The 288,358-nt window shown below is 40.2% G+C and overlaps 1 protein-coding gene and 1 long non-coding RNA gene across 3 annotated transcripts; one reads left to right on the forward strand and one right to left on the reverse strand.

Moving 5' to 3' along the window:
• Window positions 1-44,652: 44,652 nt before the first annotated feature.
• Window positions 44,653-227,081, forward strand: LOC140737812 (ras-related protein Rab-3C). Of its 2 annotated transcripts, none has more exons than XM_073064476.1 (5): window positions 44,653-44,832; window positions 53,557-53,784; window positions 191,131-191,249; window positions 215,330-215,454; window positions 222,397-227,081. In XM_073064476.1, the coding sequence occupies exons 1-5, from the start codon at window positions 44,815-44,817 to the stop codon at window positions 222,582-222,584; spliced, it is 678 nt and encodes a 225-aa protein (XP_072920577.1). In that variant the 5' UTR covers window positions 44,653-44,814; the 3' UTR covers window positions 222,585-227,081. The 2 variants fall into 2 exon arrangements, with proteins under 2 accessions (XP_072920577.1, XP_072920576.1); XM_073064475.1 differs by lacking the exon at window positions 44,653-44,832 and adding an exon at window positions 45,352-45,482.
• Window positions 153,879-161,068, reverse strand: LOC140737813 (uncharacterized). The gene is made up of 3 exons (XR_012101251.1): window positions 160,968-161,068; window positions 159,698-159,763; window positions 153,879-154,008 (listed from the first exon to the last, which is right to left on the reverse strand). It is a non-coding gene; the product is annotated as an uncharacterized lncRNA (long non-coding RNA).
• Window positions 227,082-288,358: the final 61,277 nt, after the last annotated feature.

The following is a 288,358-nucleotide window of genomic DNA, read 5'->3' on the forward strand; positions in this document are numbered from 1 at the left end:
GCGTTTTACAGGAGCACCATTGAGAGCATCCTGACCAGTTGCATCTCCATCTGGTATGGGAGCAGCCAAGCATCAGACCAGAAGCCCCTTTAAATGACAGTGAAAACAGCTGAGAGGGTCATAGGGGTCTCCCTACCATCCATTGGGGACATTTATCAGGAACGCTGCATACACAGGGCCCTTGTATTATTAAAGATCCCACCCGTCCATCCAGTATCGTCTTTGACTTTCTGCCACCAGGTAGGAGACTACGATGTATAAAATAAAGAAAAGACAGGATGAGAAACCATTAGGCCATTCAGCTTCTGAACTCCCTGCCACATCGTATTCAAAGTGTCACTGGTTAATCTGTTCCATACCTTACAATATGTAATATTAATGCACTTTAGTTTGTTTTTATATGTGATTTATCTGAATATTTTATTTTTACCTTCATAAGTTATCATGTGTTATGTGTACTACTGTGCTTTACACCCTGGTTTAAAGAGATGTTGTCTCTTTTCTATATACATTATATGGTGATATATGTTATATACATGTATATAGTTAAATGACTATAAACTCTACTTGACTTGACCCTCACTCCACAACAACTCTGAGAAAAATACCAGCACCAGCTACTACAACATCAGCTGGCAGGGTCTGTGGATCACCATACTGCCTGTCCAAAAAAAAATCTCCAGCTTGTATTTGCACATAACATACAAGCTATTTTATTAGCTAAAGGCCTGGAGCAAAATTGCTCAGTGAAGAAGACTGTCAAACAAGGCTGCATCATTGCTTCAATGCTTTCCTTAACTTTTCTTGTTGCAATGTTGCAACTTATTTCCAGCAGAATTTCTGTTGAAGGTATAGCTAACCTTCAACAATGCACACCTGCTCACCCTATCATCAACCACCTGCCCCGTCCATGAAACTGTTTGCGTTATTATTTTAGCCTCATTCACTAATTCAGCAATATAAAAAGGGGGAGCAGAAGTAATAAACGCCCAAGCTTCTGCAGATGCTGGAGATCTTGAGCAACAGCAAGTAAAATGCTGGAAGAACTCAGCAAGTCAGGTGGACTTTATGGAGGGGAATAAACAGTTGACTCTTCAGGCCGTGACCCTTCATCAGGAAGTAAGTCATCCTCATTCACAAGGGACACCCTAAGAAGAAGATCATGGAGGGCCAGGCCCTAGTCACTTTCAGAATCATTCCAGGCTGCTCCATGCCTCAGTGTGCAATGCTCTGCCGCCTTTGTTTTCCTCAGAGTGGAGACTTCATTTATTTTCTCTTTGGCCCTTAGGAGCAGTGGAGTTGGTGCGGGCAGCTGCCTGCTTTCTAGACACTTACCGTGCAGACATTCATGGACTGTACTTAAGTCCATAATGAGGCCTGTTACCAGGGTCACCAAGTTATGGCTCTGCAGGGTGTTGGGAGCTCCACATAAAGAACATGCCTCTGGGTGCTCAGTTTTTCACCATCTATTCATATTCTTCTGACCTGAGACTGTTTCTTCACCCACCTCTGATCAATTCAGCACCCATTCTTCCGGTAAGAGAAGCAGGAGTATTGGTTACATTGTGCCCTGCCCCTTTAAGAACAGTCTGAAAAGGTTGAACCTGTTGAGCCACAAGCTGAGACAGTGCGGCAGTAGGGAGCACGCTGATGGAACTCATACTACAAGTTCAGCAGTGTTGCACCAGAAGGTTCACAATTTTCATCGACATTGCTTTAAGTTAATAAGAAGTCACAATGCATTCCCTGAGCTTTATCTCACAGTGGTCAGCCTTCAATAAAAATATAAAAAGGCTTTTAATTTTGAAGAATTGATGCACCATCAATAACTCTCTCTGAGACGTAAAGGCGAGATATCTCCTTTCATTGACTGGAAAAAGGAACAAGCAGTGGTTGACCACCATACTACATCCTGGAGACAGAGAGGCCGGGCTCAGGCCTCAATCACCTTTATACAGGGGTCTGTGGGAGGAGCCACAGGAGCAGTCAGCAGGGGGCGTGTCCAGACAGGTATATGTAGTTCACCACAAGAACAAAATGGAAGGGCCAAAAGTGGAAACATGAAACTAAGATAATTCACACACTCTGGACTGGCAGACATTCTGGGCAATTGGTTATTATTTCCCATAGATCCCACAGCACATTTTTAATTTGTATCATCATACGTTTACCTCAGTGGGCAAGTCTCAAACATCGGGAGTGCACAGGACCCGGGGAGTACAGGGAAAGTCCCAACGTAGGGTCATGACCTGAAAAATTAACATCCCTTTGCCTCTACAGATGCTGCTTAACCCTCCTGAGTTCTTTTTATTTTTCTTTAGAGACACAGTGTGGGGAATAAGTCCTTCTGATCCAACGAGCTGCACCTCCCAGCACCCCACCTACTTAATCCTAGCCTAATCACAGGATAATTTACAATGACCAATTAGTCTACAGCTTTGAAACATGGGAGGGAACTGGCAGCATCCAGAGGAAACCCTCGTGCTCGCAGGAAGAACGCACAAACTTCCTACATTGGAATTGAACTCTCAACTGAGTTGTAACAGTGTCATGCTAACCTCTACGCTACCATGGTAACCTATGGTGGAAACTGTTTCTCTAACAGTTCACGTTTTACTCCACACTTCAGCAACAGCAACTCTTTTGTGTCTTCGAAAGTTAAGCCTAATATGATTAAACTGTTCACTACAAGAATAATCATAACTGTTATAATTCCCACTCGAGGATCAACACTTACAGAAATTCCTGATGGTCTCTGCTGGACAAAATCAGTTACTGCAGCACAGTATGTGTTTGAGTGACAAGCCTTAGTATTTCAAAATATAGAGCACCACACAACGTATATTAATGACTATTTATGACAATAGTTTACCTATCTAGTTATGGAACTGTTTACATTTATATGCTTCATTATGAATTGTAACACTTTTCAATTTTATCTGAATTTCTTCTGACATCTCTGAGTACCATTGTTCACCTTTGATATTTTCTGACACTATCTGCCTAATTTCACTAAAACTACAGCTCTGGTCTACACATCTGAGATTTTGTGAAATTTCAGTCTCACTTATCAGCTTAAAGACATCCAAGCATGACATCGAGGTTTGATCACAAACAAGAAATAATCTGCAGATGCTGGAAATCCAACCAACACATACAAGATGCCGGAGGAGCTCAGCAGGCCAGGTAGCATCTATGGAATAAAGTATAGTCAACTTACTAGGCCGAAACCCTTCTGCAGGACTGGAGGGAAAAGTGCTGAGGAGTAGATTTAAAAGGTGAGGGAGGGGAGAGAGAGATATACAAGGCAATAGGTGAAACCTGAAGGGGGAGGGATGAAGTAAAGAGCTGGGAAGCTGATTGGTGAAAGAGATACAGGGCTGGAGAAGGGGAAATCTGATAGTAGAGGGCAGAAGGCCATGGGAGAAAGAAAAGGGAAAGTATCAGAGGGAGGTGATGGGTGGGCAAGGAGATAAGGTGAGAGAGGGGAAGGGGGATGGGGAATGGTGAAGGATGGGGTTGATCATTACCAGAAGTTTGAGAAATCGATGTTTGTGCCATCAGGTTGGAGGCTACCCAGATGGAATACAAGCTGTTGTTTCTCCAACTTGAGTGTGCCTTCATCGTGACAGTAGAGGAGGTCGTGGATTGACATATCGGAATGGAAGGTGGGTGGCCACTGGTGGATCCCACTTCTTCTGGCAGATGGAGCGTAGGTGCTCGGCGAAGTGGTGTCCCAATCTACATCAGATCTCCCTGGGAGCTCACCAATATACAGGAGGCCACACTGTCTGAGTAGCCTCCAACCTGATGGCATGAACATTGATTTCTCAAACTTCTGGTAATGCCCCCCCACTTCACCATTCCCCATCCCCTTTCCCCTCTCTCACCTTATCTCCTTGCCTCCCTCTGGTGCTCCTCCCCCCTTTTCTTTCTCCCATGGCCTTCTGTCCTCTCCTATTGGCCTTCCCCTTCTCCAGCTCTCTATCCCTTTCACCAATCAACTTCCTAGCCCTTTACTTCATCCCTCCCCCTCCCGGTTCCACCTATCACCTTGTGTTTCTCTCTCCCCTCCCCACCTTTTATATCTACTCCTCATCTTTTTTTTCCCAGTCTCAGCCTGAAATGTCGACTGTACTTACTTCCATAGACGCTGCCTGGCCTGCTGAGTTCCTCCAGCATTTTGTGTGTGTCGTGTTGAGGTTTGATTGCTGATTATGTTACAGAAAAATTTTGAAGATGTTTGGATGTTAAGGGAATCAAGGAATACACACGCAGTTACTCCCAGCCATGGCTGTTTTGTTGTATAAAGGACTGGCTGTTGAGTTGCATGAAGAATCAACTGTCATACACTGTTTAAACTGTTTTATACTGATCCATTTCGTATGTCACATCAAATGTCAGTAAGAAGAATAATAGTTCCGATTCATGTCTTTGATATCCCACAGGGCCTTCATCCCTTCTGCAGACATGTCTTCTCAAAGGAGATGACTCGTGCTGAAGTTACAACAGCACCAGTTCATGCTACCTGCACCAACTCAGATACACACATCACAGGAATCTAGTAAAAGGGTTCTCTGGTAACTCAAGTCTCCCTACTCTGCTTGGATGGAGAAGTCCACAGATTCAGCAAAAATAAACTTTCTTTTCTCCCTGTTCTGAATAGACAATTGCTTATTTTGATGCACTGAACTCTGGTTCTACAATCCCCAAACAGGGGAAATATCACAAACTTGAGAAAGTCTGCAGATGCTGGAAATCCAAAGCAACACACACAGAATGGTGGAGGAAATCAGCGTCCATGGAAATGAATAAACAGTCAACATTTCAGGCTGAGACCCTTCTTCAGGACTCATGGGAAGCAGGGGAAATATCATCCCTGCGCCTATCCTGACAGAGTTTGTATACTTCAATGCAGTCCTTTAACCCTATCTTTGCCACTCAACTAAACCAGTTTGAAGATTCCCACGATTATTTCACTGCCTTTGCCATGTCCTCATTTAATTCACTAACTTATATTCTGTTCCTTGCTGAAAAGGGGCCTCAGTAGTGTTTTGTCAGATTATTGAGCTGTATTTATACTGATTCCTCATCATATCAAGCCCTCAGCTTCTTATTTCCCTTGCTTTTGATTTCACGTCTACATATGTGATCGTTGTAAGCAACGTGGCTAAATCTGATAAAATCCTATAACCAACTAGGTAGCTATGTGCACCTTCGCCCTGAGCCTGATGGCAATGTATGCTCTCGTGTTGATGAAATCCCTCTACAAATCTCCATTGTAAAATGGCTGCAGGGCTATCTCCAGCATTCCACCACTCTCTGGTGTTCTGCACTCTCTTGCCTGGAAAGATAGAAGCAACCATTGATTGATGGTGATCGCAGGCATTGAACGGATAGCCGGAGAATGGTATTAATTGGTAACTATGGTGGAGAATTTTGATACTGAATGAAGAAGGATTTAAATGTTAGAGATGGCAGCCACAATCTTAATAATAAGACACATAGTGCATTTAAATGTCTTTTAAATGTTGTGTACAAGGCCGTGAGCCTGGAATCTAGAGGCCCTCCTTGTACAACTCTGTTCCTCTATATTTATTAGCTTCCAGCTTGTTTGGGAAAGATGAGTTGAAATTTGTGTGAATAACTTGCTTTCTTATTTGCCTAGATGATGACCGATGAAATTATGGAAAAATAACTATATGTCAATATTGAGGTTCTATATTAAAACCAGGAATCGTTGAAGATACTCAGCAGAAAACACATCAATGGAAAGAGAAACAGGATTAATGATGCTCGCCAACCTTACCCTGGAAGAAATTCTTACGGCCTCCTCTTCAGGCAGAGGCCCTTTGTCACCTGGTCACAGCCTTTTTCAAAACTGCTGTGCTTCACCTGTTAGGTTCTTAGGAAATCTTGCATCACACGTCACAGGACAAATTGCAAGGAGGCACGCAAAGCTATAAATAATGATCTCCTCTCAATTAACACATCCAAAAATAAATTAACTAGTTACTTTGTCACAATTTGTGTGATGTTGTTAATGCCCAATGTCTGTCATTCTTGCATTCATAAGAACAACAAATTTTGAGATAAACAATGGTGAAAAATGCTTTGCGACCCTTTAACACAGTATCAGTAGAATCAATACCTATGTAATAGTTTATTCTGTAAAGTTTGCTCATATGTAAATTTAATGAAATTCAGTGACAAGGTACTTTTGGTCCAGATGACATTCCTGGTAGTGACTGGTTTTCCTTCCAGCACAATTGTTTGTTGTTTGCAGATGCTTGACTGTTGTGGCAATTGCAGCACAATTCCAAAAACCTTGTGGGAGGCTAGAGAAGGAATTATGGGAGCTCTGGCTGAGATATTTATGTCACCATTTGCCACAGGTAGAGTGCCAAAAGCCTGGTGGGAGATGAATATTGTGGCTTTATTTAAGGAGAGTAGCCAAGAAAGATCTGGGACTTGTAGACCATTCAGTCTAACATTATTGGCAGTAAGTTACTGGAGAGAATGCTGAGGGACAAGATATACTTGTGTCTGGAAAGACAGGGTCTTAGGGATAAATAACATGGATTTACGTTTGGAGATCATGTCTGGTGAATTTGACTGAGCTGTTGTGAAGATGTGACTAAGAAAGTGGACGTAGTTGATATGTACTTCAGCAAGACATCTGATAACGTTCTACATGTGAGGCTGTTCTGAAAGGTTAGATGATGTTTAATCCAGGAAGACCTGGCTGATTGGATACACAATTGGTGTGATGATAGAAAGTGGGGTACAATGGCGGAATGTTGTTTCTTGTACTGGAGGCCCGTGACTAGTGCTGTGTCTCAGGGGTCGGTGTTGGGCCCATTGTTTTTTGTCACCTAAAACAATGATTTGGATAAGTGTACAATATAAGACGTGGTTAGTAAGTTTGCCTTCTATTTACTGAGGGGGTTCACTGCCATTGTGATGTGCCTGTATACATCCACCCACCTTCCCTCCCCCACCCTGTGGGGAAATGTTGTGTGTCTTCTACGGCACCATCAGTGAACTCCAAGCCACGCACAGTTTCTTTATTGTTGCTGATTACTTTAACCGTGCTATCTTAAGCAAAGTCCTGCCTACATTCTGTCAGCATGTTGGCTTTACGACCAGAGGTGAGAACACATTAGACGTGGTTTATACCTACATCAGTGGTGTTTGCAAGGCTGATTCCTGCCCCCACCTTGGATACTCTTACCACTTATCTATTATGCTATTTTCTCTATACAGGCTACAGATTAAACTATTTCAAAGAGAAATAAAGACCTGGCCAGAAAGAGCAACCTCAGTATTACAGAACTGTTTTGAAAACACAGACTGGAGCACGTTCAGGGAGACAGATACTTATGACCATCACATTAACATCAATGAATATGCAGGGTCTGTGACTGGCTATGTAGAGAAGTGCATTAGTGACACCATCATTATTAACAACATCTACATGAGGGTAAGTCAGAAGCCGTGGCTGACAGCAGAGGTCCGGGCACTGCTGAGAGATCGTGATGCTGCCTTCAGATTGGGGAAGAAGATGGCACTAAGGTCAGTAAGAGCCATGCCTTTCCATGCCATCAGGAAGACAAAAATGGGATTACTCACAGAGAATTACAGCCATTCTTGTGACACTAGAAATGCAAGGCACATGTGCCAGTGCATTCAGGTCATAATTGTCTACAAGTTCACCCTGCACTTCAACAAGTGACTCCCCTCTTCCTGAAAGGCTTCATGTCACTTACACATGGTTCAATCCCCTGATATGTGCTGGAGAGAAGGCAACCCGGCCCCACCCGAGGAGTGGCCACAGCTGATGTGAGGAAGACCTTACCAGGGTCAAACCATGTAAATTCTGCAGAGCCCGATAACATACCTGGTCAGATCCTGAGAGGCAATCCAGGCTACTTAACACAGGTTCTAACAGAATCTTCAACATCTTGCACAAACCATCTACCATCCCTACAGGCAACAAGGTAGCCACTATCATCTCCATGGTAACCTGCTGTAATGACGACTGTCCAGTGGCACTGACCTCAGCAATAATCAGCTGCTCCGTATAGCTGGTTATGGATGTCATTAAATCCCATTGTTCTGCTACACTAGACTACTTCAAGTTCAGTGATCACTCAGATTGGTCCGCTCACAATGCCATAGTCTCTACCCTCCACTCTGTCCTGCCCCGCCTGGAAATGGTGCCTCAAATGCCAGGGTGCTGGTTATCAACTTCAGCTCAACGTTTCGTACGGTCATCCCTCAGAAGCTGGTGGGTTAACTGTCCTCGTTGGGTCTCAACACCTCTTTTTGTAACTAGATCTTGGACTTTTTGACACAAAAACCAGTTATTCTGTGCTAGTAGCAACATCTCTGGCTCCATCATGCTGAGCACCGGCGCCCCCTGGGGGTGCATACTCAGCCTGCCGCTGACACATGACTGTAATGCAAGATCCAGCTCAAATCAAATCAAGTTCGCTGATGACACATCAGTAGCTGGCCTCATCAACAACAACAACAAGATGTCGTGCAGAGTTTAGGTAGAGCTAGCTGGTAAAGTGGTGCGAGCACGGCATCTTCATTCTCAGTATACACAAGTCACGCCTGCTGTTGAAGCACATCAGAATTTTGTTGCTGGCATCATAAAAGTGAAAGTTAGAAATCTTGTATAAATTGTTTCAAAACAGGAAAAGCCAAAGAATTTGCTGGAGCTCTCGGCATGGTACTACTGATAAGGACGTGTAGATACACAGTACATATACACACACACGCACATTTATGTGGACAATGTTTGTTTAAAGATATCCCACCAAATGCAATCAGATATAAATTCCAATGCACCACCACAAATCCCATGAAGTAGATGCTTCTTACCACAATATTCCAGGGCTTTCAGCAGTCTCTGAAACAAGAAAAAACAAACAAACATCAAAGTATTGTAGAATTCTAGGGTGACATATTCCAGGTAGCTTCCTAATTTTATCTCCCTTATGAATTAGGTCCAGAGACTCGCATTGGAGGCACCACATTCTACTGCTTTTCAACTTTAACTTTATCCAAACTTGTTTCCAAACTAATTTTCAAGCCTCCCTACCAAAGATAGAAGTACAGATTTTAAGTTTCTATCTAGTTAACACTAGGCAGATTATACAGTGAAAGTGGGTTGGGGGGGGGGGGGGGAGCAGTAACCACTGGCTCTATGATACACATGCTAGTTCAAGGAATTTCAATATCCAGTTATGTGTCATGCTCTCACTGGGTGAGAAGTGGTTTCTCCCAGCCCCCAAACTTGCTGTTGGATGAGATGATCTAATAATCATTAGTCAACCTGACAAGCAACATCGTTAATGGAAGGCAGATCAGAATGAGCAGCACCTCCTTGATGCCTGTTGTGAGCTGGCTCCTTCAACACCCTCAATACTGATTTGACCATGTAAGGCATTCGATTCTCGATGTTTGCATAAATTCAGCATGGCAATGACATAAAGTATCACTTAAGGTATTGATTTGCATGTTATTCAGTGTGGGGATCTGAAAAACATCACATGATAGTATACTCTGTGAAGTAATTGATCAGGAAATTAAATTAAAGTCTGTATAATTGATCATTTCAGTTAAAAAAACTCAATAAAACGTACAGATTTACAAAACCCATTAGCAGGCATTTCAATCAGGAAGTTATTATCTTTTCCAACACATATTGGAATACCACAACTAGATAATTTACTATAGTTAAAACATAATTAAAGAGGTTGCCTTCGTAATTAATACAATATTTATCTCAAGATCGATTCTCAAAACTTAAAATGAATAGCTCCCACAGTAGAAAGTGATTTTGTTTCCAACTTTTTAAAAGATCCTATCTGGCTAACTCTCTATTGTGATGGTTATCAGAGAAAATGACATTTCAGAAATAAAAGCTATAAAAAGCTGTTGAATTTTGTACTCTTTTCTTCCCACTGGGAACAGCCTGTACACATTAAGCAATGGCAGTTTTCCAGATTTATGAATGTAAAATCTGGCCAGCTGGGGGCGCCATTGAGTGCCTACCTAGTATACATATATTGCATCTGCAAAGTCCAGATGAAGACGCAACCTGAAACATTGTCCACTTCCCTCCACGGATGCTACCTGGCCTGCTGAATTGTGCCAGCAGATTTTTTTTCTAATTCCAGCATCTGCAAACTCTTGTGTCTCTAGACTGCAGTGTCATGTTTAATAGTCACTGTACTGTGTGGAAACAACTATTTTGGTCATGGATAATGCAATTTGACAGCTAAAGGCCTTACTTTCCTAAGCTGCTTGAGGAAATCTAGAAAGGAAAGCAGGTCAAGTAGAAAGTCATTGACAGAGAGGCTTGGCAATTTGAGGAATGGCATAGAAACATAGAAAACCTACAGCACAATACAGGCCCTCCAGCCCACAAAGTTATGCTGAATATGTCCCTACCTTAGAAATTACTACGTTCACCCATAGCCCTCTATTTTTCTAAGCTCCATGTACCTATCCAAAAGTCCCTTAAAAGACCCTATCGTATCCACCTCCACCACCGTTGCCGGCAGCCCATTCCACGCACTCACCACTCTCTGCGTAAAAAACTTACCCCTGACATCTCCTCTGTACCTACTCCCCAGCACCTTAAACCTGTGTCCTTTTGTGTCAATCATTTGAGCCCTGGGAAAAAGCCTCTGACTATCCACACGATCAATGCCTCTCATCATCTTACACACCTCAATCAGGTCACCTCTTATCTTACATCACTCCAAGGAGAAAAGGACAAGTTCACTCAACCTATTCTCATAACGCATGCTCCCCAATCTAGGCAACATCCTTGTAAATCTCCTCTGCACCCTTTCTATGGTTTCCACATCCTTCCTGTAGTGAGGTGACCAGAATTGAACACAATACTCCAAGTGGGGTCTGACCAGGGTCCTATATACCTGCAACATTACCTCTCAGCTCCTAAATTTATTTCCATGATTGATGAAGACCAATACACCGTACACCTTCTTAACCTTCAAATGTTGGAAATAATGTTGGTCTCATTGATAGAGAGGAGGAATCTATGATCCTTCTGTTAGTAGGGATGAAATCAAGGGGCTGGGAATGGTTTTATGATTTGTAGATTGGAAAGGGGTCAACTGATTAATAAGTGGGGAGGTCTGTGTAATGATTGCACACTTAAGGTGGAGGTGTGCCATAGAAGAGAGAAAGCAAAGCATTTAATGGGATGCTGCCTGAGTTGTGTTTCCATTGCTGGGCTGGTCTTTCAGGAAGGTCTCCCTACACATCATGACTCACAGGTGCTGTGAAATCCTATTTCTGCAGAAGAGGACTGTGGAGAATAATGTGGGTGAAAATTCTGAAATGGTGTTTACATGTGTGTCACATGTCACTGGATAATATTATTATTATCATTATTATTATTTGGAACCAGTAGGGATAACTTCACTCACTTCTATACTGAACTGATTCCACAATCTATAGATTCATTTCCAAGAACTCTACAACTCATGTTCTCAGTATTAACTATTTTTTATTTGCACAAATTTGTTTTTTCACACATTGGTTGTTTGCCAGTCATTTATGTATAGTTATGTTTATGTATAGCTTTTCGTCCTTTCTCTGAAGTTCTCTCCTAAAAAACAGTCCCCCTTTCAAAACACTTCTTGAAACCTTCCTTTCTAACCAAGCTTTCTGTCACCTTTCCTGACGTCTTGGTGTTAGATTTTCTGAGATCATTTCTTCAGAACACCTTGGATTCTGATGCAGGTTTCAACCAGTAGCATCGCCATTTCCTTACCTGAAGGTATTATAGATCAGTGTGAATGACTCCAGAAAATTGAGTGACGATTATAATTTAACACGTGAAATAATTAGATTTAACTTCACATCACCTGCTGTTAGTCATAATTTCTACACATAAAAAGCATTAAAAATCTGATCATCACCTGCATGTATCTGAAAGTGGGCAGAGGGGATGGGGGTGGGAGGCTGGAGTCCTTAGCGACTAGTATCATTAAAGAGTAATATAATCATGGTAAGATACAAGTTGAGCTATGTTCCATTCTCCCTCTCTCTCTCTCTACAAGAAAAAAATACTGCCTTTTTATGAACATGTGGCTATCCTTGAAAAGCCCAACAATTACAGCCCCATCCTAAGTGCCCTTGATCCAATTGGACTGATGGATCATTTGCAGTTTTCACTCCGAATATGATTTTTAAATTAATATGTCACTTTCTTTTTTTTCTTGTCTGAACATCTGTCTGTAGAATTAAACTGACAGTTGTATGTCTACTCTGCAATTTTATTAACATTGTCTTACAATTTGTTACCGTTTTAATAAAAATATATCTTTATTCTTATTAAAAGTGTGCATACATCTTGTCTTTAATGCAAGTGAACAATATTGGCAGCTTTATACAATAAAAGGATGTGAGAGCAATACAATCATATTAAAGATGTTTGCCGCAGTCACATTGATTTCTACTGACAAGGGCTACAGCTACAATAATGCCTTGCAAAGGAACATGCTTTTGATGGGTGCATGACAGGTACTTCCAGTGCTGTATGTAAGGGACAAAATGCATTCATGGCTCCAGAAGATGAAAGTTGACAACTCTGACAATAGAGTTCTTTTTTTTCTCTCGTGGATCTTGGATGTCCACGTATGGAACATCAGTGACCATTTTCAAATGCTTTCTGTCTTTTCCTTTCTTAAAAAAACCTAGCATTCAAATGAGGATAATAACCCTTTCGATTTCGTCAGTCAAGTCTAGCTGGAGCAATTTTCAGATGTGTCACCAAATGTCTGCTAATATGTTTGCAGCTAATTCCACATGGACACTGCTGTTCTGTGTCCCAATTCCAACATCACAGATATTCTAACCAAAACATGTTCATCACAAGTACTTTAAGTATTTTCACTGCCTTTTGTCCTGAATCTTAGACATATCCAGACAAACATTACAATGCTGTTGGCCACAATTTGGCTGAAAATTATTATGTGGGATGTAAATCTGACAAGAAGTTCATTTTGATTTGCTCTGATTTCTACACTGTAACCTTATGTCCAATGGGAATTTTGCTGAAATTCTGGTGCAGATAGAAAGATGGAACAGTTGCAGCTCCAAGGTAAATCACTCTTCACATCAAATAAAGTTTGAAAACCTTCACCACACTCTGAACACTACACAAAAATCCAACTATTTTATTTCAGGCTTTTGCAAACTCAGTAGTCGTTTGAAACTACGTTACTAGAGATGTAAACACAAAGAAATCTGCAGATGCTGGAAATTCAAGCAACGCACACTTTATCTTGACAGTAGAGGAGGCCATGGATCTACTGTCAAGCTGAAGCCACACCCAGGCTGAGGAACAACACCTTATATTCCGTCTGGGTAGCCTCCAACCTGATGGCATGAACATTGACTTCTCTAACTTCCGTTAATGCCCCTCCTCCCCTTCTTACCCCATCCCTGATATATTTAGTTTTTTCCCCTCCTTTTTTTTCTCTCTCTGCCCATCACTCTGCCTGTTCTCCATCTCCCTCTGGTGCTCCCCTCCTCCTTTCTTTCTCCCTAGGCCTCCCGTCCCATGATCCTTTCCCTTCTCCAGCTATATATCCCTTTTGCCAATCACCTTTCCGGCTCTCAGCTTCACCCCACCCCCTCCGGTCTTCTCCTATCATTTTGCATTTTCCCCTCCCCTTGCTACTTTCAAATCTCTTTCAGTTAGTCCTGACGAAGGGTCTCGGCCTGAAACATCAACAGTGCTTCTCCTTATAGATGCTGCCTGGCCTGCTGTGTTCCACCAGCATTTTGTGTGTGTTACTAGAGATGTAGCATATTTTCCCATCCTGAAGAGGATAGAGCCCTATGTATAATTCTGGTATCCTCTATAGATTTATTACCTGGTTCTATGTTCAGCTTTAAAGACAAAACTGGGACCTGGTAATACTTCATTCACATTAATAAAATTATGTAAGTACTTGAACAACCAGTAAACCCAATCACAGTGACAGGATTTTTGTCTCACCTCTAGGTTTAATTCAGTTACTTAGGTACTGGGCAAGTAGAGATAGCGTTCTAGAATAGTCACTCAAGAGTGGGATATGAGGGCACCAGGATAGTGGTCCAAATAGTTTAGCAGTGAGCATGAGGTTATGGAGAGAGAGAGATAGGTTGTACACCATAACACATCCAAATGCACTTTGGGATGCGAAATATTGCTCAAATGCCAATCAGAGGATATGATCTCTCTCAAAAGAATAAGTCTTTCCATTTTCTTTTTTAAAAAAATCAGAAAAGGGTTTTATGTTTTGGAATGGATACTGCTCACAAAGGAAAACTAGAAAGATCAGTCACTGTATCACACTCCAACGAAAAGTAATTTGATTTTTAGCCCTTCAAATACCAAAGGTGATGTTGTGAAAACATTAAATAACTCCAATATGGTGAAGGAACTCAGTAGGTCAGGCAGCATCTAGGGAAATAAATAAACAGTCAACATTTTGGGCTGAGACCTTTCATAGAAACATAGAGAACCTACAGCACAATACAGGCTCTTCCACCCACAATACTGTGATGAACATGTCCTTACCTTAGAAATTACCTAGGGCTGCCCATAGCCCTCTATTTTGCTAAGCTCCACGTACCTATCCAGGAGTCTCTTAAAAGACCTTATTGTCAGTCCTGATTCAAAACTGGCTTGGACATAGGGGGAAGTGGTGTAGAGGAGTTATTCTGACCAGAGGTCTGAACAGTGGTGCTTGACAGGAATTAGTGCTGGGACATCTGTTGTTTGTTATATCATACACTATAAATGACTTGGATGAAAATGTAGCTGAGCTGATTAGTAAGTTTGCGGATGGCAGAAAACTGGTGGAACTGCTGATTAAGAGGAAGATTGTCAAAGGACAAAGCAGGATATACAGTAGAACAGTTGGAAATATGAGCTGAGCAGTGGCTGTTGAAGTTTAATCCGGACAAGTATGAGGTACATTTGGAGGTCAAAGGCAACAGGGATCTCTACAGTAAATTTCTACAAAGGGGTATTGTGATGTAGGTATATAGAAACTGGGAATTTAAGTGGAATGGGTGGTATGGAAGGCAGATGGCATGTATGCCTTCTGTTGTGACTGTGAACAATGTCACCAGAGAGACTCTGAAACTGGAGATATAGAAGTCTTTATTCGTTACAAAAAACAGACTGAGAGATATGGTTTGCAATATAGTGACCGTGAGATTTCTGCATATGCATCAGACAATGGGGTTGTGTTAATTGCCCTGCACAATCCAGGCAACTGATATTTGTACTGTATTGTAAATAATTCCAGGGAAGCTTGCAATAAACCAGGGTATTTCAACATTCAGAGGTGTCTCCTACTGTACAGATGTAATTCAAAAGAAGCATTGTCAACACAAAGAATTGAAGTAAACTATGTAATTCTAACAGTTGAAACTGTATTGAATCACCTACAGCTACCATTAGTCTTAAAGGTATAAAAATTGGGCAGGATCACAGTGAGGTTTAGGTTCACAAGCAACGCTTGATATTCCATGCCATGACAGAGACTATCAGAATGATTTTGGAAACCAGTCTTTTTGATTGATCTACAGGAGGGTTTGGCATGGTCTTTATTCAAAAAGCTGCAAAGGACTTTGTCTCCATGGCAACCCCTTACAGACCGTCCTTTCGATCACTGGTCCAGCCACTGAAAGGGCTCTGCTCAGTTGTGTTCACTCTCCATTCAGGATGCGGCAGCTGCCTCAGAGGCTGTGTGCAATTTCTTCTTTTTGCTCAGTCCGCCTGCATTTGAGGTTGTGGAGCCAACGAGGAATGGGACCTGAGGTCTCTGCCATTACTCTGTCCCTCCCATCTATTTTCCCAATATTTTTCTATTCTGATCTGTATAACTAATCATCTACCTTCAAGAACCAGTCTTCATTACCATAAGACCAGAATTAGACTATTTGGCCCATCAAGTCTGCTCCACCATTCAATCATGGCTGATCCTTTTATACCCTCCTGAGCCCCACTGCCTGGCCTTCTCCCCATAACCTTTGATGCCATGTCCAATCAAGAACCTATCAAGCTCTGTCTTAAATATACCCAATGACCTGGCCTCCACAGCTACCTGTGGTAATAAATTCCACCAATTCAGCACCCTCTGTCTAGAGAAATTTCCCTGCATCTCTGTTTTAAATGGATGTCCCTCTATCCTGAGGCTGTGCCCTCTTGTCCTAGACTATCCCACCATGGGAAACATGCCTTCCACATCTACACTGTCTAGCCCTTTCAACATTTGAGAGGTTTCAATGAGATCCTTCTAAATTCCAGCCAGTACAGACCCAGAGCTATCGAACGTTCCTTGTATGATAATCCTTTCATTCCCAGAATCATCCTTGTGATCCTCCTCTGAACCCTCTCCAATGCCAACACATTTTTTCTTGGATGAGGAGCCCAAAACTGTTCGCAATACTCAAGGTAAGGTTTCACCAGTGTCTTATAAAGCCTCAGCATCACTTCCCAGCTCCTGTATTCTCAACTTCTTGAAATGAATGCTAAAATTGCATTTGCCTTCCTCGGCACTGACTCTACCTGCACGTTAACCTTTAGGATGTTCTGCATAAAGACTCCCAAGTTCCTTTGCATCTCAGATTTTTGGATTTTCTCCCTGTTAAGAAAATAGTCAGCACATTTATTTCTACTACCAAAGTGCATGACCATGCATTTTCCACTTTCTTGCACATTCTCCTAATGCGTCCAAGTTGTTCTGCAAGTTGTTTACTACCTGCCCCACCACCAACCTTCGTAACATCTGCAGATTTGGCAACAAACCCATCTGTTCCATCATCTACAAAGTCCGGTGTTTGTACTGATTGCCTCACCGGGTCTGCACACAAACACAGCTGTCAGTTGTCAGGAGCACCCCCTGTACTCCTATCTATCTGGGAACAAACCCTGCCGTTTCAGGCAGCTCCCTTACCTTGACTTGGTCACCCAGCTCTGGGAGAACTATCTTCTCTCCCTCTGGCTTTCTCTGATCATCAATACATTGCTGCTTTTTTGTTCGATCCCTCAAAGTGTTAATCAGTTACAATGCACCTTCACATTCTTATATAGACTTCCTGAATTGGCTCCAGTAGCTACACTCTTTTCAGTTTCTGTCATCTCGTGTTTCTCTGTTGCTATCTTTGCTCTGTGGTCAGCACACTCATTACTCTTCTGTTTCTTACTCTCACCTTGGGAGCATTGTGTGCAGTTCCGGTTCTGCATTAAGGAATGATGTAGAAGCTTTGGAGTAGGGGTTCACAGGACATTGCCTGAATTAGAGTGTATTGACTACAAAGAGAAGCTAGACAAACTTGAATTGTTCTGTCAAGAATGTCAGAGACTGAGAGGAAACCTGACAGATGTAAATAAAATTATGCAAGGGATCAATAGGACCACAGAGTCAGAGACTTTTCCCGGAGTGAAGATGCCAGATACCAGAGGGCACAGCTTTAAGATGAGAAGAGGAAAGTCTGAGGAGATTGATGAGGCTTGTGTTTTTTTTATATACACAGGGTGGTAGGTATTTGGAATAAGCTGCTAGGGGAGGCCATAACAGAAGACACATAGCAATGCTTAAAAGGCATTCAGATAGGCACATGAAAAAGTAGTGCCACTTGCAGATAGGTGGGAACGTTTCATTCTGGCATCATAGTTGCCATAGTTACCATGAGCTGAAGTATCCATTTCTGTCCCCTACGATGTTCTGTGTTCCAAGTTTATAGCCAGAAGAATTAAAACCTCATTTCCTGAGAATAGCTAATAGCCAGAAGTCTAGTACAAAGACATTTACCAAAGTTATTAAACCGGGCCACTACCACATAGATCTAGTTCAAGTTTGATTGACATTCAACCATACATGAATCCCCATGAATTCAGCCAAACGAAGCAGTGTTACTCCAGAGTCAATGTGCAAAACACAGCACCAACACTCATATACAGCACAAGGCACATATAGCATATATAAGATCACAAGCACATATAAAATATCAGTAAAATACAGTCATGCAAAAAATATATAGTCCAAGATCCTGAGTCCATGAGTGTTACTGCAGTCTACAGTCAGACACAATATGATTTGTCCTCTGCCGAGTGAACACTGTCAGGCAACATTGACTACAGCCTGGACTCTGCACTACACTGCCCCCGATACTCCGGTGGAGTGCACCGACTCCAACACCTCTCTCCTGGGTGGCTGTAAACAGGAAACACCACAGCTTGAGGCCCTGTAATCCGTACAACCAAGGCTATGCAGCTCCCCTCCCGTCAGCCAATAAATCAATGAATTAGACTTGCATCATTCCATATTAACAATTTCCAGCAGGGTCTTGCGATCACAAGAAAAGTGACTAAGAAGATCACCCACTGTTAGACTGCATACCGCCTTCACACCTTAGCTGAACTTCATCGAGGCACCTCGTAGTCAGAGCAAAACATGCTGCAGTACTCTAAGCAAGACAATGCATTAGGCTCAGCCTGTTGGAAACAGCTTACAGCAAATCCATGTCATAACTGAACCACTTGAAGGGTGGAGGGGAGTTAGCCCCAAGATTCCCAATAAAATATTGTGGAGCTGCAACAGAAAACATTGGAAAATTCAATCAATCTGTCTTCTTTTCATTGTACCACTTCTTCAGGAATATTCCACCTCTGGTCTTCTCCTTTATTTTCTTCTTCCTCACTTCCTGAAGCAAATGTTCTTTTTGAGAGAATTAGGATCTAGTGCTTTTCTGGTGTATATGACGAATCAGCTCTTCTCTGGCTCCCAGACGGGTACAGGTATTGATTTTAACCAAAAAATCAATACAAGTACTGGGTTCGTAGCCCAAGAAGAGTTTATCTGTCAGTGAGAGTTTGAGGTATGTTGTTGGAGGGAATAGTTGGTTCCCCTTTTCTCCAGCTAGCTGCAAATGCCTTAAGGGACTAATAGTTAGCCCCAAGAAGCAACGGTGGACTCAGCATTTCCCTCAGAGAAGAGTTCTTTGCAACGTTCAGTTCAGCATCAGATCAAACTGCTGAGATAGTCTCCTGATGTTGTACTTCAGATCTCTGGGAGACTTCTTTCCTGTCCATATGCCTTGCCCTGTGCATCTACTCTCAGCGGTGGAGGCTCTCCCAAGGACAGGCTTTGATAGTGAGTCCTGGCCTAGAAGAAGTCAGGATGGACTGGTTGCAGAGGGACATGCAAAATCGTCATTTAGATTCAATTCAAAGGAATGTACAAAAATCATCAAAAAAAAGACAATATTAAAGTCTGTATCTGACTGCACATAGTCTTTGAAACACAGGAGGTGAAGTATGAATGCAAGTATTACAGCTATTACAGGAACATGGCTGCATAATGTCAGCCTGACGACAATGGGCCCTTAATATTGTAGAGTTTATGACATTTAGAAAGGACAGGAATCTAGGAAAAGGTGAAGTACCAGTTATGTTAAGAAATGATTGCCTTAGTGCAATAGAAAAGAATGAACTATTGTAAGTTCAGGAAACCAGTAAATCAAAATTGCTGTGGTGGCAATAAGAAATAAGAAATACAAGAAGTCATTTGCCTTTCCTGTAGGAATAGTATAATAGTAGCAACAAGTATAAATGTAAAACTAATGGGATATTGTCAGAAAATTAATGGGGGAATTGTACAAGGCAGTACGTATAGACCAAGAAAATCAAATGGGTCTTGATAAAAAGTTCATAGAGTGCCTTTGGCATAGTTTCCAATCAGAGAGCAAATGAGACTAGGAAAAGCATTATGCAATGCTAGAATTAATGAATGACTTAATAGTGAAGACAGCACTAGGAAACAGTGAATATCACATGATGTAATATGAATGAGAGAGAATAAGTCCAAACCTAAAATCACTTGACGAGCTGGGTAAAGTGAACTGTCAAATTAGATTAACAGATCAGTCAGTCAACGTGGAGCGGTAGATTTAAGGGGATTTTTCAGAATACACAGGATAGTTGCATTCTAGAAAGAAAAAAAAATTCCAAGAGCCCATCACCTATTGTTAAATTTTTCAAAAGAAGCAAGTAATGGATAAAATGGAAGGAGAAGCTGGAGTGATGATAATGATACTTGCCAGAAATATATAAACTCATCAAAGACTTTCTGAAGATCTTTAGAAGAGTTAAGCAAATTAACATTGGTCCTACAAAAACCTAGGGAAGTAATAATGGGAAAACAAGGAAGTGGCAGATGAATTAAAAAAAAATTTACATTTGCCTTCACTAATGAGATGCAAAACTGATTTAAAGTGGAAAATTGGACTGGATTGATAGGAGGGTTGAATATATTATAACACCAGGGAAGTGGTGCTGAGCAAATTATTGTAACTATGGATGGACAACTCTGTGGGCCTGATGGATGTCATCTTATTGTCATAAAAGAAGTGTCTCATGAAACAGTTGATGGTTTAGTTTATATTTTCCAAAAATCAATAGATTCTGGAAAGATTCCTTTAGATTGGAAACAGCAAAAATAACTCATTTAGTCAAAAAAGAGAGTTAAGTAGCAGGAAATGTACTAGCCAGAAGGTTTAACAACTATTATGAATAATAAGTTACAAGTTATAATTCAAAAAGTTATAGCAGGGCATTTAGAAATTTTTAAGTCAATCAAATGAAGTCAATATGGTTGTTTGAAAGGAAAGTCAAGTTTGACCCATTTACTGGATAATTTTGTGGAACTGAAGTATAATGTGAGATTGTCTAGGATAAAGATCTGGAAATAAGACAAAAGAATCAATACAGCAGGAAACATGGATAGCTTTAGAAGAAAGAAGGAATGTTAAGAAGAAATTGTTAGATGCAAACTGAACACGAACTAAGTCGAACCAACAAGCCTACACTGTAGCTAACAAGAAAACAAAGAGATTTGTAAGAAGGATAAGAGAATCTACATGGAAGGCCTTGCAGAGGAGGCCAAAATAGCAGCCAATCAAGGTGATCCGAGAAATAAATACAGAGTTCACAAATGGTATTCAGAAAGTTCCAGGCCAGATCCAGTGGTCCTTTGAGCAATAAGAATGGTCTGCTTTTGGCACCTGAGAAAGGGAAAGGAACATGATGGACAGAGAAAAATGGAATAGACCAGCAGCAAATGAAGAACCTGACATACAAGAGGCAGCAGAGGACCTTAACATTAAAACAGATCCACCCAAGAAAGAAGAGATTGTTGCTGTGATTGAAGAACAGCAAGGGTCCAGGTCATGACAATTAGAATGCCAAACTGTTCAAAGCTGAATGAAAAGTTGCAATAGCCACCCTGCATCTAGTGTCTACTGTAACCTGGGAATGGGGACAAGTACCTTGGACTGGACAGAGGGAGTTATTGTTGGATCCCCAAAGAAAGGAGTGCAACAATTGGCATGGCATCACACTTCTGTCAGTGCCCAGCACGATTGTCACCAAAGTCATCGTCCAATGGATTACAGATGCCATCAATGTGTGCTTGAGTAAAGAGAGAGCTGGCTTCAGGACAAACAGAGGCTGTGTCGACCAGATCTTCACACTGCATAATGTCATACAGCAGTGCACAGATGGCAGAGACAACTGTGTGTGAATTTTGTGGACTTTGAAAAGGCTTTCGATAGCATCCACAGGGAGAGCCTCTGGTGGATTCTCAGATCACGCGGGATCCCTTCCAAAATTGTCCAGCTTTGAAATCAAGTTAGGAGTCAGACAAGGCTATGTGATGTTGGTGATATTACTTAACCTGGCAATTGACTGGGTTATGAGGTAAACAACAAAAGATAAGCAGAGAGGCATTACACGGACTCTAATCCCTACCTTAGAAGACATTAGCTTTATGGATAGCATCACATTACTATCACATACACACCAGCACATGCAGGAGAAAGCTCAGTGTCTGTGTACCTTTGGTGGACAGGGTGGACTCAGTCAGCCAGAGAGAGATTGAGACCATGACCCTCAATGTAGAGACCCCTTCTCCCATCAAGGAATATGGAGTCGACTTACCCAGCACTGGCAGATTCATCCTCCTGGGCAGTACCATTCAGCAGGAATGTGGGACCAAGAACAATATCTAGTGCAGACTCAGCAAAGCTAGCAAAGTCTTCAGATCAATGAGCAACATACGGGAAATCAACCAAGTACAGCGTCTGCACCAAGGTGAAGGTGTACTAGAAGTGTGTTCTGCACACACTCTTGAATGGATCAGAATGCTAGCACATGACAGAGAGCGACCTTGCCAATCTGTCTTCATTCCACAGCACAAGCATCCGGAAGATCTTCCAAATATTCTGGCCAAGAAAGATCTCCAACTACGCCCTACTTATTCAGTGTCATCAAGAGGACATGGCTACAATCATCATGAGGAAATGTTGGTGATGGATTGGGCACGTGATGAAAAGACAGGCCAACTCCATCATCAAGGCAGCACTTCATTGCACCCCTGAAAGGCGGAGGAAACATGGTACCAAAGGCAACTTAGTGCTGTACTATAGAGGCAGAAATGAGGACCCTAAACCACAGCTGGGGCATAATAGAAAAGGTGGATAAGGACAGATAAAGATGGAGGATCTTTATTACTGCACTAAACACCAGACAGCATAACGGTCAGTAAGTAAATAACGTATGATGCAAATAAAGAGGATCCAGCAGATGGACGTAGATCTCTAGAATGCAATTGATAATGTGACATATCAAAGGTTATGGTTGAAAATAAAGAAAATTCTCAGCGTAGGAGGCAATCTTTTGACATGGATAAAAGATTGGCTGACCAAAAGGAAACAGATTAGGTATAAGTGTTGAATGGAAAATCCTACAAAATGTACTGGATTTGACCCAGTACATCATGAATAAAGCTGTCCGAACCATTGAGCACATCTACATGAAGCATTGTCGTAGGACAGCAGAGTCGGTCAGCAAGGATTCCCGCCACCTTGGTCATGCTCTCTTTTCGCTGCTGCCATCAGATAGAAGGTACAAGCGCTTCAGGACATGCACCACCAGGTTCAAGAAGAGTTATTGCCCCTCAACCATCGGGCTCTTGAACAAAAGGAGATAACTTTACTCAGTTTCACTTGCCCCATCATTGAAAAGTTCCCATAACCAATGGAAACATGAGAAAATCTGCAGATGTTAAAAATCCAAAGCAACATGCACAAGATGCTGAAGGAAATCAAGGGTCAACCTGAAACGTCGACTGTTTACTTTTTTCCACAGATGCTGCCTGACCTGTTGAGTTCAAACCAGATAAGTGTGAGGTCATTCGTTTTGGTATATCAAACATGATGACAGAATATAGTATTAATGGTAAGACTCTTGGCAGTGTGGAGGATCAGAGGGATCTTGGGATCTGAGTCCATAGGACACTCAAAGCAGCTGCGCAGGTTGACTCTGTGGTTAAGAAGGTATACAGTGCATTGGCCTTCATCATTCATGGGATTGATTTTAGGAGCCGAGAGGTAATGGTGCAGCTACATAGGACCCTGGTCAGACCCCACTTGGAGTATTATGCTCAGTTCTGGTCGCCTCACTACAGGAAGGATGTGGAAACCATAGAAAGGATGCAGAGGAGACTTACAAGGATGTTGCCTGGATTGGGGAGCATGCGTTATGAGAATAGGTTGAGTGAACTCGGCCTTTTCTCCTTGGAGCGACGAAGGATGAGACGTGAACTGACAGAGGTGTATAAGATGATAAGAGGCATTGATCATGTGGATAGTCAGACAGTTTTACCCAGGGCTGAAATGGCTAGCAGGAGAGAGCACATTTTTAAGGTGCTTGGAAGTAGGTACAGAGGAGATGTCAGGGTTAAGTTTTTTATGCAGAGAGCGGTGAGTGCATGGAATGGGCTGCTGGTGACGGTGGTGGAGGTGGATACGATAGGGTCTTTTAAGAGACTCCTGGACAAGTACATGAACCACAGAAAAATAGAGGGCTATGGGTAACCCTAGGTAATTTCTAAGGTAAGGACGAGTTCGGCACAGCTTTGTGGGCCGAAGGGCCTGTATTGTGCTGTAGGTTTTCTATGTTTCTATAACCAACAGAATCACTTTCAAGGACTCTTCATCTGATGTTTTCGTTATTTATTGCTGTTTATTTATATTTCCATTTCCATAGTTGTCTTCTACACTCTGTTTAAGTGCTCTAGTTGGGTGGTCTTTCATTGATCCTGCTGTAGTAACTATTCTATAAATCTATTGAGTATGCTCACAAGAAAATGAATTTCAGGGTGCAATATGGTGGCATATATCTACTTCGATAATAAAATCTACATTGAAATTTGAACTTTGTTTTATTTCAGTTGTTAAGATGTAACAATATGGGGTGCTGCACAGTTTGATGTTGTTGCTTCAACTTTTTACAATTTATACAACTGATTTGTTTGAAAGCAGATTCAGATGCATTCACTTATCACATGTACATTGAAGCTGACAATGAAATGTGCCGTTTGCATTCGCAACCAACACAATCTATCTTAGATTCGGTGTTGAGTAACAGCCCAGATATTATTAGTCAGCTTAACATAAAGGAACCCTTAGGAGGCAGTGATCATAATATGTTTGAATTCATACTGCAATTTGAGAGGGAGAAGCATAAATCACATTGAAATGGAATAAGCAGAATTACAGAGGCGTGAGAGAGGAGCTTACCCAGGTAGATAGGAGGGGGATGCTGGCAGGGATGAAGACAGAGCAGAGGTGGCTGAAGTTTTTGGGAATAGTTCACAAGGCACAGGATAGATATGTCTCACAGAGAAGTTGTTTTCAAATGGCAGGGCTAGGCAACCATGCATAAAACCCAAGGAAAGAGCATATAAGGTAACAAAAGTGAGTGGGAAGTTGGATGATTGGGAAGCTTTAAAATCCAACAAAAGGCAACTAAAAAGCTACAAGAAGGGAAAAGATGAAAAATGAGGGCAAACAAGCTGATAATGTAAAGAAAGATACTAAAAGCTTTTTCAGTTATATAACGAGTAAAAGGAAGTGAGTGTTGATATTGGACCATTGGAAAATGATGCCAGTGAGGTAGTAATGGGGAACAAAGAAATGGCAAATGAATTTAATAAGTACTTTGCTTCAGTCTTCACTGTGGAAGACACTAGCTATATGTCAGAGGCCTGTGGCTGTCAGTGAGCAGGAGTGAGTGCTGTCACTATTACAAAGGAAAAAGCCTAAGCAAACTGAAAGGTCTTAAGTCACCTGGACCAGATGGACCACAACCCAGAGTCCTGGGAGAGGTTGTTGAAGTGATAACAGATACACCGGTCATGATCTTCCAAGAAACTCTTGATTCTGGCATGGTCCTGGAGGAATGGAAAATTGTAAATGTCACTCCACTCCTTAAGAAGAGAGGAAGTTAAAAGTGAGGAAATTATAGGCCAATTAGCCTAAGGTCAGTGGCTGGGAAGTGTTGGAGTCCATTATTAAGGTCGAGGTTTCGGGGTACTTGGAAACTAATGATTAAATAAGTCAACATGGTTTCTGTAAAGGGAAATCTTGTTAGAATCCTTTGAGGAAGTAACAAACAGATTGGACAAAAGTGAGGCAGTGAAGGTTATTTACTTAAATTTTCAGAAGGCATTTGATAAGGCACCTCACATGAGGCTGCTTAACAAGATATAATCCTATGGTGTTACAGGAAATATACTGGCATGGATAGAGGAATGGCCAACAGGCAGATGAAGATAGGTGGAGGCGTAGACAGAGTTGAGGAAGCATTGCAATTCCAGCAGGACTTAGACAATTTGGAATAATGGTTTAAAAAGTACCAGATGGAATACAGTGTTGGGAAATGTATGATAATGCATTTTGGTAAAAGGAACAATAGTGGAGACTATTACCTAAATGGGGAGAAAATTCAAACATCAGAGGTGCAAAGAGACTTAGCAGTCCTTGTACAAGACTCCCAAAAGGTTAATTCACAGGTTGAGTCTGTGGCAAAGAAGGCAAATGCAATGTTGGCATTTATTTCAAAGGGAACAGAATATAAAAACAAGGAGATAATGCTGAAGCTTTATAAGATGCTAGTCAGGCCACACTTGGCGTATTGTCAACAGCTTTGGGCTCCATATCCCAGAAAGAATGTATTGTCATTGGAGAGAGTCCAAAGGAGGTTCATGAGGATGATTCCAGGAATGAGGGGTTAACATATGAGGAACGTTTGGCAGCTTGGGCCTGTACTCACTGGAATTTAGAAGAATGCATGGGGACTGGATAAGGTTGTTGTGGAGAGGATGTTTCCTCTGGTGGGGGTATCTAGAACTAGAGGGCACAGCCTCAAAACTGAGGGGCAACCTTTTAGAACAGAAGTAAGGAGGAATTTTTTAGCTGAAGAGTGGAGGCCAAGTCCATCGATATATTCAAAGCGGAAGTTGATAGATAGGCATCAAGGGATATGGTGAGGGGGAAGGTGTATGGGGTTGAATGGAATCCAGGATCAGCCATGATGAAATGGCGGAGTGGACTTGATGGGATGAATGGCCTAATTCTGCTCCTATGTCTTATAGTCTTATTGGCCTAGCCCAAGGAGGCACGACGGGAAGCAGGCAATTGTGGCCACACATTCGGGTACAAACATCGCATGCCCACAATGTTCAGCAGAGCAACAGCAACAAAACAAAATAATAGTGAAACAAGCTCCTTTTCTTCCTCACATCCACCATCCACTCTCATGTACATATAGGCCTCCAGACCCAGGACAGTCTGCCTCTGAGCCTCTAACTTCAAGTTCCTGACCCAGACTCACAGATTTACAGACTTACAATTTGTGGATACACCAGCCAGACGTCTCAACCACTGGGCCTCGACATCTGGACTTGCCAAATTCGATCTTAGACCTTCAGGCTTGGGTCTTTGGCATCAGCCCCAGGATTCGCTGATCACTGGAACTCCGGGCCTTGAACTCCAGACTTGAGCAGGCCTCCAATCCCGGCATTCGCCCACCCAGGGAATTGTCCCCGTGCGGTTTCGCAGACTCGCATACTTCAGGCCTCTGACTTACAGATATGCTGACCCAGGGGCTTCAATCATTGGGTCCCACTTCCATGCTTACTGACTTTGGTTTGTGAACTACGGGCTGAATCGCAAGGACCTCTGATCCCAGGACTCATCCAATCTTGGGCTCTGATCTGGGGAATTACCAAAGGTATGCACTGAAGGTAAGGTTGCAAATGTCTGATGACATAAGCCAAGAGAGAAAGCACATTGAGAAGAAGATATAAGGAAACCACAAAGTAACATAAGTAGATTAAGTGAATGGGAAAAGCTCTGGCAGATGGATTAAAATGATGGAAAATCCATTTTGTCAGGAATTTTTTTTTAAAAAGTGCATCATTTAAATTGTGACAGATTTCAGAGCCCTGGAGTGCATAAGGCTAGGGTGCTAGTACAACAAGTAGAATTTATAATTTTTTATTAGGGGAACTGAATACAAAGGTTGGGAGATTATTTTCCCTTTATATCAGACTTTGGTGAGGGCACACCTGGAGTACAATGGACAATATTGTCCCTCTTAAGGAAGGATATTAACATGCTGGAACCAGTTCAAAGAAGGTTTGTTGGACTGATACCATAATTGAATGGGTTATATTATGAGGGAAAGCTAGATAGGCTATGCTTGAATCTTCTGGAGTTTAGAAGAATCAGAGAAGAACTCATGTAAGATGTTGATGGATCTTGGCAGATTGATTCCTCTTGTGGGAGAATCTGGAATTAGGAATCATTGTTTAAAAATGTGGTTGTTCATTTAAGGTGGAGCTGTCCTCCTCAAAGTGTGATGAAACAGAGACTTTGGATGTTTTAATGAATTTGGAAGAGCAAAGGGGTGAAAGATTACTGTGTGTAGACTAGAATATGGAGTTGAGATTATAATCTTGTCCTTATTAAATACCAGAGCAGGCTCAAGGAGTGGACGAACCCACTTCCACTACAAATTCATATGTTCCTGTGTATATTCATATCATTCTCTTCCTTGTGATATCTAGTGTCCTAGGAGAATATATGAGCTGAAGGAAAAGGACTATACATAAAAAGGAAAACTAACTGCAGTTACTTCTTTTCTGATTATAAATATTTGAAAACAACAAAACAGACAGGACTTGCATTGAAGCTCAACCAGTAAATGTGTAAAGGTGAGAAGAGTGACTGCTGCTGCAGCCTTCTGTTCAAACTATTGCAACACATTATATTTTTCAATACAATTTTATTTTTATCATGGCATGACCAGACCTGCAATTGAATTAGAATCAAGGACTGAATGGAGATGAATAGGATGGAAAAAAAACCTTCTGCTCTTTATTTTGCCTTCATTGAAATATTATTTCAGCAGTTACATTTTCCACTGCTAGGTATAAAAATCTTGTACCATTATTATGATTGCTGGAACAACAAATATACCAAAATTAAACTTGATAACGGCTGTTAAGGCCGAAAGTTTATACTTCGCATTGGTTCACCTCTGGAATCTACTATTTCTTGCATAGTTGAAGCTATCAAAGGATATTTTCTAACAGGTAGGAAGTTTTGCCAGCCAGTACAAAAAAGTTGAAAATTTCTCTATTTATTTTGATGATAAAAATGGGTGGAAAATAATGCATAACATATTATTTTCCTATCTACTGCACAACATAATAGCAATGTTTCAGAGGAATCCTGACAGGCACATGAACAGGCAGGAGAAGGAGGAACAGGCAGATGGAATTAGTTTAGATTGACATTGACAGTGTGGGCCAAAGGGTCTGTTTCTGTGTTGTATTTTCTAAGGACACTAGGGAGGTTTCCATTGGAGAAACAAATTCCTAAAACTGCTCATACTGTATCTTGATTAGTAAATAAATAGGAGTTTTCCAACTGTAGTAACTTCTGCTTTATTGTAGAAAGCATGGGATAGACCAGGAAGAAAGGCACTAATCCCATTCCAATGACCTTTCTCTGTGCAATCTCTAGAATATTATCTGTAGCAGAATCAGTGAAATTTTGGGAATCTTGGGGAATTGAGGGCTAGCCGAGGCCTGAGGTGAAACAGCCATGATCATAAAGAACAGTAGGGCATGTACTAGAGCCCCGGTGGCTTACTCCTGCTCCTATTCCTAGTGTGCTTGTAACATCATTGACCATTAACTTCAAACATTAACTCCACTTTGTCTCTCCGCTGATGCTGCCTGACCTGCTCAGTCATTCAAAATGATTCTAGCTGGTCTACCTCAGGCCTCAACTCCTCCTCTCAGCTAGCTCCCCATGGCCCCAATTTTCTCAAACTTCCAAAACGTTATTTACCTCCACTTGTTTAAGTACTTAGAACAATCTAGCCATTGTGCAGAGGATGGTGATCGGATTGGAGACTGGTGAAATCTTTCTATCTGCTCCAGCCCTTACCTTCGACAGGAAAACAAAAATCATACACTGTGATTATAAAACTCCCACGTATTTACTCAGCACTTCCAGTATTATTTCACCTCTCGCATTTTGCTTTTCCATGTTAAAAGATCTCCGCTTAACCACGTAGGTTCCTCTGGGTGCTCTGGCTTTGTTCCACATTCCAAAAACTTATGGACTGGGGTTAGTGAGTTGTAGGGCCTGTTATGTTGGCACTGGAAACATGGCGACAATCTACCGCATAATGATTTGTTGCACATGCAACAAATAAAGCTCATTTTTAATTTTTAATCTTTCATGACGTTTATTCAATGACTGTATGGATAGTGTTAAATATTTAAAGGACATGATTCTTTTGCATATCTCATGAAACAAGAGAATAGGAACTTGATACCATCTGGCCCAAAGTAGCCCACATGATCTTTAAGCACACATAGATGCAATCTCTCCACCACTGGCATAGAGTGGCAGTTGAGCAGACCATCCAAGAAATGCACCCCAGTTTCTCACTCTGGCTATTCCAATATTAGTTCCCAAAGCCATGACCTCTACTGTTAAAAAAGAAAAAGGATTCAAGCATAGGAGAACACCACTAGCTGCATTTATCTCTAAGTGGCACATCATTCTGACTTGGAAACATATTGCCATTCCTGCACCAAACTTAGTTTGGACTCCTGGACCTTAACCAGAAGGACAGAAGAATCAAGGAGTAAAGATCAACTTTATTCACCATGTACATTTACTTATATTAGGAATTTACTGTGGTGTGTTAGTCAAGGTATGACATGCAATCAAAACAATATTCAACCATTATAACAAATAAAGAATTATATAAAGTTAGGGGTTAAAGTACAGACATGGAATTAAATGTGCATACATATAAATATCAGCATGTATCTGTAATTTGGGCAAATGAAGGGATAATAGATGCTATGCTCAAATCCTGCAAAATTAATAACCATACAAAAATGACATTACCTGAAAGTACTCTAAACCCCAAATCTATTTTTGTTGAATATAAGTATGCTCTGTGCAACCATTTTCTATGCTCCAACCATTTCTGAGAAAAGGTCTACATTATAAACAGCACACTTCAATGAACAAGTTAAAAAATACAGTTAGTGACTTGTTGGGGGGTACAGAAAGTGGAATGAAGGGCAGTAGAGACTGTGGCGGTCAAGTCTTCAGTTATATTTAAAGCAGAGGTTGATAGGTTCTTCATTAGCAAGGGCACCAAAGGGCATGGGGAGAAGGCAGAAGAATGGCGTTGAAAGGAATCATAAATTAGCCATAATTGAATGGCAGAACAGAATTGATGGGTTGAATTACCTAATTCTGCTCCTATGTCTTATGATCTTATTATAAGAAGAAAAGCAAGTAGACAAAACCTGATTAGAAAGAAAGTTCTGCAGGCACCCGATTCATGCAGAAAAAATAACTTATTTTTATGTCATCATTTATCATCTAGACATGTCCCCAATGACTGTCGGAATCATTGCTACGAGTACACAGCCACTCTCACTAAAACACACCCTAAGAGAAACTGCTTAGCAGCCAATTAGTGTTCCAGAAAATCAGATATGGGTATTAAAAAGTAAACCTCATAGAAGGGAATGCATGTTCTTAGTACAGCTACTTTTCTCCTTTGTTAATAAAAACAAAGGCAAATGTGGAATTATACAGTTGAATAACTAATCAACAGTGCAATTCACAGTTAAGATATATAAAAAAAACTCTTTGAACCTTACCAGGGTAAAAAGATACAACACCTCCTGCTGAAGTCACATACAACAACCATGAGAAAGTAAAAATACATGTTACCCACCTGCTGAAAGCATTTCTTACTTTCAAAAGATTTAGCACCCAAGTTAGAAAACTTCACCTAGCCATTGCATTTCTTTACTAACTTTGAAAGGTTTTGGTAAGGTCCAGCAGAATTTTACATATCTCAAAGCATTAAATTACATGATTTATTTAGCAACCTATAGTTGTTGTCCTCAAGACAGCAACTTATGTTATAGTTCGGATTATCTTTCCTGTGACTGCTATTCTTAGGAAGTTTTGAATTAGGAAGGATATTCATTGAACAAAACAATGGAAACTCATTTCCATTTGAAGCTTTAGGGAACTGTTATGTTGTCATTTTTTAATCATTTTTGTCATCAATAGACTCCTTTATCACTGCCACAGGTTGCTGCCAATGACAAAAGACAACACGATTGGAAAGAATCATTAAGTTCATCTGGATGGATCTGGCATGACACTTTTCATATCTTCTTCTTCTTCATCGTCTTCTTCTTGTTTTATGGTGGTTGGCACTCAGCTTAATGGTGCATTACCGCCACCTTCTGCTCTGGAGTGTGGATCAGACGATAGACTTACATTCTAAATCCCTTCACCCATTCACTCACACACACACACCACCCCCCCCCCCCACCCCCCACCAATCTACACTTCATCCTTCCTTCTTTGGCCATCCTAGTACCCTATTCATGTTTATCCATCAAATCCTATAAAAAAAAACCTGTCTCCCTTAAGAAAGCTAAAAGTACCCTGACCTGTGCTCTCTCACCCATGCCGTCTTATATCTTATTGCATATTTATCTGACCTTTTAATAAATTTTCTGATACAGTTAATCTTCACTGTCTTCCTTAACTGCCCATTCCATACGTCCTTCAATTAAAGTAAATACATCTCAAAAGATATTTTAACCTCCCATGGATATAGAATCATAGTGTCATAGAGCACTACTGTGCAGAAGCAGGCCCTTTGGCCCATCTAGGCCTTGCTGACGTGGTTTTCTGCCTAAGCCCATCTACCTTCCCCTGGGCCATAGCCTTCCAAACCTTTCCCATTAATGTACCTATGCAAGCTTCTCCTAAATATTATAATTGAGTCCACATCGACCACTTCCATTGGCAGCTCATTCCACACCCACAGCACACTCAAAGTGAAAAAGATCCCCCTCAGATTCTCTTAAGTATTTCACTATTCACCCTAAGCATAAGGCCTCTAGATATAATCTCACCAAACTTGAAGGGAAAAGGCCTTGTTGTATTAACCCTATCTATACCCCTCATAATTTTGTATACCCCTTATTCTCCTGCGCTCCAGGGAATAAAGTAATAACCTATTCAGCCTTTCCAGTCCTCCAGTCCTCAATTTCTGGTAGCATCTTGATAAATTTTCTCTGCACTCCTTCAAGCTTATTGATATCTCTCCTGTAGCTAGGTGACCAGAATTGCATACAACACTCCAAATTCAGCCTCTCCAACAGATAACACTACTACAACATACATCCTGTACACAGAGCCCTGATTTATGAAGGCCAATGTGCCAAAAGCTCTCTTTATGGTCTACCTGTGACACCACTTTCAAAGTATTAATGATCAGTACTCCCAGATTCCTCTGTTGTCAGTTTCCTACTGCTCACTGTGTAAGTTCTACCCTGGTTTGTCCTCCCAAGGTGCAACATCTCACAGTCTTTTGCATTAAATTTCATCTGCCACATTTCAGCCCAATTTTCCAGCTGGTCAAGATCACACTACATGCTTTGATTGTTTTGCTCACTACATCCATAAACTAGGTGCCATCTGCCAATTTGATTCTCTAGTTTGCCGCATTATCATCCAAGTCATTAATATAGATAATAAACAATGTAAGACCTAGCACCAGTCCCTGTTGACACACACAAAATGCTGGAGGAACTCAGCAGGCCTGGCAGCATCTATGGAAAAGAGTACAGTTCATGTTTCAGGCCAAGACCCTATATCAGGCCCTGATGAAGGGTCTCAGCCCATATCATCGACTGTTTACTCTATTCCATAGATGCTGCCTGGTCTGCTGAGTTCTTCCAGAGTTTTGTGTGTGTTACTTGGATGTCCAGCATCTTCAGATTTTCTCTTGTTTTTACCAATCCCTTGTTGGCACAGCACTAGTCATAGGCCTCCATCTAGAGAGGCAACCATCTACTACCAACCCCTAGCTTCTCCCGCAAAGTTCAACACTTCAGCATCATCCTGTTAAAGGGTTTGCTGATGTAAAAATCCAGTTGTTTTTGTACTTCTTTAACAGATTGATGTGTTGAACTATGTTTAAATCATTGCCCTGGAAATTTTAATAACAAATTAAGGATAGACAGTTTGATAGGAACTTAAAAATAGCAGTTAGATGACTTACCTGCAGGTTCAGCAATTGGATTAAATCCTGTTTATGTTCTCATAAAAAGAGTCTCATCGAAGTAGTTTAAGTCATGTTGACAAAACTAAATAGATTTCTGAAAGTTAATGCTCAGAGCTGACCTGAGTCTGTTCAAACAGTAAGCACCATTAACTGTTACACACACACACACACACACACACACACACACACACACACACACACACACACACACACACACGATCTCCTCTTGAAAACAACGGGAAGCATACAGCGTTTATTTAAATTTCAGTATGCAGATTTCCTGTCTCAGAGCATCGGACTAAATACTGAATAGTCTAAAGCAGATCTTGTTTCTGAAATTGGATCAGAGTAGATTACTCTCGATCACTGGCATACACTATAACAAAATACCTAATTAAAAGCCTGTTGAAACAAGTGCTACCTGAGAAGAAGTTAATGGTAAATAGAAAATATAGTGATGGAAAATTTTAGCATTATTCCATTCAAATTAATTGGTACCTCCTGTCTGTACACATGTGCGTGCGTGCGTACACACACACACACACACACACACACACACACACACACACACACACACACACACACACACACACACACACACACACACACACACACACACACACACACACACACACACACACACACATACTCCCTACATTTAAGATTCACAAATACCTCAAAGTTATTTCAATTCATTCTCATTAACGTTGATCACTCATTTTTCAGCATATCAAGCTGAACTTCATTTGCTTGTAATGCTTTACAAAATAAGGCAATTCTTTCAACTCCTGATGCTAGTTAACTGGAATATTAGACCATAAGACATAGGAGCAGAAATTAAGCCATTTGGCCCATCGAGTCTGTTCAGCCGTTCAACCATGGTTGATCCTTTCTTTTTTTCTGTATTAAACTAAACAAATTACTGCATGCTATAGCAGTTGGACATCAGAGATTGATAATGTGAAGTTTAATTTATCATTGCTGATGTCTGATATAACCTATTTACTTTGGCGCTATGGCTACATCTAATGTGAAACCAGACCAATTTTTTTCTAGAATTAGATTCCAATCTTCAATGCTCAGTTTGAAGGAATGTCTCCAAGATGGGTCATGGATCCAGAACTGGCTTGCCCACAGAAGGCAAAGAGTGGTTGTAGGCAGGTAATATTCTGTATGGAGGTTGGTCACCCCTGGTGTGCCTCAGGGGTCTGTTCCGGGACCCCTACTTGTTGTGATTTTTATAAATGACCTGGATGAGGAAGTGGAGGGATAGGTTAGTAAATTTGCTGATGACACAAAGGTTGGGGGTGTTGTGGATAGTGAAATTAATTCATTTCCGTCTGTACAAGCATAACAAAAAGCATCATTTACAACGATGATTTCATAGGACAAAATTACAACAAAAAACATAGATATTCTTTAAAACAGACCGAAAGCGTGTAGGCTGAAGCTACAGCTTATTACACCTAGCCCTCTTACTTATACAACAACTTATTTGGCGTCAATCATCACATCTAAAACAAAAAATTCCTAATCTTTTAACACTAAATCCAATTCTAAATATCATTTATTTACATTATATACATTTTAATGTCTGAGAGACCATACATATATCGTTTATATACAAAATGAACAGCAATGGACCAAGCACTGAATCTTGTGGAACCCCACAAGTTACCCTCAAAAGTTTTGAATTTGAGTTGTTTATATGTACATACTGATACCTGTCTTCCAAATAACTACTTAGCTAGTCATGTGCCACTCCTCTAATACCACATCTTTTTAATTTTGTTAATAATAATTTATGGTCAATGGTGTCAAATGCTTTTTTTAGATCAAGGAATATTCACACTGTGTAGTCATTTCTTTCTATAGTGTTTGATATTTCTTCTACAAAATCTATTAATCCCATTGTAGTGGTTCTGTTTTTTCTGAAACAATATTGCTGTTCACAGACTATGTTATGCTTTGTTATAAAATCATTTCACCTTACAAATATTTTTCCAATATTTTGGAAAACTGGGAGAGCAAAGAAACTGGTCTATAATTTGAAAATACATCTTTATCTCCAGCTTTGTATATTGGAGTGACCTTGGTTATTTTCATTTTATTGGGAAATTTCCAGCAATCAAAGACTGATTACAAATATGAACAACACAGTCAATGATGTTTTTAGTTAAATACATATCATATCCATTCCAATTTGTTGATTTCTTGCCCTTTGATTTATATACTATATCAATTATTTCTTTTTCCTCAGTTGCTCTAATAAACATAGTGTGTGTTTATATTGTTAATATTACTTTATTGCTGGGTTCAGTAATTGATTTAGCCAATTTAGTTCCCACATTAATAAAGAAATTGTTAAACCTATCTGCAACCAAATTAGTATTACCATATCATTGTTTGAATTAAAGTAATATGAGTAAATTGTTTTTCTTTTATCCTTTTTAATAATTTCATTTAAAACTCTCCAAGTATTTTAATATTATTTCTATTATTCTCCAATAATTTACTATAATAACTCCTTTTACTAGATCTCAAAATACTTGTTAACTTATTTTCATATATCTTGTATTTAATTTCAGCTTCCTTTGTTCTATGTTCTGTGCTTCAACAAAATAAAATAAAAATAAACTTGCAGTTGAATTGCTAGCTGGGGTGTTTGGGTCACTGAATGGTGGGAGGAAGTAAAAGAGCAGGTGTTACAACTCTGAAAAGGGTTGCTGGTTTGCTGAATGGGCTAGAGCCCTTTCTATGAGCGGCTAATAAAATCATTGAGGGGGTGCGAAGCAAGGTAAATAATAAGAAGCAATTTCCTGTAGCAGAGTGGCTGTGGTAAACTATGTATACCTGTCTGGACACACCCCTCTGCTGACTGCTCCTGTGGCTCCTCCCACAGACCCCTGTATAAAGGTGATTGAGGCACTGCTCCTCCCTCAGCCTTCGACATGTCGTGCTCCCTTTTCACTGTTAATAAAAGCCTATTGTTCACTTCCAGTCTCCTAGAGTTATTGATGGTGCATCAGTGGCTAAACAAGAAAACAGGAGACATCGATTTAAATTAATTAATGGAAGGATTAGAGAGAAGATGAAGAACTTCATATTTTTTCACCCAGATGTGTCAAACATTGCACCATCTTATTCAGGCTTTTCCCCTTTTCTTTGCAGTCCTGATGAAGGTTCTTGGAAGGAAATGTTGACTGCTTATTCCCCTCCATAGATGCTACCCAACTTGAGTTCCACCAGCATTTTGTGTGTGTTGCTCAAGATTTCCAGCATCGGCAGAATCTCTTGTGTTAACCTCTTCGAAGCGGTAGAGGCAAAGAGTATTTTTTATACTTGAGGATCCACAACCTGATTGGCTCAGGACCTAGTGCTAGGAAATGGGATTTAAATGTTTAGCTCTTTTCCAGTGTGATGAACCAAACTGCCTACCTCTGAATGTTTGTCATTGGGACTAAATTGGAATAATTTTCTGTACACAAGGAGTTCAGGTTCGTACCTGGATTGGAGGGGGACTAATATTTTGCAGGAACGTTTACTAGTATTGCCTGGGGGGGGGAGGGGGAGGTTTAAACTAGAGTTGCAGGTGGATGGGAACCAGAGTGCCAGAGCAGATAGTGGAATCGTTCTGGTGAAAGATGTTGTTAAGGCTACATACATACAAAGTCAGAAATTGAAAGCTTGAGCAAGATAAAACTAATGTTCTGGGTTGTATATGTTTCAATGCAAGGAGCGTAGCAGGAAAGGTAGATGAGCTTAGGGCATGGATCAACATGTGGAATTATGACATTGTAGCCATTGGTGAAACTTGTTTGCAGAGGGGAGGGGCAGGGCAGTATTTCAGGGTACCGTCATTTTAGATGTCATAGAGTGGGAGGGATTAAAAGTGGAGGGGTAGCATTACCATAGAGGGAAAATGTCACAGTTTTACCTGGACTGGACAGACTGAAGAGCTTGTCTACTGAGGCTATATGGGAGGAAATGAGGAATAATTATGGGATGACGATGTTACTGTGATGGTGAAGAATGGGAGCAGTAATGAAGAATCTCTTGAGTTCCTTGAAAGCATGGTCTGCGGCAGCAGACCAGTTTATCCATGAGGTGGGTGAGAGAAGTGATGACTTGACTATAGCTTCTGATGAAACAGCACTAGAAGTAGGAGAAGCCCAAGAAGTGCAGTAACAGTTTGGGGGAGCATGGTAGGGCCAATTGAACAATGGTGCATACTTTCTCTTGGTCCATGGTTATGCCTTGGGGTGAAAGGACATAACCCAGGAAGGAAATGACTGTAATGTGGAACTGACATTTCTCTAAAGTGCAGTGCAGTTAGTTTTTGAAGAGACACTGAAGGACTGAATGGACATGACAGATATGGTCTCGGGGGTCCTTGCAGAAGATAAGGATGCCATCGAGGATGATGAAAGCATACTGTACCTGTGCAGTATATCTTGGAGGATCTCATTAATGATGGTAGATGGCTGGACTATTGGAAAGTCCAAAAGGTTTTACCAAGTATTCACAGTGGCCAGTGGGTGTTATAAATACCATCTTCCACTCATCCACCATGACGGTTGCAGATCAGGTTGTACGCACTCTGTCATTCAAGCTTGGTGAAGATCTGGGCCCCTCACAGTGTCCATGGATTTATGGGGCACCCCATTATACGCTAGACGGTACCCTCTTTTACGGAGACTGGCAGCACTTCTGCATTCAAGCCACACTCTACTGTGAGGGCCCTAAATTCCACAGTGTAATCTGCCATGATGCAGATGAAGTATCCGATCTGCTGCCTCTCATCTACTTTCCAGAGTGCCAAAAACCCGGTATATTGCAACAGTGAATTTTGCATATTTATTGTAAATGGTGGTTTAGTTGTCCCAGTTGGCAGTGGTCCAGGTCAGAGCATGCCCAGTCAAGAGAGAGATGCAGTAGAAGTATTCCCACTCTAGTCCAGCAAAGAGCTTTAAAAACCCAGCCTCCATAAAAGAGGGGTACCATCTAGCGGAGCGGTCATCATCAGAGTGGTCTGAGTCTGAGTGGTAAGGCTTTGGCTCAACAGGGCTACACCGAGAACAGGTCGTGACAAAGTAAGTTGGTAAGTTCATTCCTTATTTCTTTTTTTCTCTTATTTAACTGGGGACTCTTTAGTTAGGGGAACAGATAAGTGATTCAGTGGATGTGAGAAAGAAGCACGGATGGTAGTTTACCTCCCAGGTGCCAGGGGTCGCGATATTTCTGAGCACATCCACAATATCCTGAAAAGGGAGGGTGAACAACCAGAAGTCGTAGTACATATTGACATAATGGTACCAACAACATATGTAGAAAAAGAGAGGAGGTCCTGAAAAAAAAATACAGGGAGTTAGGAAGGAAGCCAAGATTACTACTTCAAGGGTAGTAATCTCGAGATTGCTATCTGTGCCGCACAACAGCAAGGATAGGAATAGAATGAGGTGGCTGATAAATGTGTAGCTGAAGAATTGGAGCAGATTCAGATTTCTGGATAATTGGGAAGCTCTTCTGGGGTAGGTGGGACCTTTACAAAGGGGACAAGTTGCACTTGAATCCAAGGAGGAAAAATATCTTGTGGGAAGGTTTACTAGAGCTGTTGAGAATGGTTTAAACTAATATGGCGGGGAGATGGGAAACAGTATGATAGAGCTGAGGATGAGCCAACATGGTTACAAGTAGATAATGTGTGTAACATGAATGTGAAGAAGGACAGGCGAATGATATGGGACAAATGCAGACAGAACAAAGAGTTAAATTGTACCACAGAGGCAAAATTCCAAAGGATGACGGATGCTGGACTGAAGGTGCTGTAAATATTATTCGCTTAGCATTCAGAATAAGGTGGACAAACTTGTGACTCAGTTAGAGACTGGTCAGTATGACATTGTGGGCATCACTGAGTCGTGGCTGAAAGAGGGCCATAGTTGGGAACTTAATATCAAAGGATGTACTTTGTGTCAAAAAGACAGGCAAGTAGGCATTGGCAGTGGTGTGGCTCTGTTGGTAAGGGATGGAATTACATCTTTGGAAAGAGATGACATAGGGTTAGAGAATGTTGAATCTTTGTGGGTGGAATTAAGAAATTGCAAGGGTAAAAAAAACCATTATGGGAATCATACATAGGCCTCCAAATTGTAGCCAAGATGTGGGGTTGAGATTGCAAAGGGAGCTGGAAAAGGCATGTAATGATGGTAATGATACAATTGCAATGGGGGGACTTCAATATGCAAGGGGATTGAGAAAAGTAGTTTGGTGTCGGATTGCAAGAGAGAATTTGTTGAATGACTACAAGATGGCTTTTTAGAGCAGTGTGTGCTTGAACCTACAAAGGAAAGGTTGTCTTAGATTGGCTGTTGTGTAATAAACCAGATCATATCAGGGAGTTCAATGTAAAGGAATCCTTAAGAGGCAGTGATCATAATATGACTGAATTCATAATGAAATTTGAGAGGGAGAAGCATAAGTCACATATATCAGTATCACAATGGAGTAAAGGGAAACAGAGAGGCATGAGAGAGGAGCTTGCCCAGGTTGATTTGAAGAGGATACTAGCAGGGATGATGACAGAGCAGAGATGGCTGAAGTTCCTGGGAATAAGGTGAAGGATAGATATGTGCCACAGAAGAAGTAGTTCTAAGATGGCAGGGCTAGGCAATTGTGGCTGACAAGAGAAGTTAAGGACTGCATAAAAACCAAGGAAAAGGCATATAATGTAGCAAAAGGGATTGGGAAGTTGGACGATTAGGAAGCTTTTAAAATCCAACAAAAGGCAACTAAAAAGCTATAAGTAGGGAAAAGGTGAAATATGAGTATATATGAGCCAATAGTATAAAGCAGGATACTAAAAGTTTTTTCAGTTATATAGAGTGAAAGGGAGATGAGCGTTGATATTGGACCACTGGAAAATGACGCTGGTGAGGTAGTGATGGGAGACAAAAGAAATGATAGATGAAATTAGTGAGTACTTTGCATCACACTTTACTGTGGAAGACACTAGCAGTGTGCCAGAGGTCTGTGAGTGTCAGGGAGTAGGAATGAGTGCCATTGCTATTACAAACGAAAAGTGCTAGGCAAACTGAAAGGTCTTGAGGTGAATAAGTCATCTGGACTCGATGGGCTACATCCCAGAATCCTGAAAGAAATTTGCTGAAGAGATAATGGATGCATTTGTCATGATCTTTCAAGAATCACTTGATTCTGGCATGATCTTGGAGGACTGGAAGATTGCAAATGTCACTCCACTCTGTAAGAAGGGAGAAAAGGCAAAAGAAAAAAAAAACTGTGGACCAGTTAGTCTAACCGCAGTGGTTGGGAAAGAGTTGGAGTCTATTATTCAGGATGAGGTTTCGGGGTATTTCGAGACTAATGATAAAAAAAAGTCAAAGTCAGCATAGTTTCTGTAAAGGGAAATCTTGCCTGACAAATAGAGTTTTTTGAGGAAGTAAACATCAGAGTGGAGAAAGGAGAGGCAGTGGATGTCATTTACTAGGATTTTCAATAGGTATTTGATAAGATGCCACACATGAGGCTACTTAACATGATAAAATCCCATGGCGTTACAGGAAAGATACTGGCATGGATAGAAGTATAGCTGACAGGCAGGAGGCAGTGAGTAGGAATAAAGGAGGCCTTTTCTGGTTGGCTGCAGGTGACTAGTGCTCCTCAGGGGTCAGTATTGGGACCGCTACTATTCTCATTGTTTGTCAGTGATTTAGGTAATGCGATTGATGGCTTTCTGGCAGAGTTTGCAGACTTGAGTTTTTGGGAAAGGTCAAATAGGTTAGGACTTTATTCCCTAGAGAACAGAAGAATGATGGGTTATTTGATAGAACTATACAAAATTATGAGGTGTATGCACAAGGTTTTTCATCTGAGTCTAGTTCATGACAACTGACTAGAACTAGAGGTCATGGATTAAGGGTGAAAGGTGAAAAGGCAGCAAAAAGGAGATTATAGACAAATTAGCCTGACCTCAGTGGCTGGGAAGATGTTGGAATCAATTGTTAAGGATGAGGTGATGGAGTACATGGTGACACAGGACAAGATAGGACAACGTTAGCATGGTTTCCTTCAGGGAAAATCTTGCCTGATAAACCTGTTGGAATTATTTGAGGAGATTACATGTAGGATAAATAAAGGGGATGCAGAGGATGTTGTATATTTGAAATTTAAGAATTCCTTTGACAAGGTACCACACATGAAGCTGCTTACCAAGTTAAAAGCCCACAGTATTACAGGAAAGATATCAGCATGGATCGAGCATTGGCTGATTGGTAGGAGACAATGAGTGAGAATAAAAGGATCCTTTTTTGATTAGCTGCCAGTGACTAGTGATTTTCCACAGGGTTTGGTATTGGGACTGCTTCCTTTTAGGTTGTATATCAATGATTTAGATGATGGAATAGATGGATTTGTTGCCAAGTTTACAGATGATATGAAGATTGGTGGGGGGGCAGGTAGTGTTGATGAAACAAGAAGGCTGCAGAAAGACTTAGACAGATTAGGAGAATGGGCAAGAGAGTGCAAATGAAATACAAGTTGGGAAATGTATGGTCACTCACTTTGGTATTAGAAATAAATGTGTGGACTAATTTCCAGTTGGGGAGAAAATCCAAAGATCTGAGATGCAAAGGGATTTGAGAGCCCTTGTGCAGAACACCTTAAAGGTTAATTTGCAGGTAGAGTCAGTGGTGAGGAAGGCAAATGCAATGTTAGCATTCATTTCAAGAGGTCTAGGATACAAGAGCAGGGGTGTGATGCCAAGGCGTTATAAGGCACTGATGAAGCCTCACCTTGAGTATTGTGAACAGTTTTGGGTTCCTCATTTAGGAAAAGCATGTGCTGGCATTGGAGAGATTTCAGAGGAGGTTCTCAAAGATAATTCCAGGAATGAAAGGGTTATCATATGAGGAACATTTGATGGCTCTGGGTCTGTACTTGCTGAAATTTAGTAGAATGAGGGGTGATCTCATTGAAACCTTTTGAATGTTGAAAGGCTTAGACAAAGTAGATGTGGAAGTATGGTAGAGGAGTCTAGACAAGAGAGCACAGCCTCATGATAGAAAGGCACCCTGTAAAACAGGGACGCAGGAATAGTTCTTTAGCCAGGGGGTGAGGAATTTGTGGAATTTATTACCATGGGCAGCTGTGAAGGCCAAGTCCTAGGGTATATTTAAGGCAGAGCTTGATAGGTTCTTAATTGGACGTGACATCAAAGGTTATGGTTAAAAGGCCAGCTTGTGGGGCTGAGGATGGGGAGAAAAGGATCAGCCATGATTGAATGATGGGCCAAATGGCCCAATTCAGCTCCTATGTCTTATGATTTAAGAGGAACGTGATGTGGAACTTCTTCACTCAGATGATTGCGAAGTGCGAACAAGCTGCGAGCAGAAGTGATGGATGCCGGTTTGATTTAAAGGACTTTTGGATAGGTACATGGGTGGGAGGGGTATGGAGGGCAATGGTCCGGACGCAGGTCGATGGGACCAGGCAGATCGCTACTTCGGTACGGACTAGATGGGCCAAAGGGCCTGTTTCTGTGCTGTGGTGTTCCATGACTCTGTGACTTCTATCTGTGGGCCAGCGCAATCCCGAAAATCGGTATTCCTTTAGTACCTAATGGTATATTAGTATAGCTGTTGGATATTACAACACCCCAGTCCAGCGATTCTGAACTAAATGCGAATGCTTAACTGGTTTTCTTGTATTTGACCTCGGATTACTCGTCCCGCAACAGTAATTGTGGTAACTCACTGGACATTTAGAACATTTTCATTTTGTCATGGACGCATCGATATTCACTGAGCCCAATATCAAAAATCAGGATGATTTACGTTAAAAACGTGTTTGTTTTTTTTTTGCCTTTCGTATAGAGATACTGGTCGCTACCGTTTTATCCTGGAAGGACAGCGTTTTATTTAATGCGGGAATACGGACGAAACATGATAAGCACACGAACGCTGTGGCTGTTTGTACAGCTTGCATATTTGCATTTAGTTACCATAGCAAAGCAATTTTTTCCTCACGATTTTGAAATGTAAACAACTTTATTTGTTTTCATTTAGATAGCCTTTATTTGAATTTACTCTTGGCGAGCTTAATACTAATTTCATTTACAGTCAACGGACTGTTCATTTTTCCCGATATATGGCGAGCTGCTCGATTAGAAAGGGTTAACTTGTCGTTTTGTCGAATTAACAACCATTACTTTTGTAATCGAAGTTTATTGCATTTAGTCCTTTGACAACGTTTGACATCAAATCGCTGCTTGCGGTTTTAATTGCTGCTGCACGGTTTCTCGCTGCTCTGAACCTGCGAGGCCCAGACCTGATCCCGAGACCATTCTCTCTTGAAGAAACCTTGCACTCACCGCCGTCTCTTGACTATTTTGAAATTTAGACTCAATGATAATTTATAACATGGCAACAAGCCAACAATAAACCTAATCACGAAATCACATTAATTCAATGGAGTTCATAAGTCCTGTAAAGAAAGATTATCCAAAATATATAGTATAAAATTTATAAATAATTTAATAATGCTTCTCGGAAATAGCAAAATCCTTTAACAAATAAGCTGCAAGGCTATTATATACGAGTAGTTTTGTACATTCAGTAAGCTCAATGAATCAAATAGAATGGCGGGGCTGTTGCTAATTTTCCTATCCATTAATTAGCTTGGAATTTAATTGCCTTGACCGATTGGCGACCGGTGGTAGTCCCACCCGAAGCAGACTAAACAGCATCAGCTCCACTGATAGATACAGACGGCTCTTTCTCAGAAGCAGCGGTAGCCACTAATACACGAAGGAAGGTAAAACTGGAGAAATAGAAACCAAGTTTATTTTAACAATAGTTCATTCCCATTAAGCTTTGACTACACCCAGTAAATTACCCTTACATTATATCCGTTAATCTATTACAATAATCAGTTCCTCTGTACGTTCAAAGAACAATTTGCGCGGCGGAAAATAGTCGACAAGCTTGTGTCGCCTGTCGCAGTCGGAAGCAAGCGGGTCCTGATTTTCCGTTCGCTTTCTCCCGTACTTTCAGCTTCCAGTGCCAGCACACCGGGGCTTTACACATCGAGGCTAAAATGAAAATCTATGGATAAGCCTTTCCGCAAATTGACAATTAAAACATCGGCGAATTACTTTTCCTGATCTACATACTTCCGTTTTTATTAGTTTACCAGATTACATGGAACTGTATGGGAAGGTAAGGTGTTTTTTAAACTATACTATTTACGATTTCCTCTTTAAAGGCAGTTTCCGTCATTTCAGAATAGGCAGTGGTCTTTTGGATCCTTGGGATTTTCGCAATAAACACTCACTCGTATCTTTCCTAATTACATTGTGCTTAAATGGGAAGAAAATAAATTATATTTATGCACTAGTTAATGATATTTCCACATAGTTTATTTCAGTGCAGTATTTCCTAAAGGGTACAAACATTTTTTAAAAAAAATGCATCATCGTTTACATTATATATAGCAAGTTATAGTTTCTAGGTAATGTTCGATTTTCTACTGATTAGTTCCAAATTTCCATCCCACACGATTGCAAGGGGTTGCAACAGTGGTTAATGCCACCGTCGAGCCCTGTCACTGAGCCTGGAGCCAGATGTGCTGGGAGTTGTAGTCATCCAGTGCCAAGTCCTCCTCTCTCATTGTCCCGAAGTAGTCATGCAGCGGAAACTACAGGTTCCAGAGGGCCCAGCGGCAGCCGCGCACGCGCAGCCCGGGTGCCCGTGCCGATACAAAAGTGGATGACAGGCGGAGGGACGCGGCTTGTTCCGCTCGGGTTTCTGCTCAGGCTTCGGCGGATCGCGAGTGTTTGGGCAGCATGAGGCACGAAGCTCCAGTGCAGGTCTGTACAACCCTTAATACCCCGCACCAGATGGCAAATGCAAACGCCGTCTAAACAAGTCTTTTTCATAAAAGCTCATAAAGCTCACTTACATTGATCCTGGTCATAAATGTAGCATTTTACGCACAATTGCAGTAACTTCTATCAATACAATTTGCACAATTGAAATTTAAAAATATTAAACCGGTTAATTTCATAGTTGTTGTTCTTGTCAATTGGAGTTATTCATTTGCCCGGATTTTACATATATATGTGTTCAATGAAAGAGACGTTAATTTTGTAAAACGAATGTTGTTTAACCATTTTGTTTTCCGAGATCAATATATTTATTACAGTTTATGGTCCTCCGTTTTTGGGTGTTAAATATCTTACTGCATTTAAAGTCTCTTCAGATAGAAGGAAAATGACCTGAAGGTTGATGAAATTGTGATGACAGATATATTCCTGCACCAAGGTTGCATAATTAACTCGTACTGTTTCGTTGCTATTTGATCTATGTCTCCCGTAATAACCGTATGCATTTTTCTTGCAATTAATTAATTTAGTCAGTTACCAAGATGGGTAAGCTGCAGTGTAGAGAGCATATCCATTTGACTTAAACGTACCGACTTTTCTATGAGATGCTGCAACCATTCCAATTAAAATCTGCATGTTTTGAATATAGTAGACTTATTATAAAATAGAGTTTAAAATGCTTTCCAAGATGCATTCTGAGTTGGCCATTATAACATAGAATAATATATTGTTGTTTACTGGCAATTCACAAACCATTGTCATATTAAATAAAGTTGCCAAACTGTAGCATATTTACTTTATACTGGAATCTAATTTCAAAGCAAAATTGCTCTGATGTTAGAAAACTAATCTGCAGATTATTCCCAATTTTTAAATGTGCTGTTGATTAAATAATTGAGTGTTGACTTGTATTCATGGTATAGTTTGGAAATTTCTGTTGCTGATGGAATTTACTCATGTGCTTGTAAACATTAAATAGTTAAACAGTATATATGTATTTTACGTATGGTCTCATTGCCAGGACTAATTGAATAGAGGTATGGGACTGTAAATGATACCATCCATTTTATAAGTTGCAGGATTTTTCTAATTGTCTTATAAGCAGTTTAGATAATAATTCGACTGAAAGGAATAATATTCATCCCAATACTAAACAAAAGGCATTTCTGTTACACGGAGAGAATACTATCTTCCAGCTAAGCATCTGACTGAAACCAATTTCTCTCTAATAGTTTAAGCTTTTCTAGGATATATCAAGATAGTATTGGATTGGAGCTTTAAGCAAATGATAAAAGTCAAAGCAAAACAGGAAAGACCAGAAAGGGGCCTGTGGTCTCTCAGGATGGCTGGATTGATGAGTGCTCCATCCATTATAGAATTTGACACTGCATTCCAGATGGCGCCACTTTGAATTTGGTTCATGCTTAATTAGTTTATTTTAGCTAGGTGAGATTTGGTATTATGTTTTGCCTAATTGACCCTGGGCTGGAGATGGGTAATTAATGTAAGTTAAAGGGGCAATAACTATTGTTGGCAGAATTTCAGATGGTGATGAGGTGGCATACAGAGTGAGATAGGTCATCTGGTTGAGTGGTGTCACAACAACAACCTTGCACTCTCAGTAAGATCAAAGAATTGATTGTAGACTTCAGGAAGGGGAAGCTAAGGGAACAGCAGTAGATGGGGTGAGTAGTTTCAAGATTCTGGGAGTCAACATCTCTGAAGATCTACCCTGAATCCAATTTATTGATGCAACTACAAGGAAAGTATGACAACGGCTATTCATTCGGTTTTTGAGGAAACTTCGTATGTTACCAAAGATCTCATAAGTTTCTACAGATGTACGTGGAGAGCATTCTAACTGGTTGCATCACTGCCTGGTATGGAGGGACTACTGCACAGAATCGGAAGAAACAAAGTTGTAAACACTTTGTAACAGTTGTAATGCTCCATCGTGGGCATTAGCCTCCCCAGCATTGGGGATAGCTTCAAAAGGCAAAGCCTCAAAAAGGCAGCATCCATTATTAAGGACCTCCACCACCCAGGACGTGCCCATTTCAAATTGCTGCCATCAAGGAGGAGGTACAGGATCCCTGAAGACACATATCCGATGTTTCAGGAACAGCTTTTCCTCCACCATTAGGTTTCTGAATGGCCAATGAACCCCTGTACACTACCTCACATTATTTCTTTTATTTTGTTCTTTTATATTGCACTACTTAATTAATTTATGTATATATTTTAATTGTCATTTATAGTTTTTATTTTGCAAAATAATGTGACAAAACAACAAATTTCATGAGATATGCCAGTGATATTAAACTTGATTCTGATTCTAAAAGCCACTTGGATATAAAAATAAGAGAAATCCAGCCAAGTCCTTCAATAATTTACCAAAATGAATTCCCTTTTACCACCTTAGTAGCATGTCCCTTAATATTTTCAAGGTTCCCTTTCTTATTGCTCTGCAGTGCCCCTTCATAGAATGTGATACTATGGAGGTCTGGTACAAGTACGTTAAATCTTTGTTGAAAAGCAGTTCTGGGTTGATGGCAATAATGAATACTTGGGCAGGGTATTTGAGATTATACTTAATGAATTATTGCTGGAAAACCTCAGTGCCTATTTCAAAGATGAAAAAAAAACAATAATTGCTTCTACTGCAGAATAAAATGTTAGAGCCACTGTTGCATTTTTTTTGTATAACCATAGCTGTTTTTTTCCTTTACTGCCTTCCACTGTAAATAGTAGGGCCATATGATGAAAATCATTGAGAAAAATACCCAAATATAATAGGAATAGTTGGAGTTTGCATGTGCCACTATGTGTATTTCTTACTGTTATATTTCTATGAAGGTGCTGATGATCTATATGTTATTGGAGAACGTACTACAGGGAAGAACCGTGTTGCACTATTCCATTTACTCTTTCCTCCATTTCCTCTCATCCCTCTCTCCCATTTGCCATCCCTATCCTTCTCATTTCCTGTCCCTGCTTTCTCTTTTTACAGTCTCGCATGATTCCTCTGAAATTCCTAGCTCTGCCCTCTTCTCTGTATATTCACAAGCTTTTTATACTGAATAGAACAGTGGGCTAAAGAAATTGGAAAGTGACTTCAGGAATAAAAAGGAAAAGTACTGGAAATACTAGGGAGGTCAAGCGGAGCCTATGATGGGGAAAAACAGATTAAATGAAATATTGACCTTTACTCACAACTGCTGCCTGCCCTGTTGAGTATTTACAGCACATTCTACTTGGATTTTACTAAGAAAATAATGCATTATTATCTTGAGCCTTGGTCAAACCTCATCTGCGACATCAAATCAGAAGAGTGTTAGAAGGAATGAAATAAAAACAAAAATCCGAATGGCGCTGTATTTTGACAGGTTAAGTAATAAGGACATGTTGATTTAACTTTATATTGCCTTGAGTTTCGATGGCCAATGAATTCCTCTTTTCAGAATGAAGGGATTTGAGAGGATTGGGTATGGAGAAATTGCTTGCTCTGAGGTGAATCCGGATCAAGAAAGTTATTACATTTGGAGTTTAGTCATTTTTATGGAGACTGGAATGCTCGTTTTTACATAAAACATGGTGGAATTTGGAGCTGTCCCTAGGAGTCCACAGACTTTAGACTGACTAAATTTTCAAAGAGTATCAGAATATTGTAACAAGGCAAGTGAGGAAATGGCAGGTCAAGGGAGTTATGGTGCACATCAACCACATTCTAAACACGTGGAACAACAGGCTCACGAGGCTGAATGTACTGTGTCTTTCCTCCTGTGGGTTTTCTACTGAACCTACTGCCTAATTGTTTTCATAGCAATAAACTCGGAAACTTTAATTTTCAATGTGCTCTTTGTGCATTGGTTGGATTTGCTGACTGTAGTTGGCACATACATAATGAGAAGCCCATGTGTCAGTTTTCTGTTCACTGCTGTGTACATATGTTTCACCAAAGTAGTCTCTTGTCACTCTGTGCTCTTTCTTCTTAACCATTCCTTGCTCTTCACACTCATCTTTTTACCCACTCCTCAAACTGTTATCACATTCATCTATATTCCTATTCCTCAGTCACTATCGCTATGAACATTTTGAGGAGTAGATGTTGTCCAGAAAACTTAAAATGCTGTAATGTGGGTCACTGGTATGAATCAGGATATGAAGATTAGTGAAGCAGCACTTTGCATATGATGGTTTAAAACCCAAGTGCCATGTTAAGTGTATATTTTTTTACCTCCAAACTGCATAGATTAACAGAAGCTGTGACTCTACTGCATCAGAATACTCAGAAATTGCTATTTATAGGATACAGTAAGCGAACTGGTTAGGCCAGCATTTATTATCCGTCTGTAATTGCCCTTTAGAAGATGGTGATGGACTGCAGGGCAGTTATCCCGTCACCATTTCTCTACTACATTGCTGGGTTAGAGGCTCTAGGATTCAGTTCCAGTAGTAATGAACATCTCCTAATTAAGGTGGTATGTGACATGGAGTGAAGACAAGTTCATTTGTTCTTTGTTGTGATACAGGTTGCTTTCATGTAGTGGATGATGCCTACTGCATCCACAATGGAAATAGTGAAGGCAACTTAAAAAGAATAATGTTAGTTGCTGGAAGAACCCCCATGTCGAAGGAAAAATTGTTAATCTTAGCACATAAATATATTTCTTCTGCAATCAAACAGTACATATGGAAGATTTTATCTCGTACTTTTGCTGGCTTTGAAAGAGCTATTCAAATTACTCCAAGTCCTCTGGTTATTTCCCATAATTCCATACATTTTACTTTTCCAATAATGAATTTTGAAAGTTTTCTTTTCATATTAAATGTACATACCCTATCCTTTCAGAAGTGTTTCCAGATCTTGCCAACTCAGTGCTTTTTATAAAAAAAAAAGTCTTCATCTACTGGTTCTCCTGTCAATTATCTTAAATCTGACCGCAAAGATCTGGGAAATATAATATAATGTGCAAAAATCTGGTTTTTCATTTGGCAAGAAAATTAAAAGATTTTATTATCTAAATTCTAAGAGTGTAGAGCAACTGCAGATTGAAATGCAGAGGGAGCTGCTTGTTCTAGAATGTGACTCATTAAAGGCCAGACAGAACAAGAGTGAATCAGAAAAGTAACAGAACATTATGATTTGTTGCTAAAGAAAATTAAACTATTGTTAGCGAGTGATAGTCATGGGTGAGGTACCAGAAGAATGGAGGATGGCTAATGTTGTAAATCACAAAGATGATGGGTCTCCGCCTGAAATGTCGACTGTACTCTTTTCCACAGATGCTGCCTGAACTGCTGAATTCCTCCAGCATTTTGTGTGTACTGCTTTGGCTAATGTTGTGCTTTTATTATAAGGCCAAACCAAGACAATGGACCTTGCATCAGGAAGTGAGCCAGAGAGACAGGATTTGTTTTTATTTGGAATGTCAGGATTTGATTCAGTATAGCCTTGTGTGTGAGAAATCATATTTCTCACATTTCATTGAGCTTTTTTTCATCTGCACTCTCTCAAACCATGTAGCAGGCCTGTATTGGAGGATCTTCTCACCAGAGCTTTTGCACACCGTCCATTTGCAATTTGCTTGCTAAGTGACACTTTTTTAAAAAGTCAATTTTCCAAACATCACTCTGCTTCTTCCCACTTACAAATTCTTACAATTGTCCATTTTCTCAGACAGTGCTTACTTGCAATTTTCAATTATCTGAAACAGAAATGCCACAAAAGTTTCAAACTTTCTGCATAGTCAAAGAGTTGAAATGCACGTGCATGTAACAAGAGCTGTATAACTAATCTCCTACCTTAGACCACAAACTTATCAATCACTGTGTGTGTAAAATATATTTGTATTATAAGGCATAGGAGCAGAATTAGGCCAACTGACCCATCAAGTGTGCTCTGCCATTTGATCATGGCTGATTTATTATCCCTCTCAAACCTGTTCTCCTGGCTTTTCCCTGTAGCCTTGGACATCCTTACTAAGCAGGAACCTGTCAGCCTCCCCTTTAAATAAACCCAGTGAAGTGGCCTCCATAGCCACCTGTGGCAATGAATTACACAGATATACCACCCTTTGGCTAAAGAAGATCCTCCTCATCTCTGTTCTAAGGGGATGTCCTTCTATTCTCCGGCTTGGCCATCTTCTCTAGACTCTTCCACTGTTGGAAACATCCCCTCCACGCTCACTCTATCTAGGCTTTACAGGTTTAAATGAGATTCCCTTCATTCTTCTAAATTCCAGTGAGTACAGGCCCAGAGCCTGTATTCCTATCCTTTACTCTCTTAGTTTTAATGAAAATGATGCAGGATATTGAGTGGAATTTTTAATTTTCCTACCTTTGGTGGTCTTTGCATCCGTGTGGCCTACATGTACTGGGGATCAGAGATGTGGAGGAAGGCTGTGTCCATGCTGTAACAATTTTGAGATATGCCTGCTATGAAGAAGTTTAACTCTTCAGTGGGAGTTCAATGAGACCCTCTTTCACTGTTCCTGCTCTGTGATCTCTGCTTTCTCCAACTTATTGACCATGTGCTCACCCAGATTTGACTCCATCCTCTTCTTCCCCACCACCTTATTCTGGCTTTCTCCCCTTCCTTTCCAGTTCTGATGAAGGGTCTTAGCTTAAAACGTCGACTATTTATTCCTCACCTTGTACGTGTGTGTTGCTCAAGATTTCTGTCACCTGCAGAATCTCTTGTTTTTATAGTTCGGGTGATTATCAGCAATTGCGTGCGAGTTTTGTGAGTGTCTGTATAAGAAAACAACATTTTACTTATATGCAGCTTAGCTCAAAATACTTTGTGAGATTGTGAATTTTGCCACTGCTTCCTGGTGCGGGGTCTTGGAGGAAGCAACTCCAGCGATCTCCTGCCTAGTTCTGTCTACCATGGCCTCAGCACATCTACTGTCATTGCATCCACCTTCAACTAAGTCAGTTCCCTTCAGAAAATATGCAGGGGCTATTCAATTATTCTATATTATAGTTGCCCTAATACTTGTACAACTCTCTTTACTGATTTTGCAAGGATGCTTTAGTGTAGTAGTCAAGTCAACTTTTATTGTCATTTCGACCATAACTGCTGGTACAGTGCTTAGTAAAAATGAGACAACGTTTTTCAGGACCGTGGTGTTACATGACACAGTACAAAAAACTAGACTGAACTATGTTTTAAAAAAAAAACACAACAGAGAAAGCTACACTAGACCACAGACCTACACTGGACTGCATAAAGTGCACAAAAACAGTACAGGCATTACAATAAATAATAAACAGGACAGTAGGGCAAGGTGTCAGTCCAGGCTTCGGGTATTGAGGAGTCTGATAGCTTGGGGGAAGAAACTGTTACATAGTCTGGTTGTGAGAGCCCGAATGCTTCGGAGCCTTTTCCCAGACGGCAGGAGGGAGAAGAGATTATATGAGGGGTGCATGGGGTTCTTCATAATGCTGTTTCCTTTAAACAGGGAAATCTGATTTCTAGTGGAGAACCTTCTGAACAAGTAGCTTGTTGCCCGAATCAACTGACATCTTGATTGCAATGTGCTTTACCTCCATTTTAGGGGAAAAATCCCATTTAATTTGTCATGCTATTTAATATGAATTGGATAGACAAAGTTTGCATTTAATAGTACAAAATATTTAATGTGGTTTAGATTTTGATTTAATATGGTTCCATAGTATAACACCATATTTTAATTTTGACAGTGTGCAGTTGATAATGCCACTGAGAAGTTTAATCTGGAATGATGGTACCATTTCACAGCAGATGGTTTAATACAGAAGATGCAGGAATAAAGTTAGTCACCATTTTGTTGAATTGCTCAGAGCACAACTGAACCTTCAAACAGTGTTTTGGTATAAATTCCACAATTGTAATCTAGGCTTCTCACTGATGGTTATGCCACCTTTGTGTATCATTTGTATTTTTAGGATTTAGTTAGGTCTTGGTTTTATTATTGATGAATCTTTGAGGTAGATATTGATCGGGATATTTATTTGATGTGCCTGATTTGAAGTGCATTAATAATTTGAGGGTGCTCTGTAATCTGTGTTTCAGATGGCGTCTACACAGGATTCCCGATATGTTCAAAAAGACACAGCTGACCAGAACTTTGACTACATGTTCAAACTACTGATCATTGGCAACAGCAGTGTCGGGAAAACTTCATTTCTCTTTCGCTATGCTGATGATTCTTTTACGTCTGCCTTTGTAAGCACTGTAGGTATTGACTTCAAGGTAAAGACAGTCTTCAGGAATGAAAAAAGGATTAAGTTGCAAATTTGGGTAAGTTTATGCATATGATTTTTGGGCTTCTTTAGTTGTCAAAGTATCTACCAACTGAGTAAGAAGCATAAATAGTTATGTTTTTTCTGAGTTATGTATTTTGATATGCTTTCATTTTAAGTAGAATAGATCCTTTAAGTGGTTGTAAATGTTGTGCTGTTTTCTGTCATGTACAAATCAATTGGGTAAAATTATTTAGTTGCTGAAAGGAGAGATGTCTAGTGTTTGTTCCCTTCGCTCTCTTTCTCTGCATTGAACGAATGAATAAAATCTCAGCTGGTTCTACTTCACTAATCAGCTAGGACATGTTTGTAACTTAACGCTGTATGATTTAGCATTACAAATGCTAAATGATGATCCTGTGCTGAATGGCATTAACTAAAACCGGTTTGAAGAAATCATGTAGAAAGTCTGACATGGAGCACATCAGAAATCGGAACAGGAATCCAAAGTTTTTTTTTCCCTAAAATTATAGTTTTCGACAAGCAACCTTTTTTCTCCAGATATCCCAGAAATCAAAATAATCTATCCTTGTTTATGTTACAGCTTCCCCTTTTTTAAAAACTGTATTCTGTGAAACACTTTAGAGAGTGGTATACAAATGAAATGATTGAAATATGCATTTCAGAGATTCCAGGAGTTCATTTTAGATGTTGCTTTCCCCCCCCCCCCCACCCCCTCCCACCTCTGTTTTGACCATTGTTAGCACTGGAAAAGCAACCAAACTGGTCTTTCCTGTACACTGAAATCAATGACTTGTTCTTAACAGAATAGGAAGTTAGGGTTGCATTCTGTCATGAAGAAATATCTTTTATTTTGAAAAATGATAACAGAATGTATAATACTTATTGAGAGTGTGTGTGTGTGACTTTATTGATAGGATGTTTGATGCTGTTTTTAAAAAAAAAAATGTATTGTGAAGGAATATGCAAGAGCAGCATTTTTATTGAAACAAAAATAAACGTATACGATATTTTCCATAACATGATAGAAATATCTGCTCACTGTCTGTTTCTGCTCAGCATCAATGTTCTGATGACGCCAGTGGATAATTCTATTATAAAAGTGCAAAGACCAATAGATAAGATAATCTTCCTTAATAGGCAATTGTTTCCCTTCACTTCAGTTCAGAGTTTTGATTACATATACTGTCTGGTTTTTGTGCAAAATCAGATTATTACAATGTCTGCTTTATCAGGTCCCAGTGCTAGTTACTAGATACCTGTTACTTTAGGAAGCAGCTCAGAATTTTTCCTTAATACTATAACTGCAAATACAACATTATATTGAAAATTGTATGGCATTTGAAATAAAACCATTGAGTAACAGATTTATACATTTATACACTTTGATTTCATAGCCAATTTAGTTACATGTCTATTCAGTCATATAATAATGGGTTGTCAGAATTTCAGTAACATTTTACCTCCCTTTAATTGTATGTTTTACACTGATACCCTTTTGACTTTTGTTGCAATAATATACATCCAGTAACATGATATCTAGAAGTTGACAATGAACTGCGTTTGCATGAGAACCTTCTCGCTTGTCTTCGTGTATGTAGAGTAGATGGTTTGTGTATGTATTAAAACTGCATGGAGAAGAGGTTTATATACGTATTTGCTAAACAATGCTGAGACTAATTTAATCTCGTGTAATTTGAGTGTACATTAAAAGAAATATTCTGTAAATACTTGTCAATGTAAAATTTTGTTCACAAGTGTAGTTATTGTGTTAGTTGTGCAGTAGATAGGGATGAAATGTTGTCCCATATTCACTTCAATTTCTTCCCCTCATTGAATTAGTTTTCCAATGAAATAAATATGTTAATTATTAGAAATGAACAATGGTAAATTTAAACAGATATGCTGAATTTATCATGTTACCAATTCATTCTGTAATCTCATTTATCCAGTATTTAGGGAAGGGAATACAAGAAATGACATGAAGTTTACTTTTGGGGAAGGCAATGAGCTGATGGATTCAAAACTAGCTCTGTCTTTTTTTATTATTGGAACAACAAGCATCATTCATAAAATAAATATTGATCTTTGCTGTCTGGAAAATCATGTCATGGGAGGCTGAAGGGGTGATGGTGTTACAGTGGAGTAAAGGGAATTCCAGAGGCATGAGAGATGGGTTGACCAGAATTGATTGGAAAAGAACACTGGCAGGAATGATGGCAGAGCAGCAATGGTTGGAATTTCTGGAAGCAATTTGGAAGGCACAGTATATATATATCCCAAAGAGGGAGAAGTATTCTAAAGGAAAGATGACACAACTATGGCTAATGAGAAGTCAAAGCCAACATAAAAACCAAAGAGAGGGCATATATTAGATCAAAGATTAATGGGAAGTTAGAGGATCAGGAAGCTTTAAAAACCAGCAGAAGGCAACTAAAAAGTCTTTAAGAAAGTAAAGATGGAATACAAATGTAAGCTAGCCAATAATATTAAAGAGGATGCCTAAAGTTTCATCCGAGACAAAGTGTAAAAGGGAAGTGAGAGTGAATTTTAGACTGCTGGAAAACTATGCTGGAGTTGTAGTAATGTGGGACAATGAAATAACGGACAAACTGAACAAGTATTTTGTATCAGTCTTCACTGTGGAAGACACTAGCAGTATGGTGGAAGTTCCAGGCATTGGAGGTCATGAAATGTGTCAAGTTATCACAACTAGAGAGAAGGATCCTGGGAAACCTGAAAGGTCTGAAGGTAGATTGGTCACCTGGACCAGGTGGTATACACACCAGAGTTCTGAAAGAGGTAGCTGAAGAGATTGTGGAGGCATTAATAATGATCTTTCAAGAATCACTAGATTCTGCAATGGGTTCAGAAAGCTGGAAAATTGCAAACATCACTCCACTCCTCAAGAAGGGAGAGAGGCAGAAGAAAGGAAATTTATAAGCCAGTTAATCTGACCTCAGGTTGGGAAGATACTCAAGTCAAATCAACTTTTATTGTCATTTTGACCATAACTGCTGGTACAGTGCATAGTAAAAATGAGACAATGTTTTTAAGGACCATGGTTTACATGACACAGTACAAAAAACTAGACTGAACTACGTAATAAAAAAGCACAGAGAAAGCTATACTAGACTACAGACCTACACTGGACTGCATAAAGTGCAGAAAAACAGTACTGGCATTACAATAAATAATAAACAGGGCAGTAGGGCAAGGTGTCAGTCCAGGCTTCGGGTATTGAGGAGTCTGATAGCTTGGGGGAAGAAACTGTTATATAGTCTGGTCGTAAGAGCCCAAATGCTTCGGAGCCTTTTCCCAGACGGCAGGAGGGAGAAGAGATTGTATGAGGGGTGCGTGGGGTCCTTCACAATGCTGTTTGCTTTGCGGATGCAGCGTGTAGTGTAATTGTTGGGGTCAATTATTAAGGGTGAGGTCCCAGGGTACTTGGATAAAATCGTCTGTAGTCAGCATGGTTTCCTCAAGGGAAAATCTTGTCTGACAAATATGTTGGAATTCTTTGAAGAAGTAACAAGCTGAATAGACAAAAGAAAATTGGTTGACGTATAGTTGGATTTTCAGAAAGTCTTTGATAAGGTGTCACATATGACACTGCTTAAAAACTGTCGGTGACTGAGTGTGTTCTGCACGACTGATGGAATCGATTCTTTTTATATTATAATGTCAGTGATTTGGATGATGGAATTGATGGCTTTGTTGCAGTGTTTGTAGACTATCTGAAGATGGGTGGAGGGCAGTTAGCTTTGAGGAAGTTGAGAGGCTACAGAAGGGCTTGGACTGATTGGGAGAATGAGCAAAGAAATGGCAGATTGAGTATAGTTTTGGGAAATGTATGGTCATGCACTTTGGTAGAAGAAATGAAAGCATTGATTATTTTCTAAATGGAGAGGAAAATACAAAAAACTGTGGTGCAAAGGCACTTGGGAGTCCTTGTGCAGGATTCCCTAAAGGTTAATTTGCTTCTTGACTCTGGTGAGGGTGGTGTTAGCATTCATTTCAAGAGGACTAGAATATAAAAGCAAGAATATTATGTTGAAACTTTATTAAGTGCTGGTGAAGCCTCACCTGGTGTATTGTGAGCAGGTTTGGGACCCTTGTCTTAAAAAGGATGCGCTGAAATTGGAGCGGGTTCAAAGGAGGTTCATGAAAATAATTCCAGGATTGAATGGCTCGTCATATGAAGAGCATTTGATGGCTCTGGGCCTGAACTCACTGGAATTCAAAAGAATGAGGGGTGACCTAATTGAAACCTATTGAATGGTGAAAGGCCTTGATAGAGTGGATGTGGAGAGGATGTTTCCTATGGTGGGGGTCGAAGACCAGAGGACACGCCCTCAAAATAGAGGGGCATCCTTTAAGAACAGAGATGAGGAATCTGGTGCTCTGCAATTAAAGGATTCATTCGGATTTCATGACTTAAGATTCAAGCATAGTCTTGTCAAATTTCTTTAGCCAGAGAATAGTGAATCTGTGGAATTCTTTGCCCTAGGTAGCTGTGGAAGACAGGTCTTTGTTTATTTAAGGCAGAGGTTGTTAGATTCTCAATTGGTCAGTCTATGGAGGGATATGGGGAGAAGGTAGGAGATTGGGGCTGAGAGGAAAATTGTATCCACCATAATGAAATGGTGGAGCAGACTCGATGGGCCAAGTGGCCTAATTCTGCTGCTATATCTTGTGGTCTTATGGTGCACTTCAAGACGTGTTCATAATCTGCTACTTTGAACATCTAAGCGAAGCTTTTCCAGGTGCTTGACATGGAATGTAAATGGGTACCAAGGACTGAAATGATTTAAATGTGATCAACTGAGGAGAACTTATGAAATTACGAACGCTTGAATTCGGGCATGAGCAAGCCATTTGTTCCCTTGAAACTGCTCCCGATGAACCTATCAGATCGGGGTCCAGTTCTACATTTATGGTTAATTTAATTATAACTGCTACACTAGGTGAAAGTACATATATAGTTCAATATAAATAGAAAACATTCTGAATTATAGTATCTATTCATAATTAGCAAGCTATAATTTATTTGAGTGATAATCAGTTAACACATTGTGATTGATGTGATCATGTTTCCTAGTCAATATTTTTATTCTGCTTTCATCAGGTCAAATTGATTTAATTAATACCAGAGTATTGATAAGCGAGTAATCCAAGCCGTCTCCTGCAATGGTTAAATTGGATATCATTAAATTGGTGATGTGACTGCCTAATTTGATGCTGTGAGATTTCATTGCTTAAGTGCGTTGTACATCTTCATGTCATATGAGTGAATTACTGGGAAGAGGTATGTTACAAAGAAATACATTTTCTGCAGTTACTTATTCTGTTGTTAGTTCTATAGGTTAAATTTAAAAAGGATTTGTTTATAAACATTCAGTGATAGTGGTTCAAATTGTTAACATTTTTATGTAACAGTTATTCCCTCATGCCTAGCATTTCACTGAGTTTTAAACATCCATTGTGTATGTGAAACTGCATAAGCTTGCTGTTTTTTTTTTAAAAAAGGTAGATACTAGTGAGAACAAAATATTATAACCTTGGCATAATATCTATTGGCACATGGCATGTAAAGACAATAATGGACACAGCCCTTTAGTTTTACAATGCCCAGCATGACTGGGCAATGTTTAATTAAAATGGAAAGCAAATTGCAAATTTTCTGCAATGCTTTTAGTGAACTCTGTTTAAGATGTAATCCAATTAATCATAGTTACTGCCTTAAAAGTAATATTGATTTTGATTCATTGTGAAGGAATAATTTTGTTCTCCACACAATTAATTCAGTGTTGGAGGAGGGGAGTATTGTGCTTTTTTTTTACATTTAAGTTTGAATTAATAATAAATCTTAAAAGTACATAAGCTAATCATTTAGTTTAACTAATACATGCTGGTGTTTTAAGCTCCCCCAATCTGACTTCATCTCCTCCTCTGAGGCTAGATTATTCTTTCCTTTTCTCTCACTAAATGTCATCACAAATTTATCATTAATACCTACTTCAGTCATTCTAAAGTTGTATTTCACTCCTGGTTTTCATTATTGTTTAAAGTAGTTTTTCTTCAGTTCTCTATGTAATTTGCTGGAGAGCTACCTTAGGACAAAAGCTGTTAGACAAAAACTATAAACTCTGCCACAAATGGAAATATTTTCATTACCATGAGATATAGGAGCAGAAGTAGACCATTTGACACATTGAGTCTGCTCCACCATTTAATCATAGCTGATACATTTTTCCCCTTAGCCCCAAATCCTGCCTTCTCCCCCATATCCCTTCATGCCCTGACCATTCAAGAATTTATCAGCCTCTGCCTTAAATATTCATAAAGACTTGGCCTCCATGGTTGCCTGTGGCAACATATTCCACAGCTTCGCCACTCTCTGGCTAAAGAAATTCCTCCTTATCTCTGTTCTAAAAGGACGCCCTCTATTCTGAGGCTGTGTCCTCTGGTCTTGGATACTCCCACCAAAGGAAACATCCTTTCCATATCCACTCTATTAAGGCATTTCACCGCTCGATACGTTTCAATGATTCACCCCAAATCATTTTCATGTCAAGTCAAGTCAAGTTTATTTATAAAGCACATTTAAAAACAACCCATGTTGACCAAAATGCTGTATAAACCATAACAGGTAGCTAAAATCACAAATACAAGAAACACAGATATAAACAACAAGGCACTCAGCTTATAGGCACAAAATAAACAACACAAGCCGCAAGCCAAAAATCAGCCACGTCAGGAAGATTCAAATGCTAGTGAATAAAGGTAAGTTTTGAGCCTGGACTTAAGAGTTGATGGAGGGGGCAGATCTGACAGGGAGGGGAATGCTGTTCCACAGTCTAGGGGCTGCAGTAGCAAAGACGCGGTCACCCCTGAGCTTAAATTTAGATCACGGGAAAGCCAGGTGCCCCAAGTCAGCTGACCTGAGGGACCTGGAAGTAAAATAAGGTGTTAGAAGGTCTGCGATGTAGGAGGGGGGGGCAGCCCATTTAGGGCTTTATAAACAAAGAGGAGAACCTTAAAATCGACTCTAAACCATACTAGGAGCCAGTGGAGAGAGGCAAGGATAGAAGTAATATGGTCCCTCTTCCGGGCACCTGTCAGGAGCCTGGCTGTGGTGTTCTGGACCAGTTGCAGACAGGACAGGGACGACTGACTAGTCCCAGTATACAGGGAGTTGGAATAGTCCAAGTGGGAGGATATAAGGGTGTGGATGACTTTCTTGGGATCTTTGAAGGAGAGAAACGGCTTGATTTTGGCAATAGTACGAAGCTGGAGAAAACTGGCTTTCGCTACTGCATTAACTTGCTTGTCAAACTTAAAGGCGGAATCAAATATCACACCAAGGTTTTTGACATGAGGTTTACCAAGACTTTTGGTAATCACTTCCATGAACCTCCTTTCCAGTTTCAGCAAGTCCTTTCTTAGACAAGGAGCCCAAAACTGCTCACACTACTCCAAGTGAAGCCTCACCAGTGTTTTATAAAGTCTCAATATTACATCTTCAATTTTGTATTCTAGATCTCTTGAAATGAATGATAATATCACATTTGCCTTCCTCACCACAGGCTCAACCTGCAAATGAAGCTTTAGGGAATCCTGCACAAGGACTCCCAAGTGCCTTTGCACCCCAGATTTTTGTATGTTCTCACCATTTAGAAAATGGTAAACCCTCTCAATTCTTCTACCTAGGTGCATGATCATACACTTCTCAACACTGCATTCCATCTGCCAATTCTTTGCCCATTCTCCTGATCTGTCTAAGTCCTTCCGTAGCCACTCTACTTCCTCAAAACTACCTGCCCCTCCACCTAGATTCGTGTCATCTGCAACCTTTGCAACAAAGCCATCAATGCCATCATTCAAATCGTTGACAAGTAACATAAAAAGAATCAATCCCAACACAGACCCCTGTGGAACACCACTAGTCACCTGCACCCAACCAGAAAAGGCTCCCTTTATTCCCACTCTTTGCCGCATGCCAATCAGCCACTATTTTATCCATGCTAGAATCTTTCCTGTAATACCATGGGCTCATAGCTTTTAAGCAGTCTTGTGTGGCACCTTGTCAAAAGGCTTCCTGAAAATCCAAGTACACATCAACCAATTCTCCTTTGTCTAACCTGCTTGTTATTTCTTCAAAGAGTTCCAACAGATTTGTCAGGCAAGATTTTCCCTCGAGGAAATTGTAGCCTATTTTATCATGTGCCTCCAAGTAGCCCGAAACCACATCCTTAACAGTCGACTCCAACATTTTCCTAACCGCTGAGATCAGATTAACTGGTCTTTAATTTCCTTTCTTCTGACTCTCTCCCCTCTTGAAGAGTAGAGAGACGTCTGTAATTTTCCAGTCTTCTGGAACCATTGCAGAATGTAGTGGTTCATGAGAGAATCACTAATGCTCCACAAACAAGAGGCAGTCTGCAGATGCTGGAAATCCAAGCAACGCACACTGGAGGAACAACAAATGCTCGAGGAACGCAGCAGGCCAGGCAGCACCTATTTTTGAAAAAGGTATAGTCGTTGTTTCAGGATGAGAACCTTCGGCAGGACTGGGGGGGGGGGGGGGAGGTGGGGGCGGGGGGGAGAGGCAAAGAGACACATAACATGATAGGTGAAACCGGGAGGAAGGGATGAAGTAAAGAGCTGGGACGTTGACTAGTGAAAGATATACAGGCTGGAGAAGGGAGAGTCTGATTGGAAAGGACAGAAAGCCATGGAAGAAAGAAAGGGGGGGAGGGAGGAGCACCAGAGGGAGGTGATAGGTGGGCAAGGAGATAAGGTGAGAGAGGGAAAAGGGGATGGGGAATGGTGAAGTAGAGGCAGTTGGGGCATTACCGAAGATTGGAAAAAATCAATGCTCAATTAATGCAATTAAATAATGTCTCCACCATCTCTTCAGTGACCTCTTTCATAAATCTGGGGTGTACACCATCTGGTCCAGGTGCTTTATCTACCTTCAGATCTTTCGGTTTCCCAACAACCTTATCCCTAGTAATGGTAACTTCACACACTTGTGACCCCTGATACCTAGAATCTCCACCATAATGCTAAGGTCTCCCTCAGCGAAGACTGCTGCAAAATACTTATTCAGTTCGTCTGTAATTTCATTGTCTCCCATTACTACCTCTCCAGCATCGTTTTCCAGCATTCCGTTATCCACTCTCTCTTTTTTATGCTTTATAAATTGGTATCCTTTTAATATTATGGGCTAGCTTATTTGTGTATTCCATCTTTACCTTAATGACTTTTTAGTTGCTTTCTAATGGTATTTTAATCCTCTAATTTCCCACTAATCTTTGATCTAACATATGCTCTCTCTTTGGCTTTTATGTTGGCTTTGACTTCCCTTGTTAGCCATTGTTGTCATCTTACCTTTAGAACAACACACACAAAATGCTGGTGGAACACAGCAGGCCAGGCAGCATCTATAAGGAGAAGCACTGTCGACGTTTCGGGCAGAGACCCTTCATCAGGACTAACCGTGAAAGGAAAGATAGTAAGAGATTTGAAAGTAGGAGGGGGAGGGGGAAATGCGAAATGATAGAAGACCGGAGGGGGTGGGATGAAGCTAAGAGATGGAAAGCTGATTGGCGAAAGTGATACAGAGCTGGAGAAGGGAAAGGATCATGGGACGGGAGGCCTCGGGAGAAAGAAAGGGGGAGGGGGGGAAGCACCAGAGGGAGATGGAGAACAGGCAGAGTGATGGGCAGAGAGAGAGAAAAAAAAACTACATATGTCAGGGATGGGGTAAGAAGGGGAGGAGGGGCATTAATGGAAATTAGAGATGTCAATGTTCATGCCATCAGGTTGGAGGCTACCCAGCCGGTATATAAGGTGATGTTCCTCCAACCTGAGTTTGGGTTCATTTTGACAGTAGAGGAGGCCATGGATAGACATATCAGAATGGGAATGGGACGTGGAATTAAAATGTGTGGCCACTGGGAGATCCTGCTTTCTCTGGCAGACCAAGAGTAGGTGTTCAGCAAAACGGTCTCCCAGTCTGCGTCGGGTCTCGCCAATATATAAAAGGCCACACCGGGAGCATCGGACACAGTATATCACACCAGCCGACTCACAGGTGAAGTGTCGCCTCACCTGGAAGGACTGTCTGGGGCCCTGAATGGTGGTGAGGGAGGAAGTGTAAGGGCAGGTGTAGCACTTGCTCCGTTTACAAGGATAAGTGCCAGGAGGGAGATCGGTGGGAAGGGATTGGGGGGGGGGGGGGACGAGTGGACAAGGGAGTCGTGTAGGGAGTGATCCCTGCAGAAAGGGGGGGGAGGGAAAGATGTGATGGGGAGTGGGATCCTGTTGGAGGTGGCGGAAGTTACGGAGAATTATACATTGGACCTGGAAGCTGGTGGGGTGGTAGGTGAGGACAAGGGGAACCCTATCCTGTGTGGGGTGGCGTGCGGATGGGGTGAGGGCAGATGTGCGGGAAATGGGAGAGATGCGTTTGAGAGCAGAGTTGATGGTGGAAGAAGGGAAGGCCCTTCGTTTAAAAAAGGAAGACATCTCCTTCGTCCTGGAATGAAAAGCCTCATCCTGAGAGCAGATGCGGCGGAGATGGAGGAATTGTGAGAAGGGGATAGCATTTTTGCAAGAGACAGGGTGGGAAGAGGAATAGTCCAGGTAGCTGTGAGAATCTGTAGGCTTATAAAAACCCAATGCAGACTGGGAGACCGTTTCGCTGAACACCTATGCTCGGTCCGCCAGAAAAAGCAGGATCTCCCAGTGGCCACACGTTTTAATTCCACGTCCCATTCCCATTCTGATATGTCTATCCATGGCCTCCTCTACTGTCAAAATGAATCCAAATTCAGGTTGGAAGAACAACACCTTATATACCGGCTGGGTAGTCTCCAACCTGATGGCATGAACATTGACTTCTCTAATTTCCATTCATGCCCCTCCTCCCCTTCTTACCCCATCCCTGACATATGTAGTTGTTTTTTTTCTCTCTCTCTGCCCATCACTCTGCCTATTCTCCATCTCCCTCTGGTGCTCCCCCCTCACTTTCTTTCTCCTGAGGCCTCCCGTCCCATGATCCTTTCCCTTCTCCACGTTTGTTACACTTTCACCAATTACCTTTCCAGCTCTTAGCTTCATCCCACCCCCTCCGGTCTTCTATCATTTCACATTTCCCCCTGCCCCCACTACTTTCAAATCTCTTAGTAGCTCTCCTTTCAGTTAGTCCTGACAAAGGGTCTCGGCCCGAAACGTCGACAGTGCTTCTCCTTATAGATGCTGCCTGGCCTGCTGTGTTTCACCAGCATTTTGTGGGTGTTGTTTGAATTTCCAGCATCTGCAGATTTCCTCGTGTTTACCTTTAGAATACTGCTTTCTCTTTGGGATGTATATATCTTGTGCCTTGCGAATTGCTTCCAGAAATTCCAGCCATTGCTGCTCTGCCGTCATCCCTGCCAGTGTTCTTTTCCAATCAATTCTGGCTGACTCCTCTCTCATGCCTCTTGTAACTCTCTTTTCTCGATTGTCATACTGATAATCTGACATTAGCTTCTCCTTCTCAAGAGTGATCACTTTCCCCTAAGGGTTCTTCTAGCTTAAACTCTCTAATCAATTCTGGTTCATTGCACTACACCAAATTCAGAATAGCTGATCCTCTAGTGGGTTCAACCATGAGCTGCTCTAAAAATCCATCTCGTAGGCATTCTAGAAATTCCCCTCCTGTAATCCAGCACCAACTTAATTTTCCTAATGTGCCTGCGTATTGAAATCCTTCATGACTATTGTAACATTGCCCTTTTGCCATGCATTCTCTATCTTCCAGTGTAACTTGTAGACCACATTGTTACTACTGTTTGGGGGTCTATATCACTCCCATTAGGGCCTTTCGCCCCAAAAAATACTCTACTATAATTTTAAATACCTGCATCAATCAGCTACTTCAATGTTCCCTTTCCAGCTGAAAGAGAACTCCTGGCCTGTTTAATATTTCATGAATAGTTATATTGCCTCAATTCTGCTTGAAATTCTTTTTCCAATGTACTTCAGAAAGAAGTCCAAGCAGTGATCTATCACAGGATTTGGGCATCGTGAAAGGCTTTAATGTGATAGAAGTTTCCACTGTTCAGGAGGCTACACATTAGCACAATAAATATAAAATGTATACTGAAAATATCCCTCAAGTATAATGGTATCTGTGGAGACAGATCCGAATTGGCCTGCAGAATAGCTTCCCCATTTTCCATTGTATTTCACAATACCAGGACTCTCAGCCATTAGCCGTGAATATAAGAAGCTGTAGTATATCTAATAAAACATTCAAACCAAGCAGGCTCATCCAGGGAGTGGTTTGAATTTGCATTATAATGGAATGAGTCAGTGGAATAACTGGAATGAGTAACATAAAAATGCATTTAACGGGAAACATGTTAACTGTATGATGGAAAAATAAATTGTGGTTTATGTTGGTAGGGTAAAGGAAGTAAGATGGCAAAAAGTTTATTTGCAGCATAAACATCACTGTAGATCAAGTGGGCCAATGATTGTGTCTGTTCAGTAAATTTAATAGAATTTGACTATTTTCTGAAAGCTATTCTGGAAGCTTCTTCTGTGAAAACTGGGACAAATTTCAGTTGCATCTGTAGTGAGTATATCTAAAAACGCTACGTGCAGAGGAGCTCTGAATAAGTCCAAAGGGACGCTGTTATGTATGAATAGCACATGGACAGTTTTGCTAGCAAGTGACAGATATAATGCACACAAGGCAAAACAGCTGAAACATAAAGGATGATCCTTTTGGTCTAGTATGCATTGCAAAAGGATTAAGATGGACTGGGTGGCATGCTAGCATAGTGATCAACACAGTGCTTTACAGTCCAGGCAGTCTGGTTTCAATTCCCCCTGCTACCTTCTGAGGAGTTTGTATGTTCTCCCTGTGACCGTGTAGGTTTCTTCCAAGTGTTCAAGTTTCTTCCCACAGTCCAAAGACCTACCGGTTGGTGGGTTAGTTGGTCATTGTAAATTGTTCAGCAATTAAATTGGGGTATTGCTGGGTGGTGAGGCTTGAAAGGCCAAAAGGGCCTATTCCACGCTGTATCTCAATAAATAAATTTGAGTAAAATGAAAAGTAAGTGTGTGCAGTTTATTGCTATCTGAATTTTATTAGCAGTTTTCTCCATTAATTTAGCCCCACTCTCTCCTGATGCTGTGACCCTCTGATGCCTTATCCAAGTGATCATGGAACGTAGAGCAGGCCTAAAGGCCTTTTGAACTTTTATCCCTCTCCAAGATCAATCTAACCCTTCCCTCCCACATAGCCCTCCATTTTTCTTTCCTCTTAAGGCGCTCTTAAATGTCCCTAATGTATCTGCCTTTCCCACCAACTCCTTGTGGTACAGGCCTGGTCATTTCCATGCATTCCCTGTAGAAAAAATCTACCTCCAACATTTCCTATGTACTTTCCTTCAGTCACCTTAAAATTATGCTGTCTTGTATTAGCCATTGCTGCCCTGGGAAAAAGACTGGCTGTCCAGTCTTGCCTATGATTGTTTTAATATGAACTGCATCATTCATAGGCAGTCCGCTTGAGCATTTCAGCATTTTCTGTACACATATTTGGATATTAGATGAGAATCGCACTTATCAATACGTTTCACTGGATAGAATCTAGATATGAATTGTGGCAGATTTCTACATTAGTTAATTCATGCATGTAGATAGTTATAAGGTTACGAAAGCTGCTCTGGCAAAGATCAACTAAACCAGCACTGAGGAGAAGTCGCAACAGTACAATTGAACTGCACTAAATAAATATGATGATGCAAGTGAAAATGCCATCTTTCAATGTAGTTAACAAGCTGTTTGCCTTGATAGATTATTCATCTCGTTTAGCTTAAACAATCAGTCACTTAGAACAAGTAATTAATATTCAGTCCATTTGGGGCGATGAATTAGATGCAGTTTTTAAGATTACGGGTAGAGAACCCCACAGAATGTCTGAGTAACTGAATGAAAAAGGTCATTTATCTGACATTACAGTAATTAATTTGATGTACCTTCTACAGGTGGTTATGGATATTTTCAATCTTTATTATAATGTTCCAACATTAGGGAGCGGTGCGATGTCAAAATGTATTGTAATCTATATGTGGTATTTATACATGTACTAAATTTTGCTTTTGTTGCCAGCCTACTGCAAGTGTATCATTCTTGGATTGTGAATGAATGATTCAAGTGCTGGGTGTCGATGAAGTTACGTATTTTACACATTGCTTCCTGTGAGCACTGTCACTTGAAATGTTGGCAAACTGACCACACTTGTTCTCATTCACTTGCTGCATAATTACTATTTTCAGTGAGGTGTGATACATTGACAATCTTGTGATTTCAACTAAATTAGACATTTCCATTTGGATCATCTATAAGACATAGGGCCATTTGGCCCACTGAGTCTGCTCCGCTGTTTGATTATGGATGATTTATTTTCCCTCTCAACCTCATTTTCTTGCCTTCTCCTCCTAACCTTTGATGCCCTTGCCAATCAAGAACCTTTGACCTCTGCTTGAAATATACCAAATGTCTTCATCGCTGTGGAGATGAACTCCACAGATTCACCATTCTCTGGCTATAGAAACTCGTCCTCATCTCTGTTCTAAAGGGACATCCTATTCTGATACTGTGCCCTCTGGTTCTAATACTCTTCCACATTTACAAACATGCCCACTCTATATAGGCAATTTAAATTTAAATGAGATCCTTCCCAGCCCTCCCTCGCCATTCTTCTAAACTTCAGCATGTTCAAGTCCAGAGCTATCAAATGCTACTCCTACCCTTTCATTCCCAGCATAGGCACTGATGCACCATATTTTAAAAGCAAATCATTATAATCTACATCAGTGGTACATGCATCTCTGGGTTATGTGGATTTCTTTGCCATATATGAATCATAGAATCACAGAATGGGGATGCACAGGAGGATGCCATTTGGCTCAACAATGAACGATATACTTATCAGCAGTCCAGGCAGTTCCTCTCCTGAAGACCTTGTAAATTCTGCTTTTTAGATATTTATCCACTTTTTTTCCCCATGATACAATTGAATCAGTCTTCACTGTTATTCCTAACATTGTATTATAAATGCTAACCATTCTGCATTTAAAAAATCCTTGTATCACTTTTGGTTGTTTTGTCAATCATCTTAATTTCAAATAATTACAAGGAAATAGCAAAAGACTCTTCTGTCAAGGGGAATATTTTCCCCCTATTTACTTTGCCCATACCCTTTCAAATCCATTGGCAACCTCCATAGCTTCTCCAGCCTATCTATTCACTTAACAAAAGTCCCTAACCCTGGGATCATTTTAGTAAATTGTTTATGCTCCCTGTCCCAGTGTGGTGTCCAGAACAGCATACAATAATTCTATGTGTTTAGTGACGGGTGAATGGATTTCCTTTCCCTTTATAGTTTGTGCCTTTGTGTATAAAGTCAACATCCCAAGTTGCAGTTTATTGTAACATTCCTCCAGACCATGGTGCATCCACACATGTATCACACACAGCAAATAAACCAAAATGTTACACTACAAATAAGTTAATAAAATATAATTCAAAACGCATGTAGTAAAGCGCAGCACAGATAAATGGCTCGCTGTCCTGGTGATGAGACCTCGGTGGTGGCAGGGTATTCATTAGTCTCACAGCCCAAGGGAAGAAGCTTTCTTTAATGTTTAAGCAATTTACACTTTCAATAAAACATGCTCGTATTATCTAAGATGTCACTGTCCTGGCACCACTTTTAGAATTGCACCTTAATTTATAATGCCTCTTCCCCTTCTAAAAAAGTAACCATGCTAATGTATCCATTGTGCCAACATGTGATAATCTGCTCAAAATTCTTCACCTTCCTCCCAATGTTGTTATTTTCTTATGAAGCCTAAATCATTAATAGATATAAAAAGAAGCATTGAGTCTCCACTATATGCTAAGAGCTCCACTGTATATTACCACCAGCCTGATAAAGTCTTTCACCATTTCTTCTTTATTAGGTGCTTTTCTATCAATTTAAATGCATGATCTTTGACTTTATTGAATGCTCTTAAGTATCTCATCAACCGTACTTCCTCAATGACTGTTATTTAACCAAATTTCTATCAATTCTCCTTTGACAAGTCCATGTTGTCTTTCTCCAATTAACACACACATATCCATGTGACTGTTATTTTCTGTTTATGATTACTGTTTCTGGACTTCTCTGGCCATCAAGGTACCAAACAACTCCTTACAGTTATCTTCACCGAAGAAGATGCTGCTCAGCCTTCTTTGAATGAAGAAGTAACATTTTCAATCCACCTACCATTAAGCACCACCCAATCTTTGACCTTCCAAATATATCTGTCATAGCCAGGGCCTCAGCAACCTTGGCCCTTCCATTAGCAAGCTAGGGTACATCCCATCTGAACTAGATGATTTACACACATGAAGTGCAGCTAGCTTTCCTGCTGCCTCTGTTTTACCAACCTCACCGTCCTTTGTTGAGATTCTAGCAGCAGCATCTTTGGTGAATGTGACTGTAAGGAGTTGTTTGGTACCTTGATGGCCAGAGAAGTCCAGAAACAGTAATCATAAACAGAAAATAACAGTCACATGGATATGTGTGTGTTAATTGGAGAAAGACAACATGGACTTGTCAAAGGAGAATTGATAGAAATTTGGTTAAATAACAGTCATTGAGGAAGTACAGTTGATGAGATACTTAAGAGCATTTTTGTACCATTGCATGCCCTGTGACTGTATAAGATTTCTCTATCCTCTGGCATCTCTAATTGTCCCTAGGCTTTTTGGGATTTTCTGATTTCCTGTTACGTTTTCTACCAGATCTATCTCATGCTTTTTGCCCCTTTCATTCCTTTTTTATACTTTCTGAACTTTCTTTGGTCTTGTTCTCCCTCATATTAACTGTTTGGGATCTTTAATATACTTTCTTTTTCTGCTCCCTTTAACTTTGTCTTTTCGGTTGCTTAGGGAGTTTTGGTTTTAATTGCCTTATCCTCCACTCCATTGGGAATGTATCTAGACTGTAGCTGAAACATCTTCACTTTGTTCAATTACAGTTTTGTCTGTCAAGCTTTGATCCCATCTAAGTAAGTGAAATAATTATTGCAGCCAAAGGTTTTTTGCATTTACTTTGAATTTCAATTAACTTTTCAATGAACTGCCATTATGGAAAAAAAATTACGATTTTATGAATCATTTGCATATTTGGTTTAATTTAGTCATGTTTCAGAAATATTCACTTTTCAGTTTTGGCATGGTAAAAGTAGGTGCAATAGTGTTTATTTTTAGAGGTTTCTTTTGTATTTAGGGTAGGGAGTTTAAGCAGAAAAGTGGAGTTGAACTAGCAGTTCAGCCATGATCTTAATGAATGCTAACTAGAACACCTTTTCTGACCCCAATCATATTTCTTATGTTTTATACCTGTTCGATGGATTTATACCAAGTTTAAACAAGATGTACTAACTATTCTACCTGATGTATATTACAATGGTTGAACAATCATTTGCTGCTTTGAATTTTGGAAGCAAGGCTTAGAAATTTGCATTTGCCTCTTGAATTTTAACAGAAAAAAATGTGCTCTATTTCTTAATGTTATTAGTGAATCTCTTAAGGGTAAGAAAATAATGAATTGTTCTTGCTCATGAATAGTTAAGACTTGCTGCTATTTTGAAAGGAAAGACTGTTTGCAGTGTTTTTGCTATGAGCTTACTTTATATAATTTAAGGCTTGTTTTCTTCCCCCCCCCCCCCCCCCCACTTTTGGAGGTTTGTTCTGACATAAGCTGGTTACTGGTTATGGTTCCTTAGACTAAACTTCATCTAGGGATTAAGATAATCAGTCACTGTACGTGCTGTTCACAGACGCATCACTACAAATAATGGGGAATATCAGCATTGAGAAGTGCATCTGACAGGAGTTGCTACTCAGGGTGCAGCACTTGGAGGCAGTGGATCCGAATGTCACCCATGTGTTAAAGACACAGATTGAATGGAAGTGTAGAATCAGCCCTAAAGCCCAAAAATCTGTGCTGACTATCAAGCACCATTTTATGTTTCCTACATTCCCATTCACTCCTCACCAATTCTACCACTCAAGGGCAATATACAATGGCAATTTTAACTGCACATCAGTGTGAAGTGGGAAGAAATCAGAGGTTCAAGGAGAGGGGAAACTCACAAGGATAACGTGCAGAATATCAGGTGATTGCTGCTCCTAGAGGATGACAATCTGTTTACTTTTAGTGAATGTATACTCAATGTAACACTAGTCAGAAATTGTATAAATAACACCTTCCAGCCAATAAAGTGCTTCCTTTCCATTTTCTGTTCGCTCCACATGCCATAATCACTGTGCCTCCAGTAGAAAAAGGCAGGATGCTCCCATCCCTACTCCTTGACATTTGCGTTGCGGAGCCTACAAGACCACAAAAGACTCCACTTGCAGTTGTCCCTGCTAGAGATTGGATCACACTGGATCTTACCTTAGAGGTGAGAAGACAGTGGAAGTGTTGGTGGAGAGTACTTTGGGAACAGTGAACGTAAATCTATAAATTTCTAGGTAGCTATGGAAAGGGATCAAGTTAAGGGGGGAAGACTGATTTCAATAGCAGTAAGAGATTTTGGCAAAAGTAGAATAGGAACATATGTTTGCAGATAAAAAGACAACTTTAAAAGGAGAAGCTAAGAGTATTTTTATTTAGAGATACAGCACAGTAATAGGCCCTTCTGGCCCAACGAGCCTGTACCATCCATTTACATCCATATGACCAATTTACCCACTAACCCATATTTCTTTGGAATGTGGGAGGAAACTGGGATGATGATGATGATGTCGACTCAGGCCATTTTCATGCCTTACAAGACGAGGAACGAAAGACTGTGTGGCGTGCCACTCCTCTCACAGACATTTCCCAGCATTTTTCTTTATGAGGTCGAGTTGCGAGCTCAACAATCAACCCAGCACGGATGGAAAGCGTACTCGGGAATGGTCTGACTGGATTTGAACCCGGACACCTCTGTTCTGGAGTCCGGCGCTGATATCACTGCACCACCAGCCGACTTAGGAAACTGGAAACCTGGAGAAAATCCACACGGTCACGGGGAAAACATACAAATTCCTTGCAGGCAGTGGTGGGAATTGAACCCAGGTCACTGGCACTTTAAAGCGCTGTGCTAACTGCTACTGTACCATGCTGCCTATTTTGGATAAGGGTGAAAGATCCTCCAGGAGCACTATATTCACATCCAAAGACCAATAAAATTTCCTTAATGGGTGCAGAATGAATTCACAAAATTAATTCCAGGGACAAAAGATTGTCTTGTATTTACTAGTTTTAGAGGAACGCTTGGTGATCTTGTAGTGTTACAGCCTGTTTCTTCAGGCTGTAGATTCCAGAATTGAGGGAACACAATTTAAAAAAAAAAAAAATTTACCTAGTGGGTTGTAAATCTTCAGAATTCTCTACTCCAGAGGGTTGTGGCTATCCAGTCAATGAGTACATTCAAGGGAAATCAAGACGAATGTTGATCAGGTGGTAAAGTGAACCATGTTCTTGTTGAAGGGTGAATCAGGCTCAGGAAAGATTTGTATTTTATCTCTTTAGAAAAAGAGAATATTATGTTTCCTTCAATAGCTGTTGTTCTGCCACTTTCAATGTTCTGTACATTTGTACACATGTATCCTTTGCTATCACATTTAAATTGTACCTAAGCAATTTGTGTTTATTTTTCCTACCAAATGAATGCTTATCGACTTCCAAATCAGCTTATCAATTATTTGGCTGGTTTATAATGTATTGTCTCACTGTCTTCAGTTTTCACTGTTCCCTACAATTTGATGTATGCAAATATTAAAATTGTACCTCTGATTTCTACACCCACATTCAGTTCAGTTCTGCGTATTATGTAAATTCCCCTACTATTGATCCTCATGAAATGCCGTTCTATCTTTTCCCATTCGGAATATTATTTCAAATCCCAGTTGTCATGTGAAAATTAAACAAAAACTGCAGACACTGGAAATCTAAAGCAAAAACAGAAAATGTTGGAGATAGTATGTCAGGTTGCATCTGTGGGGAAACAAGCTATCACTGTTTCAAGTCAGAAACTCTTTATGGTCTTCTGTTTCGGAGTTACAGTGCTGTGCATTTTGCTGCTGGTTCTTGACTAGTCATGGGTCTACAGTACTGTATATAACAAAATCTATTTCCCACCAACTCCTCACCAATCTTATCACTTAACTACACACTGGGACAATATATAGTGGCAAAGTAAATACTAAATCTACCATTTAAAACTTGGCTAGCTTCTAAGTTACCGCTCAGTTCAGGCTAGCTGTATGATTTTTCTGGTTTCTGGATGTTCTTAAAGATACTACAGTACTGTGCAGAAGTTTTAGGCACGTGTATAGCTAGGGTACCTAAGACTTTTGCACAGTACTGTATTTGTCAAAACAGCAGGGAGCGAGTTTGTAATTCTGGCAGGAGCAAAGGATGTTGGGGATGGTGAAGGGTGTGGGACAGGTGGCAGAGATGGAGTTCCAGTGACTGTGGGTTGGCGCGGGTGCAGACATATCCAGCCCTAAGACACCAGGTAAGGTCCTTTGATTCCTAACAATTCATTTATTGATCACAACACAGTGCTCTCTGGTGCTTCCTGCTCCCTCCCCTCTCCCTTCCCCTTTTGCCAACCATGATTCTTCTCTCCCTGCTTCCAACCCACTCTCAGTCCACAATAGAGATCCATAGCAGAATCAGGTTTATCATTACTCACACATCATGAAAGTTGTTTTTTTATTGTGGTAGCATTACAGTGCAGTACATAAAATTGCTACAGAACTGTGCAAATGTCTTAGGCACCCCTGATATATATCAGGGGTGCCTAAGACATTTGCACTGAACTCTTAATTTCTATATCACTAATAGAAACATAGAAAGCTTACAGCATAATACAGGCCCTTCGGTCCACAATGCTGTGCTGAAAATACTCTTTCTTTAGAAATTACCTAGAGTTACCCATAGCCCTCTATTTTTCTAAGCTCCATGTCCCTATCCAGGAGTCTCTTAAAAGACCCTATTGTATCCGCTGCCGGCAGCCCATTCCACGCACTCACCATTCTCTGCGTATTTTTTTAAAAAATATACCCCTGACATCTCCTCTGTACCTACTGCCAAGCACCTTAAAACTGTGTCTTCTCTCGTGTTAGCCATTTCAGCCCTCTGGGGAAAAAGCCTCTGACTTTCCACACGATCAATGTTTCTCATCATCTTATACACCTCTGTCAGGTCATCTCTCATCCTTCATTGCTCCAAGGAGAAAAGGCCAAATTCACTCAACCTATTCTACTAAGGCATGCTCTCCAATCCAGGTAACATCCTTGTAAATCTCCCCTGCACCCTTTCTATAGTTTCCACATCCTTTGTGCAGTGAGGTGACCAGAACTGAGCACAGTACTCCAAGTGGGGTCTGACCAGGGTCCTATATAGCTGCCTCTCGGCTCTTAAATCCCAAGGTTGATGAAGGCTAGTGCGCCTTCTGCCTTCTTAACCACAGAGTCAATCTGTGCAGAAGCTTTGAGTGTCCTATGGACTCGGACCCCAAGATCCCTCTGATCCTCCACACTGCAAAGAGTCTTACCATTAATACTATATTCTGCCATCATATTTGACCTACCAAAATGAACCACTTCACACTTATCTGGGTTGAACTCCATCTGCCACTTCTCAGCCCAGTTTTGCATACTATCAATGTCCCGCTGTAACCTCTGACCGCCCTCCATACTATCCACAACACCCCCGACCTTTGTGACATCGGCAAATTTACTAACCTATTCATCCACTTCCTCATCCAGGTCATTTATAAAAATCACCAAAAGTAGGGGGTCCCAGAACAGATCCCTGAGACACACCACTGGTCACTGACCTCCATGCAAAATATGACCCGTCTACAAACACCCTTTGTCTTCTGTGGGCAAGCCAATTCTGGATCCACAAAGCAAGGTCCACTTGGATCCCATGCATCCTTACTTTCTCAATAAACCTTGCATGGGGTACCTTATTAAATGCCTTGCTGAAATCCATATACACTACACCTACTGCTCTTCCTTTATCAATGTGTTTAATCACATACTCAGAAAATTCAATCAGGCTTGTAAGGCATCACTTGCCTTTGACAAAGCCATGCTGACTATTCCTGATTATATTATGCCTCTCCAAATGTTCATAAATCCTGCCTCTCAGGATCTTCTCCATCAACTTACCAACCACTGAAGTAAGACTCACTGGTCTATAATTTCTTGGACTATCTCTTCGCCCTTTGTTGAATAAGGGAACAACATGTGCAACCCTTCAGTCCTCTGGAATGTCTCCCATCCCCATTGATGATGCAAAGATCATTGCCAATGTTAGGCTAATGAATGAATTGTTCCCTGGATCTCTTCATTTCCTTACTAATTATTGGAATAGCATTATTGGCTGTATATTCAAAGTAAATGTATTATCAGAATACATATGTCACCATATACAACCTTGAGATTTGTTTTCTTGTGGGCATACTCAGTAAATCCAAGAAACATAATAGAATCAATGAAAGACCACACCCAACAGGATGGACAAACAGCCAATGTTCAATAAACAACAAACTGTGCAATGCAAAAGAGAAAAATATATCAATAAGCAATGAATATGGAGAACATGATATGAAGAGTCCTTGAAAGTGAAGTGAAGGTTGTGGGAGCAGTTTGATGATGGGATGAGAGAAGTTATCCTTTCTGGTTCAAGAGCCTGATGGCTGAACCTGGTGCTGAGTGTCCTGGGGCTGCTGTACCACCTTCCTGATGGAAGAAAGCGTGATCTGGGTGGTGGGGGTCCGTGATGATGGATGCCGCTCTCATGCAACAACACTCCGTGCACATATGCCCAATGGTGGGGAGGGCTTTACCCGTGGTGTACTAGGCCGTATCCACCACTTTTTGTAGAATTTTCTCTCCAGGAGCATTAGTATTTCCATACCAGATTGTGATGCAGCCAGTCAAAATACTCTCAGCCACACATCTATAGAAGTTTGTGAAAGTTTTAGATATCACGCCAAATCTTTAAAAACTTATAAGGAGGGAGGAGTGCTGCCATTCTTTCTTTGTAATTGCACTAATGTGCTGGGCCCAGCACAGATCCTCTGAAATGATAACACTGAGGAATTTAAAGTTGCTGACCATTTCCATCTGTGATCCCCTGATGAGGACTGGCTTATGGACTTCTGGTTTCCTCCTCCTGAAGTCAATAATCGGCTCCTTGGTTTTGTTGACATTGAGTGAGAGCTTGTTGTCCAGCCAGATTTTCATTCTCTCTCCACCTTTGATTCAGCCAACAACAGTGGTGTTGTCAGCAAACTTAAATGTGGCTTTGGAACTGTGCTTAGCCTTACAGTCATAAGTATAAAGCAAGTAGAGTAGGGAGCAAAACCCACAGCCTTGTGGCACATCTATACGGATGGATATCATGGAGGAGATGTTGTTGCTAATCTGAACTTACTGGGGTCTGCAAGTGAGGAAACTGAGGTTCCAATTGCATGAGGTATTGCTCACACAAATGTCACCAATCAGTTTTAAAATGAAATTTGATAACAAGTTTTGTAATTTAATTTACATAGATAAAATTCATCTTTATATTTTTCAGTTTAATTAGTTTATCAATTGCTTTCTCTTTATTTTACCATTCTGTTTGGATATTGTGGGCAATGAGGAAGATGCAGATAGACTTGAGAGGGAAGCACAATTTAAGCGAATTGGCAAGGACGTGTATGATGAAAGGCAATGTGGAAAATGTGAGAGAATTGACTTTGACAGGAAGGAGGCGGTAGTTTTTCAAAATGGTGAGAAATTGAAAGATAGTGTTCAGAGAAATGATTGCCCTTGTACAGGAATTACTGAAAGCTAACAGGCAAATTTTTAAATTTGCATACATCAAATTGAGAGATACAATAAAAGCTGAGGAAGTTGGTGTGTGTACACACACACACACACACACACACACACACACACACACACACACACACACACACACACACACACACACACACACACACACACACACACACACACACACACACACACACACACACACACACACACACACACACACCTTTTGAAGGAAAAAAAAAGACCATAAGATATAGGAGCAGAAGTAGGTCATTCAACCTGTCATCTTCTCCACCATTCAATCATGGGCTGATCCAATTCTTCCAGTCATCCCCACTCCCCTGCCTTCTCCCTATACCCTTTGATGCCCTGGCTAATCAAGAACCTATCTATCTCTGCCTTAAATGCACCCCACAACCGCTCATGGCAACAAATTCCACAGATCTAGCACCCTCTAACTAAAGTAATTTCTCTGCATCTGTTCTAAATGGACGTCCGTCAATCCTGAAGTCGTGCCCTCTTGTCATAGAAACACTAGTAACACTATTAACAATCCTTTAATCAGGCAAACTTGGGACATCAGTGGTGCTGGATTGGCAGATTTTCAGAGTAGTGGATATTATTCTACCACTACCCAACAATCTTTTAATTTAATTTTTACAAGGTTTTACATAGTAGAATACTGAGCCCTCTGAGTTAAAGGGAAATAGAGACAGAGAGACACAGAGAGTCACCAACTTCTTTGATAATATTGAACACAATAATATGGTAGAGGAACAAAGGACTAAGGGGTATAGAATCAATGCCGCTTTTATCATGCAGAAATGGAACTTAAACTTCTCCATCATTGGAAAATCCTTCCCTGACATTGAGCACATCGACACTAAGCACTGCCACAAGAGTTCAGCATCCATCATCGAGAACCTCACCATCCAGGCCATGCTGTCTTCTCACTACTGCCATTGGGAAGGACGTACAGCAGCCTTTGGCCCCACATCACCCAGGTTCAGGAACAGTTATTACTCTTCAACTATCAGACTCCTGAACCGGCATAGATAACTTCATTCACTTCATCACTGATTAGATCACCGACCACAACCTATGGATTTGCTCTTAAGGACTCTACGACTCGTGTTTTCAGTATTTTAATTATTATTTGTGTTTGTTTTGTATTTGCGCATTCATCTTTTGCGCATTGGCTCACCGTCAGTCTTTATTTCCTCCAGCATTTTATGTGTGTTGCTCTGGAGTTCCAGCATCTGTAGAATCTCTTGTGTTAAGTCTTTGTGTGTAGTATTTTTCATTGATTCTATTGTTTTTTTGTTCAACTGCGAATGCCTACAAGAATATGAATCTCAGGGTAGTATATCGCGACATATATAGTTTGATTACATACTTATTTGCACTTGAACTTAAACTGATCACAGGATATCACACATGTATATGTTGGACATGCTCTCCCAAATCTATTTTGGGGAGGGAATTATAAATTGGATCCATCTGCTTTACATTTAGTCCAGTCCAAATTAATGGGTGGGAGACAGGTAGCTTGCCATGAAGTCTGGTGCCAAGCAAGGTTGTCCACTCTCTCATTCAGGAAAGACGCCACGTCTTCATCACTTTTCAATAGGACAGCTTCGTTTATCCAATTTTCTTTAACACCAGATCTAGATTTGCCAAATGTCCAAACAACTATTGATCTTAGCCTTGAACAACCTTGCTGACTCTGGAGTAGAAAATTCTAAAGATCTACGACATCTCAAATTTAAAAAAAAATCTGTCCTCCTTCCAGGCCTACAATAGTGAAATGCAAACTGAGCAACATACACAAAATGCTGGAGGAGCTCAGCAGTCCAGGCAGCATCTATGGGGAAAAAGTACCGTCGACATTTTGAGCCTAAACCCTTCTGCAGGTCTGGAGGGGGAAAGAAGCTGAGGAATAGTTTTAAAAGGTGAGGGGAGGAGAGAGAGAATCACTAGGTGACAGGTGAAAGCTGAAGGGGGAGGGGATGAAGTAAAGACCTGGGAATTTGACTAAGGGCGAAGGAGCACTAGAGGAGGTGATGGGTGGGTAAGGGGATGAAGTGAGAGTGGGAAAAGGGGATGGGAAATGGAGGTGGGGTGGTGTTGGGCATTACTGGAAGTTTGAGAAATCTATGTTCATGCCATCAGGCTGGAGGCTACCCAAACAGAATATAAGGTAAGGTAGCCTCCAAAATGATGGCATGAACGAGAGAGAATGAGTGACTTTAAAATGTGGTTGTGGTGTTTGTGAAAGGAGGCTGTCTGTGTTTTTGTGTCTGTCTACGAGTATGAAAGAACAGTATATCTGTTGATTTAGTTTACTTTGACACTGTGTGAAATTTCTTGTGCCATTGTTTAGTGTCTTACGACTGCTTGTTTTTCTCCCTACCTCCTTCTCGGTCCTATTTGTCACCCTGAAGAGTCTTCTGGCTGTACCCTCTCAGTACATAAACCATCCCACCGAGCCCGCATCTCCTTTCACTCCTTGACTCAATGCACTGTCCCTCATTCTGTCCCCTGCAACCTCTCTGTCCTTTGTGTGTTACTGCTAGTTGACTAGTAAAGTCTGATGCTTTTCTGCCACTGCAGTGCAGCAAAGTGTTTCCACCTGAGTAGAATTCAGCGAAGTCCTGTGCATGTGTCATGTTATCACTTATGTGGGGGTGAGCCATCCTGATGTCTTTCTGGCCAACTTCACCTTTTTCTTTGGGGACGCAGAATGGAGTGTTAGCATCTTGCGTACCAGACAAAAGTATGTCATGAGATTTGCAAGTAATTGCTGTTACTGCTCTGCTTCAATGGTAAGATATCGTTTATGTACATTATCTACTTCATGAGCTGAATCAGGAGTTTCACTCAGCACTGGAGAGATGTCTTGGAATATCATGCTGCAAATTTACATTCAATTTGCTTGAGATTATCAATAAACACATAAGCCATGATGTTGTAAAGTTGCAGAAAAGAAATGAGGACCTAAAGCCCAAGGAGCTGGTTGACCTTTTCCTTTCCATTAATTTTCTTGACTATGGCGATAATTCCTTGGAATACTAACTATTTCATACTGATCCATCTCCATTCTTGCGGTTGAAATTAATAACTTGTCAATCCGGCTGGCCAGAGACATAATAATTTTATGTCATTAAAAGATTTGCCTTCAGCAAAACAACCAGAATATAACTTCATTCTTGCATTACAGAATAATTCATATATTGTTTGTGGCAAATAATATCCTAACTGTGTATGTTTTTAAACCTCAAAAAATAATTGAATTATGGAATATTGGAAGATGGATGTGCTAGCTAATTATAGGCCAGAGAGGTTATTGGGAAGAGATTATTGAGGGGTGAGGTTAATAAGGCAGATACTTATCAAAGGTAGTTAACAGTGCTTAGTTTGAGGAAGATCCTGTTTGATCAATTGGATTAAATTTTCAAAGTAATGTATTGATGAGAGCAAAGCATTTGAAGTACTCTACATTGATTTCCGTAAGGCCTTTGACAAGGTCCCACATAGGAGACTGGTCTAGAAGTTGGGTCTCACGGCTTCCAAAGCAAGTAGCCACATCAAACCCAAAATTAGCTTGATAATCGGGTGGTGTGGGATTGATTTTGTGACTGGAAGTCATTGGCCAGTAATGCACCATGGGGGTCCATGCTGGGGAACTTACTAGTTGTTATGTACACTTTTTAAGTGTTCTGTATGTAGATGTAGGATGTATGATTAGTAAGTTTGTAGGTGACATGATTGACAGTATGCACACGATTGCATGATTTTGATCAATTGGTAAAATAGGTAGAGCAATGGCAAATTAAATATAAGTACAGTGTATATTGGTGGGGATCCCAGAAGGGATCTACAATATAAGACTAGGGAGATTATGGTAAAACTTTGCTTAGGCTGTTGCTGGAAAACTGTGTATAGGATATCGATCTTTAATTCTTTTAAAAGGAAGCAGAATAATTAACAAAATGAAATAAAAATGTATGGCGCCCCATACCTTATTTAGTTTGTTTAATTTCAGAATATAAATAAAGGATTAAACATAAGAGATTTGGGATTGAGTTCTGTTTTTCTTGGAGGGTTGCAAAATGGTCTAAATTAACATCAGAATTAATAGTTTCTCACTAAGATAGGTATCTTATGGATAGGGGAATCAAGGGATATGGGGACAAGGCAGGAACCGGGTATTGATAGTAGATGATCAGCCATGATCTCAGAATGGCGGTGCAGGTTCGAAGGGCCGAATGGTCTACTTCTGCACCTATTGTCTATTGTCTATTGTCTAAGGTAGCCTAGCTGCAGGGGGAGTTGAGCCACTGTTGTCAGGAACTGCAACATAGTTGGCTGCTAAAATAAAGGCACTTCCCATTTTATGGTAGAATAGACCGGTTTCAGAAAATTGGATGATATGAGTTTCAACAGTGGTGGGCAAACAACTGGATTATTTTGTAGTGGGTGACACTGATTCTCAAGGCTGCAACTTAGGGCACCACTGCTCAATACAAGAGGACATGGCTTTAAGGTAAGGGGTGGAAAGTTCAAGGGGGATATTAGAGGAAGGTTTTTTACACAGAGAGTGGTTGGTGCATGGAATGCACTGCCTGAGTCAGTGGTGGAGGCAGATACACTAGTGAAATTTAAGAGACTACTAGACAGGTATATGGAGGAACTTAAGGTGGGGGGTTATATGGGAGGCGGGGTTTAAGGGTCGGCACAACATTGTGGGCTGAAGGGCCTGTACTGTGCTGTACTATTCTATCTTCTATGTTCTATAACTATGAAGTAGAACTTGAGGACAGTCTTGACCTGATGAAAGGCCATTGGCTTGAAATGTTAGCTCTTTTCTGTCCCCACACATGTTGTCTGACTTGCTGTCTTTCCTGTCCTTTTCCATCTATATTTCAGATTTCTATCATCTGGAATGTTTTGCTTTGCATCTCGTCTTTTACAGATATAATTGTTATTTATTACTGGTGATCAAAAATAATCAACAAACATGATTTCTAATCCATAATTTCTCCACATTTGTGAGGCTTTCATTGAAAATCTGAACACAAAAGAGAAACAGATTAATTTCTTAGGTTTTACAATGCTGTGATCCTCATAGTTAATTTTAAACATGAAATAGAGCAACATCAGCATGGTTCTCTGATGCTTGAGGCAAATGTGTATTTTTGTGTAATTTGTGCCATTTGTAATTGTTCAGACTTTTGCTGTACTTTTCCATTAATAAAGAATGCAGTGAGAAATATAGGTATCACTTCAACTTCATTGGCATGCATTAAAATTAAGTTCATATGTAAATATGGTTTTCAAGTTTACCAGAAGAAAATACCACAGGTAATAGAAATCTGTAAACTGAAATTAAAATAGAAAGTACTGGAAATACTTGGCAGTCAGGCAGGGCCCTGCAGGCAAGGACACAGTAGAGACAATTAATTTCAAATATGAAATAGGGCAACTTCAGAATGGTTCTCAGAGAGAGAGGGACATTCATAGAAAGGAGGTGAGGAGGAATTTCTTTAGCCAGAGAGTGGTGAATCTGTGGAATTTATCACCACAGGCGGATGTGGAGGCCAAGTTTTCAATGTACTTTTAAGGCAGAGGTTGATAGATTCTTGATTGGTTAGGGCATAAAGGGATAAAGGGAGAAGGCAGCAGATTGGGGCTGAGAGGAAAATTGGATCAGCCACAATGAAATGGCAAAGCAGACTTGATGGGCCAGATGGCCTAATTCTGCTCCTATGTCTTACGGTTTTATGGTCTTGTATGCAAGTTCAGTGACCTTTCAATAGTTTTCTAATGATAAATGGGAAACAACTCTGTATTTATTAAAGTGAAATCAATGAACAAAATGTTGACCCAATAGGCAGGAGTACATGAGAACAGTGACTTTAGTTCTGGAATTGTATATGTTACAAAGGTTGTCAATACTTCTGTATATATTTTAAAAGTCTGAAGATTAATGTTGATGTGTATAAAATCAAAATCAGGGTTATTATCATCGGCATGTGTCGTGAAATTTGTTAACTTAGCAGCAGCCGTTCAATGCAATACATGACATAGAAGAAAAAAACACAAATTAAAATAATAATAAATAAATAAGTCAATTTCTGTACACATATTGACCAGATTAAAAATCATGCAAAAAACAGAAGTAATATATTTTTTAAAATGAGGTAGTGTCCAAGAGTTCAATGTCCATTCAGAAATTAGATGACAGAGGGGAAGAAGCTGTTCCTGAATCGCTGAGTGTGTGCCTTTAGGCTTTTCCTGGTGGCAACAGTGAGAAAAGGGCATGCCCTTTTCAAACTCAAAATGATTTTGGTTTGTATACTGAATTAAACAATACTTTTAAAAATTATCCATATTTGTAGCAGAATGTTTTGTGGCTGATCCACAAAATGTGGATGTGATGTCACACAATGTGACATCATTGGGCTTATGGTTAATGTGGATTCATCAGCAATGTTGCATAGTCACTTATAATTCTACAATACAGAAACCAAGTCATGAGAACTTTGAAAATTATAAGTTTAGAGATCATGATGAAATGTTATTATCTTTCATGCTTTGGGTGAAATGATTCCCTTGATAGAATTATATTGTTTGGAAAGAAACTGATTGTTCCATCATGCCTGCACTAACACATCAAAAAATATTTCCTTGTCCATTCCCTATTCTTTCACCATAACACACACATAACAGGTACAGAGACTTACTGGCAAATGTCATTTGGAACACAACAATGCTTTGTGTGTGTCTCAGAGGAACAGTTCTGATATGTCAATCACTTAAACTGTATGATAAAGGAGTAATAGATGTGATTAAAAATGGTGCTTCATCAGGTATGTGAAAAATAGAGGATCCCTATAAGTATAATTCATGTCATAATTAACAGGAAGGAGATAATCTGTTAAAATCAACATTTCAGTATTTTTCACAAAAAATACGGAGAGTCTAAGGGATGTGTCCAATTTCATTTACGTTATTCTCAGTATGCCAGTAATGATGCACAGATGATTAAATGTTCCCAAAGAACTGTTGGAAATTGGTGATCCCAGATTTGATTGGCAGTGCCTCATTTTTAATCTAAGCATTGCCTCTCTTGTTTTTCATCACATGCACATCACAAGGACAATCTAATTTTTTAACTCATCATTTCTAATGTTGATTTTAATTATGGAAAATTATGCACTGGATACATCACAAATTAGCTTAAGGGCATGTATAGGATTGTGCACAGCTTGTGTATTGTCTATTATTTGCGTCCACAGGGCCATGGAAAACTTTATTCAGCAGTTGGAGTGATGCTAGGTCTATGGTGTGGTCTGGAGATTGCAAGTGTAATATTGGACCACACCCAGGACAAACTGAGCTTCAGACCATAAGATAAAGGAGCAGAATTAGGCCTTTTGGCCCATCAAATGTGCTCTGTTATTCCCCTTTCAATCCTATTCTCCTGGCTTTCTCCCATAACCTTTGATAACCTGACCAATCAAGAACCTGTCAACCTCTGCTTTAAGTATACTCAATGACTTTACCTCCACAGCCATTGTGGCTTTGAATTTCACAAGTTCATTATCCTCTGGCTAAGGAAATTCTCCCTCAACTCTGTTTTAAACGGACATCCCTCTGCCCTGAGACTGTGCCCTCTGGTCCTAGACTCGCCAACTATAGGAAACTTTGTGTCCACATCCATTATCTACAAGTACATTCAACATCCAATAGATTTCAATGAGATTCCCCCCTCATTCTTCTGAACGCCAGTGAGCATAGGCCCAGAGCCCACAAATGCTCCTCATATGTTAATATTTTCATTTCCAGAATCATTCACATGAGCCTCCTCTGGACCCTCTCCAACGCCAGCACATCTTTTCTCGGGTAAGGGGCCCAAAACTATTCACAATACTCCAAGTGCGGTCTGGCAAATGCCTTATAAAGCCTCAGCATTATATCACAAACCAGAGTAAATCTGCAGGTGTTGGAAATCCAAGCAACGCACACACAAAATGCTGGAGAAACTCAGCAGGCCAGGCAGCATCTATGGAAAAGAGTAAACACTTGACATGTCCTGATATAGGGTCTTAGCCCGAAATGTTGACTGTTTACTTTTTTCTATAGATGCTGCCTGGCCTGCTGAGATTTTGTGTGTGTTTCTCAGTATTATACACTTGCTCTTGTATTCAAGTCCTCTCACAATGAATGTTAATATTTTATTTGCCTTCCTTACCACAAAACCATAATTTTGTTGTTCAAATCATTGACATAAAATTTGTAAAGAATTGATCCCAACACCGACCCCTACAGAACATCTCTAGTCACTGGATGCCCCTTTATTCCCATTCTTCGTCTCTGGCCAGTCAGACAATATTCTATCCATGCTAGCATCTTTCCTAAAATACCATGAGCTCTTGTTAAGCAGACTCAGGTGTGGCATCTTGTCAAAAGCCCTCTGAAAATCCAGTATCTACTGACTCTCCTTTGTCTATCCAGCCTGTAATTTCATCAAAATCTTCAAGAAATTTGTCAGGAAAGATTTCTCTTTAAGGAAGCCATGCTAACTTCGGCCTATTTTGTCATTTATCTCCCAGTACCCTGAAACCTCATCCTTAATAATGGAGTATAAAATTTTCCCAACCACTGAGGTCAGGCTAACTGGCCTTAAATTTCCCTCCTTCTGTCTCCCTCCTTTCTTAGAATGGAGTGATGTGTAATTTTCTAGTTCTCCAGAACCATTCCAGAATCTAGTGATTCTTCGAAGATCATTAATAATGCCTCCACAATCTCTTTAGATATCTCTTTTCACAAACATGGGTTGTAGTCCATCTGCTCCAGGTAAGTTACCTACCTTCAGACCTTTCAGTTTCCCAAGCACCTTCTCTTTAGTATTGGCAACCACATTCGCTTTTGCTTCCTGACACTCTCAAATTTCTGGCGTACTTCGAGTGTCTCCCACAGTGAAGACACTGACACAAAATACTTATTAATTTCATCTGCAATTTCTTAATCCCCTATTACTATCTCTCCAGCGTCATTTCCCAGCAGTCCAATATCTACTCTCGCTTTATATACTTTTTTACACATTATATATCTGCAAAAGCATTTGGTATTCTAACTTCCGTTAATGCCCCCCTCCCCTTCTTACCCCATCCCTGATATATTTAGTTTTTTTTCTCTCTCTGCCTGTTCTCCATCTCTCTCTGGTGCTCCCCTCCCTCTTTCTTTCTCCCTAGGCCTCCCATCCCTTTCCCTTCTCCAGCTCTGTATCCCTTTCGCCAATCACCTTTCTGGCTCTCAGCTTCACCCCACCCTCTCCTGTCTTCTCCTATCATTGTGCATTTTCCCCTCCCCCTCCTACTTTCAAATCTCTTAACTAGTTTACCTTTCAGTTAGTCCTGACAAAGGGTCTCGGCCCGAAACGTCGACAGTGCTTCTCCCTATAGATGCTGCCCGGCCTGCTGCATTCCACCAGCATTTTGTGTGTGTTGTTTGATATTCTTTTATATTATTTGCTAGCTTGCCTTCATATTTCATCTTTACTCATGGCTATTTTTAGTTACATTGTGTTGGTTTTTAAAAGCTTCCAAAACCCCTCATTTTTGTTAAATTATACGTATACCCTCTCTTTTCATTTTATGCTGGCTTTACTTCCCTTGTCAGTCATAATTACCTCTTCCTCCTTTTAAAATACTTCTTCATTTTTGGGATATGTCTATGCTACATCTTCTGAATTACTCCCAAGAAACTTGTGCCATTGCTGTCATTCCTTCCAACCAACTTTGGCCATTTCCTCTCTCATGCCTCTGTAATTTCCTTTACTCCACTGGAATACTGATATATCTTCTCCCTCTCAAACTGCAGAGTGAATTCTAACATATGATTACTGCCTCTTAAGGGTTCCTTTACCTTAAGCTCCCTAATCAAATCTGGTTCATTGCACAACACCCAATCCAGGATTGCCTTTTCCCTAGTAGACTCAACCACAAGCTGCTCTAAAAAGCCATCTCATCAATCCCTTGAGATTCAGCTCCAAACTGATTTCCCCAATCTGCCTGCATACTGAAATTCCCTATTACTGTCGTAGCATTGCCCTTTTTACATGCCTTTTCTATCTCCTGTTGTATTTTGTATCCCATATCCTACTACTATTCAGAGGCATGCATATAACTTCCATCAGAGTCTTTTTTAAGTTTGTAGTTTCTTAATTCTACTCATTAGGTTCCTACATCTTTTAATTCCATGTCACTTCTTTCTAAGAATTTGATTTAAATTTTTTACCAACAGAGCCGTTCCGCCTCCCTCTACTTACCTGTCTGTCCTTCTGATACAATGTGTATCCTTGGATGTTAAACTCCCAACTAAGATCTTATTTCAGCCATGTCTCAGTGATGTCCACAACATCTTACCTGCAATCTTTAACTGCACTAAAAGATCATCTACCTTCTTCCATACACTGTGTGCTTTCAAATATAACACCTTCAGTCTTGTATTCATCACTCCTTTCAATTTTTGCCCCCATGTTACATTTCAACTGACCCCACTGACTGCAGTGTTTCCCTCTCCTTCACAGTTTCATTACACACTGCATCTTCCTGGATACATACTGCCCCATCCTCAGCCCTATTACTCTGGCCCCCATGGCTAAGTTAGTTTAAACTCCCCCCAACAGCTCTGGTGAACCTGCCCATAAGGATAATTTTGCCCCTATGTTTCACTTGTAACCTTTCTTTTGTTTTACAGATCATACCTTCCCCAGAAGAGTTCCCAATGATCCAGATATCTGAAACCCTGCCCCCTGCACCAATTTATCAACCACACATTTATCTGTCAAACCATCCTATTCTTATACTCACTGGCGTGTGGCACAGGCAGCAATCCAGAGTTTATTACCCTGGAAGTCCTGTTTTGCAGCTATCTACCTAACTCTATATATTAAGAAGGTCTCAGGACCTTCTTCCTTTTCCTAACTATATCATTGGTATCATTATGCCCAGGCAGCACCTTCCCACTTTAGAATGCTGTGGACTCTATCCAAGACATCCCTGACTCTGGCACCTGGAAGGCAAACTACCATCCAGGTGTCAATAGGCAATAGGTGCAGAAGTAGACCATTCGGCCCTTCGAGCCTGCACCACCATTCTGAGATCATGGCTGATCATCTATTATCAATACCCGGTTCCTGCCTTGTCCCCATATCCCTTGATTCCCCTATCCATAAGATACCTATCTAGCTCCTTCTTGAAAGCATCCATAGAATTGGCCTCCACTGCCTTCTGAGACAGTGCATTCCAGACCCCCACAACTCTCTGGGAGAAGAAGTTTTTCCTTAACTCTGTCCTAAATGACCTACCCCTTATTCTCAAACCATGCCCTCTGGTACTGGACAGATTTCCTGCCTCTATTTTGTCCAATCCCTTAATAATCTTATATGTTTCAATCAGATCCCCTCTCAATCTCCTTAATTCCAGCATGTACAAGCCCAGTCTCTCTAACCTCTCTGCGTAAGACAGTGCAGACATCCCAGGAATTAACCTAGTGAATCTACGCTGCACTTCCTCTATAGCCAGGATGTCCTTCCTTAACCCTGGAGACCAAAACTGTACAGAATACTCCAGGTGTCGTCTCACCAGGGCTCTGTACAAATGCAAAAGGATTTCCTTGCTCTTGTACTCAATTCCCTTTGTAATAAAGGCCAACATTCCATTAGCCTTCTTCACTGCCTGCTGCACTTGCTCATTCACCTTCACTGATTGATGAACAAGTACTCCTAGATCTCTTTATATTTCTCCCTTACCTAACTCTACACCATTCAGATAATAATCTGCCTTCCTGTTCTTACTCCCAAAGTGGATAACCTCACACTTATTCACATTAAACGTCATCTGCCAAGTATCTACCCACTCACTCAGCCTATCCAAGTCACCCTGAATTCTCCTAACATCCTCATCACATGTCACACTGCCATCCAGCTTAGTATCATCAGCAAACTTGCTGATGTTATACTCAATGCCTTCATCTAAATCATTGATGTAAATCGTAAACAGCTGTGGTCCCAATACCGAGCCCTGTGGCACCCCACTAGTCACCACCTGCCATTTCGAGAAATACCCATTCACCGTTACCCTTTGCTTTCTATCTGCCAACCAGTTTTCTATCCATGTCAATATCTTCCCCCCCCCAATGCCATGAGCTCTGATTTTACCCACCAATCTCCTATGTGGGACCTTATCAAATGCCTTCTGAAAATCGAGGTACACTACATCCACTGGATTTCCCTTGTCTAACTTCCTGGTTACATCCTGGAAAAACACCAATAGATTAGTCAAGCATGATTTGCCCTTGGTAGATCCATTCTGGCTTGGTCCAATCCTATCAGTGCTATCTAGATATGCCACTATTTCATCTTTAATAATGGACCCTAGCATCTTCCCCACTACTGATGTTAGGCTGACTGGACAATAGTTCTCCGTTTTCTCCCTCCCTCCTTTCTTAAAAAGTGGGATAACATTAGCCATTCTCCAATCCTCAGGAACTGATCCTGAATCTAAGGAACATTGGAAAATGATTACCAATGCATCCGCAATTTCCAGGGCCACCTCTTTTAGTACCCTAGGATGCAGACCATCTGGACCTGGGGATTTGTTAGCCTTCAGTCCCATCAGTCTTCTCATCACCGTTTCCTTCCTAATGTCAATCTGTTTCATTTCCTTTGTTACCCTATGTCCTTGGCCCATCCATTCATCTGGGAGATTGCTTGTGTCTTCCCTAGTGAAGACAGATCTAAAGTACTTATTAAATTCTTCTGCCATTTCTCTGTTTCCCATAACAATTTCACCTAATTCATTCTTCAAGGGCCCAACATTGTTCTTAACTATCTTCTTTCTCTTCACATACCTAAAAAAGCTTTTGCTATCCTCCTTTATATTCCTGGCTAGCTTGTGTTCGTACCTCATTTTTTCTCCCCGTATTGCCTTTTTAGTTAAGTTCTGTTGTTCCTTAAAAATTTCCCAATCATCTGTCCTCCCACTCACCTTAGCTCTGTCATACTTCCTTTTTTTTAATGCTATGCAATCTCTGACTTCCTTTGTCAACCACTGTGGCCCCTTTCCCCCCTTTGAATCCTTCCTTCTCTGGGGGATGAACTGATTTTGCACCTTGTGCATTATTCCCAAGAATACCTGCCATTGCTGTTCTACTGTCTTTTCTGCTAGGCTATCCGTCCAGTTAACTTTGGCCAGCTCCTCCCTCATGGCTCCATAGTCTCCCCTGTTCAACTGCAACACTGACACCTCCGATCTGCCCTTATCCTTCTCAAATTGTCTTTTTGTCTTCTCAAAAATGTCTTTTTCAAATCCACGGGATCTCCTGTCTGTTCCTCTAACTGTGGAATCCCCTATCACCACTGCACTCCTCTGAGGCACAGAACCAGACTCAGTGCCAGAGACCTGGCTGCTGCAACTTCCCCTGGTTGGTTTTCCCCCACCCAGACAACAGCATGCAAAGCGGTATACTTATTACTGAGGCAACTGGCTGCCTATTCTGTTTCCCTCTCTGGATAGTCACCCAGGTACCTGTCCCCTGCAACCTAGGGGCAACCATCTCTCTATAGCTTCTATCACCACCACGTTCTCCCATCTGAGCTGAAGGGCATTGAGTTGCAGCTCCACTTCCTGTGGTGAACTAGATATACCTGTCTGACTGCTCCTGTGGCTCCTCCCACAGACCCCTGTATAAAGGTGACTGTGGGCTGCTGCTCTCCCTCATTTTCCCCAGGATGTAGTGCTGTTTATTCTTCCAGTCAATAAAAGCCAATATCTCGCTTCCTAAGTCTCAGCGTGAGTTATTGATGGTGCATCACTTCCTTAATGCATTCTCTCAGGAGGTGTAGCTCGATGCACTTTGCGTAGATGTAGTTATCAGAGAGACTCGAGGTGTCCCAGTGTTCCTACATCTCTGATAAAGAACATAACATGAACTCTGGACCCATTGTCAGCTCACTAGCCATGTACTAATAGACAATGAAAGAGAAAAAGAAATCTAGAAACTTGGAACCTCTTCCTGTGCTTGCCCAAGCCTGTTCTTGCCAGAATGACTTCATTGGAAATTTCTAGCTTTGACAATTACCTCTAGCTTCCCAACTAGTTGCAGATGATTTGCACCTACCCTCAAGCCCAAATAAACCATCTTGCATACATTAATTATTGTGAAACTTAACGATTAGCTCATGAAGGCTTGTTAATACTAGAAGTAATAGAGATTGTTCTCTATGTATGGTTGAGGGGAAAAAAAACATCATTTAGTTGTACAGATGGTATTGGATTTTCTTGGGCACCTTGTCCATGGGTGACCAGAAATATTTGGGTGATGACTACACCTTGTAAAGCAGCTTGATAGATAAATATCAAGTTTATGGATGCCGGTTGATTTATAACATTGACTTTCAAATTTCAAAGTTCTAAGTATATCTACTATCAAAAGTATACATATGTCACCAAATACAACCCTGAGATTCACTTTCTTGTGGGCATACTCAATAAATCCAATAATCATACTAGAATCACTGAAAGATCACACCAACAGGGTGGACAACTGGTGTGTAAAAGAAACAAACTGTGCAAATACAATAAGATAGAAAAAATACATAATAATAATAATAAATAATCAGCAAATATCAAGAACATGAAATGAGTCTTTGAAAGTGAGTGCATAGGATGAGCTTGAAGCCCAGGTGAGAATGGGTAACTATGATGTTGTTGGGATAACGGAGACATGGCTGCAGGGAGATCAGACCTGGGAAATGAATGTACAAGGGTATACATGCTATCGTAGGGACAGAAATGTGGGCAGAGGGGGTGGGGTGGCCCTGTTGGTGAGGAATGAGATTCAGTCCTTTGCAAGGGGGGACATAGGGTCAGGAGAAGTAGAGTCTGTGTGGATAGAACTGAGGAACAGTAAGGGCAAAAGGACCCAAATGGGTGTTGTCTACAGGCCACCAAACAGTAGCATGGATATTGGGTGCAAGTTGAATAGGGGGTTAACATTGGCATGTGGCAAAGGTAATGTCGCAGTAGTTATGGGGGATTTCAACATGCAGGTGAACTGGGAGAATCAGGTTGGTGCTGGACCACAGGATAGGGAGTTTGTTGAGTGCCTACGGGATGCATTCTTGGAACAGCTTGTACAAGAGCCGACCAGGGACAGGACTATTCTGGATTTAATGTTATGTAATGAACAGGATTTGATAAGCGATCTTGCAGTAAAGGAGCCATTAGGAGGTAGTGATCATAATATGATAAGTTTTTATCTGCAATTTGAGAAGGATAAGGGCAGCTCGGAGAAGTCAGTGTTGCAATTGAACAGGGGAAACTATGGAGCCATGAAGGAGGAGCTGGCCAAAGTTGACTGGACGGATAGCCTCACAGAAAAGACAGTGGAACAGCAATGGCAGGTATTCTTGGGAATAATGCACAAGGTGCAAAATCAGTTCATCCCCCAGAGAAGGAAGGATTCAAAGGGGGGAAAGGGGCCACAGTGGTTGACAAAGGAAGTCAGAGATTGCATAGCATTAAAAAAAAAGGAAGTATGACAGAGCTAAGGTGAGTGGGAGGACAGATGATTGGGAAGTTTTTAAGGAACAATAGAACTTAACTAAAAAGACAATACGGGGAGAAAAAATGAGGTACGAACGCAAGCTAGCCAGGAATATAAAGGAGGATAGCAAAAGCTTTTTTAGGTATGTGAAGAGAAAGAAGATAGTTAAGAACAATGTTGGGCCCTTGAAGAATGAATTGGGTGAAATTGTTATGGGAAACAGAGAAATGGCAGAAGAATTTAATGAGTACTTTAGATCTGTTTTCACTAAGGAAGACACAAGCAATCTCCCAGATGTGTGGATGGGCCAAGGACATAGGGTAACAGAGGAAATGAAACAGATTGACATTAGGAAGGAAACGGTGATGAGAAGACTGATGGGACTGAAGGCTGACAAATCCCCAGGTCCAGATGGTCTGCATCCTAGGGTACTAAAAGAGGTGGCCCTGGAAATTGCGGATGCATTGGTAATCATTTTCCAATGTTCCTTAGATTCAGGATCAGTTCCTGAGGATTGGAGAATGGCTAATGTTATCCCACTTTTTAAGAAAGGAGGGAGGAAGAAAACAGAGAACTATTGTCCAGTCAGCCTAACATCAGTAGTGGGGAAGATGCTAGGGTCCATTATTAAAGATGAAATAGTGGCATATCTAGATAGCACTGATAGGATTGGACCAAGCCAGAATGGATTTACCAAGGGCAAATCATGCTTGACTAATCTATTGGTGTTTTTCCAGGATGTAACCAGGAAGTTAGACAAGGGAGATCCAGTGGATGTAGTGTACCTCGATTTTCAGAAGGCATTTGATAAGGTCCCACATAGGAGATTGCTGGGTAAAATCAAAGCTCATGGCATCGGGGGGAAGACATTGACATGGATAAAAAACTGGTTGGCAGATAGAAAGCAAAGGGTAGCAGTGAATGAGTGTTTCTCGGAATGGCAGGTGGTGACTAGTGGGGTGCCACAGGGCTCGGTATTGGGACCACAGCTGTTTACAATTTACGTCAACAATTTGGATGAAGGCATTGAAAAGCAAGGAAATCCTCTTGCATTTGTACAGAGCCCTGGTGAGACCACACCTGGAGTATTGTGTACAGTTTTGGTCTCCAGGGTTAAGGAAGGACATCCTGGCTGTAGAGGAAGTGCAGCATAGGTTCACGAGATTAATTCCAGGGATGTCTGGACTGTCTTACGCAGAGAGGTTAGAGAGACTGGGCTTGTACACGCTGGAATTAAGGAGATTGAGAGGGGATCTGATTGCAACATATAAGATTATTAAGGGATTGGACAAGATAGAGGCAGGAAATCTGTCCAGTACCAGAGGGCATGGTTTGAGAATAAGGGGTAGGTCATTTAGGACAGAGTTAAGGAAAAACTTCTTCTCCCAGAGAGTTGTGGGGGTCTGGAATGCACTACCTCGGAAGGTAGTGGAGGCCAATTCTCTGGATGCCTTCAAGAAGGAGCTAGATAGGTATCTTATGGATAGGGGAATCAAGGGATATGGGGACAAGGCAGGAACCGGGTATTGATAGTAGTTGATCAGCCATGATCTCAAAATGGTGGTGCAGGCTGGAAGGGCGGAATGGTCTACTTCTGCACCTATTGTCTATTGTTGTGGGAATAGTTCAGTGATTGGACAAGTGGAGTTATCTCCTCTCTCCTCAAGAGTCTGAAATAACTTTTCCTGAACCTGGTGGTGGATTGTCCATCTTCAATTGTGTTAGGTCCAACATGATAAAAGTCCTTTGTTTCTGCTACTTCTGTTTAGTGATTCTGTGCTGTTTTGAAAACCATCCAGTTCATTTTTAGAGTTATTTTATTGTGCCCACAAAACCAGTTTTTGCTTTTGGCACCATAATGGGATATTAAGCAATCATTGCACAGTAGCCTGTAGTCTCATGTCATTTGATTTTGTTCTGTGCTGTTTGAGCCTTCAGTGCATTTGGCATCAGCCCTGGCTTCCAGCAAATTGACTAGCCATTGAAGTTTTGCTATAGGTAGAGTTTGTGGCTCCTTAAAAATATCTCCATATTGCTCTAGCAGGTGGTCTAGACATGTTGGCAAGTGCACACAGTAAATGTGTTCTTCAAATCCATTTTAAATGCTTGGAGTTCTATATTCCGAATAAAATTAATTATTTTTTTTATGTAGATAGATGATTGATAACATCATGGGAAACTAAATATCGTATTTGACCAGCAAACACGAGGAAATCTGCAGATGCTGGAAATTCGAACAACACACACAAAATGCTGGTGGAACACAGCAGGCCAGGCAGCATCTATAGGGAGAAGCGCTGTCGACGTTTTGGGCCGAGACCCTTCGTCAGGACTAACTGAAGGAAAGATACTAAGAGATTTGAAAGTAGGCTCCTAGTATCTTTCCTTTCAGTTAGTCCTGACGAAGGATCTTGGCCCGAAATGTTGACAGCGCTTCTCCATATAGATGCTACCTGGCCTGCTGTGTTCCATCAGCATTTTGATCGTATTTGACCTAATGTTCTCAGTATCTCATTAGAGTATATCTTTACATTCATCAAGCTTTTTATTTATGACACTTTGCAGAACGTTGTGATACAAGTCTGCATCCATAATAAAGCACTTAGTAGTTGTACTAATGTGTATGTTAATACACTGATCATTAATTTTAACTTTTAAAAAATTCCCACATTATCTATTATTGCTAAGCTGTTTAAGCCTCAGTGATCATCAGTTTCAATACCATACCAGCATCTCTTTCATGGTTTCTATTACAAAAGCTGTTCTGTAATTATTGGAAGTAAAGCTTGTTGCCTGTTTATTTTGTGGTTGCGGGATTTTACTGCTGAGAACTCCATTGTTCTGATATGTCATTTCTATTACATCCCACCCATATTCCCTATTGTGCCAGACTCAATGATGTGGCTCTGGCTTAGACTTAGATTTCCTGTCTTTGCTAATGCAATTTGCATTAAGGCTGATGCTGTGCACTGCTCAAAATTCTTCAGTGCTTTTTGAAGCCATCCATCTTGATTGTCGGGGTAATCTACTAAATGTGAGAAAACGTGCAGAGTTACACGTGAAAAAAAAGTGGTAGGTTGCCTGGTTTATTCTGAATTTACCTGAGACTGAAGATGTGCACTTGATATTACCCACGTGATCACGTGTATCATGTAGTGATGCTTCACTGATTTCTTTGTCCTTTCCTTAAACCTCTCTTCTCTCCATTCCTTTCCTTTAGAAAGCCTTAAAAACTTAGCTCTTTGAGCAACATTAGGCACTGCCATTTAAGAGAATGAACTGTATTACTGAAGATAAGTGGAATTGTACAAGAGATCATGAAGCATCTGTCCTGCTAATCTAGTAAATGAGAGATTTATACATTCGTTTGGTCTCTCCTGAGGGCCGTTACTCATGCTGGAGTATAGTTTCACAAGTTCATCAGTCATCAGAAGGCATCCAACCATGAGGCATTGGGAATATCACAGCTGGGTCCAGGAGCAGTCACCAAATGAGACCAAGACACCATGAATAGTAATCACAGTTCTGTTTTTCCCTCCTCCTCTTCCAATAAAATGGTTCTAAAATTTAACGTGGAGTGAGGAATTAATCCTTCGATTGAGTATTTTTTAAACCAAAGACATTTCTCAATTTATTTAAATTCATTCAAATCATTACAAAGTGTTCTGGGATAATAGACTATTTGTTTATGCAAAACTTGAAATACAGCCACTAATTCTGGGTAAATGTATATAAAATTATCTGCTGACTGCAAGGCCTAGTGGTAGAAGGAAGATAATGGCTTATGAAGCACAGAGCTGGCAAATAAGGGAACCTGCTGATGAAATTTAGAGCCGGAACAATCAAATGAGGAATTGTTCTTTGTCTGCTAGTGAATATTGTCATAAGCATTCAGAGATGCCTTTCCACCCTTAAAATCATGAATAAATATGCACATTTTTTTCTGTCCTGGAATTGCATGTTTAGAATATGCTACCTGCTTTTCCTTGCTCATATTCTGTGAGATATCGTGGAATTGCAGAAGTTCCAGAGGCAGCTAACAGAAGGATATGTAGCCTTGAGGATCTGAGTTATTGGGTCAATTTTAGGGTGCCAGGGCTTTGTTTTACTGGAGCAACAGAGTTAGAGTTTTAGAGTCGTACAGCAGAGAAATCTGCTCTTCAGTCTCTTTGTTTGTACAGATCTTCAAATGTTTATCTGTACTGCTTCCATTTATCAGCCCTTGAACTGTAGCCACCTTTGCCTTAGTGTGTCAAATGTTCACTTGGATAGTTTCTAAATGGGAGAGTACCTGCCTTGACCAACCACTCAGGCAATGCATTCCAGACTCCAATCCCCAACTTAGTGCAACCACCTTAGATCCTCTTAAAACCTCTTACCCTTTATCCTAACCATATGCTCTCTAGTTTTAGATACCTCAACAACGGGGTGACATTTCCTATTATCTACCCTTTCATAATTTTAATACTTCTCGGGTTCTCCTCAGCTGACTCAGTCCAAGAAAGGACGAGCTTGCCTACCCAGTCTCCTCATAACTGGAAAACACATCCTGATGAATCTCTTGTAACTTCTTCAGTGCAATCATGTCATTCCTATGGTGTGACAACCAGAACAGCACAGAATACTCCAGCTGTGCTCCAACTGAAGTTTTCTAAAGTTGTAGCGTAACTTTTTCTTTCACTATCACTTTTCTTTCATCAGCCCCCATAGTCTTTCTGTATTTCATGGCTATCTGGAGAAGACAAATATCAGTTGTATTGTACATGCATATTTGACAACAAAATAAACCTTTGAACTCCATGCTTTTGTCTTCTATTCCCCTGTTAATGAGGGGAATATCTATATATCCCTTCGACCTGTGTTCAGCCTTCAGGGATCTGTGGACTTGTGCACCAAAATCCCTTTATTCTTACATGCTTCCTCAGGCTAGGCTATTCTTTATGTAGGTCCTGCCCCATTGGTCATCTTAAAGTGCATCACCCTTTAGTAATCGGGTTTCAGTTCTATTTGCTTTTGCTCCGCCATCTTACCAAATTCAGTCTCATTCCTGTAGCCTTGGACTAACCTTCTCACCATCAACTACACCACTTATTTTCACTTATTTGCAAACTTGTTAATCAGCCTTCTGCAGACGTCGATAAATTGTTAGAGTAGGTAACAGAGAATAAGTTGAAGCACCAATCAATATCTGTGGCACACTACTGATCACAGGCTTCCAGTCACAAAATAATCCTCCACCATCATCCTTGGCCTCCTATTACAAATGAATTTGCCAATCAGCCCTAGATCCCATGGGCTCTACACCTCTGGCCCAGTTTTCCATGTAGCACTAGGTCACAGACCTTGCAGATATATCTGTAGATTACGTTAATTCCATTGCTCTCTTCAATATGGTTTGTTACCTCTTCAAACAATGCAGTCAAATTGGTAGGACAGGATCTCACTTCACAGAACTATGCCAATTTTGATTAATCCCTGCCTTTCCAAATGCAGTTAATTCTGTCCCTTAGGAATTTTTTCCTAATAACTCCTGTATCAGTGATGTTGGATTCTCAAGCCTGTAATTATCTGACTTATCCTTGGTGCCCTCCAGAATCGCATTCTTTACCACATTTGCAGTCCTCGATTCATCTGACTCCCTACCTGTGGCCAGCAAAGAAATTTTTAGAAAAATCTGTCAAGGCTCAACAATCTTCATCCTTGTCCCCCGCAGTAGTTTGATGTATACAGTATTTTTCCACCTTTAATTGTGTTAAGACATCTAAATACCTCAGTTTTAACGATAACACATCTACCCCCTTTTTAATGGTAATAGATTCCCGAGAGTAAGTTCTGACACACTTCAAGTACATGTTCCTATTTAGGGTGCACACAGAATTCATCAGTGAAGAATAATGATTGATTTGCTGGCTACAATCTGTTGCAATTTTGTCACTTCTGCACTTGAACGTGGATCCACCTATCCTGAACTTGCCAACTTTTATGGAGGCAAATTCTGGCAGTTCGCTCTGGAGAAGTTGATATTTAAGAACAAGGCTTGGCTCATTAGTGTCCTGAAAGTAGGTAAATGTAGAATTAATATTGAGAGAGACACTCTCAGGTCTGGGGCGTGATGAGCTGACAAAAGTGCATTAACTAATTGGTCACATTTTATCAAGTTGCCTATATTACATGGTCCAACTACTTGAGTGGCAGATAAATAATGTTTAATACACAGGACAACAGATCATCTATAAGGCATAACAAATGAGACTGTCACTCTGTACCACACTTTTTTTAACTTCTCATAAGGAAAATAAGATTCATTATAAATAAATCAGTTAAAAATGAAGTAAAGTTAACAAATTTTGGAGTTGGTGACAATAACTGTGCAAATTAAAAATTAGGAAAAACAAGTAGGGGGAAAGGGAATATGAAGTGGAAATTAGCCAAAGGTCACCACTTCTGTTTCCAGTCACCTCAGCATAGGAAGGACATGATTAAGATAAAGAGGATGTAGAAAAGATTCATAAGGATGTTGCCTGGATTAGTGGGCTTGAGTTATCATCGGAGATTAGAGAGGTTTGGACTGTTTTTCCTGGAGTGAACAAAGCTAAGATGAGACAGATAATGTTTGTAAAATGACGAGGGGCACAGGGAGGATAGATAGCCAGAGTCTGTTTTCTCTGAGACTCCAAGATGTTATAGTCAGGGGTGGTAGTGGAGCTAAGCTCCCACTATCTCTTAGAAGCTCCCAATGCCATGCATCTCAGATAACTCCTGACAACCAAGTACAGCTCCTGGCCTTCATGTGTGGTTTAGCTATTAAGCCCAGCAGAACCATTTCTACTATCTAGAGAAGGGACAAAGGCAGGTTACTGTCACCTTAAAACCAGTCGCTTCAGGAAGAGGGGCTCATCAGCCATGGTTGGCTGCTCATCTAGGAGAAGGAGAATTCTGATCTCAAACCTCTACTGCCCTAGGCCCATATCCACTCATGGGGGAGGCTTCCAGCTGTACTTCTGAATGTCTTAGAACAACTCAAGTTAAAGTATTAGTCAATGACCCTGGTGATTCCCTCTATCGATGCTCTGGTTGTTATTACTGTATTCTCAACATCGGTTTCCTCACATAGATCTGCAGAAGGTTGCTTTTATCGTCAAGTTGATACCCTCTGAGCAGCTTAGGAGCACTATTTCCCTCCCCCCCCCCCGCCCCGACTAATCCATATGCTGCCTTAACAACTCTAAATAAAAGAGGGATATTTAACAGGATAAAGCAATTAGAACAGTTACTGGAATGTCTAACGGAAACCTGGATGATACTATCCAAGCACATTTTAGTGAGGAGATGACTTTTTATGTATGCCTTGTTTACTGTAAATATTTAGTGTTTATTGTGTACAGTTCTGCTCTCTTAATAAAAAGAATGTTCTTGTCATTGACTACATTCACTGAACTTGTTCCTATACAAGCAGAGCTTGAATAGATGAGTCTTGTATTCTCTAGTGTGCAGAAGAATGTGATTAAATCTTTAAAATTGTTGTAGGACTCACCAGGATGAATACAGGAAGGATGTTTCTCCTGTCTGAGGAGTCGAGGACCAAGAATCACAAATGCTGTTTAGAACTGAAATGGAGAGACATTACTATACTCATTGGGTGTGAATCTCTCCACCTTGGGCAGCTGTGGAGGCTCACTCATTCTATGTATACAAATCAGAGAATGCTATATTCCTGAATATTATGGAAATCGAATAACGTGGAGAGGGAAATGGCTCAAAGTTAGGAGCTCAGCCGGATGAGTGATGCAAGTAGGCGGCTGATCCCATTCATGGGTATCTGGGCTTTCATTTTGTTTAATGTTTGCTGTTTCACATTTTCCTCAATGTGTTAGCTGTCTCATGAAGGTTAGCAGTGTAGATCAGATTGATATTGCCAGTTGGAAATCTGTGCTACATCTGTGAAGTTGATTTTTTTTTTACATTTTCTCTTAACTTTCTTTGAGTTAACATTTTTTCAGTTAAGCAGAACATGATGTAGTCTAAAGTAGCAAGCCAATTACCATTACCTAGACTGATTGGTAGCGATAAAAATGACACATCCAACGTTAAGCAATAGTAGCTTGTTTCTAAGACAATGTGTATGACCTCACTGCCTCTTAAAAGGAAATGCATCATTTGAGATAGATTTGCAGGTAAAAGGAAGACAGATGCATTATCTGAATTTGAGAAACCACCTATGTGTGCTCTTCCTCAAAGCAGTGCCAACTGTGATCACCAACCAGGCCTCCTCAAGTGGAAGACCCAAAGACCCCATTCCCCAGTACTGCTATGACAATCGGTGACAGCAGAGGGCAGATCGCTGTCAATCCCCAAGGAATGACATCTTCCCATGAAGCATGATCTTGCCCATTAATTCTAATCTCGATTGCCTCTGAAGATATTTTGAATTGCACAGCACTGAGAAAGATTCCTAGTAGTAGTAATAAGAGTGTAGAGATCATTGTGTGACATACTGTAGGTATTAAATTGGAAATAATAATTAAATGTAATCAGGTGACTTTAACAATAAGAAAATGATATTCAACAAAGCGCACTGTGTATTTACCTTGGTAATGCTAAAAATAGCTGCCTGTGCCTTTAAGAGAAAACAGTGTCATTTTGCATGGGTGGAGTAGAACGACGAGTTGCCATGTTCTAGTAAGGATGATGTTCGAATGCTTTTTCCAGGTTTGGTGAGGTAAGATTTTCACAAATAAATTGATCAGCACTGGATGGTCTGATTGCGAAGTTCCTTAATCGGCCTACTAGCATGAACAAGGAGAACTCATTTCAAGGTCTAGCCTATATATGTCTGGAAGTTAAGCACATGCATGCCAAATAATTACCACTACCATATTGGTTTTGTATATTTTTTAGTTATTTTCATACTGCATGTGTAACAAGGGTGTGGTCTGAAGTTAAACTGAGCTTGTAATAGTGGGAGCTGTTTTATAAAATTTATTTTGTCGTTTTTATTTTGATACCCTCTTTCTGCAATAAAACATCTAAAACAGATAAAGGAATTTAGGGCCCAAAAAATTATTTGTTGTTCAGCATGTGTATTTTTTCCCTAGGCTACAAAATAAATTTGCATATTTTTGTTGGGACACGTGATTTTTTTTTTCCATTTAGAAACCAAATGACCAAATCATTTAAAATCCTAATGTTTTGTAAGTAAGCAAAACTAATAGAATATTTACCTTGCTGCTGACATCAAAGCAGAATCTTATGAACTGAATATAAATTTAGGTTTCTAAGGCTCAGCTCAAGGTTGCTTGATTTTATGTGGTCAGACAGCTGTAACAAACATGACCTACATATCAAGTCTTTCCACTGGTCGGGGTGTTGAGCACATTGTGATTTCTAAACCCAGATTTGTTTCTGCATTTTTTGTACAATTTTAACAGCACTCATCTTGACAGTTAATGAAAGATAATTTTTAAAACTAAAAATGGCTGGAAAATGTCCAATCACAAACGAGAAAAATCTGCAGATGCTGGAACTCCAAGAAACACACACAAAATGCAGGATGAACTCAGCAGACCAGGCAGCATCTATAGAAAAGAGCACAATTGATGTTTTGGGCTGAGCTCCTCCTTCAGGACCGGAGGGGGAAAAAAACAGAGTAAGAGTTAAGGGGGGGGGGGAGGAAAAGACACAAGGTGGTAGGTGAAACTGGGAGGGGTGAGGTACAGAGCTGGGAACTTGATTGGTGAAAGAGATACAGGGCTGAAGAAGGGGATATCTGATGGGAGAGGACAGATGGCCATGGAAGAAAGATAAGGGGAGGAGCACCAGAGGGAGGTGATGGGCAGGTAAAGAGATAGACTTTACCAGAAAATTGAGAAATCAATGTTCATGCCATCAGGTTGGAGGCTAGCCAGATGGAATACAAGGTGTTGCTCCTCCAGCCTGAGTGTGGACTCATTGCAACAGTAGTGGAAGCCATGGACTGACATATTGGAATGGAAAGTGGAATTAAAATGGGTGGCCACTGGGAGATCCTGCTTTTTCTGGCAGCTCGGCGAAGTGGTCTCCCAATCTACATCCGGTCTCCCTGATATACAGGAGGCCACACTGGGAGCACCGGACACAGTGAAGTGGTACCTCTCCTGGAAGGACTGTTTGGGGCTCTGAATGGTAGTGAAGGAAGAGGTGTAGGGGCGGGTGTGGCACTTGTTTTGCTTGCAAGGATAAGTGCCAGGAGGGAGATCAGTTGGAGGGATGAATGGACAAGGGAGTCAGATAGGGAGTGATCCCTACGGAAAGCAGAAAGTGGGATGGGGAGGAAAAAATGTACTTGGTGGTAGGATCCCATTGGAGATGGCAGAAGTTATGAAGAATTATGCGCTTGACCCGGAGGCTGGTGCAGTGATAGGTGAGGACAAGAGGCACCCTATCCCTGGTAGGGTGGTGAGAGGATGGGGTGAGGATAGACGTGCACGAAATGGAAGAGATGCTGTTGAGGACAGTGTTGGTGGTGGAGGAAGGGAAGTCTCTTTATTTGAAGGAGGAGGACATCTCATTGGATCTGGAATGAAAAGGCTCATCCTAAGAGCAGATGCGCGCAGATGAAGGAATTGAGAGAAGGGGATGGCGTTTTTACAAGTAACGGGGTGGTAAGAGGTAAAGTTCCGGTACCTGTGAGAGTTCATTTCATTTCATTTCATTTTTCAATCTTTTTATTGATTTTCAAATGAATATACAAATCAGAGGAGGAGTTTAGCAAACAGATAATAGAAAAGACATATAAACAGCAATAAAAAAAACAAAACATAGGTAAAATGTTATGCTGTTATATATACAATGGTAAAAAAAACAACTACAACTCCTTATAGCAATCATAAAAAAATGATTGGAAATTTTATTTGATAAAGGAAAAAAAAACCACTAACTAACTAAAACAAAGAAAAAGAGAAAGAAAAAGAAAGATTGGGCAGTCCAATTGAGGATAGAATTTAAAAAGAGAAAGAGAAAAAAAAAATCCTTCCAGTCATCTCTGAACCTTCGCAGATAAGGATTTTCCCAAAAGAGAGTAAAGAAAAATAAATAAATAAAAAATAAATTAAGTCATGTGAAAATATTGAATAAAGGGTCACCAGACTTGTTCAAAATTAAAGGATGTATCAAATGTCCAGCTTCTAATTTTCTTCAAGCTTAGATATGACATAATGGAGGAGAGCCAGTAAAAAACAGTAGGTGAGTTAGATTCTTTCCAGTGTAGCAAAATAGCTCTCCGAGCCAGTAAAGTTGAAAAGGCTATCACATGTTGAGCGGAAGCAGACACTTTGCTTGCTTCCTCTGGGATGATCCCAAAAATTGCTGTAAGTGAATTAGGTTGAACATCCACATCTATAACTTTAGATAATATTCCAAACACATCCCTCCAAAAATTATTTAAGCTTACACATGAGCTAGAGTAGCCACTTCTGTGTTACATCTGTCACAAATAGGGCTTATATTAGAAAAAATATGTGCCAATTTATCTTTGGACATATAGGCCCTGTGTACTATCTTAAACTGAATTAAGATATGGCATGTGCAGATAGATGAATTATTGACTAGATAGTAAATTTTACTCCATTGATTATCTGAAAGTGAATGTTGAAGTTCTACTTCCCAGGTGCGTTGAACTCTATCATTAGGCGACATGCGAGCATTCATTAACTGTTTATAAATGATAGCTATTAATTGTTTTTGAAAAGGTTTAAGCTGAAAAATAGCATAAGCCAAATTTAAAGAGCAGGCCAAGGGGTAATTTGATAAAAAATCACGTAAAAAAATTCCTAACCTGTAAATATCTGAAAAATTGTGTATTAGAGATATCATATTTATCCATTAACTGTGAAAAAGACATTAAACAGTCCTGTAAAAACAAATCTAAAAAAGTTTTTATTCCTTTAATTTTCCATGTTAAAAAAGCCTTATCCAAAGTTGGTTTAAAAAAGAAATTAGAATAAATATTACAAGAAAGTAGAAAATCACTTAATTCAAAAAATTTACGAAACTGAAACCAAATTTTTAAAATATGTTTAACAATAGGGTTGAGAGCTTATCTACCTATTCTGAAGAGTAAAAACGGAAGGGGAGCTCCTAATGAAGAAGCTAACGAAAACCCCATTACTGAATTTTCCTCCAGCTGTAACCATGAAGGACGATCTTGGTCATCTAAATCATAAATCCAAAAAGTAATATAATGAATATTAATTGCCCAATAATAAAATCTAAAGTTTGGTAAGGCCAGTCCTCCATCTTTTTTTGGTTTTTGCAATAAAAGTTTATTCACACTAGATCTTTTATTATTCCAAACATAAGACAAAATCAGAGAATCTATTTTATCAAAAAAAAATTTTGGAACAAAGGAGGGAACTGCTTGAAATATATATAAAAATTTCGGTAGAATAACCATTTTTATAGCATTTATTCGAACTATCAATGACGTCGACATAGGTGACCATTTAGAAAGCGCCTGTTGAGTATATTCAACTAAAGGGGAGAAATTATACCTATATAGGTCTTTAAAATTTTTAGTAATTTTGATACCAAGGTAAGTGAAATGGTTTTTGGCAATATTAAAAGGTATTTGATCATAATAATCAGAATAATTATTAATAGGAAATAATTCACTTTTATGCAAATTAAGTTTATATCCAGAAAAAATACCAAATTCCATAAATATAGTTAACATAAAAGGAATAGATTTCCTAGGATTTGAAATGTAAACTAATAAATCATCCGCGTATAGTGAAACCTTATGTAATTTATCCCCTCTCTTAATACCCTGCACAGAATTAGAATCCCGAAGAGCAATAGCAAGTGGTTCTAAAGCTAAATTAAATAATAAAGGACTAAGGGGACAACCCTGACGGGTACCTCTATATAATCTAAAGTATGGAGACTTTTGATTATTAGTTATAACCACAGCTACCAGGGCATGATAAATCAATTTAATCCAGGAAATAAATCCTGGACCAAAATTAAATCTCTTCAAAACCTGGAATAGATAAGGCCACTCCACCCTATCAAAGGCTTTCTCTGCATCCAAAGATACAATACATTCAGATTCTTTGGCTGAGGGGGAATAAATGATATTTAACAATCTTCAAATATTAAAATGTGAGTACCTATTTTTTATAAATCCTGTTTGATCATTTGAGATAACATTAGGCAAGATATTCTCAAGCCTATTTGCTAGAATCTTAGAGAGGATTTTAAAATCTACATTCAATAAAGAAATAGGTCTATAGGATACACATTCCAGTGGGTCTTTTCCTTTTTTTGGAATCAATGAAATTAGTGCCTCATAAAAAGTTTTAGGACGGTTCCCAGAGGATGTAGAATCAATAAACGTTTGATGAAGATGTGGTATAAGCATTTCATGAAAAGTCTTGTAAAATTCTACCATATAACCATCAGGTCCCAGAGCTTTACCTAATTGCATAGAGGATATAGCCTTGGCTATCTCCTCTTGTTTAATAGGTGCATCTAACATATCAACATCTTGAATCGAAATCTGAGGTCTGTTTAACCTTTGCAAAAATCTATTCATAATAATAGTGCTATCAGAGAATTCAGATTTATAAAGATTAGAATAGAAGTCCATAAATATCTTATTAATTTCATAAGGATCTAAAGTTTCTGTTCTATCTGGTAGACGAATTTTAAAAATCTATCTTCAGACCATCACAGCCTTTAACTGACCTGCTAAAAGCTTAGCAGATTTTTCCCCATGTATATAAAATAAACTTTTAGATTTAAAAATTTGCTGTTCAATGGGAACAGTCAGAAGCAAATCATACTGTGATTGAAGTTCGACCCTTTCTTTATATAGGTCCTCAGTAGGTTTAACTGAATACACTTTATCTATCTGTTTAATTTTATTAATAAGCACTGACAATTCCGCTTTAGTTTTCTTTCTCAAGGCTGCTGAATATGAGATTATCTGTCCCCCAAGAAAAGATTTCAACGTGTCCCATATAACCAGATTTGACATTCCTTCAGTTGTGTTAAATTCAAAAAATATAGAAATTTGCTCCTTAATAAAATTAACAAAAGCTGGATCCTGTAAGAATATGGGATTCAGTCTCCACTGTGACATTTTCAAAAATCTATCCGAAAGCTTAAGGGTTAACTTTAAAGGCACGTGATCTGCGAGTGCTATGATGTCATACGCACATTCAACAACGGAGTTTAACAGATGTGTATCTAAAAAAAAGTAATCAATTCGAGAATATCTGTGATGGACGTGTGAAAAAAAGGAGAAATCTTTATCATTGGGGTGTTTATATCTCCAAATATCGACAAGGCCATATTCAAATAAAAAAGAGTTAATACAAGCTGCCACTTTATTTGGAAGCGACGGATTGGTTGATGACCTGTCAATCGCCGGATTTAAACAACAATTAAAGTCACCACCCATGATCAGCTTATATTCATTCAGATTCGGTAACTCAGAAAAAAGTTTCTTAAAAAATTCAGAATTATCTACATTAGGTGCATATACAGTGCTACCTTTTGCTCATATAATAAACCAGTAACAATTAAATATCTTCCAATCGAATCAGTAGTAGTATTAAAGTGTACAAAAGGGATTTTGAGGCTAAGAAATATAGAAACACCTCTTATTTTACTATCGGGCAGCGAGTGGAACAGAGGTCCTTTCCAGAAATGGAAAAACCTGTCCTCATCCTGTTTTCGTATATGATTTTCTTACGCAAAAATAATATCTGCATTAAGTGTTTTTAATTTCTTAAAAATCTTTTTACACTTAATGGGGTGATTGACACTGTTCCAATTCCAAGATATCATATTGATTTTATTAACATCCATGTTTAAAATTGAATTTAATATTATATAAAAGAAATGTTACGCAAGTACAGATTAAACCTAAAGGCGCGGGTACAACCAGAAGGAGTGACGCATTTACGAAAGAGAAATCCATCAAAAGAACTGCCCAATCAAGAAAAAAACCTACTCTAATAGACCCCTCCCGCCTCCCAAAAGATAAGAATTAAGGAACTGATAGGCTGGTCCCATGCTAACTAATAACCCTTAACCCTTTTCTCCATCTTGCAGCTCCGTATATTAAAATAAAGCAAAGATCCCACGGAAAATAGCCATAATAAAAGACAGAATTCAACTATTATAATGTTATGTCTAACATTAATAAAAACATAATCAACAACGGCCATCTTAGAATCAGCTAAAGTAGCTTAAATGCATATTCAAAAAAAGAGAATAAATCCGAGCAAATAATATTACAAACAATATTCTTTCTCTTGAAAAAGAAAAGTAAATGAGTATATATATATAACAGATCTAAAACTATAAGTATTGAAACAAATAAAAAAAATAAAAAAATTAATACACAACAGACCATTAAAGTACAATACTATAAAGGTTCCCTACAAAACAGTTAAATATGTACTAATTATTAATAAGGTAAAAAAAATTAAATCAGCTACATCCCATACCAAAGAATGAAAAGGTATAGAATGTACTTAACTCAGAAGATCAATAAACAACTCATACAGCAGATACTTCAAAATTGCCTATTGAGTAATCGGAATAACTTTAATATTTTATTCAGTACGCTTAACTTTAAGGTTTTTAATATACTCCCATCCCTCCTGAGCAGAGTGGATTCTCAGTGACTGAGATTTTTCAGGAAAACTTATCAGCTTTGCTGGAAAGTGAAGGGAGGGGTTTAAATCTAATTGATACATTTCACTCATAACTTCTCGATATTTCTTTCTTTCGGCAAGGATTTCAGGAGGATAGTCTTTGACTATACGAATCTGTGTTGAATTAAAGATTAATTTCCACTTCTTTCTGGCTTCTCAAAGAATAGCTTCTTTAGTCATATAATAATGCAAAGAAAGTACAACTGGTAGAGGATGTAATTCGGATGAATGCCGAGAAAATGGAATTCTGGGGGCTCTGTCAATTAAGGGGCTAGTTTCAAGGGTCTCATTGAAAAGTGAGTACAACATATCTGAGAAGAATTTTAACAGATCGCCAGCTTTGGTATTTTCAGGCAGTCCCAGAATACGCAGATTCTGTCGACGCCCTCTACTATCTAAATCAACCATTCTTTTCTTCGTTTTAGATAGTTCCGAGGTAATTTCATTGATTTTCTTTTCCATCGAAGATATCATCATTCCTTGATCTTTAATAGTTTGCTTGAATAGATCATGCTTATTCTCAATTTGGGTTGTAGTCTGCTGAAGTGTTTGAAGTTGAGAGTCCAAGTTTTTCAAAAAGTCTTGAATCGTAGAAATAGCTTTTTCAGGCTTCCCATTTGAACCGGCCAGCTTATCAATTTTAATATTAAGCGATCCGAATTCTGATTTCATGTCTTCTATTGAAGAAAATATTCCTGCTAATGTAACAGATTCCTCTGTTTTCTTGGTTTGTTCTGTTTGCTCTGTTTCAGGAAAAGTCTTGCCGCTTCTCAGTTCAATACCAGAACGACTTTTTTTGGCCATTGTAATTAAGTCGTAAATCCTTCAGTAGAAATAATAAATCCTTCAGTAGAAGTAATAAATCATCAAAGCTAAAAGGGATCTGTCAGTGGAATATAAAATATATTAAAAGAGAGAGCCGCCAGGAATGCGACTTACTCCATATGCTACAAAACGGAGAATCCCACCTGTGGGAGTTGGTGGAATCAATAGGTAAGCTATCTCCAGAGACAGGGAGAGACTGAGAAAGGGGAGGGAGATGTCAGAAGTGGACCAGGTAAAACCTCCGATCTGATCTCCTTATCAATTACTGAAGTGACGTGTTTGTATCCTGTGTTTTAGATTTGGAGGAAGGAATTTCCAGGTGAGGAGTTTCTTGAAAGTGGGTAGCTGATGAACAGGGACTTTACCCATCTAATCTGCACAAGGCTGTGGTATTCTACTGAGCAGCATGCCAAAAAATGTGCATTCAATAGACAAGAATTTTGCTGTTAGAGAAGTTGTTCCATCTCAGCAGGTGTGATAGATCTTGGCACGTATATTTTCTCATATATACTTACTTGGGGCAGATTTTTTCAGAAAATGCTCTACATGTTGTCCATGTCTTAACACATCAGTAGGAGAGTTAAATGTAAACAATGTACATCGTCTGGAGAATGATCAAATCCAGTCACTAAAAATTAACTAGCCCTGAGCAAAGTTAAGAGGTAGAATAATTCCATGCCTCATTCTCTCTGCACCACTCCCTCTTCCCATCCCCCACCTCTGCACTCTTTTTTTAAAAAAAGCTGTGGAAATAAAATATGAAATAGTACCGCAGCAGAAGGCAGTAAATGCATTGTTGATTTTAAAAAAAAAGACAACTGAATACATTTTGAATTACAAATCCAATTAAAGGTCACAGGTATAAGTATGGTTCGAGATAATCAAATATGGCATGGAGCATAATAGATTCTGTCCTGCTGTAGTCATGGAAATGTCATCCATGAAAAACAATCAATCAGAGATGAATATTAAAGATTTAGGAACTGGTAGCTTACCAGAAATGCATTTGATTACTTTTGAGACTTGACAAGAATTCTTTTAGAATTTACCAAAAGGCATTACTTAATTTGGATGAAATCTGTTTTGCCTTCACTGATATTTTCATTTTCCTAGTAGAGGATCATTATCCTCACTATTCATTTTTATTCATTTTTATCATTTCCCAGTTACTCTCCTGGCCTTACTTCAGTTATTTGTCTCTCTTGATTTTCTAGAACTAACAAAGTAATTTTTCTGTTTTTGCTGTAGTAACAATATATCTAGAAAGAGTGAATTTAGTGAATTAAAAATAATTCCATGCACAGAAATCCACCACAAAGATTACTTTCTTGGAAAGATCTTTTTATTAATGAAATTTTGTAAATTGAGAAGGTTTGGTGAAAATAGTGTACCCCTATGTGTGGAAGATTTTTGTTATTACTAACTTATATTTTATTTTTAAAAATAGATTTGTATTTTAAAGAGATATTGCCATAGTTTGATCTCATCTAACAAATGGGTTACATATTTAATGATTTCCTTATGTCAGTTTTATCTACAAATTGATATGGTAACCACCACAGTAACGAATAACATCAAAATCATATAAGATCAATAAGAAAGATTAAATTCTTGTGGCAGAAACAAGAAAACTAGTGTTGTGTATTTAATATTTCAGTAATATTTTAATAATATTGCAAATATATTGTTTGATTGAACATTTTTCATTTACACAATGCATTGCAGATTACATGTAAAAGTACGTGAATGGTATACATCATCATGTCACCATGTCATAAGTTAAAACGAAGTTCACATGCTCACTTGTTTTCTTTCAAATTAGTTTTGTTTTCAAATTACAAAATCTAACAAGTGATTCTCTGTTCATAAAGATGAACAGACAAACATACATCAGACTTGTGAATTTATTAATATGGGGGCTTGGTTAATCTGTGACTGTCTATGAGTCAGGCATTCAGTCTGTATAGTGAGAATTTGTAAACAACACACTCTTAAATCTAGGCATAACTAACTGTTAATTTTCCAGTGTAAAATTGACCAGTAATTGAAAAGAAACCCATTTAAAGAACCTTAAACAGAGAGATTAAATGCGTTGTTTATCCACAGGCCTGGTGCAGTCAAAATGAGACCATATTCCTTCCTGGCTGGGAGTCTGTGTGTGATTACAAACTACTATGTTTCCTGTCTGTTATTTTCTCTTGTCTATTAAGGCCACTAAAGATTACTTTTTTTTTTGTATCTTGCTTATGCAAAGTTCCAGATACTCAGAAAATTCACAACCATTCTGCCTTCTCAACTGTATTAATATTAAGATTAATTCCATGTTGTAGATGTTTGTCATTTGTAGTTTCTGCTCCATGTTATGGTTAACCTTTTCATTGAGGCATTGAAGGGGATGGGCCTTTTATCCCGATATCCACAACATGAGGGATCAAAGAGATGTTGAATAAACTTTTAGATAGATGCATGAATGTGCGAGGAATAGATAGTTATGGATCATGTACAGGCTGAAGTGATTTAGTTTAATTTGGCATTGGTTCGCAATGACTATGCTGAACACAATGGGCCTATTCCTGCGCTGTGCTCTATGTTCTACAATCGTGAGATCCTGAAAAATGTGCATTTCTTCTCATATATTGGGATCTACTTCCTACTGAAGGCAGACATCGAATGATGGAATTCATCACTGCTTTCAATACACCAGCACAGCTTTTTATCAGTTTAGGAAAATGAGATTTGAAGATTAAGACCTCAGGTCTTGCACAAAATATTTGTGATCCCTGCCCTCCTACACGTTTCTGACACCTAGTTTACCTACAGCAGCCATCTCAAGGCACTACCAACACCAACTCTGCAAAATCCTCTAAGTTCACTGGATAAGTGAACTTGCGCACTATTTTTTTTCTGTCATTATTCAGATATTGAGACACCAATTACAATTAGATCGTTTGGACAAGCACATCGTTTTTATGCCTTAAATTGGAGTCCCAAAACAGATACTCAGTTGCAATTATTGTCAAGGGAAGAGATCAAAAGAAGAAAAGATGCACAAGTTCAAAGATGTTTTCAAAGCCTCTTTGAGAATATGCAACATCTCTATCATCTCCTTTAGTCCTTGTTCCATGAATAAATATGCAAAGTGGAGAACAAGGATTTGGAGTGGTATTTTGAAACCCGCCAATCCCAGTCTATATATTGAGAACACAAAAACGTTACATAAATGGTGAAGGAACATGGCACCTCACAAACTACCCACCCATCCAGTTCCTCGAGCAACCCCTGCCTCCTCTGTGGAAGAGCCTGCAGTTCTCTCATTGGTCTCAACAGTCACCTCAGAATCAACAAAATGTACGCAGAAGTCAGGCATCCTTGATCCCAAGGAACTATCTCAGAAGGAGAACAGGCAGATAGCATAACATAGGAATCTTCAGGCTGACAGGCTGTGTTTAGTGAGGTGTTGAAGAGATTATGTGCATATGGGATCCAAATAGCAATCTCTGTCAATGATTTGGATGAAGAGATCAAATATTATAGTGTATATCCAAATCTATTGATGATATTAAAGTAAAGGGCAGTGTGGTCTGTGTGTAGAGAGATTTCAGCAGAGTATAGACTGAGCAAAGCAGAACATGAAAGATGGAATATATAGTATGATGCAAAAGTCTTGGGCACATGTAAAAAAAAAGTTCTGTTAAGCAAAGATGTTGTCAAAAGTATTGAATTGAAAAGTTTCTAAATATCAAAAAAACTACTATAAAAGCAGTAAATAGTACAAAACTTAAATCAAACCAATATTTGGTGTGACCACCCCTTGCCTTTAAAGCTGCAGTTTTATAAGAAAATTGGCTGGTTGGCAAATTTTCCAAAATGATTGGAGTAGCCTCAGTTCTTTTACTGACTTTGCCTGTCTCGCTTGCTTCTTTCTCTTCCAGGTAATCACAGACAGCCTCAACAATGTTGAGATCTGTGCTGTGTGGAGGTCTGATCTCATCTGAAACTATATTACAAATCTAGGATGCCTAAGACTTTTGCATAGTACTGTATGTGGAAAAATGTTATGTCATCCACTACTTCTCCAAATAGTGATTGAAAAGTCTGTTCAGAGGGACCTGTGTATTCTTGTACATGAAACACTGAGTGTTGGGGTATATGTACAGAAAGCAACTAGAAAGGCAAATGCTATACTTCCCATCATTGTGAGATGATCTATGTGGGAATGTCTTGCTTCAATTATACAGAGACTTATTGAAACCACAGTAGGAATATTGTGCACAGATCTGACCTCATAACCCAAGGAAAGATGTATGTGTAAAAAAAAAGACGAAAGCAAAGATTGTAATGATGGTGGGTTTTTGCAAGAGATTAAACAGAATGAGCCTATGTTCTCAAGAATTTAGAGGAATGAAGCATGCAGAATTCTTAAGGGCAGATGTGAAGATAACAATTTCCTTGTTCTGGTGTCTGGAGTCTCAAAATGAAGGTTGTTCTTATTCAGGACAACACTGAGAAGGATGAGGATGGTGAATCTTTGTACCTTTTGCATCCTGGAGGTTGAGAAGGCTCATTTGCTGATTTAATTCAAAACCTGGATTAAAGGATTGTTAGATATTAAAGGAGTCAGGGGGTATGTGTAGGAGAATGGCATTGAGATAAAAGAACTAATGTGATGTAAATGAATAATGGACTAAGCACAATTGGCTGAGTGTCTACTCCTGCTCTGTATCTTATGTTTATAAGTTCATTTCGAATCTATTTCTTACTTTTTTTATAAAACACTATTTCCTTAGATCTGTTATCTTCCTGTATTCATATAGAGCCCAAGTTTTGGACTTCCTCTGAATAATTTTTCACTCTTTCTTTGCTAGTTTTCTTTCTCATTAGCCTATAATTGAGGATAGCTTCATTATCAATCTTTGATTTTAATCTACTTGGGAATGATGACATATATAGGAGCACAATGTTCATTACAGTCTGCCAGAGTTGGTCTGGCCTCAAAATGCAATTTGAATCCTGTATTAAATTCACTAAATTTTCCTTTAATTCCTTTATGGGATGTTGAAGTCTTTGTTAAGATTTGCACTTATTCCCTAGAGCTAATTACTCTATTCCATTTCAAGGTAAACCTTATTTGGAGGTCTCAAGTCACATATTTGATGAACAGATTTCTCTCCGTGAAGAACACTAATTAAATAGTGGATTGATGGTCACCGTCACTAATGCTAGCATTTTATTCCAGATTTATTAAATTACTTAAATTTCAGTTCCCCAGCTGCTGTGGTAAGATTCACATTTATGCCTTGGATCAATAGTGCAGCCTCTGGATACTTATCCTGTAATGTAATCACTATGATATCACACCCAATACACTTCTGCAACTCTGTCGTAAAGTTTCTAATATTATCAACCTTGGTTGAAACCCTAGACAAACAAATACAACAGATCAGTGCATTGTTTCTTCTGAACATCATCCAGATGTTCAAAATGGATTCTTGGAGTTCAGTGACTCAGTGGCCTTAAGAACCTTATTTTTGTTTGGATTTCTCAGTTATCTCTAGTGTTAAAAATATTATTATTGGTTTAGTCTATAGCTACCTATTGATGTGTTTCAAATAGTAAGACATTTCTGAATTTAATTCAGTGCTATATAATTTCCTTCTTTTCTGCTGTATAATAAACAGAAATGCAGAAAATAATTCTGATTAAAGATTTAAACAGGTTTAGTATCACGTCCAGTAATTTCTCAGGAAGATTCCCAGTCCTTTACCATGCTGATGGATGGGAGTGGGATACGGTCATAATTTTATCACAAAATTTAGTAACAGCAAAAAGTACCAGTATGTTGAGTCAGTTGTTTTCCTCATACATTTACAAAGACTATAACATTTAAAATGGACACGATCTGCTCTGTTTGGAAGTTTGTTAAACTGGAATTCTTAATTTTCCAGTTATGCTTAAAAACGCAAACAGAATCATTCCTTAAGAATAATTTAAAAAAAAACAGTTCATCAATTTCATTTGGATCTACAGTAACAATTATTTAATTCTCCTTTACACCCATGTACAGGAAATGACATTAAATAATTTTAAATCTTGATCCCACTCCCCACACCTCCTTAAAGTCTATTAGGAAGTACAGAACAAATCATTCCTGGTAAATATTGTCACTATATACACTATTCTATTCTGATATTGAAGGGGAATAACTGGAGAGTGGCTAATAGGCTTCATTGTGTCTGTCTGCACTAATATTCTATTGCTCCCAAGGCTCAAGGAGATGTGCCCAATAGACTGGACTGAGCACACTTTCCTTCATAATGCTACAGATTGTGGTGATAGGGATTCACGGTTATTGAGGAGAGAATATCAGAGCTTCATTTGCAGGTGGAGGAAGATTTGAACAGCAGGTTGCATTGGATGTTGGCTGTGTGTCAGGGGATGTTGATAAAATAGTTACAATTGGCGTAAAGCAGAGGTTTTGATGGCAGTGGGTTTGAGATCGGATCATGCAGGCTGTAGTGGTGAAAGGCTCAGTGGAAATCTGATATGAGTAGTGTGGGGAGTGGGCCTAATTACAAGGAATAAGTTAAAATCTTAAAATGGACTCCCCTATATTGACCTGAAATACCATCAATGATAATACTTCTCTCTTCTCAGATGCTGCCTGACTTGCTGAATATTTCAATTTTCTGCATTTATTTCATATATCCAGCATCTGTACTTTTGCTCTATAATAATGTGCAAGAGTGTCCAATTGTCAAACTCCATTAGAGTTGTTCTTTAAAATGTGAAGAAGCAAGCCTCACAATGTGTACAAACCAATCTCTGCATGAGTGGTGTGTCATGTTCCAGTCACAAGTGACATGTGTGTAAAATAAGATTCAAAATTGTTTAATATCATTTCCTGTACACAAGTATAAAGGAGAACAAAATAATTGTTACTCCAGATCTGATGCAGCACAAAAAATAGAAAAGATAAAGAAAACAATAATAAAAACACAATAAATATAAATACACATGATAGCTTATATACATAGATTTTAAGTATGGCAATTTGTGTGTTTAACTGAGTCAGATGCCTTTGATCCTGTTTGAGTGCCTCTGGAAGCACATCAAAAACATTAAGGACTAGGAACCAATTTAAAATCTTTCAAGTACTCAATTACATTTTAGAGATCAGCTTTTTAATAAATTTCCTCAGATAAAATACATAATGCAAAAGCATTTTGAAAATCTTTGTTATAACCATGTAATAGTTAGAAAAGATTATCAGCGCAAGTGAATGCAACTTTAAGTGCACATACAGGCTAAGCAGGTAGGAACTTTGATTCCCTTAAAGTTGTTAGCACAGAAACTATCCAAATTGACCTGTGGGGGTGTCTATATTCACAGCAAGTATTGAACCTAAATTTTATATTTAGTGCTGCTTTCTCTTTCAATGGTACTTGACCTCAGACATTATCTCTGTTTTTCTTTCAGTGGGTGCTGCCTGATATGTTGAATGTTATCTTTGTCCTCCCTGACTCACTGAAGGGATATGATTTGCAGCTATTTTACTAATATGCCATAATTAAGTAAAAGGTAGCAGGTGACTTGTACGTCAAGCCACAAAAGCCATCGAGTCAATTTGACTAATTGTAAAAGAGAATTTACTAAATTAGAATTTAGTCTTAATGACCGGTGATGAACTCCAGCTGCTTTGATGCTCATTGAAAATGGGTAATCTCTCATTATTTCAGCAAATATATATTCTCCACAGAGAGCTGATAATATGACTACACCGACCAACTCCTTCAAGCACTTACTTATTCTTAATCAATCCACTCCTGTTCCCCAGTAACACAAATAACCATGCAGGTATCAGTTTGCAAGATTGGAATTGTGACCAGCATGCATTCTCGCTGGCCCAGAAAATTGAAGCTTATTTAAGCATGAGAAGATCAGGATGGCATGGTGTGATGAGATTGGGGCTGGAACGTTATTTCCACTGTCAGCTTATGGTGTCCATGGCAGATTAAAAGTGATATTGGCGCTCAGACAGTTAGTGACAATATCTGGTGTGAGGTAACGTATACGTTGGTCATCTCAAGACTAATTATATTCATGAGTGGGTCATTTATAAAACATAGAACAGTACAGCACAGGACAGGCCCTTTGGCCCACAGTGTTATGCTGAACCAATTAGATTAGTAATCAAATGGCTGACCAAATTAATTTTTTCTGCCTACACAATGCCTATATCCACCAATTTTCCTCACATTCATGTGCCTATCTGAACATCTCTTAAAGGTCCCTAACGTTTCTTCCTTTACCACCACCCAGACAGTGCACTCCAGGCATCCATCACCCTTTTCTCAAAAACAACCTGCCCAATACATCCTTGAAATTACCACCTCTCATCTGAAGTGAATGCCCTCTTGTATTGGACATTTCAACCCTTGGAGAAAGATGCTGTCTGTCTACTCCATATATGCCTCCCATAATCTTACAAACCAGTCTGAAATCTTCCCTCAGCCTCCACTGCTCCAGAGAAAACACCCCATCTGTCCAACCTCTCATTACCTTTAATCCAGGCAACATCCTGGGAAACTGCTTCTTCACCCTCTCTAAAGTCTGTTTCCTTCCCAGAATTGGGTAACCTGAACTGTGTTACAATACTCCAGAAGCAACCTAACTAGAGTTTTATAAAACTGTGACATAACTTCCTGACGTTTGAACTCAGTGCCTTAACTAATAAAGGCAAGCATGCCATATTCCTTCATAACAACCCTATCGAGCTGCATAGGCACTTTCAGGGAGCTATGAACTTGCACTCTGCTCATCAGCACTGTTAAGGATCTTGCCATTAACAGTGTATTGTCTCCTTGTATTTGACCCATCGGGAAGCAGCACTTCACATTTATCTGTCATTTCTCTGCCCATATCTGCAAATAATCTACATCCCGTTGCATTCTTTCAGTTTTCTATGCTATCCACACCATCAATCTTTGTATCATCTGCAAAACTAACGCACCCATGTACATTTTTGTCTTGGTCATTTATATTCATGAGAAACAGCAGAGTTCCCAGTTCAGATCCCTGCAGAACATCACTAATGACAGACCTCCAGCTAGAGTAAATCCTTTCAACCACTAGCCTCTGTCTTCTATGAGCAAGCATGTTCTGAAGACAAGTGGCCAATTAACCACGATCTTAATCTTCTGGATGAGCCTCCCATGGGGGGCCTTGTCAAAGGCCATATTAAAATTCATTTAGACATCCATAGATCTACCTTCATCAATTGCCCTTGTCACTTCATCAAATATCTCAATCAAGTTAGTAAGATACGACTTGCCCAGCACAAAGCTATTCTAGCTCTCCCTCATTGGGCCACGGTTTTCCAAATGCTCATAAATCCTATCACTCAGAACTTTCTCCAGTAACTTCCCTACCACTAACGTGAGTCTCAGGCTATGTCCACACTACACCGGATAAATCCATAACCAAAGCTTTTTTTCTTCGTTTTTACCCTCCGTCCACACTAAAACGGCATTTTCGTCCCCTGAAACCGGAGCTTTTCAGAAGCGCTGTCCAGGATGTGTAATTTTGAAAACACTACTTGGGCAGATCAGTGTGGACGGGGTAACTGGAGAAATCTGAAAACACTGTCAGACGGCAGCATGCCATTTCATTGTTTTCCTGAACGCAACCCCCCACACAATCTAACACATGGCAACGAGACTGAAGCCAGAAGAGTTAGAAATGTACTCACCAAATACTTTGACCCATAACTTACTGAATAAATAAGTATACTGACTTTGCCCTGTTTTCTGTCCTTGCTCGTGTGAAGGTGGTTTACCTATTTATGCAAGTACTTCTCTGACAATAGATGTGTAACAGCCTAATGTAACATTGTATGGAAATACAAGATAATACTGATGCAGACTTGTTTTAATACATTTAACAAGGTGCTTTATTAATGCAACAGAGTTAGTCAGTTTTTCAATGTTCATTGTCAGCCGGGTCAATCTGTCCGTGAACTCCCTGTCGGTTCCCTCCGTACGCTCCAGTATTTGTTTTTTTTTATTTTTAAGTTCTCCTGCGCGAGAGCCAACAGCTGCCCGTTGTTTAAGTTTTTCTAGTCTGTAACTGAACAAACACACACTATCTTTCATAGCGAGATTCAACAACAAACATGTGGCTTGTTTTCAGTAAATATGTCCTGCACATGCGCAGTAGGAGGAGATCGCTGAAATCTCCGTTTCAGTGTGGACAGAGGTATTTTTAAAAATGCATAGTGTGGACGCCTATCGTTTTTGCGCAAAGCCGGCGTTTTCAAAATTATCTGGTCTAGTGTGGATGTCGCCTCACTAGTCTATAGTTCCTGAGATGATCCTTTGTTCCCTTCATGAATAGTGGAACAACATTAGTGACTCGCACGTCCTCTGGGACTTCCCCTGTAGCTGGAGAGGGCACAAAGATATTGGTCAAAGCTCCAGCAGTCTCTTCCCTTGCCTCTCTCAATAACCTGGGGTATGTCCATTCAGGGCCTGAGGACTTATCCACCTCAATGCTCTTTAAGTGACCTAACACTACCTCCTCCTGTACCTTAAAATGCCCTTTATGTAGTGGTTATAGGGGACTCTACAGTTGGCGAGACAGGCGATTCTGTGGACGCGTAAAGGAAACACAGATGGTAGTTTGCCACCCAGCTGCCAGGGTCAGCGATGTTTCTTGACGTGCCCACATTATTCTGAAGTGAGGGTGAGCAGCCAGAAGTCGTACACATTGGTACCAATGACATTGGAAGAACAAGGGAGGAAGTCAGTCCTAAAAAAGGAATACAGGGAGTTGGGAAGGAAGGTGAGAAGCAGGACCTCAAAAGTAGTAATCTCAGGATTGCTGCCTGTGCCCCCAACAGTGAGGATGGGAATAGAATAAGGTGGCAGATAAATGTGTGAGCAGGAGGCAGGGATTCAGATTTCAGGATAATTGGGACCTCTTCTGGGGCTGGTGGGACCTGTACAAAAGGGACAGGTTACACTTGAATCTAAGGGGGGCAGGGGCAGATTTACTAGAGCTGTTTGGAGTGGTTTAAACTAATATAGCAGGGGGACCAGGATGACAGAGCTGAGGATGAGCCAGCAGGGTTACAAGTAGATGATGGGTGGAACATGAATTTAAGGAAGGACAAGCTAATGATTGGGTACAAATATAGAAAGCAAAGTGTTAAATTGTACCACAGAGGCAAAACTCAAAAGGGCATAGAATGCAAGACTGAGGGTGCTTTATTTAAATGCACGTAGCATTTGGAATACGGTGGACAAACTCGTGGTGCAGTTACAGATTGGTCGGTGTGACGTTGTGGGCATCACTGAGTCATGGTGATAGTTGGGAGCTTAATATCAAAGGATATACTTTGTATTGAAAGGACAGGCAGGAAGGCATGGGCAGTGGTGTGGCTCTGTTGGTAAAAGATGGAATTACATCTTTAGAAAGAGATGACATAGGGTCAGAGATTGTTGAATCTTTGTCAGTGAAGTTAAGAAATTGCAAGGGTGAAAAAAGCATTTTGGGAATTGTATACTGGCCTCCAAATAGTAGCCAAGATGTGGGGTTGAGATTGTAAAGGGAGATGGAAAAGGTGTGTTATAAGGGTAATAACACAATTGTAATTGTGGACTTTGATATACGTTTGTACAAGGGGATTCGGAAAATCAGGTTGGTGTCCGATTGCAAGAGAGGGAATTGTTTGAATGCCTACGAGATGGCTTTTTAGAGCAGCTTGTGCTTGAGCCTACTCAGGGAAAGGCTATCTTAGATTGGCTTTTGTGTAATAATCCAGATCTTATCAGGGACCCTAATGTGAAGGAGCCCTTAGGAGGCAGTGATTGTAATATGATTGAATTCATATTGCAATTTGAAAGGGAGAAGCATAACTCACATGTATCAGTATCACAAAGGCAAAAAGGGTATTACAGAGGCATAAGAAAGGAGTTTGTCCAGGTGGATTGGAGGAGGATATTGGTGGGGATGACAGCAGAGCAGAGGTGGATGAAGTTTATGGGAATAGGTCACAAGGGGTAGGATAGATACGCCTCACAGAGGAAAAAGTTCTCAAATGGCAGGCATTGGCAACTGTGGCTGACAGAGGAAGTTAAGGACTGCATAAAAACCAAGGAAACGGCATATAAGGTAGCAAAAGTGAGCGGGAAGCTGGATGATTGGGAAGCTTTTAAAATACAACAAAAAGCAACTAAAAAAGCTATAAGAAAAGAAAAGGTGAAATATGAAGGCAGACTAGCCAATAATATAAAGCAGGATACCAAAAGTTTTTTCAGTTATATAAAAAGTAAAAGGGTGGTAAGAATTGATATTAGACCATTGGAAAATGATGCTGGTGAGGTAGTAATGGGGGTCAAAGAAATAGCAGATGAACTTAATGGGTACTTTGCTCCTGTCTTCACTGTGGAAGACGCTAGCAGTGTGCCAGAGGTCCGAGAGTATCAGGAAGCAGGAGTGAGTGTGATTGCTATTAGAAAGGAAAAAGTGCAGGCAAACTCAAAGGTCTTTAGGTGGATAAGTCACCTGGCCAGATGGACTACATTCCAGAGTCCTGGGAGAGGTTGCTGAAGAGATAACAGCTGCATTGGTCATGATCTTTCAACAATCAGTTGATTCTTGTATGGTTCTGGAAGATTGCAAATGTCACTCCACTCTTAAGGGAGAGAGGCAGAAGAAAGGAAATTATAGGCCAGTTAGCCTAACCTCAGTGGCTACTTTTCACATTGATTTAGATAATGGAATTGATGGCTTTGTGGCAAAGTTTGCAGATGATATGAAGATAGGTGGAGGGGTAGGTGGTGCTGAGGAAGCAATGTGATTGCAGCAAGACTCCGACAAATTGGAAGAATGGGCAAAGAAAGTAGCAGATGGAAACAGTGTTGGGAAATGTAAAAGGAACAAAAGTACGGACTATTATCTAAATGCGTAGAAGGTTCAAACATCAGAGATACAGAGGGACTTGGGAGTCCTCATGCAAGACTCCCAGAAAGTTAATCTACAGGGTGAGTCTGTAGTAAAGAAGGAAAATGCAATGTTGACATTCATTTCAAGGGGAATAGAATATAAAAACAAGGTGATAATCTGAGGCTTTACAAGACACTCATCAGGCTGCATTTGGAGTATTGTCAACAGTTTTGGGCCCCTTATCTCAGAAAGGATGTGTTGTCATTGTAGAGGGTCCAGAGCAGGTTCACAAGGATTATTTTCTGGGAATGAAGGGGTTAATACATGAGGAGCATTTGGCAACTTTGGGCCTGTACTTACTGGAATTTAGGAGAGTACATGGGGATCTCATTGAAACCTACCAAATGTTGAAAGGACTAGGTAGGGTGGATGTTGAAAGGATATTTCCTATGAAAGGGGGGGGGGGGGGGGGGAGAGTTGTATCTAGAACCAGAGGGCACAGCCTCAAAACTGAGTGGTGACCCTTTAGAACAGAAGTAAGAAGGAATCTTTTAGCCAGAGAGTAGTAAATCTGTGGAACGCTCTGACACAGGCTGCAGTGGAGGCCAAGTTCGTGGGTATATTTAAGGAAGTTGAAAGTTTCATGGAACACAGCAGGCCAGGCAGCATCTATAAGGAGAAGCACTGTTGACATTTCGGGCCGAGACCCTTCGTCAGGGCCCTTTGTCTCGGCCTGAAACGTCGACAGTGCTTCTCCTTATAGATGCTGCCTGGCCTGCTGTGTTCCACCAGCATTTTTGTGTGTGTTGTTTGAATTTCCAGCATCTGCAGATTTCCTCGTGTTTGATAGTTTCATGATTGGTCAGGGCATCAAAGGAGTGGGATCCAGGATCAGCCATGATGAAATGGTGGAGCAGACTCTATGGGCTAAATAGACTAAATTTTGCTCCTATGTCTTATGTACCCATTAAGGACTCACCCACATCCTTCACTTCCAAGCAAATGTTTCCCCCTCCTTTTATCCTTGAGTAGTCTTACCCACTCCCTAGTAATTCTCTTGCTCTTGATGTACATATAGAATGCCTTGGAATTCTCTTTAACAGTTCTTGACAAGTGCTTTTCATGATCTCTCCTGGCTTTCCTAATTCCCTTCTTGAGTTCTTTTCTGGCTTCTTTTTCAAAGATTCTGTTTGATTCTAGCTTCCCAAGCTTTACATACTTTTCCTTTTTCTTCTCGACTAAGTTAATCACCTTTCTTAACATCCAAGATTCTCTTACCTTGCCATTCCTGTCCTGAAATCTGTGCATTTGGTCTTTAAACACTCTCCACATGTCAGATGTGGACTTGCCCAAAAACAGCTGTTCCCAATTAACTCTTCCCAGTTGCTGCCTGAGACGCTCAAAATTTGCCCTACTCCAACTTAAAGTGCTCTTGCAGGTTTCATACTTATCCTTATCTATAGCTGTCTGAAAACTTAAGGGGTTGTGGCCACTGTTCCCTAACTTATCACATCAGTCACCTGGCTAGGCTCATTACCAACACCAGGTGCAGTACCGCTTCTCCTCTTATTGGATGATTTACATATTAATACAAGAACGCCTCCTGGATGTACCTAACACAATCTGTCCCATCTAAACCACTTGCACTAAGAAGGTCCCAGTTTATATAAGGGAAGTTGAAGTCCCCATGACAACAATCATAATTGCTTTTATACACTTCAATAATCTGCATTCGTATCTGTTCCTCAATGTCCTGGTGGCTATTGGGTGTCTGCTGGGTGACTGCACCCTTCCTATTTTTGTGTTCTACCCATGTAGACTCAGTAGATGAGCCCTCCATGATGTCCCCTCTGAATGCATCTGTGATGTTGTTCTTGATTAGTAATGTAACTCCCCCACTTCTTCTACCACCCCTTTTATCTTTTCTAAAGCATCAAAGCCCTATTTAATTTAAGGTTTAAGTACCACCCACTGCCTTAAAAAGCAGTGAATTGCTGTCAAATGCTGTTGTGACAACCAACATGAATCACATTCTATCAATCTGTTAACTATATCTGCTAATGAGGGTATTGGGTGCATCTGATGTAAGTGCAATTGTGTGATTCCAACAGCAATGAGAAATATAGACTAATGCTCTCGGACCAACTCTGAAATGGGCTGCTTTTTTTGATCTACCCTTGAAAACGATTGAATTGTCCCCTAATATTATAGTTGACTTCACATCTTGCCTCATTTTGACCTTGTACCTTATAGCTTGCTTACTCTGCGTCTTCACTGTAACCGGCGCGCTTTATTCTGCATCCTGTTTTTGTTTTCTGTGTGGATGGCATGGAAACAAAGTCTTCAATGCACATGTGACAATAATTAACCAATAAATGGGCAAGGATGTGTTCAAATTCAGCTTCAGCTTCAAGTTTAATTGACATTCACCCATATACATGAAAGGGTGTGTGTGTGTGTGTATGCATGTGCACCCTTAACTCCTTGTGGAGTCGTCAGGGCGCTGTCATGACAAGCTTTTTGCACCAATCTTTTTGGTGACACATGAATAGGTCAAATAAAACAGCATTCCTCTGGGGCCAAAATGCAAAGCACAGAACCACAGTCACACAGCACACAACATGTATAGCACATATAATTATGATAGCAGAAAAGCATACAGTTAACAAAAAAATAATAAAGCCCAAGTCCCTGAATTGCCATGACCTCTAGCTTGGTGGTGCACGGATGATAACCTAGAGCCGCCTTTCTGCAAGCAGTGCCTCATGCCGCACAGTGCAGCCACAGCTGAGCACTGTCCAGCTTGTCTGCCACCACACAAACACTGGAGGGCAGCCCTGACAGGAGGGGCAGCCTCCAACCCAGCATGGAATCCGGCAGCATACAGCCAATTTCTGCATCTCCTTCTTTGGCAGCCACAACAGATGGGGTCTTAAGCTTTACTGAGGCAGTGAGAAGTTTAGACAGAGTCCAGGAAAGGGAAGCCGATTTCTGTGATGTGAGGAGCTGTTTTTACGACTGCAGTTACTTGCAGTCATGACTATTACCAGGGCATGATGCAGCTTGATAAACATTGGTGAGGTCAAAATTGATATCTCCGCTAATCATATTAAAAAACATTTAAAGCTTATAAATAATAACGAGTGATATTGGTTTTGCTCTTAATTATTATTTTACTGAGTAGAGTTAATGGATATTTCATTGTGTTTGGGTGAAAGGTTACATTTGGTTTTGCTGTTAAACTGCATTTTTCCCCCACATAGGTCAAAAGTATTATATCACTTAATTAATCAGAAACAATAAAAATATTAATTAGTTTCATGAAAGACACTGTAAAAGCTTTGTGTTAATGGCCATTTTGTGGTTATGATGACAGACAGATCTCTAGGGAACTCTTTTGGACCTCAGAATCAACTTGAGCTGTTTCTTCACTGTATAATCACTATAAATAGTTGTCAGTCTGTTGGGACAAACTATCTTGGAACTCTTTCATAATATTAACAATAAATCACTCTTGTCCAATGTCATTTGGTTTCAATAGAATACAGGACTTAAAATAGTTGAGGGGTAAAATTAAAATAAGATGATATTAACTAAAAATAATTTTATTGACTTTTATTGACTATGATAAGTCCTTCAGTGTCTCGGAATTTCTGTTTCAAAATATAAATTTATCATATAAATATGACAAACTGGTGGCAAAATGGTTATGATATTGGACAAGTAATCCAGAATCCAAATCAAGGTATCCAGGTATACAAGCTGAAATCCCATAAATGAAACTGGCTAATTTAAAGTCAATTAGTTAAATAAAATTTATTTAAAAATAAAGCAATCATGCCAAAACTACTGGATTGTCATAAAAGTACATCTAGCATATTTTTGCCATTTGGGTTATGTGTCCTGAATATAAATGATTGCAGATATCACCTGCATGATCCAAGTTCCAAATTTCTAGTTAAAGGCACAGCTAACCCAGATGATCTTATCAATCTAACTCAAAAGTTAGATGTCCAAGTGTCCCGATTTCTAAGATCGTCAGTTTAGAGTAGGAGAGCTGTCTCCCAGATTAGATAAACACCTGGCATAATGTTGCTTCAGAATAATTTATTATCACTGACAGTCATACAGAATTGGTTGTTCCATCTGACTTGGAGAATACTCACATCAGCGATGATGACAAGGTTTTATATAGTTTTTAGGGAATCCTGAACATTGAATTGATTAATGTAGATGTTCATGTCCTTGGGTCAAACCCACCAATTACTTCTCTGTGGTCCTGTGTCACATCTGATGCATTAGTATTGCTCCAGTTTGAACTTGACTTGGTAGAAGCACGCACAGCAAGGACAGAATGTATTCCAATGGGAGATTTCAATGTCCATCACCTTAAGCAGCTTGATGGCACCAATGCTAGCACAGGTGGCTGAGTCCCGAAAGGGATTTAACATCATAAGACACAGGAGCAGAATTAGGCCACTTGGCCCATCGAGAATGCTCTACCATTCCATCATGATTGACTGATTATCCTTATAAATCCCATTCTCCTGCCTTCCCCCACCCCCCCCCCCCCCAGTAACCTGACTAACCAAGAACTTATCAATCTCTGCTTTAACTATACTCAATACTGTCTCCATAGCTGTCTGTGGCAATGAATTCCACAGATTCTCCACACTCTGGCAAAATAAATTTCTTCTCATTTCTGTTCTAAGTGGATGTCCCTCTATTCTGAGACTGTGCCCTCTGGTCCTGGACTCACCAACTATAGAAAATATCCACCCCACATCCACCTTGTCCAGTGTTTCAATATTTGATAGATATCAACGAGATTCCCCCCTCATTCTTAAAAACTCCAGTGAATACAGGCCCAGAGCCATCATATGCCCCTCTTACATTAACACTTTCATTCCCAGAATCATTCTCGTGAACCACCTCCTGGACTCTCTCCAATGCCAGTACATCTTTTCTTAGATAAGGGGTCCAAAACAGCTCACAGTACTCCAAATGTGATCTGACTAATGCCTTGTGAAGGCATTGTGTGGCTCCTATTTAAAAGGATTGGAATATAAAAGCAAGGATGTGATGTTGACACTTTATAAAGCACTGATGAGGCCTCACTTGGAATATTGGGAGCAGCTTTGGGCCCTTATCTTAGAAAGGATGTGCTGCAACTGGAGAGCGTTCACAGGAGATTCATAACCCAAATGATTCCAAGATTGAATGGCTACTCATATAAAGAGCATTTGATGGTTCTAGGCCTGTACTCACTAGTATTGAGAAGAATGAGGGGTGACCTCATATCGAATAGTGAAAGGCCTTGATAAAGTGGATGTGGAGAGGTGGTTTCCTATGGCGGGAGAGTCTAAGACCAGAGGGCATATCCTCAGAATAGAGGGGTGTCCTTTTAGAATGGAGATGAGAAGTAGCCAGAGAGTGGTGAATCTGTGGAATTATTTACTACAGGCTGCCCTATGTATACTTAGGGCAGAGGTTGATAGTTTCCTGATTGTTCAAGGCATGAAGGGATATGGCGAGCAGGCAGGAGATCGAGGCTGAGAGGAAATTTGGATCAGCCATGACGAAATGGCGGAGTGGACTCAATGGGCCAAATGGTCTAATTCTGCTCTTTTATCTCATCGTTTTATGGCCTTCTGAAAATCCAAGTAAGCAACATCCACAGACTCTCCTTTGTCCAACCTGCCTGTTGGACCCTCAAGAAATTCCAACAGATTTGTCAGGTAAGATTTCCCCTTTTGGAATTCGGCCACAAGGGTGCTGACTTCGGCCTACTTTATCATGTACCTACAAATACCCTGAAACATCATCCTTAATAATGGACTCCAACATCTTCCCAACCACCTGAAGTCAGGCTAACTGGCCTATAATTTTGTTTCTTTTGCCTTTCTCCCTTCTTAGAGTGGAGTGATGTGTAATTTTCCAGTCTTCCAGAATCATTCCATAATTTAGTGACTCTTGAAGGATCATTACTAATGCCTCCACAATTTCTTCAGCTGTCTTTTTCAAATCCCTGAGGTGTAGCCCATCTAGTCCAGGTGATTTATCTACCTTCAGACCTTTCAGCTTACTATGCACCTTCTCCTTAATAACAGCAACTACACACTCTTCTGCTCCTTGTCACTCTCGAATTTCTGGCATATTGCTAGTGTCTTCTTCAGTGAAGACTGGCACAAAATAATTACTAAGTTCGCCAGCTATTTCTTTGACCCCCCCTAATACTATCTCTCCAACATTATTTTCCAGTGGTCTGATATCCCCTCTTGCTTTTCTTTTATCCTTTATATATTTGAAAAACCCAAGTATATAACCCAAGTATGCTTCAAGATGGCGGCGCAATGCAGTTTGCAGCTGTCTCTCCGGAGTTGATATTTGTTACTTGTTAAGTGGGATGCCGTGCACAACCCTAATCTGATGAAAAACGTTCGTGGGAGCATAGAGGAACATCTGGAAATCTCCAGGAAGGCTTTCTTCGTTGCTGCTGCTGTTGTGAGGTCTGGGTCTCTGCTGGGAAGAACAGGACTCCAGTCTTCGGGGTCGTGTGGCCGGTGGTGGGGGTGTCCTAGTGCGCTCGGCAGAGGATGGTGCTCAGAGAGGCTGTGCCAGAGGGGATGGTCTGAGGCTCGGAGGTTCGACGGACTCGGAGTCCGCTGCGGTCGGGGCGCTTTCACTGTATGCTGGATCCGACATAGCTTTCATTGTGTGCTGCATCTGTGAGGCTGGGTTCAGCGGCGCCGTGGAAGTCCATAGTGGGGGTATTCCTTTCTGCCGCCTGCGTGGGATGACGAGTCTGTCGGGACCCTGAGGACTTGTGGAAACTGTGTGGTGGTTTCTTTTGAACTTATAGTCTTTTAACAACTTTGGACTATTTTTACTGTGCCCATGGTCTGTTTTTTTTTATCAATTATGGTATTGTTTGCACTGTTGTAACTATATGTTAACTATAACTATATGTAACTATGTGGTTTTGCGTAGGTCTTGTAGCTTTAGTTTTTTGGTGTGTTGGGTGGTAGAGTTGGTCTCTTGACTTGGTGTGTCTAGGTAGTCTTGTTTTGTCTGGTGGATTTGGAGCTCCTTTCTGGGGAACACGCTAAGATGGTAGCGCGATATTAATACGCAGCAGCCTCTCCGAACTCTGGATTTAGGGATTGCCAAATGTTATGTGGATTTTCTGGTGTAGTCTGTTTTGTCATGTGCTTTTGTGATATCATTCTGGAGGAACGTTGTTTCGTTTTTTAACTGCATTGCAGTTGTGGTTTCTACAGTGTAAATGACAATAGATCGAAATTCAATTCAATTCAAACACTCTTTGTATCCTCTTTGATACTATTGTCGAGCTTACCTTCAGATTTAATCTTTTCTCTCTTTATGACTTTTTTTAGTTGCCTTCTGTTGGTTTTTAATAGGTTCCCAGTGCTCTAATTTGCTCTAATTTTTGCCCTCCTTTTTGCTTTTCTGCTGTCTTTGACTTAACTTATCAACAACATTTGCTTCATCCTCCCTTTAGAATACTTTTTCATCTTTGAAACTCTAGCCATTGCTGTTCTGCCATCATCCCTGCTTGTGTCCTCTTCCAGTCAACTTTAGTCAGCTCCTCTCTCGTGCCTGTGTAATTCCCTTTACTCTATTGTAATACTGATACATCTGGCTTTATCTTCTCCCTTTCAAATTGTAAGGTGAATTCTATCATTTTATGATCACTACCTCCTTAGGGTGCCTTTAATCTCCCTCATCAAATCTGGTTCATTACACAACACCCAATCTACAAGGGGTGATTGATAAGTTTGTGGCCTAAGGTAGAAGGAGTCAATTTTAGAAAACCTAGCACATTCATTTTTCCTGCATTTACACACTTAGTCCAGTGGTTGTGGAGCATACAGATCCCTTCTTTGTAGAAATCGACGTCTTGGACCTTCAGAAGTGCTCCACAACAGGTAGAAGGAGATGAGTTATTAACTTCCAACTTTCTGCATTTCACTCAGAGTTGAACTGCACGTGCATGTAACAAGAACTGTATAACTCATTTCCTTCTACCTTAGGCCACAAACTTATCAATCACCCCTGCTGTGGATCAGCTGGAAGTCCAAGACACTCTCGTTACATGCATGTGCAGTTCAACTCTGAGTGATAATGCAGAAAGTTTGAAGTTAATAACTCATCTCCTTCTACCTTAGGTCATGAACTTATCAATCACCCCTCGTAGAATTGCCTTTTCCCTAGTGGGCTCAACCACAAGGTACTCTTCTAAAAAAAAGTAATCTCATAGGCATTCTCAAGATTCACTCTCTTGGGATCCAGCACCAACCTGATTTTCCCAATCTACTTGCAAATTGCAAATTTCCACAGGGAAATCCTGTTTACTCCTCTTTCTTCTCCTGGTGGTCACCTGTCTACAGTCTGAAGCCTGTACTGTTCTAGGTGTGACTAGCTCTGTGAAAGACTCATCTATGAAGTTTTCAGCTTCCTGGATGGTCCTAAGTGGATCTGGATCCAGCATCAGTTCCTTTTCCTTGTCAGTCAGGAGTTGAAGTTGGGTGCACTTCCTGCAGATGTAGTCATCAGGGAGACCACATCTCCCAGGAAGAGAATTCCACTTGCCTACACTTGTTATGCCTGTAACTTCTCAAACTTTAGTAGCTTGTAGCTGTTCTCGCTAAAAGCCTATTGAGCCAAAGCCTGACCACTCCACCAACAGCCACTCTGCTCATACCCCAATTCTTTTTATTGGTCCTTGCTAATACCCTATTTACTATTAATCTAGGCAATCTCCTACTCCGTAGACAAGTTCCGACAAGCCCCGCTTATTTTTTAAAATTGGCATGTAAAGTCCACAAGGAACTGTCTCCAACTCAGTCCACAATCTCATGCTCTGCAGAATTGTCATTAGATGGATAAAATTGGACTAATCAGCTGGCATTGACCTAGGCATCCAGTTGGGGCATGGTAGAGTTGCCCCCAGTCCACTTAGTCTTGCAGATTCTTCACCACAGATATCCAGAGACTAAAGCAACACACACAACATGCTGGAGGAGATCAGCAGGTCAGGCAGCATCTATGGAAATGAATAAACAGTGGAAGTTTTGGGCCAAGATCTTTCTTCCAGACTGAAAAGGAAGGGGGAAGATGCAGGAATTAAAAGGTGGGAGAGTGGAAGGAGGCTACCCTGAAGGTGATGAGTGAAGCCAGGTGGGTTGGAAAAATGGAATCTGATAGGAGAGGAAAGTGGACAATGGGAGAAAGGAAAGGAGGAGGGGACCCAGGGGATAGATAGGTGAGAAAAGGTAAGAGGACAGAGAGGGTATTAGAAGAAGAGGGGAGGGGTGGGGGTTGTTTTAACTAGAAGTAGAAATCAATATTCATGCCATAAGAATGGGGGCTATACAGATGGAATACAGGGTGTTAATCCTTCACCCTGAGGTTGGCCTCATCTGGAGACAAATACTTGAATTAGGAGAATAGTGCCACAAATTAGGCACTGCCTGACAAAGTCACATTCACAGAATCTTAACTTGGAGGCAACGAATCAGAATCCAAATCAAAATCACCTGTCATCGCCATCTGAGATTCTACCAACAATAATCAACGCAATCCCTTTGTATATCCTATCCCACTGATAGGACAGACCTATGAGCTAGGGTGTGGCATGATGAAGTACGGGTGGGAAAGAAAAGTCTACAAAGTATTCAACTCTGATTCCAGATCCTGTGAAGTTCCATGGCACCAGATCAAAAATGACGAAGAAACCTCTTCCTGGTTACCAAATGCTGTTCTCCCTCATCTGATGAATTAATTCTCCAACTCCTGAAAGAAACAAGGAAACAGATGTACGCTGGGTTGGGGGTCTTCACCATCCATCACTAAGTAGCTTTGTATAATCACCAGAAAAACTGGCTGAGCCCTGAATGACATGGCTGACATAATGGGCCTGCAGCAGATAGTGAAGGAACCAATATAAGGAAAAAATTTCCTTCACCTCAAACTCATTAATTTATGGAAGCTGCCTGTGTCCATGATGGCAGAGGTAGAAGTGATCACCAGCTGTTTTTTATGGAGATAAAGTTCTGTCTTCACAATGAGGGACATTTTATCATGTGGCACTCTAATCAATCTCAATGTGGTAGATCAGGACAAATCCTGGAACTGACACTGGTTATTTATAACGCCGGTGGACTATTAGCAACAGCAGAAATATTCACCACCGCAAGCAGCTCTCTCAAGCACATTACTTTCTACAAGAACCAAGTCAGGAATATGATGAAATCCTCCTCAACTTTGTGGATGAATGCATCAATAATTACAATGCAAGTGTTGACAGAGAGACCTGTGCAGCCTTCCACCCAGAATATCAATACACCAGGACTGCATGTGTACAATTTAGAATGTGCAGACTAGCCACTTAATGTGGTTTCCTTGACAAATGCAGGGCCAGCGCCACTGAAAAAGATGAACATGCAAGTTTTCATGGTACTGCCTTGGAAATTCTTGGTAATTTCTTTGTGGTGCCTAGGAGCTTGACTCTCATGTATTGTGAGAGCACATGAACCACAGCAACTGCCACTTTCTTAAGCACACTTAGAAATGGGTTTGGAATGTTCACCATGCAAGCAATTGTTACAATATCTATATTAAAAGCTAACGCATTTAAGACTTCAAATGACTGTTTAATTGTTCTGATTTTCTGATCCTAATGCCAAATTAATCACTGGGCCTAATTTATTTAATTTTCTACTGATTCCCACCCAGTAGATGGCCAGATTAATTAGCGGGCCAGTGGATGCAAAGTAGCAATTACAGTGGATGCATAGCTGGAGGCCAGAGCATTGCTCCTGACAATCTACCAGTGGGGTGGATGTGATAAATATCATAGTGAGTGGGATGATCTAAAGCAGAGTTTGGGAGGGGTGGATAGTCCAGGCACTGGATGATACAAAGAGGAGATATCAGCAATCTTCTTGTACTATCCATTTAATAAATGCTTTGCTGTTCAGGCTAGCATGGCAATTGGTATTTAAGCAGAAGGCTTGGCAACAGTAGTCACAAGGCTTTCTGCCTGCCCACTGTTGCAAATTGGTGGCAGAATGTAGCCCAGCAATCTAAAGTATAAGTTTCACATTACTCTTGAATAGCAAGCTCCCATCAACCTTTAAATAATGGCAGTGTTTGAAAATTTCCAAATAAAATTAATGTGAAAAAGCATTAAATATCGTAGATTTTCTTGAATAAATGCTTTCACTATGAATTGCTCTTTTTTAAGGTTGTGCTATTATGTGAGTCACTATTCCAGTTCTGCTGAAAAAGTAAATAAGGTGATCAACATAAAGGATGCAGTTAAGAGAAAATTGGGTGAACACTTGAGAGAAAAAGGAACAAAAGAGTAGTGTTAATGAAGTTCATCTAGAGAAAGGTATATGGAGTATAAATATCACCACAAACCTTTTGTTTCTGCATATAAAAATACTACAATTCTTTGTAGAGTTAGCAAAACTATAGATATTTGGTTGAATTGGTTTATCCAACTCACATGGTATCTGTTACATAACTTTTATCTTGATAGAGTTATCTCTTTTTTGGTTGTCATCCTTCTGTCATGAAGGACAATGGGTAATCTTGATCATCATCACAAGCCTGGGTGGAAGGTATAGAGATCCTGAGATGCCCAGTCATCGAGATCCCCCTCTCAACCTCACCAGTGTAGTCTAAAGGAAAGCTTATGAAGCAATACATTTGGCACTAGATTGGCTCCAGGAGCTGTCGGAAGGATGTTCAATGATGTCCCTCTGCCTTAGGGGCTCCACTCCGGATTTGCTGTCTGGGTTTACTCCCGTAGTCTTCATCTCTCCCGAGGCTGCCCACAAGACAGTGGGGATATTTACCCATAGCTAAAGATCTGGTTCATGAGCACCAGGATGTGTCCACACGGCGGTGGGCCTGTGTGCTATGTGTGTAGGGGCCAGACCTCTTCCCTGTCCTCTGTAGTTCAGCCTGAGTCTGAAAGTCGTTCTGATTTTGTGTGTCATCAGCGAGGAGGCACTACATGAGGCTTCAGTTGGAGAGGCTGTGTACTGGCAGGGAGAGACTTAACACATTCAGCTGTCCTTTTCGCAAAACTGCTAGCAAGCGGTGAAAGTGAGAGCGACAAACTCTCATTTGGGTGTCAAAATGGTTGTTGCGCCTAGTGTGGTAGAGATACCACTTTAGTGACATGATAAATGGATTAATTTTCAAGTGGAAAATGAGGGTAGAAATGAGCTCTTCTAATCAGCTACAATTTTGTAATGAATATATACATTGGGATAAGTTATGTGATTTTAGATAGATTCTAAAGGTTTTCTTGACTTATGACTCAAGGATTTGCCAAATTGCATTACTTTCCTAGAATCACTGATGTAATATTTTTGATTGGAGCATCTAAAATTCAAGAAGAATCAGTGTTCTTATAAGCTGCTCGCACCAATTTGCATTGTGGTTGTTGCATGATTAGCACTTAACTTAATAGAACCTTGCAGATGCAGTGAAGCCACCTCAATGGCCACTTTATTAGGTATACCTGTACACCTCGTTAATGCAAATGTCTAATCAGTCAATCACGTGGCAGCAACTCAATGCATAAAAGCATAAAGACTTGGTCAAGAGGTTCAGTTGTTGTTCAGACCAGACAACATTATGGGGAAGATATGTGATCTAACTGACCTTAGCCATGGAATGATTGTTGGTACCAGATAGGGTGGTTTGGGTATCTCAGAAACTGCTGGCTTTGTGTATAACAATCTTAGAATTTACAGAAAATGGAGCAGAAAAGCAAAAAAAAAATCCAGTGAGTGGCAGTTCTGTGGGCAAAGATGTTTTGTTAATGAGGAAGGTCAAAGAAAACTAACCAATCTGGTTCAAGATGACAGGAGGTCAGCAGTAACTCAAATAACCATGTGTTACAAGAGTGGTATGCAGAAAAGCATCTCTGAATGCACAGCTCCTCGAACCTTGAAGTGGACGGTCTACACCACACTGGGTTCCACTCCTGTACCTAATAAAGTGGCCACTGAGTGTATACAGGAGGATTCATTTTATTACAGAATATTTCATCTCTAAACCATACTGTAAATTATAATTTTTTGGTTATAATTGAAGTGGCCTATATTTTATCACAAGAGAAACTTTACGCAGAATGCACCATAACCACTTAGGGTAGTGTTTGAAAAATTCTTCCAGAACCATGAGGGCAAGGGAATCCAATTTTAGGTATTCCCTGTGTAGTGGAAAAAAAATCAACTATGAACACAGACCAAGCAGAGGGAATATGAACAGACAAAGCTGCATTAATTGCACAGAGGCAATTACCAGAAAAATGACAAATTAGTAGTACTGTTCTTAGCAGTGTGGAGGAACGGGGATCTTGGGATCCATGTCCATTGATGCAAGTTGATAGGGTTGTTAAGATGGTGCATAATATGTATTGGCCTCATCAGTTGGTGGATTGAGTTCAAGAGCCTTGAGGTAATGCTTAGACCCGGAGAGTATGGAAAAGACAGCTCGTGGTTTTTGAGAGCTAGATATAAACTCTAACTGTACTGTGATGTCATCAGCTAAGTGGAAGGGCTACAATACTCCTTAAATGGGCCAATCCCTGGTTACCTGGGGGAGCAGCTTTTGATGACCAAGTAAGTTGGATGTTTACTGCAACAGTCATAAATGGCTAACCAAGCAGATTTCACCCAGGCAATTCATCCATGGGAACATCCTCCTGCATCTACCGCAAGAATTTTCTGAGCTTTATTGAGATCATCTCTAATTCTACTAAACTTTAGATAATACAGATCTTGTCCATTTAATCTCTCCACTCGTGACAAAATCTGCTATTCCAAGAAACAATCCAGAGAATCTTTGTACAGTCAAATTTTGCGATGCAGCCATTTGGGTTATGGGAACTGGGAATTCACCCTTACAGGTTTCACGATTCAGTACTGAGAAGTTTGAGCAATAAAATTCACTCTCACAAATTTATGTGGTGAAAAAATGCAGGTGACACCATTTTGTATTATGGAAAATCTCAATACAGACTGTTTTCTAGGAAAACAGCCCAGCCCCCATCATAATGCAGGGGTCACTTGTACATCTTTTTTCTAGATATAGAGACAAAATTGCACACTACCTCAAATGTTGTCTCACCAATTAACTATATAGATCTTTACACTCAAATCCAGCTGAAATAAAGGCCAATATCCATTTGGCGTTATAATCACTTCTATATAAAGATACAAAGAGCTCTATGAATTGCAAGGTTTCTCAATCTAACACAGCTTTTTTTAAAAAAATTACTCAGCTTTTCTGTTTTGTGTCCCAAAATGAATGACTTCACACTTTTCAATACTGTATTCAATCTACCTGTCTCAGTTGGCTTGTCTGTATGGCCTTGAAGTCATGCCTAGTTTTGTACCATCAGTAAATTGATTTGTTATTGTTACATGTACTGAAGTACAGTGAAAACCTTGTTTTGTATATCTTCCATACAGGACAATTCATTATAACAGTGCAAGAGGAGAAATAGCAGAATGCAGAGTAACATGTTACAATTACAGAGAAAGTGCAGTGCAGGTAGACATTAAGGTGCAAGGCCATAACGAGGTAGATTGTGATGTTGAGAATCCGTCTTATCTTACTAGAGGACCATTTAATCATCTCATACGGACAGGATAAAATCGGTCCTTGACTCTGGCGGTACTTGCTTTCAGGCTTTCGTATCTACTGCCTGCTGGATGGGTGGAGTCTGATCATGTTGGCCTTTTTACTGAAGCAGCGAGAAGTATAGACAGGGTCATGGGCAGAGTAAGCTGTGATGAATCTGGATAGGATACTTTCTATGATAGATTGATAAAATTGGTGAGGAGCAGAAGGGACATACCCAATTTCTTTAGCCTCTCAAGGAAGAAGAGGTGCTTTCTCAGCCATAGCATCTACATGGTCGGACTATTAATGATGTTCACTCATAGAAACCTGAAGCTCTCAACTCTCTTGACCTCAGCACCATTGACGTAACTGGTGACAAGTGCACTGCTCCCCTTTCTGAAGTTATTGCCCAGCTCTTTAGTTGAGGGAAAGTTGTTCTCACTGTACCATGTCACTGGATTCTCTATCCCTTCCTGTACTCTGACTCATTGTTATTTCAGATATGGCCCACTATGGCAGTATCATCTGCAAAGCTGTAACTAGAGTTCAAGCCGAATATGGCTGTATAGCTGTGAGTGTGTAGTGGTGGAGTAGGGAGCTGTGGATGGAACCTTGTGGGGAGCCATTGTTGGTTGAGAATAATTGTGGTAGAGGTGTTGCTACCTGTCCTTACTAGATGTTGTCAATTGGTCAGGAAGTCAAGGATTCAGATGTAAAATGTCCTGAGTCCCAGGTCCTGAAGTTTGGAGATGAGTAAACATACAAAAATGACATTTAGTTCCCTTGGGTAAATTCTTGATGTAGATTGTGTAGATCAGGACACACAGCTATCATTTAGGAGTGGGATTAGACTACTCAAGTCTACTTTTAGTCAGATCATAGTTATCTGACTGTAACCTAAACTCTGTGTTCCTATCTACCATTTCAGCCCCAGCTGATTAGGCATCCATGTACCTCTGACTTAAAAATATCAAATACCCAACTTCCATCACCTTTTAAAGAAGAGATTTCAAAGACTCACAATATTGAGAATGAAGTAACTCTTACTATATCCCTTTGTACTATGTCTATCCCTTTCTTTTTTTTTGTGCACTAATCCCAGTAAATATTTTCTCCTCACCGATTTCTAGCTGTGTGATGTACCTAATGTGTTACATCTTCCAGCAGTGATGAGTGTGAATAAGTTTGTAAGACAGGAATAACAGGTTGCTATTTCTTCAGTTATGCCTTGGAAGTGCAGTTTAGGCTGTAGGTGGATGAAGAATTACAGCTGCATCCTGATTGCCCAGTCAGATTGCAATGTTAGCAGGAAAGCTGACGTACTGCTCTGCTTGACATTAATTGCATATGTATATTTTTTAAATGGAAGTTCTGTGGTTTTAATTGGCAGTGTTCATAGTGGTATCATCAAATTAGTAATTCCACTTCCAACTGTGCCAAATGATGCATACACTGTGTTCCATGTTGTGAAAATGTTGCTTAAAACTGACTGTTACAGAGGTTCAGGCTTGTGTTGCTCTGTTGGAAATCTCCCAGGCCTTTGATGATTTATGCAGTTACTCTCCAAAATGCAATGTTTAATTGTTTTCTTTCCCGTTTTATCCTTTATGTAGAAATGGGTCACATTGCTGTTGTCATTGCATTATTTTAGTTTCAAAATCCTTAACCAGCTGAAAGTAATGTTAAGCAGTAAATCATCTAGTTAATGCACAATCTTGGTATTGCAAATAAAGCATTCTCATTTTATTTATCATTTCCTATCATTTATTTATCACTTCTCCTATCATTTCGCATTTCCCCCTCCCCCACTACTTTCAAATCTCTTACTATCTTTCCTGTCAGTTAATCCTGATGAAGGGTCTCGGCCTGAAACGTCGACAGTGCTTCTCCCTGTAGATGCTGCCTGGCCTGTTGTGTTCCACCAGCATTTTGTGTGTGTTGTCATTTTATTTATAGTTCCTTTTTTTAGCTTCTGTAATTATCATTTTACTTTTTTTGAGTTTCTCCCTTTCCTATGATTGCAGCACTTTATCAGAAGTTACATGGTACATGGACTTCTTGTTAACTATGTTCTATAAGTCACCTGTGGTGCTTACTGTTCTCTCTTTGTCGACATCAAAAGTCAAAGTAAACATTTGTTATTAGAGTACAAACATGTCACCATATACGACCGTGAAATTTCTTTTTTATATACTTAAAGACCAAAATTAGCAGGGCCAAAGATATTTAAATATTCTACTCGTTGAACAGATCCTGAATTTGCTGAGCCTGTTTTAATGTCTTACCAGTGCTCCTAGCTAACTCCTTTATCACAATGTTGGATCTTGGGCTTTGACTTCACCAATATCTTCTCTCTGGTCTCTGATAAAAATCAGAACATATCATGCATGACCTAATTCCCTCTGTGTCTTCTGGCCCCAGTGTCTGAACCAAGGAATTTATGGAGAGAATAAATTAGATTGATGTCATTCATTGTCCAGAATGGTGTTGAACTTCTTGAGGGCTGTTGGAGCTGTGTGCGTCCAGGCAAATGGAGAATATTGCATCATCCTGCTGTCATGTCTTTTCACATTGGCGAGTCTAACTTTGCCGGTAGTAATTCATAGAAAGTTACTTAGAGATTCAATTCTATAGCATCTTTAGTATCAGGAGTACATGATTGAAAATGTACTTGCCAGGAGTGGAAAGGGATAATTACTATGTCCAGAAAGGTTCATATTGCTTTGGAAAATGACTGGGCTCATTTCAATGTGTATCGTATGTAATATATGTCATATGATTCATGTAACAAACACATCAAATTACATCCTTTTTTTTGTTCCTTTTGGAAACCATTAGACGCTGCACTGGGAACAACCATCAGCCACTTACAGGACCACTGTGTTTTAATAGCACAGAGCAAGGCTGGGAGGTTTATTAATTTCTCTTTGAAGCCCTCTCTACCCTCACATACTCCCACTCAAACTTCTGATCTTGATTCCCAATCCTCCATCCTCTATCCTACTGACCCAGAATGTTCCCTCGAAATCCTATACCTACTGATTTCAACCCAGAGTAATGCTTTATTTACTCAAGTCTTACACCATTATCCCTCACCCAGCTACTCTTGGCATGTCTCTTATCACCAGCTCTATCCCAGGCACTTCCTCAGGCTTTGATTGGCCCTAAACCTCTGATCCCCGGCTCACCAATGCCTGACAGGTGGTCCGTGTTCATTGTGGCACTCTTTCATTTCCAAAAACATGTGCCCCCTGCTCCCTTTTGTATAGACCTTGCTCTCCACTGATTGCAGTGATAGGTCCTAACATTGATTGTCACAGAGTGACGTTACCTCTGGCAGAGATTGATAGGGTCTTGATTGGACATGGCATCAAAGGTTACAGGGAGAAGGCAGGGAACTGGGATTGAGGAGGAGATTTAAAAAAAGGATCAGGCATGACTGAATGATGGAGCAGACTCGATGGGCCAGGAGGCCTAATTCTGCTCCTATGTCTTATGGTCTTACTTCAGAATAACTCAAATAGGATGCACTAAGTATCTAGAATGGAGCTTCTCTGGCTTGCACTGAAAAGACAAAGACAAAGGAGCAGAAGTCGGCCATTTGGCCCATCGAGTCTGCTGCACCATTTTATCATGAGCTGATCCATTCTCTCACTTAGTCCCACTCCCCCGCCTTCTCACCATAACCTTTGATGCCCTGGCTACTCAGATACCTATCAATCTGCCTTAAATATACCCAATGACTTGGCCTCCACTGCCGCCTGTGGCAACAAATTCCATAGATTCACCACCCTCTGGCTAAAAGAATTTCTTTGCATCTCTGTTCTGAATGGGCACCCTTCAATCCTTAAGTCATGCCCTCTCGTACTAGACTCCCCCACCACGGGAAACAACTTTGCCACATCCACTCTGTCCATGCCTTTCACCATTCAAAATGTTTCTATGAGGTCCCTCCTCATTCTTCTAAACTCCAAGGAATACAGTCCAAGAGCAGTCAAACGTTCCTCATATGTTAACCCTCTCATTCCCAGAATCATTCTAGTGAATCTTCTCTGAACCCTCTCCAACGTCAGCACATCCTTTCTTAAATAAGGAGCCCAAAACTGCACACAGTATTCCAAGTGAGGTCTTACCAGTGCCTTATAGAGCCTCAACATCACATCCCTGCTCCTATACTCTATTCCTCTAGAAATGAATGCCAACATTGTATTCGCCTTCTTCACCACTGACTCAACCTGGAAGTTAACCTTAAGGGTATCCTGCACAAGGACTCCCAAGTTCCGTTGCATCTCAGAACTTTGAATTCTCTCCCCATTTAAATAATAGTCTGCCCGTTTATTTCTTCTACCAAAGTGCATGATCATACACTTCCCAACATTGTATTTCATTTGCCACTTCTTTGCCCATTCTCCCAATCTATCCAAGTCTCTCTGCAGACTCTCTCTTTCCTCAGCACTACCAGCCCCTCCACCTATCTTTGTATCATCAGCAAACTTAGCCATAAAGCCATCTATTGCATAAACCAAATCGTTGATATACAACGTAAAAAGAAGAGGCCACAACACGGACCCCTGTAGAACACCACTGGTAACCGGCAGTGAACCAGAATGGGATCCCTTTATTTCCCCCTCTCTGTTTCCTGCCAATCAGCCAACGCTCTATCCACGTATGTAACTTTCTCGTAATTCCATGGGCTCTTATCTTGTTTAGCAGCCTCATGTGCGGCACCTTGTCAAAGGCCTTCTGAAAATCCAAATACACAACATCCCCTTCATCTCCCTTGTCTAGCCTACTTGTAATTTCCTCAAAAAATTGCAATAGGTTTGTCAGGCAGGATTTTCCTTTAAGGAAACCATGCTGAGTTCTGCCTACCTTGTGATATGCCTCCAGGTACAGTCGGCCCTCTTTATCTGCAGATTCCGCGTTTGCGGATTCAACCAACCGCGGATCGGGAAAACCCGGAAGTTCTCTCTCCAGCACTCATTGTTTGAGCATGTATAGACTATTTTTTCTTGTCATTATTCCCTAAACAATTCAGTATAACAATTATTTACATAGCATTTACATTGTATTGGGTATTATAAGTAATCTAGAGATGATTTTAAAGTACAAGCAGTCCCCAGGTTATGAACGAGTACCATTCCTGAGTCCGTCTTTAAGTTGGATTTGAAGTCGGAACAGGTACATCCGATATTATTTAGCGTCAGTTAGTCAAACGTTTGTCTTAGTATATAGTATATATTTTACCTTTCTATGCATATAAAACACTTAATACGTATGTATTTCAATAATTAAACCACTGCGTTGCTTAGTAATAATTGTAGCTTTCATCAGGGCAGGACCTTTCACATGCTCCATTAAAATTTTTTCAGATCATTGACCGACTGCAGCCTAACGCTTTTCCAATGACCAATGGCGTTTCACCTCTTTCCGATCGCTTTATTACTTCCACTTTATTTTCGATCGTGATCGTCATTATTCTCATGAACATAAACACTGCAGATTCAGAGCTGCGATGCCAGGTCCTAATGTCCACCGCACTGAGATAGGTTTAATAAGGTTTGGGGCTCCTCTGGGTCCTAAAGACCACCGCACTGAGACAGGTTAAATAAGGGATTTGAGCATCTGCGTTTTTTGGTATCCGCGGGGGGTCCCGGAACCAATCCCCCGTGGATAAGGAGGGTTGACTGTACTCCGTAACCACATCCTCGACAATCGACTCCAACAACTTCCTGACCACCGATGCCAAGCTAACAGGTCTATAATTTCCTTTTTGCTTCCTTGCCCCCTTCTTAAATTGAGAGGTTCTTGTCAAACTCTTGAATATTATCAATTAACAAATTCTTCTTCAATTTAATTTAGATAATGCCATTTCACAAAAGCACATTAAATAGGTGCTATTTAAGTTTGGACATGTTGGGAGAGCCTATCTGAAAATGGAGTACTTTAATGAGCAGGGATTCATAGAATACAGTTAAACCAGTTTTCTGAATTAGTATGTAACGAGCTCTATACTGTGTGTGCTTCTCAATAATGAGCAAGCAGGGCAGCGCAATAAGAAAAATAAATGGTGGGCAATCATCACATAATTATCTTTCAAAATAAAACATAGAGGAGACAAAGGGAAAGGAATGTAGATTGATTGGAAAGAATAAAACACCGCAAGATGGAAGAATAATTTGCTGTTTCCTTATGTGGTTTGATAAATTGGAGAGAAAAATACAGCCACATTATTGAAGTGTAAATTTATATAACCTTCCAAAGAGAGGAAAAAAATCATTATCTGGAACTATAGTCCCCTTGAGAAAGAGTCTTATTCCTGATAGATTTTGTGTGTATGCTTATTAAGGTGGTATGCATGAGAGTATCTGGATTGTTTTTAACATAAATACAAACTTAGACCAATGTGGCATTAAAGATTATGTAGAATATAGGGAACAGAAACAGACCATTTATCCCAACCATCCAAAATTGTGTTCATGCTTTCTCAAGCTAATTTCTATCTTTCAATTTCACATTCATATTACTCTTTTGGTAAAGAAGTTAGATTTGAATTCCCTATTGGATTTCTTTGTGACTGTCTTGTAATAACACTAGTAACACTCTAGAAGTGGAAGCATTCTTTCTGGATCCACTATATACTATCCACTATCTCAGCATTCCTGTCCCTGAGAAGGCTCTTAATTAAAACAGAAGTTAATGGGACTCCAAGAGAAAAGACACCATCTATTGGAGTTAGGCCTCATACGAAGGAAGTTAATTGTAATTGTTAGAGGTTAATCATCCAAGCCCCAGGAGAAAATCCTTAAGGCAGTGTCCTGAGTCCATCCATCTTCAATTGCTTCAACAGTAGTCTTCCTTCTGCCATAAGGTCAGACATGAGAATGTTTTATTTTGATAATTATACAACATAAACTTCCATTTGAAACAACTCAAATGAGTTGAAGTTCCGGTTTTTGCCACAAGTACGCTTACTCGGGACGTTGTTTTTTTGCAGCATCTGCTTAGTACATTACAAACATAAATTAAGTGAAGTAGCCCATACCTGCATGCATTTAACATTCAGGCATGGGCTGATAATCAGTTGTACCAATCGTGCCTTCTAGGTACTAGGAAATGAGGACCTCCAACAAACAAGAGTCTAATCACAATCCCTGACATTCTTTAGCATTTACTTTGCCAAGCTCTCCACCATGAATATCCTAGGGGTCACTGAAGACCAAAAGTTTAGCTGGTCTAACCATAATTGCAGCTATAAAGGTCAATTCAGGTATGTTTCACTTGTTCGAATGAGTGCAACTCCAGCAATACCATCATTCAGGGCAAAATATTCTTCTTTAGGAAGAATTGTGTGCAGTTTTGGTCACCAAATTATGGGAAGGATGTTAATAAGGTTGAAAGAGTGCAGAGAAGGTTTACAAGGATGTTGCCAGGACTTGAGAAGCTGAGTTACAGAGAAAAGTTGAATAGGTTAGGACTTTATTCCCTGGAGTGTAGAAGAACGAGGGGAGATTTGATAGAGGTATATAAGATTATGATGGGTATAGATAGAGTGAATGCAAGCAGGCTTTTTCCACTGAGGCTGGGGGAGAAAAAAAAATCAGAGGACATGGGTTAAGGATGAAGGGGGAAAAGTTTAAAGGGATCATTGGGGGGGCTTCTTCACACAGAGAGTGGTGGGAGTGTGGAATAAGCTGCCAGATGAAGTGGTAAATGCGGGCTCACTTTTAACATTTAAGAAAAACTTGGACAGGTACATGGATGAGAGGGGTTTGGAGGGATATGGGCCGGGTGCAGGTCAGTGGGACTAGGCAGAAAAATTGTTTGGCACAGCCAAGAATCTGGCCTGTAATCTGTGCTGTATTCTATGGTTCTATGGTTTAGTATCCCATTCACAACCCTGAACATTTACATCACCTGCCACTGGTACTCCATTGCTGTTGTGTGCTCCATTTACCAAGTACTCTTCAGTAATTCAGAGAAAAATCCGTCTAAGATACTCCCAATAAAGGACAAAAACAGCAAACTGTTGGAAGAAACATCACCTAAAAGTTCTTCTTTAAGTTACACCATCCTGACTTGGAAACTTCTCATTATTCTCTCATTGTTGTTGGATTTAATACCTGGAACATCCTCTGACCAATACTGGGAACAGCTTCTCTGGAGGAACTGCAGAAATTCGTGTATACAGCTTGTTCCCAAGAGTTAGAGATGGGGTGAGGCAATACATGCTGGCTTTGTCAGTGATGTTCCTTTTAAATAAGTGACTGCTTAATGTGGAAAATATTTTTAAATGAATAACCTATTTAACGCCCTACATCGCTTTGAACTAAGCCACTGAGATGAGCGTGATGCTATCGCATGTCTTTAATTCAAGAGAGACAGAAAAATGTGTCGGTTGTGTAGATGATGTCTTCCATTTCTTTTCCAAATGATTCATCTTAGCATTCCTGGAAGTCAGAGTAGACCAAAATTACTAGCAAACTTAAGGGAATTAACCTGTGTAGAGGAAACATCTTTGCCTGTCTTTTGATAGCAGTCGTCAGAATATTTAAGAAAATGCTTTTGCATTTTTGTTTTGAGAAGCAAGTTAAATTATTTTATTAATTCTATAAAATATGAATAGTATTTCATTTTATAAAATTCAAAACACTAACCCGTAAGTATTTTCTTTTAAGGACATTGTACAAAGCTAACTTGTACACAGAATATTTCTGTTTTCTTACTTTCCCCTTCAGAATGTTAAGATACTGTACGTTCCCAATCTCCCAAATAGCCACCAAAAACATGATGAAATATACTGAGATCTGGTAGAACAGCAAAACTAACAATAAAAATTTTCATTTTCCATCATTTTCTTTTGGGGAAGAGAAGCATGAGCCATTTATCCACTTAATCTTTAATGGAAGCAACCTGAAACTAATACACTGGAAGCTAAAGCAGATGAGCACACTAGCCCAAAGTGACAGGAAATCAAATGTAATCTGCAGAGTAATTTCTGTTCAAGTTGAGTGGTGCTGACTTGTCTATACTTGGAACGTAGTGCATCAGCAGATTCTTCTTAATTTAGTTAATTGGAGAAACAAATTCAGTTTCAGCATACAATCAATCAAATAGAAGTTTGCTTTCTCAATTCACTGTACCACTCAGCCTTTTAAAACATATTTAAAATAATCCTTCTGTAGTTAAGATAGCAAGCAGCTGAGCAGAACAAACTCAAAAGGTATTGCGTTTAACCCAATTTGCAGGGAGCCTGTCATTTCCCCCCTTTACAAAGGTCAAGCGTTCCTATGAAACCTTTCTTAAGCCAAAATGGCATTAAGCGAAGAACCATTAATTTTCATAAAAGTGAAAATCCTCTTTGTAATGCGAAAACAGGTTACTAATGTAGGTCTTTTGTAGAAGCGAAGTGGCGTAAAGCGAACATTCGTAAAGCAGGGTTCACTTGTATCCTGTTACTTATGAAAATATTTAAGAAACTCTTTTTTTTCTCCACAGATAAAATTTTTTTCTCCACAGCCTGCTTTGTTGCTTTTTTTATTTCAGATCTCCAGCCTCTACTGTTTTGTGCCTTGCAAAGGACTATAGAAAGCACTGTAGTTTGACTTGCTGTCCCTCTTTCTTTCTTTCTGCCTCACCTCCTTTCCAGTGGCTTCCAACTGGCAACCTTACAGCGGACCCCCTGTGCAATTATTATAAACATCAGTTGCTTTACATACAAGGCTTGTTCTGCCTTCTAATCCCCTCCACACTCTAGTCCTCAGTTGTACCATGGTGCATTGGTTCTCCATTGAGGAAACCAAACATCTACAGACAGCAGCATTTTAAGATGGCTTACCACTGAGCCAAAAAGGCAGATATTTTTTAAAATTCTTTTCTTGAAATGCTAGATTTGCACATTATAAAATAAACATATTCATTTGCCTTCCTGTTAATTACATGAATTAACTGCAGTTTATTCATAACCCTAATAGGATGTAAAGCATTGGCTAAGGAGAAGTTAGAATATTAGGTTTACTTCTTGCCACTGTGTTTTAGAAAAAAATTGTTTAGTCCTAGGGTAAATAGATTTGCAGATTCACAAGAATGGTACCAATGATAAAAGGATGAAATCATGTGATCTAGGTTTGCAATGACCAGTCTAACTTTTATCACTGTTTTCAGTATCTACGGGATTTTGCTTTCATTTTAATTTTATATTCTCTTGAAGTGAGAAGACTAAGGTATTTTCTAACTTGTGTAATTATGTTTGTTAAAAATTGTATAGAAAGAATCTGTTCTCAATATTGGAGAAAATGTAAGAAGCTCTGACCTTAAAATAAAAGCCAGGTTGGTCAAGAGTGATGTCAGAAAACACATTTCAGAAAGAGGAAAGGAGGTTTATAACTTTCTTTTCCAGAAAGACTTTTTGATAGTCAATTGAATTTGCTGATTCTATGATCAATAGGTTTAGTTAACAAGAATAATAAGACTTAAGAAGTACAACAGAGTTGTAGTTACATAATTATTGGACACCGGAGGATATAATCAACAGTAACTTCTTATTCCTAGAACTTCTGGTACACTGTAAATGTAGATAAAGTTTCAAGGTGTAAAAGATTTTAAAGCACAGTGCTTCAAACCATACTTTAGTAAATAAGGGAAGTTTCCATATGTGATGCCAAATGCCTCGACAGTGAAACATACTAGAAGCTACCCTTTTATCCTCATTCTGTATCCAGACCATCTAGATTAAGAAAAAATATATATTTCTTCTGGAATTTATTCTCAGTCTAGATTAAAAAGATGAATAGATTGCACAAATGAACACATCGAAGATGGTTGGGGTAGAAGCAGAGAAACAACACTATTGAAAATGCAGGCACAAACCACATGATTTCCTTCCATTGACAGATGAACAAATTGGCAAGGTTTCATTTTCTAAGTGAAGTTGCAGCAAGTGCTGATCTTCTATTTGAAAAACAGGAATGTGAGGTCACTCCCAAATCTCCTTCTTGGATTTGCCCTAACTTCCAATTATAGGAGGCAACTATTTTTGACTTCTTGGTTTAGATTTCTGTTAAGCTTTTTAGTTCCGCTGAAATTTGGAGCCCCCTGGAGGTACTTCCCTATACTTAATAGGAAATAATATAGATCCAACTTACTCCTTAATTTGCAAAATGCTAAGTTGGATTTATTTTGTATGATCAGGAAAAGACTCTACATCCTTTGAGTGTCCATATAATTCTGGAAACACTAAACTGAACTTGGATTATGCATATATTAGGCAGCAGTGTATTATGATTCCTGCTTTGAGTGTATCTGTTTTTCTATTCATTAACAAGATATAACAAGTATATAGCATATTGTACGTTGCATATACTATATATAGTATATTGCCTATCGGTCAAGTGAGAAGCTGGCATAGGAAAGATGGAAGTAAACTTTAAAGATCTAGCAATTTAAAAAAAACATTCATAGAAACACTTAATATTAATTCATTTAGTTTGTCTGTTTCTCTTTCAATATTTTTATTAATTCCTACATAGAAGAATACAGAGTACAAGAAGATAAATATTATAATTCAAAAGAAAGATAAAATAATACCAAATACATTATATTTGAATCTCACTTGCAATCTCATTTGCAATCTCATTACCCTATATTCATGTAAATTAAATTAAATTGTAATATTGAAATGTGATAATTTTATTATACAAAAAAAAGAATCTAAGCCCACTACCAAGATTGAAGCTGTTTGGTAAAGAAAGAAAAAAGGAAATAAATCCTTATCATATAGTGAAATATGTTACTAGCCAACATCAGTACTTTAACAGCAAATCAAAGGTTTTGAAATTAGTTCAAAAATGGTTCACAATGGTTGAAAGTCTTGACTAGATTCAGAAATTGAACAAAGGATCTTATCTAAATTTAAGCATGACATAACATCACGTAACCACTGAGTGTGAGTAGGTGGAACAACATCCTTCCATTTAAGCAAGAGCACCCTCCTAGCTATAAGAGAAATAAAAGCCAAAATGTGCAAATCAGATTTCTCCAAAATAATATCTTTTTCTCCAACAATACCGAATAAGGCAGACAAAGGGTTAGGCTTAAAACTTACTTTGAAAATTACAGAGAAAGTTCGGAATACTTCCTTCTAGTACTTTTCAAGACTCGGGCATGTGTAAAACATTTGAATTAGTGAAGCTTTGTCTGTTTCTGTAGAGCTTTATCTAATTACTTATGTTACTTATGCAGAGGCTTTTCCTTTTAGCAGGTCTGGTCACTGTTGTGTTCTTTATACGTACTGTGGGTTACTCATAAAGAAACATATTCTGGAAGAACATAACTAGAACTTTTATTTAACAGCAAACACTTTTTAACATACAAGCTTATCGATGTTTCTTTCCTTTCTGAGCATGCTCAGAACTGTGTCCAATCACTTTCTGACACATGATATCACCACATCTTACTTCCCTTAAAAAGAAAGACAATTAACAACATTAAGCAGAACAAATACATAATTTAACATGTCTCCATCAGTCTCTCTGGGGGTTTACGAACACGAGTCGATCTTCTACGTGGTTCACACAGTTCTTGTGTTTCGTTGTTATTTCCATGCATTGTCTGGTCTGCATCAGTTAATTGAAACTCTGAAATGTTGAAGAATGAAATGTTAAATGTTAAACTCTGAAATGTTAAACGCTTTCTTGAGGTCTTTGTGATTTCTTCTTAACATTGCTCCTTCTTCTGTTTGGACCATGTATGATCTGGCTTATACTTCTTCAAGTACTGTAGCTTTCTTAATTCCTTCCACTTCCATTTGTAATGAAATAGGAATCTTCTTTTCCTCATCTAATTCATTCATTGACTGTGTAATCTCATTTTTATGCTGAGACTTCATCATTTCAATGAAACTTCTCAAATCCTTCACTTGTGCTTTCACTTCTTCAATTGGGTCCTGATTCTTGTCGCTCTTTGGCTTCAGATCAGTATTGTACTGTACCGACAAGTTTGGTTTTGGTGGCAATGCTTTAACAGATGCTGGTAACAAAGGGATGGGTCTGGGATTTTTATTTACGACTTCTTTTACTTTTGCCGCATTGGAATCAAATTCTGTTCTCTCTTGCTGTTTCATCTGCGTCACTGTCCAGGACTAAGACTCTTTTCACCAAGTTCAGTCTCTCACAGGCAGATAGACCCAGTATTGACTGTACATTTTTTGGCACGACCACAAATGAAAGCGAGTGCTCAATATTTTTGTGTGATACTTTTGCCACACATGTTCCTTTAACTGGAATGTCTGCACCGGAATACCCAGTCACTTTATATTTGCCTTATGTAACTTTGTTCTTGGCTTTAATGCATTAAACTCAGATTCTGCAAGAACATTTACTTGTGCTCCAGTATCAAGTTTAAACAGAATATTGTTTTGGTTCACTTGCAATGGCATAGTCCAGTCATTCTTACTTTGTTTGCTTTCACAAAGCACATCTATACAAAACTCCTCACGTTCATTTTCAAGCACTGCATTTATGTGTTTTGTTTCCTTTCTACTTCTGCAACAGCATGAAAAAATTATTACTCCTACCACAGTCGTTGCACATTTTCCCATACGCTGGACTGTTTTGGCCGATTCTGCTGCCCACAGCGATTACAAAGTTTTTTTCTTTCAGATGACGTCTTGCTCTCTGTTGGTTTCATTGCCATTTTATTATTTTTTCTAACATGTTCGCACTTTTCCACAGCGTCTACATAGCTCTCAATAAAAAGCTCTTTAGCCGGTGACGTTATAGTTTCCAAGGCTTTGCAGAGAATCAAAGCTTTTTCCAAGTCTACGTCTGGTTCTCTTAAGAGCATTATCCAGAATACCGCAAACAATTCTGTCTTGAATGAGAGAGGCTGTCTGCTCTGCAAACTCGCATGTTCTATTGCAGTTTCTCAACTTGGTAACAAATTGATCAATCATTTCACCAGCTCTCTGCCGACATGTAAAGAATTTGTACCTTGCATACATCACAATGCGCTTTGGTATACAAAATGCTTCAAACTTGTTGATTATCGCTTTTAGATTCAAATTATCTCCATCTTCAAAAGTAAAATGGTTACATACTTCAATTGCGTCTTCCACTATTAAGTGGAGTAGGATTGCTGCTTCCGTTATATTCGATTTTTTTTATCTGCTCCAATCACCGATAAATAAATTTCAAAATGCTGTTTGAATCTTCTCCAGTTCTCTACTACATTCCTAGTCAGCTGAAGTGTTTTCGAAGGTTGCAACCCTTCCATTTGTAAAGCTGTTAGCAAACACTAAAAAAGTTTGCACTCTTTTTTTTTTGATTACCTTAGCTTCTCCCATGTTTAGCGAACGTATTATTCTTCCATACCGACTTCTGACACCATGTTGTGTTCTTTATATATTTACCATGGGTTACTCATAAAGAAACATATTCTAGAAGAACATAACTAGAACTTTTATTTAACAGCAAACAACAAACACGTTTTAACATACAAGCTTCTCGATGTTTCTTTCCTTTCTGCGCATGCTCAGAACTCTGTCCAATCACATTCTGACACATGATATCACCACTGTCACCACACTGCAGAAAGGATTTGGTAGTACACGAAAGAGTACAGAAGATACACCAGGACATTTCATTAAATGGAAGGCTGTAGCTATAAGAAAGATTGTGTGGACTAGGTTTATTCTCATTGAATGCATGAGCTGACGAGTAGCATTATGGAGGTTTTTTTTTAAATTATGAGAGGCATAGATAGAAAAGGCAGTGTTCACTGCAGTGGAAGGTAGCCTAGTACTGGAGGGCCCAGGTTTAAAGGGAGAGGGGAGAAATTTTAAAGGAGATCTGAGAAATAAGCTTTTCATACAGAGGGTGGTAGCTATCTGAAATGAGATGCCCGAGGAGGTGATGGAAGCAGATATAGTTACAATGTTTAAAAGGCATTTGGAGGAGTACATTAGATAGGAAAGGCATGGAGGGATAGGGACCTAATTCAGATAAATGGGATAAGTGTAGATAGGTCTCACAGTTGACATGGATGAGAAAGGCTGAAAGGTTTTGTTTCTATGATTTGATCATTTTATCCAATTGGAATTTCTCCTGTATCTTTGTCTTTTGGGAAAGATAATGCTACTGAGGTCATGCTACTTTGAAGACTGGTTGGTCATAGGCATGCAGATATTTGTCTATATAATCATTCCAGAATATTCTTCCAACCAGATACCATAGGAAGTGGTTCTGGGGCTGTACTTTATAAAGGAATCCCATCAGTAACTGATAAAACCTGACCCCTCCATTAAAGCCACAATCCACAGAAATAGGAGATGGACAGATTCTGCTAATGTAGCCATTTTATCTCAGATAACAAGTGACTGTAATTTTACAAGGTAGCTGTATTTTCCAATGACACATGAGCAAATAATAATCCAAATAACAAGGTTTTCAAATAGCCCCACAGGGCAATAGGTTGCAGACTTGAGATGGTTCCATAAGGAAGTAAAATGATTATATTTCAATTGTCTTAAAGAAATGAAGCAGTGGCGATATTAAGTGAGCACAACTGCCGACAGAAGTATCTTAGTGATTCATGCTACTTTGAATTTATGTCTGTGAGTTGCATTTAGAAACTAAAAATATTTAGTCAAGGTCACACAGCTTCCAATTTTCAGCAAATAAAATAATATTGAAGAAATCAAAGACCTATAAAAAGGAAAGGATAAAAAAAATTCAAATAATTATAAAAGCTCATACAGAAACTAGATTAGGATACTGACTAAGAAATAGGCTTGATTGTGCACCAGCTAACCCTTTGTTCGAAAAAAAAAATCCAATGAATTGGTCATAAATTTTGGAGGTCTCTTTCCATCAATATTTCAGTTAAAAGGAATGCATCTTCATATGGTCTGAAGTCTTGGATACAATGCTTAGTATGGTTTATTCAAGACTTTTCCAGAATGCACTAACCGAATTTCCTAAATTGATTTAACCTTTCATACAAGGTAATCTGGTGTTGCATTAAATTGAAAAGAACGTGAACTACGTTGTCAAGTAACATATGTTCATCTCGGAGGGTATCATGCTAATGTTCTTCAATCCAAGCCATAACCAGACTACCATATCCAATTTTTTCATACAAAATATTCTTGTCCTGTAAGTATAGTGCAAGTGAGAGGCACAAGACCGGTTGGTTACCTCAGTGATGAGCAAGAATGCTGGACTTTGAAATAAACTGAATGAATAAATCCTTTAAAAGGCAAAAATATTAAACTAGCATAGCGGTTAGTGCGATGATATTACAGTTCAGTACATCAGAGTTCAGAGTTCAATCCTGCCGTCTTCTGTGAGGAGTTTTGTATGTCCTCCCCATGGAATGCATGCATTTTCTCCTGGTGCTCCCCCAGTTCAAAGACATGCCAGTTAGTAGGTTAATTGGTCATTGTAAATTGTCCTGTGATTAGGTTAGGGTTATTTCGGAGGCAGTCGGGGGCTGCTGGGTGGCGTGGCTCAAAAGGCTGGATGGGCCTATTCCCTCCTGTATCCCTAAATAAAAGTTAAACAAATAAAAAGATGAATTAAATATAAAATGTTTTAAAGGTAAATCATACTTACTAAAAGCAAATTTTCATATCAACTCGAATAAGTTCCTACAAAAAGCAAATGATATTTGAAATAGATTTTCATTTTGAGGTTAGTTGGATGATTCTTTGTTGGAGATTCCTCCTACCCAATGTGTTCAAATAAGCCAACTGAGCTTCACTTTTAAAATCTTGTACCATATAGCCTACAGTATAATAAGGGACTACTTTATGTTTTAGTAACACGTCGTTGAATGCGCTATTAGGCGCGTATTGATCTGTACGTGTGCCGAGTTCAGATTATGCCAGTAAAGAACCATGAACCTTAGCTCCCGTCTCCAGCATTTTTATTAATAGCATTGTTATGTAGCCAGGCCACATACACAACAAATTGGTGACGTGGTTAATGAACCTGCATCATATCGGAACACCGTGCTTTAATTGATAACGACACTCAGAGGAAGAGCGCAAGGTATGAGCCAAGGAGCGGGAGAAGGAGGCAGAGTGAGGCCGTGAGTCTGAAAGAAGCGCGAGCACAGCCGGGGTCGGGAACGTCAGGAGACCAAGAGACACAGTCGGAGCTGCAGCACGTCCAGACGAGACCACAGCCGGTGCTGATCCCCAGGGGCTGAGGGTCTGCCTGCCCCAGAAGGGAGATAAAAAGGAGTGACATACACAGCTAGACAGAGTGCGCTCGTGGCGCTAGCAAAAAGGACACGTGAGTCAAAAAGGAAAACAAGGGGAAAGTGGGGCTTAATTAACATTGCAAAGATGGTGATGATTGGTACCATTATAACATTTGATAGTGGTATTGAAGACTGGGCAACTTACATTGAGAGAGTGGAGTTATATTGTGAGGCTAAAGGTGTTGGGGTTGAAAAGAAAGATAGCGTATTACTCAGTATTATGGGAGCAAAAACATACAGACTGCTACGAAGCTTGTTAACCCCTGAAAAGCCAGCTGACAAAACATTGAAGCAGATAGTAGATACTCTCCACAGCATTTAAACCCCAAACCACTGATCATTACTGAAAGATTTAAATTTCACAATCAGAATCAGAGCAAAAATGAAAGCATTTCTGAATATTGTGCTGAATTGTGCAAATTATCAGAACATTGTCAATGTGGAGCTAGTCTATCGGACGCATTGAGGGACAGGTTATTGTGGCATGCACTGTGAAACCACACAGAAGAAGATTCTGTGTGAAAGAGACCTTACATTCAAGAAAGCGCTAAACATTGCAATGTTAGCAGAAACAGCAGCACAGGGTGCTTCTGAGATACAACAACAATCTCTGGAATATGCCACAAATAAAATGTCACTGAACAGAAATGAAGAAAAGAAATGTTACTGTTGTGGGAACATGTCACATGACCCTGATGACTGTTGGCTTAAAGAAAAAGAATGCAGAAACTGTGGCAAACAGGGCCACACTGGCAGGTTATGCAAAGCTAGTAAACAGCAGAAAAAGGACAAAATACAGAGAAACAAGAAACCCCAGAAAGGAAAATACAACAATGTACACAAAATGAAAGAAGGCAGTTCTGATGAAAATGGCTAAGATGAAAGTGAATTGTCTTGCCTGCAACTTCACAGCGTGAAAGAGACAGATGATTGAAGAGTGATATGGATCACTCCACAAGTGGCAGGCGTGAGATTGAAAATGGAGTTGGACACAGGCTCAGCTTTAACAGTGATCTCTGTACACGACTACAAATGACTGTTTTCTCACATACCTCTGAAACGAACTAAACTACTGCTAAAGACTTACACAGGACAGAAAGTGCGTCCCGAAGGCAAAATTAAAGTGATAGTGATGTACGGAGACAAAACACAGCAGCTGAACCTCTATGTACTGAAAAATGGAGGAGCACCATTACTGGGACGTGAATTGCTCAGGAAAATCCAGTTGGATTGGCACACCATCAAGGCACTAGTTGTGTCAATAAAGGAAGGCAGCTCAGCAGGGAAGATGTCCGCAGCTCTCCTCTCATCCATTGTCGATTATTACAATGACGAGGAGGAGCTAGACTGCGTCGACGATGAGAACAAACGCAGTATCCATGGCTGCGACTCGGATGAAGATACAGAGGTTGCAAGGGAGACAGATATTGCCAATAAGCAGAATGGTGAAGACTTCCTGGTAGTAAAAGAGCAGATGTACCAGGAGAAATTGACATCTCTCAGAAGACAGCTACAGCAGTTACAGGAAGGCACTTTGCAGGAGTATCAGAAAAGGATGAAGAAACTAGATCAACAATATAAGGAAAGAATGCATAATACAGAGCTTTTTCTGCAACTGGAGACAGAACAAGTGGAAAGGAATTATATTAAAGAGATGAAAGCGGCAGTGAAGGAATTTGAAGATAAAAAGATTGAGTTAGAAGAAAAGAAAAAGATGATTGAGAATGAGAGACTAACAATGGAACTCACAGGAGACTCTATGGAGGTAAAGCCCATAATGACTAAGAAACTAAGGAGACCTAGTGACCCTGTTACAGACTAAAGACACCTGCGCAGTTAATTACTTGTTAACAGATGAACAGATAATGGAAGATCTGCGAACTCTCAATAAGCTTAAATCTCCGAAAAGACCAGCATCTCTGTCTTCTCCTGAGCGTCTTCCCAGCATTCCTGCTGAATCACCAGCACAAAGATATGAAGCATGAATGGAAGATGGAAAGTTATATTACGATAGAGATGGTATCATAAAGGTCAGGCTATCTATTTGGAATCTAAGGAGAATACGAAGATTGGCTATGTAATTAGCTCAGTTGGAGCAAATGGGATATGGGTAAGGAAGACAAGTGATAGCACAAAGTAGGACAGCTGCACAGAGGAGTCTTCATTATACGGAGGCAATCTGCTGCCTAGATCTCTTAGCAAGTTGGAGGCACACATCTTCTTAACTCCCTATGCTCAGAGGTCAATTTTTCATGACTTTTATATGGAAATCTGTATTAAAACAAGCAATTTTATTGACAGACGTTACCCGGAGAGGCAGAGAAGACCCCCCAGCGACTTGAGTTATAAATAGGTCTTAGACCAAAAGTAAAAAAAAAAGCTTGTTATAATTTGATATTATTAAATTAACAAATGGTAAGCTTTTGTATGTTAAGAGTAAACATATTTGTTTAGCATCGTGCCCCAGTAAAAAAACCCAGTTGATACACTATTAAAATAAACGGGGAGGAATGTACCATATAGTCTACAGTATGATAAGGGACTACTTTATGTTTTAGTAACACATCATTGAATGCGTTATTAGGCGCGTATTGATCTGTATGTGTGCGGAGTTCGGATTATGCCAGTAAAGAACCATGAAACTTAGCTCTCGTCTCCAGCGTTTTAATTAATAGCATTGTTGTGTAACCAGGCCACATACACAACAAGTCTCATGAACATGTATGAAACAAGAGGAGACAGCTGTTACTTGCCTTAATGAAATAGAGCATAAATTGTTACTTGTCTAATAAAGAGTGTGGCACTTAGTCCATAACACTGGGATTTGGCCTTCACTTCTGTTTGCACACGTGTGACAGGAAAATGGAGAATACCAATGCACACAGGAGTCTGGTCTTGTAATTCATGTTGATGTTGCTGTCCCTCCATATTCTTTTGAGTTTGGATAGTGCAGTCATTGTCTGTGCAGTTCTTGCCAGGACTTCTGGTCTTGATCCTTCATCACTGATGATTGCCCGCAGGTATTTGAACTGCTGCACTGTTTAATGATTTTTGAGATAGTGATTTAGATGCATATCATATTTTTTAATGAGTTAAGTATTGTATGCAATTAGTTTTGCTACAACAAGTGTATGGGACATTGGAAAAAAAGTTGAATTTCCCCATGGGGATGAATAAAGTATCTATCTATCTATCTGTCTCAAGTTTCTGACCATGGACTGAGATATCTGTTGTGATGGCACCATTGGCATTTGCCATGAGCTTGGTTTTCTCAGCACTTATTTCCATTCCAAACTTTGTGGAGGCTCTGTCAAGATGGCTGACCAGATTGGCCAGTTCGTCCTCTTTTCCTGCAAGTCCATCAATGTTGTCAGCAGATCTTAGATTTGTCATGTTCCTCCCTCCGATGCTGACTCCCACATGATCTTCAAGGGCAAGACTCATAATCCGTTCCAGGAAAACGTTGAAGAGAGTGGGGGAGAGGAGGCAGCTCTGACGGACTGCTACAGAGGTATGGAATCACTCCCCGATGGTGCCTTGAGCGAATACTGCACTGGTTGCCTTGGCGTAAGGCTGATGGATTGTATGAATCAGCTCCTGCAAGACCATCCAGCACCACATTGGCCCCCATGGAGACCTTCTCACAACGGTGAAGAAAAGAAAGCTGAGATGGTACGGCCACGTAACAAGATCCAGTGGCCTTGCAAAAATCATTCTACAAGGAACTGTGGAGGGGGAAAGCAGAGGCAGACAGAGGAAAAGATGGATGGACAACATTAAAGAATGGACAGGGAAAACATTTGTGGTGACCCAGGCCCTGGCACACAACCATGACAGATGGAACAGACTGGTGCAAAGCCCCGATGACTCCACCAGGAGTTAAGGGCGCAAAAAGAAGAAGAGATTTACTTCAAAGTGGATTTCACCACCAAACTGCATAGTTATCTCAACATCCATGTGAAGTGAGAAGGTCACGTTAATCTGCAGGTTCTAAAAGCCTTTTGAAATATTCTGTGTCAAAACTTGCAAGCCTGTCCTTCGATGTCGCTTTATACTCTGCCAACTTTGGAATTTGCCCTGGGTGTGTGAAGGTAGTAGAAGGCAAGCATACTTTTTTGTTAAAAACGTATACAGTCGGCCCTCCTTATCCACGGGGGATTGGTTCCAGGACCCCCCGCAGATACCAAAAAACACGGATGCTCAAGTCCCTTATTTAGCCTGACCACTGCGGTGGTCTTTAGGACCCAGTGGAACACCCAGACCTTATTTAACCTGTCTCAGTGTGGTGAACTTTAGGAGCAGGCGCAGCTCTGAATCTGCAGTGTTTCTGTTCACGAAAATAATCACGATCACGATTGAAAATAAAGTGGAAGTAATAAAGTGATTGGAAAGAGTTGAAACGCCATCTGTCATTGGAAAAGCTTGAGGCTACAGTTGGTCAACAATCGGAACAATTTTAATGGAACATGTGAAAGGCCCTGCCCCGATGAATGCTACAATTATTACTAAGCAACGCAGTGGTTTAATTATTGAAATACATACGTTTCTTAAATGTTTTATATGCATAGAAAGGTAAAATCTGTACTATATACTAAGAAAAATGTTTGACTAACTGATGCTAACTAATACTGGATGTATCTGTTCCGACTTCAAATCTGACTTAAAGGCAGACTCAGGAACGGAACTCATTCATAAACCGGGGACTGCCTGTACTCTTTAAATCATCTCTAGATTACTTATAGTACCTAATACAATGTAGATATACGTAAATAGTTGTTATACTGTATTGTTTAGGGAATAATGACAAGAAAAAAATAGTCCGTACATGTTCAAATAACAAGTGCTGGAGAGAGAAATTCCAGGTTTCCCCGATCCGCGATTGGTTGAATCCGCGCATGCGGAACCCGCAGATAAGGAGGGCCAACTGTACTTGTTTTACTAAGTTTTTTTTTGCGATAACATACTCACTAATTCTCATTTTTAACTGTCCTGAAGATAAAAATCACAGCATCTAGTTCTTGGAGTTCTTCAAATCTGCAAAAGAGCAAAAGTAGAAAGCTTCAAAATAGCTCAAAAAACAAATATTAAGTAATATAAACAAAAAAAGGAATATTCCACATCTCAGGCAAATCAAAAGAGAGTGAAAAAGATGTAAAAGTTTCAAATATTTTCATCAAAACTGCAATAACAAGAGATTTAACAGTTTATAAACAGGTACATTATTCGTCATTTGGGTTAATGACGAATAACCCAATTTGGATGAAAATGTACAAGGCACGGTTAGTAAATTGGCAGATGATACTATATTGATTTTTCAGATCTTGATATCAGTAGTATAGCCAGAATTTATGACCCATTTGTAGTTGGTGTTGAAGGCATCATGCTGCCTCATAACTTCACAGAGGCAAGTACAGTCTTGACTTCAGAAGCTGTGTTGAGTTTCCCATGATGATGTGAGTTTCTTTTGGGTTCTTTCCACGTCTCAAAAATTGCGAGACGTGTATAAAGTATCTATCTATCTAATTAAGTCCTTAATTGCGAGAGACACCCCCCCCCCCCCCCCCGGATTTAAACTCTGATGTCCCAAGCTGTCATAGTGTCACACCAATCTCTGGTACTTTGGCACCCTAATGACTTGCCACAGTAGACACAGCTTCTGAATTGCTTTTGTAGCAATAGTATTTATGGGGAAATGCTTGCAAGAAAATGAATCTCAAAGTAGTAATTGGTAACTTTGATACTTTGAAATTTGTCTAGTTGAGTTTCTGGTTAATGGACCTCCAAGAGATTAACAGTAGAGAACTTAGCAATGATAAAGCCCTTGTTGTCAGTACCCTCTCATTGAAAATATCCTTTAAAAGGTAAAAAGTATTGATGGTGCTAAGCAAAAGGAACTAGAGGTGACTTAGTAACAGGAGATGGAAATTAGATATGTAGAAAACTTAACAGCAGCTGTTTTATGTGAAAATAGAAGCTTTGGTTTTGCTCCTGTGCTGAGTCAAGAAAATTCCAAAAGTATTAAAAAGCTCCAGTGAAATTATTTTTGTCAAAATCCAGATAGTGCACATTGTGTGTACACAAACATAATGTTATAAGTGAGTATAATTCTGTAATAAATAATTTAATTGACAGATAAAGTTAATGATAAACATACTGAAATGATTGAATTAATGAGTATTTTATCATTGAGTATGCTTTATGGTTGTAAAAGAGAGATATTCTGCATGAAGGGAATTACCTTGTAATACAATTTGGATAAATTGAGGCCTCTTCTTGATAATTTAAACATGAAGAAGTCATGTCTTGGGATTTGAGTCACACATAAGGGCAAGATCCTCTTCCGTGTGTGAACCTAGCTACTGGAGAAAAACAAGATTTTTATGTTTTGATTTGAGGACTATGTATTATGTTGGCATTTTGCATTCTGACATAAAACTCAGGAAAGTACAACACAGGAAGAGGCTCTTCAGCCCAGTGTTGTGCTGAACAAATTAAGCTAATAGTGCCTAAGCCCTTTGCATGCCACCTTGGCTGAACAGAGGAGCAGTTAACAGTAATAGACTAAGACAACTGTGCTGCTCCAAAGAGCACTATATGAGATCATTCTTATCCGCGGCCATTAGGCTCTATAATGAGACAACCTATAGCCGGGGAAGTGATGACTCCCTCCTGTTCGACTGTTTGATGTAACTCATTTTTTATTCTTTTTTCTCTTCTAATATTTGTATATCTGTGCACTTGTAATGCCTCCGTGACACTGTAATTTCCTTTAGGATCAATAAAGTATCTATCTATCTAATTAAAATGATCCATTTGCTCTGCACAGAACCCTTATCTCAACTATGCCTGTATATTCATGTAGCTATCTGCAATCCTCTTAAGCACCTTTGTCATATCTGTGTCCACTACCACTCCTAGCAGAGCATTCCCCCACTCAATGTGTAAAATGACTTGCCCCACAAACTTAGCCCCTCTCACTTTAATTACATTTTAAACAAGGGGGGGGGGAATACCAACTGTCTTTTCTGTCTGTGCCTCTTAAAATTTTATGAACTTCAATCATGTTCTGCCACTCAGGAGAAAGCAACCCAAGTTTGTCTCTAATCCAGGCAGCATCCTGTTAAATCTCTTATGCACTCCTTGTAAAAGATCCATAACCCTCTTTATATTGGTGTGACCGGAACTGGATGCAGTACTCAATCTACAGTTTAATGAAATTTTTACAAAACTGCAGTGTAATTTCCTGACTCTTGAACTCGATGTCTCAATTAAGGCAAGCGTGCCATACCCCTTCTTTAACAGCTCATCAACTTGTGTGGCCACTTTCAGGGAGCTATGGACTGTGCCCTTCCACTTTACGTTTGATCTCCCAAGGTACAACACCTCACACTTGTCTTGATTATACTCATTGTCTGCTGTTTGTTGTTCCAAAGACATAAATAGAGTAGACAATATCTTTTCATCAGGGTTGACAAGTCTAATAGCAGAGAGCATGCACTTAAGGTGGGAGGGATTCATTTTAAAAGAAATGTGAGAGGCAAGTTTTTTTACACTGAGTGGTGAGTGCCTGGAATGAACTGCCTAGGGTGGTGGAAGAGGCAGATCTATTAGGGCCTTTTAAGAGATAGGCACATGAATATGAGGGAAATGGAGGGATAACAGATTATTTTAGTTGACCAGTTTACTAATTTATTTACTCAGCCACATTGGCCTGTTCCTGTGCTATGTTCTAAGTATAAAGTAAGTGGAACTGGGGACTAAGCACACATGCCTTGTGGTGCTCAAATGCTGATTGTGGAGGAAATGTTGTTGTCAATCTGTACTGACTAGGATCTGCAAGTAAGAAAATTGAGGATCCAGTTGCACACGGAGGTATCAAGGCCTAGGTCTTGGAGCTTAGTGATTAGTTTCAAGTGGATTATAGTTTTGAATGCTGAACTATAATCAATGAAGAGCATCCTGATGTATGTACGTTCATTGTCTGGATGTTCCACAGCTGAGTGAAGAGCCAGTGAAATGGCATCTTCTGTTGACCTGTTGTGATGGTAGACAAATTGATGCAGATCCAAGTCACTCCTCTGGTAGTAGTTAATATGCTTCATGCCAAACCTCTCAAAGAATTTCATCACGGTTGATGTAAGTGCAACTGGACAATAGTCATTGAGGCAAGTTATCTTCTTCTTGGGCACCCGTATGATTGAAGCAGGTAGGTCAAGTCAAGTCAAGTCAACTTTTATTATCATTTCAACCATAACTGCTGGTACAGTGCATAGTAAAACTGAGACAACGTTTCAACTGTCCTGGAAGTGACTGTGGATTAGCTGGGCGTGTGCACGCTTTGCCCCTCTGATGACTCAGGACAGTTTGGCCCTTGTTGTTGTTAGAGCTGCCTTGTTTCCTGCTCTGAAGGCGGAGTCGCAGGACCTCAGCAGCGCACGCACCTCTGCGGTTATCCATGGCTTCTGGTTGGCACGTATAGTGATGATCTTGGACAGAGTAACATCATCGATGCACTTTCTGATGTAGCTGGTCACTGATGCTGTGTACTCCTCTAAATTGGTAGAGTTGCCATCGGTTGCAGCCTCCCTGAACATGTGCCAGTCAGTGTGCTCAAAGCAGTCTTGAAGAGCAGAGATGGCTCCTGCTGGCCAGGTTTTCACCTGCTTCTGAACTGGTCTGGAGCGCCTGGCGAGCGGTCTGTATGCAGGGATTAGCATAACAGAGATGTGGTCTGGGTAACCGAGGTAAGTACCTTAGACTGCTGAAGCAAGAGATTAAAGATATCAGTAAACACACCAGCCAGTTGATTAGCACAGGTATTCAGTACTTGGCCTGCTTGGATTCAGAACTTGCTTGCCAATAGAAGAGAGAGGGTGGTGATCAAAGGGACTTATTCTAGCTGGTGATCTGTGATTAGTGGTGTTCCATGGGGATCTGTACTGGGCCTACAAAGGGGTTGTTGTGTTGTGGACAGAGTAGATGACTGGCAAAGTGGGATATAGATCATTTGCAGATATAGGTGGAGAAATGGCAGATAGAGTTTAACCTGACCAAATGTAACGAGACAGTACACTGTTAAAGACAAGACCCTTAACAGTGTTGATGAGCAGAGTAATCTTGGGGTCCAAGCTCATAGCTCCCTGAAAGTGGCTATGCAAGTGGATCGGGTGGTTAAGAAGCCATGTGTCAAGCTTGCCTTTATTAGTTGAGGTATTGAGTTCAAAAGTCAGGAAGTTATGTTGCAGCTTTATAAAACTCTAGGTAGACTGCATATAGAGTATTGGATACAGTCCTGGTCACCCCATTATAAGAAGGATGTTGAGGCTTTGGAGAGGGTGCAGAAGATGTTTACCAGGATGTTGCCTGGTAAATGAATGTATGTGCTGTAATGAGACTGGTGAAGAAACTTCGGTTGTTTTCTCTGGAATGTTAGAGGCTGAGAGGAGATCAGATAGAAGTTCATAAGATTATGAGAGGCATAGATAGAGTAGACAGACAGTATATTTTTCCCAGGGTTGAAATGTCTAATATCAGAGGACATGCATTTAAGGTGAGATGGTATACAGTAATTTTAAAGATGTGAAGGGCAAGTATTTTACATAGAGAGTGATGGCTGCCTTGAATGTACCACCAGGGGTGGTGGTAGAGGCAGATACATTAGGGACTATGAAAAGCCGATGAAAGAAAACTCGGATTTTAAACCTCCGCTGCCTTGTGGCCATACCCACCCATGGGAAAGGCTTCGGGAGTAAGCCCCGAGGAAGGAATCTGGAGCCAGAGTCCCTAAGACAGTTTAATGTTGTTTACAACTTCACTCTGACACCCTCTGCAATGACACTGGTGCCAAGCTGTATCGGCATTTGCCCTTCCTTTGGACTACATCAGTGGGCAACAGCCAGTTCTTCAAATCTTTCCACCCAGCTGTTCTTGAAAATGTAGTCTTCAGGCTCCTGCACCTCCTCCTTGATAGTAGCAGTGAGAGATGTCCTTCGTGATGGGGGTCCTTAATGATGGATGCCGCCTTTTTGAGGCGTTACCTTTTGAAGGGGTCCTCAGTGCTGGGGAGGCTAATGCCCATGATGGAGTTGGCTAAGTTTACAATTTTCTGCGGCTTTTTCCAATCCTGTTCAGTGGCCTCACCATTACAGACAGTGATGCAACTAGTTAGAAGGCTCTCCTTGGTACATCTGTAGAAATTTGCAAGGGTCATTAGTGACAACCAAGTGTCCTCAAACTTCTATTGAAACTCATCCTCTGTCATACCTTCTTTGTAACTGCATCAGTGTGTTGAGTCCAGGATAGATCTTCAGAGATGTTGACACCCAGGAGCCTGAAACTGCTTACACTTTCCACTGCTGATTCCTTGATGAGGACTGGTGCATGCTTCCCCAATGCCCTTATCCTAAAGACCACAACCAAATCTCCAGTCCTATTGCCGCCGGGTTTTTGCAGGGTTAAAGAACTGAGTAAGAGGTTCATCCTTTCAAACCTCTCAAAGAACTTCATCACCGTTGATGTAAGTGCAACTGGACAATAGTCATTGAGGCAAGTTATCTTCTTCTTTTTGGGCACCCGTATGATTGAGCACATCAACCTCTGGATTGTAATTTTTTTTTGCCCTGACAGCAATTACTAGAGTGAATTAGTGTTACAATAAACTTTCTTCCACCAACGGGCAAACACCGCATAGCAAACTGTATTTTTGCTGCATTTTTAAGCAAAGGCAAGTCCATCATTTTAACCCCAGACTATTGCAAACGTGAAATCTCTTTCTAACCAGTACAAACATTTTAGTTTGAAGCTTAATGTGCGGGGGGGGGGGGGGGGGTGTCATTATACATCTGCTACGTTCCTGCCACCAGAGGCACAAAGATCACATTTGCACCCTTGCTGGATGCAGATCTCAATATTGCATGAGCTAAGACATTACCCACTCATGTTTTGGAATGACTCTAGTAATATTCTTTAGAATACTCTCTGTTCTCATTCTGAAATCCTACTCTGAGTAAATAAGCAGCCAACATAAAAATTGCAATGAATCTGCAATGATACAGACTGTAATTGAAAGTTATGTGAACACCACGTGCTTAACTAAGGAAACAATACCTATTATGGTTGTGATTAGTCAATATATGTTTAGTGAGGTTCCACAAGTTCTGTAAAGGTAACTGCATTACATAATGAATACGACTAATGTAAGATTTACAACGGATTCGGGTTTCGACTGACACTACTTTTCTGGTTACTCATGAAATTTATTGGGCTAGGTCGCTACATCCCTGTCTACCCACACCTAGACTCAGTCCAGATAAGGACTGTGATCCATTCCATGCTGTCAGCAACAGTATCTGGATGATAGTGTGCCTTGTATGTTAAATGCCAAGGTCTTCCCTGGAAACACCCCTGCAAGATGGAAATCTCACACATTTAAGGGTGCAACGTTGCCATTGTGCAAGCTTGAAAATGTTTGAATGCCTCTGACATTCTTAAACATTTAAACACTATTAAAACTGGGGTAAATTATATTTAAAAAATAAGAAATCTTAAAAGAAAAGAATAAAGTTAATTAAAATCTTATATATTAGGGTCAAGTTATTTTAATAACGTTAGAATTAGAATCAGAATCAGATTTAGAATTAGAATTGGATTTATTCTCACTGACGTGGAATTTGTTTTGCGGCATACAAGTTTTACACTTGTATGACGTATAATTTATAGACATAAGCTGACTATAAGTTACAAAAAAAGCAATAGTGCAGATTTATGCATGTGCATGTTTGTTTTCATGGACCATTCAGAAATCCAAAGGTGAAGAAGCTGTTCCTGAATCGTTGAGTATGAGTTTTCGAGCTCCTGTACCTCCTCCCTGATTTAGTAATGAATAGTGAGAAGGCATGTCCCAGATGGTGAAGATCCTTAATGATGGATATCGCCTTCTTGAGGCACTATGCTTGATGATGTCCTCAGGGGTGGGGAGGGTTGTGTCCATGATGGAGTTGGCTGAGTTAATAACCCACTGAAATCCCTTGTGATTCTATACATGAAACTCTCCATACTAGACTGTAATGCAATCAGTCAGAATGGTCTCCACTATACATCTAAAGAAATTTGTAAGAGTCTTAAAATACAAACCAAATCTCCTAAAACTCCTAATGAAGTAGAGCTCCTGGTGTGCCTCCTTCATGATTGCAACACTGTGTTGGACCCAGAAAAAATTCTCAGTGAAGATTGGTGTGGTTCACTGTCAATATCCTGGTCTTGCTGATGTTGAGTGTGAGGGACTTGTTATGACACCACTCAACCAGTTGATCTATCTTATCCCTGTACACTTTTGCATTGCCATCTAAGATTCTACCAACAACCTTCTCATCTTCTAAATCTTTGTCTTATAATTCCCATTGAATCAGTGGTGTCTCAGGTTCTGGTGCAGGACGTGAATGGCTGGTGAGCCCTCTTGTAAATCACCTTCCACCATCTTGGTTATCCGGTGATGAGGGATATGTTTAGAAGGCTTGTACACTTTGAGATAAGAATTTATTCCCTTAACTCCTTGATGTTCATTCTGCTCATTCACAGTTCACTCCTGAGGGTAGCCTTTCAATTTATTATGTGGTTAAGTCAGAGCTGCTCCAAAGCCTTTTCCTGGGCCAACTAATTATGTCATGTCAGGCCAAGTGAGAAGATCTTATTCTGAAAAGACACTACCCTCCATTTTCAAATTCCAAATAACTGAGACGATACTGTATAAAATAAGCAAGCAAGGGTGTACCTTTCAATGTTGCTGTGCAGAAAAGAATGAACCTCCTTATGTAAGTAAATATGAGTATGCAACTCAAAATTAGATTACAGCATACTCCTTTGAAAATTGTGTTTAATGCACTCTAGAATATTTGACTGAAATTAAATGGGCATTGTTGAATATATAAGTTTTACTCCTGAATGCTTTGAAGATGAGCCCAACTGGTTTGGAAAGGAAATATGGTATGCATTGGCAGCTTGATACATTTTACAGTGCAGCATGTTGCAAATGTTTTACGAAAAGAGTGGCTTAATTCAATCAATTTTCTATTCTGCACCATTATGTCTATAAATGCTTAAAGTATTGAATGATTGACATGTATTTTGTACTTTATCTGATTTTATCCGACTGCTCATTCACTATCACACATTTTGCAATACCTCCCAAAAATAGTTTCACTCCAGGTAAACTTACTTCTGATTAGTTATAAATGGCTGTGATTGTAAAATTTTAAAGTACTTCAATGCTACTTATAACATCAATTCAAAACAGCATGGCATGTCACAATAATTTTTCACAGACAATATTCATATCCAGCTGTACAGAATGTGATCTTATCTGTATTCTTGCTGGTGTAAGGAAATAAGTAACAATGAGATTTTCTGTTTTAATTGGGTCTTGCCTGTTTACCTGTCTTCTTGTGTTTGTTATTGGGATTACAATTGCTTTATATATCTTGTTTATCAGCCACGAACCCTCCTGTACTTCACTTCAAGTTGAAGATTAGTTATAATTTGTTTGCTTGCTATGATGCAGCAGTCCGTGGGCAGATTACGCTTGTATTTTTCTTAGTCATGATAGGCTAAGCATCAAATCTCAAGGACTGTGCTACCAACAAGCATTGAAATCTTGTGAGGTATTTTTAGTTTACTAATTACTTTTTTCCCCTTTAACAAAAATACTTAGCATCTTTGAAGCCTTATCTTGATCCTATTTATCCATGATGTATTTATAGCTTTCCCACTTTCTACATTAAAATTTCTTTCCTTTTACTTAGAATCACGAGTTTTCTTCACTGGATGATTGGTTAATATCATACTTATACATGTTAGCATCTGGGAACTTAATGGTTATTTTCTTTTTAAGTGCCAAGACGCCACAATTACTGGAAATCTAAGTAAAATCTGAAAGCTCTGGCAATACTGAGAAGGTCTGGCAGTTTTTAGACTGTATGAGAATAACAGTGTCAACAGTTTAGATTAATGACCATTTTCAGCATTTTCCATTTAATATCACTCCAGAATTCTCTGAATTCGCAATATATTTTGTAACAGCAAGTTTTCAGGTGCTAGCCTTGATTTTGAGATTAATGTTATTTTCACTGCATTGAGGAGCAATAGATTGCCTTTCAGAAACATCCATGCATTGGTCTTTTTTATAACAACAGTAATTTTTGCTGCTCTATCAAAGAGAAAAGACTGTAGGGTAATGTAATTGGGAGAAATATGCATAACTCACAACCACCGACATTGAGTTGGGGTTTCGCTTTAAGAGGCAGGACTGGCGTGATGATGTTATTACATAAAAGATTTTAAGTGTGCTTTTGTTGTGTAGGTTTTGGAATTTAATAAAATGTGTTATGGGTTTCATTAAACATAAAATTTGCGGAATTCTACATTGGTGACCCCGATACTCTAGGATGTTTCCAGAGTTAGTGAACATGTCGGCCAATGCTTTTGCTTTGAAACTGCCAGAGTTTTGGGAGCAAAATGCCATCACTTGGTTCGTACAGATATTCCTATGTGGTTGCGTCACTCAGCAACTCCGCGACTGCAAGAGTGGTGATTCTGCTAGAACACCCGCCTGGACACGATAAATTCCAATCACTGAAAACTCACCTTTTACTGACTTTTGGACTATTGGAGTCTGAGTTGCTCTCTTTACCCACTCTCAGTGACGGTAAGCCTTCGGACCCAATGGACCACATGCTGTCTCTCCTGGGAAATTACCATCTTTGTTTATTTTTAAAGGACTCTTCACGCAACAAATGCCTGATCCAGTTCAAACCGTGTCATCAAGTTTGCGGATGACACAACGGTGTTTGACCTTATCAAGAATTATGACGAGTCGGAGTATAGAGAGGAAGTGGGGTGGCTGGTGGATTGGTGTGAGAACAACCTAAGTGAAGAGAAAGGAGCTCATTGGTGGCTTCAGAAAAGTGCAGAAACCCCACCCCCCGCAAATACATGGTTCCTCCGTAGAGAGAGTTAAGTGGACCAAGTTCCTGCGAGTTCACATTATGGAAGACCTCACCTGGTACCTTAATATCACCTCTCTGAACAAGAAGGCACAGCAGCACCTGCACCTCTAAGCAAGCCTCCCATCCCCTATCTTAACTGTGTTTTACAGGAGCACCATTGAGAGCATCCTGACCAGTTGCATCTCCATCTGGTACGGGAGCAGTCGAGCATCAGACCAGAAGCCCCTTTAAAGGACTGTGAAAACAGCTGTGAGGATCATAGGGTCTCCCTACCATCCATCGGGGCCATTTATCAGGAGCACTGCATTCACAGGGCTCTTAGTATTATTAAGGATCCCACCCATCCATCCAGCATCCTCTTTGTCTTTCTACCATCAGGCAGGAGACTATGAAGCATAAAAGCAAGAATGTTGAGGATGAGAAAGAGTTTCTTCCCCCAGGCCATTAGGCTTCTGAACTCCCTGTTGCATCGTATTCAAAGTGTCATTGTTCTGTACCATAAAGTATTTAATATTAATACACTTTAGTTCATTATTTATGTGTGATCCATCTGTAGATTTTATCCTTACCTTCATAAGTTATCATGCGTTATGTGTAACACAAGTTTTACTTGTTAAGTGATACACAGGTTCGGTATGGGCTCCCAAATCCTAAGAACTTTCTACAGGAGCACAACTGAGAGCATCCAGACTGGCTGCATCACTGCCTGGTTTGGGAACTGTACCTCCCTTAATCACAGGATTCTGCAGAGAGTGGTGCAGACAGCCCAGTGCATCTGTAGTTGTGAACTTCCCATGATTCAGGACATTTACAAAGACAGGTGTACAAAGAGGGCCCGTAGGATCATTGGGGACCTGAGTCACCCCAACCACAATCTATTCCAGTTGCTACCATCTGGGAAACAGTACTGCAGCATAAAAGCCAGGACCAACAGGCTCTGGGACACAAACACAAAGTACACTGCAGATGCTGTGGTCAAATAGATAGATAGATAGATAGATAGATAGATAGATAGATAGATAGATACTTTATTCATCCCCATGGGGAAATTCAACATTTTTTTCCAATGTCCCATACACTTGTTGTAGCAAAAACTCATTACATACAATACTTAACTCAGTAATAATATGATATGCATCTAAATCACTAACTCAAAAAGCATTTATAATAGCTTTAAAAAAAAAAAAAAAAAAAAAAAAAGTTCTTAAGTCCTGGCAGTTGAATTGTAAAGCCTAATGGCATTGGGGAGTATTGACCTCTTCATCCTGTCTGAGGAGCATTGCATCGACAGTAACCTGTCGCTGAAACTGCTTCTCTGTCTCTGGATGGTGCTATGTAGAGGATGTTCAGGGTTTTCCATAATTGACCGTAGCCTACTCAGCGCCCTTCGCTCAGCTACCGATGTTAAACTCTCCAGTACTTTGCCCACGACAGAGCCCGCCTTCCTTATCAGCTTATTAAGACGTGAGGCGTCCTTCTTCTTAATGCTTCCTCCCCAACACGCCACCACAAAGAAGAGGGCGCTCTCAACAACTGACCTATAGAACATCATCAGCATCTCACTGCAGACATTGAATGACGCCAACCTTCTAAGGAAGTACAGTACAAACAAGCTGGATGAACTCAGCAGGTCGGGCAGCATCTGTTGAAAGGAGCAGTCAACATTTTGGGCCGAAACCCTTCGTCAGGACAGCTCTGGGACAGCTTCTTCCACCAGGCCATCGGACTGATTAACTCATGCTGACACAACTGTATTTCTATGTTTCATTGACTGTTCTATTTATTATAAATTACTTTGATTGCACATTGCACATTTAGACAGAGACGTAACGTAAAGATTTTTACTCATGTATGTGAAGGATGTAAGAAAATCAATTCAATTCGATACTGTGCTTTACATTCAGGTTCAGAGAAACATTGTCTCTTCTATATACATATGGTTATATACGTTATATACATGTATTAAGTTAAATGACTATAAACTTGACTTGAAACATAGAACATAGAAAACCTACAGCAGAATTCAGGCCCTTCAGCCCACAAAGCTGTGCCGAACATGTCCTTACCTTAGAAATTACCTTAGGGATACAGCAAGTGCTTGATCCAGTTCGCACAGCCCTCGCTAATGCACCCATGATGGACTATAGGGAGCATGCTAAAATGGCTGACTGTCTACACTCAGCTAGACAGCAGTGCATTATTTATCCTCCTTTCTCTACCTCAGTAACCCTGGTCCACAGTGGGGGTGATTGATAAGTTTGTGGCCTAAGGTAAAAAGAGATGAGTTATTAACTTCAAACTTTCTGCATAATCACTCAGAGAGTTGAACTGCATGTGCATGTAACGAGAGCTGTATAACTCATCTCCTTCTACCCTAGGCCACAAACTTATCAATCAGCCCTGCTGTGGACCACTTCTGGAGATCCATGACACCAACTTCTACAAAGAAGGGATGGTATGCTCCACGACCACTGGACTAAGTGTGTAAATGTAGGAGGGCACTATGTTGAAAAATAAATGTGCTAAGTTTTCTAAAATTGACTCCTTCTACCTTAGGCCACAAACTTATCAATCACCCCTCGTACGACCATTGAATCTGCTTCACTATTCCATCGTGGCTGATTTATTTTCCCTTGCAACCCCATTTACCTGCCTTCTCCCCAAACCTTTGACTCCCTTACCAATTAAGTACCCATTGTTCAACATTTAAATTATACCCAGTGGCTTGGCCTCCACAGCCATCTGTGGCAATGAATTCTACAGTTTCACCACCCTCTGATAAAAATAAATCCCTCCTCATTTCTGTTCTGAAGGAATGTCCTGTTCTGAGATATTCTACAAATTCCTTCTCTTAGGATCCAGCACCAACGTGATTTTCCCCCCAGTCTACATGCATATTGAAATCCCTATTGTTATAATTAAGGGAAAACACAGAGGTTGGAACAGAACGTTTATCATGTACAGTGCCGCCGAATAGGTTTACTTGACTCGTAGTCACCTGGAAACAAAGAACATGTTCGTTGGTCAAATGCTAATTGATAGATGGACAAGCCTGCAAAATAGACCAATCACGTGATATAATTTGACAGACCAATAAACAGTCACACGGTGGATAAGACCAACATAACATTGCCCTTTTTATATTCTTTTTCTATCTCCTGTTGTAATTTGTACCCCACATTCTAGCTACTGCTTGGAGGTCTGTATATAACTCCCATTGGGGTCCTTTTTACACTTACAGCTTTTAAAAAACTCTACCACAAGGAATCTACACCTTCTGATCCTATGTCACTTCTTCCTAACGATTTAATTTCATTCTTTGCCAATTATGCAACCCCACCCCTCTGTCTACCTGCCTGTCCTGTGATAGGATGCATATCCTTGAATGTTAAGATCCCAGCTGTAATCTTTCAACTACATTGCTATAATTCTCACACATCGTATCTGCCAATTTCTAACTACACTACAAAGTCATCTACCTTATTTCATACGCTGTATGCATTTTAATATCATTCACCACCCTTTCTTTCAAGTTTGTCTCCGTGTTGCCCGTAGTTAAATTCATACCTCTTTTGAAACTTTTGTCTTATTCTTTATTCTGGAGATTTCAGTAACCTCTCCTTTCCTTTTACTTTATCCATTCTTTTTCAAGCTGTTGAACCTATCCCCCTACTATTTAGTTTAAATAGTGTTCCTATGTCTTATGGTCCTAAAACCCTATCTACAGCTCAAGTTGTGCAATTTGCCAGGACCCTGGGCCTGACATGGTTCAAGCAAAGTTCATTCCATTCAAACAGCTTCCTCTTTCTTCAATATTGGTGCCAATGAACCACAAGTTCAAACTCACTTCTCCCATGCCATCTTTGGATGGTGTAGGAGAAGTGAGTTTAATGTTCTGTGCTTACACAAAATGGATATGATCTTCTATGCTTGCAAAGATAGAGTTCCAAAAATATCTTTATAATTATAAATAATTTATAAATGATTCCAATTTCCTTTTACCTTCCTCTTTAAAAGTAATTTTTTCATTTCATTTCATTTTAAATCTTTTTTATTAATCATTATTGAAGATTAACAAAAAAGATACATTAAGTCAATATGTCATTATGTACAATATAGAATTAAATTTGCAAATAACTGATTAACAAAGCTAAGCAATATATCAATAATAAGAAGAAAAAATAAAGTATTGAGAATATTTTTTTGAGAACTAAAAAAAACCTCTACTAACTGAAAAAAAGACAAAAACATTAAAAAAAACTATTGGGAGCACAGCCCCGGAGCTATACATCATACAAGCTTCCATAAAAATCTGTCAATCCGCCAACTCAAATCCACTTAAAGAAAAATCAGAAGGAAACCATATTAATTAACTCAAATCAGATGATAGTAGCGGGTAAATGTACCCCACCTTTTCTCAAAATCGAATTGGAAAAAAAAATCATACCTTGTAAAGCATAAGCTCAGAGTCACCATATTCTGACTTCGCATTTTATCTCATCTCATTGTAATATAGTAAAAGGAAAGGAGAGGTTACTGAAGTCTCCATAATAAAGAATAAGATAAAAGGTTCAGAAAGAGATATGAATTTAATTCAATATAATCACTCCAAATTACAATACTCATATCATTGCAGCTGGAATTTTTGGTTTTGCTTGTAAAGTTCTCACAATTAATGATGAGTACAGTAGACTTCACCAGGTGTCAAACCAGATTCATTGAGTTTCCTTCACTTCCAAGTGAACAAATACCAAAATTGTGTGAAAGTACAAATTGGGTGTAAAGGTAATTTTATCTCTTATTTTATTCTCTTATATATAGTTTTTCCCTATATAGACACTTACAATCAGCTACAACTGTGATTGAATGAATAAACTGGGCTCAGTTTGTGCTCAACTGAGCATTTTAACATCTTATTCGTGGCACTCTTAGATTTTATTTTCGATCTGTTTTAAGGACAGTAACACCTAAAATCCCCAATTGTGCAAGAGAATCATGTAGGCTCAATAGACGAAGTTTCATTTTCTTTCCCAAAACACTGAATAAGTGAAGCTAATTTACAGGGGTTGTTATTCATAAAACCTAACAGGTGGAATAGAATATTAAATGGTTTGTTTTTAAAATCTTAAATTATCTAAAATAAGCCAGTTATGCAACCACTGCTGTTAGCAGACGTTATTTGCATGGGTGACTGCAACAGTTTACGGAAGCCAGATATTTCATTATAATATTTAAATTAACTTCCAGCAGTGAAGGTTAAAGCCCAAGTTAAAGGCTTGGAAAGCCTGGAAGCCATATGAAGGCAGTTAGATCTGGATTACGCAGGTTAATGAGGAGGGTCAGGACTGCTGCCTCAGAAGCAAACCTGTCAGTTTCACTCTCCTTACCACAAATGACTGATACTATTATCCACTAAGCCCCTCCACCTGCCTCAATCTCACTGTATTGATAGATAGATAGATAGATACTTTATTCATCCCCATGGGGAAATTCAACTTTTTTTCCAATGTCCCATACACTTGTAGCAAAACTAATTACATACAATACTTAACTCAGTAAAAATATGATATGCATCTAAATCACTATCTCAAAAAGCATTAATAATAGCTTTTAAAAAGTTCTTAAGTCCTGGTGGTTGAATTGTAAAGCCTAATGGCATTGGGGAGTATTGACCTCTTCATCCTGTCTGAGGAGCATTGCATCGACAGTAACCTGTCGCTGAAACTGCTTCTCTGTCTCTGGATGGTGCTATGTAGAGGATGTTCAGAGTTTTCCATAATTGACCGTAGCCTACTCAGCGCCCTTCGCTCAGCTACCGATGTTAAACTCTCCAGCACTTTGCCCACGACAGAGCCCGCCTTCCTTACCAGCTTATTAAGACGTGAGGCGTCCCTCTTCTTAATGCTTCCTCCCCAACACACCACCACAAAGAAGAGGGCGCTCTCCACAACTGACCTATAGAACATCTTCAGCATCTCACTACAGACATTGAATGACGCCAACCTTCTAAGGAAGTATAGTCGACTCTGTGCCTTCCTGCACAAGGCATCTGTGTTGGCAGTCCAGTCTAGCTTCTCGTCTAACTGTACTCCCAGATACTTGTAGGTCTTAACCTGCTCCACACATTCTCCATTAATGATCACTGGCTCCATATGAGGCCTAGATCTCCTAAAGTCCACCACCATCTCCTTGGTCTTGGTGATATTGAGACGCAGGTAGTTTGAGTTGCACCATATCACAAAGTCCTGTATCAGTTTCCTATACTCCTCCTCCTGTCCATTCCTGACACACCCCACTATGGCCGTGTCATCAGCGAACTTCTGCACATGGCAGGACTCTGAGTTATATTGGAAGTCTGATGTGTACAGGGTGAACAGGACCGGAGAGAGTACGGTTCCCTGTGGCGCTCCTGTGCTGCTGACCACCGTGTCAGACCTACAGTCTCCCAACCGCACATACTGAGGTCTATCTGTCAAGTAGTCCACTATCCAATCCACCATGTGAGAGTCTACTCCCATCTCCGTTTGTTTGTGCCTTAAGATCTTGGGCTTGCAATCTTCGCTTCTCTTCATCTGCACCAGTTACTATTCTGAGAGTCCAATAAACCCTAATTGTTCCCAGTTGTGGCTTTCTATTGTTAATTTATCTGAATGGAGCCAGTCATCTTGTCCAGGGCGAAGTGAGGTCTGGCTATTTAATCAGAAGTGGAACTTGGCTGACCAGGCCCCTGAGTCAGTTCTGCACCTAATACAAGCTTGGCTGGTTCTGTCTCGTGCAGTCTCCTCCTGATCCAACAAATCTTTGGTCTGTTAATCTCAGTACTGGAGGCACTTGCCACCTGAGTCAACACAACATAGTGATCTGAGGTAAATATTTCTGAACATTTAAAATCTCTACATCAAGAAATATTTTTCAGCCTCATTCAGTCCTAAATAGATAGCTACTTTTCACATAACTATAAACCCTAGCTAGCCAGAACAGCCTCTATGTTAGAAATTTAGTAACAGTGATTAAATTGCCAAAACAAGACCCCAATATGTGGACCATTGATCCGTAGACATGAGTTTGAATCCACCTTGACAGCAGCGTGGAATTTAATCTATAATTTTTTTAATCGGGAATATGTGTCATTGAGACTAGTTGTCATTCTTCTAAGATCCAGCAATTAAAGGAAATCTTTCTTCATAGGACAACTCTCAGACCAAAAATGATCAAGTGAGTCTGTGATGCACTGAGTACATTCAAGTATATTCTTCTTGATGTGTAGAGGTCAACATTATATGTGGTAGTCACAATACTTCCATTCAATCTCAGCAGAACTGTCTTCCTGTTGTACACCAACCACATTAACTGCAGTCTCACCGTGGATTTTGCCTTTATAATTGTCACTGAGTTTAATGCTTATTTGTTTGTGTCTCAAGAACATTTACCATTTTAATAAAGTATTCCATTTTTCTATTTGTTCCACTGTTGCAAATAATCTCATAATTTTGCTTTATTTCCTATTTGCGTGCTTACTCCCCAACAACCTTTTTTAACCCATTATAGACTATTTTGGACAATCTTTGCCATAAAAGCATCAAATTTACTGGGACTTCAGAAGGAGCCTGACTACTAGCTGAAATGCAGGCTTTCATTCCATTTATGGGGTATCATCATTGTCCATGAGGACATGGAGTCTAACTGTACAGTACAATCTTCCAGTCTCATAACTGAAGTCCCATTTGCTCCCAATTAATGGGGGTTGGGGGAGAAAGTAGATGTTTTTACTTGCTACAATTTCAACAATTTAAATATATTTAATTGTTTTAAAATATGTGCTTTTAGTAGTTTAATATTTTACAACATTTTAGTAGTGCTTCACAGTTGTTCTTGAATGTTTGAGAATGTCAAAGCCAGCCTTGATGGCAGAGCTAACAGATGGGCCTCACCAGGCATCAAAGCCTTTATGTAAGAGCAGCTGGCTACTTGCACTCTGAGAGGAGGCATGTCCTTAATCTCAAGGCTGAAGAAACAAGAAGCTGCTGGCAAACTTGGGAGACATGCTGGTCAATAGAATATTCAAACACCTGACCTCCTCAAATCCTACTTCCACTTGTCTTGGAGCATGGAAGCTTCTGCATTTGATTTTCCCTTCCCTAACACGTGCTTCTCTGCTGCTCCCCTAACTTCCCATAAATAGCTGAACCCCAAATGCATTGATATATTGTTTGTAACAGAGAACATTCCCATAAATATAACATGTATGAGAAAACAATGAAGTCTACCCATGTAACAATATTTCCTGTTTTATATCAGAGTCTGATACTTATAACGAGGAGCTTCAGCTATGAAATATGCATGCGCCCAACCTCACAACAGTGGCAAGCTAGATGTTCTTGTGCAGATAGTTTAGTGTGCTGAGAGCCACACATTAAAACAAACGAGTTGAATTCATTTTATGGTGTACAGTCAACTGTGGAGGAACACATACGTATATTACCAGAGGAATAATCATCCACCTTATCGGCAACATCAGTTTCCATTGTTTACATGATTTCGAAATAGGAGTGTCAGAATCACAAACGTTTTTGACAATGCTTTGTTAATTTGAAGGTTTGATGTACTTACTGCCAGTTCGCTCATTCCAATGTAGGCTAATGGCAGCTTATAATACTAAATTGATAAATGTCATAATTTGCAAGTACTGTTCTACAGGAAATAGATATTTCGTTTCAAGTGAAGGGTGCAACACTTGACTTACCTGTCAAATTAGATTGTTTCATATCTTTTTTCTGTAAAATTATTTGCTGATCTTTTGTTCTCGAGGCAAGAACAGCGTTACTTTTGAAGGTATTCGCAAGTCATTATCTTCTGAGGATATAAAATTAAATTTCATCACGAATTATTTTGCCTTTTTTACAGATTTGGTGAACTTTTCAAGATTCTGAGAATTAAATAGAAAACTATTTTCAAATAGTGCAATGATGCATAGCTTAAGAATATAGAAAAATAAATTGGTCTATTACATTCAAGATTTTCTTTTCATCATAATATTTGGAATGTTATGTGACTTTACTATAGATTTGTTTCCAGCTGCCAACAGCTTCTTTATGAAAGGAACTGAATATATGGGCAAAGAGCAGAGTAATAATTGAGCTATTCCGTTTCTATCCATAACCCACTAAATGCAATTTTCAGTGGGTCTGCGGTCAAGCCCAAGTGCTGTAGTAGAAGACTGCTTAGAAATGCAAATTGCAGTTCTTGCCTGGTAGTAGAAATCTGATAGAAATTATCTTGTACAGGTGAATAAAACACATTCTTACAATTTGGTTAAGCAGTTCTGCAAAGAACCATTCAGAAAAAAAACAAGTAAATTATTACATCAAGTTTTGGTGGTCATACGATTTGAAATCCTCCCACCGGGTTGATCTGTGAGGGATGGTTTTTGATGGTGTTTAGATGAGAATATAACCCCTTTAATGCTTCAGACCCCAAAATGGTGAATTGCACAGCCATTGTACTGACATGATTTTGAATACCACTTGACTTTGCTGGTCTATACAAGGAATAAAAGTAGAGGATTTATTAATTCAGGATGCAATAAATGTGATTCACATTAATAAAGGTTTGTCGTGAATGGTCTACAGTGGCGTACAGTTTGTGGACAATCTATTTACTGCATCTAAAGACAATGCTACAATTCACCTGAGAAAACTGTGAAGTACAAATTGGGCCAATGTTGCTTTATGTAAAATAACTCTATAAATCAACTCAGCAGTAAATGGATCTTGTGTTGATTATTTCCTGAGGTTGCATTCTAAGGCAGTTAATCAAAGAATTGTAGCTGTCCTCTGATAGATAGATTTCTGCTGAACTGATAATATTGTAGCACAATTTTGAATCTCAAAGACACAGCACATTTGATTAAATTTTTCATGAGGTACTGCAGTTACTGGTAATAACATTTTACAAGCTAGGTAAATTAAAATTTTTATAGCACTTGTGCAACTGCAGGACATCTCAATTTGCTTTACAACTGATACAGTACTTTCTGAAATGGTGTAATGTGGAAAAGACAGAGACTGATTAATCAAGTTCCCATGAACAGCAGAATATTACTGATCAGATAATCTGTGCATTGACGGTGGGGGGGGGGGGGTACATTTTAGTGTGGCCATTGTTTGCCATGAGCGCAGTTCTGAAAACTGGCGGTGACCACTGTTGTGACTTTCAGTTCACTTATACAGTATATCTACGTTCATGGATTCCAAACTTTGCATTAGATATACATAACTGAAAAATCAAGCGCGTGGTTTCATTGTAAGACAGAGAGATGCGACTGGGGATATTAGTTTTGTCTGATGTGCTGGAATACACATGGCAGTGTTGACTTCCATTTGTGCTCACATCGCACGTGATCAGTTCCACTTAAGACAGTGGGACCAAATCTGTAGCGATGAGTTAAACTTGCAGCTAAGGTTTTTGTTGTATTTTTGCAAAAGTGAACCTCTTCTACTATGTTTTTCAACTGTGCACATGGCTCTGTGATATATGTCAAGTAATCACTAAGGTTTTCTTTTGTTATCTCTCGGTGTAAATTCTGACTCAGAATCTGGATCCTTGTGCACTGCTCAAAGATGAATGTTGAAGCTTGAGCTGAAGTTTATTGCCATATCATTGTGACTTTGTCCCATGGAGAGAAACCTTGTACTATGGCCAGGTGCTGCACTGTTTAATGCCAGCCTTGTAACTTGACTGTATGATGTCTCATAAAGAGGGGCAAATAAAGCAAGGTCAACTCATTTAAATGGGAATTGGGCCTGCTGGAAATTATGCACTAGCAACATAGGGTTCTTCTTCGTCATGCATTCTGAAACATGGAAGGGAATAAATCAAGAGATCATACAAATCAGATACAAGATAAGGCCATCCCTTTTCATGAGCTGGATATTTTCAAAAGGTTTTCCATTGAAAATATCATCAAAAGAGTCAGTAAATAAACTTCCATGAGAAATAGTCCTATTACACAAGCGACCTTTAATTGAAACAGAGTATAAATTAGACAAGCAAGAAAAGAAACAATTGTGATAAAAAACTTTGCATAATTAATCAATTTTTCTTGTATTATTGGATCAATGAAGCTCCTACTTTATTTGTCAATGAGATTGGTGTGTGTACATGATATTTGCACTCTATTTGTTTAAGTGTAATAGCATTTAGAGCAACTCTCCTGATTTCTTACAAGTTAACAAGTCTTCTGTTTCCTGGTTCAGGACCAGACATTATCTATTATTCCATTTCTCTCTCTTCTGTTTTGTAGCATAACCAGCCTGCACATTAGATTTTTAAAGTGAACCAATCAGCTATTTCTGCAAAAACCTTTGCTGTCTATGTTATGATGCCCTTTTGATTAATGGAGCCGTGTGAATCTTTATTATAAGAAACTCTCAAAGTACTTGTGCAGCAGCATTAAGCTTCTCTGAAACTGCACAGCCAAACTGGTGAATGGGAATCTCAGGATTGTGTGCATGTTGAATAGTAAAAGCAACATTGAGTATACAAAGCTAAGTTTAACCCAGTGGAAAGGATCACACCTCTGGTGGCATCCATCGGTCTCGAGAGACCATGGATCTGCGCCTGGAGTTTCCAGGGCGCAGGCCTGGGCAGGGTTGTATGGGAGACCGGCAGTTACCCAAGCTGCAGGCCTTCCCCTCTCCATGCCACCGATGTTGTCCAAGGGAAGGGCACTAGGACCCATGCAGCTTGGCACCGGTGATGTCACAGAGCAATGTGTTGTTAAGTGCCTTGCTCAAGGACACAAACATGCTGCCTCAGCTGAGGCTCGAACCAGTAATCTTCAGGTTACTAGTCTGATGCCTTGCCCACTAGGCCATGCACCAACACTTCCTCTACAGTCCTGTTATAATCAGGCTTGAATGGTGGTGGGCAGATTCAAGAACCTCCTCTTTCTTAGCATTGGCAAAGCCAACATGTGAGTGGCAAAAGTTGAAGCATTGTACCTGGGTCAAATCCTTTGAACATCAAAGCCAAAATGAAAGTAAAATTTATTATCAGAGTACATATATGTCACCACATACAACCCTGAGATTCTTTTTCTGCTGGCATACTTAGCAAATGTATAGAACGGTAACTGTAAACAAGACCAATAGACAACAAACTGTGCAAATGCAGATATAAATAAATACCAATAAATAATGAGCATGAAATAACAAGATAGAAGAGTCCTTAAATGAGTGTAGTTATCCACTTTTGTTTAACAGCCTGATGGTTGAAGGGTAGTAACTCTTCATGAAGCTGGTGCTGCGAGTCCTCGGGCTCTTGTACCTTCTACCTGATGGCAGCAGTAGGAAGAGAGCATGGCCTGGGTGCTGAGGATCTTGATGATGGATGCTGTTTTCATACAGCAACGGTTCATGTAGATGTGCTGAATAGTTGGGAGGGTTTTACCCGTGATGTACTGACCTGAATCCACGACCTTTTATAAGATTTTCTATTCAAAGGCATTTGTGTTCCATTACCAGGTCGTAATGCAGCCAGTCAGCACACTTTCCACCACACATCTATGGATACTTGCCAAGGCTTTTGATGACATCTCTCCAACAGCATGGTGGGAGTACCCATATCAGCACAGAAGCTGCAGAAAACAGCTTGCCTCCGCCTTCTTAATGGCAGTGAAGAGGGTAGTCAATACCAGCCTTGCAGTAATAACTACTCTCTGAATGAATAAAAAAAAGTATTCTAAAGGTGGTGTTATCAGTTAGACAAAATCTTTCACCACTATATTACAAAGTGCATCAGCAAGTGCATTGATGATGTTACTCTGTCCAAGACCATCACTATACGTGCCAACCAGCAGCCTTGGATGACCGCAGAGGTGCGTGCGCTGCTGAGGTCCCGCGACTCCGCCTTCAGAGCAGGCGACAAGGCAGCTCTAACAACAGCAAGGGCCAAACTGTCCCGAGCCATGAGAGGGGCAAAGCGTGCACATGCCCAGCTAATCCACAGTTACTTCCAGGACAGCGGCGACACGCGGCGCATGTGGAAGGGCATCCGGGACACCACCGGTTACAAGACAATATCACCTGACTGTGCAGGTGATGCCTCCCTCCCAAATGCGCTGAATAACTTCTATGCCCAGTTTGAGGCGGAAAATGATGTGGCGGCGAGGAAGTCCACCCCTCCTACAAATGACCAGGTGCTGTGTCTCTCCGTGGCCGACGTGAGAAGAACCCTGTGCAGGGTCAACCCACGAAAGGCTGCTGGACCAGACAACATCCCTGGTAGAGTGCTCAGAGGATGTGCAGACCAGCTAGCAGATGTTCTCACTGACATCTTCAACATCTCCCTGAGCAGCGCCACCGTTCCAATGTGCTTCAAGGCCGCCACCATGGTCCCCGTGCCGAAGAAGTCTTCAGTGTCCTGCCTCAATGACTACCATCCCGTTGCACTTACATCCATCATCATGAAGTGTTTCGAGAGGCTCATCGTGAGGCACATCAAAATCCTGCTGCCCCCCTCACTGGACCCTCTGCAGTTTGTGTACCGTCCCAACCATTCAACAGACAACGCCATTGCCATCACCCTCATCATCTCAAGTTCTCAATATTTATTGCTTATTTATTTATTATTATTATTTTGCTTTTTGTACTTGCACAGTTTGTTGTCTTTTGCACGGTTGAATGCCCGCCTTTCATATGGCTATTATTCTGTCAGGGATTTATTGAGTATGTCCACAACAAAATAAATCTTAGGGTTGCTTATGGTGATATATAAGTACTTTGATAATAAATTTGCTTTGAACTTTGAATTTAAATCCCTTTCTGTAAATGTGTTGGAAGTGAGTACATCAATCTGATTTATACTAGGCAGGTTCTTCCTTCTGATCTTCAGAACTTAGAACATTAAAAGAGGATGATGCATGCCTCTTTGAAAGAGCAGTACACTGTGGAGCGGTGTGGGCTGTTCTGATAGTTCTGCAGAAAGCCTATGTTCATTGAGCAGTGCAGCAACTACTTGAAAACAAACTAAAAGTCGGTGAGAGGCTAAGTGAGGGAGTTTGATGCACTTCTAACTAACTCAGTTCCAAATTGGTAAAGCAGGTTTTAATCCTTTATTTCAAACCAACAATAAAATCATTCGACTCTTCTCTAATGCACATAAAAGTAATTGGATCAAATTCAAAGATGAGCAGTCAATGAAAAATATGTGATCTCTACTCATCCCCTCTCTGTGCTGCCAAAAAGGTGAACAGATGCCTATATTTGTTTTATTTTAAACAACATCCAGCGCTGCACACCGCCTGCTAAGTGCTGCATAAACCCACATGATAATTTATCTTAACCCAGAGTGAGGATGCACAACTCAATTACAATGCAGACAAGAAATAGATACTTGGCTCCCACAGACAGATTTAGATAATTGGTGACAGTCATTGTTACTAAAACTTCGTAGGTCATTGTCATCGGAATGTCAAATAATGTCATTCCTCGGGCTCAATCCTCAACCTTGCAGTAATATTTTATTAATTGTACCACATTTTGCAAGGTGCCTGGTAAACTAAAGATATTACAGAAGTGAAAGTTTATGTTTCTGTTGGGGTGATGTTTGGGTGATTAAATTCTCTGAGATTTTGTTGAATAATTATGCGTGAGAACAAAATCTAATTTTCTGTTCGTTATACTTCAGTTATGTTTTATTATATGTTGCAGAAGTGCTTCATTAACCCCAGACACCATCAGCTTCACCATATTTAAATTCATAGTGATATTGATTTGTCATAGAATCAGATGTGAAGGATTCCTGCACCAAGTTATCACTTTCCTCCGTTCGATTCTTCTGCAGCCTACTATAGTTTAATAAATATCCATTTGGGAGCTTAATTTAGGGCTATGTGAGTAAGTGCAGATAGATATTAAGTACTTTGTGAAACATTTCGATTCATCAATTGACTGGATTTGTAAGTAGGTAACATGGCAAGGATTAATGACAACTAAAGTTTAAAATTTTGAGGATTCCACAGGGATCAGATCAGTGAGAAATTGCAGAGGTTTTCTGCAAATGGAGTAGAGTGAACTGTACATGATTCATGTAAAGAGGTTGGTTAGCCCGTTATCATTACATGCTTTCTTATGCTATCAGTGAAGAAAATTGTAGCTTTATAATCTCAACAATATCTTTTTGGCTGGCTTTTCAGTTTTGCAATGAGCAACTTATAGGTCAGCCAAGCCGCAGGGTGCAGCAATGATTATAGTGGTAAGTCTTTCTTTTTGGAAAATTGAGAGTGGTGAGCATGGTGAGTGCACGGAAAATACAAAGAGTCATTTGTTTCTTTCAAGTAAGTGATCATAGCCATTTTCCTTTATTTGGCATGGAGCCATTGTTTCTGCTATCTTACAAAGTGCAATTGAAAGATGCCATGCATTTTAATCAAATCAGTATGTTTGAATGAGACCAGTTTTAGATTAGAACATAGAACGTTACAGCATAGGCCCTTTGGCGCACTATGTTGTGTTGACCTTTTAACCTACTCTAACATCAAACCAACCCTTTCTTCCTCCATTGCCCTCTATCCATATCCCCGTAATCCATCTACCTCTGCCACTACCCCTCGCGTTCCATGCACCCACTAATCTTACATCTGACATCCCACATGTACTTCCAGTTACCTTAAAATTTTATCCCTTTGAATTAGCCTCTGGCTTCTTATCATCTTATACACCTTTATCAAGTCACCTCTCATCCTCCTTCAATCCTAAGAGAAAATCCCTAGTTTACTGAACTGGAATCCCAACCACCAAGGATTACACTACATATGCGACTGAATTAGGTCATTTTTTCTGATTAGGAGGTACTGCACATTTGAACTGTGGAGACTGATCTCATTCTCCAAGCTCATTTTGGAAAATATAACTTCTTCTGCAATAGCATATCAGAAATACAGCAGAACTTTAACAACTCTGTATAGAAAATCATAAAACTAGAAAATAACTGATTCTAATCAAATAATAATTTTGGATTGATGATAAAATTAGATTGCTCTTGCTGTTCAAGTTCTACTGGTACAATAATGAAGAAATATCAATACTGGAATGGAAGGACTATGCTTCTCCATGCTGAACTCTTTCACCAAAACTTTCCAAATGATTTGCTATCAACAGCATTTCTAATTCCCTTTCAAAAACCATTATTGGCTCCCTTTCCATTACACATGCAGGTCTTAAATTCCTTTCTAAATCACTCTCTGCAGAAGAAAATTTCTCCTCACATTCCCCCCATATCTTTTTTTCCCTTCACTCTTAACCAGATCCTCAAATAATCTTGTAACGGGGACAACACAGTTCTGTAATGTGCCTGTCTACCTGACATCCTCTCTAGGATTTTCACACGTTATCAGAATCCATAATTGAGTACGAATTTCATTGTGAGCTAACACTCGAGTTCAACACAGCCTCTCTGCTTTTGGTCGTCTTCACCTATTTATGGAGCTCAAGACCCCCACATTCGCTAAAGACATCCTGCCACTTTTAAAGATTTATGTGCAAATACACCAGGCCCCTCTAATCCTATGTACACCCTTTTAACTATAAATACACGTTTTACAGTGTAACATTTAGTCTGTGTTGTCAATCCTTGTTCTTTCTGCCAAAATTATAACTTCACACTTGATAGTGTCAGTGTTATTTCTCTCTTGTTTAGATATTCAGCCAGCCTATCTGCTTCCTGTCAATCCGTTACAGATTACCTCATTGTTTATCATAGCTATAATTTTTATCATCTGCAAGCTTTGAAACTTTGTCCTGCTCACCTGCATTCAAGTCATTAATATGTATCATAAAACTTGTAGCTGTAAAGTCTGCCTACTAATCTGCAGTATAGAACACAACCGTTTAACACAATGATTACATTTTCTTCCTGAAGCAAATCTCTCATCTATGCTGTCGCTGATCCTTTTATACTGTCGTGTATATACTCCTGTCTCCATTTCTGTTCTCACTGTACGCCTCAGACTTTCAGTACAAATCTGAGCCTTGTCACTTGCAGAAGTCTTCTGATAATCTGCGATGATTGGATGTATCAGAGATGGACAGGGGTCGGAGTACAGAGGACTGGTGGACAAGTTTGTGGAGTGGTGTGGGAGGAATCACCAGCTTCTGAATGTGGCCAAAACCAGGGAGATGGTGATTGATTTTAGGAGAAGGAGGTCTGTGACGAGCCCTGTATACATTCTGAGAGAAGTTGCAGAGGTAAATACTCGGGTGTACACCTCGACAACAGACTTGACTGGAAATCAACATCAAGGCTACCTACAAGCAGGGGATGAGCTGACTCTGTTTTCAAAGGGAGCTGAAATCCTTCAATGTGTGAGGCAGGATGCTGGAGATCCTTTACCAGTCTGTTGCAGCGAGTGCAGTCTTCTTTGCGGCTTTATGTTGGGGGAGCAGCATCGGTGCTGGTGATGCAAAAAGACTAAATTAACTCTTCAAAAAGGCTGGATCCATCCTTGGTTACAACCCAGATTCTCTTGAGTTAGTAAACAAACTAAACAAACTAACAGTAAACAAACAGTTTACTAAACACTAGACAAACAGTTATCCATTATGGACAATCTGGTACTTCCTCTCCATGACCTACTGAATAAGCAGCTGGACACCCCCCACCCCTTTCGAACCGACTCATTCAGCTCCGCTGTCACAAGGATCGTTACAGAAAATCTTTCCTACCAAATGCAATAAGCATATACAACAGTTCATCTCTGTGCTACAGGAAAACACACATCATAATACAACAATCTCAGCTTTATTATTTTGTACATTATTACTGCACATTGGTAAATTATTGTGTATATTATTATTCTGTACTTCACTATTAGTTAATTTTATTATATTATTGCTAAGTGTGTTTTTAAATGTTGCAACTGTAATGAAATAATTGTCCACTGGGGATCAACAAAGTGCTTATTATTATTATTACTATTATTATATACCCATGGATTCTGTCCTTAGCTCTAAACCATTAAAGTCCTGCGAAGGTTTAGTGCTCAGTCCTGTAGATGTACAGCAGATGTGTTGTGCCTCTAAAATAATCCCCTTGTCCCAAGAATTGTTCCTTTAATACTTGTCCCAAGAATCCTTCCTTTAACACGCCACAGCTATGCAATGATCTGGATATATTCTTGCTGTTCCTTGGTGCAGGAGACAATTCAGAGAGTAGCATCTACTTTTTAACTTCATCCCTAACTGTTGAGTGTCTGTCTGTAGGAACTCAATATCTACATAATCCCCTTCTAATAGTATCAAAGTGTATCCTTGCCTCACCCCGTCACAACCCGAGACTACTTTGCATGCTTACTGTGATGTCCTTAACTCTTGCAGCAGGAGGGCAACTGCAATATAGTGCCCATTAAAAGTATTCACCCCTTTGGAAGTTTTTTCATGTTTTATTGTTTTACAGCATTGAAGCACAGGGGATTTAATTAGGCTCTTTGACACTGATCAACAGAGAAAGACTTTCATGTCAAAGTGAAAACAGATCTCTACAAAGTGATCTAAATGAATTACAAATATAAAATACAAAATAATTGTTTACTTAATTACTCACTCCCTTCAAGTCATTGTTTAGTAGAAACACGTTTGGCAGCAATTACAGCCTTAAGTCCATGTGGATATGTCTATCAGCTTTACACATCTGGACACTGCAATTTTTTTCCCTTTCTTCTTTACAAAACTGCTCAAGCTCTGTCAGATTGCATGGAGATTGTGAGTGAACAGCCTTTTTCAAGTCCAGTCACAAATTCTCAATTGGATTGAGGTCTGGACTCTGACTTGGCCACTCCAGGACATTAACTTTGTTGTTTTTAAGCCATTCCTGTGTAACTTTGGCTTAATGCTTGGGATCATTGCCTTGCTGGAAAACAAATCTTCTCCCAAGTCGCAGTTCTCCTGCAGACTGCATCAGGTTTTCCTTCAGGATATCCCTATATTTTGCTGCCTTCATTTTACCCTCTATCTTCACAAGCCTTCCAGGGCCTGCCGCAGTGAAGCATCTCCACAGCATGATGCAGCCATCAACATGATTCACAGTAGGGATGGTGTGTTTTTGATGAAGTGCTATGTTAAACATAAATTTAGTCTTGATAGCCAAAAAGCTCAATTTTGGATTTGTCAGACCATAGAACTTCCTTCCAGCTAACTTTAGAGTCTCCCACATGCTTTCTGGAGAACTGTAGCCAAGATTTCATATGAGTTTTTTTCAACAGTGGCTTTCCCTTTGCCATTTTCCCATAAAGCTGCAACTGGTGAAGCACCCAGGCAACAGTTGTTGTATGCACAGTCTCTCCTATCACAGTCACTGAAGCTTATAACTCCTCCAGCTTTGTCATAGGTCTCTTGGTGGCCTCCCTCACTAGTCCCCTTCTTGCATGGTCACTCCATTTTGAGGACTGCTGTCTCAGGGCAGATTTACAGCGGAGCGATTGTCTTTCCATTTCTTGACTATTAACAACTGTACTCCAAGGAATATTCAGTGACTTGGAAATTTTCTTGTATCTATCTCCTGACTTTTGCTTTTCAATAATCTTTTTGTGGAGTTGTTCTTTTGTCTCCATGCTGTAGTCTTTGCCAGGATACTGACTCACCAGCAGTCGGACCTTCCAGACAGCTGTGTTTTTTTTTACCACAATCAATTGAAACACCTTGACTGCACACAGGTCTCCAAAAACAGATCTCCATTTAACTAATTATGTGACTTGGAAAATCAATTGGCTGCATCAGTGATGATTTAGTGTGTCATATCAAAGGGGGGAGGTGAATACTTGAGCAATCAATTATTTTGTATTTGGTATTTGTAATTAATTTAGATCATTTTCTAGGGATCTGTTTTCACTTTGACACAAAAGTCTTTCTCTGTTGATCAGTGTCAAAAAAGCCAAATTAATCCACTGTGATTCAATGTTGTAAAACAATAAAACATAAAAACTTACAAGGGAGGTGAGTACTTTTTATAGGCACCATTTATGGAATGCATGTTGACAATTAAGACTCTCCATCAGACTATATGAAACAGCAGCAGAATTAGGCTCTTCGGCCCATTGGGTGTGCTTTGCCATTCAATCCTACCTCCCTTACCACAAATATGACAACTACATTTTTCACACTTCGCTGTTGCCTCCTTTTCTGTTTCTTGTCTCACACTGCCAAGTTTGGGAGTGTAGTCCTTCAAGATGTCATCGCCTCCATGTTGTCTACACCCTCTAATGCCAAATGCTGCCTTGTGAATGGCCCTAGCCCTGGCTGTCAGGTGACCACGGCTTAAATGGATTATTATTCATTTCTACAATACGCGTGGGAAAATTTCACTGGAAGATCAAGATGGAAAACTCATACCAAAGTTCTACCTTTTCAACTGTTTGAAGTAAAAGTTATGGAAGAGAAACTGTTGCAGAAGAAAAATAGAAACTTAAAGCAGCTGGGAAAAAAATGGATATTCCAAAGATTGTGGAATAAAAGCAATGAATTATTATAGAGATTTTCCTATATAAGATTAGTATCAAATATATAATAGCAATTTCCATGTGAAAATAAGAAAATATTATTGACACTGCGAATATTAATTTTTAATCTTAAAAGAAATTATCATTCATAAAGCATATTAGCTTAACTTGGGTATGTCGTCAACACATTTTGCGTATAGGTTAACGTTAAATCTGTAGGAAGAAGGAATCAGTTTTTATAGGGAGTAACTGGACTTAAGGACTGAAAATGTAAATTTTTCATCTTTTATCCTTTCGGGTACCTAGAATCTGCAACTGGTATTCTCAGGTCAAACTGAGACACTTACATTTCCTGCACCTGGTATCTTTGTAATCTGCTTTCAAGATTGTGAAGCTAAAAGAAGCATTTTTGTTTTGGCTGACATTCAGCATGAACTTGTTCAAAACTGTCAGGTACATTTCCTGTAGCAGCATGACTGATAGTGGCTGCCAGTCTGGGCTGTATTCCAGTACAGGTGGCCTGCGGTTTGGGGATTCCTGTACACATATCTGGTTGTTGTAACTGGGCTACCACATTACATTCAAAAGCAATGATAACACAGATTCACTGGAGCAACATTTACCTTTTCTTACTAGAAAGTTACAATCTTTTCCATAAAGACCAGCAATGCCCATGTGTAACTAGATTTGGCTTAGCTCCAATATCTGTTACTGAGTTTTTATGAAGAAAACTATCCACTTCACATGCTGTGCCAGTATAGCAATACATTTCAATCTATCCTGAATACATCTAACAAAAAGATTCCTGTGCTTCTGCACATTGTGGTTATGTTGGAATTACAGCAACAAACAATGATTTAAAGTAAGCATTAAAGCATCCATGTTGATTAAATTTTGTTTTTGTTTTGTAGGACACAGCAGGACAGGAACGCTACAGGACCATCACCACAGCCTACTATCGTGGTGCGATGGGCTTTATCCTAATGTACGACATCACAAATGAAGAGTCTTTCAATGCCGTACAGGACTGGTGAGTTAAGAAAATTTTCATGATGCAATATTTTAACAGCTACTTATCAGGAATGGTGTTTTAGCTTGATCAAATAATTGTTGATGTCAGTTTTCTCCATTTAATAAATACTAACAAATCGCTGTAGCACTGTGCATATGTGACCTCTTGGTTTCTTGCTCTCAGTTCCATTGTCTTTGAAATAATATTTTCTCCCTTTCTCAGTTCTGAACCTTGATGGGTTTTGGTCTGTTTCTTTAACTCTTGTCTGCTTCTCCTGTCCTTTCCTCCTTTTCTGAGGCATGGGAGATGGCATATTGTGATAAGGAAAGTAACCACTATGGTTGCAGGCTAATTCTGTCTAATACAGTTCATAGTGAAAGGAATGAATTGGCCCTAATCTCGCTGCACGTTTTAAGCAGCTGCTCTACTGGAATTTTTAACTTCATTTTCCAACAGTTTCTGTTAAGTTGCCTTTCAAGTTTGTTGAAAAGATGCTAAAAGACAAATATAAATGGCTTTGATTATGTTACAATTGCAACTTCTATTGTGAGATTGAGGAGTATAGGTGGAGATTTAAGTCTGACTGAAGCCTGAAGTGACTATCTTCTTATCCCTTTCAACTCACATTTTTCTTTTGCTTCATTTCTCTCTATCTTTATGACCACCTATTTCTTGCTATACTTCTTGTTAATCCCTGTTGCAATCATTGTATTAAGAATTATTGCCTCTGCTCTGCCTTCTAAACTATATGCTCAATTTCTCCTTCACCATCCTCTTTATTCTACATTTATTTACCTCAGGATTCGCTCTTAAGTAGTTGTAGTATATTCAGCAAAATCAATTATTTGTCCTATAACAATTCTTTTAACAATTATAAAATGCAATAGAACAGAATCTATGAGAAAATGAGGCTAAATATTCTGACATTGCAGCTGCTTATATTGTGCTGGGAGATTGGGGTTGGGGGGGTGGGGGGGGCAATTTAATCCTAAATATAAGCATGGACTAGTCTCTCTGCAGTTATTAAACTAGGTCATGTTTCCGACATTGTGTTTGATTGCAGGAGATCTGTTTATTAAGACAATCTGGAAAAATTCTACTGGTTAGAAATCGAAATGTGTAAATAAACGTTAGCTGAGGTGTAGAAGACAGCACCAGTTTATTGCAGGGCCATAAGGAAGCAATGCTCTTGTGTACAGCTAATTCAGGTCACTGTTGTTACTGTGGTAAATCGTAAGCATCCAGCGACACTTCAGGTTGTGGCTCTTAAGTGAAATGGACATATGCAGGGAGCAGTGGGTCAGTGGTTACTACACACCTGTCGTGGATGATTGGGTGTTATGGCATCAGAGGTGTATGTCCACGAAAAGCAATTGAACCGACTGGGCACTTCCCTGCAAAAGAAAGACAGCTAACACAGTTCATCAGTAGAGAAGATTCTGCGGAGGTTCTCATTGGCAGAGCCTAACAGCAACCTAAGTTAAACCTGGCCTTTTGGTTTAGCATGCACAGAACTTCAATGCCGAGGCAGCATTGTCAATATGAATTGTATGGTGATCAATATCACTACAGTCAGTCCCAAATAGAGGACTGCAAGAAACTTTTCATCACGGACTGCTTTTCACCATTGTCTTTCTGCTTCAAGTCTGTTTTATTGAATGTGGAAACCATGTCTGTTAAGTTGAATTTCTAGGTTTAATGCAAATATTCAAATATGTTCAAATTTGGAATCTACTTTAGTCCCTGTTCAAAAAATTTTGATGTTTCTATGTAGTAATTTCAATGGCATATTCCTGGATAATTATTGGAGAATGCTCTGGGGATAGAAAGCAACATCAATCATGTTGGCAGAGGTGAAACCTCAAAAATCATTTATAAAGCAACTGGGTATTGAAATTAGTGGACAAGGATATTTCTGGACTTCAGAAATAGGTTGGGCCAAATAGCAATTCTAATCCTAACAGCTCTGCAAATAGATTTAATCGTCCTAAATGCTTTTAGTTCCCTTCTTCCTTGGTTGTCTTCATATAGCTACCTTTCCTGTACCTTGTAAATACCTACTTACCCTGCTGCTGTGCCGTCAAATGATTGGGAAATGAAGTAAGTAAAGCTACTGCATGTCATTAAGATGCTTTGTGCAAAGAGTTAGGAGCAGCATAGACCACTTACTTGGCTCCTATTCAGTAAGGTCATGACTGATCTAATTGCACCCTCAGCTCTTCATTACAATTGTTTTGCCGGTGGGGGGGGGGGGAGGGGGGGGTTTGTTGCTCGTTGCCGCTTACACGCGGGAGGGGGAAGCTGGGTGGGGGGACTTTGAGGTTCTCATGTTTAAATGTTGTTCATTCTTTGGGGCACTTCTCTGTTTCTGTGGATGTTCTGCGAAGAAAACGCTTTTCAGGATGTACAGTGGCATGCAAAAGTTTGGGCACTCCTGGTCAAAATTTCTGTTACTGTGAATAGTTAAGTGAGTAGAAGATGAACTGATCTCCAAAAGTTAAAAATGAAAGTTAAAACAAAAACAAAAGTTAAAAATGAAACATTCTTTCCAAAATTTTAAGCAATATTAGTATATATTTTTATTCTGTACAATTTTAGAGTGAAAAAAAGAAAAGGAGCACCATGCAAAAGTTTGGGCACCCCAAGAGATTTGAGCTTGCAGATAACTTTTACTCAGACCTTAATTAGCTTGTTAGGGCTATGGCTTGTTCACAGTCATCATTGGGAAAGGCCAGGTCATGCAAATTTCAAAGCTTTATAAATACCCTGGTTCCTGAAACCTCATCCCAACAATCAGCAGCCATGGGCTCCTCTAAGCAACTGCCTAGCACTCTGAAAATTAAAATAAATGATGCCCACAAAGCAGGAGAAGGCTATAAGAAGATAGCAAAGCATTTTCATGTAGCCATTTCCTCAGTTTGCAATGTAATTAAGAAATGGCAGTTAACAGGAATGGTGGAGCTCAAGTTGAGGTCTGGAAGACCAAGAAAACTTTCTGAGAGAACTGCTCATAGGATTGCTAGAAAGGCAAATCAAAACCCCCGTTTGACTGCAAAAGACCTTCAGGAAGATTTATCAGACTCTGGAGTGGTGGTGCACTGTTCTACTGTGCAGCAACACCTGCACAAGTATGACCTTCATGGAAGAGTCATCAGAAGAAAATCTTCCCTGCGTTCTCACCACAAAATTCAGCGTCAGAAGTTTGCAAAGGGACATCTAAACAAACCTGATGCATTTTGGAAACAAGTCCTGTGGACTGATGAAGTTAAAATAGAACTTTTTAGCCGCAATGAGCAAAGGTATGTTTGGAGAAAAAAGGGTGCAGAACTTCATGAAAAGAACACCTCTCCAACTGTTAAGCGCGGGGGTGGATCAATTATGCTTTGGACTTGTGTTGCAGCCAGTGGCATGGGGAACATTTCACTGGTAGAGGGAAGAATGAATTCAATTAAATACCAGCAAATACTAGAAGCAAACATCACACCATCTGTAAAAAAGCTGAAGATGAAAAGTCAGGATAATGATCCTAAACGCACCTCAAAATCCACAATGGACTACCTCAAGAGGCATAAGCTGAAGGTTTTGCCATGGCCCTCAGAGTCCCCTGAACTAAACATCATTGAAAATCTATGGATAGACCTCAAAAGAGCTGTGCATGCAAGACGGCCCAAGAATCTCACAGAAGTAGAAGCCTTTTGCAAGGAAGAATGGGCGAAAATCCCCCAAACAAGAATTGAAAGACTCTTTGCTGGCTACAAAAAGCATTTACAAGCTGTGATACTTGCCAAAGGGGGTGTTACTAAGTACTGACCATGCAGGGTGCCCAAACTTTTGCTTCAGGCCCTTTTCCTTTTTTGTTATTTTGAAACTGTAAAAGATGGAAATAAAAAAAGTAATCTTGCTTAAAATATTAAAGAAATATGTCATCTTTAACTTTATGCCTTTTGGAAATCAGGTAATCTTTTACTTGCTTAGCTATTCACAGTAACAGAGATTTTAACTAGGGGTGCCCAAACTTTTGCACGCCACTGTATGTTGTATAGATTTCTCTGACACTAAATGCACCTTTGAAATCTTTTGAATCTTTGAACCTCAGCTCTTGATTACCATCTACCTTTGGTAACCTTCCACTCTTTTCCTTTTCAGCCTTCTACTTAACCCTCATGATATTAAGACTCTGCTTCTAACCTTCTGAGGAAAAAGAGATTTCCAAAGGCATGAGAAAGTCTTCCTCACCCTCATTCCTATTCCATCCTCACTACTTTGTATTCTCACTAGAGTAATCTGTGAGTTTTTTGTTGAAAAAGTTTAGAAAATAGCTAAACTATTCCCTAGCTTAAATGATTTCTAAGGGGAATGAGAAATGAATTGTTAAGAAACACCAGGTATTGAGCAAGTATGTCCCAAGAATAATTTCAGATATCTCCCAGAAAAAAAGAGCAATGCTGTTTGAAAGAAGATGGAGAGAAGAATATAAAAATGTTAGTGAAAGTAGCTCTCATTTTTTTACAGTATTAAAGTATTAAAAATACTATTTTTGAAGAAAATTCTCTGATTCAGCCAGGCAAAGACAGTCTCCAACCAGGGAGAACCTGATCTCTTCCCCAAGACATTCAATGTTGTTACTTTATTTGATTTTTTTCATCATGAACATTTTGTCTACTGCATTGACCAGAAGTAATTTTAGACCAATTGTGTTAAGTACTCATGAGCAGGTCAAAGACTGGATATTCAGAGGACTAAACAAATTGATTAAAACCACTTCCACAAGTCATTATGTTAATCTGTACATGACAACACACCACTGATACAGTGTAGGAAATTGAAAGGCAATCTGACTGCTGCTGACCAAATCCTGAGGACACAGAGCTTTTTGATACCTGACCCAATCTGCTCCTGAGAGTTGAGTTCCCGTTGGCCAGGGTCAGACGGCTAGATTTTTAAGCAGCCTGCCTCAATCTTTTTGCCCTGAAGGAACCCTTGAAATAATTTTCAGGTCTCAGGGAACCCCTGTGTAAAAATTATTATATCTACAGCTCACGGTACATTAGCGTGATCAGTAAGTTGTAGATATAATAATCCAAAAGTAATTGTCAATGATCTTTTGAGTTGAGAATGAAGTTTTAGTCAAACTTTTTGGGAAAAAAAACAGGTAGTTAAGCTTAGCTTACCTTTCTTGAAATTAATCTCTTTCTTTCCCTTCCATAAATTTTAAAAGCTCAAAAGGCAAACATAATAAATTTCTGTTAAATAACTGACTTCAAACAAAATGGTGTTACGTACCCCGTAACTGGGTCACTTACCAGCAAAGATAGAGAGGTCCGTTGAAGTCTGATGGTACTATTTTTACCAGTATTTATTGATAAAAATACACAAAAATAATATCAATGCAACCATACAGATAATATACGTCGTCAATACTAAATCTAAAAGCGCGGGTATAATAATAATCGATAAGAAATAACTCTATCGTTGTCTAGGGGATAATGTATTGTCCGATGGAAATATAAAAGTCACTCAAGTTCATTCAAGCTGCAGCTTTTGGTTGGAGAGAGAGACGGGGTTTAGAACTTGCCCGTTTTCCTTTCTATGATGTCGATCCTTCGAAATGTCATCGGTGTCCTTTTCCTTTTAGCTAAGCCGTCTTCTGTGGTCAGTCCCACCAATTCCGAGGCAAATGGAAAAGGACGCACGTGGGCTTTCCACCGGCTTTCGCTATTAAACGCTGTCACGGGATTTCTATCGTTTCTCCTGGTGCGTCTGAAAGGGGTTGTTCCCCAGACCCTCTTTTATCCTTACTCACGGGGACTCAGATGTCAATCAGGTTGGGAGGATGCCATCCCCCCAACCAGCCCACGTTGCTCATTCCTTGAGGACGTCGATGAATAGCGCAGTGCTCAATACACAATTCCATCTCCAAGAGACAATGGGCGTTTCCCGTAGCTTTGTATCGTTGAGGGGCCAGGACATTCCAAACCCCCTGTGGATTCTGCATCTCTCTCTCATTTCCTGGGTCTCCTGACCTGACTTAATAGCGATCTTGCGATTCTCAAAAAGGAGGGGGGCGTAACAATGGGAATTAATTTTTCTAAAGGTAGGCTTGGCAGATTTAATTTAAATAAAGGTTGTAAATTGATTTCACTTAATGCTATTTAAAACATGAAAATTTATTGACAATGTTGAATAATAAAATTACTAAAAACTATAAGCCAAAGCAATATAAATAAAAATATAGCCTAAGACACAATTTTACACAAGACCTTGAAAAAACATTTTTTTACTAAGTGACATGATGAGGCTCAAAAGTAGACCTAGCATATCAAACCTGTGCTTGTTTTTTGCTGCACAAATACTCAATTTTAGGTCGAACTTGAGATAGACACACATGGATTTCACTTTCAACTGAAATGAGACAATTTTATCCTTGTTCCTGATGCTTGTTTTCAATAAGGCTCAAGAGCTTCTGATATCTTTACTCACTTTCAAGCCCAAGCAGCAGTGGAAACGCTTCAAGATTTCTTTTGCAACATGATTTTTCCAAAGATTCCATTTCCTTTTAAATCCAAGAATCTTGTCAGTTGCGGTCAAAACATTTTCTCCAGGGCCTTGCAGAGATTTGTTCAGCTAGTTTATATGATGAAAAATGCCTGCTAAGTAGGCTAGTTTCGGCAGCTATTCTTCATCTTCAAAATGCTGCTACTATCTTTGTGAAAATACTCCTGCAATTCACCTTTCAGCTCAAACACTCTGTTTTGTGAAGAAAGCAGTGTGTTGTGACGTCAGGATTTTCTTTATTTACAGGAGAAACAAAACCTCTCATGGAGCCAACCACTGATGTGGCACCACTAGTACAGATACCAATACAGTTCCTCCAAGACCAACCTTTTGTTTCCAGATATTAAGACAAAACATTACATAAATCTTGGCCTTTGCTCATTTTGGGCTGCTCTTTGCAGCAGAAAAGGTTTTCTTGAATTTCACTATCATTTACAAATCTTACAAATGCTACAATATGTAATTTATTGATGAAATCTGTTGACTCATCAACTTGGATAGAGAAGCTGTTGCTTTTCAGTTTATCACACAAAATCTCTTCAGCATCATGTGACATGTCATCAATACGTCAACTTGTCACACTGTTTGAGGGTGAAACCTTTTAATATTTTCGTACTGCATCTTGTCCTAGCATTTTATCCACTATAATTTTAGACACTGGCATTATTTGGTTCTGACCAGTTGTGTGACTTTTCCTTTTCTGGGTAATAAGTTCTGCTACTAAATAACTTGCTTCCTGAATCTGTTTACTGAGTGTGGCTTTATTAACAAAAGCTTTAATCTGTTTATTTTGAGGTCCCAATAGTGATGTAAAATAATCAGCACTTTTACGTGTCATATGGTTGTGATTTGTTGTTGTGTCCTTTCAATTTTGCTGGAGCCACTGCTTTATTTGTAAGTTTTTTTGTCACAGACTAGGCACAATGGAGTAGGACAACTTGAATCACCAGTCCATGTAAAACCCACTGATAAGTAGCTTTCATTGTAAAGACAGACTCTTTTGTGTCCATTGTTGCATAAGAAGGGATGAAGGCAAAGAAAGGGAATTATAGGCCAGTTAGCCTAACCTCAGTGATTGGGAAAGTGTTGGAGTCTATTATTAAGGATGAGGTTTCGGGGTACTTGGAAACCAATGATAAAATAAGTTAAAGTCATCATGGTTTCTGTAAAGGGAGATATTGCTTGACATACGAGGCTGCTTAACAAGATAAAATCCTATGGCATTACAGGAAAGATACTGGCATGGATAGCGGAATGGCTGACAGGCAGGAGGCAGTGTGTTGAAATAAAGGGGGCCTTTTCTGGTTGGCTGCCAGTGAATACTGGTGTTCCATAGGGGTCAGTATTGGGACTGCTACTTTACACAATGTCAGTGATTTGGATAATGGAATTGATGGCTTTGTGGCAAAGCTTGCGGATGATACAGAGATAGGTGGAGGGGTAGGTAGTGCTGAGGAAGCAATGCGATTGCAGCAGGACTTAGACAAATTAGAAGAATGGGCAAAAAGATGGCGGATGGAATACAGTGTTTGGGAAATGGATGATAATGCATTTTGGTAAAAGGAACAATATTGTGGACTATTATCTAAATGGGGTTCAAACATCAGGGGTGCAGAGGGACTTAGGAGTCCTTGTGCAAGTCTCCCAGATGGTTAGTTTAAAAGTTGAGTCCATGGTAAAGAAGGCAAATGCAATGTTGGCACTTACTTATCTATGGAATGCTCTGCCTCAGAAGGCAGTGGAGGCCAATTCTCTGGATGCTTTCAAGAAAGAGTTAGATAGAGCTCTTAAAGATAGTGGAGTTAAGAGATATGGGGAGAAGTCAGGAATGGGGTACTGATTATGGGTGGTCAGCTATGATCACATTGAATGGTGGTGCTGGCTTGAAGATCCGAACGGCCTACTCCTGCACCTATTGTCTATTATTTCAAGGACAATAGAATATAAAAGCAAGGAGATCATTTTGACCCTTTATAAGACACTAGTCAGGCCACAGTTGGAGTATTGTCAACAGTTTAGGGCCCCATATCTCAGAAAGGATGTGTTATCATTGGAGAGAGTCCAGAGGAGGTTCACGAGAATAATTCCAGGAATGGAGGGGTTAACATATGAGGAGCATTTGTCAGCTTTGGGCCTGTACTGACTGGAATTTAGAAGAATGTGGGAGGGGGGGGGGGGGAGCGTGGATCTCATTGAAACCTACCAAATGTTGAAAGGACTAGATAGGGTGGATGTGGAGAGGATGTTTCCTGTGGTGGGGGTATCCAGAAGTAGAGGGCACAGCCTCTAAATTAAGGGGTGACCTTTTAGAATAGAGGCAATTTTTTTACCCTGAGAGTGGTGAATCTGTGGAATGCTCTGCCATAGACTGTGGTGGAGGCCAGGTCTGTGGGTATATTTTAGGCAGAAGTTGATAGTTTCCTGATCAGTCAGGGCATCGAAAGATAAGGTTTATGGGGTTGAGTTGATGGGGTTAATTCTGTGTCTTATGGAATACTTAGTGCATCTCTTGCACGATCCAACATTATGCCAGTTTTGCATGAGAAAAGAATTCAATTGTATAGCACAGAATTATGCCTTTGAGACCAACATCTTATGCTGCTCATTAAAAGTGCCGTTCTCTCTTCATTCCCATTACCCCTTCATCATAATCTGTTTTCTCTTTGCAAATATATGTTTCATTCCCATTATGAAATTACTACTGAATGTTTCAATGACATTTGGAAGCTAATGCATTTCAAATCTAAAAAACTCCCATGTAAAATATGTTCCCTTCAAAGATGCAATGTATTTGTTACGATCTAATTTAAATTGTCATTCAAAAGGCTTAATGATGGTATTGTCTCTAAGGTAACACTTTAGGTTTGCTTATGACATTTAATCACCAAGATTTATCCAACTGTTTGAAATTAATTCATTGATAGCTTCTTTCATCAGCTTCTCCGCTGGAGTGTACTATCTTCACCCACAAATACCTCAGCATCTCGGAGACAGGAAAGTTCAAACCTAATCCTCAAGAATTCCAAAGATGATCTATTTCTCAATGTTACTGTGGCTGGGTCTCGTAATGAGGATGATTAATAAATGTTGTTTTCAGTTTTATCAGACGATGCAGATTGACCGTGGTCTCCAGACAGACATCAGAGCTTTTAAAGTCTCCAAATGAACATTAGCTGTTTAAAGATGTAGCAATCTCATTGGACTATTCAAAAAAGAACGAGAGAGAAATGCTGCATAAATGCAAAATCTTTCTTTTACCAGATTGCAGCAATGGGTAAAGTAGCACAGCGTTGCTTGAGGGCTACTGGCAGCCTGGTAAGCAATGACTTGATGACATAGGAGCATAAGTAGCCAATTTCCCTCAAGCCTGTCCTACCATTTAATAAGACCCAGGCTAATCTGACTGTAAACTCAACACATTCTGATTTACTCAAGGTAACCTTTCACTCTCATGCTTAAAATGTCTCTATCCAAGTCTTAAAAAAGTCAGCAGAGAGGTAGAATCTTTGCTTCCACTGTTCGTTGACAAAGTTTCCAAAACTCACAATCCATTGAGAGGGAAAGTATTACCTCATCTGTTTTAAATAGGCAACCTTTTAAACAGTGATTCCTGCTTCTACATTCACTCTCAAATGGAAGCATTCTCCACATCCACACTGTCAAGACCCATCAAGATCTTTAATCAAGTCCCTTCTCATTCACTGAAATTCCAGTGGATTAAAGTTGTATTTGTCCAACCTTTTAACAAGTGATATCTGCTAATTAGGGTTAAACAAGGGTTAAGATTGCTGCCACGTGCAAGTTCTCTTACAAGTCAGCCAATATACTGGTTCTTGAAAAATTTCCCGCTGCCGTCTGCAAGGTAATTGTGCATCTCTCCGTGACCACATCGGGTTCCTCCAGGTTCTAGATCAGGGGTGTCAAACTCATTTTAGGTCACGGGCCGGATTGAGCAAAATGCAGCTTCATGCAGGCCGGATCAGTCGGACGCGTGCGAACGCAGCTTTCGTTGCCTCCGTTTTTTCAGCCTGCTCTCATGTGACTCAGTCTCAGCTATAACTACAAAGTGTTTCACTTTACAAATTCCGTTTCTTATGAAGAAGACTGCCGAGCAAGACTGCCGAATAAACACTAAAAACCCTGAAAACCTGGTACCTGAATAAACTCAGCATTAGCCATATCATACGCCATAGGCGCTTCGATTACTGGGGCCAGCTTTAATAGTAACTAGATATTAACTCGCGGGCCAAAGATAATTCCACTGCGGGCCGGATTTGGCCCGCGGGCCTTGAGTTTGACATACATGTTCTAGATTAACGTTCTCTGTAATGCTTCTAACACATTACCACCCTTTCTTGTGAGGAGAACAAAGCACAGTCGTCCAGATTTGATTTAGGAACATTTACAGCTTTGATGGCACAACTTGCTGAAGGGTGGCTACAGCCTATTGTTGCATTCATAAGTGATGTACTGTATATGTTTGTCTATACAGTTTAATCAACTTTGAAGGCAAGCCTGTATTTCTACATGTAGAGTGCCTAAAGTGGACATATCAGTTGCTCAGTGTCAAGCGTAGCAGAGGATGACTAACATATACTTGATTATTCATTCAATAACCAGGCAGGCTCCAGCATCAATGACCAACCCACTTTTAGTCCAGGCTAAAACAAAATCTTTGGGAGGATATATCTAGTTGGGGAGAAAAATAAATGCAGAGGTTGAGGTAGAGGGTGGTGAAAGAAAACTCTCCAACTTTAGCTTTGAGAGGATCGCATTGTCCATAAGAGGGGGAAAGAAAACATGGATTAAGATTGTTGCCACATGCAAGTTCTCTTACAAGTCAGCCAATATCCTGGTTCTGAAGAATTTCCCGCTGCCGTCTGCAAGGCAATTGTGCGTCTCTCCGTGACCACATCGGGTTCGTCGAGGTGCTCTAGTTTCCTCCCATATTCTAAAGCTGTACGGGTTAGTTGATTAATTGGTCTGATGGGTGTAATAGTATAGTGTGAGTTTGTTGGGGGAGAGAGGCCTGTTACTTGTTGTATATGTAATTGGACAGTGTGGGCTGGTTGGGGGAGAGGGGCCTGTTACTTGTATCTGTAATTCGACAGTGTGGGCTCATTGGAGGGGAGAGGGCTGTTACCTTGTATCTGTAATTGGACAGTGTGGGCTGGTTGGGGGAGAGGGGCCTGTTACGTGTTGTATCTGTAATTCAACAGTGTGGGCTCGTTGGAGGGGAGAGGGTTGTTACTTGCTGTGTCTGTAATTGGACAGTGTGGGCTCATTGGAGGGGAGAGGGCTGTTACCTTGTATCTGTAATTGGACAGTGTGGGCTGGTTGGGGGAGAGGGGCCTGTTACGTGTTGTATCTATAATTCAACAGTGTGGGCTCGTTGGAGGGGAGAGGGCTGTTACTTGCTGTGTCTGTAATTGGACAGTGTGGGCTCATTGGGGCAGAGAGAGGCCTGTTACTTGTTGTATCTGTAATTTGACAGTGTGGGCTCATTGGGCCAAAGGGTTCTGTTACCTTGTATCTGTAAATAAAAATAAAAATATTTCACTGTCCAATAGGCATGTGGGAATACCTTCTGCAGGGCACTGAGCTTGTTTACTAGTTCATATGTCTAAATTTTAAGTTGGATGTTTCATATCTTTGCTAGATGTTGTAATCAGAAATCTGAAACTTATGATTGTGTAATGATCATCAGGGCCATTTAAATAGCAAAAGCTCCAGCTAATTTCATTGATGTCAGTAAGTATGTTTAGAAATAAATAATGTAGCCTCTATTTAGTATGTGCCAAAATAGATGGAAGTCTTTTCATAAATGAGAGATTCAGCAATGTTAATGCTCCAATATCCTCCGGTGCTTATATATAAGTCACTAAAGGCCAAAATGCAGGTGAACAAGCAGTCGAGAGAGCAAATTCTATGTTAGCCTTTATTATGAAAGGATTTGTCTACAGGAATAAGAAATACTATAATAGTTCCATGCCTTGGTAAGAAGATGCCTGGAGTTTTGTGTAGTTTGGTCTCCCTATTTAGAGCAAAAATTTACTAGGCTGCTTCCAGGATGGTGGGTTTGTCATTTAAGCTGAGATTGAGTGGTCTGGATCTGTGTTCTCTGGAATTTAGAAGAAAGAGACAATCTCATTGAAACACACAAAAGCTTTACAGGAGCAACACACAAAGTACTGGAAGAACTCAGCGAGTCAGACAGCATCTATGGAGGGAAAGGGACAGGTGATGTTTTGAGTGGAGAAACTTTACCAGTCCTAATGAAGTATCTCAGACTGAAACATCTATTTCCCTCCATTGTGGCACCTGAACTACTGAATTCCTCCAACCTTTTCTTTGTTACTCCAGATTCCAACACCTGTAGTTTCCGGTGTATTTCTAAAATCTTTATAGAACTTGACAGGATAGATGTCAAGAGAATGATTCCTGTGACTGAGGAGTCTAGATCCAGCATTCCCAGTTTTAGAATAAGCATTAGACTGTTTAGGATGGAGATGAGGAACAATATCTTCACTGTGTAGATGGTGAATATTTGAGCTGTGGATATTTAAGTTTAGTTTATTCAGTACAGAGATAGACAGATTTCTGGAACTTGAGTATGCAGGGATAGATTTGCAAAATGGTGTGGAGGTAGATCAACTATGATCTTGGTAGAGAGTGGTATCCGGTGCTCCCGGTGTGGCCTCTTGTATATCGGTGAGATCCAACGTAGATTGGAAGACTGCTTTGTTGAGCACCTACACTCTAACTGCCAGAAAAAGCAGGATCTCCTGGTGGCCACCCATTTCAATTCAACTTCCCATTCCCTTTCCAACATGTCAATCATGGTCTCCTCTACTGCCGCGATGAGGCCACACTCAGGTTGGCGGAGCAACACCTTATATTCCGTATGGGTAGCCTTCAATCTGATGGCACGTACATCGATTTCTCAAACTTCCGGTAATTTCTCTCCCCTTCACCATTCCCCCATTCCTGTTTCTCCCTCTCATCTTATCTCCTTACCTGCCCATCACCTCCCTCTGGTGCTCCTCTCCCTTCCCTTTCTTCCGTGGTCTTCTAGCCTATCAGATTCCCCTTTCTCCAGCCCTATATCAATCTCACCTATCAACTTTCCAGCTCTTTACTTCACCCCTCCCGCCTATCCCAGTTGCACCTTATCACCTACCATCTTCTACTTCTTCCACCCCTCCCCACCTTCTTGATCTAACCTCTTTGTTTTCAGTCCTGATGAAGGGTCTCAGCCCAAAATGTCAACTATTTACTTTTTTCTGTAGATGCTGCCTGGCCTGCTGAGTTCATTTTGTGTGTGTTGCTTGGTGAATGGTGGAGCATGCTTAAAGGGCTGGATGACATTTGGCTTCCTTGTGCAATCAATATGTAGGAAGTGATAGGAGCATACAGAGGGCTGGGGAAATCGCTCACCATGAATACACTTAACAGAAATTAATTCACATATATTCCAGTTATTTGTCAAATTGTTGTTTTTCACAAATACCTGTTGTAGCTTTTTTAATAGCAACTTCACTATTGGTTTATTAGTAGTAAGATTTATGGATTTGTAAGTACAGGGATGGGAAAAAAATCTTTTGGCAAATCTAATATAGAATAAAATCCTTGTTTAAATAGGTGTGAAACAGAAATGAAGTAAAGATAGGATGACCAAAACACTGTAAACTAGTGGTGAAATTCGCATTTGTCAAATGACTGACAAATGTCTAATAGAACAAAACCTTCAGGGCTGATTCCCATTCACCATCAGCTGAAAGAAGAGTGAGAGGCTCTGAAACATTGCAGTGGTTCTACCAGCACTTCCCATGCAAAGCTCTCTAAATTGATTGGTAGCTTATACAGGATATCTCCAGTAGCTCTTCACCAACTCTGAAAGGCAGGTTGCGTTGTCCATATGAGTGGACTCCTGAAAAGAAACCTTGACTCTGACCTCCATCATGGTCAGAGATATCCATGAGGACTTTAAAAAAATCTAAGATCCTGTGCAACACAGCAGAATCTCTGGTTTGTTTCCACTCAAAGGAAAAACGGAACAGACTGACTACCTCAAGAATCTACGATAGGGGCCTGCGGAGGGCCACAACAAGCAAAGAAAGGAGTACACAGAATCTGAAATTGCCTACCCACCTGTCCAGTCAAATATCACCTCCACCTTCCTGCACCAGACTCTCCAGCCCCCTCAGGTCTCCCTGAATTGGAGTGGAAGCAAATCATCATCAAGGAGGAGGAAGGCAACCTTTAAGTATATTCTCACACATATAGGCTCCACCAATGGTAGTAACATGAAGAGGACCTGTCTCAGATGGGATCTGCAATTAGTTTATTATATCATGTACTGAGATACAGTGTTAAGGTCAGTAAGTATCCTTAATGATGGATGCCACCTTTTTGAGGCACTGCCATTTGAAGATGTCATTGCCCATGGCAGAGCCGGTTCAGTCTACATCTTTCTGCACCCTCTTGCAATTCTTACAAAGCCTCAGGGCCAAGATCACAGGACCGGTAACCATATGGTTCCTTGACTCCAGGGAATAAACTGGGGACAACGCAGCATATGCTCATCAATTCCAAGCCGGTTTAATATCAGGGTGGTCAGCATGGATAATTAAAGGGTTGCTAATATTCTTGTTCCCACTAGCTATAAAAAAGTAATTAAGATTTCCTTTTATGCCAGAGTACAGCACACAATGCGGATATCAGTGCTTAAGTACAATATATTATCAATGAAGATGGTTCAGAGAAAATTCAGTCAAATAATCCTAGATATGGAAGGTTTGTTTTAATAGAAATGATTTAACGGGTTAGTTGCACAGTTATTGGGGTTTAGAAGAATGAGACTTAATCTTACTGAATATCAATGACATTTCCAGCTTTCTTAAATTTGTTTAATAAGGCAAAAGAGAAAATAATTTCTGTCAATAGTTCATAAAGTGTGGTTACTAATTCTGAAGGCTTGGTAATGATAACTCTTTCAGTTCGCTGACATTTGGTTGAATAATTCCCTGACAATTTAATAATGGTCTATATCAGACAATTTGCCAGTAATCTGGAAGCAGCAACAACAGATTTTCCCTGTTCACATATAAGCAATATTCACTTCATTTTTTTTTAATATGGTAAATAAATTTTGTATGGGGTGGAAATGTGTAAAGGTGGTGTAAACTAAAGCTATATTAATTCACTTGTAAAACAAACCACGTTTTGGGTTGAGACCCTTCTTCCAGCAATTTGTGTATGTTGCTTTGGATTTTCAGCACCTGCAGAATCTCTGCTGTTCAATGTAATATCTCCTGAAGCTATTGACCTGTAAAGCTTTGCTTTTTACAAATATTAGCTCAGAAAATTGTCAACAATCTTCAAAGCAGCAAGAGCAGTTATCCTAAAGGCCTGCAGTTACATATTTTGATTAATTGGAAAATTATAGAACCCTAGTTAATTAATTATAATTTCATATTTAATGATGCCTGACTGAAAATTTGTGGGGGATCCAAGTCAGTTTTGTGTGGCATGATAAAGTAGTGATAGTCCTGGGTATGCAAAACTGGCTTTCTACATAATTATTACATTAGCTGTAAGTTGCACAGGTAACACGAACTTTACAGCTGTTATAGTTCCAATTTAAGCAGTGAGGCCACTTTAATTGTCCTCACGCAATGGTGAAATGGATGATAGGATCAGGCTCCATGCATTTTTGATTGCAGACTGGGCACTGTGCCATCGGCAATGGACTCTTTTGGCAGTGATTATTGAATCCAGGCCAAATATCCATTCCTCATAATGAAAGGAAGGACCTAGCTGTCAACCAAAGGATCAGGATTATCTGTAGCAATTCCAGCGACTGCTTTAGTTTGGCTAAGCAAGGCCCTATGAAGGCCTGCTCTCTCTTGCTTTGGCTCACACCATTTCATCAAAGATTTACAGATCTTTTTGAAGATTCATTTTGTTTGTCGCATGTGCATTGAAACATACAGTGAAGTGCATAGTTTGTGTCAAAGACCAACACAGTCCGAGGATGTGCTGGGGGTAGCCCATTAGTGTCACAATGCCTCCAGTGTAACATAGCATGCCCACTACTTACTAACCCATCGGTCTTTGGAATGTGGGAAGAAAATGGAGCAGCTGGAGAAAACCCACGTGTCACAGGGAGAACGTAAAAATTCTTTACGGCATCACAGAGAAGGCCATTTAAACCTACCAAAGTGCACTTGTGTGAAAACTATCAGTTTTAAAATTGAAAGCAAATAATCTCAATGCATTACAGCACAATATTTTTTAAACTTCAGTTTTCTGTTAGTTCATTTTATTAATGTGTGAGGAGTGAGGGGTCAAACATAATTCTAAGTGGAGAGAGTAATTACTTTATATAGGAGGTTGTGAGCTGTTACATTCAGTGCTCTGGTCTACCAAAGTTAATTGCATCCACAATTATGTCAACACAGTATGCGCTCAGGAAACAATTTGACCTTGCACTCTCTAAATGATATGAGGCAAATTGATATGCCATACAAAAAGTATCAAAGTCGAGCAGAATTGCTTGAAGTCTGCCCCTTGTGCTTTTCAAAGTAAATGGTAAAGATGTTTAACAACATGCCTACCTCTAATCTGGGCATCACTCGTATATTTCTGTAAATTAACCCTTGGCTATACAGGATTTATTAGAAAGAAAGGACTCATTTTATCACCTTCAAGAACCCAAGTAAAAGAGGCATAAAGAATTTGGTAGATTATCTTTTCTATATTTGTGAATAAATCAACCGAACTTAAGTTCAGATTAATTCTGTAACATTCAGACTTAATTACTGTGGTAAATATTATTGAAATTATTTTTCTTTTATGCTTTTAAATTCCATGTAATTATTAGCTTCAGCCTGAATGATCAAAGCTAAAGCAAAGTAACATTATTGCATACAGGATAACCTGATCTCTCACCAGTGCAAAACACCCTAGTAAAACAGAAGCTGTTAGTTCCATAGAGAAGAAAATGTGCAGAGGTTGGAAATCCAAGCAACATACACAAAATGCTGGAGGAACTCAGCAGGTCAGGAAAGAATGTTTTTTTTCCAGTCTTTATGAAGGGTCTTGGCCCGAAGTGTTGACTGTTTACTCTTTTCCTTAGATAGCGCCTAGCCTGCTGAGTTCCTCCAGCATTTTATGTGTGTTGCTGTTAATCCCATTACAGTTTTTATCCAGAAGCAATGTACACTAAAGGCTTCAGATCTCCCAGTATATGAGACTTCCAAAACTGTATTTGTCTTCGAGTCATGACATTCATTTTATTTCCCACAGAAAGAAAAAAAGTAAATAAAAATTATGATTAAGGTTCCTTAGAATAAATACAACTTCCATGATTTCACATTTTAAGAAGACTGCACCAAAGGATTCACTTCTAACCAATAAAGGACAATAATACCAAATTGGACAAATCTGTGAAGAGCCTATTGAACATTTAGTCGATTCATTTAAAAATAACACTGAACAAGGAAACAACTGAATTCAAGTAAATGTTCTTAATTATGTCTTCCTTTAATATAAAGCAAGGTCTATGTCAACATGTCTAAAGTGAATAATTCATTCAGATGTATTTTGTTTACAACCATCCATTCTCCCTCAGGAAACTTAATTTTATAAATCCTTAATGAAGATTATTGATGATTTAATGAAACCTGAGCCTGCTTTCTGAAAAAGATTGAAAGAATCATTTTAATTTCTTCCTTTCTAATTTTGTTGTAAAGCCTGAACAACCACTTGCCTAATAATTTTTTTCTTAATCACCTCATTTGTCCTTTTGGCAGTATCCTTAATTTATACCCCGATTTACTGGCTCACTGTCCAGCAGAACCAGTTATTTTTACCATTCCCACCAGCTGAAGTGTTCGGTGAGAACTCCCAGAGGAACAGGAACTTTATTTATAAAAAGTTGTTTAAAAACTCCTACGTATCAGGTATGTTCAGGAACATGGGAAAAACTTGACAGTTTAACAGACAACATTGCTGAGCCTGGAGTAAGCAATCTGTCAAAGTTTTTCAGAGGAAGTTTGTGAGCAGTTCATGTCCTGGCCAGTAAACACGTCCTGGTTATGTCATGCATGACACTGCCACTGATCAGAGCTTCCTCAATTGATTCAGGATGGTTTTGCCAGCCAGGTTATCTGAACAATCCCAAAAGTTAAATGCACACACAAGAGAAATCCAAGCAACACACACAAAATGCTGGAGGAACTCAGCAGACCAGGGGGCATCTATGGAAAAAAGTATAGTAGATGTTTTGGGCCGGACTTCAGCAGGACTGGAGGAAAAAAAAAGCTGAGGAGTAGATTTAAAAGGTGCGGGAGGGGAGAGAGAAAGACCAGGCGATTGGTGAAGCATGGATGGGGAGAGATGAAGTAAAGAGCTGGGAAGTTGTTCAGTGAGATGAGGAGAGAGAGGGAAAAAGGGATGGGAAGTGGAAAAGGAGTGGGGTTGTTGGGGGGCATTACTGGAAGTCTGAGAAATGGATGTTCATGCCATCAGGTTAGAGGCTACACAAATGGAATATAAGGTGTTGTTCCTCCAACCTAAATATGGCCTGATCCTGACAGTGGAGGAGGCCATGGATGGACATATTGGAATAGGAATGGGAAGTGGAATTAAAATGGGTGGCCAATGAGAGATCATACTTGTTCTGGCAGACGGCGTGTAGATGCTCTGTGAAGCTGTCTCCCTAGCTACATCGGGTCTTACCGATATACAGGAGGCCACACCAGGAGCACTGAACACAGGAGATGACCCCAACAGACTCACTGATGAAGTATTGCCTCACGTGGAAGGACTGTTTAGCATCCTGAATGGTAGTGAGGGAGGAGGTGTAGGGGTAGGTGTAGCATTTGTTCCACTTGCAAGGGTAGAACCAGGAAGGAGATCAGTGGGGAGGGATGAATGAATGAATGAATGAAGGAGTCGCATAGGGATCGGTCTCTGCGGAAAGCAGAAAGTGGAGGGTAAGGAAAGATGTGCTTTGTGGCGGGATCCTGTTGGAGGTGGTGGAAGTTTTTGGAGAATTATGTAATGGACACACCCCACCCCTCCCCTTCTCCATTTCCCATCCCCCTTTTCCTCCCTAACTTCATCTCACCAATGAACTTCCCAGCCCTTTACTTCATCGCCCTCCCTCTCCAGATTTCACCTATCACCTTGTGGTTCCCTCTCCCCTCCCCCCATTGTTTAAATCTACTGCCCAGTTTTATTTCTCCAGTCTGGTTGAAGGGTTTCAACCCGAAACGTCGACTGTACTTTTTCCCATTGATGCTACCTGGCCTGCTGAGTTCCTCCAGCATTTTGTGTGTGCTGAGTTAAATGCACATGATGTAGATTAGCAGGAACTATGGGAGGCATGCCTCACTAAACCAGTCTCCATTTCTTCTGCACTTCAATGATTTAAAAACCTGATCAAACAACACTTTTGGTGAAGTTCAGCCTCTTGCAAACCCTCTTCTCGAGCAAGCAAGATTCAGGTTCTTGCTGTTCCCACGTCAGTGCTGTCAGTTTAGTTTGCATGTTTCACTGTGTTATTTCAATCACTGTCCTTACCAGTACTCTTATCAGTCAGATACACATGACAAGTTTGACAAATGCTTGTATGTTTGTCGGCTGCTAACAAATCACCAGTAGATTTTTTAAAAAGCCATCATAATCTTGACTTCCCAGATTTGAAAATTCAGCAGGAACTGATTTGCAATTTAATAAAATTCAGTACGGATGTGAAACCTTTTAAAAGGACAAGGGTTAAGAAGATAATGAAAACTGCAAAGAGCATTGCTAAATAATAATTCCATCAATTAATCTATTCTGGGTTTAAAATAAATAGAGCTGAACAGCAGAATATCACAACCTTAATGCACAACCACTTCCTCCTTTGCTGCTTAGGCTTCCCCCACACCTCAGAGGTCTGGTGGATAGGATAATCGATGCATGGACATTGCCAGTAAGGAATGATGGAACCTGGGGATTGTGATGGGAATATAGGGAAAATAAAATGTGAGTGAGTGCTTGATGGTCCAAGCAGACAGGATTGTTTCCACGCCACCTGACTCTCCAAAGCCATTCCTCCATCTACTTTTAATTGCACTTAATGGAAGGGAATTCATACTCTGTAATATCAGCAGACACAGAACGTTAATGGCTTTCTTCAGTGAATAGACACTTCAGACGGCTACATCTGGAGCTGCTTTAAAATGGAAGGTTTTAGTCTAGAACTGCCTCGGAGGAGCTGATATACTGAGATGAGCTGTCAATGGAACAATCATATGACCTGCCAGCTGGAACCACAACAGTTTTCTACCTTTATTAAACTCTTTTTGGAGAGCTGCATACACTTACCACACTTTTTACGAAAGGCATGATGGCGAATCCAGTGACACCTCCCGAAGCTGTTGGGCTCCTTAGCAACAAGTAGTGGATAGGAAGATTTGCTTTAGATTGGACAAAAGATTTATGTGTTTCTTGTCACTTATTAATGAGTGGCATTGATGCAATTAATTCATTATATCTGGTATCATTTGGCAAAAATTGCCAAAATTCAAGATTCACTTAGAAATAAAATTAGACTGCTTCACATAGGAAATAATGAATTGTAAATCATTTCCCTCCATATTATAAATTGTTCCTCAATAGAAATGGGGTTATATTCAGATGAAAATTCTCAGTGTCCCCTCAACACCAAGCTGCATGTTATCTCCACCACTTCAGCAATAAATATTTGTAGATTTAAACATCTTTGACTACTTCTGTCTAAAGGCATTTTAACTTTCCATTTCTCTTAATACTGATCTGGATGACTTTTTGTGTGCATTGCTATATTTATGACTATACAGGTTTTAGGAATTTATTATATTTTAAATGGATAAGCAGCATATTATTTTTACTTAGCAACATATTGTTCACTGCAGTGCAAATCTGACACTTTAGTTTTAAATAATTTTCTGCATTGCTGTATCTTTATGACTTCCCTTTCCATAATCTTAAAACCATAAACCCTGCATTTCTAGCTCAGCCTCCTTCACTTTAATTTTCAGGCCGACTTGGTTCCAGAAAAAAGCTGCTGTGAGAAATCATCTGTGAAACCAACTCATTGAACTGCAAGGAAACGTTGACTCTACATAGCCACACCTGCTGCAGGGACAATATTTGAGAGTGGCTAACCTATTATTTTGATCATTAGCCAAATTAATATTTTATCCGAATGCCAAACAGACTTGTGTGTGTGTTGATCTCATCAGAATGTCATATAAGAAAGCAGGAACAGAACTGGGCTACCATGATTCGCAAGCCTGTCTGAACATAAGGACAACATTATATCTAATGATGTTGATGCACCGTCAATAACTCTCCGAGACGTGAGGCGAGATATAGGCTTTAATTGGCTGGAAGAAAGAACAAGCAGCAATTGACCACCATGCTACATCCTGGAGACTGAGGGCAGGGCCCAGGCTCCAATCGCCTTTATACCGGGGTCAGTGGGAGGAGCCACAGGAGCAATCAGCGGGGGGGCGTGTCCAGACAGGTATATGTAGTTCACCACAGATGTGGCCGCCAGAGATGCACTACCTTACAAGGAATTTCAGTGATGCAGTTTTAGTTGACCAGTCTGTCATATATTTGTACCAAATTTTTATTAAAATTGTCATTTGTTAAAATATCAACACAACGCATTGACCGCAAATATTACTAATAATGTGGCCAATGAGTGTATTTCTGTATGTTTGTGGTCTTCTGCTGGTGTAGCCCATCCACTTCAAGGTTCAGTATGATGTGCCTTCAGAACTGCTCTTCCGCATATCACTGTTGTAACCTGTGATTATTTGAGTTACTGTCGCCTTCCTGTCAGCTTGGACCAGACTGGCCATTCTCCTCTGACCTCGCATTAACAAGACGTTTTCACCCACAGACCTGCTGCTCATTGGATGTTTTTTCCAACCATTCTCAGTAAACTCTAGAGACTATTGTGTTTGAAAGTCCCAGGGGTTCCGCAGTTTCTGAGATACTCAAACCACCCCATCCAACACCAACAATCATTCCACAGTCAAAGTCACCTAGACTAAATTGTGATGGTATGAAATAAAATGTTCTCCAAATAATTCTTTCTGGCAAAATGACCAAAGTTACCCGAAAAGGTAAATCAACAGATATTTGTCCATTCGAGTTGTCTTCTCTTATAGAACACTTTAAAATTATTTGATCTTTCAAGGTCACATTCAGCTTTACTAATCTGCATTTGAAGTTATTTGCAGGAATTGCATAGTAAGCACATCAGTAGTTTGTGCTCAATATTTTATTAAGGGAAACTTTCCATGCAGTCACCTAGCAACTATATCCCATAGTCCTCTCTGATGGAAAATTACAGAATTTAATTTCCAGAATTTACATTTCCTCATGCATACACAAATGATACAGCTTCCTGCCATGCACCCATAACACAGAGGCTGCATACATTTTTCATGGATTCCACTTCTTCCTACTCACTCCCAGGTCTGATGGGCAAACTCTTATTACACCATTTGTGCAAACATTATCGCGGGGTGTGATAGTGGATCTAGCCCCCAGCATGATCTCTCATCTGTGATGGCTGCCCACCCGATTAACACGATCGAAATACTGAAGAGTGCTATGTACTAGTGTGGCTTCTGGTGAAGTGTCACAAATCCCCAGCCAGTAACTAGGCCTTGGGCAGCGGCTCCTCAGGATCTGCCATTGGGTAATCTTGTCAAGCTGACTACCAGATAGCTTGCTGCTCTTAACACCCTTAAAAGACTTCTTATGAAAGCAAGATCTTAAACTCCAAGAGATTCATTAAACTTATCAAGTTAAGGTAAAGAGAAACAGGTGAACTGTTTAGCTGCACCCTTGCCTTTTGCTTAGAGCTAAACTGAGTGCTGGAGCTGAAAGTCAGATGTGTCAGCACCTGGGAGTTGGGTAGGTGAAGACATTAGATTAAGTCAGAAGGGACTAAGATTGCAGCAAGTCTCAGGATGAGGATGGGATGTGTGAAGAGTGGGTATGATGGTCATCCATCAAGGGCCTCAGTTATGCCCAGAGGGGAAATTGGCATTGGTTGGGTGGTGGTGGGCAGTGGTTCTAATGGATGAAGAGTAAATAGGAGAATTACTTGATAAGGTGGATTTAGTCCAGATCTCCAGGGACAGTATGGTCCAGTGGAACATTGCCCTGTCAGTGATGTCTTCCTGTGCACTCTGGTGTGGAAATCATGCAAAATCAATTCACCTTGAAGTAAGTGGTCAAGTTTCCAGAGTGACATGAAGCAATCTATAAAAGGTCACCACGTTTTGCTCGCCACGTTTTACAATCAATGGAGTTATTAAATCAATCGAGTTATATGAGTTACTTTCCAGGAGCATCTTTCTAAACATGTTTGTGACTGAGAGTAACTGTAGTTTATATAATATTTATAATTTTATTTCTATAGCAGTAGGAGACGTCTATGTAACCATTATGGGAGATGGTAATATTTCTCATTTTTCTTTTAGGTCAACCCAAATCAAGACATATTCCTGGGACAATGCACAGGTTGTACTGGTTGGCAATAAGTGTGACATGGAAGATGAAAGAATAGTATCAATGGAGCGAGGAAAGCAGCTGGCAGACCAACTTGGTATGGTTGAGCACAATGAATTGTTTTGTGTACTTCTAACTTTGGCTGATCCTTGACACGTTTTGATCATAAATATAATTATATATTCAGCTACCTCTTCAGATACCCTCTAAGTACGGTCATCCCTGTAAGTGTTCTGAGCAAAGCTGATTTCCAGTGCTCTCGACCCATTTGTATAACATTGAACCATCTGGTCATTTGAACTGGATTTTCATGCCTTTTGCATTTATATGACTTCACTCCTGTTTAAGACAGACTGAACAAACACTTGGTGTAATGAGGCGATATGAATTGTAAAAATGTCTTACGATAAGGTGACTGTAGAGGATAGCTATTGCATTGTGCCTTAATATATGCAAGTCCATTACATTAAAGTGTAATTTGATTGATACACTTTAATGCTTTTAAAATAAGAAATGGTAGCATTGGGATAAAATAGTTAATTTTTAAATTCTCCTGAACACCACTGACCCTTTTTCTCCCCTCAGAATAATTTCTCAGTTTGTCTTTTGCTCATAAATATTCCACAGACTCTCAGACTATTACAGCCTCAGATGTTATTTTTAAAAGCGATGTATTATAAAATACACCAGAAACTCCTAGAAATTAATCAAATGCGTCAAGATAGATTGGAGAAACAAGTGAACTGTGCTCATGGGCAGACAGGGATCAGTAGTTTTCTCTGTGTTACAAGTATTAAATATTCTTCTGCCAGATTGTATTAGGGCAGCACTGTGGTGCAGATAGTAGAGCTGCTGGCCACCGCACCAGAGGCTGGGTTCAATCCTGACCTTTAGTGCTTTCTCTGTGACTACACGAGTTTTCTCTGAATACTCCGGTTTCTTTTCAACATTCCAAAAATATGCAAGTTGGAAGATTAATTGGCCGCCGTAACCTGCTACTAGTGTGAGGGCGAGCGGTAGAATCTTGGAAAGGTGAAGAGAATGTAGGGAGAATATTAAATGGGATTAATGTAGGATCAGTGTAAATGGGTGGTTGGTGCAGATTCATTCGGCCAAAATGCCCTTTTCTGTGCTGACCTCACAAACACTTATTGTTGAGTCATTGGTGGAAGTTGGTTTGCATTTAGTATGTTAGATACCATTGGATCCTGGACTTCTTAACAGAAAGGCCACACCACAAGTAGTCTCTGGTGGCAGAAGCATCTCGAACTCCAACACGCTGAGCACCAGCCCTCCCCAGGGCTAGAGTGACTGGTAGAATGGTGTGAGCACAACAACTTGAGTCTCGATGTGGAAAAAAACGAAGAGGAGATTGTGGATTTCAGGAAGGTGAATACAGACCACTCCTCACTGCACATACACGGCTCCTCCATGGAGTGAGTTAAGAGCACCAAGTTTTTGGAACAATCTCACTTGGGTCCTTCAACCCCACCTCTTTGGTCAAGAAAACATAGCAGTGTCTCCACCAACTAAGGAGATTGATGCAAGTGAGGTCCCCATTCCACATCCTAACCAGTTTTTGCAGGAGCACCGTTGTAAGTGTCTCGAGCAGCTGGAACACCCTCTGGTGCGGGAATTGCAAGGCATCTGAACGTAGATCCCTACAAAGGATTGGGAGGACTGCTGAGAAAATCATCAGGGTCTCTCTCTCTGTCATCTGTAAAAGATATTTATCAGGAGCTCTGCATATGCAGGGCCCTTTGCATTGTCAGTGATCCCTCCCGTCCGTCCAACAATCTCTTTGACCCCCCATCTTCGGGCAGGAGGCACCGTAACATTAAGACAGGAATTGTTAGGACAGGAAGCAGCTTATAACCCCAGCAAAGCAAAGACTACTGAACTCCCTGCCACCATGCAGGTCTCATCATGGATGAAGCACCAGTAGTGTTACACAGTTTACTTTTTAACTTGTGTTGTAGTTGCACATTATCTGTTGATCTGCTGGTGGTAATATTACTTAATGTGTTATGTGTGTGAGTTTTCTGTACTGTGTTGTTCACCTTGGTCCGGTGGAATGTTGTTTCATTTGGTAGTTTACATGTGTACAGCTGAATGACAATACACTGAACTCGAAATTCTTCTGTAAAATGGAAAAAATAATGCTCCCTCAAAACACCCAAATTTTGACAATCTGATGTACCGTGCATTGGATGATCAATTAGTAAAGCACAGGAAATGAACTTTTAACCTTCAGGTCTGACATTGTCTGGCTCTGTGCTATCACTTCTGTTAGCTGGATAATGCTTCCTGTTCTTTAATGGATCTGATCATTTCAAGACCAGCAAAAATGCCTAAGCACTAGAGCTGGTTCTGTTAGTGAAAGAGTGCTTATGTTACTTTGGGCGTTTATCCATTTCGCCATATCTGACACAACTCTGCACTTACTTGATCCATACAGCTAGAAATGCCTTCCAAAGAAGAGGTCCACCTTCAGGAGAAATTTGGTGTTGTTTTATTTTGAACTTGTCTCAGTGACAGAAAGCCTCCTGGCATCCTGTGATTCCCATTTCAAGTAGGCCCACAGTGTACTGTTGTGTGACACCTAATTACTGCAATAAAATTAAAAGCAAATGTTGGAACCACTAACAGTTAACATCAAACAGTGATCTTTTATCAGAACTTTTCTAATTAATAGTCATCCATCTGAAATTTTAACCCTGCTCCTCATTTCAAAGACACTGGCTGGCCCGTTAAGATTTCCTGTTATTTTCTGTTTCTATTTCAACTTTCCAACATCACTTTTTTTTCACTTTTCTGATTGATGAAGTCATACAGCATGGAAACAGGACCTTTGGTCCATGCCAACCAACATTCCCATCTAAGCCAGTCCTTTTGACTCATGTCCTTTTAAACCTTTCCTATCCATGTACCTGTCCAAGTGCCTTTTAAATGTTTTTAATGTACCCTGCTTCATCCGCTTCTCTGATATCTCATTCCATATACTGGACATCCTGTGGTAGAAAAGGTTGTTCTTAAAGTTCCTATTAAATCTTCCCCCTCTCACCCAAAACCTATGTCCTCAAGTTTCTTGATTGACTAATCATGGGAGAACGACTGTGTGCTTTCATCCTATCCTTGCCCCTCATGAGTTTATATAGATTGCTATAAGATCGCCCCTAATTCTCAAGTCTCAGCCTACTCAACCGCTCTTCATAACTCAGTGGCAACTTCCTCGTAAGTCTTCACTGTGTGTTTCCCAGCCTAATGGCTTCTTGCCTTTAGCCAGATGACCAATACTGAGCACAATACTCCCACTGCATTGCACCTGTCTCCTTCAGTTAGGTATGGTGCCATGCTGGGGGCATATGACCATCATGAGCATGGATCCACCAAAAATGTGATCCTCATTTCTTTCAAAATGTCAGTCAATTCGGAATTGTTTGTGCACTTGGAGCAGTCAAGTGTTGGGATACTTCTAGCACCAACATCATATGCCCACAATTTATTAATTCTAATCCTTATGTCTTTGGAACATGGGAGGAAACTGGAGCACCCAGTGGAAACCTACGCAGTCACGGGGAGAACATACAAACTTGTTTCAGACTGTGGCAGGAATTGAACCCCAATCTTATAGCTGGCACTCTAAAGCATTACGCTAACCACTAAGTATGCCACCCAATTACTCATTTATACATCCATTCTCTTATTAAATCAACACTAAGCAGGTCTAAAAAATTCTGGAGTAAAATTAAATGTGCAACTTTAACAATCATTTGAGGAATTTCAGTCATTGTAAAGACCATACAAATAACAGGCCTCAGATTACTTAAGGCAGGTAGACAATGCAAACCACTTACTCAGGGGCACAGTTATGCCAGAGGATGGAATACAAGAAAGAGGACAACTTGGGAACTATATGGAAAGGTCCCTATGCAGAGACTTCGGACGGTGGGTTACCAAGATTCCTACTGCTTTGAGGGACAATGTAGCACAAAGGCAGGGGTCAGAACTGCGAGGAAAATAAACGTTTCTGAACTGAACCTTGATGGTCTGCTAACTAAAATACAGAGCGAGTGGGCATTCTCCCTGAAGTCTCCTAGGAAACTCCTATAACCTGTGCTGCACACTTTTTGGTGAGAAGTGGCATTGAGTAATGTGCACTGCCTTCTTGGTATCTGGAATTCTTCAGGAAGGCAGTTAAGGTAAGCACTTCGGTGCACTTCCTAGTTACCACACTCCATCATACTTAACCTTAATCCTGTTTCTTGGGCTGTGACCTTTACCAGTGATGCTTACTCAAACTGAAGGAGCAGTGTTCAAGATCAGCAAATTTGAAGGTGACACCAAGACTGGGGGTACAGTGGACAGCGAGGAAGACAATCAGAGCCTGCAGTGGGATTTGGATCAGCTGGAAAAATGGCAGGTGGAATTCAATGCTGACAAGTGTGAGGTGTTGCATTTTGGTAGGACCAATCAGGGTTGGTCTTGCGCAGTGAACGGTAGGGTACTGAAGAGTGTGGTAGAACAGAGGGATCTGGGAATACAGGTCCATAATTCATTGAAAGTGACGTCACAGGTAGATAGGGTAGTAAAGAAAGCTTTTGGCATATTAGCCTTCAGAACTCAAAGTATTGAGTACAGGAGATGGGATGTTGTGTTGAAGTTGTATAAGACATTGGTGAGGACTAATTTGGAGTATTGTGTGCAGTTTTGGTCACCTACCTACAGGAAAGATGTAAATAAGGTTGAAGGAGTACAGAGAAAATTTACAAAGATGTTGCTGGGACTGGAGGACCTGAGTTCTTAGGAAAGATTGAATAGGTTAGAACTTTATTCCTTAGAATGTAGAAGATTGAGGGGAGATTTGATAGAGGTATACAATATTATGAGTGGTATAAACAGGGTAAATGCAAGCAGACTTTATCCACTGAGGTTGAGTTGGGACTGCAACTAGAGATCATGGGTTAAGAGTGAAAGGTGAAAAGTTTAAGGGGACCATGAGAAGAAACTTCAGAGGCTGTTGAGAATGTGGAAAGTTGCCAATGCAAGTGGTGCATGCAAACTCGATTTCAACTTTTAAGAGAAGTTTAGATAGGTACGTGGATGGCAGGGGTATGGAGGGCTGTGGTCCAGGTGCAGGTCAATAGGAGTATGCAGTTTAAATGTTTTGACACAGACTAGATGGGCCAAAGAGCCTGTTTCTGCGCTGTACTTTTCTATGACTGTGTGTAGGCCAACGTTAGTCTCAATAGACCATGGATTTGTGCCTTGGAAAGTTTCCAGGGTGCAAGCCCGGGCAAGGTTTTTTTTAATGGAAGACCGGCAGTTGCCCAAGCTGCAAGTCTCCCCTCTCCACGCCACCAATGTTGTCCAAGGGAAGGGCGTTAGAACCAGCTGGGGACACAGCTTAATACCGGCGTTGTCGCAGAGTAATGTGTGGTTAAGTGCCTCGCTCAAGGACACACACACAGCCTCAGCCAAGGCTCGAACTAGTGACCTTCAGATCACTAGATGAATGCCTTAACCACCACTTGGCCATGCGCCAACACTAAGACTATGACTCTAAGAAAGTAGCTTGCTGGCACTAGCTTAAAAAAAAGCTTTGGAGCAATAACAACAGCAACAATAGATTGTATTCGTCACAAGCAGAGAGTGAGATATACTAGACTGGATCATGTTGAACACTGTTTAATCCTTACGATTACTCCAGCATGTGCTAGGTCTGCAGTGTAATGTACTTTCCCCAATTCAGTTCCCATGTACTGCAAGAGTCCCTGTTATGGTCAGGAGCACAACTAGGTTGAGGAAGTGGAAAATAGTCCTTCCCAAGAACAACGAACTGGTCACCTTTCACCCTTAGCCCATGATCTCTACTTGTAGTCCCAACTCAACCTCGGTGGATAAGGTCTGCTTGCATTTATAACGGAAGACTGGATGCGGATCTTGAAGTTGGTTAACTCTTCCTCGATTTGTGCTAGCCATTCATTGATTCAATTTAAAATTGTACATCGTTATTATTTGACGAAGGAGAGATTGTCTAAAATCTTTCCTAATGTTGATAGTTATTGTGATAGATGTAAAACTGAGTCGGCTACACTGACACATATGTTTTGGTCTTGTTCTATGCTGGAACAGTTTTGGAACTCAGTTTTTTCCACAATTTCTAAAGCACTTAAAATTAATTCACAACCTAACAAATTTTCTGTGCTCTTTAGAATAATACCTCAAAATACTGGTGGTATTTCTTTGTCTGACCAACATGTTATTGCGTTTGTTACATTGATAGCTAGGAGGGCCATTCTGTCGAAGTGGAAGGATATGTCAGCTCCCACTCTGTCACAATGGTTCTCTCAAGTGATGTTATGTCTTAGTTTGGAGAAAATTAGAAGTTGAACCTTCGAACCTATGTTTGATTTTGAGAAAAGATGGGGTTCATTTGCTCGTTATTACCATTTGAGTTAATTGATAGATTTTCTCCACTATTTGGAGAATTGGATCTAATTGTAAATTTTGGTATAATTTTTTTTGCTGGCGGTTTGATGTTTATCTTTAGAAGCTTTTTGTGTGACGCACGGCTCCGGGGTTGAACACCTAATGGGTTCTTTTTTTCCTCACTTTTTTCTTGGCTTTAGTAGGGTCTTTTTCTTTTCTCTTTTTTTGTGTCACCATGTTTCTCAATCCTTAATTTTGTTTGTTTTTTCTTTTTTGAGACATTGTAAGTGTTACTTATTTCGATGTACTCTTGTATTTTGGATAATAATAATAAAAAGATTTGAAAAGAAAAAAGAATTAGTTCCAATACAGTGAGAAATATTTCTCAAAATTGGCTCCTCTGAGAGCTTTTAAGCCAAGATCAGTCATATTCCAAAATGTAAAAATCCTTTTATTCTGGATGACACTTCCTTGCTTCCTGGTATTGTTCAGCCTAGAGTCTACAATAACAGACAAAAAAAAGCAGGAGATATTGAGTATAGCCTGTCATTTCTGGTTTGTGCTTAACTTCTTTTCAAGAAACTAATTTTCTTCTTCTTTCTGTAAGGCTTTGAATTTTTTGAAACCAGTGCCAAGGATAACATCAACGTCAAGCAGACATTTGAGCGTCTTGTTGACATCATCTGTGAGAAGATGCTGGAGAGTTTGGAGACAGATCCTACTGTTACTGCAGGAAAACAAAACACAAAACTCACAGAGAACCCTCCCCCACAGCAACAGAACTGCGGTTGTTAGTGACTTGTCCATAGATATATGGAGGCAATCAAATTGTGTCTATATCGCAAAAAAATAGTCCTTAGTTATTAGTACATGAAAATGTAACTGTTGGCCTCTATATAATATTAAACAAACCAATCTATATTTATTTTTTGCTAGTCTGTGCTCAGTACTGTTTCCCAAGATCTCTTGCATTAATACTGACACTTAGTAAACCTTTAATTAAATTGGTATTGTTTCTGCATTTTACTGTAGAATCAAGATTTGTGTGACTGTTAACAGGAACAGTGGGTTTCTAGGAACAAAAGGTTCCTAGGCTTAGTATACTACATCCATAAAAAAGGAGCTCCCTGTTTACTAGATTTATGTGGCCTTTCAAGTATTCTCTGGATGATAAGTTGAAGATAAAATGCCTATCCTCAGTCTGCACAAAATTAAATTCAGCAATGGAAATGAATGCATTTAAATTACCGAGTTAACAGTTGGATGGCTTGAATATGTATGCCTTGTCTAGTCGTTAAGTATTCATGTGCCATTTAAGGCAGCAATTCCAATTAACAAGAGTTCTGTGATGAGTAATGTGTATTTGTAAATATGTTTTCAGCACACAGGTCAGCAGTCTCAGATCCCACATCACTTGACATACTGTAAGTCAATGGTGGTGTGAATAATCAGTTGACGCGTGCCAACAAAAGTAAATGCCACTTCAATTGTAAAGTGATGCCCTGCTCTGATACTCAAGAAGACAATCCACTTCTCATCACTTGACTTTCAGGAAGGTGGAACCACAATTCCACTTGTTCAGGCTAACTGTTAAATTACCAGGACAACTTGCATATTGAAATTGATTTCTTCATAAATTACTGGAGAGCAGAGCCTAGCCCTCTGTCGTTAAATGTTACCTATCATAGAGTGTCTCCAATTACCCTGTCCTGTGAGGTACAGTGAAAATTGTCAGCAGTTTTTATTTAATCTTTGTGTGTGTCATTTATTGCCCTTGGAAAATGTAGTGGAAATAATTCTTCAATGACCACTCATACTAATTATGTGCAAGGCTATCAGCCATCGTTGGTACAGGAGGGCAGATTGACCCTAGAGCATGCGTCAACATCAGAAATGTTAGGAAATCTAGTAAAAACTGTATAATGTTAAATTAATTTGAAACTCATGAAATTACTTATTAATTAAAACTATGAATGCAAGTTGAAGTAAATAATAGAGAAAAGACCTAAACCTACTTCTTAATTAAAGACCAACAACCCCATTGGAATGACTGTGGAAGTGCAAACTGTACCAACTGTGGCTGGCATGAAGCTGAGGGACTGGCTAGACAGTGTATCAAATGCCCCTGTTCAACAACTTACAGGGCATTGTAGAAATCAAAACTGAATATGTCAGTCATATGCTCATGTATCTGAGCCCCAGTGCATTCCCAACAGCCATGCAGGTACACCTGTCCAGAATGTACCATTGCATTAATAAAAACTCGTCACTGGCTCTCCACAGACCCACTGGCACTCCTGCCCATTTTTATACTTACTCACTAATTCTGCACCTGGAGGCTGCATTGTAATCTTAGCATTTCTGGTCGTATTTTCTAATCTAGGGCAATCTGTTGAACCCTCAGTTATAATTGTGGCACATTGGCATTGAGAGAAGATTGAATGTAAAGCACCATAAAATTTCGAGTCCTTCACAATCATAAAAATTATTTCCACTGAGAACTTGCATAGTCCTTCACGAAGTTTGGATACTCGTCTGCCAATTTCACTCAGAAACTCAGAGGAGTGTTTTGCCAGATTTTAATCTACGTAAGTAAAGCAAATCAAAATGGTAAATATTTTGTGCAAATAAATAATGTATTGTGAATGTGTAATATTAAATGTAGTTAGAGTTACCTTTCTGATGTCTGAATTTTTTACCTGAATGGAGCAAATGTAAAATGATGCATCGGTGCTGAAGTAATCTGCGTTTTATACTTTTGTGTAGCCTCTGTATTGAGGGACAATAGGCCACTAAGTGCAATATTTCAGAATATATAGTGCATTTCTAATTCAATGCAGATAACTGTGCAAGATTGTATGCAACAGGGCTTGAAGTAAACACATGTTAGGAACAACTTTTGTTTTTTACTTGCCCAGCCAGTTTTCTAGCTATTTGCAAACTATTGTTGGTCAGGAAACACTGGGCATAAATTTTTGCCTACTTTTCTAATTGTTCTAATTTTTTCCCTCTGCAGACTGTAAGGTGAATTTAGGCTGGTTCTACAGTTCTGGTAAATAAGAACTGAAGAACTCGAAAATCTTGCAATATTCTCTCTTGATGTCTACAGTGGCAGATTACAATGAACTTGCTTCAAATTGAATAGTTTACCTAAATATTTAGTTAGTAGTAATACTTTCCACATACTGTATGTACGGTAATTAAATCTGTTCAACGAACCTTAGAGAATTAACCTAGAGAAATGCTTAGTCTCACCTATTGTTATGCGTGAATGCCTCTCAAAAACTCTAGATTTACCTCCACTGCGTACCTCATACATTGAATATTTTCAAACAGTTAAAACCTGCATTCAGACATCATACAGCCTTGAAGTAGTGCTTTGAATATTTTATATTCTCTTTGAAGCTTGTACAAGATTCTGTTCATGCACTTTCTTTCGGGATTGAAGTGTTTTTCTTCATAACAGTCACAACACTGGGATTTTGTTTCATAACTGTTCAGTACGTCCAGAAATTGAGTATTTTGCTTAAAATTGATGCCAGTTCAAGCCCTGGTAATAATACATTAGAGCCAATATCTGCTAGCATGGTGTGTGATTTGCGAATTCTCAGAGACATTTGTGGGTCTTATGTGATTGTACGTGGGCATAATGTAAATCAGTTTTTAAAATGGTATTTGTACTGAAGTTACTGAATTTCTGTGACACTCTCAGAAACCACTTTTTGCTGGAATGACTGGGAAATTTTATCTGTGTATAAATGTAAAACTCTTCACTTGACTATTGCATGTATGTTTGATTGTGTGAGAATGGTCTCATTGATAAAACTTTTATGCATTGTTTCTTAATTATGTTCTTGACTAACAATAAGGAATGAGTATGTTGTACAGTAGTAATTCACTTTTTTTTATTTTCCAGGACTAGGTAAATAATGAAATTCATTGCTGGGACCTGAGATGAAATCTAGCCAATATTAATGAGTTACTAATGATATTCTTACTTCCTGACTTTAAGCATCCATAAGTTCTGGCCATATTAACCTAGTTTCTAATGAGTGGACAGTTTAATTCTGACACTAATTGGCAACCTCAAATTGAAAGGTCAACAAATACAATCAACAAAATGTGGTGAATTTTCTGAGGATGAAATTCAGCCACATTACTATCTGACACGCAATAATGCTGACACTATACATTGGGTACCCAATATAAAAGAAAAATCTTCATTTATGCAAACAGTTCACCTTGTTTTACATAAAATTGTTTATGCTTATTTGGACTGTTAAATAAGAAGTCTGCACCTTATGTATGAACTGATTCTGCAGTTGAAATATGGTGCAGGTCATGATCGGGAGATGTAATGGGAATTGTCCACTTGAATGTAGTTTACAAAATAAAGGTTCACAGATGGAAAAAACAAATGGTTGAAGAACTCGTTGGTTCGAGTAGCATTCACAGAGGCAAAGTGCTGGTCAATGACACTACATCCTGAAATATAGACCATGCCGTTGTCTCAACAGATCTTAACCTGTCTTAACCTGCTGAGTTCTTCCACCAATGCACACAAAACATTGGAGGAGCTCAGCAAATCAGGCATCAATATGAAGGGGAAGAAACAGTCGATGAATTGGGCCTGACCTGAAACGTCAGCTGTTTGTTACCCACCGTTGTTGTTGCTCAAGTTTTCCAGTATCTGCAGAACCTCGAGTTCTTGCAGCAGTTTGTTTTTTGCTCCAGGTTCGAGAATTTGCAGTCTTTTGTGTCTCCATCAAAGGTTAAGAGATATTGTGCAGACTGAAGATAAACAGGCTACTATTTACTGAGGCCTTTCTGATAGATAAACTTGAAATGAAATACAACTGACTTATTTCTGTATATTTGACAAAATCTACTTCTGCCTTTCTTCAAAATATTGTTTTAAGCTTGCAGTTGTTATTAGAAATGTAGTTACCATGATTACCATTAAATAAAACTGACTCTCTTACCCCTGCAACACCTGTTTGACCAGAATAATACTGCCTGTGAAAGCTTAGTGAGATGGTGCCATATAGACCTACTGAAAACAGCTATTTGGTCAATGTTGTATTCCTTTATATAAACATAAACAATAAAATTACCTTGTTACCTAAATCTCTAAGTTATGTATGTGCACAATATATTTTACCTCTCTCGTTGGAATTTAAACTGTACAGTAGACCAGCTATTTTGTGTTGTCTGTGAAATATGTAAATTAATGTGCGTGTGTGAAAGGAAAATAAACTTGCGGAGACTATATCAGTCGCATTGATATTCTAATGTTGCTCCCTGGTTCTTTTCTAGATGCATTTATAATTTGGAAATTATTGTTACGTACTGCGGTTAAACTACCAATGTACATATTTAGCCTGGATCTTAAAGCCTAGTTATGGCACTTGTAGTGGTTATGTGATGCCAGCTAAGTGCCTGGAGATGTTACCTTTGATGATATCAGCTTTTGACATTTATCACACTTAGATAAGCTACTGCTTGTGCTTACCCGTAGAACTGGAACAGGCCTTTTGGCCCATGATGTCTGTGCCAAACATGATGCTAAATTACATTCAATCGCTTCTGCCTGTGCATGATATATATCCCTTCATTCCCTGCATAATTTATGTGACTTTCTAACAGCCGGTAGCCAGAGATGGACACAAGTTATTTTCCTTTAATATCCCCATCATTTAACACAACTGAGCAGTTTCACTCATATGAAGATTCGGTAACAATTATTACACATTCCTTCAGTAACCCTTGATATTTGAATGCCAAAATGTGGATATTTAATTTCTGGAAAACAAATATAGAATTTACTTGCATAAAACACCCATTGTGCTATGCAGATAACGAAGCTGGTCCATTGAGTGAGATTTCCTTCCACCTGTAATTTCCTCACCCAACTCAATCTCAAACCTCTTCCTAGTGTTTGGCCTCATCAGAAATACATGGCAAGATATTGGTGAGACTACCAGTGCCAGTGAAAAAGTGTGAATTTGATTGTGTCCACAGGGCATACAAGCAAGTGAACAAAGAGCAATAAAAGTTCAAAAGACCCCTGAATGACAAACGTAAGTCCCAATGCTTTCAGAAGGTAGGTTTTAAGGGCATGTTATGAGATCCCCTGCATGTGTATGAATATCTTGGAAAGGCACCAGAGACTGTCAGGGTTCTGGGCTGCAAATCAAATCACATTTCCACATTTATTTTGTGCATCCTAGGAATTTTGCAGTCATGGCTTCCATGTGGTGCCACAATTGAAAAGGCTTGATTTTCTTTATCTACAGGATCTCATCCCCTCCCCTCCCCGTCAAAGGCCTTACTGAAGTCCAAATAGACAACATCCACTGCTTCACCCTCATCAATTTTCCTAGTAACCTCTTCAAAAAATTCATTAAGATTTCTCAAACATGACCTTCCACGCACAAATCCATGTTGACTGTTCCTAATCAGACCCTGACTAACCAGATAATTATATATACCATCTCTAAGAATACTTTCCATTAATTTACCTACTACTGACATCAAATTTACAGGCTGATAATTGTTAGGTTTACTCTTAGAACCCTTTTTAAACAACGGAACCACATAAGCAATACGCCAATCCTCCAGCACCATCCCCGTTTCTAATGACATTTGAAATAATTCTGTCGGAGCCCCTGCTTTTTTGTACACTAACTTCCCTCAAGGTCCTAGGGAATATCCTGTCAGAACCCAGAGATTTATCCACTTTTATATTCTTTAAAAGCACCAGTACTTCCTCTTCTTTAATCATCATAGTTTCCATAACTACCCTACTTGTGTCCCTTCGCTTACACAATTCAATATCCTTCTCTTTAGTGAATACCAAAGAAAAGAAATAGTTCAAAATCTCCCCCATCTCTTTTGGCTCCGCACATAGCTGTCCACTCTGATTCTCTAAGAGACCAATTTTATCCCTCACTATCCTTTTGCTATTAATATAACTGTAGAAACCCTTTGGATTTATTTTCACTTTACTTGCCAAAGCAACCTCATATCTTAGCTTTTCTAATTTCTTTCTTAAGATTCTTTTTGCATTCGTTATATTCCTTGAGCACCTCATTTACTCCATGCTGCCTATATTCATTGTAGATATCCCTCTTTTTCTGAACCAAGTTTCCAATATCCCTTGAAAACCATGGCTCTCTCAAATTTTTAACCTTTCCTTTCAACCTAACAGGAACATAAAGATTCTGTACTCTCAAAATTTCACTTTTAAATAACCTCCATTTCTCTATTACATCCTTCCCATAAAACAAATTGTCCCAATCCACTCCTTCTAAATCCTTTCACATCTTCTCAAAGTTAGCCTTTCTCCAATCAAAAATCTCAACTCTGGGTCCAGTCCTATCCTTCTCCATAATTATATTGAAACTAATGGCACTGTGATCACTGGACCCGAAGTGCTCCCCAACACATACCCCCGTCACCTGACCTATCTCATTCTCTAACAGGAGATCCAACACTGCCCCTTCTCTTGTTGGTCCCCTCCCCCTTCCCCCCACTCCTCCCGCTAAGAGGCCCATCTATCAGACACCAGGCCACACCATCTTCAATTACCAACTAAATTAACTTAAGACTACACATGAATTAGAATATGATAGTTACAATCATATTACAAAATAATCAGTTGTATCTACCTTCAATACAGTATACAAACAACATATACACTTTTACACACAGCTGTTACTAAAGAAATTGAATATTCTGCCATGTTTTGGCAGGAAAGGCACCATAAAACCAATGGGAGTGAATCAGATCGGTTTAGGACCCATTATGAGAATATACTGGGGAAGAAATGAAATACACACACTCAGCGGAATGACAAGGCAACATTCGTGCGTGTGTAAGCTGTGTGTTTACCGAGTCCTCTCCTCTGGCGTTGATGCTCGATAGCTGAGACAGGGGCCTGCAGTAACATTTCCCTTCCCTGCGTTATGCTGTGCCCAGAATTTGACAGGTCCCCCTGGCATTGAATCCATGCCAATGCTCTGTGGTCTGTGTGAAGGTCAAATTCCCTGCCAGGGAGGTAACACCAGAGGCTGTCAAGGGTCCACTTAGTGACCAGACACTCCTTTTCAATGGTGGAACACCTGGTTACCCTCGGGAGGAGTCTTCAGTTCAGGTAAAGGGCAGGTCACTCCCCTCCAGGTTCTTCCTGGGCCAGCACTACTCCAGTGCCTGTTCCTGAGGCATCCACCCGGATGTGTTTACCAAGTGTTTTCTGTCACAGTGTCCTGGAAGGTTTCCCCAGTCTATCTATATCTATCTATCTATATTTTTGGAGTAATTAGACAGGAAGTAGCAGAGGTCAGTTAGGTGAGGCTGTTAAAAAGGACTGGAACAAATGAAAAGTGGGTGCTTTTAGGAGTGTACAGGAGCAGCTTACAGTTGGGATGAGGGGTAAATCTGGTAACTTTAGGGAAACTTGGCTGATGTGAGATATTGAGGCTCTGGTCAAGGAAAGGAAGAAAGCATACATTGGTTTCAGATGGTCAGGATCAGGCAAATCTCTTGATAACTTGATAAAAAGATAACTCTTAAGAGGAAATTCAGAGGGGTAAAAAGGGTATGAGATGGATCTGGCGGGTGAGCAAAAGGTAAATGCCAAGAGGTTCTCCTGACCTGGAACAAGTAACGTTCAAGTGCCAACTGTTCCACTTAACAAGAGAGTTCTCTGCCATGATCCTGACTGCAGTTTACATTCTGCCAAATGCAAATATCAGGCTAGTACTTGATGTATTGAATGCCGTGATTAACAAGCAAGCAATGGCCTCCCCTGATGCCTTTCAATCAGGCTAGCTTGAAGAGTTCTCTGCGCACATTGCCCACGGCATCTGGCCATCCTCCTCCTACCAGCATATAGACAGAGACACCAGAGGGAAGGACACCAAAGAGGTGTTCACAAGAGGCAGAGGCAGTGGCTGCAGGATGGACTGGGTCATGTTCAAGCACTCATTAGAGGATCTGAATGAATACACCATAGTTGTCACAAACACGAGAAAATCTGCAAATGCAGCAAGTCCAAGCAACACACACAAAATGCTGGAGGAGCTCAGCAGGCCAGGCAGCATCTATCAAGACTTCATCAGCTTCATCAAGTCTTCCCCAACCTGAGGCCCTAGATAATCCATGAAATTCAAAGTTTAAATCAGTGGTGCTCAGTAGTGGCAACCCAGGAAGTACAAGAGCTCCAGGTATGAGGCCATTTCACATGCTCAGTGGCAATTCTGGACTAAACTGCAATCACAGAGGGACGTTTAACAACTGTGGTCAGCTCCTACAAAGGAAGACCAAGTAACAAAGATGACAAAAAGGTTTCTTTCCCAGATAGGCTCGATACCTTTTACGCTCACTTTGACTGACAGAACGTGGAGGAACTTTCACGAATACCCACAGACCCCGACGACCCTGTGATCTCAGTCTTTGAGGCTGATGTGAGAGCAAACCTTCAGGAGGGTGAATCTACGGAAAGCATCTGGCCCAGACGGAGTACTTGGCCGAGTACTGCAGACCTCTGCTAATCAACCTAGAGTGTTTGCAGATACCTTCAAATTCTTGCTTTGGCAGTTTGAGGTACCCACCTGCTTCAAGCAGGCTTCAACTATACCAATGCCTAAGAAGAACATGGTAACCTGCCTCAATGAGTATCATCCAGAGGCATTTACATCCACTGTGATGAAGTGCTTCAAGAGGCTGGTCATGAAGCTTCTCAGCTCCTGCCTGACAAGTGATCTGGATCCACTCTAATTTGCCTATTGTCACAATTGGACAACAGCAGGTGTCATTTCATTGGCTCTTCACACTCTGCTCTGTAACAGCTGGACAATAAAGATGCATACAACTGGATACTCTTCATTGACTACAGCTCAACATTCAACACTATCCTACCCTCGAAACTCATCACTGAACTCAAGCACCTGGACCTCACTACCTTCCTGTGCAATTGGATCGTTGATTTCCTCACCTGCAGACCCCAGTCAGTTTGGATTGACAACAACATCTTCTCGTATAACCATCTTCAGCACAGCTGCACTAGAAGGCACTGGTTGTATCATGGCTTGGTATGGAAACAGCAATGCCCAGGAATGGAAAAATACCGCAGAAAGTGATGGATACCACCCAGTCCATCACAGCTACGGCCATCTGCACCCTTGAATACATTTGCTTGGAGCACTGCTACAACAGAGCAACAGCCATCATCAAAGAAACACACACAAAGTGCTGGAGGAACTCAAAAGCTCAGGCAGCATCTACGGAAAAGAGTGAACAGCCAACACTTTAGGCCAAGACCCTTTATCAGGACTGAGAAGGAAGGAGGAAAATGCCGGAGTAAAAAGGTGACGGGAGGGAAGAGTGATAGGTGGAGCCAGGTGGGCGGGAAAGCTCAAGGGCTGGAGAAGAAGGAACCTGTTAGGAGCAGAGAGTGGACCGTAGGAGAAAGGGAAGGAGGGGGGAACCCGGGGGAAGTAATAGGCAAGTGAGAAGTGGTAAAAGTCAGAGTGGGGAATAGAGGATTTGTTTACCCAAAGGAGAAATCAATATTCATGCTGTCAGGCTCAAGGCTACACAAACGGAATATAAGGTGTTGCTCCTCCACCCTGAGAGTGTCCTCATCTTGGCACAAGAAGAGGCCATGGATCAACACACTGGAATGGGAATGGGGATCAGAATTAAAATGCTTGGCACTCAGGAGGTCCTGTTTATGGAGAATGGAGTGGAGGCACTCAACAAAGTGGTCTCCCAATTTATGTCAGGTCTCACCAGTGTAGAGGAGGCTGCACGGGGAGCACCAGACACAGTAGATGACCCCAGCAGATTCACACCTGGAAGGACTGCCTGGGTAATGAATGGAGGTGAGGGAGGAGGTAGGTAGGCAGGTGTAGCACTTGGACCACTTACAGGGTTAAGTGCCAGGTGGGAGATCTATTAAGGATCCCTGGAAGATTCCCACCATCCAAGCCTTGCTCTCTTCTCACTACCACCATTGGCTAGAGGTACAGAAGCCTTAGGTCAACACCACCAAGTTGAGGACAGTTATCACCCTTCAACCATCTGGTTCCTGAACCGCCCTGGATAATTTCACTTGCCACAACTTGGAACTGACAGGAGAGATTGATAGACTAGCTGCTGGAAAATTGTTCCCTCAGGTTGAAAAGTTTAGAAACAAAGAGACATTATCTCAGGGTAAGGACTTATTCATCCAGATGATGATAAATCATCTTCACTTCATCATCATCTTCACTTCAGTGATATATAAATATTCGGAAATTTCTACCCCAAAGGGACATGGGTGATCAGCACTGAGCACTTTCAAAACTGAGATGAACAGATTTTTGGACATTAGGAGAATAAAGGGATTTGGGCATCAGGTATGAGAATGAACGTGATGTACGAGAACAGCGATAAACTTATTGAATAGTAGAGCAATTTCAAGGGGCTATAACCTAATCCAGCTCTTATTTCTAACACTCTGACTTCCTTGCAGGAACCATACGTTTCTATGTTGTTCACTCATTATCCAACACTTTGCCTTCAGCAATGAGGCTGCTGCGGTGCACCCTGTTAATAAAAATCACCCTTGTTGCCTTGGTGACCAATTCATGCCCCAGTGCTCAATGTAGAGTGTGACCAAAATGAGGAAGTGGTGTGGTCTCAGAAATTCCATTTCACTAAACTGGTTAAATAGTTCAACATTCTATACGCAAGGACAGGTTCTTACCAGATTTAATACAGACACACTGTACACTGGGATTAATGTAACTATGAAAATGGACAAGGGAGAGCCAGTGGATGTAGTGTACCTGGACTTCCAGAAAGCTTTTGATAAAGTCCCACATAGGAGATTAGTGGGCAAAATTAGGGCACATGGTATTGGGGGCAGAGTACTGATATGGATTGAAAATTGGCTGGCTGACAGGAAACAAAGAGTAGTGATTAACGGGTCCCTTTCGGAATGGCAGGCTGTGACCAGTGGGGTACCGCAAGGTTCGGTGCTGGGACCGCAGCTGTTTACAATATACATTAATGATTTAGATGAAGGGATTAAAAGTAACATTAGCAAATTTGCTGATGACACAAAGCTGGGTGGCAGTGTGAAAGGTCAGGAGGATGTTATGAGAATGCAGGGTGACTTGGACAGGTTGGGCAAGTGGGCAAATGTATGGCAGATGCAGTTTAATGTGGATAAATGTGAAGTTATCCACTTTGGTGGCAAGAACAGGAAGGCAGATTACTATCTAAATGGACTCAAGTTAGGAAAAGGGGAAGTACAACGAGATCTAGGTGGTCTTGTACATCAGTCAATGAAAGCAAGCATGCAGGTACAGCAGGCAGTGAAGAAAGCTAATGGCATGCTGGCCTTTATAACAAGAGGAATTGAGTATAGGAGTAAAGAGGTCCTTCTGCAGCTGTACAGGGCCCTGGTGAGACCCCACCTGGAGTATTGTGTGCAGTTTTGGTCTCCAAATTTGAGGAAGGACATTCTTGCTATTGAGTGAGTGCAGCGTAGATTCACAAGGTTAATTCCCGGAATGGCAGGACTGTCATATGTTGAAAGATTGGAGCGACTGGGCTTGTATACACTGGAATTTAGAAGGATGAGAGGGGATCTGATTGAAACATATAAGATTATTAAGGGATTGGACACACTGGAGGCAGGAAGTATGTTCCCGCTGATGGGCGAGTCCAGAACTAGAGGCCACAGTTTAAGAATAAGGGGTAGGCCATTTAGAACAGAGATGCGGAAAAACTTTTTCACCCAGAGAGTGGTGGATATGTGGAATGCTCTGCCCCAGAAGGCAGTGGAGGCCAAGTCTCTGGATGCATTCAAGAGAGAGTTAGATAGAGATCTTATAGATAGCGGGGTCAAGGGATATGGGGAGAGGGCAGGAACGGGGTACTGATTGTGTATGATCAGCCATGATCACAGTGAATGACGGTGCTGGCTAGAAGGGCCAAATAGCCTACTCCTGCACCTACTGTCTATTGTCTATTGACTTCACTATAATCTTTGCACCATTCTGCTGTTTTATGCTCATTTTTGTATTTCTTGTTATATTTATACTGCTCACTCTCTGAGCTTCAAGCAAACAAGGAATTCCATTGCACTCTGTTGTGTAAAACAGTAAATTAACCTAAATTTGAGAAACAATGGTCGATACCTGTTTTTTTTAAATCAATGCATGGTAATTGGTTTGTTTGGCAGTCTGAACACTAGAGGGCGCAATGGACCTGCAAACTGCAGAAGTCCACGTAAAATCCCAGAGATGCCACAGAACAGTTAAAATGTTAGTAGCAAGCCGGCTCCACAGAAACACCAGTTTAACCCAGGATGGATTTGTGATATGTCAAAAACAGGAAAATCAAACAGAGTCACAGCTTTGACATGATTAATATGTAATATGTTCATCAAGATAAAAAGTGAATTAATGACATAATGTTTGGACCTGCAATATGCATCCGATTTGGTTCTGCATCACTGATTCCCTGCTCCCCTCCCCACTAACCTATTATCTAGTCACATGAGCTTATGACGCAGAAGTGATAAAAATGTGAACACTGTTGACGGCTTGAGTGTTCTTCTTTGTGCCCTACATCTGGTTTTCTGATAGTCATACAAAGAGGACAGGGAGGAGGTCTGGCCCCTGTACACATAGCACGCAAGCCCATCAGTGTGTGGACACACTGTGGTGCTCCTGAACCAGATCCCCAGCTAAGGGTAAATAGCCCCACTGCCTCGTGGGCAGCCTCGGGTGAGACAAAGGCTATGGGAGTCATTCCAGACAGCAAATCTGGAGTGGAGCCCCTAAGACATCGTTGAACATCTTTTTGGCAGCTCCTGCGGCCAAACATATTGCTTCACAAGCTTTCCTTTGGACTACACCAGTGAGGCTGAAAGAGGAACTTGACAACTGGACATCACCATACCTTCCGCCCGGGCTTCTGATAATGATCATCATCACCCATTGTCCTTTGAGACAGACAGATGCCAACCACCAACCAACCACAGATACAGGACTTCCATCCCATCCAATCATCAACCACCATTTACAATAATCCTGTTGTGACCTCATTTCATTCGCCGGACAATCCTACCAACTCCCCCAGATTCTCACTCGTGTAAAGCTACAGAATAAATATCATAGATGGGAATAATACAATAAATACAGTGAAGAGCAGAAAATAATAATGCAAAGTGTAGTGATGCAAACTAAAGCAGTGCCAAAAAAATGCAAAATGTGTCAATAATGGAAGAGCTGGAACTGCAGGCTTGAGAACGTGGCTGCATTACTGGGAAGGAAATGTCAAAGGGGAGACTCGTTCAGAAGTCTGATAGCAGCTAGCAGCAGGGAAGTAGCTGTTGGCGAGTCTGTGTGTTGGCCTCAGGAAGCAGGGTAGTGAACACAATCCTGTCCTCCTCAATGGAGCAGCTGTGGGAGAGGTTGACAGCTTCACCTTCACAGGCATCCATAGCTCCAACGTATTCATACAGATGCAATCAGCAGGAAAGCACGTGTACTCGCTTAGAAATGTTGTCTTGCACAGGACAGTACAGGAGTGGAGAAGACCCTTCAGGCCACGATGTTGTGCTGGACTAATTAAATTGGCAATTAACTGAACTGATCCCTTGTGCCGTCACCATGTCTGTATTCTTCCATTCCCTGCACATTCATGTACCAGTCTAGGAGTCTCCTGAATACCCCCTCTGTATCCGATTCCACCATCACTCCTGGAGGTGCATTCTCAGCACATGCCACTGTCTGTGTAAAATATTTGCCCTGAACACCCCCTTTGAACAAATAAACTCTTATTGGGCTTCCAGCCGGGTACAGGGATCCATTTCAACTGACGTTTCAATGACAAACTCTGCCACCTTCATCAGGGATGATGCCTGAGCGTGTCTAATCCAGAGGTATTTATACCCCCGCCGTCCATCCCTCCTGATTAAGTTTCCGCTGTCCCATCTTTTTTACAATTAAATTCTAGAGTGAGAACTAGATCATAGATCCTTTTTCACCCCTTTTGAAGTTACCCCCTCACCTTAAAGGCATACCTATAACCACTTAAACTCTAGAATAAAGATACTGGCCATCTCTTCTATCTATGCCTCTTATAATCATATAAATTTATGTCAGATTTCCCCTTAGCCACTACTACTCCAGAGAAACATACCCAAGTTTGTCCAACTCCTCCTTATAGCACTTGCCCTCAGGTAATATTGTGGTAAACCTCTTCTGTATCATCACTTCCTGACTCTTGAACTCAATTCATTGACGAATAAAGACATTTCATATGCATTTTATACTACCCTATCAACCTGCGCAGCCATTTTCAGGGGCTATGGTCTTCACCTCCAAATCCTCTGTGCATCCACGCTATTTTGGGTCTTGCCTTTACCTTTGAGTTCCCAAAGTGCAATATTTCACACCTAGGCAGGTTAAACGCCATCTGCCATCTCTCCCTCTATATTTGCATCTTATCTACAAGGGGTGATTGATAAGTTTGTGGCATAAGGTAGAAGGAGATGAGTTATTAACTTCAAATTTTCTGCATAATCACTCAAAGAGTTGAACTGCATGTGCATGTAATGAGAGCTGTATAACTCATCTCCTTCTACCTTAGGCCACAAACTTATCAATCACCCTTGGCTGTGGACACTTTCTGGAGGTCCAAGATCCGTATGCGCCACGACAGCTGGACTAAGTGTGTGAATGTAGGAGGGGACTATGTTGAAAAATAAATGTGCTAGGTTTTCTAAAATTGACTCCTTCTACCGTAGGCCATGAACTTATCAATCACCCTCGTATATTCTGCTGTTTCCTTTGGCAGTCTTCTACACTGTCCGCAACATTAGTCATCTTCCTATCATTTGCAAACTAACTGGCCCACCCATCAAATCCAGATCACCTATATGCATCACAAACAGCAGAGGTCCCAGTGTGGATAGCTGAGGAACACCACTAGTCACAGACCTCCAGTTAGAATTAGATCAATTGACCACTACTCTATGAATTCTATGGGCAAGCCAATTCTACTTTCAAACAGCCATTTCACGGTTCCTGTGTATCTTAATCAGCACAGTGCACAAAGGACTGTCACGGAGAAATGTTTCATAAAGAACCTGTTAAAAATTGAACCAATGCAGGGTAAGTGATCCTGTCCAAACTCTAATCATAACACAAAGTCAGAAAACCCAAATGGTGTCCTTCATTTCCAGCCTTCTCTTTCAGTTGCATTGAATACAGGGGTTCAATGAATGATTCTCTACCTGATAATAATGTTATATTAAAATTCATTTATCTTCTGAAAAGTTTCAGCAAAGCTTAGCGGAATCAGATACCCACTCAGATCTGCTCCAAACATTGGTTGAGACCTTGAACCACTTGGACCATTGCTAAACACTGCTGGTACCTGGTCAGCAGCTGGGAGTGACACACAACATGTTCATCAGATTGGCATGCAGCGGGTAAGGAGAAGCACTGAAGGGCTGGAAGCAAGTCAATTTTATCCAACATCATTCTACAATAAGAATTCCCCCAGAGGCTCATTTAACGTTCATTTGGACCCACTGCACTAGTCGGCCTTTCCATAAAGTTCGCAATGGCTATTGCTGACGAAGTACCTGTAGTGGAAATAATAAGCCAGCACAATTTTCCATCTATGCTCTCTTAGCTATTGCTGGAGCTTTAAATATTCACCAGAAATACCACGCCAGAGATGGCATCATTTGACTTATTGTGTGTGGTGCAGCAGGAGGCTTCAGTTTTTCAGGGGAAAGCATCAACTGGTGCAATCAAGGCTTAAATTAACTACATTCATGTGATGATGATCTCTCTCTCTCTCTCTCCCCCTAGCTAGCACAGAGTCTGTCAGAATACGTGACATCTTGTCTCCAGCTACAGTACTTATAAATGAAACTCAGAAGGCTAGGAATCAGATAGAGCTGGCAATCTGGAAGACTGACTGAATGCTTTTTTAAAAATCTTAATATTGGCAAATAAATCTAGTGAAAGCTAATGCTAACTTTAAAAGATACATGTGAGACCATTTCTAGAGTACTATGTGCACCTTTGATTCTCTTATTATGGAAGAGTATTATTATTAATATTGACAGTTCAGAGAAAGTTTCATAAATTGATCTTGGGTACGGAGGAAATACTGAACACATTAAATGTGGTAGAGACAATATTATTTAAATATATATAGATATTGGGAAGGTAAATACTGAAAGACTGTTCCCCATTCAGTCACAGATAAGAGAAAATCTGCAGATGCTGGAAATCCAAAAACACACAAAATGCTGGGGGAGCTCAGCAGGCCAGGCAGCATCTAGGAAAAGAATACAGTCAATGTTTCAGGCCGAAACCCTTCGCCAGCCCTGCCTCAGCTTAACTGAACAAATCACAGAACTCTCCCTCTCTGAACAAAAAAAAACATTGAAGCATACGATCCCTGTCACTGAGTTTGAACATTTACTGCTTGGCCTCTGATCCTGACTGGCTCTGGGTTTGAGCAGAGATTTCTTACCACAATTTTGGGAGTATTGATTGCTCCAAGCAAATTGGATTAACCTGTCTTGTCAGAATCAGGCCTAATATCACCAACATATATCATGAGAGTTCTTGTTTTGCAGCAGCAGTACAGGGCAAAATGAAAAATATATAATAAATTACAAAAAGAGCTATATGCTGTTTATAAAAAATTAACTTAAATTTTAGTGTAATAAGAGAACAAGTATAGTGAGGTAGTGTTCATCAGTTGGTTCATTGTCTATTCTGAACGAAGGGGAAGGAGCTGCTTCTAAAATGTTGAATGTTGTATCTTCAGTTCCTAAACCTCCTTTCTGACGGTAGTGATAAGAAGAGGACACATCCTGGGTGATGGGAGTCTTTAATGATGAGTGCTGCCATTTTGAGGCATTGCCTTTTGAAGATGTCCTCAGTGGTGGGAGTGTTAACGCCCATGATGGAGCTTGCCGATTTTGCAACTATTTGAAGCTTTCTCCAACGCTGTGCTGTGGGCACTCCATACCAGACAGTGATGCAACCAGTTAAACTGCTCTCCATAGTATATCTGTATAAATATTTTCGTCTTTAGTATTAAACCAAATCTCCTCAAACTCCTAATGAAATATGGTTGCTGATGTGCCTTCTTTGTAACTGCATCAGTTTGATGGGCCCAGGATAGATTATCAGAGATGTTGCTGCCAGGAGCTTGAAACTGCTCACCCTTTCCACTGCTGATCCCTCAATGAGGACTGGGGTGAGTAATACGTAACAGGTTGCTTTATAGAGAGAAACAATCAGAACCACCAAATTCAGATTTCATGGGACAAATTCCAAAACAAAATACCTGTGCCATGCCTTAATTTTGTACTTCCTGTATGGTCCACCACAGGTTATATATGGCACCCCTACATACAGACATGCTCTCATAATCAAATCAAATTCAAGTTTAATTATCATTCAGTCATACAGGAATACAGCCGAATGAAACAGTGCTGCTCTGGGGCCAAGGTGCAAAACCAACAGCACATTCAAAATAGTGACAAAGAAAACATTGTCACACAAAAAGCATACATACAGCCCAAGTCCAGAGCAAGACCAAACAGCAGAGGGCAAGCTTGCAGCTTGAGGCTTCGTTCTCACTACAATGAGGCCATGCAGCTCCTGCTAACAAGGGAAACCGGCCTGCAGCATCTTACATTATCAATTTCCAACAGGGTCTTGCCATCACAAGAGAAACAACACCCATGGATACACCACACACTGCATTCACACATCAACTCCAATGCCTACGATGCCTTCCTGAGGCAGGTAGCAACAGTCTGCAGCAAGTCCAACACCTCTGCCGATGAGCAGCTGGGGTAGACCTGCAGGACCTGAAGTTCTTGGAGTCCAGTATCGTAAAGCCCAACGTGTGTACATACAGTCTCTCCTACAAGTGGCAGAAATAGTTCCCACTCTCTCCATTTTTAGTATTTTTTTTGTATGAGCCTTCTGTGTCTTTTATGCCATTCCTCATAATACAGTGGAGGTATGGTTACCATAACAAGAGACTTCTGTAGATTTTCTGACTTGGAGACCAATTCGACTTAAGGATTTTGCAAAAATGGAATCTGTTTATTATGTAGGGACAGACTGGGTTATTGTTTTGCATAGACAATCAATTAATTCCTCAGTTACCTGTAAATTACCTGCTATCATTAAAGAGAATGAGGCAAAAGATTTCAAAACTCTTATGAAGTGAATTTGATTGTAATCAAATCTTATTAAGTAGCGAAGTATATTTGGATTTGGATGTGAGGAAAATGGAAGGATATGGACATTGTGTATGCAGAAGAGACTTGTTTAGTTGGCCATTTGATTACTAATTAAATTGGTTTGGTACAACATTGTGGGCTGAAGGGTCTGTTCCTGTGCTATGACTGAAGAGCTAAGTGGCCTACTCCTGCTTCTTACTCACATATTTGTGTGTCTGTTCATATGTTGGGCTACTACTTTGGGTGATGATCGGTAGCTTTCTCTGAAATTAAAAACCAGCTGCCAGCATGAAATTTCTTATACCTGTGGACAACTTGTTGGAGAAGATTCTGAGAGGCGGGATTTATGAGCATTTGGAGAGATGTAATCGGATTAGGGATAGTCAGCATAACTTTGTCAAGGGGTCATGCCTTACAAGCCTGATTGAATTCTTCGAGGATGTAAAAAACACATTAATGAAGGTAGAGCAGTGGATGTAGTGTATATGGATTTCAGTAAGGCATTTGGTGAGGTTCCCTATGCAAGGCTCATTCAGAAAGTAAGGCATCATGGGATCCAAGGGGACCTTGCTTTGTGGATCCAGAATTGGCTTGCCCACAGAAGGCAAAGGGTGGTTGTAAATGGTTTGTATTCTGAATGGAGGTCAGTGACCAGTGGTATTCTGCAGGAATCTGGTCTGGGCCCCCTCCTCTTTGTCATTTTTATAAATGACCTGGATGAGGAAGTAGAAGGGTGGGTGAGGAAGTTTGCTGATGACACAAAAGTTGGAGGGCTGTCAGATATTATAGCAGGACATCAATAGGATGCAGAACTGGACTGAGAAGTGGCAGATGGAGTTCAACCCAGATAAGTATGAAGTGGTTCATTTCAGTAGGTCAAATTTGAAGATAAAATATAATATTAATGGTAAGACTCTCAGTAGTGTGGAGGATCAGCAAGATCTTGGGGTCTGCATCCATAAGAGACTCAAAGCTGCTGCGCAGGTTGACTCTGTGGTTAAGAATTCATACGGTGCATTGGCCTGCATCAACCATGGGATTGAGCTCAAGAGCCATGAGGTAATGTTACAGCTGTATAAGACCTTGGTCAGACCCCACTTGGAGTATTGTGTTCAGTCCTGGTCACTCACTACAGGAAAGATATGGATACTATAGAGAGACTGCAGAGGAGATTTACGGGGATTTTGCCTGCATTGAAGAGCGTGCCTTATAAGAATAGTTTGAGTGAACTTGGCATTTTCTCCGTGGAACAACAGAGGATGGAAGGTGACATGTTAGAGGTGTATAAGATTATGAGAGTCTTTAATTGTGTGGATAGACAGAGGCTTATCTCCCAGTGTGGAAATGGCTAACATGAGGGGGCATTGTTTTAAGGTGCTTGGAAGTAGGTACAAGGGGGATGTCAGAGGTAAGTTTTTTACAGAGTGGGGGGTATGTGGAATGCACTGCCAGTGAAGGTGGTAGAGGAGGATACAATAGGGTCTTTTAAGAGACCCTTAGATAGGTACATGGAGCTTAGGAAAATAGGGAGCTATGAGCTAGGGAAATTCTAGACAGTCTCTAGAGTAGGTGGGCCAAAGGGCCTGTAATGTGCTGTAAATTTCTATGTTCTATGATGTTGTAAAGCCAATAATGTTCTATCATTAATATAGTACCTTGCAGATATTTGTGAGCCTTTTATAGACTGCATCATTTTTGCATTGTAGTCACCAATAAAATATAGGAACTGCAGCTTCCAAGTTGTGTGTAGCAAGTTACCACAGATATCAATGTGATAATAAGATGGATTATCTAACCCTCAGGCTGAAAGCAATGGAATAATTTCCAACACTTGAGTTTTTCCAAGCCAGTCATCTTCTGAAAGCCTGTAGAAGAAGCAAGACTTCCACTGCTCTGCTGGCAAGGAACGTTCTGTCTTTGAGATCAGTGGGCAGCCCCTACCATTCACTGATCCAGCTCCACCAACATTTCTAAGCTGAAAGCTGGGTGCCCTGTAGGTGAAAGAGGCCCTGACTCTTCCTACAGTCTCCAGCTATGTTTGTGATTCTGCAATGTGTGTGGGGACGTGAATTTATGGTATATCGGCCACATAATATTCGACTTAAACACCAGCCAAGAAACAAAACTACTTTGGGCAAATTCTTTCTTCTCACTCCTCTCATTGAAGACGCAAAAGCCTGAAAGAACATACTACCAGGTTCAAGGACAGATTCTGCCCAGCTTTTACATAGAACTTAGAACAGTACAGGACAGGGCCAGACCTTTCAATGCACAATGCCTTGCCAAATCAAATAAATTAATAATCAAATGGCCAACTAAATTAATCCCTTATGCCCACATAATGGCCATATCCTTACATTCTCCTCATTCATACACCTACCAAAATATCTCTTAAATTTCCCAAACATACCTGCCTCTACCACAATCCAGACACCCACCACCCTCACATCTCCTTTGACTACTGAATGTCTCCCACTTGTTGGATATAGATTGACCAGCACATAGTTGCTCCAGTTCCTTCTTCCTTTCCAGTCCTGAAGAAGGATCTCAGACTGAATCGTCGACTGGTTATTCATTTCCATAGACCTGCTGAGTTCCTCCAGCACTTTCGTGTGTGTGGCTTTGGATTTCCAGCATCTGCAGAACTTCTCATGTTCATCATGTAGCCATGTTTCTCATCAACATAAAGGGTAAATGGTCTACCTGTACTGGGGATTCATAATGCAGGAGCAGTACACAATACCACCTTTAAAGTTTGAAAAGTTTCCAGTTGTACTTCATCAGGAATCACAGAGTCACCCGAGCACTTGCTGCCTTTTAGCAGAATGGTGGGAAGTTAGACAATGTTGGAGATACGTCAATAGTCATAGACAGTGCATAGACTATAGCCCCAACTATGTACTTCCTTACCTGGCAAAACAAAAACACTCTCAGGACACAGATTACAAAATTTGATTGATAAATTCTCCCAATTGTGGTGGAATCCAAAGTTCATGGTGCAAGCTCAATAAATATTTGAAAGATGCATGACATGCCAGAAAACAAATCCTGGAGCAGCGGAAAAGCTATCACAATCAATTCTCCTGCCCCACCTGATCCTTTTTTTTTCACTTACCCTGGACTACATTTCTTTAGAAAAGTGTCAAGGATTACTAGTCGCAGTGAACAAGTTTTCAGGATGGGTGGATCGATTCCAGCGAGGAAAGCCTCTGCCATAGACACAGCAAAAACTCTGATCAAGGCCATATTCCTAAATGAGGATTGACAGATCAGATCAACTCTGACCAAAGAACACATTTCACCGGGAGCGCATCAGGAATTATGTCCATTGATGTACATTGAATGGTCTTTCCATTGTCCACATCACTCAGAGTCATCAGGATAAGTCGAACAAATGACAAACAACCAAACAATGACTGACTGAGTATCATGAGGAAGGCATATCATGGCCTAAGAATCTTCCTATGGACCTGTGTAGCATCAGTGCAACCTCAAACTAGAGTAAACCTAGTCGAGGTAGTAACAGGACAACCTATATCACTGCTAGGAGCTCTTGGTCTCAGAGAGACTGAGGCCTCGTACACACTAGACCAGACAAATCTGTAACCAAAGCTTTTTCTCATCGTTTTGACCCTCCATCCACACTGAAACGGCATTTTCCTCCCCCGAAAACGGAGCTTTTCTATTTTTTTTTAATTGATTTTTTAATGCATTTTCTACAATACTACAAAAAAAACCCCAAGAATGAAATAGGAAATTAATACAGTGCAAGATAAACATTCAATGGTAATATAAAACATAATATAATAATTGAAAAAGCATCCAAATTGAAGTCGTGTAAAGTTAGTATCCACCCCCACCCCTGCAAGAAAAAAAAACTCCAGACCAACCAGAGCAAAATGTAGGAAATATAAATCAGAACATTCAAACCCGCAAAACTGTAAATACAATTAAAAACAGAAGATAATAATGCCTACTACCAAAAAAAAGCTGAAAGCAAGGGACTGAAAAAGAAACTTAGTCAAAAGGAAAGTTATGAAAATACTCAATAAAAGGTCCCCAGACCTTATGAAACTTTATGTCCGAATTAAGAATTGAGTAATGATTTTTTTCAAGATCTAAACAGGACATAATATCGTTAAGCCATTGAGCGTGCGTGTGTGGGGCAACATCTCTCCATCTAAGAAGAATTAGACGTCTAGCTAGGAGAGAAACAAAAGATAATATTCGACGTTTAGTCAAACTCAAATGTATATCTGTCTCAGCCAAGAAACCAAAAAGAGTACTTAAAGGGTTAGGTTCTAAGTGGCGATTCAGAATACAGGATAAAGTTAAGAAAACATCTTTCCAAAATTTCTCTAAACTAGGACAGGTCCAATACATATGAATAAGAGAGGCCTCACCACTTTTGCATTTATCACAAAGAGGACTAATATTAGAGTAAAATTGAGATAATTTAGATTTGGACATATGGGCCCTATGAACAATCTTAAACTGTAAAAGACAGTGGCGAGCACAAAGAAAAGTTGAGTTAACCGACTTGAGAATCGAGTCCCAAACCTCATCAGATAAAGGGATATTTAAGTCATGCTCCCAAACCATTCTGATTTTATCCAAAGGGGCACGCCGTAAGGATACTAATTTATCACGGATAAAGGATATTAAGCCTTTACACAATGGATTAATAGAAAGAAACAAGTCCATAGCATTTTTTCGGGCATCTCAGGGAAGTTGGGTAATAAAGGATTAATGAAGTGTCTAATTTGGAGAAATCTAAAGAAATGGGCATTAGGTAGATTAAACTTAGCAGAAAACTGTTGAAAAGATGCGAAGCGATTATCAATGAAAAGATCTTCAAAATACTTAACACCCTTTCTATACCAATCATAAAATGTTGAATCATACATAGGAGGTAGAAAAATATGATTATGTAAAATAGGTCTAGAAAGGGAAAAACCATAGAAACCATAAAATTTCCTAAACTGGGCCCATATTTGCAGAGTATGTCTAACAAGAGGATTAACAATTAGTCTAGACAAACTACTAAGGAGTGCAGATCCAAGAAGTGCAGAGATAGATAGATCCTTAGTGGAATTCAGCTCTATTGCTACCCATCTAGGGCAGTCAGACTGGCTATGGAAAAAAGACCAGAAGATAAGACAACGAATGTTAGCTGCCCAGTAGTATAGATGAAAATTAGGTAAGGCCATGCCGCCCTCTTTTTTAGATTTTTGAAGGTAAGTTTTGTTAATTCTGGAACACTTACCCTTCTACAGATAGGACAAAATAATAGAGTCTAAGGAATCAAAAAAGGTTTTAGAAATAAAAATTGGAATAGATTGAAATAAGTATAAAAATTTAGGGAGAACATACATTTTAATAACATTAACACGACCTACCAAGGACATAGATAAAGGTGACCATTGGGACAAACTCTGTTTTGTAGAGTACAAAAGATTGGCAAAATTTTCACGAAAAAGATCCTTAAAATTCCTTGTAACTGTAATACCAAGATAGGTAAATTGATTATCAACTACTTTAAAGGGGAGGTCGCGAAATACTAATACTTGTGCTTCTTTATTAATTGGAAAAAGTTCACTCTTATGTAAATTCAGTTTATAGCCAGAGAACTGGCTAAATTGATCAAGAAGTGAAAACGTTGGAGGTAAGGATGTGGACGGATTTGAAAGAAAAAGTAATAGATCATCAGCATAAAGAGAAACTTTATGCTCAACATCCCCCCTCCAGATCCCCGTCAATTCAGGACAACTTCGAAATGCAGTCGCCAGAGGCTCTACAGCCAAATCAAAAAGAAAGGGACTTAAGGGGCATCCTTGACGGGTGCCACGTTTAAGGTTAAACAACTGGGATTGCTGAGAATTAGTCAAAACAGAGGCAGTAGGACATAGATATAGTAATTTGATCCAAGAGATAAAACTTAGACCGAGTTCAAATTTTTCTAAAACCGCAAAGAGGTATTTCCACTCTATACGATCAAATGCTTTCTCCGCATCGAGAGATATAACGCATTCAGGAGTCCCCGTTGAAGGTGAGTATAAAATATTAAATAAACGCCATATGTTAAAAAAGGGAAGATGATTTTTAATAAAACCTGTTTGATCATCAGAAATAATAGAGGGTATAACAGTTTCTAATCTATGAGCCAAAACTTTGGCCAAAATTTTAACATCAACATTAAGCAAAGAAATTGGCCTGTAAGAGGAGCACTCTGTTGGATCTTTGTCCTTTTTAAGTAAAAGAATAATACATGCCTCATTAAATGAGGGTGGCAATTTACCATAATTAAATGAATCAGATAGTACTGAGAGTAACTGAGGTGAAAGAAGTGAAGAGAATGATTTATAAAATTCTATGGGGAACCCATCAGGACCAGGAGATTTGCCTGACGACAGTGCAGAGATTGTAAAAGATGCTTCTTCTAATGACATATGCTCATTAAGTTTTGCTGTAGAATCAGATGAAATCGAAGGGATATTCAAGCTATTTAAAAAAAGGTCAACAAAAATATTCTCATTCAGGGACTTGGAGGAATGAAGCTGAGAATAAAAATTCTTAAATAAGTCATTAATTTCTGAGTGACTTGATGTAATATCCCCGTTCTCATTCTGGATCTTTGTAATATGTTGTTTAGCTTTAGAATGTCTCAACTGATTAACTAGAAACTTGCCAGATTTGTCACCATGAATATAAAAGCGACTCTTACTTTCAAGAAGTTGACGTTCAACTGGTTGAGTAGAGAGGTCAAATTTAGTTTGGAGTTCTACACACTTCTTACATAATTCGGGGTTTTTAGTCTGAGCATATAATTGATCTAATTCTTTAATCTGATTAATCAGGTCTAATCGCTCTGAACAGGACTTTCTATTAAGATTCGCTATATATGAAATTATTTGACCCCTCAAATTTGCTTTCATAGCATCCCAGACAATCTGGGATGAAATTTCAGATGACGTATTAGTGTTTAGGAAAAAAGTTATCTGGTCCTTAATAAATTTTATGAAATCATCATCTGATAATAAAGTCAGGTTAAAGCGCCAATGTTTATTCCTTTGAGGGAGACCAGGAAAATTTAGAGACAAAGCGACTGGGGCATGATCAGAGATCAGTATACTCTGATAGTCACAAGAATGAACAAATGAAATAAGTTGATTATCAATTAAGAAATAGTCAATTCTAGTAAACATGTGAAAAAAAGGAATAATCTCTCTCAGTAGGATGAAGGAAACGCCATATATCAGAGATACCATAGTTAGAAAGAAAAGAGAGAATAGCTAAAGCAGATTTAGTAGGTAATCTAGTAACAGGGGATGATCGATCCAAAGTTGGGTCTAACCAGCAGTTAAAGTCACCACCCAATATAAGCAAGTATAGGTTCAGATCTGGTAATGAGGAAAAAAAGCGTTCAAAAAAATTAACATCGTCAGAATTGGGAGCATACAGGTTAGCTAGTACTACCTTAGTATTATATAATTTGCCAGAAACAATAATAAAACGGCCATTTGTGTCAGATATCTTACTATGGAGTTCAAAAGGAACATTTGAGTTGATAAGAATGGAAAGCCCCCTAGCTTTGGCCGGGAAGGATGAATGAAAATGCTGACCCACCCACTTTGACATAAGCCGAGAAATATCGAAACTACGAATATGAGTTTCTTGGAGGAAAGCAATGTCAGCTTTAAGTTGCTTAATATGAGAGAAGACCTTTCTTCTTTTAACAGGATGATTCAATCCCTTTACATTCCAGCTCACAAATTTCAATGGACTAACCATTATCAATCGTTAAGACGTAAAAGGCAGTAGGCATATATAAGATCAAACATTGCACTAACAGTTTGGAAGCAAAAATATAAACATAAATCAATAAAATCAGGACATAGACATGTCCTGGATAACAAGGAAAAACAAAAAAAATAATAGATAGTGTTGGTACTGGAGAATCCACCCCACCCTCACAACCCAAAACTAGATGGCTACCCAAAAAAGCAGCTAGCTCTACAAAAAATAGGACAACCCAAAAACCAACTTCCAGTTCCGTAACATTAACATAAGCTCCTTGTAAATAATATAGTAGATACTAACTAATTTATGCATTACATATCAAAATTATGAATAGGAACAACTTCATCAAGAAAGAATATAAACAATACAAAATAATAATCAAGAACTAATCTACCCGCGAGAAACTATGAAAAATTGGAAAAAAAAGGGTAAAAGGGGGAAAAAAGTGGGAAATTCTATATTTAAAGAGAGTACACATCAGCTGTTTTTAAAAAAAAAGGCAGGTCTTATACAGTAAATTGACGGGGAGACCTTCAATAAAAAACTCTAAGCCTCCCAAATAACTTAAGACCAGTTGTAGTTCTCCATAGTTAAATTTATTCAAAAGTAAACTAAATTACACAAATGAAATCTAAGTCCACAGGAAAACATTAATTTAAATCATCTATTTAAGAAAATCACACCAAGTCCAAGGAGAGACCAACTAAAACCCTTAGGTTCTCAGTAGTTAAGGACTAAATTATTCAAATAGAGTCTGAGTTTGCAAAAAAGACTTTAATTCAAGAAATACTCATCAGCCATTTTAGAAAGTCAAACCGGGTCCAAAGAAGTCAAGATGGCTGGAAGATTTCCAACAAACATCTCAGCCTCTCCAGCTGACTTAAACCACTTATATTCTCCAGTAGTAAGCGTAATTCGAAGATCGGCAGGATTGCGAAGGGAAGGTTTGAATCCACGATTAAAGAGCTCTTTCATAACGCCTTTGAACTCGACACGCATCTTCAGAACCTGGGGAGCATAGTCTTCCACGATACGAATGGTATTATTTCGGAAAGTCAGCGTGCCTCTTTGGCGTGCCTCCATAATCAAACGGTTTTTCACCTGATAACGATGGAAACACGGGATAACTGGTCATGCTCTAGAACCCAAAGCAGCTCAAGGGACATAAATTCTGTGAGCTCTTTCTAGCTCAGGTGGAGTCGGGAGAAATTCTTTTCTGAAAATCTCACAGAGAAAAGAAGAGAAAAATTCAATGGGGGAACCCATTTCAGTGGCCTCTGGCAAACCGAGAATTCACAGATTGCAGCGCCTGCTCCGATTTTCGAGATCCGCAATTTTGGAAATAAGTTTGCTGTTTTGCTCCGTTAATTTGGAACAGAGAGTTTCCAAATGCTGAACGCGGCTTTTTAAATCTTCAGAGGTTAGGTCGATGCAAGATAAATGTTCGGCTTGATCATCCACTCTGGCATTAATCTGATCCAATTTTGACTCCAGCTGACAGATAGAGGCTCTAAATTCAGTTTTGATATCAGTTAAAATGTCTTGTCAATTCTGTTCCAGGATAGAGAGAATCTTGGCAGACAAAGACGTGGGAGTTTCTTTTTTCCCGGATTTAGAATTTTTTGTAGCCATTGTAAGATAGATGTATTTGCAGGCAGATAAGAAAAAACAGATAGAATAACGAACTAAGGTTTATAAAGGGAGACACATAGTGCGAAGGTAAGAAATGTAACGAAGCAAAAGTTTGAAGTGACTAAACAATTGCCATCTTACTGGAAGTCCGGAGCTTTTCTAAAACATTCTTCAGAATGTGTAAATCTGAAAATGCCGGCTGGGCGGTGTAGTGTGGACGGGGTAACCGGAGCCTTTGAAAAATGCTGTAATGACGTGCCGGAACAGATGGTGGCGGCAGTGCAGCATTTCATTGTTTTCTTGAACTAAGAGGAGGAAACGGAAATAGTATAACATTTCTTCTTCGCTTGTTTTCTGTAGCTGTGTCCTGCGCGCGTGCCAAGGAGGAGATTCGCCTAAATACCTGTTTTAATGTGGACGGAGGTATTTTCAGAAACATCTGGTGTGGATGCCTATCGTTTTTCGTGACACCGGCGTTTTCAAAATTCACCGGCTCAGTGTGGATGTAGCCTGGTATACACATTATGGCAGATAGTTTTGTTAACTATTGTGTGAAATTAGCTCAAGCTGTACAGTCAGCTTCTCAACAGGTTTCTGCCATTTGGAAAGACCCAACAGAAGGAGGACACATCATGATACCTGGTGAGTGGGTCCTTATTATGAAACCGCAGAAGGATCCACTGGGAGCTCGATCAGAAGGTCCTTATCAAGTACTGTCAATTACCAGCTCAACAGTGAAAGTAGAAGGTAAAAGTAAGAGGATACATGCCAACCTCCATAAGCGAGCTAAAGTGGTACCCAGTGAGGACAGCAGGTGCTGTGGTTACTGTGCTCATATCCTCCTGGCCATACTGCTAGGTTACAGTGAGTAAATCACTAACCAACCAGAGGACTTCAAGCAAGTTGACAACTACTGGACATTATGAAGTTTATTCTAATATTAGTTGTTATATTTTTTGCCAATTTTAACTACTCATAATGAGCCACTTGAGATGTGTACTTGCATTATTGATGATCAGAAATGTTACAATTCAACGCTTCTGTCTAGTCATCAGAAATAGTCTAAGTACTTTATATACAGAAATGGAGCCTACACCTCTCTTCCATTTAATTGGTTAGGATCTTGTTATTTAGGGTATGTTTTTCCTGCCATGAGACATATACACACCTTACCTTTACCTCCCAAGTCTAGAAGTAAATGTGACATTTCTGAAAGAGATAGTTTTTCAATTTTGTTCCCATTTTGTGGTGTTGCAAGGAGCATAGGATACATTAAAAATGTTGCTGCAGCCTTAGAAAGAGTAAGCAATGACACTGCTGAAGCCCTGGGAAAAGTAACAACAGGAATGGTCACCATGCGTAAGATGGACCTTCAATATTAAATGATATTAGATCTTTTAGGAGTTAAGAGAGGCACAGGTGCAGTTATAGGCAACGAGTTTTATGCTAATAAATCTGACGAATCTAAAGATACAACTAATTTGGCTGATCACATATGCAAAGAAGCAGCTAAAATACGTCAATCTGAAGGATGGGATTTCTTTGACTGTATTCATTCAAGTTTCATGAGCTGAAGTTACTCAATATTGAGTCATATTATTCATACTGATATGCCTTAACATAATTTACATCATTTTTACGTGTTTAAAGATGATCATTAGTGGAATTGTTCCAACTCTCATGAGTGTGCTTATTGACCTGTCATAGTCCTATGAATAATATGAAGAATATATATATACTTTGATATTTAATAACTTAAGTAGGTTTTAAAACTATTGTATAAGTAACATAGATACAAGTTTTTCTGTGTCTAAACTTTCAGATGTAATGATTTTAAACATGTGATTTAGAATCAAAGGGGGCTTGTTGGATCCAACCGTTTAATTCTTAGAGTGCGTTATTGTTATTTTTGTAGTTTAATAATTAATTATTTGATTGCATATTATGCAAGTTTAATAAGACTCTAGTGGCTACACAAAGTATAATTCTGGAGAGCTTTGGAAGCTTCTTTGTTCTGCATTAAGTGTATAAGTGCTTTCTCAGTGGTTACTGCAGTATGGAATAAGTGATTTTTAATTGATTAGTTCTTATGTATAGATTTGAATGAGATTTTTCTTATCTCTGTAGTAAAAAAAAGTAGCTATTCCATGCCAGGTGCCATCTTTGTTCCTTGTCTCTTTCTACTGGTAGACCCCCCCCCCCCCCCCCCCACTATCTCTGTCTCAATTTCTCTTTTGTTCTATTAACTCTTAACAAAGCATACGTGTTTTGTGCCACTTTACTGACCTCTGAAAGAACCGTGGATTAAAATGCAAGAATCCAACATGCCTAATTGGATTTGGCAGGCATGTTGTTGAACACCAGAGGCTACATGTAGTGGCAGCAACTTGTCAGAAAGTGGTAAGCAGATGTTTGGTTGAATGATCTGACCCAAAGACCAGACCATATATTTTAATTAGGTGGAGTGAGGTACTAAACCCACGCTCTTCTTCAGAGTAGCACCACAGTATCATTTTTGTCCATCTGACTGAATACACAGGGCTTCAGTTTACTATTTCATAGGAGCTACATAGCCCTCAGATCTTTGTTCCTTCTGATGTCTTGTACTCTGCTCCCAGAATTTGTTTCAACTGTCATTGGAAGATGGTTTCAAAGAAATTACAGAAATTACATCAGTGGTTGCTGACAGCTTTGTAAAGCAAGGGTGGAACCTAAAACCAATACATCTTTCAATATAAAGTTAGATAAAGATTTTAAAAAAAGAAAAATATAGGATATTTGAGAAGAGAACAGAGCAATGAGCCTAGTTGTTGTTTTTAATTTTTATCTTTTAGATTTCTTGTTCATCTGTTCTAGTGCAAAACTTATTTCCAACATTATTATCCAAGCAGATTTTTAAAAAAATCATCACTTGTGTCAGGACATGAACTCTTTCTACTAAAGGCATGCCATTATCACCATCTCACTCCTTCACTAGCACCATGCCCAAATACACTTCCTTTTCAGCTCAAAGTTGCCAGCTAAATGTCAATTAGTGAAAACAGGGACAGGTCTTTACTGTGTATTGGCATCCATTAGGAGTTAGTTTGAATCAGCCACACAGCTGGTGTTGAGAAAACCGAGTGGGTTTGCCATAGAACCTGTCAGCCACATTGTCTCTTGGCCCATCCACCTTCTCTTTCTTATCTCTGCTTTTCCTGAGCCATCTGGCTGTAAATATTAGGTTATTGTATTCTCTGAAGTATTGGACAAATAACCTGAATAAACCAAAACTTAGGTAAGTTTTTGGACAGCACAAAACTTGTATAAGAAAACTGGGAATGTCTCAGAAAGATTTACAAATCATTTCTCTGAATACAGTCCTTGGCTCTTCTTATTGATTCTTGGAATAGTGTTTTCTTCTGATCAACCATATGTTCACTGATTTGCCACAAAGCATCTCAAGTTACACCTTTCAAGTTGAAATTATCAGGCTTCATTTTCCACTCTGCATTTTGCCACACCTCTTGGGATTTAAGCATGTTTTACTTTGAAATGCAATCAACTTCATGGAGGAGGTTTGAGAATTCTACACATATAAATCAAGGTCAAAATATGTGCTCAATATAAAGGAATGGAGTTGTTTGTGTTAAGCATCAGGGAAAACCAGCAGTGAGTGATGTGAGAGCAATGGTACAAACTTTGGGTTGAAGGAAATAGTGTGAATGTTGAGACAGAAGTTAACTTAAGGGGAGAAGTTTAGAGAAGGAAATTAGAAAAAAAGGTTTAAGGCCAACGACGTCAGAGTACAGATAAAGGTTAGAGTTGATAGATGGAATGTAAGGAAACTCAAGTTCTTGGTTGGCAAATAGGTTGACCATACAGAAAAAAAATGGAGGGAACCTTATCAGAGAAAGGTAACACAGAGCATTTGAAAAGTATCTAGAGATTTGAATTATTTATATTTAGCAGCTAGAGTGAAAGGAATTAAATAAATCTGGAATTTAAAAGAAAACTTTCGTCAGAAATGATGGCCATAAAACTTCTGGGGTGTTAGTCAGATCCACCTGGTTCACTAAATTGCAAGGACAGTCTCACAAAATGGTCATCTCCATCGACTTCAAGTACATGGCAAGAACAAAGACAATTGGTTGATTTCATCCAATAGAACTGTAGATTGCAGTTCTTTCTGGACAATGCATATCTTTCTTATCTAGTCTGAACACAGCAAGGGAGTTGTGTTCTAGCTGCCCTCTGAAATAAAACCATAAGATATAGGAGCAGAATTAGACCATTTGCAATTTCATCATGGCTGATCCAATTTTCCTCTCAGCCCCAATCTCCTGCCTTCTCCCTGTATCCCTTCATGCCCCGACCAGTCAAGAACCTATCAAACTCTGCATTAAATATACAGAAAGGCTTCACATCCACAGCTACCTCTGGCAAAGACTTCTACAGTTTCACCACTCTCTGACTACAGAAATACCTCTTCATCTATGTTCTAAAAAGATGCTTCTCTATTCTGAGGCTTTGTTCTCTGGTCTTAGACTCTACCACAATAGGAAACATCCTCTCCACATCCACTCTATCAAGCTCTCTCACCATTCTATAGGTTTCAAGGAGGTCACCCTTCATGCTTCTGAATTCTAGTGAATACAGGCCCAGAGCCATCAAACGCTCTTCATATGACAAGCCATTCAATCCTGGAATAATTTTCATTAACCTCCTTTAAACCTTCCTCACTTTCAGCACATCCTTTCCAAGATAAAGGCCCCAAAACCGCTCACAATACTCCAAGTGAGGCCTCACCACTGTTTTATAAAGTCTTAACATTACGTCCTTGCTGTTATATCCTCACCCTCTTGAACAAATACTAACATTGTATTTGCCTTCCTCACCACAGACTCAACCTACAAATTAATCTCTAAGGAATCCTGCACAAGGACTCACAAGTTCCTTTGCATTTTCTCTCTATTTAGAAAATAGTCAACCCTTTCATTTCTTCTACTAAAGTGCATGTCAATACACTTCCAAATACTGTATTCCATCTGATATTTCTGTGCCAGTTCTCCTAATCTGCTATGTCCTTCTGTAGCATCTCAACTTCCTCAAAATTACCTGCCTCTCCACTAATCTTCATATCATCTGCAAACTTTGCAACAAAACCATCACTTCCATCATACAAATCATTGACATATAATGTAAAAAGGATCGGTCTGAACACAGACACCTGTGGAAAACCACTAGTTACCGGCAGACAACCAGAAAAGGCTCCCTTTATTCCCACTCTTTGCCGCATACCAATCAGCCACTGCTTTATCCATGTTAGAATCTTTCTTGTAATACCATGGGCTTGTAGCTTGTTAAGCAGCCTCATGTGTGGCCTTCTGCAAATCCAAGTACACAACATCACCAACCTTATCAGCTCTGGGGATCTCCCATCCACTGCCACCAACCTCATAGTTCCCACACCCCGCACTTCCCATTTCTACCTCCTACCCAAGTGTGGTGCATCACCAAGATCCACAAACCTGCCTGTCCAGGTAGACCTATTGTCTCAGCTTGCTCCCGCCCCACTGAACTCATTTCTGCATACCTTGACACTGTCTTATCACCCCTTGTTCAATCTCTTCCCACCTATGTTCATGACACTTCTCATGCTTTGAATTTTTTCAATGATTTTAAGTTCCCTGGCCCCCACTGCCTTATTTTCACCATGGACGTCCAGTCCCTATATACCTCCATCCCCCACCTGGACAGTCTTGAAGCTCTTCACTTCTTTTTGGATTCCAGACCTAACCAATTCCCCTCTACCACCACTCTCCTCTGTCTAGTGGAATTAGTTCTTAGTCTCAATAATTTCTCCTTTGGCTCCTCCCACTTCCTCCAAACCAAGGGTGTAGCCATGGGCACCCGTATGGGTCCCAGTTATGCCTGCCTTTTTGTTGGCTTTGTGGAACAGTCCATGTTTCAAGTCTATACAGGTATCCGTCCCCATTTTTTCCTTCGCTACATCGACAACTTCATTGGCGCTGCCTCCTGCACGCATGCTGAGCTCGTTGACTTCATTAACTTTGCCTCCAACTTTCACTCTGCCCTCAAATTTACCTGGTCCATTTCCAACACCTCCCTCCACATTCTTGATCTTTCTGTCTCCATCTCTGGAGATGGCTTATCTACTGATATCTACTATAAGCCTACAGACTCTCACAGCTACCTGGACTATTCCTCCTCCCACCCTGTCTCTTGCAAAAATGCTATCCCCTTCTCACAATTCCTCCATCTCTGCCGCATCTGCTCTCAGGATGAGGCTTTTCATTCCAGGACGAAGGAGATGTCTTTCTTTTTTAAACAAAGGGGCTTCCCTTCTTCCACCATCAACTCTGCTCTCAAACGCATCTCTCCCATTTCCCACACATCTGCCCGCCACCCCACTCGGGATAGGGTTCCCCTTGTCCTCACCTACCGCCCCACCAGCCTCCAGGTCCAACATATAATTCTCCATAACTTCCACCACCTCCAAGGGGATCCCACTACCAAGCACATCTTTCCCTCCCCCCAACTTTCTCCTTTCCGCAGGGATCACTCCCTACGCGACTCCCTAGTCCACTCGTCCCCCCCACCCCTTCCCACCAATCTCCCTCCTGGCACTTATCCTTGCAAGTGGAACAAGTGCTACACCTGCCCTTACACTTCCTCCCTCACCACCATTCAGGGCCCCAGACAGTCCTTCCAGGTGAGGCGACACTTCACCTGTGAGTCGGCTGGTGTGGTATACTGTGTCCGGTGCTCCCGGTGTGGCCTTTTATATATTGGTAAGACCCGACGCAGACTGGGAGACCGTTTCACTGAACGCCTATGCTCGGTCTGCCAGAGAAAGCAGGATCTCCTAGTGGCCACACATTTTAATTCCACGTCCCATTCCCATTCTGATATATCTATCCATGGCCTCCTCTACTGTCAAAATGAATCCAAACTGAGGTTGGAGGAACAACACCTTATATACCGGCTGGGTAGCCTCCAACCTGATGGCATGAACATTGACTTCTCTAACTTCCGTTAATGCCCCTCCTTCCCTTCTTACCCCATCCCTGATACATTTAGTTGTTTACCTGTTCTCCATCTCCCTCTGGTGCTCCCCCCCCCCCCCCTTCTTTCTCCCGAGGCCTCCCGTCCCATGATCCTTTCCCTTCTGCAGCTCTGTATCACTTTCACCAATCACCTTTCCAGCTCTTAGCTTCATCACACCCCCTCCGGTCTTCTCCTATCATTTCGCATTTCCCCCTCCTCCCACTACTTTCAAATCTCTTACTATCTTTCCTTTCAGTTAATCCTGATGAAGGATCTCGGCCCGAAACGTCGACAGTGCTTCTCCCTATAGATGCTGCCTGGCCTGCTGTATTCCACCAACATTTTGTGTGTGTTGAAACAACATCAAACAATTCTCTTTTGTCTATCCTGCTTGTTATTTCATCAAAGAATTCCAGCAGATGTGTCAGGCAAGCTTTTCCCTTGAGGAAATCATGCCGACTATGGTATATTTTATTATGTGCCTCCAAGTACCCAAACCTCATTCTTAATCATCGATTCCAGCATCTTCCCAACTGAGGTCAGACCAACTGGCCTATAATTTCCTTTCTTCTGCCACTCTCCCTTCTTGAAGAGTAGAGAGATATTTGCAAGTTTCAAGTCTTCCAGAACCAAATGATTCTTGAAAATCATTACTAATGCCTCCACAATCTCCTCAGCCACCTTTTTCAGAACCCAGAGGTGTACACCATGTGACTTATCTACCATTAGACCTTTCAGCTTCCCATCTCCATAGTAATGGCAACTTCAGACACACATAACCCCTGACAGATGGAATTTCCACCACACTGTCTTCCACAGTGAAGACTAATACAAGATACTTATTCAGTTCGACTGCTATTTCTTTGTCTGCCATTACTATCTCTCCAGCATCGATTTCTAATGGTCTAATATCCACTCTTGCCCCTCTTTTACATTTTATGTACCCAATTGAAAATCTCTCTTCTCAAAACTTCTGATACCCGGATTGGTCGCTGGTTCAAACTCTTTTTCACTGTAGTGACCCACTGCTGCCTTTTGTACCTGGGCAGTGGGCCTGATTGAAGTCCCCACCTCTCAAAACCTTTGAAATAGTCCACAGAATCATACATTTCATAAAACCATATCATCTTCAAATTATATGGCATGGAGAACAGCCCTTTCATGGCTATGTAATGCCCATTTATGCTAATCCTGTTTATTACATTAGATCCATATCCCTTTGTGCTTCTCCTATCCAAGATCCTGTCCAAATGCCTTTAAACATTATAATTGTATCTGACTCAATAGTGTCCCAGATATTCATCAATAGTTGCTGGCTTGCCTACAATATCAACATCCTATGGGCAAATAATCAATACAATTCACCTAGAGGCACTTAAGAGTTAGTTGCTGTCTTGTGGTCGATCTCAGCAGGAGAACAAATCTTCAAAAACACAAGAGATTCTGCAGGTGCTGGAAATCCTGAGCTGGAGAAACTCAGCAAGCCAGGCAGCATCTATGTAGGGGAATAAGCAGTTAACTTTTGGGGCTTAGACCTTCTTATTCAGTTTCTGTGTGTTTTGAACAAGTTCTCAGCAAGTTTTCAACATTTTCAGGTGTTTTTTAAATGGTTGCTCTTGGACCAGTCAGAAGGCAAGGAAAAATAAATTAACAAAAATGTCCCAGGACAAGAAACTTTCCAAAAGTGTCCTCATTTACACCAGCCCGCTCTTGTTGATTTTTTATATTATTAATTTACAGGCAAACCATTTTCTTCCATCAATTTACCAACAAGCTGGTGATTAACACAACAGAGAAGGTGGCGGTAATCACCAGCTTGTTGGTAAAGGTACTTTAACAAGTTTGCACCATTGTAATCTTGGTGTCAATGAAGTCAATGAAGTACAACCTCCAAGTTAGGATTATGTGTGAATTGTGTCAATTAGTTCCCATTCACCTTCTACCCATGTTTTAGGTGGAAGAAACGACAGATTTGAGAGACATTTATAAGTCTCCCTGGTGAACTAATGTGTCTTCTCATGGCAGACACAACAGCAGTGTTATGCTGGAGGTAAACTTGCCCATCAAATGAGCTATTTTGTTGTGAATGATATTGTTCTGGGTAGCATTTGAACTTGCAGTAGGTAGAGCAGGGCAGGCCAAGTTTTCTTGTAGGAATATTAAAACATTTGATAGGTATTTTGGCAGACAATAATCGAGACATGAAAACATTTTTAAATGCAGTAACTGGTCAGGTTCTAGAATGCTCTATTAGGGAAATAAGTGGAGGATTCAGCTGAGAATTCAAAAGTGTGCAGGATTTGTATATAAAAGTAATATTACTTCCAGCCAGTAGAGGTATCAATTCTAATTGACATTTCGATGACAAACTCTTGTCATTTTCATCAAGGATGATGCCTGGACATATCGAGAGCAGTGATATTTATACCTAGTTGCCTGGCCCTCCTGACTGGTTAGCCCTCATCCAATCAGGTTTTCCCTGTCCCACCTTGTTTACAATTGAATGCCAGTTCTTACTTAGAACAAGATTTTCATCTTTGTTAAAATTATTTTTCTCTAGTTTTATTTCAATGGCTTCCTTCTGATGCACCATCAATAACTCTCCGAGACGTGAGGCAAGATATAGGCTTTTATTGGCTGGAAGAAAGAACAAGCAGCAATTGACCACCATGCTACATCCTGGAGACTGAGGGCAGGGCCCAGGCTCGAATCGCCTTTATACCGGGGTCTGAGGGAGGAGCCACAGGAGCAGTCAGTGACAGGGGGGAGGGGGGGCCTGTCCAGACAGGTATATGTAGTTCACTACACCTTCATCAGCAGTCCCAAAAGCCGGTAGCAGTACATTGCATTCGCAGTAGCCATAGGATTGACTTCATGGCACAAACTACCGTAAGAACTGGAATTCAAATGGAAATGAGAAGGGACAAGGGTAAACTGATTGGATGAGGAGAGAAGAGCTTATTCATCACTAAAATGCACTAGATCCTTTTCAAAAGGAATATTGCCTGCAGAACATGACGGTGTAATGGAAACAGTTGAATTTCTCTATTTGAGCTGGTAGAAATTGTTGTATTTCTCTAGTAGAACTGGTAGAGAAGGAAGACAAATATTCTGTGATGCATTATTTTTAAACGAATACCTTTGAAAGCAGAAGGGCTTAAACCTATCTTCTGAATAATGTTAAGAATTATGATCTATAATCACTTTAGCAAATCTAAGTCATGGTTTGTTTAGTGAAAGAACTGCTGACTTTGATATGTAGTTACATAAAGCACAGCCACTGATTTAAGTATATATAGAGTTGTAAAAATAAATTGCTTTCACCAGTAAAGGATAATTAATTTTATGTTTGACATAAGGCCGAACTGCGTATCGAACAGTTACTTGTCTCTGACATGCTGTAGGTCACCTTGCAGTCAGCGTACACTGATGATTATGGTTGCACGTTGCCCTCTAATGGGATACAGCTGTTTTTATCATTCAGATTTTATTGCTCCTGCCTTGCTTTGGCTGAGCCACTTGTGCTCTACCATTAACTGAATGTCCCTGTTGGCAGTTCCTATCTATATTTTAATGCTCTATCTGATTGGATTCAATTTTGTTAATTCCTGATCTTTAGCATGTTTTATTTAATAGACTATGGACCTTTTTACATTGCCATTATATTTAAAATGAAAAGCAAGTTTAAGAAATGTGACTTTAAACTTCTATTGTCCCAACACAAGAGGGAGCAATTGTACATTAAGACAAAAATGTACTTGGAATTTAGTCATGTTCCCAAATACCATTATCAATATTCCCACCTGGTAATTTTCACGGCTGAAAGACATGCTGTACACACAAATTCTTGATCTTCATTCCCAATGAGTGAAGGTCTGTCTATGCTGGCAACAACATCTGAAATTCCCATGGTTTTTCTGTGCATGCTGTTTAGAGATGACACCATTTTTGTAGATATTACTATTGGGACAATGTGTACCCTGTTCCATAGTCTTTCAATTTCCCCTTTTAATTCTGGATATTTCTGGTGTTTTTCACTTAATGATTTCTGTCAGTTATGTGGGTTTGGAATGGCTATAACTATTAAGTAAGTTGCTCATACTGGTTTATTGTGTAATATCATATCTGGACAGTTATTTTGGATTGTACTGTATGTAATGATAGTTTGGCTGTAATATAATTTGAAGGACTCCGACTCTAAAACTGGATGGGTCTTGTATTTATAATAGGGTATGGTGTCTTTTATAAGTTTGTATTTTAAAGCAAGATTTTGGTGAATGATGCTTGCCACTTGATTGTGCCTGTGTAAGTAATCAGATTGAGTTAAACTCTTGCATGATCCTGGCATGTGTTCAATTGATCCTAGTTTCTCTCAGCATTTTTTGCATTTATCATCTTGAATTTGTTGATCTTTTATAAGGTAATATGTCATTAGTTTCATTTTTTGTATTTGCACAGTGCTCATCAGTCTTTGTGTGTAGTTTTTCATTAATTTTATTGTTCTACTGTGAATGCCTACAAGAAAATGAATCTCAGGGTAATAAGTGGTGATATACTGTATATGCACTTTGATAATAAATTTACTTTGAAGGGAGACCAGATGATGGCTGATAAAACAAAATCTCTGGCAGCAATATCCATATAGGCAGAGAAAAAAAACATCAAAAATAATTAGAAATTAATTAACTAACTATAAGCATGCTTTATTTCTTTCTTTATTTAAATTTCCAATTTCCTGAAAAAAAATGAAGATCTTTACCAAACATGAGGAAATCTGCAGATGCTGGAAATTCAAGCAACACACACAAAATGCTGGTGGAACACAGCAGGCCAGGCAGCATCTACAAGGAGAAGCACTGTCGACATTTCGGGCTAAAAACCTTCATCGGGACTAACTGAAAGGAAAGATAGCAAGAGATTTGAAAGTAGGAGGGGAAATGTGAAATGATAGGAGAAGACCGGAGGGGGTGGGGTGAAGTTGAGAGCCGGAAAGGTGATTGGCAAAAGGATCATGGGACGGGAGGCCTCAGGAGAAAGAAAGGGGGAGGGGAGCACCAGAGGGAGATAGAGAACAGGCAGAGTGATGGGCAGAATGAGAGGAAAAAAAACTAATTCAGGGATGGGGTAAGAAGGAGAGGGGCATTAACAGAAGTCAGAGAAGTCAATGTTCATGCCATCAGGTTGGAGGCTACCCAGCCGGTATATAAGGTGTTGTTCCTTCAACCTGAGTGTGGCTTTATCTTGACAGTAGAGGAGGCCATGGATAGACATATCAGAATGGGAATGGGACATGGAATGGGAATGAAGATCTTTGAAACATTTCTCATCTTCTCTGAAAACTGGATGAATGAGCAGGAATAAGATTGTACATTTACTGTTGACCCACAATGATCAAATTTCCTTATTTGTGGTATGAAAAGGCACTGAAATTAAAAAGGACTTTATTCATGTTTTTTCCCACTTTTCAAATTCAGTGGACCAAGGCAGATTTTACAAATTAAGTACTGAGTGGAAACCTCACAAAAATTCATTAGTGAGATATGGGACTGACTACGAGAGTACCCCTCACAATTAAAGTTTTATTAAAGACATTAAAGTTCCTGATCTATCAGTTTTCCAGTCCATCTCACCTTTGTGAGTGTCTCCTGCGTAATTGTCACTTTGAGAGCATTTGCATTCAGTTTGATTGAGTAATCTGTAGATAAAATGCCAAGCTGAATCTACATACTGATCTTTTAACATTACCCTTGTTCTAAATGTCTTACACCATTTATCTCAAATGACACAGGAAAACCTCAGTGACGTTACTTGTTTATTTCTAACAGACCCAGTATATAGTGTCAAAATACCTCCAAGAGATAACATCCTCATTACGTCAATAAAGTTTGTAGAACCCTTAATTGCTTCATTTCTCTGTTTGGTAATTTTGAGAACTTGTATCCAAAATGTAATGGGCAAAATCTGCAATCATCTTTCACGTAGACAACAGGCATAAAAAAAAAAGTTTTATATTACTGAAATTGATCATTATTTCATTGCTGTGCAAGTTTTATCAAACGTTCCATTAAGCTCCCCCTCCCCAGCATAATTACTTCATTCTGGTGATCATGACAAGTATTTTTGGAAAACTGCAGATAGATTGCCTGTGATTTACTCCAATTCCTTGAGTTGCACTTTCTAAATACGTCAATAGTTATTGAGGGTTTACTTGGTTGGATTACTGCTTTTCTTGATTGCACAATTTGAGACTGCTGAGAACCATTGCATCGTTGAACCAAAGAACCATTGTCTTTTGAGAAAATGGACTGAAAAGTTCCAGTTTGAGTAACTTCTTGTGTTCCCCCTGACCAAGCAGCTACCTACCATCCACCTTTTACACTTCCAGTGAAGTTCCAAATTTTGCCTTTCATCTTCTTTCCAACATGAAGCTATCACAATTTTCTCCAGGTACTTAATCTATTTGCTGATGCATTCACCTCCTGAGATATGCCTTAGCAATCCATTTTATTGCCTCAACACTCAATAAAAAAGCAGGAGGAATTGTCTAATCAAATTCGGAATGCTTTCTTACCCTTCTAAAAAGGTAAATTATTGTCACATGTACAGTGAAAAACTTGTCTTGCATACCATCCATACAAATCAATTCATTGCAGCAGTGCATTGAAGTAGCACAAGGAAAAAAATAACAGGGTGCAGAATAAATTGTTACAGTTACAGGAAAATTGCAGTGCAGATAGACAATAAGGTGTGAGGTCAATGAGGTAAATAATGGATTTAAACGTTCTTATTGCACTAGGGAAGCATTTAATAGACCTACAACAATGGGATAGAAGCTGTCCTTGGTGGTACATGCTTTCCGGCTTTCTGCCTGATGCGATCCATCAGGGACAAGGAATCCACTGAAGCCACTTTCAGGGATGAATGGACTTGGACCCCAAGATCATTCTGTACACACTTCACATTTGGCTGGGTAAAACTATCTGCCATTTCTCCACCCGTATCTGTAACTCATCTATATCCCACTGTATCCTTCGCAATCTTCTACACCATCCACAATGCCACCATACTTCATGTTGTCTGCAAACTTACTAACCCACACATCTATATTTTCAACCAGTTCATTTATGCATATCACAAACAGCAGATGTGCCAGTATGGCTCCCTGCAGAACTCAAACGGTCACAAGCTTCCAGCCAGGATAACTCCCATTGACCACTACCCACCGTCTTCCCTAGTCATCAATTCACCATGAATCCCATGCATCTTAATTTTCTGGATGAGACATGATGGACCTTTTCAAATGCCTTACTAAAATCCGTGTAGACAACATCCTCTGCACTACCTTTTTCTCTTCCACTCAGTCAAGTTAGTAAGACAAGACTTGCCCAACACAAAACCATGCAGGCTCTCTCTAATTAGGCCAAATTTTTCCAAATGTTCATAAATCCTATCCCCAAGAATCCTTCCCAGTATCTTCCCTACCACTGATACAAGACTCACCAGTCTATAGTTTCCACAATTATCTCCATTTCCCTTCTTGAATAATGGAACAACATTAGCGACTCAGCAGCGCTCTGTGACCTTGCTTCTGGCTAGAGAGGGCATTCCCTCTGATGGCATTGTATGTACACATCAAATATTGCAACAGTTCAAGAAGGCAACTCACCACCACCTTCACAAGGACAATCATAAGACAATCTGTAGATGTTGGAAATTCAAGCATCTCACAAGAAGATCGGTTCAGCCTGTTTGAATGAATTGCTCTTGAATGAATAATCAAATATGAACCAAATAATTGTTAGTCTGTGCACCAACATGCCCCACTGGGGTCTTAGAGCTTTACTACTACAAAATATCAGAGAGATATTCACCCAATCTTCAAGTTTCTCCTTTGACCTTAGTAGCCTGTGACATTCACCTGTCTTTTTACATACAGTTGATAGTAGAACGTCCTACTATGCTACTAGCCTACATTTGCTCCCCCCACCTGGCTCTGGTCTCTGTTACATTAGATCCAAAACAATATGATTGACTAAGCAGCCACTTATTCCAAGGACAGTCATAGAGTCATTTCAAGTCATTTCACTCATTTCAAGTACAGAACAGAAACAGGCCCTTCAGCCCATCTAGTCCATGCTGAAATATTTAAACTGCCTACTTCCATCGCCTTTCACTGGAACCATAGCACTCCAGGTACTTATCCAAACAATCGCTTACATGTTGAATTCCAGCTTGCACACACCAGTTGTGATGGTAGCTCATTCCACACTCCAATGCCCCTCTGAGTGAAGAAGTTTCCCTTCTGGTTCCCCTTAAACTTTTCACCTTTCACCCTTAACCCATAACCTCTGGTTGTAGTCCCACCAAACCTCAGTGGAAAAAGCCTGCTTGCAGTTACCCTATCTATATCCCTCATAATTTTGTTTACCTCTATCAAATCTTCCCTCAATCTTCTTCATTCTAAGGAATAAAGTCCAGATCTATTGAATTTTTCCTTCAGACCTGGCAAAATCCTTGTAAATTCTTTCTGTATTCTTTTAACCTTATTGACTTCTTTCCTGTAGGTAGGTGATGAAAACTGCACACAATACTCCAAACTAGCCCTCACCAAACTTCAACATTACGTTCCACCTCCTGTACTCAATACTTAGAGTTATGACAGCCAATGTGCCAGAAGGATTGTACAATTAATACTGTTTTTGTCTATGACTCCCACAGGAGTGCTTTGCTCTAATCTATGCCTTCACCCTCTAATCAGTATGTGCTGTGGATATTTAATGACCCCTAAGCTGAAGGTTTTAAGACTATTTTTCATATGTACTTTGAAGCATCAAAGCATGCAGTGAAATATGTTTTACATGCCAATGACTAAAACAGTCCGAGGATTGTGTGAGGCAGCCTGAAAGTGTCAATGTGCTTACGGCACTAACGTGGCATGCCCACAACTCACTAACCCCAACGCTAACTGTACGTCTTTGGAATGTGGGAGGAATCCAGAGCACCATGAAGCGACCCAGTCAGTCGTGGTAAAACATACAAACTCATTACTGGATAGTGGCTGGAACTGAACCCACCCCCCGACTGATATCTGGCACTATGCACCTCCCCCCCAGAAAAGATCTCTGAGCCCATCATACCAGGATTCAGACAAAGATATCCCTTTTTTTTAAATATAGAGTTAAAATAGCATTAGTAACGACTGGAATACTAATATTAGAGCATCATATTGCTTGTAAAAATATTAAGTTCATACATTGATTTGAAAACTCAAACTTGCTTGCAATTATTACAGTTCCTACATGAAAAAAATCCAATATTCTCTAGTCATTTATATTTATTAAACCATAAACTAGTTTTCGGCCATACTCTTATCTGAAAATACACATGGGAATGGTTTAAATGAGGAATTCTAGTGGATTAATCTCTACCTTGTGTAGGCCTGCCCCAAATCATTAGCTCTAGAGTGCAAGGATTACCTAATACATGAAAGCTGTTGCCTGTTGGTATGATAAGGAGCCTCTTTATCTTTAATTGGTTCTTTAATTGGTTCCCTCTGCACAAACCCACACGAGAAGATTGCAATCATTCCAGGAACAGAAATATATTTCCTGGAGGGCAAAGTAACAGATCAGATACATAACAGTTCTGATACATAGAAGAGAGAATTACTGGTCCTCAGCTACAATTAAGTCATCAGATAGATATGGACAAGAAAGTCATTCCATCTACTTCAGTTTATCCATTACAAATGAGCTGACAGTTCCTCATCTTAGCATTCAATTATTTCTAAAAGGTTCCAGCGTCTTATCCTCCACCACTGCCCTTGAAATTTATAATTCGATAATTACGTTGTGTTCAAAGTGCTGAAAAGGTTAAATGGAACAAAACCTCTATAAGACAGTGGTAAATGAGCAATGGAAAATATTGAAATAGGCAATGGAAAGAGTATGATGGAGTGGGATACATCAAGGACTGGGATGTCACAAAAGAGCAAGAGGATTAAGTCAATTTGAAAAGAGATAAAGGAATTAACTCTTTAAGGGAAGATAAAACTGCAAAAAAACATACAGAGCAGCAAAAGAAGGAATGTTGCAAAAGAACTATCACAGTTTTAGTAGAACACGAAATATAGGATTTTTTGGATACAAGGTGCAGAGAAAGCTCATTCAGCCAAACACTTGTTGCCATTGACTGTGATATCCTTCACAAAATGCTAGGGTAACTCATCAGGCCAGGCAGCATCTGTGGAAAAGAGTAAACAGTCAAAATTTCAGGCCGAGACCCTTCACCAGGACTGCTAAAAGAGATGAGAAGTTAGAGCAAGAAGGTGGGGGGAGGGGGAGAAAAAGAAGTACAAGGTGGTAGGTGATAGGTGAAACTGGGAGTGGCGGGGTAAAGTAAAGAGCTGGGAAGTTGATTGGTGAAAGTGATAAAGGGCTGGAGAAAGGGGGGAATCTGATAGGAGAGGACAGAAAACCATGGAAGGAAGGGAAAGGGAGGAACACCAGACGGAGGTGATGGGCAGGTAAGGAGATAGGTAAAAGGGAATTGGGAATGAGAATGATGAAGGTCAGGGTGTGGAATTTACCAGAAGTTTAATAAATTGATGTTCATGCCATCAGGTTTGAGGCTACCCAGACAGAATACAAGGTGTTGTTTCTCGAACCTGAGTGTGGCCTCATCATGGCAGTAGAGGAGCCCATGGACTGTCATGTTGGAATGGGAATGGGAAGTAGAAATGTAATGGACGGCAGCTGGGAGATCCTACTTTTCCTGGCAGACGGAGCAGAGGTGCTGGAAGTGGTCTCACCAATAGAGATGAGACCACACTGGGAGTACGGGATCCAGTTAATGATCCCAACAGACTCTCAGATGATGTGGTTGGATGGACCTTTTCGGGCCCTGATTAGGAGAGAGGGAGGTGGTGTAGGGGCAGATTTGGCACTTGTTCTGCTTGCCGAGTTCCTCCAGTATTTTGAGAGAGATTGCTCAGATTTCCAACATCTGCAGATTATCTCGTCACTGTGATATCCTTGCATTTTCCTTCCTCCAGATCTGTTCATGTAACCCTTTACTCCCTCTGCCCCCTTCTGCTTCCAAAGTCTCTTCTTAAGTGTATAAATCACTTAAAATCCTTCCTATAGGAGCAAGTTACACATTTTCATCACTCCTCAAGTTCCTTTTGAATTCCATCTGGAATTAATTGTGACCATCTTATAATAATTGCTTCCAGTCGCAATCTTGCTCACAAGTGAAAACAGGCTCCCTCCATCATAATCTTTGGGTCACTCACTGCATAAACTTATCTTTCTCTAAAGATATATATATATATATTCCATGAGTAATGAAAATTCTTTATAATTTTTTTTACTGTAATGCCATTGACTATTTAATTCAAACCCCTGATAGCAAGTCACTCTCTGCACATTGTATTAATGTATTTCACCCAGCTTTATTGATTCATGAAATTTTGCTTCACAAAGCGTTTTTAAGAAACAGAGTGCTGGAGGAACTCACCGAGTCAGACAGCATCCAAGAAGCTGACATATCAGATCGAGACTCTTCATCTGGAGAGATGGGCACCATGATAGCACAGCTGCTACAACTCAGGGTGTTCTGGAGTTTGGAGTTCACTCCTGGTGAAGTTCTGTGAGGAGACTTTGTACGTCCTCCCTGTGGAACCTGTGGGTTTTCCCCTGGGTGCGCCAGTTCCTTCCCACGGTCTAAAGGCATACTGGGTGGGTTAACTGGACACTGTAAGTTGTTCCGTGATTAAGTTAGGTTTAATAGGGATTGTGGGATTGCGAGGTGGTGTGGCCTACTGCACACGGTATTACTAAATAAATACCTAAATAAGAGTGGAGACAGCTAGGACAGTGGTGTAGAGGGAAGATGTGGACCAAGATTTAGCAGTTGATAGGGGAGGGAGTGCTAGGCAGACGAGAGGGGCGATTTGAAACACATTGCTTTCATAAATTAAGAAATACCTGTGTGCTTACCACCTGGTACCAATCTTGTACATGTGCTTTGCTCTCTCAGTGAGCAGAATACTATGGAATCTTTTAAGTATGGTCAAACAAAGATTTTGGATTGTTTCGGTCTATCTTTTATTTTAATTCTATCCCTCTAGAAGTATAAGCATTATTAGACCCAAAAGAGTTTGCAGATGCTGGAAATCTTGAGGAACACACACAAAATGTTGGAGAAACTAAGAAGGCAAGTAGCATTTAGGGACGTGAAAAAACAGTCAATGTTTTGGGCAGAGACTATACATTAGGACTCCATTGTTTCAGAACTAAACCTTAGTCTTTTTGGTCTCTAAGACAGTCTGAGTGTGGAGAGTGATCTTAAGGCACAGTATGAACAATAATCTAAATGAAAGCTCCAGCAGGCTTGAAGATTTTTGTTAGCCACTCCTATGTCAAACTAACTTACAATTTTAATGAAGAACTATCGCGTCAAAAAAAATAGATGAACACAAAGTAGATACATTATTGATTCCAAAGGAAATTACAGTGCCACAGTAGCATCGCAAGTGCACAAATACAAATATCAGGAGACGTAGAAAGAATAAAAAATAAGTTAACGTAAACAGTATGAGGTCATCACTTCCCCAGGTATAGGTTGACTCATTATAGAGCCTAATGGCCAAGGGTAAGAATGACCTCATTTTGCATCAGTCTTCACTGTGGAAGACATTAGCAGTATGCTAGAAATTCAAGCGTCAGGGGGCAGAAATGAGTGAAGCTGAAATTAGTAAGGGCAAGGTGCTTGGGTAGCTGAAAGGTCTGAAGGTAAAAAGTCACCTGGAGCAGATAGACTACAACCCAGAGTTCTGAAAGAGGTTGCTGAAGACATTGTGGGGGCATTAATAATGATCTTTCAGGAATCACTAGATTCTGGCATGGTTCTGGAGCACTGGAAAATTGAAAATGTCACTCCACTCTTTAAGAAGGGAAGGAGGCAGAAGATAGGAAATTATACAGAAGCTAGTTAGCTTGTCTTCAATGAGGTCAGGAAGCTGTTGGAGTCCATTATCAAGGCTGAGGTTTCAGGGTACTTGGAGGTGCATGATAAAGTAGGCCAAAGTCAACATGGTTTCCTTAAGTGGAAATCTTGCCTGACAAATCTGTTGGAATTCATTGAGGAAATAATGGGCAGAATAGACAAAGGAGAACCACAGGATGTTGTTTGCTTGGAATTTCAGAAGGCCTTTGACAAGGTACTGCACATGAGGGTACTTAACATGATGAGAGCCCATGCATTACAGGAACAATACTAGCATGGATAGAAAATTGACTGGCTGGCAGGAGGCAAAGAGTCAGAGCAAAGGGGTCTAGAGCAACACACAAAATGTTGGAGGAACTCAGCAGGTCAGGTAGCATCTATGAAAAAAGACTAAATAGTTAACGTCTCAGGCAGAGGCCCTTCTTCAGGACTGAAAAGGAAGGGGGAAGATGCCAGAATAAAATGTTGGGGGAGGGGGAAAGAGGATAGCAGGAAGGTGATAGGTGAAGCCAGGTGGGTGAGAAAGGTTAAGGGATGGAGAAGAAAGAATCAGATAGGAAAGGAGAGAGGACAATAGAAGGGGGGAGGAGACCACCCAGGGGGAAGTAGTAGGCAGGTGAGAAGAAGTGAAAGGTGAGAGTCGGAAATAGAAAAAGGGATAGGGCCAGAAAGAGAAATCAATATTCATGCCATCGTGTTGGTGTGCTGGGGTAATGGCATCATGTTGAGGCTACCCAGAAGGAATATAAAGTGTTGCTCCTCTATCCTGAGGGTTACCTCATCTTGGCACAATTATGGGAATTAGTATGTTTGGCCACCGGGAAGTTCTGCTTGTGTTACATGGTGTGCAAGTGCTCGATGAAGTGAACCCCCAAGTTATGACAGGTCTCACCAATGTAGAGGAGGCCACACCAGGAGCGCTTGACACAATACATGACCCCAGCAGATTCGCAGGTGAAGTGTCGCCTCAACTGGAAGGACTGTTCGGGGTCCTGAATGGAGGTGAATGGCAGGTTTAGCACTTTACCTGCTTGTGGTGAAAAGTGCTTGGAGGGAGATTGGAGGGGAGGGATGAATAGACGGGAGAATCACAGAGGGAGTGATCCCTGAAGAAAGTTGAGAGGCAAAGTAGGTAAAGATGTGTTTAGTGGTAGCATCCCTTTGAAGCTGGCCAAGTTGTGCAGGATAATGTACTGGATACAGAGGCTGATAGGCTGGTAGGAAAGGACATGAAGAACTCTGTCACTATTATGGCAGTGGGAAAATGGGGCGTGCGCATATGCATGGGAAATGGAGATGATGTGGGAGAGGGCAGCATCAATATTCAAAGGAGGGAACCCTGATCTTTAAAGGAGGAGAACATCGCCGATGTCCTGGAACAGAAAGCTGCATCCTGGAGACTGATGGGGTGGGGGCACAGCACTGGTGCCTGAAGCAGTGCAAATGTCGTTGTCTATTCCAGTTGGCAGCCTGTGATGAGTGTGTTCCACAGGCACTGATGATGGGAACTCTTCACATCATATGTCAATAATTTGGATGACAGAATTGATGGCTGTGTGACCAGTCCTATGGATGATACCAAGATAGGTGAAGGGGCAGGTAGTGTTAAGGAAACAGGGAGTCTGCAGAAGGACTTAGACAGATTGGGAGCATGGGCAGGTAAGTGGCAGATGGAATAATAGTATAGGGAAGTCTATGGTTATGTACTTTGGTAGAAGAAATAAAGGCATGAACTATTTTCTAAATGGGGAGAAAACTGGAAAAAAAATCTGAGGTGCAAAGGGACTTGGGAATCCTCATACAGGATTCCTCAAAGGGTAACTTGCAGGTAGTTCTGGTGGCAAGGAAGAGAATTGAAATATTAACATTAATTTTAAGAGAACTAGAATTCAAGAGCAACAATGCAATGGTGAAGCTTTATAAGACATTGATCAGACTAATACTTGAAGAATTGTGAGCACTTTTGGGCCCTTATCTTAAAAAAATGTGCTGGCATTAGAGAAGGCCAAGAGGATGCTCACAAGAATGATCTCAGGAATGAAAGGGTTAACATCTGAGGACTGCTTAATGGCTCTGGGCCTCACAAGAGTGAGAGGGGATCTCATTGAAACCTTTTGAATATTGAAAGGCTTAGATAGAGTGGGTTGTGGAGAGAATGCTTCCGATAGTGGGTGAGCCAAGGACCAGATGGCATAGCCTCAGAATAGAGTAACATCCATTAAGAACAGAGATGAGAAGGGAATTCGTTAGACAGTGGCAAATCTGTGGAATTTATTGCCACAATGGCTGTGGAGGCCAAGCCACCGAGTATATTTAAAACCGGAGGATGATAGGTTCTGGGTTACTTCGGGTGTCAACGGTTACAGGGAAAAGGCAGGAGAATGGGGTTGAGAGGGACAATGAATCAGCCATGGCAGAATGGTGAAGCAGACTCAATGAGCCAAATGGCCCAATTCTGCTCCTATGTCTTATAAAAAGATAGAGTGATGGAAAGAACAGGGATGCAATCCATAGCAATCCGTAAATTGCAAAGAACACTTGCTGGAATAAAGTGTGATGAATATGGGCAGCAAGGAAAAAATGCTGGAAGACCGAGAGGAAGAACACAGCAGCCACAGGAAAACTACGACTAAAGATAATGCTACAAACACATAATGACTACATTAGAATGGGTGAGATTGAGCAAATAGAAAGATCTGGTTATAAGAAATTGTTGAATTTAATAGTGATAACTAAAAGCTGAAGCTGGCCTATAGGAAAGGCAAGGTGCTTTCATTAGGTTCATATTAGGCTTTCTTGGAACAGTGTTGGACGTCAAAAGACAGAGGTTAGAGTGGGAGAGGCAAGAATTAAAGTTGCAGACTTTACAACTTAGACCCAGACCATGTTTTCAAATGTTCATCCAACCTCCTTGTCTGCAAAGCCAACACTGCCCTATCAGCCCTGACACCAATTTTAACCATTCTCTTGTCTCCCACTACATACCAAACTTCCCGACCTTTTTTTAATCATTGCCATCGGACATTGAAAATAGCTGTTTCCTCTGATATTAGCTCCCTTGCTTTCAAACATGCTAACACTTACTACTTGTGTGTCTATGGCTGAGTTGATCATTGGACTGCACTTGTGGATATCCCTATCGTTATGTTTTAGCACCTACTATGGACAGTCATGATGCATCTGGAATAGTTCAGCTGACATGGTTCTAGGCCATTATTGAAAATTTCTAACTGTCTTACATGTTTGTCTCCTTGCTTTGCTTTTTAATTGCTCCCAGAATGTTCAGCTGTTGAACAATTATGATGTACTGTACTCGTGATGAAAATAATGATTGCAGTTCTATTTCTGAGGGCGTCAAGAGACTCTTTTTCCCCAGCTCCACCTACTATACTTCCAAAAAAAATCACATCTTTTGTTTCTCATTTCTTACAAATTACCATCCCAACAAAAATGATCACTCCATCACTTTCTTGAAAATGTTATTGACCACACCGATTCCATTCACCTTACAATTCCTTGTTCCAATCTATCCAAATCAAGTTTATCATACTGTAACAGTGTACTCTTATCCAATGCCATATCCTATATCCTTTGTGAATTTTTTCTTTGTGCGTTCCCTCCCAAACTTCCTGCAGAAGCGTGAAGATCCACACTCAATGTTTTAGGAACAGCTTTTTCTCCTCTGCCATCAGATTTCTGAATGGCCCATGAACACTTCCTAACTATTCCTCTTTTTTGTTTATTTATCTATCACTATTTTTATTGTAACTTGTAGTAATTGTTTTATGTCTTGCTCTGTATTGCTGCCACAACACAACAAATTTCGTGTTATAGGCAGTGACAATAAATCTGATTTTGATTCATTCACAGCCAAACATGTTAGCAACACACACAAAATGCTGGTGGAACGCAGCAGGCCAGGCAGCATCTATAGGGAGAAGCACTGTCGACGTTTCGGGCCGAGACCCTTCCAAGCATGTTACCTTTCTTGAAGATGTCACTATTGTTGTTTTCAATGATTACCCTTTATATGGTCCCACTCTTTCTTATTCCATTATAAACAGAAGAGCTCAAGCAATGGACGATGCTCTTGTTGCCATGATGTCATTTCTGGAGTCTTTAGTGAAGATACACATGCAGGCATGCTATTGTCGTGCAGGTAGCGTGGCAATACTCGTGGATTGCTCCAGCACACTCTGTTGGTCGTTGATGCAAATGACACATTTCACTATATATTTCAATGTTTAAATGTATATTAGAGGAAAAAAGGCAAATCTTATCTTAATTTGATGATACATATCTGTACCCTTCTACCACCAGTGGACATAGGAGCAGAATTCAGCCATTTGTCCTACCGAGTCTGCTCCACCATTCTATCATGGCTGACTTATTATCCCTCTCAACCCCATTCTCTTCCTTCTCCCCGTAACCTTTGATCCCTTACTAAACAAATACCTGTCAACTTCTCCCACAGCACCTGTCGCAATGAATTCCATAGATTCACCATCGTGACCTTGCATGAACCCAACCCATGTGTTCCACTTTCTGGGATATATTGCACATAACTCTTTCCAATCCTAGCCAGTCTCCCTCCCTCAATTATTGAAGTCTATATTGGTGCTGCTTTCTGAAAATTCCTGCCTTGCACTTGCCTTTATATAGTTTATAGCTGGCTCTTTCTCCTTCTGAATTTCTCTGCCCTGATCACAGAAATAAATTTGTAAACAATATTTATTACACCTGTAATTTCCTTTATTATATTGTCATACTGATATCTGACTTTATCTTCTCCCTTTTCCTCAAGGTTGTCAGTCAGGGGAGGTAGCGGGGTTAAGCTTGCATAACCTATTAAATGCTGGCAATGGCATGCATTTCAAATAGCCTCTGACAACCAAGTCCAGCTCCTGACCTTCACATCTGGCTGTTCCATGCCTGGTGGAACTGTTTCTATTGAAAGGAGAAGGGGAAAAGGTATGTTACTAGTGCCTTAAAACCAGTCAATTCAGGCAGATGGGGCTCAACAGCTGCGGTTGCCAGCTCACCTAAGAGAAGGAAACCTCTGATCAAACCTCTGCTGCCTTGTGGTTATATCCACTCTTGGTGAAGGCTTTCAGTGTAAACCGAGGAAAAATCTAGAACCAGAGTCCCTAAGATGGTGCTTCGTTGAGTTTGATGTTCATTGGCAACTCCTGCGACACTACTGGTGCCAAAATGTATTAATCTCTGCCATTCTTTTGGATTCATCAGCCGCATGGAGAAGGGGAGCCTGCTTGCTCTCCATATCGTACTGTGCTGCCTTGCATATCACAGACAGCTAGTACCCAAAATCCATGATTGACTGTGACTAACCAGGGGTGGGTGGGGTTGGCTTCATGTTATCCTTCTCAAACTGCAGGGTGAATTCTATCATTTTATGATCAGTCTCCCAAGGACCCCTTTACATTAACTTCTCCTAATCAAATATAGGTCATTACACAACACCCAATCCAGAATCGCCTTTCCCTTAAATGGGTTGAACCACAAACTGCTCCAAAAAGCCATCTCATTGGCATTGTACAAATTCCTTCTCTTGGGTTCCAGCATCAACCTGATTTTCCCCAATATAGCTACATATTCAAATCCCCCATGACTATCATAACATTGCCCTGATTACATACCTTTTCTATTTTCCACAAGCTGAAATTTATTTCCCAATTCCTGGCTACTACTTGGGAGCCTGTGTACAACCCTGATCAGGGTCTTCCTACACTTGTATTTATTTATTTATTTATTTAAAAAAAAACTCTACCCACAAGGATTCTACATCTTCTGATCCCGTGTCACCCCTTTCCATGGATTTAATTTCATTTTTTAACCAACAGAGCCACCCGATCACCTCTGCCTGCCCATTCAATACAAGGTGTATGCTTGGATGTTAAGTTCCTAACTATGATTTTCTTTCAGCCATCAGCTCTGAGATGCCCACAAGTTCATACTAGTCCATTTCTAATTGCACTACAAAATGCATTTACAAGCACTTGAAATTTTCAAATGTCACTTCATTCTTCCAGAAGGGAGGGAGGTAGAAGAAAGGACATCAGTGTTGTGAAGATGTTGGAATTGAGAGTTAAGGATCTGGTTTTGAGGTACTTGGAGCCACATGATAAAATAGTCCAAAGTCAATATGGTTTACTTAAGGGAAAATCTTGCCTGATGCATCTGTTGGAATTCTTTAAAGAAATAACCAGCAGGATAGACAGAGGAACATTGGTGGATGTTGTGCACCTTTATTGTGTACAGTTCTGGTGACCGAATTATAGGAAAGATGTCAACAAAATAGAGAGTACAGAGAAGATTTACTAGAATGTTACCTGGGTTTCAGCACCTAAGTTATAGGGAAAGATTGAACAAGTTAGGTCTTTATTCTTTGGAGCATAGAAGGTTGAGGGCAGACTTGATAGAGGTATTTAAAATTATGAGGATAGATAGAGTTGATATGAACAGGCTTTTTCCATCAAGAGTAGGGGAGATTCAAACAAGAGGACATGAGTTGAGAGTTAGGGGGCAAAAGTTTAGGGGTAACATGACAGGGAACTTCTTTACTCAAGAGAGTGGTAGCTGTGTGGAATGAGCTTCCAGTAGAAGTGTTAGAGGCAGGTTCGGTATTGTCATTAAAAAAATTGGATAGGTATATAGACAGGAAAGGAATGGAGGGTTATGGGCCGAGTGCAGGTAGGTGGGACTAGGTGAGAGTAAGCGTTCGGCATGGACTAGAAGGGCCGAGATCGCCTGTTTCCATGCTGTAATTTGTTATATGGATTTTCAGAATGCCTTTGACAAAACGCCGCACAAGATAAGAGTCCATGGAATTACAGGAAAGATGCGAGCATGGATAGAGCACTGGCTGATTGGCTGCAGTGATAGTTGTGTTCCACAGGGTTCGGTGTTGGGACCGCTTCTCTTTACATTGCATGTCAATGATTTGGATGATGGAATTGATGGCTCTTTGTGGCCACGTTTGAGAGTGATGTGAAGGTAGATGGAAGGGCAGGAAGTGCTGAGGAAAAAGGAAGGTTACAGAAGGACTTGGACAGATTATGAGAATGGGCAAGAGTGGAAAATGGAATACAATGTTGGGAAGTGTAAACTCATGTGCTTTGGGTAGAAGTAATAGAAAAAATCTAAACAGAAAGAAAATTCAAAAATCCAAGTTGCAAAGGGACTTGGGAGTCCACATGCAGTACCAGAGGGCACAGCCTCATAATAGAGGGATGTTTATTTAGAGCAGAAATGAGGAGGAATTTCTTTAGCCAGTGGGTGCAGAATCTGTAGAATTCATTGCCACAGGTGACTGTGGAGGCTAGGTCATTGGGTGTATTCAAGGCGGTGGCTGATAGGTTCTTGATTAGTTAGGGCATGAAAGGTTATGGGGAAAAGCCAGGAGAATGGGGTTGGGGATGAGAAAGAAATGGCTCAGACATGATGAAGTGGTGGGACAGACTCAAATTCAGAATGGCTAAATTCATCCCTCATGTCTTACTGCAATAAGATCATTTATCTTACTCTGTATACTGTGTGCATTCAAGTACAATATAACAGTTTCAGTCCTCAAAATTCATTTCCCCACACCCATTGTTCCAGTTCTAATGACGGGCAATTAAGGCAATCGTCAGCTCTAAGGATCCTGAACGACCTGCAGAGTATTCTCCGCATCTCTGTTGTGATTAGTGATTTAGTGGGCTGACTCCTAGGCTTAGCTCTGCAAAGAAATGCCTTGCATTATCTGGCATGGAGAGCCTACTCAGGCTACAGATGGTCGAACAGTACTCTAATCATAGAGCGACATTTGAATTTGCAGGTAATGTCAAACTCGGAGTTATTTTTAGATCAACAGAAGATCAATACAAGCTACTTATAAACACTAATAATGAGGCAAGTGAGCTGTGAATTGGCAGATGGAATTTGGTGTCAGCAAGTACAAGGTGTCACATTTAGCTAAAAAAAAAGTAACAGCAGGCATGATGGATTAAATGGAAGTCTGTTCATACTAAGGAAGAGTGAGATTGGAAAGCATTAGTTTGTGGAACATTAAGTATGGGAAATAACACTTAATACATTATGCTATTTCTGTCTTGAGATGTAGAACATATGAAAAATGAAAGCATTTACAAACCTTAAAATCTTGAGGAACAGCAATACATAAAAATATAAAGCAAGGGAAACCTACAAGGCCACTAAAGCGGCTCTGTTCTTTGAAAGGATCATGCCTAATCCTAAGGCCACTTTTTCCTCAGGGATGATAACACACTCCACCCTCTAGTCTTCTCTTCTTGTGATGTTCCATAATTCTGGAATCTTCAAATAGATGAAACAGCATCTTCTCTGCCAACTGTCCTCTGAACCCTGCATAGTTCATTAAGGTCACCTTTCATTCATCTCAACTCTAGCAAGTATAGGCCTGTTGTCTCCCAATCTGCCCACTCCTTCTCACTCATTCCCCAGGTTTTAATAGGAATTGAAATTTCTGTCACCTTAATCTTTTCCTGGGCTTACCTTTGAACAACCAGAATGTCCATCAGACCCTGATAACAGTGGCAGTCAGTGTTGTCAATTCTTAATGTAGGGCAGGGCCCTGTCTTTCTCTCCTTCAGTCTATGAAATTCCTCATATTGCTCTACCACTTCGGAGAGAACCCTGGACACCTTCTGGGTGCAAGAACACAGCAGTACTGAAAATGGTCATGTTGGATGTAGTGATTTTGATCCAGAGGTTTTTCCAAAGGTCAACAATGAGGGACAAAACCTGACAGTTACAGCTCTGTTATTAAGTGTTACAAGAACAAAGAACAAAGAACGGCCAAGAACAAAGTTGTGGTCATTTCACCATGAACTTTAATTCAAGTCATTGAGCAAAATGATCCAACATCCATTTCCCAACAATTTCCCAACATCCATTCTCAATGACGTACTTTGAACACTTATACTGTTGTAATGGGGATGAGAGCAGCTTTTGAGTCACTCCCTAACATCAAGGCCTTTCAATTACCAACAAGACACAAAAGACTATTGGAATATTCTCCACCTACCTACATGAGTGTAGCTCTGACATCCCTCAAAAACTCAACAATCCTCAAAACATTACAGCGTACTAGGTAATGACTCCTGCTTTCTTATTAATTTTAATTTCTTGATCTGGGCATTGCCTACAAAGCCAGCATTTACTTTCCATCCATAAATCACTCTTGCTGTTCAACTTCTTTTTAGACCATTGAAAGTGGTCCTGGTGAAAATGCTCCCTTGGTGCTGTTGGGCAGGGAGTTCCAAGGTTTAGTCCCAGTAACAATGAAGGACTGGCGATATTCAGTACCTACAAAATGAATTCATCCTCTTGGAAGTTTTCATGTTTTATTGTTGTACAACATTGAATCGGTGGATTTAATTTGGCTTTTTGACACTGATCAACAGAAAAGACTCTTTCATGTCAAAGTGAAAACAAATTTCTACAAAATGGTCTAAATTTATTACAATTATTAAACAGTACAATTGATTGCATAATTACTCACCCACTTCAAGTCAGTATTTAGTAGATGCACCTTGGTAGTAATTACAGCCTTGCAGATGTGTGGATAGGTCTCGATCAGCTTTGCACATCTAGACACTACAATTTTCTCCTTTTTCACAAAACTGCTCAAGCTCTGTCAGATTGCATGGGGATCATGAGTGACCAGCCCTTTTCAAGTCCAGCCACAAATTTTCAATTGAATTGAGATCTGGACTCTGATTTGGCTACTCCAGGACATTAACTTGATTGTTTTTAAGCCAGTCCTCTGCAGCTTTGGCTTTATGCTTGGGGTCATTACCTTGCTGGAAAACCAATCTTCTCCCAAGTCTCAGTTCTCTTGCAGACTGCATCAGGTTTTCCTCCAGGATTCCCTATATTTTGCTGCATTTATTTTACCATCTACCTTCACAAGCCTTCCAGGGCCTGCCGCAGTGAAGCTTCCCCACAGTATGATGTAGCCACCACCATGCGTCACAGTAGGGTGTGTGTGTATTTGATGATGTGCAGTGTTTGGCTTACACCAAACATAGCATTATGTCTGGTGGCCAAAAGGCTCAATTTTGGGTTCATCAGACCATAAGAACCTTCTTCCAGCTGACTTCAGAGTCTCCCACACACCTTCTGGCAAACTCTAGCCAAGATTTCATGTGTGTTCCCCCCCAACAGTGGCTTTCTCTTTGCCACTCTCTCATAAAGCTGCAACTGGTGAAGCACCCGGACAACAGATGTTGTATGCACAGTCTCTCCCATTTCAGCCATGGAAGCTTGTAACTCCTCCAGAGTTGTCATAGGCCTCTTGGTGGCCTTCCTCACTAGACCCCTTTTTGCATGGTCACTCAGTTTTTGAGGATGGCCTGTTCGAGACACATTTACAATGGTGCCATTTTCTTTCCATTTCTTGATGACTTACTTAACTGTACTCCAAAGGATATTCAGTGACTTGTATCCATCTCCTGATTTGTGCTGTTCAATTACCTTTTCTCAGAATGCACTTTTGTCTTCATGGTGTAGTTTTTGCCAGGAAACTGACTCACCAACAGTTGGAGCTTCCAGCTACAGGTGTATTTTTACTACAATCAATTGAAACACCTTGACTGCACACAGGTGATCTCCGTTAAACTAATTATGTGACTTCTAAAACCAATTTGCTGCACAAGTGATGATTTGGTTTGTCATATTAAAGGGGGTGAATACTTATGTAATTAATTATTTTGTGTTTAATATTTGTAATTAATTTAGAGCACCTTGTAGAAGTCTGTTTTCACTTTGACAAAAAAGGGTCTTTTTCTGTTGGTCAGTGTGAAAAAGTCAAATTAAATCCACTGTGTTTCAATGTTGTATAACAATAAAACATGAAAACTTCCAAGGGGGTTGAATACTTTTTATAGGCACTGTACTTGCAAATCTGGATGGTATACACATCGGAGGGCAACTTGCTGTGATGGTCTTTCTGTGCTATCCTTGTCCTTGTTGGGAAGGTACGGTTAGGGTAGATTAACTGCAGTGCAGTTTGCAGATGGCACATGCGCACGCATTGCAGCAACTGTGTCTGTGTGCCAGTGGTAAAGGGAACAAGCCTTTATGATGGAGAGTAGAGTGCCCATCTGGTATGCTGGTATGTCTTGGGGGGGGGGGAGGGGGTGTCGAGTTCTTGAAGCATTGGAGCTACACTATCTAGGTGAGTGGAGAATATTCCATGAAACAATTGACTTCTGACTTGATGATGGAAAAGCCTTGATGTCAGAAGTACATAATTGAAAATGGGTACTGGGAGATTGTGATCATAAAACACACCTCATGGAAAACTAACATTTACAAATGCCCTTTACAAACTACAAATTCCGTACAGTCTGTTGGCTTCTCAAATTTAGCCTCCCTAAGGAAATAATGTCACTAGTGATTAAGAAAGATGTATGGGATTGCACCATTCAACACTTCGGGAGAGATGAATGGGTCTAATTCATCTTTTCACTTTTTTGAATATTAATAGATCTTAATCATCTTGTCTCTGAAACTAAGTGACATTATGATTTCAGTCAGTGGGCACACAGAAGTAATTATGTTAGGTTTGAAACATCAGCAATGTTACTGAAAAGGAATTACTTCAGATGAGGTTATCCGCTTCCAACAGAACTGTTCATCATCCCCCTCCAACACTGAACTTTATAATCATCTGCGGTAGGAATTAATTCACAAGTAGTAGAGACAGATCTTATTAATACATAACAGCTGATGCTTTCCCTGTACTGTGCGTTTCTGATGCTAAAGGCAATGTATAACTAGGCGGTAGGTTGTGGCTTTCATTCCCAGTCTGTGTAGGAGTGTGATCTCAGCAGGGACGTCAGCAGTGGAGCCACAATTTACACAGTGTACTGGGAGGGAAGAGGAAAATCAGCATGTTCCTCCTTAATGTCACCACTGTAAGTTCAAGGCAGTTTTGAGAATGGCGACCAACGCTGAATACTGAATGCCACACTCCCTGAGGAGATAGATGTTGGATTGTGTAGCAGGAGAGGGAGTTCAAAAGAAGTGAGCAGGGGCAGTCGGGTCTTTCTGTGTGCCACAGTTCCTGAGGTGACATTGGACTGTGTATACTTAGGCACTTGGCAAGTGTACAGAATAAGGTCGATGATCTTGTAGCGCAGTTAGAGATTAGCAGGTACGATGTTGTGGGCGTCACTGAGTCAATCTCAATCTCGTGTGGCTGTACGCCACTTGTCCCTCTAAGAAATTGGACGCTGACCTAAGGGTGTCACAGACCTGTTATTGCTCAAAATAACATATTCTATGTTCTATGTTCTATGTCACTGAGTCGTGACTGAAAGATTAACATCTAGGGATATGCAAAATATTGAAAGAACATGCAGGTAGGCAGAGGGGATGGGATGGCTCTGTTGGTAAAAAGTGAAATTAAATCTTTATAAGAGGATCGGAAGATGTAGAATCCTTGTGGCTAGAGTTAAGAAACTGCAATGCTGAAGAGACCTTTATGGGAGTTATACAGGCCTGGATTTCTGTTGTGTAATGAACCTGATATGATTAGGAAGCTAAAGGTAAAGGGACACTTAGAAGGCCATGTTGATATGATAGAATTTACCCTGCAGTTTGAGAGAGACAGAGAAGGTAAGGTCAGATGTATTAGTATTACAGTGAAGTGAAGGGAATTACAGAGGCATGAAAGTGGAGCTGGCCAGTTGATTGGAAGGGGACACTAACAGTGAACAACATTGGCTGGAGTTTCTGGGAGCAATTCAAAAGGTGCAGGATAGATACATCCCAAAGATGAAGAAGTGTTCTAAGGGGAGGATGATGCAACCATGGCCAACAAGGGAAATCAAGAACAGCATAGAAACAAGAAAGCACATATAATATTGCAACAGTTAGTGGGAAGTGAGAGGACTGAGAAAAACCACTGGACAACAACATTTTTTGAAAGTTAGGAAGTTAAAATCTTCCTCAGATTTTATTTTTGTTTTTGATAGACTGCTTAAGGCTCAATACAGACTATGTGTATCATGTAGGAATTTGGAGAAACAAGAAATTAACTTTTATTTAATATAATGCGTTTAATTGCTGATATAGTTCAACTAAACTAGAAACATTTTATTGATGATTTTCATTTGTACTCAGTATCTGAGGCTTCTTGCTAAAGAGTCCAACAATAATCATCCAGCATCAATGGATTCCAGTTGCCCTGATACCATTTCTCCATAAATGCAATGTCCTGGTGAAACCTTTCACCATACTCGTCACTGACAGCGCCAAGCTTTGGAAGGAAGAAATGGGAATGGAGAAGATGAATCTTTAGTAACATGTTGTACTTAATGGTTTTGTATGCTTGAAGCATGTTGTCAATGAACTGAACATAGATTGGTATTCCACAGTTGCCAAGAAAGTTTTCAACAACATCCTTGACTTCCTTTGATGCAAGTTTCTCTGGTCCACCAGAAGTTCTTCGAATTGCCTGTCATTGGTGACCTGTTTGATTTGTGGAACAACAAAAATGCCTTCCTTAATCTTGACAACAGTTATTCTGGGAAACATCTGTCTCAAGTATCAAAATCCTTCATGTAAATTTTTGTGCCTGGTGACAGCAAATTCCAACCTTGCAGTCTTCTGCTTTTGCCTTTGACAAACACAACTCTCAGACTGAGTTATCAGATGAGGTTTATTCGACGTAAAGGGTTCAATATCTGCATTGGTATCAGTATTGTTTTCCATTCCTGGCTCATGCATCATGTGATCCTTGTCTGCCTCCTGTAGACTCCATGTCCCGTTTTTCTAAAACTTGTCCTGTCATACCGCACCCGCCCTGACCAAGCATGTCCAGGCATTCCTGGACAAAATGGAAAGCTTTTCAGCTTATATTGTAAGCAACATTTTAATTGACTTGAATTATGTATTTAAAGAGCAAATATAGGCAATTTTTTTAAAGATGGTAGGTGAGAGGGAAATTTCATGGTGATTTTCATGATCAGCGGCCCAAAGACACACCTAAAAATATTCAGGAAGAAAAATCTTTATAGTCCAGTGAATCCAATAAAAGGCAACCAAAAAGGCAATAAGGAGAGAAAAGATGAAATATGAAGGGAAATCTAGCCAATATCAAAAAGGATACTAATTTTTTTCAGCCAGATAAAAAGTAAAAGGGAAGTGAGAGTGGATATCGGACTGCTGGAAAATAATGCTGGAGAGCTTGTAATGGGGAACAAAGAAATAGCAGATAAACTTAATAAGTATTTTGCGTCAGACTTCACTATGGGGGACACTAACAATATGCTCAAAATATGAGACTGTCTGGGCCAGAAGTAAGTATATTTGCACTTACAAAGGAGAAAGTGTTTGGGACACTGAATGGTTTGAAGGTAGACTGATCACCTGGACCAGATGGACTACACCTCAGGGTTCTGAAAGACGTAGCTGAATAGGTTGTGGAGGCATTAGTAATGATCTTTCAAGAATCACTTGATTCTGGAATGGGTACAGAGGGCTGGAAAACTGCAAATGTCACTCCACTGTTAAAAAGGGTGGGAGGCAAAAGGAGGCCAGTTAGCCTGACTTCAGTGACTGGGAAGATGTCGGATACACAGTGTACTTCGAATCACATGATAGAACATAGAACAGTACAGCACATTACAGGCCCTTCAGCCCACAATGTTGTGCTGACCCTTAATCCCTGCCTCACATATAACCACCCCCCCCCACCTTAAATTCCTCCATATACCTGTCTAGTAGTCTCTTAAACTTCACTAGTGTATCTGCCTCCACCACTGACTCAGGCAGTGCATTCCACGCACCAACCACTCTCTGAGTGAAAAACCTTCCTCTAATATCCCCCTTGAACTTCCCTCCCCTTACCTTAAAGCCATGTCCTCTTGTACTGAGCAGTAGTCCCCTGAGGAAGAGGCGATGGCTGTCCACTCCGTCTATTCCTCTTAATATCTTGCACACCTCTATCATGTCTCCTCTCATCCTCCTTCTCTCCAAAGAGTAAAGCCTTAGCTCCCTTAATCTCTGATCATAATCCATACTCTCTAAACCAGGCAGCATCCTGGTAAATCTCCTCTGTACCCTTTCCAATGCTTCCACATCCTTCCTATAGTGAGGCGACCAGAACTGGACACAGTGCTCCAAATGTGGCCTAACTAGAGTTTTATAGAGCTGCATTATTACATCGCATCTCTTAAACTCTATCCCTCGACTTATGAAAGCTAACAGCCCATAAGCTTTCTTAACTACCCTATCTACCTGTGAGGCAACTTTCAGGGATCTGTGGACATGTACCCCCAGATCCCTCTGCTCCTCCACACTACCAAGTATTCTGCCATTTACTTTGTACTCTGCCTTGGAGTCTGTCCTTCCAAAGTGTATCACTTCACACTTCTCCGGGTTGAACTCCATCTGCCACTTCTCAGCCCACTTCTGCATCCTATCAATGTCTCTCTGTAATCTTCGAGAATGCTCTACACTATCTACAACACCACCAACCTTTGTGTCATCTGCAAACTTGCCAACCCACCCTTCTACCCCCTCATCCAGGTCATTAATAAAAATCACAAAAAGTAGAGGTCCCAGAACAGATCCTTGTGGGACACCACTAGTCACAACCCTCCAATCTGAATGTACTCTCTCCACCATGACCCTCTGCCTTCTCCAGGCAAGCCAATTCTGAATCCACCTTGTCAAACTTCCCTAGATCCCATGCCTTCTGACTTTCTGAATAAGCCTACTGTGTGGAACCTTGTCAAATGCCTTACTAAAATCCATGTAGATCACATCCACTGCACTACCCTCATCTATATGCCTGGTCACCTCCTCAAAGAACTCTATCAGGCTTGTTAGGCACGATCTGCCCTTCACAAAGCCATGCTGACTGTCCCTGATCAGACCATAGAATGGGCCAAAGTCAGCATGGTTTCCTTAGGGGGAAATATTGAAATATTGCCAGATAAATTTGTTGAAATTCTTTGAGAAAATAGCAAGCAGAATAGAAAAAAGGAAAGTCAGTGGATGTGTATAATTTTCAGAAGGCCTTTGACAAGGTGCCACACATGAGTCTGCTTGAGAAGATAAGAGCCCATGGTATTACAGTAAAGATACTAGCATGGATATAAGACTGACTGATAGGGAGGAACAAAGAGTGGGAATAAAGAGGGCCTTTTCTGGTTGGCTGCCAGTGAGGAGAGGTGTTTTGCAGAGGTCAGTGTTGGAATCACTTCCTTTGAAATTATGTATCAATAATTTGGATAACTGAATTAGAACATATGTCATAAAACAGAACAGCACAGGAACAGGCCATTCAGCCCACAATATTGTGCTGAACGATCTAAAAAGCAAATCAAAAACACCAAAACACTAGTCCCTCCTACTGACACCATGTCCATATCCCTCAATCTTCCTTACATCCTTGTGCCTATCAAAATATCTCTTAAAGGCCTCCAGCGTATTTGCCCCTACCACCATACCAGGCAGTGCATTCCAGGCATCCACAACTCCGAGTGGAAAAATAACTTAACTCTCACATCCACTTTGAACCTACCCCCCTCCTACCTTCAATGCAAGCCCTCTTTGTTTGATATTTCAACTCTGGGAATATAGATACTCCCTGCCTGCTCTGTCTATGCCTCTCACAATCTTGTAAACTTCTATCAGATCTCCCCTCAGCCTCCGACGCTCCAGAAAGGGCAGGAGAATGGGGTTGAGAGGGATAATCAATCAGCCATGATGGAATGGAGGAACAGACTCAATGGGCTGAATGGTGTAATTCTTCTCTTATGTCTTATGGTCTTATCGTCTTATGGTCCTTGACTATGTTTGTATGTGAATAATTATACTCTGAAGGCAACAGAAAGCAGTTGGAAAATATTCCCCATTATCACTTGCTATCTTTAGAGATGGACAAAACAGAGAAAGAAGAAAACCAAAACAATTATTTTTCAGAATCTTTTATCCTTAAACTGGCCATATGATGAGTAATGCTTGTTTTAAATAGTCTATCAACAATAACAGAGGCATTTCAAATGTACCAAGTTAAAACAATTCAAATTCCAATGAGAAATGAAATGCTATATGATCTTGATTTTTTTGTTCCTGTTCTGTCCAGGGTACTTTTTCGTCACTTGAGCTTGAGACAGAACTTCCTTTCAGTGCCTCAACTGAGAATGTATTTTGCTTACTTGCCTGGAATTCAATAACGGGTCTTATTCCAATACATCATTCTTTATTTCTGCACACAGCACCAAGTCCAGAAGCCACACTGTCTGAAATAGTGGCCTCGAAATTTCTAGGAATTCACTCTTCTAAGTGGCTGGAATGCCTGCTCTTACCACAGACTGGAACATTTTTCCCATACTTGGGTTGGCCAGTAAATGCTGCCAGAAATGCCCATAACCTATGAATGAATTCAAGAAAAAAAACAAACACAGAATTTAAATTGAATATCCCTGTCCCTGAAGTGACATTTGCTACCTCCAACCCCAGGAAGTTTATGGCTTTGAATTGATAAGAAGGCAGGAGAGGGGCAATGGGAATGCAGAGTCTAATTCTAAATGGGCTGCAGGATCTGAGAACCAGGAATGGATGCATATTTAACTTTGAACATTCTCGGGGGTACTTGAGAAAGATTTTCAAACTTCTTCCTCCACCGTTGATGTGGCCCTCACCTGTATCTCCTCCATTTCCCAGATACCCACCCTCAATCCATCTCCCTGCCATCATTACAGGAATAGAGTTCCCCTTGTCCTTA

Source organism: Hemitrygon akajei, chromosome 13 (genome assembly GCF_048418815.1).
Source record: "Hemitrygon akajei chromosome 13, sHemAka1.3, whole genome shotgun sequence".
NCBI lineage: Eukaryota > Metazoa > Chordata > Chondrichthyes > Myliobatiformes > Dasyatidae > Hemitrygon > Hemitrygon akajei.

Bases quoted from the DNA above. Each gene is read 5' to 3' on its own strand.
- LOC140737812 (XM_073064475.1), top strand. From the start codon at position 45,459: ATGAGGCACGAAGCTCCAGTGCAG. The intron at 45,483-53,556 runs GTCTGTACAACC...TCTGTGTTTCAG, and splicing joins GGCACGAAGCTCCAGTGCAG to ATGGCGTCTACACAGGATTC. The intron at 191,250-215,329 runs GTGAGTTAAGAA...TTTTTCTTTTAG, and splicing joins TTCAATGCCGTACAGGACTG to GTCAACCCAAATCAAGACAT.